Source organism: Dromiciops gliroides, chromosome 4 (assembly GCF_019393635.1).
Source record: "Dromiciops gliroides isolate mDroGli1 chromosome 4, mDroGli1.pri, whole genome shotgun sequence".
Taxonomy (NCBI): Eukaryota; Metazoa; Chordata; class Mammalia; order Microbiotheria; family Microbiotheriidae; genus Dromiciops; species Dromiciops gliroides.
The window spans coordinates 275,367,796-275,656,153 of NC_057864.1; the positions used below are offsets into that span (position 1 = coordinate 275,367,796).

At 35.8% G+C, this 288,358-nt stretch overlaps 1 protein-coding gene and 1 non-coding gene across 2 annotated transcripts; both read right to left on the reverse strand.

Annotated features, from left to right (window-relative positions):
* Nucleotides 1–40,090: 40,090 nt before the first annotated feature.
* Nucleotides 40,091–220,447, reverse strand: BMP5 (bone morphogenetic protein 5). Its single transcript, XM_044004288.1, has 7 exons — nt 219,263–220,447; nt 138,119–138,311; nt 102,975–103,123; nt 62,632–62,826; nt 55,041–55,117; nt 51,695–51,805; nt 40,091–41,955 (listed from the first exon to the last, which is right to left on the reverse strand). The coding sequence occupies exons 1-7, from the start codon at nt 219,753–219,755 to the stop codon at nt 41,806–41,808; spliced, it is 1,368 nt and encodes a 455-aa protein (XP_043860223.1). The 5' UTR covers nt 219,756–220,447; the 3' UTR covers nt 40,091–41,805.
* Nucleotides 199,531–199,637, reverse strand: LOC122726915. Its single transcript, XR_006352906.1, has one exon. It is a non-coding gene; the product is annotated as a U6 spliceosomal RNA (small nuclear RNA).
* Nucleotides 220,448–288,358: the final 67,911 nt, after the last annotated feature.

Sequence of the window (288,358 nt, forward strand, 5' to 3'; positions counted from 1 at the left end):
AAAAATAGAATTATCCAAATGTATCTCTGGAGGTAATAGGTTCTCTCTCACTGGAGAATTTTTTGGGTTTTTTTTTGTTTGTTTTTTAAGCAGAGAAGAGAAAACCATTAACTGGGTATGATGCTAGATGTAATTGTTCATTTAGAAATGACATTAGGTACCTTCTGAGGTCCCTTTCAACTGGGATTCTGTGATCCTGACTGAATGAAAGCCAAGGGAAAAAGAATGAAAGAAAATATATCTTCACCTTTATCATTTAAAACCTCAAATTGTATAATATACAAATTCTGAGAATTATTTGTCCATATAGACAGCCCGAACGTCAGCTAATTGAATTAAACTGGTTAACTTGATGAAAAATATAAAAAAAGTATTATATTCTGTCTAAAATTTGTTCATAGGAAATCACAGATTAAGAGCTAAAATTGTCATTAGGTGTAATCCAGGTTAGCCTTTTTACTTTACAAATGAGGAAACAAGCCCAGTTATTAACAGGCTGAAGCTCAGGTACTATCTGAACCCATACATATACGTACCCTTTTTATCTGTCCTAATCTGTGAACTGGCATTTTAAAGACAAAGACGATGTCCTAGAGGAAACTTTGTGCAGGAATTTTTTTTTTCCAACAAAGTAGAGATTTTCCTGTAGTAATTATTTTATTCCTAAGAGGATATGACTTGTGAATAAACCTATTTATATATTCTCAGATCCAGTGCTGAAAGAAATAAGGAGACATATCAATATACACATTTGATAGTAGAAGTTCCATCTTATTATATATATATTAAAAAATATTATAATATATTGTGTTATTAAATTAAATTATATTATATTATGTTATGTCATGTGATGTGATGTGATATTATATTGTATTGTATTGTATTATATTGTATTGTATTGTATTGTATTGTATTGTATTGTATTGTATTATATTATATTATATTATATTATATTATATTATATTATATTATATTATATTATATTATATTATATTATATTATATTATATTATATTATATTATGTGAGATTTAAAATTGGATATTAGATCATAAATCTCCCCTACTTAACCCTTCCCTTAATTTATCTCCCAGACTAGTAAATGGAAGAAGCTTCTGGTTTTCTAGATAGAGCCTTTATTGTATATAAGGTGTTGTTGATTAGAAGGATAGGAAAATAGAAATACAGTACAAATCGTCTTAAATCTAGGCTTAGTCTATATTCCTTATAAAAACTCACCAAACCGATTTAGGCCACCTTTGGAGTGAGTCAGACCGTCTGTCCCGCGCCGCCAGGAGTCCCGCCAAGCCGGCAAAAAAAAGGCTACTCCCCTTTTCTCCACCCCGGAAGTCAAAAAACCCGGCAGGCAGTCTGACATGCGCAGCAGGCGCACTGTACCTGGCAGGCAGTCTGACATGCGCAGCAGGCGGACTGTACCCGGCAGGCAGTCTGACATGCGCAGCAGGCGGACTGTTCATCTCCTCCCCAAAAGGGTGGTCCTTGAAAAACTGGCGTCTTTCAGTTATCCTAACCGACTGTTAAAAACTTTCATATTTTACCACATTTCCCCCCTTTGCTTCCTCAAGAAACGGAATGTTTCCTTGATGGAACAGTAAAAAGAATATAATAACTTTTGCTGACTAATAATATGCGAACAACAATACAGAAAAGGAAGAGAGGAAAGTTTTGTCCAGAGGGGCGATTTTTTTTTTTTCCTCATGAACCGACGCTTTGACATTAGTCTTGCAAAGGGAGAGCCTCTGCAGAGAGTACATGTTACAGATAGTATATAACAGAAAGGAGATAGTAAAAGCTAATAAAGCAAAACAGTTCATATAAAGTCTCTGAGTTCTCTTGTCTTCTTGAAGTGGTAAGATGTCATCAGGAGGAAACTGGATTCTGGTCTGGAAAACTGGATTCTGGACTCTGGTCTGGATTCTGGATTCTGGTCTGGATTCTGGACTCTGGACTCTGGTCTGGAAAGCTGGATTATCTTCTTTAACTGTTTGAATTGCTGTATTTTTAAAACCTTAGCATAGCATTGTCAATGATCAAATTAATAAATGTTTCTCTAGCATCTTTTAATCTTTGGAAATCCCTATCATCATTATAATTCCACTCTGGATCCTTTAGAGGCCATTCCACATCGGCCTTACCTTTCGCAACAAGGGCATTTCCTGCTGAGATAATATCTGTAATCTCAGTTGGGGACAGTAAAGTTTCCAAAAGGCAAGTAACATCAGCCCAACTGGGTTGATATGCATTAAATATAGTCCTTAACTGTGAAATTACAGTGTTTGGATTTTTCTCAAAACTAGGGATGATTGATTTCCATGCGCTCAAGTCACTTGGTCTAAAGGGGCTATATTTTCTGACTTGAATTGGCACTCCCTTCTTACTATGTTCTATAGCTTCCTGCAGAGGGAGTAGTTTCTGCTGATCTGATTCTGAACTTGGATCATCTCTAGTAGAAACAGCCATTTTGAGGTCTCTCTCCATATGTGAGAGTTTCCCCCACATCATAACAATGATAATAACAAAAACAATGATAATAACAAAAACAAAAAAAAAACAACAAAAAAAAATAAAATCCTTAGTCGTATGAACTATGGATGTGGTATTAAAAGGTATTTCAATTGCAGGCATAAAATTTCTACTTATATTAAACGTATTTTCCCAAAGATTCTCACGTATACTATTATACAAAAAACTTTTTGCTGCCTGAATGAGGAAAAAACCAATAATGTTATGAAGGACCATTGAGTAAACTATTCCTCTAAGTCGGGATGTTATGCTGTCCCAATACATTCCGATGAGAAAAATCAAAGGGATGGTAGAATATTCAAGCATCTTGCCCTTTAAACTGGGCTGGCTTTTCTGTTTAAAGCGAGACTTTTAGAGGCTTAAAGTCTTTAAGGGAGATTAGACAAAGGGAAAGTCCGCGGGGGGGGGGGGGGGGGGGGGGGGGGTGTATTTGGAAAATCCACCGAATTAGCCGGCTTATGGCCAAACTAGGGAGGGTGGGAGGGTCCTTAAGGTCCCTTCGGGGTCGCCAAACTGTGAGATTTAAAATTGGATATTAGATCATAAATCTCCCCTACTTAACCCTTCCCTTAATTTATCTCCCAGACTAGTAAATGGAAGAAGCTTCTGGTTTTCTAGATAGAGCCTTTATTGTATATAAGGTGTTGTTGATTAGAAGGATAGGAAAATAGAAATACAGTACAAATCGTCTTAAATCTAGGCTTAGTCTATATTCCTTATAAAAACTCACCAAACCGATTTAGGCCACCTTTGGAGTGAGTCAGACCGTCTGTCCCGCGCCGCCAGGAGTCCCGCCAAGCCGGCAAAAAAAAGGCTACTCCCCTTTTCTCCACCCCGGAAGTCAAAAAACCCGGCAGGCAGTCTGACATGCGCAGCAGGCGCACTGTACCTGGCAGGCAGTCTGACATGCGCAGCAGGCGGACTGTACCCGGCAGGCAGTCTGACATGCGCAGCAGGCGGACTGTTCATCTCCTCCCCAAAAGGGTGGTCCTTGAAAAACTGGCGTCTTTCAGTTATCCTAACCGACTGTTAAAAACTTTCATATTTTACCACAATTATATTATATTATATTATATTATATTATATTATATTATATTATATTATATTATATTATATTTAGGAACTGTTCTCAGTTTCCTTTTTTTTTTTTTTTGGTTAGGCAATTGGGGTTAAGTGACTTGCCCAGGATTACACAGCTAGTTAAGTGTCAAGTATCTGAGGACGGATTTGAACTCAGGTCCTCCTGAATCCAGGGCAGGTGCTCTATCTACTGCACCACCTAACTGCCCCCTCAGTTTCCTTTTAAAGTTTCCTCCCAAAAACCTAACAGCCCTCCCAGTCACAAAAAAACCCAATAACTTACAAAACAAACAAACAAAAACCTAAAAGTTTTGCAAAGAAACCAACTAGGTGTTTATTCTATTTTGTTTGAGATGTTTCAATCTAGTTCAAGAGTCTAGCTAAAATAATAATTGCTAATACTTAATATAGAAGTTTAAGGTTAGGAAAGCACTTTACATATATTATCTTGTATTATCCTGAAATAAACCCTGTGAAGTAAGCCATACAACCATCAAGGGTTGGAGATAGAATTTGAACTTCATTCTTCCAGAGTCCAGTGCTCTAGCTACCCATGCCACATCAAAGAATGAACACCACATCATCCACTTTGACCTTTCTGAAGCTTCACAAAAGACTACTGGGTACTGAGCTTTTCAAGCAATAACATTCCCAAAGAGAGAAACTAAAGATCATAATGAGATCATAGATCTAGAGCTGTAGAAATCTGAGGGTTTGTATGGTAAATGGAAAACTTGCCCATGGTCAAACTAGTATGATAAGTCAAAGAGGGTTTTTAGCCTAGCACTACTGAATCCAAATCCATTGTTATTTTCCATTGCACCACACTGTCTCTTACACTGAATTTATGTACAAATTTTGACATATAACAACTGCATATGAACAGAAAGGGGATTTTAGAAATGTTCTCAATATCACCTCCTGTTACTTTGATTGTTCCTTATGCCTGTGATTCCATCAGTGTGAAATGTAATTCTACCTCTAGTATCTGTCAAAGGTAAGACATTGAAACCAGCTCTTCCTGACCCCAAGGTTAGCTCTCTAAAACCTCTATACCAGACTACCTTTCTACACTTCTGTCCTATAAGTCAATCATATGTATTACAGAAAAGAATTGGGTTTGTGTACCCATGATTAGTAGCTGGTTTCCCAAGGTATTTGGTGATACACATAGCATATATTGGAAAATAAAACCTAGCCCTTTGGGCTCTCTTCTCCTCTCCATATGTCTGCTTAACTCCCCATTAATCTGATTAATGGGGAGTTAAGCAGACATATGGAGAGGAGAATAGACCCCTATGTGTACCAACACAAAAAGCTCACTCTATAATATTTAAGAAACTATGTCCTAAAGATTCTAATAAATCACCCAAAGAGGTACATAAGTTATGGGGAGGACAATATGGAGTGAGAAATTCCAACAAATAAGAAGCAGCTGCAGCAAAGATATGAGCAATCTTAAGTATCATCAGCTAAATCTTAAAATCAGGTTGAAATCATCTTAGAAGCTGGTAGAAAAGATAAAGAACCAAAGGAAGGGTTTGGGGGCCAGTTTTTAGATGTCAGAATTCAGAGTAAATTCCAAAGAAAATTTGCCCAAGTATTTCTGACAACAGGGGGCAAATGACTATTGATTTTCTTGTGCCCTATGACAAGATCTAATGGCAGGATGTTATTGTTGTTGTTGTTGTTGTTGTTTGTTGTTTGTTCTCAAAGAGAGCCATGACATCATCAGGGTGATGTCATGACCTGCACTGAATTGTATTTTTAAGTGAGGGAGGGCTGTGCAAGTCACTAACCTCATTCTCTCCTCCATAGCCATCTGGGCCCAGTGGCAAGATACACATCAAGATGACTGGAAATGGCCTAAGATGTTTAAGACAACTGGGGTTAAGTGACTTGCTCTAAGTCACACAGTTAGTAAGTGTCTGAGGTGAGATTTGAACTCAAATCCTTTCATCTTCAGGGCCAGTGCTCTATCCATTGCATTGCCTAGCTGGCCCTAATAGCAGGATGGAATGGGAATGAATATTTGAAAGAAAAAAAATGATCTCCACTTCCATGTACATTATGTGATTTTCTAGTTATATTGGGATTTCTTTATACCACATGCCAACCTGAATAGATACACCATTCATAAGATGTGTAATATTGTATTATATTACTGATGTTGATTGTAAAGCTGTGCTAGGCTGTGATATTGACAGGAACACAGAGAGCTGAAAGTAAAATGAGAAAAAGGATGCCACGTCAGATAATGAAATGAAACCTCTCCAATTTCGATAACATTTATCAAATCATTAACTAATTATTCTTGATTAATAATTTTCAACACATTCATTTTTGAAATTATATAGACATGGGGCATGATGGCACATGCTTCTAAGTCTTGCTCCTGGGAAGGCTGGATCTGGTGGATTTTTAGAGCTTGGGATTTATGAACTGGAGTAGGCAAAGGCAATTAGGCTTCTCCACTAAGTACAGTATCAACGTGGTTGTCAGAAATGGTACAGGTTAAAGGTCCAAAGTTAATCGGTACCAGTAGCTTCATAATTAGCCACTGCATTTCCAGCCTGCATGAAACAGGGAGAGTCAGGCACTTCCTAAGAGGAAACCACTTTGGATGCAAGTCAGCTGCTTTTCTATAACTTGCAGTCTTCGAGAGCTGCTTGAAGCCATGAAGGGTTAAGTGAGTTGCCTTGGGACACACAAACATTATGGGTCAAAGGCAAGATTTCACCACAGTTCTTCCCTATTATGTGATTGGCTTTCTATATACTACACGATGCTGCCTTGCCTATAGACTGTCCTGAAGGACAAACAAACAAATAAACCCCAAAATGTTAGTAAATATAAACAGCATAATTAATTCCCCAAAAAAGTGTGTTAAAAAGTTTTCCTATGCATTTATCCAGTAGCACTTCTTGAGGCAAAAGTCAGAAATGCCTGAGAATGGTCAGAATTACAAGTCCTAGGCAAAGTGTGGAAATAGGTGTGAGTTGTTTGCATGTGTATTATCAACAGGAGACTTCTAATGATATTTGGGTAATAATACATCCCAAGACAGAAAACATTCTGGTGAATTATTTTATGAGAATAGATATGTTTGAATTTGATTTCTTGGATCTGATAAAATTAAGTGTTTGTTAACTCCAAACACTGATAATATTAAGGAACAACAGCTATTCTGAACACCCCAATCAACACAAATATTAACAGTACTATGTGTTATTTTTTAAGTACTAATTTATTTAATGTATGATAGATTCATTTTCAAATATGAGAAAATGATTGGCATCATTTATAGTTCAATATTGGTATTTTAGAAACTTTTTTTTGATGAGGTGGCATGGGGAAAGAAGGAGTATGGACCTGTGGTTTCATTGCACAAATCAACAACTGTTTTTCGATTTATAATCTGAGAATTTTTTCCCCCTGGGGCACCAAGGGGTTAAGTGAATTGCTCAGAGTCATATAGCTAGTAAGTATACCACAGAGGAAGAATTTGAACTCATGTCTCCCTGAATCTAGGACCAGCTCTCTATGTCAAGCTATCCATCTCTCATATGGAATTCAAAAATATGTTCATTCTGTCATTTTTAAAACAATTGGTAAGCAGACATTCAGCAAAAAACTATTTCTGGGTCATTTATAAGAAATTTAGTTAGGATGTCAAATTATAGAGCAAATATATTTCACTGGGGGCGTGGGGTGGAAATCAAAGTCATATGTGGTATGTGCTATCCTTAACCCACATTTCCTTTTTCATAGTTTACTTAGGCCCCAGTCATATATACACTGCATGCATAGACCTTCCATTGAAGTCTACAGAAGATCCTCACATAGAAATGTGCGGGATTGAGATTTAAATTCTTTCTTGGTCACAGCTCAGTTTTCTCATTTGCATTAAGGAATTTTAAATATTAAAGAGTTGTTTTTCACACATGGACATATATTTTTGTGTCTTTAGAGCTGGGAGCATAAGAAAATCAGTTCATGGGATTCTGGCTTGGTGTCAAGGAGTTGTGGAGAAATAAACAGACCATTTCAAGTACTGCCCGTGAGGTCATAGCCCACTACATAATGAAAAGACATTTATAAACTTCTTTTGAGTTTTTACTTTGCATACAAATGTCACAAACCCCTCAGCATCACATTTGAGCTGAAGCAAGGCCTGATAAATGGTTGCTTCTTGCTGTATGTCCTTTGAAATGAAGAGGCCTCCATGCAGAGGGATTGCATCAGAGTAGTAGAAATAAGCTGCTTGAATTATAGTAAAGAATGTTCAAATTAAGCATCCTCTCCTGAAAGTGTGAGGTTGGAATGCCACAGCTGCCAGAAATTCTGCTAAGGAGGAGTCAGGACCAAGTTGATTCCAAACCAGTAGATTAATTTACTTTTAGCCAATTATAATTAATATTAGATCAAGACTATTTACATTTCATCTGTCATCCATATGCATTAACACTAGGTTAATGTGCAAACCATGCACCAAATTATAGCCCCCATAAATCTTCGTTGTGGTATGATACCAAAGTCCATTGCTCCAGCCTTACTTCCTAGGAATAACCTTTGATCTTCTCATCAACAACAAAAATAATTACTGACTCTGCCCAAACCAGGATTAGTCATTTCACTTCTAAATAAATGCACAGCTGGAGGCAGATGTGCAATTCACCCTCCATAGACCTGAAAAGATCCTCTGTGAACATTTATATCATGCTTGTCATGCATTTATCAGTCTCCAAATGTTGTTCTTTGTAAACGTGTGTAAAACATTCTCAGAATTTCAAACAATAACAAATCAGCACTGAAATAGGCTGAAATTGCAAAAAAGAAAGGGGGAAAGGGGAGGAGAAATTTTCCAGCTGTTCGAATTGGACTCATCATATTATCAGACACTGAATTCTATCTCCAGCACTAGCATTCGAAAGCTTTTAGGAATTTAAGTAATATTGGTAGCAGAAACAGTGATTTCTAGCTCTAACATTCTATGATCATTATGACATGCCAGGAACTCAGTTTGTTCACAAAGTTCTATTGAGTGTTTGCTAGTATTTCTCTCAAGAAAAGAATTCTTCTTTCAAATAACAAAGATGAAAATTTAAGATATTATTATGAAAAAATTAAAATACCCCATGTTTTCCATGTTCATTATTTTAGTGGATTTTGATTTTTCAATTATAATTCAATTTTCTACTTTCAAAGATTCAAACTAATTTTTTTCAAAATACAGTGATTTAAATGCTTTTTCTTCCCCTCCTTCCTTCCTTCCTTGCCATAAATAGCCTATATCATTTCAAAATCATTAAAGTGGAAATGAGTTTACTTTGTTGACAGAGATCTTAAATAACAATTGGCTTTAAGGAAAGAAAGTTTTGTTCTATTTCCCTGAAACCACTGATCATACTACATATTGAAAGTCTACATGTGTTCTTTCACCTTCCTTATTTGTATCACTGAAAAGGACTAGGGGGATGGTAGGGGTATCGGGAGGATTTGAGAAGAAGAAAGAAGAAAGAAAGAAAGAAAGAAAGAAAGAAAGAAAGAAAGAAAGAAAGAAAGAAAGAAACAAAGAAACAAACAAACAAACAAACAAACAAACAAACAAACAAACAAACAAACAAACAAACAAACAAACAAACAAACAAACAAACAAACAAAGAGAAGAAGAAGAAGGAGAAGAAGAAGAAGAAGAAGAAGAAGAAGAAGAAGAAGAAGAATTTAATTATTTTGTGGTGGCTAAGATTTGGAAATCAAAGGAATGCCCATCAATTGGGGAATGGCTAAACAAGCTGTGGCATATGCTGGTGATGGAATTATTATTGTTCTATAAGAAATGACAAGTAGGATGATTTCAGAAAGGCCTAGAAAGACTTGTATGAACTGATGTATAGTGAAGTGAGAATATTGTGCATGGAGAACAGTATTGTTTGATGAAGAACTGTGAATGATTTAACTATTTTCAACAATACAATTATCCAAGACAATCCCAAAGGACTATTGATGAAACATACTATCCACCTCCAAAGAAAGAACTGATATTGATGGAACACAGACTGAAGCATGCTATTTTTTACTTTAATTTTTTCTTTAATTCGAGTTGTCTCATACAAAATGAGTAACGTGGAAATGTTTTACATAATTGCACATGTATAATCTGTACCTGATTGATTACTGCCTTAGGGAGGAAGGAAGAGAGAGAGAGAAGGAGGGATAGAATTTGGAACTCAAAACTTTAAATAAAAATGTGAATTATAATAAAAGAACAAGAAGAACAAGAAGAAGATGTGTCTACCCAGGGTCAACATTTCTTAAAAAGTGCAAGGGTAAAATGATTGGCTGGTTGATCTAAAAATTCCCAGATCTGTGGCATTCATGAAGTGATCATTATCACTGAGGGAGTCTGAAAGGTCATAGCAGCTAGAACTATTTTGGACTTTTCATTGGACCCACCCTTGAAGCTATTCCTTTCTCTCAGGGAAGAGATTTCTTCTGGCCTGAGGGATGGGTATAATGGGATGAGTCCCAACCCAGAAAGTAGAATGAGGGGATGTGATCCCTCAAATCCTATTGAAGGGAAACTCTAAGAAACTCTTGCAGCTGGGCATCTTCAGCTTTCTCTGATTCTTTCTTTGATCTACTGGTTTCCTCCTATATTTTATTAAAAAGCTATAATCAGCACAGCCTTTCAGGGTCTCTCCCTCCCCTTAGGCATCAAATCCTTTCTGTATGGAGCTGGACAAATTTACAAGGCTGCAAACCACTAGGGAAAGTTAAGGAAAGATTCTAGGTAGGAATACATTGGAAAATGTAGGTGATATAAAAACAAAAGATATTCATAAAATTATATTTAGGAAAAAAAAAGAAATTCCCTCAAATGGCCCTATGTTTATTCTGATGACACATCTGTACTCAAAATATTTCTGTAATGCTTATTTTTGAATTATCATCAGAGATATTTGATGTTATTTTATGTCATCATCTTGTGGGTTTTAAAAAAAATACTAATGGTAATATTTTAGTTTGATCAGCCACCTTTTCCATCAGACTTTATTCTAAATAACTATTGGCTATTTCCCCAAAATCAATTAATCCTCAAAGAATAATTACTTTCTATCATTACACATATTCAACATAATGTAATGTATATCAGTAATTGGATCCTGAAAGAGGAGTTTCAAAAGACTTATAGAAGTTGGCAACAATGTTTAAATGATTGCTTAAACTTTCTAGGTAATTACTTTGAAAGAATACTCCTTCACCTATATAAATTCCAGTATGTTTGTTAAGAAATATTTACATTCTTTTCTTGATGTCTTTTGGGGAGTTCTTTAATGAGAGTTCATTGTTTATAAAATCTTGGTGACTTAAGAACTGTCATACGATAAATTTTAATAGCTTGTAAAAAACTATTAACAGGGAACATATCATTCACCAGTAATGAGATAAATTCAAATTAAAACAACCTTGAGATTTCACTTCATATTAAGTAAACTGGCAAATGTATCCGAAGATGGGAACAGTCAGTGGTAGAAAGATTGTGGGAAATTAGGTATACTAATGTTCTTTTGGTAGAGTGGTGAATAGGTATAGTCATTTTATAATTGAGAATTGTGAAAATAAAGTGACTAAAATGTCCATATGATTTGACTTAAAGATTCCCTGGCTAGGCATAAACATCAAGGGGATCATTGATAAAAAGAAAAGCTTAATATACACCAAAATATTTTTATCAGCAGTTTTTTGCAAGAAGCAGAAACAAAATAGATGTTTATCAGTTAGGGAATGACGAAACCAGTTGTGACACATAAATGCAATGGAATATTATTGTGCTTTAAGAAACTATCAACAAGGGGCAGCTAGGTAGTGCAGTGGATAAAGTACCGGCCCTGTATTCAGGAGGACCTGAGTTTAAATCCGGCCTCAGACACTTCACACTTACTAGCTGTGGGACCCTGGGCAAGTCACTTAACCCTGAATTGTCCTGCAAAAACCAAAAAAACAAAACCAAAAAATCAACAAGCATACACAGAAGAATGGAATGGCTTATATTAACTGATGCAAAGTTCATAAAGTAGAAACAGGAAAACGATAGCTACAACAATAAAATCGAAAGAAAAATAACTACATATAGTGATGCTGTGTGTGTAAGTAGGCTATGTTGTTTTTGTCCATGTAGGCTATTTTTGCCCCCACATGGTGCTATCAAGATATGGATAATAGGAAGGCAAGAAGAGATATTTCCAACATCTCCTCCTCCTACCCTTCTCAAAGAGAGACTTTAAATTCTGCCAGGGAAGAAAGCAGAAGGTTGGAGCCAGTGGTTGGTCCCTCTGCTTGATTTCTTTTGAAGGGGTTCTTTAATGAGGATTCAGTATTTACAAAATCTGTGATTACTTAAAAACTACCTGTTCCCTTAAATATCATTAGTCTAAAGGAAATAATTTTAGGGTCATGGGAAAGAAGTACCCCAAGTTATATATCCAAGCCTTGAATTTATTCCCATTAAAAGCTATATAAAATATAAAAGCTAGTAAAAGGTAATATAAAATCTAGTCCTATAATGAGCATACATAAAAAAGCAAATAAATCAATTTACCAATGTCAATAACAAAATGGAAATTAGAACAAATACACATATGAGAATATACATTATATAATAAAGATTGAATGAATTCTCCCTTTGGGAGGTGAGATAACTGAACTAACTCATCCAAGAAAGAGTGTCCCGGATTTCAACCCTGGAGAAATTCTCTAAAGTCTCTAGCGTGGAAAGACAGAGAGACATGTTAGAGATTGCTTCTGCACCTTGATGTCTTCCTCAAGTCTTTCCTTTCAGTGACCTGAAGAGCTATTGAGATGGTGCCGCTTCTCTCTGGTAGCTGGATGCCAGAAAAGCCCCAGATCTTTTTTCTCTCCAGTTCTCACTAACTCTGCCCAATTCTAGCATGTCTCTCTGTCAATATAAGCTACTTCTCCACATCATCACATATGCCCGAATTCTTCTGGGTTCTCAAAGGTTAAGACAGAAGAGCATTTTACTCAACAAATATTACCTTCTCACCCTCTCCTCTCCCATGGCAGAAATGCTTTGCCTTCCACATTATTGTGACTAAGACTGAAGTAGGTAGTTACCGAAGCTAGTTTATAGTATATCAGGTGAGGGACTATATTTATTGCCTGTGAATAAACCTAGTCAGATTTTAATGGACTTATCAGTAGAAGGTAGACCATGATGTGACTAATTCAACTATAACAAGCTAGAAAACCATCTACAAAAGTATAAATATGTTTAACCAGACCAATAAAATCATACAGATTTTAAAAATATAAACTAATTATTGATCAATATAAATAATTCATTTAGTTATTTCTTAAAATAACAATCTCATTCAACTGCAACATATTTGAATATGAATAATATTTTTTTTCTTTTCTTTTTTTGTGGGTAAATGAGGGTTAAGTGACTTGCCCAGGGTCACACAACTAGTAAGTGTCAAATGTCGGATACTGGATTTGAACTCATGTCCTCCTGAATCCAGGGCCGGTGCTTCATCCACTGCACCACCTAGCTGCCCCCACAATATTATTATTAATGATGATGATTATGATGATTATACTCAGAAACTTTTATAACTGAAATTGAATCTAAGATAATTCATTTAGTGAGGGAAGATGGGCTATTAAACCTTGAATTGGCCACAAAGAGAGGCTGTGTCCTGTTCCTTCAAAAGACATGTGAAATGTGTAGGGATGACAGCTACTACCCTCCAGAGGAAGAACTTGCTTCCCTGTTTATCTGCCTCTTTTGACACACTATAGAAAAGCCTTCTATTACCTATGTTAGTTATTGCTGATTATACTAATAGTATAGTATAGTACTAAATATGTAATAAATAAATAGTAATAAATATCAATTGCAACTACACCTGGGGGGGTGGAGGGAGAAAGGAAGATAGTTAATTTCTATGATACCTTTTCAGACTGAAAAATTACCTTGTTCTTTCCATTACTCAGGGCCAGGCAATAATGTTACTTGTTGGGATTTTATTAGAAATAATTTTTAAAGAATTATTCATTATTATACATTTAATAGAATTTAATAATCAACAAAACACACAAATATATTCATATATAAATAAGAATATTATAGCATTAAAAATTACTTTAAATATTAGTGCATATATAATAAAATTTAACAAGGTAGCAATATGTCGTACTACATATTAAATTCACATATATTAAATTTAACAGGCTAATTGCAAACACTGTCCCTTTATTCACTTTTAAATTTTATGTTGAGTGTTTAAAAAAAAACACACAGACTTATTGAGATTCTTTTTTTTTTCAAATCTGTCATACCTACTAACCATTTGCTAGTCCACCAAAGAAAAGGTCTCCATTATAATAAATACATATAGTTAAGTAATGTAAATTAACACATTATGTATGTCTGAGACTGTGTATGTCATTATCTACCTCTAGTCCATCAACTTGCTTCTAAAAGGTCCTTTTCAAAAAACAGAGGGGCCTAGAGTTGATCTTGTACAATATTTACTATTTTAGAGGGAAAGAAAGAAGGGAAAAACACTTTATAAAAAACCTGATCCATAATGCTTTGGGACCCTTTGTGCTACTGATTGGGACAGAGTCCAAGTTCACCAGCATAGATTCCATAGGCCCTTTATAACTCAGTATCCCCACAGGAACCTTCAATTCTACAAAGGGAGGAAGTCATTTTCAACTTCCTACATATCTCTTTAACTTTCAGGGGGAGAAGTGGAGGTCAAAAGGGGAAATGCTTAACCTCCATTGAAGAAAGCAGTTGCAAGAGCAGCAGGGGGACCAGCCTACAAAGATGACAGTAACAACTACTTTTGCCTCCCTTCTACATGACCAATAAGTAATTTTAGGGACAGTATCTACAAGGGAACATAAAATCCCTGTGAGGTCAGAGGAAATGTAGTAAGACTGATTTTGACTTTGTACCACCAATAAGGGACTCCCAGGCTACATGGTACAAGAATAAAACTTCTACACACCCTTGGACCACACACTGTTTGGTTAGGACCTGCTTTCCTCATGATTTCCTTTCCTGTGAAAATGTCTTTCATGGAAAACCCTTAAAAATGCAATGGGACGAGATGAGGATATTTATCAAAGTGAGACTTGAAAAAAAGGAACATTTGTTTCTAAAAGTGGAGCAGCCCAAAGCCCCTTTCAACCTGAGTGCAGCCCCTCACTCCTCAATACTTTGCTTGTTGCTTTTTTTCTTTCTTTCATTATTTATTAATGGTGTTTTTTCAGGTTATTTTATAAACTCCATAGCTAACCTCTGCTTCTCTGTGCACAGCACTATCATTGTGTGCAATTTCAACAATTTATAGGATTGACTTGGATTAAATAAACTGGTTTTACATTCACAAAATGAGAAGACTGGAAGCTTGAGCATCATACCATATATTCTAGCCTATACAAGCGCCTTCTTTTGCAGAAAGAGGGGACGAGAGGAGCAGAGAAAGCTCTAAAAGTCAACATCCTGATAAAACAGAGAATATAAAAGGATTAACAGAAGTCTTTGAAATCTACTGAAGTTAAAACTCTATGATTAGGGACATAAGTACAGAAAAGGCTAAGTTTTTCTTCTTCTGGGCTATCATTATGCCTTCAGTCCTCAACCAAGAAATCTAAAATAATTGTTGTTTCTTCATTATTTTTTTTATTATGAACTTAATAATTATCAAAACCCCACAAACGTTGTGATATAAAAAGTAGTACCAAAACAAGCCTTGCATATGAAACTATAAACTTTGTGTGAGACTATTTATGTGATGCTGTTTTTAAAAGAATATATTTAGAGGCAACTAGATGGCGCAGTGGATAGAGCACCAGCCCTGGAGTCAGGAGTACCTGAGTTCAAATCTGGCCTCAGACACTTAACACTTACTAGCTGTGTGACCCTGGGCAAGTCACTTAACCCCAATTGCCTCACTAAAAACAACAACAACAAAAGAATATATTTATATATGTGTGTATCTTGTTTCATATATACTTTCTTATTATATATGTATATATGTATACATGTATATATGTGTGTATATAAATAAATATAAGTATAAAATACATAAATATATACACACACACATATATATACCCACATACCCCCCACACCCATATATATATATATATATATATATATATATATATACGTGTGTATATGTGTGTGTGTGTGTGTATATACGTGTATGTATATATATGCATATATATATGAAACAAAATAGTAACAAAAATGTCCTGTTAGGCTGCCACTCTTCCTATTTTTAAATATTCTAGTGAAAATATGTTGTTGTTCAGTTGTTTCACTTGTGTCCAACTCTTTGTGACCTCATGAGGGGTTTTCTTGGCAAAGATAACGGAGTGATTTGCCATTTCCTTCTGAGGAAACTGAGGCAAACAGGATTAAGTGATTTTCCCAGGGTCCCACAGCTGGTAAGTGTCTGAGTCCAGATTTGAACTCAGGTCTTCCTAACTCCAGACCTAGTGCGATATCCATTACACCACTTAGTTGCCCCAAAGATACACAAAAGGGAAATTTATTAGTAATTAAAATATATTTTTTTACTTTTTTATATTTATATTTGAATCATCTCAACTAATTTGTAATTAATTCGAGTATATAAGGTACATTTTTTTTAAAGTGAGGCAATTGGGGTTAAGTGACTTGCCCAGGGTCACACAGCTAGTAAGTGTTAAGTGTCTGAGGCCAGATTTGAACTCAGGTCCTCCTGATTCCAGGGCCTGTGCTCTATCCAACTGTGCCACCTAGCTGCCCCTATGAGGTAAAATTTAAACTCCTTTGATATGAATATAGTAAAAATTCTATTGGACCAGGAGCAAGAATGGATTTTAGTTTCAGCCTACATCTAACTACCTATGCAATCTTGAACAAAATCACAATGTTTTCTGCATCAACAAACCAGGCATTAGAAAATAGGCCTAGAGTGACCCAATCAGATAAGGCTGAACAGCAAGTGTATTCATCATCACATTCCCTGAGAACCAGTGCCTTTACCTCTCCTAACTGTGCGGCATTTGATTAGGCCACTACTCCTCAGATTTCATTCTTGCCCTCATTAAGGTTATAGATACTTATAAGAGGACTAAGAAAGGAATGCAGAAAGCTGAAAAAAGTGGTGCTGTGCTGTCCAAATATATAAATTGAAGGAGCAATCCAAGACTACAATCTGGATAAAGTTAAAATGAGCTATTTTATCATCATATTCATGGACAGGCTGTGAAGTGGAAGTGTTGCAGTGTAATCCACACAGGTAGAGAAAGTAGGTAATTCAGACCATCAAATAAGAGGTTAATGGGGCAGCTTAGGTGGCACAGTGGATAAAGCACTGTCCCTGGATTCAGGAGTACCTGAGTTCAAATCCGGCCCAGACACTTAACACTTACTAGCTGTGTGACCCTGGGCAAGTCACTTAACCCCCATTGCCCCTGCCAAAACAAAACAAAAAACAAAATAAAAGGTTAAGCAATTACTTAATGTTTGTAGAACTACCCACACACGTTAGTAGGAATATAGATATATACATACATATGGTCTTACAAACATATATACATACATACATAACATATGTGTGTGTGTATGTGTGTGTGTGTGTATTTAGCAGTGGTCTTCCTTCATATAACTTCCCCTTCTACAACCTACCCCCAAAGCTCCACTTGCAATTTTTCTTGTAAGCCTAATAAATCATAGCCATAAATGTGTCCTAGCTTATTTGTGTATCTTTTAATATACATATTTTTTCAACTTGTACCTCAGAAGATCTTTAATTTGATCATTCCGGGTATTCCTTCCACATACTGGGGGGGGGGGGAGGCTATCTCTATAACTTAGTAGATAGTCTTTAAGAGTTAATTTTGTAAATAATATTCATTGCCCTAGTCCAAAACAGATAATGGACTTTACCAAATTTCTCTACATTGTCCCTGAAACAATATTCATGCACTCAATTAGGCAAGTAGAGGGCACAGAGGACAAAGTTTTGGCCTCGGAGCCAGGAAGATGTGTTCAAATTCCACCTCAGAAACTTTCTAGCTGTGAGGGGTGGGGGTAGGGAGAAAGGGAAAGAATTTGGAACTCAAAATTTTAAGAAATGAATAATGTTAAAATTATCTTTACATGTAAATGGGGAGGAAACAATTTTTTAGAAAAAGAAACTAGCTAGCTATGTAATCTTGGGCAAGTCCCTTAACTTCTGTCCACATCAGTTTCTCCATCTGCAAAAAAGGAGTAAAAATAGTACCTATCTTACTTCTATGAACCGATGATGTGTGAGATGAGCAGAACCAGAACATTATACACAGTATCATCAACATAATGTGTTGATCAACTGTGATAGACTTGATTCTTCTCAGCAATACAACAGTACAAGAAAGTTCCAAAGGACTCACGATGGAAAAGGTTCTCCAAATCCAGAAAAAAAAAAAAAAGAACTGTGGAATATAGATACTGATTGAACCATACTTTTTGTTTTGTTTTGTTTTGGTGCTGTTGTTTTTCTTTTTTGAGGTTTTTCCTTTTTGCTCTGATTCTTCTCTTATAACATGACTAATGCAGTAATATGTTATTGTTATTGTACATATATAACCTATATCAGATTACCTGCTGTCTTGGGGAGGGCGTGGGGGGGAGGAGGGAGGGAGAAAAATTTGAAATTAGAAATCTTATAAAAACAAATGTTGAAAACTATCTTTACATGTAACTGGAAAATAATAAAATGTTTTTATAATTTAAAAAATAATACCTAGCTAATAGAGTTCTTGTGATGACAAAATAAAATAACATATACAGGACTTTGTAAAACATAAAGTATTATTTAAATGCTATTATAAGTTATCATTATTATTTCACATTGTCCTATATTGAAACAATTAAAGAATTTAAGAGAATACCTTGCAAGAATCCAAAATATCATATTATGCTCAAGGAAGGATTTTCAGATTTTAATTTTCCTATCAGCACATTTTGTCCTCCTCAATTTAGAAAGCTAAAGTTGTCCACTTTTAAAAGGTTGGCTTCATTAAAAAAACCAAGGACTTCCTTTAAAGATGTCTTTCTTAGCCTAGTATGTTATTTCTATTCATACTCTTGCTAAGTTTCAAAAGAAAGTATCATTCTACCTCTGCAATGCTCCTATAAATAAACCAAAAAAAAAAAAAAGTGAGATGTTTCTAATGGGAGGTTTAGAATCTTAAAGCATCAATTATTTTCCCTTGAAGATCCTTGGCTTTGAGTCTCAGACTCTAGGGTTAACACTTGAAGACTGTAGAATTCAGTTCAAATCCAAAGATTCCTGGGTTTTTTCCTTCAGGAAAATTCCAGACCTCCAAATGAGGACATTATGGTGTGATCCTTGAAACCACAATTCAAGGCCCTCCAAAAACACAACTGTTACTGAATAAAGAAAGGGCAGCTTCAAAAGAGACCACCTGCATTTGTGGCTAGTCAATCAATCAGCTCTAGGAAGATGGAACATGATAGTCCAGGGCAAAGAAAATTTGCCTCAATTCCCAAAACGTTATTTAGTGAACCCTTAACCAACCAAAGTGAATAATTCCTTTGGCTAGTACTTGTTTAGAAAGCAATTCATGGAAATCCAATTCATTTTTCAATCTCCTTTGGAATGTCCATATTTATGACAATATAGCAGTGTTTTATAACCAGATTCTCTTTGAGACCTTTCCTAACCCTTCTAATAATCAAACCAAGTTTCCTTTCCTAAGTAAATAGATTTGCTTTTTTCACATGAGGTGATTAAACCTTTGGAACTAGCAGATCAATTGTCTTCACTATATTGTTCTCTGTAGTACCTTAAAGGATTAATTTTTTGAGTGTATGAATATGTTCTAACCAGTATGTATAGTTTTAACCAGTCATTTCACTCTTTTGGTAGGGCAATGAGGGTTAAGTGACTTGCCCAGGGTCACACAGCTAGTAAGTGTCAAGTGTCTGAGGCCGTTTTTGAACTCAGGTCTTCCTGAATCCAGGGCCAGTGCTTTCATTTCACTCTTGATTCAACCAGTTTTCGAGATTCAGTTTTGACCAAACATTCAATTTCATTCATGGGCAAGCACAACGAATCAAAGTGCAGGCCCTAAAAGGCTAGATTTATGCTCAGTAGGTAGAATACTTAGGTACACAGGTTGTATTATTTGAGGCGGCTCTAAAAGACTGAAACTGCAAACTGTCTATCCCTACCTATCTCCAACTTACAGTATTATCTGAAATGTCAACCATTAGATTAATTGCTATATTTGAAGCATTGTCCTGGCAAAAATAAAATGGACAAGCTAGGAAGGAATAACACATTAATCAAGTAGCACATTTAATCCTAGGTACCAGATGAAATGATTGTCATTAGTTGTCCTTTATTATCAAGGGGGGCCATGAAATCAGAGTGATATCATGACTTGCACTGAATTGGATTTAAGTGGGGGAGGTCTGAGCAAGGTTATTAGCTTGACTCTCTCCTCCAGAGCCATCTGGGTAGAGTGGTAAGATATACATCAGGATGCCTGGAGGTGGCCCTGGGTATTTAAGGTGGTTGGGGTCAAGTGCCTTGCCCAAGGTCACACAGCTTATAAGTGTCTGAGGTGAGATTTGAACTCAGGTCCTTCCAACTTCAGGGTCACTACTCTATCCACCTTACCTCCTAGCTGCCCCACCAGATGATGTGAGAAGTAAGCAGGAAAAGAAACCTACATGGAACAGTAGGAGAGGTATGTTTAGATAGAAATAGAAAGTATTTCACTAGAAGTTGGGATAAAAGGTTTGAAATCCTGACTGACATTTACTGTGTGACTTCCCAAAAGTGGCCAGTCATTTTGACCTTTGTCTTGCCACTGGACTCTGACCACTCCACAGCTTGGCCTCACTCATATCCAACTCATGAATAAGTCAAGACATCATCCTTGTGATGTCATTGGTCCTCTTAGAGAACAAAGTATGAATAGTAACAACAGTGACACCAGAAAAGTGCCTTAGGTTTTCTGAGTCACTTCTTTAAACATGGACTTGTACTCCTTCTCTCATAGCACTCTGTTTAGGATAACAATATATAAATATTAAGGCAGCATGGAATTGGTAAATTTTTAAAAATGTTAGTAGTAGTAATTAAAATGGTCCTTGTATTCATAGTTGCTTTTTTCATGATGGACATCATCATTTCAAAATAAGACATAAGGGATGTTTGGGCAGCTAGATGGCACAGTGGATAGAGCAACAGCCCTGGAATCAGGAGTACCTGAGTTCAAATCCGGCCTCAGACACTTAACACTTACTAGCTGTGTGACCCTGGGCAAGTCACTTAACCCCAATTGCCTCACTAAAAAAAAAAAAAAAGACATAAGGGATGTTGCTTTGGGAAAGTAACAGGGGCTAGGTATGGATCATCTGAGGCCAGCAAGCCACTGGTGCATACAGTTGAGATGGAGAAGAGCTTGAAATGTCAAAGTTGTGAAGGGCCATGCCTCATACACAGTTTTTGTATTCAATAATCCAATTAAACAAACACCTAGTAGTTACCTACTATCTATATTAAGTGTTGGAGATTCAAAGACAAGAGGAATGCCCTACTTTCAAGGAGGCTTTAATCTATTGAGAGTTGAGGGAACCAAGTAAATATAGTGCAGTGAAAATTTAGAAGGCAGAGAGTTACCAACTGGGGGGAGGAGATTAAGATAATTTTTAAAGAGATGGTGGTACCTGAGTTGACACTTAAAAGACTGACTTGTTAGAACACATGGAGTCTAAAGATAAAGTATTGAATTTGGGGGAAAAAATTCCAATTCATTATGACCAGAACCTTGTCTATTGTAGGGACCAATTTTTAACTGGGGAGTGTTAGCTATATGGCTCATGACAATATTGGGACAAGGAAGGAGACCGACAGCCTCCCCCAAAACAAAACAAGATTTATTAACAAGAATGAACTTAAAAAAAAAAAACACACACACACACACAAGCAAAATCAGTAGAATTAGGGGAAAAGAAATAAAATGGGGGAAGGGAAATGATACAACTTGACTTAACACCACCGCCCAGGAATCAACTGAGAACACACATGGCTGCATCTTGTTGCCTTCTAGCTTCAAGCTAGAATGGTGAATCTCCTCCCTTCTTCTTCCCAGCAGACCCCAGGCTGACCATACACAGCCCCAAGCCAATTGGCTGGCAGCCCTGACTGACAGTCACATGACTGCCCTCACTGGGCTTCTAGTCATTATAATTTTGCCAGGCCCATGTAGGCATTGGCGAATGGTGATGATGGTGCCAGCGCCATGGCTACGACTACAACCAGTGGGTGGAGCACCATGCCGTTTGCTGAGGCCCTGCGCCTGAGCCCCAGACCAGTGCATTCACCAGGTTTTTTTAATTCTAGCCAAAAGATGGGGTCAGAAAAACCTCAAATAACAATTAATTCTTTACACTACATAAAGAAACATGACAAAAGGCTCGAAAGATAGACATATGCTAGGTTAAGTAATTTGTAATTTTTCCTTTCCATGAAGAAGAGCTACTGAATGTTTCAGAGGAGAAAAAAATGACTTTGTTAGACTTGATAGATTTATAGAGGGTGGTTTGAATGGAAGGAGACTTGGGGTAGGGAGAACAAAATATGAGCAATCTAGGTGAAAACTAATGAGACCCTGAATTAGAGTGAGAGAGAAGAAGGGAATACATGTGAGGGATATTCTGGACCTAAATAACACCGCATCGGTACTATTCTAGTGAGTTTATTCTTGGAAATGTGCTCCTTTCATTGAACAGATAAAAATCAGAAAATATTTATTAAACTCTTATTATGTGCCAGACACTGTTAGGCACCAGGAATAAAAAGCCAGTGTGAAAAGTCCCTGCCTTCAAGGAGCTTACATTCCATTGGGGTAGGGGTGGAGACAACATGTATACAAATAAGTAAATTCAAACAATATACTGAGAAATTACAACATAATTCCAAGAGTGTGAGAATAGGAATAATTGGAGGAATCAGGAAAAGCATTACGTAAAGAAATCAATTAAAAGTGGAAGGATGGGGGGGCAGCTAGGTGGCGTAGTGAATAGAGCAATGGCCCTGGAGTCAGGAGTACCTGAGTTCAAATCTGGCTTCAGACACTTAACATTTACTAGCTATGTGACCCTGGGCAAGTCACTTAACCCCAATTGCCTCACTTAAAAAAAAAAAGTGGAAGGATGGTGTTCCACTTGAAATTAATATTAACTGACAATATTCTCTATCTTGTGATTTCTTTATTAGAAGAGAGCCTGTGGCAAAGAGGTAATAATCTCACTTACACAAGTGTTTTTAGATTACACAATGAATGTTTTTCCTAATAAGTAAAGTTGAACTTCTTATTCAGAAGCATGGAATGTGAAATTATATAAATAATAAATTCTGATAACAACAGAAGCAGAAAAATGATGAATATAAGATATTGCTAAATCAATAAATATGCTATAATATACAAATGATAGCCCTCTCATGATATTCAATCATCTTCTAAAAATACATATTAGTAGCTAATATTTATAAAAGTTCACCAAATACTATAAATATATATGTATATTCATATATATATATATATATATCTACATATAAACTCTTTCTCTATTTGTACATTTCTACACCTGTATCCATGTACATCTTTATATCTTTAGCTATATCTTATCTCTAACTCTATTTCTATCTCTATATCTGTATATCTCTATGTATATACCTTCACCTATAGCCATACCTATCTCTCTTTTTCACTATCCAGAAATAGAGATAGATCCTCAAAATGACTTTGTAAGTTAAGTCCTTTTATTATCATTTCCGTTTTTACAGATGAAGAAACTGAAGTTCAGAAAGGTTGAGTGATTAGCCATAGGTTCTACAGCTAGTAAGTCTCTGACAGGTAATTCATGTCAAAGTCTTTTTTTTTTTTTAATTTTCCCAAAGTCTTATTGATGTTAAGGCCGGAGTTACATCTATTTAATCATACTCCCATATTTATTTAGACTGGATGAGAAGCTAGAGATCACCTAATCCAGTATTTTTTTTTTTTGATGAAGAAACTCAGGTGCAGAGAAGGTAGGTGACTTTTTCAAGGTAATAAATGTCAGAACCAGAATTCAAACCCACTAATCTACTGTGACAACACAGTGCAGACCTGGTTTAGATTCCTTTGCAGAGAGCATTCTGGTTCATAATCTCCTTAATGAGAATTTAGGAGTTTTCTGCAAAAATATACTAGTTTCCTTTAATTGTCAAGAGGACTTCTGGAAAATAATGGAAAATAAAGCATGAGACACTGTATTCTACATTTCCTGTCTGCAAAATTAAAGAAACAATAATCATGCTAAAGCATTACCAATTTTAAGGGCAATTTTGAAAGCAGAATTCAGGCACAATAATTAGCTTGTTGATTTCATAACCACATTGGGAATGATCTGAATAATGGAGCAACATCCAGCTGGGGAAACTGTGACTTCCATTTCTAGGTCAGTTCACAATGATCCTAAATGCCAAAATGTCACTTCTTATTTCTGGACAAAAGGATAAACATGTGGAAACTTCAAAAAAAAATCTAATTAGAAAGTAAGCTTAAAAAAAAATCAAAACCCATACATCTGGGCAATTGGAGCTTAATTTTTTACCTACCCACTACTCCCCTTCTGCCAACCTCCCCATAGGAAGATTTAACCAAAGAAAGGTATGTGGTTCTAAGTTTTCATATCCCTGGACTGCCACCATTTATTGCTGTGTGTTTCCTTCCTCCCAGGTCCTCCTCTCCTTAGCAGCAGTGGGGCAGGATGGAGCCAAAGTGGGTGGCTTGCAAACCCATCTGTTTTCAAAACTTCATTATGGGGTCATTAAAAAGGCCTCATGGCTTATACTGCATACAGCTTCAATATGACAGGAGAAGATAAACAATAGTGATGAGCAAACCTCAGTGGCTTTTAAAGTTTACTTTTAGTTTAGATAAATTCAGATGCTTATCCCCAATTATCTAAACCTTTGGAGCTCCCTCCAGCAACTGCTTATAATACATTTCCTGAGTTTCTATGTAATATCTCAGCTTTTAATAGGCACTAGTTACTACTCATTTGGTAGACCTAATTCCCTTGCTGCAGCATATTGTCCAATGTGGAGCCTGAGGCAGAGTATACTTCATCATCATCATTTGGGCAGTGTTAATTATCTGTAACATAGAGCAGCCAATATTTTTCTTTCTATGAGGTGTTTAATCTTTTGTTGCTGTCAGCCATTTCTGTCATATCCAACTCTTTGTGACTCCATTTGGGGTTTTCTTGGCAAAGATGCCATAGTGGTTTGTCATTTCTTTAGCTCATTTTACTTATGAGGAAACTGAGGCAAACAGCATCAAGTGACTTGCCCAAGGTCACACAATCTGAGGTCATATTTGAACTCAGATCCTTCTAACTCCAGGGCTTGGGCTCTATCCCCTGCATCACCTAGCTGCCTCTCTTCTTGTAATACCATAGCCTAGATATTGTGGTAAGGGAAGAGGGCTAATGCTTCACTGAAGCCATTTCAAAACCACTCCAGTATCTTTGCCAAGAAAATTCCAAATGGGGTCACAAAGAGTCTGAAACAACTAAACAACAAAAATTATGAGGGGAATTTGACAATGAGCAAAATTTGATGGTTTTATTTACACTAATCAATAAATACATGGTAAGGAAGAAGAAATAGAGACAAAGGAAATATTTTTAATAGGAATGATAGTGTTGCTGCTGCTGCTATTTTTAGGTGTTGGGGAGGAGTTTAGGTCTGTAATTTCATCAGAATGGGGGATTCTTAAGGTGTGTACTCATTTCACATATGCAGATTGGCAAATTGTATGTATGTAATCGTTAGTCTTATAGTTGCCAGGAGCTTTGAGAAGGGGGAAGAAAAAGAAGTGTCTTACCATTGGTCACACAGTTATTATGTGTCAAAAATAGGATTTCAATCCAGGTCTTTCTGACTCCCAGGTTTGCCCTTTGTTAAATATAACTATGCCTCCTTAAAATGGTTACAGTAATAATCATGAGATAGGACATGCATATAAGTTTACAAAGTATTTTATGTACACTTTTTCATTTCTTTGTAAAAATGAGAAAAGACAGAAAACAAGATGCATTGAAGAGATTTTTTTTTTTAATCTTGTGGGAAAAGAGAAGAAATAGACTACTCGAGATTTTTTTTCCAAACCAGTGATTCAAAAATGCAGTACTACTATGAAAAATTGTAGTTAAGGATTAGTGACAGAGGAATTATGATGAATTATACTGTTTTTTTGACCTATCCAGACCCAAAGCATGAACTTTAGTTTGCTTCATACATTGTTATAGATCCTTTTTGTCATTCAAAAAGGTACTTTTAATACTTACTTTTATATATTTTTCTCTTTGAAATGCCAACATTGTGTTATAGGACTTCAAGATGGAAAGGACTTTAAAGGCCATATTAGCCAAAACCCTTATTTTTTCCACATGAGAGAACTGAGGTATAGAGAAGTAAATTAACTTGTCCAGGGTCACTAAGGGAATAAATGAAAGACTTAGGATTTGAACAAAGACACTATATTTCCAAATTCAGCAATGTTTCCAATATACTGTTTTGTTGAAGATGGAGTGAAGATTGTAGAGTCAATGGTCAAAACTTTCAAACCTCTCCTAAATTATCTCCAACAAAACAATGACAAAAAATACAGAACAAAAGTCCAAGTGGGAAAGTCAATTACATGTCACAGTGAGTCATTTTTCCAGCCCAGGGCAACTTAAAAAGACAGAAAGAGAGGCCTGTGGATACTGGGTTGGTCAGGAGCACAACATGGCAGAAACACCAGGGTAGATAAGGCACCTGCTGTGGGCTGTGGGGCAACTTCAGCACCCAGAGATCTTTTTTTTTTTTTAATGAGGCAATTGGGGTTAAGTGACTTGCCCAGGGTCACACAGCTAATAAGTGTTAAGTGTCTGAGGCCGGATCTGAACTCAGGTACTCCTGAATCCAGGGCTGGTGCTCTATCCACTGCACCACCTAGCTGCCCCAGCACCCAGAGATCTTAAGGGGACTGAAAACTTGTTCAGAAAGGTTCTAGGAAACCCATTGTTAGTACATGATCAGATACCATTTGGCAGCTCTATCTCTCATTATCTAGTTTCAGGTAATGATTCTAGGGCAGAGTGGAATAGTCATCATCATGAGGGAGTAAGAGCCCTACTTGTGTAAAGACAAAAGCAGAACAAGAGGGGAATGACAAGAAGTCTCTGTAGATCAAATCACATTGTAAGGACCAAAAACATAGAGGCCCTGAGACTGAAATGTGAAAGCAGAAAATCATGAAAAATAGAATCTTAGGCTAATCATTTCTGACCCCTGTTCCACCCCAAAGATGAGCAGAGCTGAATTCCAACATAAAGTCCAAAGTCAAGAGATAGATTGAAAAAATGAAACAACAATAATAAAAATGAACCTGAATATTAAAAGCTACTATGACAACAGGCAAGCTCAAAAGACAAACAAAAAAGATGACAATAACTTGAAAACATCTGTAAGCAAAAAAAAAAAAAAATGCTGATTGGACACAAACCCAATAAGAATTCCTAAAAGAGGTAAAGAAATGTTTTTTTTAAAGCCAACATTATTTTTAAAATCAAATAAGAAGAGTAGAAGAAATTAGCAAAATAAATGTGAGTTGTGTTAGAAAATTATTAAAAGAGAATCAATAGCTTGATAAAAGAGGCACAAAAATATATTGAGGAAAATAACTCCTTAAGAATTGGAATTGACCAAATGGTAAAAGAAGTACAAAATCCCATTGGAGAAAAGAACTCCTTAAAATTAGAATTGGTCAAGTGAAAGCTAATGACTCCATGAGACACAAAGAAACAATAATATCAATTTTAAAATAATGAAAAAATAAAAGAAAATTGAAATATCTCATAGGTATAACAACTGACCTGAAAATAGATCAAGGAGAGAGAATTTTTGTATTACCTGAAAACCATAGTTATACTACATGAGCTTCCTTAATGCTATGGATAAAGTTAGGATAATAATCTCCAACGTATCAGAAAATTTATACAACTAATCAAAGCTATATGTTTATTTTCTGTACATATCTTGTTCATACATAGTTATTTTGTATTGTATCTCCCATTAGACTGTGAGCTAATGAGAACTGGTACAGTCTTTTGCCTTTCTTTGTATCTTCTGCCCTGAGCACATAGTAGGTTTTTAATAAATCTTTATTTCCTGATTTTATTTGATCAATATTTGGAAGATCTTTCTCTGTGTGTTTATGTGCACTGTGGTCTGCCCTTCACATCACAAAAACATGCTTGTCAAAATTATATGGTCAAATGAGCTTTTAAATAAATACCCCAAATTTCCATTGGGCAAGACTAAGTGCTATTCTTGGACAATAAATTGAACTTCTGGTCTTTCATTTTTTAGGATTTCTTCATTCCGTAGATTTTTCCTTCATTTGTTTCCTTTGTTCCTGATTTTCTTGGTAAATTAATGGGGAAAACTCCAACTCGATTTTGAGTATCTTGCTCCTTTCTGAGGGAGGTAAAAGGGGGAAATTATAGTTCCCTTTGTTACTGAGAGGGGATAAGCAGACTGTTGTTTTGATGGGCAGAAAGCTAGAAGGTAGAAGTGAGAAAAACAGACCTTTTCAAGATGTGTGTCTCAGTTAAACGAGCAATAGACTTGGCTAAACTCTTCTCAGTCCTCTCCCAAAACATTGTCTAGGAAACAGGATTCCCTGGGAGAGCTGTTAAGACCCTTGAATAATAAAACAGATAAAATACAGAGCATGCTGAAGCAACCATTTCAGGGTCAAGAGGCAAAAGTTGGAACATTGATCTTTAAATTCAGAGGAATGAAAGAAGTATGCTTAGCACAGATGTAGAAAAGGGTAGTAATCAGGAAAACTTACATCAGAGATTTACACTGCTAGAATAATCATCAATGACAGATTATATATTATCAGATCAAATACTAATCATAGCTTGGAATCCCTAGTCCAATTTGCTATAATTTTCACCCAGCATAGATTCCTGCTCTCTGAAATTTAGATCTGGTCATGTTGGATGCTAAAATCTAGGTCCTTTCATTGGCAGCAATCAGCTGGCTGGCAATGGACTCCAGAAAACACCATTTCATTCAGTTTGAGCTTAGATGAAAACATGATCCCCTGCTTTTGTAAATAATGGCTGTTACAGTTAGTCAAAAAGAAAGGTGTACGAGAACCAAAGGATTTTCAATGGTATACAACTGAAATTATAGGGCTGTAAGTGTCCTCAAAGCAATTCTGTACACAGACAATCCTAAACATATGCCGTCTTTCCAATTTTATAAGGTACTTCAACATCTCCCTTGGAAACCCTGGTTCAGAGTCTACTACCGTTCAAAATTATTTCCTTATGGCTCATCTAAATCTTTCATGTTGCAATCTGAAACTTTTACTTCTCGTTATTGTACAGAGGCATGCGCTGTATGGTGAATGGTGTGCAGGGCTTGTAGTCAGGTAGACCTGACACACACTATATTATCTCTATGACCTTGGGCAAGTCAATTAATATCTCAGTGTCTCAGGCAAATTCCCTAGGTTTTCTTGATTTAGTAACAGAAAGGTTGCACTATGTATCAGTCAGACACTTAGAGGATGCAGTTATTAATAGCTAGCTACTTATTTCTTCATATAATACAAACTTATTTCCAAGCTTAATTAAATGCATTGTTTGTAGCCATTTTTGTAACTTTATAGGAGCACATTACTGATGTGGCTTTCCTATTTTTTTCTCTCCTGTAAAAGTTGAAAATTTGAAAATGGACATTGTTATTCAATAACCTAGATATCTCTTTATATCTATCACTGAGTTTTACTGCTTTTTCTAATATTTTGGGGCATGAGTATTATGAGATTTAAAATTGGATACTAGAGCATTAACCTCCCCTTTTAACTGTTTCCTTTATTTTATCTCTCAGACTAGTAAGTGGAAGAAGCCTCTGGTCTCTACTTAGAGCTTTTATTATTTGGAAATTACAAGGTGATGTTGATTAGAGGGATAGGAAAGTAGAAATACAAAACAAATAGTCTGAAGTTTAAGCTTAGTCTATATTCCATATAAAACTCACCAAAAACCCAAGGTCACCTTTGCGGGGGAGAGCCACGTCAAGCACGTGCTGTTATGGCGAGCCGGGCCGAGTCCAACCTCCATCAGCCTCTGTGTGTGCAGCGCATCCAGCGAACAAGGAGAGCCAAAAAGAGATCCCACTTCCATTCTCTCCTTGCCTTTTAAGCTCGCACCCCGGAAGTGGAGTGCTTAGCAGCCAGACTGGCGTGCATAGCCCATGCACATCTGTCGGTCTCCTCCCTGAAAGGGAGGTCCTTCAAAAACTGGCGTACTTTTTACCACAGTATGATGATGATAACAATGATGATGATGACTACTACTACTACTACTAGTACTCCTCTTACTATATATCAATGAAGTTAAAAATGTTTTTTAATGTCTGAAGAAAAACACAAATACAATTATAATTTCTATTAATAATAATTATTAGAATTATTATTGCAATTAGCATTTATATATTATTTTAAGGTTTGCAAAGAATTTTTACATATTCTATTTCAGAGAATAATCTTGTGAGTGAGGTGCTATAATTCCCATTTTATAGATGAGGAAACAAGCTGAGAGAGACTACCCTATCACCCCAGAAACATTCAAACTCTGTACTTACTGACTTCAGGTTCAACACTACACTGAGCCACCCAGTTAAGTCAAAAGACTATAGACTGGAGGAAGCTAGGTAGCACAGTGGATAAAGCACTGGCCCTGGATTCAGGAGGACCTGAGTTCAAATCCAGCCTCAGACACTTGACACTTAGTAGCTGTGTGACCTTGGGAAACTCACTTAACCCTCATTGTCCTGCCCCCCCCACCAAAAGACTATAGACTAGTATTCATGACCTACCTGAAGAATCTATAGTCCTATTTAGAAGCATAGGAGTAAATGTCCTATGACACATCCAAAAGACATAATGCCAGCATATACTGCACCTATTTATCCAATTCAACAATACTTTATTAACGCCCACTGTAGGCAAGCAACTGAGGTAGGCACTGGCAATACAAATATAGAAGAAAAAAATAGTCCCAGACCTCAAGGTTTCATTTTATCAAAAGATAACACCTATAAACATATATGGAGTTAGATACTCTCCCTGAGTCTCAGTTTTATCACCTATCAAATGAAGCATTTGGACTATCAGGCCTCTGAGTTTCTTTCTAGATCAATATGATTCTAGAATTCTTTTTTGTTTGTTTTTGTTTTGCAGGGCAAAGAGGGTTAAATGACTTGCCCAGGGCCACACAGCTAGTGTCAAATATCTGAGGCTGGATTTGAACTCAGGTCCTCCTGAAGGCCAGTGCTTTATCCACTGCGCCACCTAGCCAACCAGACTCTAGAATTCTAAACGGCCATTTGATAAAAGAGAGAGCACTACCCTTTGATATCTCTCTAACCACAAGACAAGTGATTGCTGATCTCACCACATACACATTATATCAGAGTTGTCATATTCAAAAAGTGCCCAGTTTTTGAAATGTAATTTAATTTATATAATATTTCATCATATAGCACTTTTAAACAGGAGAAGTTTCATTAAAAATAAATGAAATATGTGGGGGCAGCTAGGTGGCACAGTGGATAAAGCACCAGCCCTGGATTCAGGAGGACCCGAGTTCAAATCCGGCCTCAGACACTTGACACTTACTAGATGTGTGACCCTGGGCAAGTCACTTAACCCTCATTTCCCCACAAAATTAAATAAATAATCAAAAAAGCAAGCAAACGAATGAATGAGCAAATAAATAAATGAACGAATGAAAGAATGAATGAATGAATGAATGAAATATGATAGGATGCTACCACTTTAGAGAAACTAATTATTTCCACTCACTGCTTTCTATTCTTATGCAAGGAAAGAAACACAAATTTTTTACTAAATGAATGTGGATTGAATTCCAATTCATTTTCACTTTTGTGTCCAAAAGCCAAAACAGAAGACAAACTATATACTCTCACTTTCTTGGGGATTCTCACCTCACATTAGGTTCATGCTGAAATTTTACAACAATTTTTTTTTCCTAGCTGTGGTTGAGCAGAATAAAAAGGATAAAGAATCCTCATTTTATTGTCATGTAGGATAATAAGATAATTTTTAAATGACCTCAGAATTCTCCCTAAAATAACTGTCAGATTATAAATATGAATTCCTTGATTATGAATGACTGATTCATGGAATAACAAGATCTCCAAAGAAATGAAGTTGAAGGTCACAAAAGGAAGATGGAAAGGAACATGATAGGTATGAGTAGGCTGACACACACTACAAATGAGGACTCATACAGAAGTAGTGAAAGGAATGCCATCAGAGAAATGTATCACCAATAAAATAACATAACTTGGTCATTTTGTCTCAGTAGCAGTGGTTAAGAATGATTACCAGGGGCAGCTAGGTGGCACAGTGGATAGAGCACTGGCCCTGGATTCAGGAGGACCTGAGTTCAAATCCGGCCTCAGAAACTTTACACACTTACTAGCTGTGTGACCCTGGGCAGGTCACTTAACCCCAATTGCCTCATCAAAAAAAAAAAAAAAGAATGATTACCAACCAGCTCTCTGAAAAAAAAAAATGTAAGTGTGATGCACTTTTAAGTTTAAATCTGAATTATTAACAGTTTCCCCAAAGCTTTCTTTAGTCTAGATTCTAGAGGATGAACAAAACAATGATGAAGTCTTATACCTTCAGCAATCCTCTCAGCCTCCAGTTTATTGGAGTATATTAAAGACCCTTAAGAACTGTCAGACATGGCCTGGCATTATACCCTCATGCAGTACAACCTCAAAATGGGGCAAGGAGATTGAGACATTGCTCAGCAATACCAAGGGCTCTCTGTGTGCCCCTCAGGGGTATGTCTTTGTCTACAGACACCAGAATTTGCCTATCTTTGTTTACAGGCCTAATTCCTGATTAATATCCCGCAAAAAGTCATGGCAACATTATGTCTCAGCCCTTATAAACACTATGGGCAATGTACAATGGGATTTTTGGAACCCAGAATAAAGGTTTTCCATAATTCCTCAACCCTACCAGCTAATCATCTCTCAAGAACTAAACGGGCTCTTGGGATAATTTTTTCTTGTGGGTTAAAAAGGCAGAAGCTCTGGGGGCAGCTAGGTGGTGCAGGGAATAAAGCACCAGCCCTGGATTCAGGAGGAAATGAGTTCAAATCCGGCCTCAGACACTTGACACTTACTAGCTGTGTGACCCTGGGCAAGTCACTGAACCCTCATTGCCCTGCAAAAAAAAAAAAGGCAGAAGCTCTCACTATCCCTTTTATAGGCTATATCAAACAGGATGCTATATTAACTAATCTTACTCTGGCAATCTAGAGACTCTAATGAAACAGCAGTTGGGCTAGAAGAACCCCTTGATACTCTAGCCAATATAGTATTAGACGACAGAATAGCCTTAGACTATTTTCTTGCTGCTGAAGGTGGGGTATGTATGGTTCAGAATACATCTTGTTGTCTATATATTAACAATTCAAGGAAAGTTGAGACCCAAGTACAGAATCTCCATGATATCTCTCACTGGATGAAGGACACACACGAACAGCTTTTCACTCCTCACTCAGGTTCCTGGGGCACTTGTCCCTTTTCTTGGTTAGCCTGTTTTAATCGGATAGTGCTATTAGTCCTTGTTCTTTTGATTTTTGGCCCTTGTCGTTTTAACCTCTTGGTAAAATTTGTCTCAAGAAGACTCAAGGATTTCAACCTTATAGCGGCCACTACTCCTGACTACCTGCCTCTTCACTCCCTGGACCAGGCCCATAAAGACTTCTACTATGCCCCTGATGATTTAGGGACAGCTCTACAACCATGCTCAGCTTGAAGCAGTTACAGAAGAAAGATCTTTGCCCCTTTTCCTTAGATATAGAGAAGTGGGGAATGTTATGGGAATATTATGGGCCCTGGTTACCCTATAAGTTGTCGGGGAGGTGAAAGAACTTTTTCCTTGAAACCCCAGGAGTTTTTCCTAGAGATCAAGGAACCTTCTCCTTGAAACTAAACCAAAGGACAGACACACCCAGAGAGACATGCAGCACCAGATCTGGAATGAGATAACTCATAATGAGCACACCACCTTTCATTCCTGTCTCCCTCACCCCCTCAATGAGGTAATCCTGTTAGGCGTGGCTGAACCAGGAGGGGACAGAGCAGCCCCCCACCACCAGACTTCTTCCAACCCCCCACGAGACTGCTTCCAACCCACCACCAGACTACTCCCACCCCACCACCAGACTACTTTTAACCCACCACCCGATAAGGGACATTTCACCCTTACTTGGGTGGTCACACCATCTTGACCCTATAAAAGGGTGCTCCCCAGTCTAGTCAAGGAGGAACGAGTTTCAAACTTTCCTCCTGGCCAGTTTCTCTTGTATCCAGTAAACCTGTTCTTTTATTCCTAACTAGGACATGAGTGAGAGTGTAATTCTTTACAGAGGAATCCTAAGGACCCATGTGCTTTCCCCATAACAAAGGGAGATAAAAAGGAAAGAGGGAGAGAGGGAAGAAAGGAATGAGGGAAAGATAGACGAAGGAAGGAAAGAAGGAAGGGAAGAAAGAAATAAGCAAATTTACATCCCTGTTTACATCAATAAAATAAAGAAAAAGCAGATCAATGAATTGGACATGCAACTAAAAAAACTAGTAAATGAACAAATTAAAAATCCCAAACTAAGCACCAAATTGGAAATCCTGAAAATCAAAGGAGAGATAAATAAAATTGAAAGTAAGAAAACCATTGAATTAATAAATAAAACTAGAAACTAGTCTTATGAAAAATATATATATATAAACCATTGGCTAATTTGATCAAAAAAATTAAAGAAGAAAACCAAATTACTAGCATCAAAAATGAAAGGAGTGAACTCACCACCAATGAAGAGGAAATTAAGACAACTATAAATTTGAAATATAAATATAAATTTGAAAATCTAAATGAAATGGATGAATGTCTACAAAATATATATTACCAGCTTAATATAATTAAGAAATAAAAGATTTAAATAACCCAATTTTAGAAAAATAAATTGAACAAGCCAGCAATGAACTTTCTAAGAAAAACTCCCCAGGACCAGATGGATTCACAAGTGAATTCTACCAAACATTTAGAGAACAATTAATCCTAGTACTCTATAAATTATTTGCCAAAACAGAGAAAGAAAATTATAGACCAATCTTACTAGTTCCTATTGATGTAAAAATTTTAAATAAAATACTAGCAAAGAGATTACAACAATACATCATAAGGATCATACACTAGGTGGGATTTATGCCAGAAATGCGGGGCTGGTTCAATATTAGAACAACTATCAGCATAATTGGTCACATCAATAACAAAACCAACAGAAATCATATGATTATCTCAATATATGCAGATAAAGCCTTTGACAAAATAGAATACCCATTTCAATTAAAAACACTAGAGAGCATAGGAATTAAAGGAGCTTACCTTAAAATGATAAATATTATTTATCTAAAACCATCAGCAAGCATTAACCGTAATGGGGATAAGCTAGAAGCCTTCCCAGTACAATCAGGGGTGAAGCAAGGATGCCCATTATGACCTCTATTATTTAATTTTGTACTAGAAATGTTATCTATAGCAATGAGAAGAAAAAAATTAAAGGAATTAGAATAAGTGATGATAAAAAAAACTATCACTCTTTGCATATGATATGATGTTATACTCAGAAAATCCTAGAGAATCAACTGAAAAGCTACTTGAAATTATTAACAACTTTTGTAAAGCTGCGGGATACAAAATAAACCCACATAAATCATCAGCATTTCTATATATTACCAACAAAGTCCAGAAATAAGAGTTAGAAAGAGAAATTCCACTTAAAATAACTATAGCCAATATAAAATACTTGGGAGACTACCTGCCAAGACAAACACAGGAACTTCAAAACATTTCACACAAATAAAATCAGACCTAAACAATTGAAAAAAAAATTAATTTCTCATAGATAGGTTGAGACAATATAATAAAAATGACAATCCTTCCTAAGTTAATTTACTTATTTAGTGCTATACCAATCAAACTATCAAACATAATTTTATTGATCTAGAAAAAATAATTTTAAAAATTCATCTGGAAAAAAAAAAGTTCAAGGATATCATGGGAATCAATGAAAAAAAAACAAACAAACATGGAAGAAGGTGGTCTAGCAGTACCAGAGCTCAAACTGTATTATAAAGTGGTAATTATCAAAATAATCTGGTACTGGCTAAGAAATAGAAAGGTGGATCAGTGGAATAGAATAGGTAAAAATTACACTGTAGTAAATGAATATAATTATCTAGTATATGATAAACCCAAAGATCCAAGCTCTTGGAACAAAAGCTCCTAATTTGACAAAAACTGCTAGGAAAACTGGAAAACAATATGACACAAACTAGGTATGGAGCAACATTTCACACCCTACACTGAAATAAGGTCAAAATGGGTAAATGATTTACACATAAAGCATGATACCATAAGCAGGTTAAGAGAGTATAGAATCATTTATCTGTCAGATTCATGGGCAGAGGAAGAATTAAGGACCAAAGAAGATAGATAGAATAAAACAAAATGTAAAATAGATCATTTTGATTATATAAAGTTTTTAAAACCTTTTTGCAGAAACAAAACTAATGTAACCAAGATTACAAGGGAAGCAGATATCTCTGATAAAGGCTTCATTTCTCAAATACATAGAGAACTGAGTCAAATTTATTAAATATATGTGTGTGTGTGTGTGTGTGTGATTGTATAATTGATAAATGGTCAAAGGATATGAACAGGTAGTTTTCAGGCAAAGAAGTCAAAGTTATTTATACTCATATGAAAAAATGCTCTAGATCACTATTGATCAGATAAATGCAAATTAACACAACACCTCACACATATCAGAATGCCAAAAATAACAAAAACGGAAATATTGGATGTTGGAAACCTGGGACACAACTACACTGTTGGTGGAATTGTGAAAAGATCCAGCCATTCTGGAGAGAAATTTGGAACTATGTCCAAAGGGTTATTGGACTGTGCATACCCTTTGATCCAGCTGTTAGATTTTTATCATATACCAAAGGGGCAGCTAGGTGGCACAGTGGATAAAGCACCGGCCCTGGATTCAGGAGGACCTGAGTTCAAATCCTGTCAAAGACACTTGACACTTACTATCTGTGTGACCTTGGGCAAGGCACTTAACTCTCCTTGCACCGCAAATAAGAAATAAATAAATAAACAAACAAACAAACAAACAAACAAATAAATAAATAAATAAATAAATAAATGAAATTATATACCGAAGACATCCCCAGAAAGAGAAAAAGACTTATCTGTTCAAAAATATTTCTAGCAGTTCTTTTTGTGGTGGCTATGAAATGGAAGTCAAAGGAATGCCCATCAATTGGGGAATGGCTAGACAAGCTGTGGTATATGATAGTGATGGAATATTATTGTGCTATAAGAAATGACCAGCAGGATGATTTCAAAAAGGCCTGGAAAGACTTGTATGAACTGATGTGTAGTGAAGTGAGTAGGACCAAGAGAACATTGTGCACAGACAGCAATATTGTTTGATGAAGAACTGTGAATGACTCAACTATTCTCAACAATACAATGATCCAAGACAATTCCAAAAGACTATTAATGAAATGTACACCTTCAAAGAAAGAACTGATATTGATGGAACACAGAATGAAGCAGGCTATTTCTTACTTTCTTTCATTTTTTCTTTTATTCAAGTTTTCTTGTACAAAATGATTAATGTTTTACATAATAATACATGTATAACTTGCATCTAATTGCTTACTGCCTCAAGGAGGCAGGGAGGGGAAGGAGGGAAAGAGGGATAAAAATTGGAACCCAAAACTATAAATAAAAATGTTTATATTTTAAAAATAAGAATTTAATTTAATTTTTAAAAAAGAAAGAAAGAAGCATTTTAAGTGTCTTCTATGGGCCAGACATTGTGCTAAGTACTTTAAAAATATCTCATTTAGTCTTCATAATAACTCTAGGCAATAGATGCTATTATCTCCATTTCACAGTTGAGGAAACTTGAGTTACACATTAGTGATTTGTCAGGGACATAACACTTAGTAAATGTCTGAGACCAGATTTAAACTAATGTCTTCCTGACATGAGCTGCTCCAGTCCTCCTTCCTCAGGTCCAGTGCCATATATAATGCACAACTCTGTTGCTTCAACAACTGCTCTTCAGTTATAAGTTGAGTGGCTCATGCCTCTCCCCCACCAACCCTTTAGACCACAGTTTTATCCTTATCCTTCAAGGCAAGCAGAAAAAAAAGGCTCTGAGGGATGAGATAGCCACTTTAATGCATATGTTGAAATTAGCCCTACTGGAAGTTATAATTATGTAAAATGTGGTCATTTCTTCTGGCTTTTTTGGCCACTGAGCCTTAATTGGCCTAATTAAAAATGTCGAATAAAAGAGTACTCACAGCTGACCAAAGTCATCAGAGGATGACTACAACTGGTCCAAAGTAGAAAGGAAGGGTCCTCCATTTACCCTGGTGCTTGCCTCACTGACATTAATTGTATACAATGCCTAGAACATATGAATTAATGATTCATTTTTAATTCATCCCTCTAGATTTATTACTTCTCACCCATCTAATGACAAAGGGTGTATTACAGAAGTATTGCCAATCTATGTAGGAGAGAATTTAAAATAAAAAAATCACTGTCCTGATACAGTCACAGGTTTGGAAACCTATCATCAATCATGCAAAAAAAATTCAGGAAGGTATATTTTCTTCTGCTTTATACATGTAAGGAAGATTAGGGGAAAAGACAGAGAAGCAGGTAACTTGAGATGCACACTGAATGATGGATTGAACACTTGACTAAATGGTTATGAGATGGTTATTTGTATTTTGGAATTTGGATTTCTTTTGCTTTGAATGGGACTGCTATGTGAGCTAATTATTCATTCCAGAATGTCTTGGGAGCTGATACTTGCCAGACAGCAAAGTAGCCAGTTAAATCTGGCTTAGTTTGTCCAATGCTGATACGAGGATTATAAAGTGACACAGTTCATTCTGTTAGGGAAAAATGAATCATGTCATTTCTTTCTTTCTTTTTCTGTTTTTCTCAGTTCCAATGTGGTCTATTATTTTTCTTTTGTTTTAAAGAATGCAACAAGGATCCTAAGAGGAATAAACTCTGATTATGAGCAAGTTAAAGTTAAAGAAGGATTGTGCCAAATGATAGAAACTGTTAAAAATAGTTTGAAAATAAGGTGATCCAGCATATGTACACATTAAACCCCAGTGATATACCCATATATGGTTTTGAAGTATGGGAACATATAGATTCAAATTTCAACCCCTCATAGAGAAGGAAAGTGAAACATTTCTTGTACATTTCCCTTATCCTTCCTCTTTTCTACTATATCTTGACTACCCTTAACCATTTTAATAGCTTAGGGAAAGTAGTGATGTATTTAATATTGGCAAGGTAAGATAATGAATCTACTTTCTGCATGTAGCTGCAAAAACTGCAATTCCTGGCTATGTTACAAAATTGTAGCCTTTCAGATTTGGAAAGGATTTTGGTGGTTATTTAGTCCAACATGTACCAGAACAATAATACCCTCTAGAGCATACCTGAATAGTGGCCATCTAGTCTTTGAACGCTTTCAATGAAGGGAAACCATCATTTCCTAAAGCAGACCATTCCAGGCTAATATAAGTAGAAGGATTATACAATCTAGCTAATGTATAATATTGTATGAAAATCCCAGCCATTGTCTCTATGTTATATAGTTTACAACTTTTCTGGATCTTTCAGGGAGAATTTTCACTGGTCATCAGGCCATCAATTGATCCAAATCCAGAAGTTCCTCAGTAATGTCACCAAATGGATCTCCAGAATTGAGGCATGGGGACTTGACCACACTTAAAGGCAAATAATTCCATAGATGGACAATTCTAATTGCTGGGAATCTTTTCTTTATATTGAACTGAATTCTGTTTCCTTATAATTTCCACATAATTGGTTCCAGTTCTATATTTCAAGGTCAAGAAAAATAAATATAATAACTCTTTCATATGACACCTTAAAAATAAAGAAATCATGTCTCTTTCTAAACTTTTTTGTCTCCAGACTATCCTCAATATTTGTGCTTTACACTTGTTTATAATGAAAACCAGAATATTTTTTAAAGCATACAATAGAGCCACCTATAGCATTACAGGTTTATTATATTTTAAAATATAGAAATATATTTAAACAGCACATTTTAAAGAATAATATTATAAACTTCAGTTTTTTAAAAAAATTCTCACAATGGTACACCATTATTCAAAAAATATATTACTTAATGTACCCCAAAATACAGTTAACCATCAAATTTTCTCTAGGATAAATTGTGTTTAAAACAGCATAGCCATATACCTGAATCACAAACAAACTCATAACTCTTTTGAAGTTATTCCTGATATCATTTTTTAACCAAATGATCCCAAGTGAGAAAACTCACAAGAGGTACTGTGCTTTTTTCATTTTCACATGAACTGCAAATAGGCATAGTTATGGAAGGTAATGAAATCACTACTTATAAATCTGAAGGTGAGTTCATAAAGAGAACTGTCCTGGAAAACAACAGCTCATTCTTCAAAAAGTTAAGTGTATGTTTTAGAATGGTTTTAGAAGACATTCCAACAGTGAGAGAAAATAAATTAATTTCAGAGGGAAGAACACACATGCACGCATACACACAACTGAACCTTTCCTCTCGGAAATCGGCTGAGCTGGGAAGAAGTTTTATGAAATATCCATTAAAAAAACATGGATTTGAACGAGCACATTCTCAAAGATATGAAAAATGGATTTCAGCTGTTCTTTCTAAATGGCAAATTCTCTAAGAACATTTTGTTTAAATGTATCAATTTGTGTGTCAAAATAATTCTAGGGGGTTTTGTTTTGGGTAAATTTATTCAGTTGAGTTTCAGTACTTTCCCTCAACTAGGAACCCTAGCATCACATCAATCAGCAAGCCTAGTTATATGTAACAGGGAGCTCAAGAAAATGGCTCTGTTGAAGTCCTCCTGCTCCTGGACACATACAGTAACTCTTGTCTAAGGGACAGAGTGGCTCATGTATGTGTTTCTTTATTTTGGACTAAGTTATTAAACATGAAAAAAATCTGCAGCAGTAGTGCTTGAGATAATAGACAGACATGATTTATTTGAGGTAAGACGGTTGTACTACAATTTTTTAGTGTTAACTTGGAAAGTTATGGATACAGGCTCAAGCCTGTCTCCACGTAATTCCTGAAGCTTTGAGCTCTTTGCAAAATCTACACCTTACTAGCCAAGAAGTCAAATGCTCCTAGAGTTACACTGATTCTGTTAAAGCAAACAGTTATAACAATTATGTGCAATCTTTCAGTTTCTATGTTCTACCTACCATTTATTTACTCAGCATCAGTTCAACATTTCACTTTATCGAATGGAGCAGGACCCCTCAAAGACAAATTGAGTTGATCCAAAGAACTTTTGTTTGGGTTGTTATTATTATTTTTCTTTAGTTTCTTCTCTAAATAAATATCCTACCATGGTTTTCATTGGCACAACATTTCCAAATGTACTCAATTTCTTTCAACGATATAAAACAGTCACAGGAGTTCTAGTTTCAGGAAAACTACAGATTTTTTTTTTAATGTTGAAATGGAATGGGTTTGGCTCTTCACATAACCCACTAAAACTCACATCTATCATATACTGTGATGATCTAGAAAATAGATTGTACTGATAATCCACCCATTAAAGAGACTATATACCTGTAAATAAATAAAAAGCTTCTATATACATAATACTGTACATATGATGAAAGATGGAGTGAACTGGAATGGTTTTAGAGGATTCCTTATTCTCCAAACATATGTTTTAGTTGCAGTCTGAAAAACCTTAGTTTAGAATTTAACATAATTGCTACTGTGTCATCCCTTAATTTCAGTGGCAGCCACATGAACGCACAACCATATTTCGGTATTTTTTGAGAATGACATTAGAACTGTCATCAAAATACAGCACAGAGATTGCATTCAGCTTAGTTGGTGCACAGCAAGGCTTAGGTACATGGTCAGGAAACATCAGATGAACCTGGAAAATAAAGGAATAGCCTATTAAAATTGATACAGTCAATTATATTTTGCATTTTTGAGGACTAAGATTGTGGAGTCCTTTATAATTAATAATGGGAACCTACTACTAAACTACCACTTATTTTGGTGGATATTCTTTTTAAACATGAAGTTTAAACTCATTCCTAATGTCATATGTCTTTCAAAGAAGATATTTGAAGTAATAAGGCAAAATTTCCACTGAACAATATTCAATGATAATTCCCAGTAGAAATGGGAGATAGAGTGCATCATATACAGGCCATCAAGGAGGGGTTAGGCTGGATCAAAGATTATGAAAGGGAACATTTAAACCAAGCTGCAAAGGGCTTTAAATGCAAATAGATGAGTTTGTCTTTGGTGCTAGAGATAAAAAGGATCCTTTGGCCTTTATTGACCCAGAGAGAGATATGGACCGACCTAGGCTTTAGGAAAAAGACTTTCACACCCATGTGGGGGATGAAATCAAGAGAAGAAATATTTAAACTTTTACTTTATGCATTCACAATGTCATCAGCCTTAGTGCTCCCTCCACTAATGCAAATCATAATGCTTTCATATCATAGCAGAGACATTCATGAGTTGCTGTGGCTAAAAACATAAATATCACCTGGTGGCTAATCTTCAGCTGATGAGCATCGTCACTATTATCTAGTTTGATCTTCAGATGATAATCTCTCACTTAGTCTGGGCTTGAAGATTTTTTTTTGCTTGATAGAACCCCTGATCTTCCTTCTCCCTATGCTCCCCAAAAGTTTGTTGCATTAGCATAGCCACTAAGAACCCAAGGTAAATGTTGTTCCATGAAGAGACATCAGAATATATTTTGTGTTGAAGGTAGAGGTATAAGAAATGTTAAATAAGAACATAATTACAATGAGGGTAAATAGCTCCTATAATGTTATTATCCATAGCAATGAGGGTATAGATATTGTGAATACATTCATACCAAAGATGATTTAAAGAACAAAATAACTCAATTGACCAGTATTTTTATTTTTTTCTGCTGAATCTATTTATTAGTCAGTCAAATAGCATTTATTAAGCACCTACAATGTGCCAAGCAATGTCAAGTTCTAGAGATATAAAGAAAGAGAAAAAAAGTCATTGGACTACTTAGAGATTATTTTTGTCTGATTCTTCCAGCTCAAGGTATTAAAAAGCAAGCAAAGTGGGGCAGCTAGGTGGTGCAGTGGATAGAGCACTAGCCCTGGAGTCAGAAGGACCTGAATTAAAATCCGGCCTCAGACACTTAACACTTACTAGCTGTGACCCTGGGCAAGTCACTTAACCCCAATTGCCTCACCAAAAAAAAAAAAAAAAGCAAGCAAAGTAAAGGCAGTAAGGGAGGGGAAAAAAGTCTAGACACCAGGACTAAGAAAGAAAATAAATGAAATTGCAACATTGCCTATGTATGATAAAAATGGTTCCTGCTAATTTTGATCTGACAGGCATTTAACCTAAGGATAAATTTGAGATAATTTAACAGTTCACTGGCCTCTTCTACCTCCACATTGCCCCATCCCCCCATCCCCAAGACTCCCTCAATTCCCTCCCCTACAAAGTTTATGGGAAGTCCTGCTGATGAGCCATGAGGGGCTTACAGAAAGCCAACTGGGCCCCCAGGAGTTCTGGATGCACAATGAAATACACATCTAGCTTTGGCTGAAAGGATATACAAGTCCTGAAATGTCGACAGAAAAGTCAGGAAAAATGAGGTGAGCTGACAGAAACTTGAAATTTCTAAGACCTCACAAAAGGAAAACTTGGAAGATTTTTGAGACATTCAGATGTAGTTTTTGTCCCTCATCAGTTTTATCTTCCCTAACCCACACATGCGTGATTGATAACCTGCATATTTCAATGACCTTGGCAGCCTCCAAAAGTAATTTTACATAAGGATGGATTGTTCTTGAATGGGTTCTCTAATGTATTAGTCACAAACATGGTTTCCTTTAACAACAAACATGCCTGCCGTGTTCTGTGTCTTTTTATGGAACAAGCATTCTGCATTATGCTGCACAATGCCAGGAAAAATCCCACTTCCCATGTATGCTGGCGTTGTGCTATGACTTATGTATAATATCCCAGGGCAGTGATGCAGAGCAGGAGTTTGTTCCAAATCCATATCAGGTTTTTTATTATTTTTATTTTTTTCTGTTTGTTTCAGACACTGCTTAGAAGATTCTATGGCCATTAGAACTGATGGTATTTAATGACCTTTAAAAATTATTTTTAAGGAGAGGAGTGCATTTTCTTCATCTAAAAAAACTGTTGACCACTGTTTTCCTTAAGGAAAATATTGGTGTTACTGGATATATTTCAATGGATGTCGAGGCCACTAATGAAAGTCAATAATTAAGATATGAAAAATATTTATAGTAACACTTTCTGTGGTAGCAAATAACTTTTAAAAAAGTGGATGGATACCATTAATTTAGGGAATAGCTGTAAAAAAAGTATGATGTAGTGGGAAAAAACGGTGTTGTATTTAGAGTCATAAGACCAGAGTTCAAATCTTGGCTTTGCTAATCACTACTTGTATGAACTTGGACAAACATCTAATCTCTCTGGACCTCACTTTTCTCATCTGTAAAAAGAAAGGGTTGGATTAGGTGACCTCCAAGAGCCCTTCCAGCTGTAAATATTTGATCTATGACTATGTGATTATGGCACAAGAAGAAATGATGTGCATTAAGAAGTCAAAGAAAGTTGGGGAGATATATGTACTGATTCAGAGAGAAGTCAACAGAACAAGGAGAACAATTTACCTGCTGACCACAATAATGCAAAGGTAAATGACAGTGAAAGATAAGCATTCACATCAACCCAATGGCTAATCATGACTTCACTGAACCATTGTTGAAAAGTGCCTTCCTTAGATGCAGAATGAATTGTAAACTTTTAGATGTGGACTGTGTTTTTCTTCAGCTTAACTGTATGTTAAAATGGAGGGCTCTGTCGAAGGGGAGGGAGTCATTGGGAAATGACAGATTTTTTTTTAAGAGCATCAATACAACTTTATTTTTTAAAGAAAAAAGTATATTCCATCACCTTCGTACACTATGATGTATTTAGCTATTTTTCAGTTGATGAGCTTCCCCTCCATTTCTAATTCTTTGCCACCCCAAGAAGAGTTGTTATAAATATTTTTGTACAAACAGGTCATCTGTAGAACAACCATATTGGGGACAAATGCTCTCTGATAAATTCCTTTAAAAATAATTTCCTCTTTTATAAGAATATACAATGTTTGAACCCTAACCTCTCTGTTGACCTGTTTTGCATCTCCAACTGCCTATTGGACATTCTAAATTAAATGTCTCAAAGATATCTTAATTCACACTTGTTCCAAACTGAACTCATTATCTTATTCCTTAAAACCTTCCCTCTTCCTAATATCCCTATTACTTTTGGAAGTACATTCTTCCGGTCACCCAAATGCACAACCTAGGAGACATTCTTGATTCTTTCCTCTTTCTCACTCTCCATATCCAATCTCTTGCTAAGGCCATACCATTTTATCTTGGTATAATGCCTTGCATATGCCCCATTTTCACTTCTGTCATTGCTACCATTTTGGTGCAGGCCCTCAATCACCTTGGAATAATATCTTACATTTACTTCCTTCTTGCCACTGACACTGCAGCCACTTGTGGTCCTCATCACCTTACTCCCAGATTACTGCAATGGCCTATTAGTTTGTCTGTCACAATTCTCTTCCTACTCCAGTTCATCATCCACTCAGATGTCAAAGTTATGTTTCTAAATACAGGTCTGAACCCATCACATCCCTATTCAATAAACTCCAGTGGCTTCCTTTCACCTCCAGGATCAAATACAATTGTTTCATGTCTAAGAGTCATTTATAACCTGACTCCCTCCAATACACATAGCTATCCAGTCATCTTACTCCTTACACTTCTCACCACCCCGCCATGTAGTTTGAAATGCAGTGACACTGGCCTCCTTGCTGTTCCTTGAAAGACATACTACCTCCCAACTTTAGGTTGTTTTTGGTTTTGGTGGGGCAATGAGGGTTAAGTGACTTGCCCAGCTAGTAAGTGTCAAGTGTCTGAGGCTGAATTTGAACTCAGGTCCTCCTGACTCCAGGGCCAGTGCTCTATCCTTTGCACCACCTAGCTGCTCCCCAACTACAGGTATTTTTATTGGCTCTCTCCCATTTTGGAATGCTCTCCTTCCTCATCTCTACCTCCTGATTTCCCTGGCTTCTTTCTTTAATGTTAAGCCAAAATCTCACCATCTACCAGTCTTTCTTTCTCCCCTTAATCTTAATGTCTTCCCTCCTCGTTATTTCCAGTTTATCCTGTATATAGCTTGTTTGTACATCATTGTTTAAATTTTGTCACCTCCATTAGGTTGTTAACTCTCTGATGGCTTTGTATCTTCAGTACTTAGCACTATGGCTGGTGTATAGTAGTTGCTTAATAAATGGTTATTGATAGACTGACTGTGGAAGTGGTCATGAGGGATTCTGGTTTATTTCTTTGTGTTTTTTGTTTTTGTTTTTGTTTTTGTTTTGCAGGGCAATGAGGGTTCAGTGACTTGCCCAGCCAGTGTCACTCAGCTACTTAGTGTTAAGTGTTTGAGGCCAGATTTGAACTCAGGTCCTCCTGAATCCAAGGCTGGTGCTTTATCAACTGCATGACCTAGCTGCCCCTGGTTTATTTCACAAGTTCATGTAGCAAAATTCTTCAACCTGTGACGTCCATATCAATTAAAGATTATATCTGATTGTAGAGAAAGAAAGAAGTGTTGTTTGTACAAAGAGAAGGGGGAAAAGAGTAGCTAATATTGGAAACTGGGGAGTGGTGTCAGACAAAAAAGGCCTCATGCCAGAAGGAACAGGAACCCAAATTTACCAAATTCACTTGATTTAATAGAAAAGAACAGAAGTTTACCAAAGAGAAAAAGCCAATAGAAGGTTATTATGATACTTAGAATGAGCCAATCAGATCAAGAGTAGAAGTGTATTATGCTGAATAGTTTTCCATGTTAAGACTATTCCTTTATAGCAGATTTGTATGTTCCAACTATAGTCCCTTAAAGGGGCCATGCCCCTAAACTGTTGGACATTCCCCCCAAAATTTCACATAGATTATAATGTAAGGCTATAGTTATTTTTGTTTTTGTTTTTGCACAAGAGTGAAGCCAATATGCCTATTCTTCCTGATAGAATTTTCTCAGAAGACATGCTACCCTAAGCATCAAGATTATACATAAATACACAGGTACATACATACATACATACATGTATATGTGTATATGCATGTATGTGTATAAGAATTTACATACATATACATGCATATGTACATAGATTATCATTTATCTACCTATGTCTATGTCAGATGAGAAGGTTCTACATATCTGCTACAGGAAACTGGCTAAGGAACACAAAGTATCTAAACTCTTTTCATTCTAAACATTCTCCATTGTGCTAAAGAACTTTATCGTCTTTCTTTGTAGACTATCAGATATATCATTTGCATGCCTTCCCCACCCCCAAAGGAAAAGTATTTATTAAGATATCATCATAAGAAAAATAGAAACATAATACTCCTTTAATAAACTAGGGGTATATTCTTCAACAATTGGGAAGAGTGGGGATATACACACACACACAGTCTCTGTAAGAAGAGAGGTGCAGGCCAAGTGCTAAGCACTTTTGAACTGTGTTGTCCTTTTCCTTACTGTGGTTTCCTCATCTTATTTCCAGTGGCTGTAAGGTTTATATTTATGAGGCATATATGATAATCTATAAATTAAGACCTTCTTTTAAAAATTGAGTCTGTATTCTTCATTTTCTTACATTCATCACTTACAAATCCATCTCCCCAGATTTTGGCCATTCTGTGTACTCTGTATGGATCTAGCCATAGTATAGGGAGCACAGAAATATGGAAAAACATAGAATCTAAATGCTAATGAAACATTAAGCAGTCAGGGAAGCTGGACTGCTAAGCTACAACAGAGATTATTCTTAGCAACCGAGTTACTCATAAGGAAGTTGGGCTAGTCTATCCTGTAAAGTTAAAAACTGGAATTGGTTGCAAGGACAACTTGGCATTCTTAATAGTGAAATACTTACAAATCCTAGCTATATCCTCCTTTCCCTGGCCATGTGCCATTTCTGGTTTTCTGCTTAAGAAACAAAAAAAGAATGTGATTCTTTAAAATGAAGCACACTAAAAACTGTGGGCACATTTCCATGATAATTTGCTATAGCACTAGGCTTGTCTAACTAGTACTCAGTATGGCACTGAGAACAATCTTATTTGTTTCTTTTTTTGGATGTTCTGTCCACAAAACTCAAAATATCATGTAATCTTTTATTGTCTGCTTTATCCTCACAAATAGACAAGTTACATCATTTGGTGTTCCTTTACGGAACTGCACCATTTTCTCTCTATTACTACCATGAGGATTTTTTCCTTAGTTCTGACCACTTTTCATGCCTTATTGAAAACTTCCTTTCTCTTCATGCCTGGAATGCACTCCCCTGTAACTTCTACCACTTAGAACCCCCAATTTCCTTTAAAAATTAATTCAACTGCCATCTTCTACTGTATATGAAAATTTTCATGCTCTCTATCGCTATGCCCCACCTAGACTGCAGTGTCAGTCAACGGGGCAAACTGAAATACCCAGTTTTACTGTCTTCAATTATTTCAGAGTTTTGTTTACTCAATATGTTCTACTGTTCTTTTTTTATGTTTTCTAACAAGTGTCAAGTAGTTTCTATGATTATTTCTTTGTAATATAGTTAGAGATCTGATACTATTAGATACTTTCTTCATTCCCCTTTTTATTAAAAAACAAAAAACTATTTCTTGTGAAATTATTTTTCTTTTTCAACCAAAAATAATTATTTTAACTACTTCTACCAGATAATTCCCTGTTAGTTGGACCATGCTCATTAAGTTATGTTTATTAACATAACAATCTAAAGTCTCTCCTAGTAAAATATAGGACCCTTGATGGGAGGAACTGCTTCATTTTTGCCTTTTATATCCAGTGCCTAACATAGTTCCTGGCACCTTCTTGGTGTCTAATGCATATCTTTTGATTCATTGATTGGTTTAAGTTTTCATTTGTAAGTTTCCTTCTCCTATAATATATCTTAAGGACATTACATAAAATCTTTAATTAGCATCATCAATCCCCTGTTTCATATGATTCAGAGAGTCTTAACTATTCTCACACTGCTATATCAAAGTCTAGACACAGATTTTAGGGTCTCCTCCAGCTTGACCACCTTTTGACATTTCTTGTCACCCTTCAGTTTATATTTATACAAGCAAATATATTAGCCTCTCCCACTGCTGGTGCTTCTTAGGCAGTTAGGTGGTACAGTAGATAAAGTACTTTACTGGAGTCAGGAAAGCCTGAGTTCAAATCTAGACTTAGACATTTGCTCACTAAAGTAATGTGGAATTTTCTTGAAAATTTGTCTGAACTTAAAGTATATTAGTTGTTAAATTTGTTTCTGCAGTGGTTGTTCCTAAATTGGTATGTGCTATTCTTTGACATTGGTAGTCCCTGAGTAACTAGTAAGTAATTACTTTTAGTGACTTGGGTTGTACTAATACAGAGAATACAGAGAGAGACAGGAGTCCAGTAAGATCTAGGGAGATATCAGGAAATCAACACTTGGAAAAACAAAATGGGTATATCTCAAAATTGGATTTCTGCTTCTGGATCAGTTTCTATATGTTTCTTCCATGTTAGAGCATAGGAGGAATGAGCTAACTGAAAATTAAAGTAAGTTTAAAAGATCCCACCACCCTATATGGAAAAAGCAAGAAAATATCATAAATAAATAAAGTCTCATGAGCTGTCAACTGAGCCCTCAGGGAAGCCAATGTGGGAAGTTTTTACCACAACACTTAGTAACAAAACTTAGCCAAAAGGTATGAAAAACAGGACATGAACTGACTATCGGACTTTAAGCTAGTGTGAATGGCAAATGGAAAAAAGAAAAAAGACAAAGAAAAAAAGATTTTTACAATGACTTTCCAAAAGTAGTCAGCATTACGTAGTATCTATGTATATGCAAAATATAAATTCATCTCAAATTCTAGAGCAATGTGTCTCCACTTTCTAGGTTAAAAGGAAGAACGGACTGTTCTTTAAAATACAAACAAGGAAAAAGTTTTACAAGGAGGACAAAGGAGAAAACATACTATGAAGATACAGAGGGGAATTGTGAACTGTATTAAAGTTTGTATTGGAGTTAGAGAAAGTTGGATAGTAGAAGACTGTGACATCAAGAATGGAGAAAAGGATTACAGAATATTTGGATCCAAGTAATAGGAATACATTGTTCTGTAAAGGTGGCAGCTAGATTGGGGGGGCGGGGGTGAGGTAGGGGTATAGAGTAAGGATAAGCAGTTTATTGCTTAAGAACATTCATTTGCCACTGCATGAGAAGTTATCAAATAATAGAAAAGAAATTTGAATGTTGGCTATTGATGACTTTCTTCTGAAGGGTACCAAATTGTTCTGTTGTTAACTTAATTTAATATGAAGATTTACACTATCCGACAGGTGGTAGAGAGAAGTTCCTTGGGAACTACAAAATGCAATGATCACAACTCTCTCCTGGTTATTTATATGTAGATGAATGAAACTAACAAAGCATTGATAAAGATTATGAAATCCCAAGAAAAACCTAGAAGAATTTAGAGCACAGATGGCATGTGAGGTATGTGTGTGTGTGTGTGTGGGGGGTGTTAATAATCACTATCTCTGTTGATGTTAGCAGATTAAGAACAGATAGGTACAAATGGGAATTGAACAGCTGGCTAGAAAGGTAGTTTTTCAAAAAGGAATTTGGCATTTGAGATCATTCTTGAAAACATAGGAGTAATGAAATCTTATTTAGTAAGCCATGTAGTGTACCAAGATTTGGTTAAAAAATGTGTTTGCCTGGAAGCTTGCCAATCTGATCAAGAAAGCTTTAAAATAAAAAGGGATGAGACAGGAGAAAATAGCCCACAGAGAGTTACAGTGTCTAATGCCACAGAGTGTCATGTACAATATAGAGTGAAGAAAAGTGAGAGGACAAGTGACAAAACACAGGGCCATAGATATTTATATAAAAGTGAATGAAAAATTGGCAATGAATAAAGTGAACTAAAGAGATACTAATACAAAGAAAAAATAGTTAACTACATAGGAATCATTGAACCTAAATGGAATTGAACTGAAATGACATAATTTATTAAAAATGAACAGACAGGATAAGGGGGCTGAGTAATAGCTTTCTATATAAAAAAGATATGGGGGCAGCTAGGTGATGCAGTGGATAAAGAATCAGCCCTGGATTCAGGAGGACCTGAGTTCAAATCTGGCCTCAGACACTTAACACTTACTAGCTATGTGACCCTGGGCAAGTCACTTAACACCAATCGCCTCACCAAAAAAAAAAAAAAAAGCTATGTCCATTGGTGGCAATCCAGGAATAAGAAAGGGGTATTAAAGCAGGAGGTGTGGCAGTGGTGGAAGGTACCTTTTAGGAGAAGGGTGTTGCCCTATGCATTGGCATCACATGGTTAGTAAAGTTGGGTTGGAATATTGCCACAGGTAGGATGCATGCCCAAGACATTGGTACCCTGGGGCATATTGGTCATTAGCCCCATTCTAGTCATTTTTCACTACTACAAAAAGAAATAACAAACAAGGAGAAAAGCACCTACCAGAGTTTGAACTATGGCATGATTGGTAGCATTCATATGGGCATTCAATGGAAAAGAGCATTCTCCATCACAATAGAAAGCAGCATAGCCCTCTGGAGCAATAATCCAATCCTAAAATATTCCAGCAAAAAAAAGATAATACCAAATGAATATATCTGTGTGAATTATTTCATATGTAAATCAATTACACTGCCTTTACCTTAAAATTTCAAAATTAATATACACTTGGATTTCCAAAGAAATAATTTTCAAAGGATCCTCAAAATGTAATAAATTTTCTTTAAGCAGTTTTCTCAGTGTTCTCCAATAATCAATCCTTGAAGGACAACTTCTATTGTTTGTTAAATTTAAAGTATACAATAATATTATGAATCAAATTTTTACTAATGAACTCTTTTCAATGTTCCCAAGTATACTTTATAAAATATTGCTTATATTATTATGTATACTATATTATATTTAATATTATGTTTGTGTATTTTTATGATAGGCAACATAGTATAGTAGATAGAGAGCTTCACTCGATGTCTAAAATATGTGAGTTGAAGCCCAACCTCTTAAATATATTAGTATTCTGATTTTAAGCAAGTAGTAATTCTCATTGCCCAAGGTAACTTTCTAAGACTAAAAATTGTAGGGAAGGGATCTCTCTGAATATTTAAAGGGAGTTTCCCTCTGGGACTTTCCAAACACCAATGAAATCATAGGTTTGGTTAAAAAAAGTGTGTGTGTGTGTGTGTGTGTGTATACAGATTAAGTATAAATATTTGTCCTTGAATATGTATCCTTGAATATCTTGAATCATGAAGCAATATTCTGAAATATTATTTAGATTCTTCAACACTTAAAAAAAGTTCTTGGGGGCAGCTAGGTGGCACAGTGGATAGAGCACCGGCCCTGGATTCAGGAGAACCTGAGTTCAAATCCGGAATCAGACACTTGACACTTACTAGCTGTGTCACCCTGGGCAAGTCACTTAACCCCCATTGCCTCACCAAAAAAAAAAAAAAAAAAATTCTTTAATTTCATCCCTATGGGTACTTATCCAGAGTTCCACCTTTCCACCCCTCAGCAGATCCTTTCATGAATTGCTGTGGTAAAATAACAAAAGTAACCAACACTACCTTAAGGTGAACTTCTAGAAATGAGCGTCTCCAAACTTCACTAGCCAACAAGCTACTTAACTAGGTTCATCACCCTTACCTTTGCCAATAGGCGTACACTGGCAGGCCTATGCTTCCAGTTTGGTGGATCCTTCAGAAGTTTGTTATCTGCTGGCATAATGTTTGATAACCCAGAGGTGTAGGCCATAACAGATTTCATAGGAAGACCATTTATAACTTCTTAGATTTAATATTATAAGCTTTGTTGTTGTTTAGTTGATTAGTCTCACTCTTCATGACCCCATGTGGGATTTTCTTGGCAAAGATACTAGAATGGTTTGCCATTCCCTTCTCCAGGTCAATTTACAGATGAGAAAACTGAGGCAAATAGGGTTAAATGACTTGCCCAAGGTCACAAAGCTATTACATGTCTAAGGTCAGGAATTGAACTCAGGTCTGTCTAGCTCTAGAGCTTGTACTGTAATGCACAGAATTATCTAGCTGCCCATATCATAAGCTTTCTTAGAGCTTTTTAAATCATGGTAATGTAGACTCAGAGCTGGAAGGGGACCTCCAAAAGGCCATCATATTTTAGATGAGGAAACTAAGGTTAAATGACTTGTCTAATGTAATACAGGTAGTAAGTGAAAGAAAAAGCATTGAACTCAGTTTCTGAACTCTAAATATAGCACTCTTTCTGCTGTATTCTGCTTAATTGTGTCAAGTTCAAATGGAATTTGAGAAGATAAGTTTAAATTTAGATGATCCTCATTGCTTCCCCCCAAAATGTAATGTGTTCATTTTTTTCTTTTTCTTTTTCTTTTTTTTGTTTGTGAGGCAATTGTGGTTAAGTGACTTGCCCAGGGTCACACAGCTAGTAAGTGTTAAGTGTCTAAGGCTGTATTTGAACTCAAGTCCTCCTGAATCCAGGGCCAGTGCTCTATCCACTGCACCACACACCTGCCCCAATGTGTTCATTTTTAATGGTAGATACCCTGACAAAAATGTAATGTGTATGTGTGTGTGCGTGTAAATAAAAATTTGTTGGGGAACATGTGTCAAGATTCTTTCTCTATATATATACACACATACTATATATGTATATATATATGCATATATATATATACATATGTAAAATATCATGTTCCTTTTTAAAGCTCTGTATTGCACATTTTTTAAAATTGTAATTGACCCAGAAGAAATGCCTAGGAAAAATGAAAATGTTTAATTAAAACAATTGCTACAGACATATGTTATATTTTGCCCTTGTACAAATATAGAACTTCCTCCATTAAGTGTCCAATGTTAGTCGACAGAGTTAAGAAGAAAAATTAATCATCAATCTATGCATTTGAAAGCTTGGGTATGAAAAGTGCTAAGGAACACACACACACACATATACACACATATACATACATACACACACATACATGCACACATACATACATACACATACATACATACACACACATACACACACACACATACATACATACATACATACATACATACATACATACATACATACTTTTAATCCTAATAATAATGAAGGATATTTCTAAGACTAGCTAATTCTAAACTTTCCATAATTTGGGCAGGCAGTAGATAGTAGATGTATGCAGGAAGCTGCCAAATTTAAAACTCATTCTGTTTCTAGATAAAACTTTGTTTTTCCCCTCCTATTTGTTTTTCTTTTCTTTTCTTTTTTTTTTTTTTGCAACTATCATCCTTATGGTTCTAGATCAATAATCCTATTAACATAGGAGGAGAAAACCAGCCCAGGTAGGGAAATGGAATGTGTCAAAGCTTAAAGGATGATCAGAGTGGGACCAGTCTTAGGAGCAATCCTTGACTTGCAGCATTAGTGAAATGGGGCGATCAAGTCGGAATTTTTTTTTTAATTAAAAAGTAAAAGCAGCCTATGACTCTATCTTACACACAGTATAATCAAGGGCTTCTCCTTTCTTCCTTGGTACCATATTTTAGTTTTTCCAGCATAGGGACCATATGTTTTGACAACTCCTGGCTGTAGTTAAATAACCAAAGGAGAAAGAAGCAGCAGCAAAAGAAAAAAAATATAGATAACAGATAAGCCTTAAGTTATGTCATCAGTTGTTTAATATTAAGATCTATAAAAGGGGGGAAAATAAAGATTAACACACAAAAATTCACAGTAACTGAGATGGCTGTGTTCAATGGAGCAAGAGACTTCAGCTGACTAGAAGTATTCATTTTATTCTTACCTGCCATCCTAAATCCCGGAAGCTTACGTAGAGTTCATGCTTCTTGCAGGCTTGTTTTTGTTCACTTGTATTGTAATCTGGATAAAAACAAAATTAATAATCACATTTTAGTGGCCATCTCAATACTCATTTTGTAGCATCCCTATCAAAATAACTCACTTAAAGGATCTCACTGATGAGATCACAGACCAAGAAGGAACCTCAGAAGTCATTAAGTCCAATGTCTTCATTTTACAGAAGTGGGGAACTAAGGCTCAGATACTTTGAATGCCTTGCCTAGGGTACCAGAACTAATACATGTCTGAGGAAGGATTCAAACACGTCTTTTTTTTTTTTTTTTTTTAGTGAGGCAATTGGGGTTAAGTGACTTGCCCAGGGTCACACAGCTAGTAAGTGTTAAGTGTCTGAGACAGGATTTGAACTCAGGTACTCCTGACTCCAGGGCTGGTGCTCTATCCACTGTGCCACCTAGCTGCCCCCAAACAGGTCTTCTTAACATTGAATCCAATGTTTTATCTTCTTTGCTATGCTATCTCACTTCTAGGTGGAATATTCAATGAAGAAGTCTGTCCTTATCTATTGCATATTTTAGAAGAAAACTGAAAAATGTGTTCCTTCTTGAAGCTTGTCTCTGAGAATCCAGACAATACTTGTTTAGAAATAATTCCGCATGCCCACCCTTGATCTAGGGTAAAACACAGCTGTGCAGTAATTATAGGAGAACTCTCTCTCCATAGACTCTATTTGGCTCACATATTGGATTAATATTATTCCAAAAACTATTCATTTTGTTTCTTTCTGGGCTAGTAAAGTGAAATAACCAAAGTTTCAGAGCAGTGACAATTTTGTTTTGTTTTTGAAAGAAAGACATGCTAGCTATGTTTCCCCCTGTCCCCTCAAAATAAAGGAGCTTCTTTTTTCATTGAGAGACTTTGGTGAATCACTGTAGTTAACAAATTGAGCAGTAGCAATTTATGCTAAAGGTATCATTCTCCAGTTCAATCACCCTTAATCTCTAGTGAAAGCATAGAGATAAAAGATAAGATATTCTGTAAGGGCCCAATCAAATGTAACTAGTTGTGAATTCAGCTTATGCTTTCTTTGACATAAGTATGAAACTCAAGATAAGATGAACTCCTTACTATTAATGCAGGAATCAACAGAAAGGGAAGAGGAGTTATGCATTTCAGAGGTCACCTTGTGACTCTGGTACTTGTTCTTCCTAACATAAATTGAGGGCTGCCAAAGTATAAAATGGTGGTCTCCAGGAAAGTATAGTGGACCATTAAACTTAGGGACACAGAGTCTCCCATACCATGCTGTAGGAGAAAAGAATTAAAAATGAGTCAAGTATCAGCTTTTAGTATATGCAACTTTTGAAATTCAGAGTAGAAAACGAAATTTCAGAATGAAAACCATGTGTCTATGTGAGGTGCCTTAGGCAAGAATAGACATGCATTAATTCATCTCTTTCTCAATTAAAAGATTGAAAATGAAAATTGTACAATATATTCAATAAGATAAACTAGATACATTGGATAAACTTCAAATTCAATATGTAATCATCTGAATTTTATATCCAAAGAAAAGAAAAGAAAGAAAAAGAAAATTCAAAATATATACATTCTCTCTACTCAGCCTTTTTTTGTAGAGTAAATGTTATATATAATGTAACATCACATAAAGGTAACCAGCAATGAAATTTACAACAGAAACTGGTTCCAAGGATCCAATTTCACAGAGCTTTAGGACCATATGCTTATTCTGTCAAGAGTAAAAAGTAACGGATAGGGAGAAGGAGTAAACTTTTTACCCGAGGCGGCCAACTCTGCAGTGAGGTTGGAAATCAATAGATGGCAGAAAAAGCTATGGGAGAAAAGGCAAGGAAATTAGAGTTGTAATTAAAAAAAAAAATCATTGGCAGGCCAGAGAAGATTAACTGAGAATGGAAATAAAACTATTGTAGATGAATCTTCCCATATGAGAAGGAAAGTACTAATAGTGAGTAAATGAAAATTCTCTGCTGCCATAGCAGATGCCAAAAAAGTATTTCAACTTTCCTGTACCTAAATGTAGTCTCTGAAGCCGGCAGGCATTCTTCTGTTTTGTCTCTTCATGGCATGTTATTGGTAAAACAGGTCCAACAATTGGAAAATACTCTTAAGCAGCCAGATTTTCCTTGTAACCAATTTTTGGAACCATTGCAAATTTGAATTTTTCCCCTTAGTCATTTTGGTCATTTAAAGAGCATTTTGTTCTAGGAGAAAATAAAAAGAAATATGATGGGGAAAAGGAAATACAGGGATGTTTCAGAGGAGAAAAGAACGTTTTCTTCTGTCTGTGGGGCTTACCTGGGCTGCAAGTCAGCCCTTGAATGAATAAAAGTTAATAAGTAAGGCCTTATCTGTGTGTGTGTGTGTGTGTGTGTGTGTGTGTGTGTGTGTGTGTGTGAGAGAGAGAGAGAGAGAGACAGACAGACAGACAGAGAGACAGACAGAGAGACAGAGACAGAGACAGAAAGAGAAAGAGAGGTGAGAGTGATGAGGGTATATGAAACAAGTGGGAAAAATGGTCCATTTAATTGGATTAGTAACTTTTTACTTTTTTTCCTCAAAATATATAATCTTCCTATTTGGTAGAATAATGTCAGGTACATCTATAAAAGGGAAGGGGGAACCCTAAAAGAAAAATGGTTAAGTGAATCCAAAATAAGAAACAAACAAGGTATAATTTCACCATTTCAAACACTGAAGCCAAAAAAAGGGAGTTGAGCCCTTCATTTCCAAGAGGAAAAGATAAGGAGGAAGGTAGCCCTGGTGTCAATGAAAGTGTTTCATCTGCCAGAAGAAATGAAATTTAACGGTTTAAAGATGGGAAGGGATGAAACAATGAGAGTAATCTATGTTTAAAAATAGAACTGGAGCCAAAGTAGCTCTTCTGATATCAGAATACAATTTAACAGCAGCTTTGGACCTGCTCTTTGCGTAAGACTGAGTTGATTTTCATGGGTCAAGTAAAGTGTACTGGAGAAATTCTCAACAACTTTACTTCCTTCCAATGATAAACTTGCAATTCCTCGAGTTTGGTTTCTGCCTTTGCATTAGCCGACCCTCACACCTGAAATATTTTGTTCACTCACATTCTCTTTTTATTTCCTTCAAGACTAAGCTAAAGTCATAACTTCTATAGGAAGACTCACTTAGTCTCCTCCGCCCCCCAGCTGTAAGAGCCTTATCCTCTCAGGTTATCCTTTACATATGCTACATCTTAAATGTACTAAGTTTTTCACGAGTTGTCACCCATATAGAATATATATTCCTTGAGGACAGGGACTGTTTTTGTTTTTCTTTGTTTTCCCAGTAGCCAGTGCCTGATGCACAGCCATCAATAAATGCTTGTTGACCAATTGTTTGACCCACTGACTTTTAGGACTTTTAAACCTAGGCATCCTAGGCTTAAAATTGTCTCATGAACTGGCTAAACTTTATAGTTTTGAGGCAAAGAGCTCACTTTGTTGACATCCCCACAAGCTTAAAAAGTATTAGAACAGTGCCAGTGTTTAGGTCTGTAAGTCTGGGTTTTATTCTATTCAGCTTGGTTTAATTCATCTGAGAATTCCAGAACATGAGTGTCTGCATCAGGAAGAGAATTAATAAATGCTTGAGGAATTCTTAAGTTTGTAGATTTAGTGAATGTTCTCATTTATGTTAAGTACTATTCATTATTTTGTTTTACTTTTTTTTTAACTATCAGCTCCTAATATTAACATTTAGTTTTTTATATCTCCTTTCCACCTACAAACAACCAGCTTCCTTGCTTAATATTATGAAAATATGAAGCCATATACTATTTACTATAAATTTAGCACCTACTATATTGTCTTGCACATAGTAGGCACTCAATAAATCTTTGTTGAAATAATAAGTGAATAAATGAATGAAATGACCAAATTCCTTTTGCTTTTCTAAAAAAAAAATAGATGGTGGTTCATATTAGATTAATTTAACACTCCAAATAGTGTTAGGAAACTGGAAAAATGTTCTGTGCTTTTTCTTCATGTGTTTTATCCATCTCTTGTTATGGAAGTACTTTTGTTATTTAAAGAAACAAGGAGAGGCTAAATACTGTACACCGATAAGGAAATGGGCTCTGTATTTCAGTCCCTGGAATATCTGTCAGACTCATTATGAAACTTAATGATAAATATGCAATTGTGTTTTTTTTAAACTTGTAATTTTCCCATAAGGTAGGACTTTTGGTGGGTGGAGGGGTGTTAGTGGGGATGGCATGTGGTTGTGAGAGGGTCTGGATCTCACTATGGAAATATCTTCTAACTATGCACATTGTAACATATAACTGGCAGTCTTATGGAGTTGCCTGGAAGTATTTACAGGTTAAATAATAATGCCCATTATCATAAGGCAGTATGTTTCAGATTGAAAACTCAAACTCAAATATTCCCAACTATCAGGCTTATACACTTTCCACTATGACTTACTATCTACCAAGCTAGACTTATTCTATTACAATTGAGTAACACTTTTTCTCATCCTATTTGGTTATATTAAATCAGGGAAGAGAAATATAAGAAAAAATAACTTACTTTTTGATCATTTTATTCAGAAAGAAAAAAATACAAGGTTGAGACATACTTTAAAAAGATTGATATCATACAACAGACACTGTCATGCTTTTAATTAATTTATTTAATAATTCAGTTTGGCTGAAAGGCACCCTGTCCCCTTTCTTCTCTATTCTTTGCTAAAAATTGATGACTCATTGGGTGGGAAAATAAGGGTGTTGCATGTAGAAAAGAAAAAGAAAGAATGGATTTTCTAAAGTTATTTGTCTTTCTCAAAACAAGTGAGGAACATATATTTTCAACCAAACAAAATTGCTTTGGGGGATTTTTTTTTGTTATTAAGATCTAGCTAAGGGGCATCTAGGTGGTATAGTGGATAAAACATGGGCCTTGACTGAGGAGGACCTGAGTTTAAATCCGGAACCTCAGACATTTGACACTTACTAGCTTTGTGACCCTGGGCAAGTCATTTAACCCTCATTGCCCCACCCCCCCCCAAAAAAAGAAAGAAAGAAGTAAAATAAAAATAAAATAAAAGATTTAACAATTTTCTAATTGTAAAGGTTCTTATTTATTCATTAAAATATTCTAGAGTTTAAATCCAACATAATATAGGTCTAAGATCTCTGCACAGTTGGTCAATTGCTAAACATGGTAGGAAAATAGATACGGAATCAATTTTCATAGCTGGACAGACTTGTTCTTTTGACTTGGTTACGTTTCCAGTGTCCACTTGGGACTTTTATATGTTTAATGACCTTCAGCCTTTTTTGTTTTATTATTATTATTATCCTGGGGGCAGCTAGGTGGCCCTGGATTCAGGAGGATCTAAGTTCAAATCCAGCCTCAGACACTTGACACTTACTAGCTGTGTGACCCTGGGCAAGTCATTTAACCCTCATTGCCCTGCAATAAATAAGTAAATATTATTATCCTGAGGTAGATCTTAGAAGCTCTAAAATATTTTCCTCTACTTCATTGTTAAGACTATTATATAGGAAAAAAAAGTAGGTGATATATATCAACTGGTTTAATTCTGCTTGGAATCACATCTTGTTTTTCTAGAGTACTAAACAGAAGTAAGGGATGACTGAGCATTGTAAACAATGGAGCTGTAGTTTGTTACTTTGAAATATTTGGGATATTCTAAGAGAAATGATAGCTCTCAAGATTTGTGACTGAGAATACTGGTTGACCTTCTATCACTGGTCTAAGAATATTTTTCTTTTGCCAACGAACCATATTATGGTGTTGTTTAAAGAATGACTTCTTAAAGTGGAAATATATTGAAAAGTTAGGATAAAATAATCCTAAAAAAATCCACAGTGACTGTGGAAAATTTTTTCATTTAGAACAATCATGTTCCCTAATTTGACCACAAGAAATATTTTGAAAATTAAGGAATAAACCACATTCTAGGTCATAGATTTGTTTGTCTTCTTATAACAAAAATTATTTGGATAAGAATGGTCCCTGTTAAATTCATGTCCTCTTCTATTTTTAAAGGGAATTTTTGATTTTTGCCCAAAGCCAGCTTTGGAGAAGCAGTTGGTTACATGTACTAGTTGAAAATGGGTATTTGTTGGAATCAATAGTATGATTGAGGCTTCTTATATGTACAATCAATTGGAAACTCTCTGCTTGTATTCATTTGTCCATTCTGAGTAAGTAACTGGGTGGCTTACTAGCTATGAGAAGATAAGCAAGTCACTTAAACTTTGCCTCAGATTCCTTAACTGAAATTTGAGGAAAATAATTATACCTACCTCACAAGTTTGGTGTGAGGATCAAATTAAGTAATATTTAAAAGTGTCTAGCACGACCTGGCACATAGTAGGCATTTAGTAAATGCTTATTACATTCCCTTCTCAATTTTTTACCATCATCTACCAGGTCAAATTGCAAGTGCGTTGATATCTTCTGTGGACCTATGCCATTCAATAGGTAGAATATACAGTCAGTGCAACTAGGTGGCATAGTAGATAGAGTACTGGCCCTGGAGTTGGGAGGACCTGAGTTCAAATCTCACCTCAGACACTTACTAGTAGTGGGACCCTGGGCAACTCACTTAACCCCAACTGCCTTAAACATCCTGGGCCATCTCTGGTCATCCTGATATGTATCTTGCCACTGGACCCAGATGGGTCTGGAGGAGAGAGTGAGGTGGGTGATTTTGCACAGCCTTGACTCATTCAAATCAAATTCATTGCAAGTCATGACATCACCCTGATATTATGGTCCCCTTTAAGAATAAAGGACAGGGGCAGCTAGGTGGCGCAGTGGATAGAGCACCGGCCCTGGAATCAGGAGTACCTGAGTTCAAATCTGGCCTCAGACACTTAACACTTACTAGCTGTGTGACCTTGGGCAAGTCACTTAACCCCAATTGCCTCACTAATTAAAAAAAAAATGCTTATAAAAAAAAAAAAGAATAAAGGACAAACAACAATATGTTGTAAAAAATTTGACTTTTGATAAAAGCTTTGTGATAATAAATTAAATGAAATTTAATATACATAAATGGAACCAAATAAATAAAAAATAAAGAACACCTGCTAGTATACTGATTCCAATACTGGAATAATTTTAACTGCTTTAAGTCCTCAGATTAGCATTTTATTCTAATTTACCTGTTTACCCATATTTGCTTACCTTACTTATCCATATTTGAGAAATCCAAGGGATGTTAACTCAGCAAATTTTATAATACTTCAGTGATTGGCTGGCCCTTGTTGATATAGATATTTTATAATCTCATTGCTGCCGGTTTGTTATTAATTTAAACTGAATCGACATTTCAAAGTAAGTTCTATTTTTTAAAAGAATGGATTAACGAATGATGCATTGATAAGATATTCTGAGGATGCTACAACTGTTGCTCAATGATTTAATAGACCAAGTAAAGAGATAAAAGATATTAAATTTACTATGGCTGTTTGATTAGGAACATACAGTTACATCACTCTGTTGACAAGTCTACCTAAATATGTTGCTGTTGTTTCTTTTTACCTCCAACACTGGACATTCTTGATGAATCTTGGTGATTGTTCGATTTATTCCGATTTTGATTTTTCCTTTTGTTAGCTGCTCGGACTGACCGGAGAAGGACTTCACTTGCCTTGAAGAATGCAACCATGAAAGGCTGCTTGGATTGAGGCCCATGTCGTCCTATGAGGCCAGCTGATTTAACATTAATACTGCGCCCTAAAATGGGATACATAGATCATGATATAGCATGGGAAATGCAAATGGAAAAAATAGTCCCAGATGGGAGTCTCCAAGAGAGCTACTTCTAAACTAAATTTTCATTTCATTGTCAAGATAACATTTAACTACTCATAACAAATTCTGATGGCATTTTGAAGAGGGGGAATGCCAGTAAGAAGTTTTCTAATAAGGAATGCATATTTACGATTACAATCAACTGGCAATTATGTATAGGCAGATGGTTTCTTTTGTGGACTAACAACAGAGATAATAGGATATAGAGCTGTAAGGGGCATGGTATATAGAACCTTAGAAGTTAGGATCACAGCATTTGAAAATTGGAAGGGGCCTCAGTTGTCATTCAGTACAGTACTCAGCATATGAGGAAATTAAGTCCTACAGAGAGTCAGGGAGTTAATCAAGATCAAAATAGCAATCAATCAAAAACATTTTCTAAGTGTTTACTATGTACCAGGCAGTGGGCTAAATGCTGGTGATACATAAAGAAAGTCCCACTCTAAAGGAGCTCACAATCTAATGGAGGAGACAACATGCAAACAAATATAAACAAAGCAAACTATATGCAGGATAACTAAGAAATAATTAACAGAGGCAATGTATTGGAATTAAGAGGTGTTAGGAAGGCTTCTTGTAGAAGGTGGGACTTTAGTTGGAACCTAAAGGAAGCTAGGGAGATCAGTATTCAGAGAGGAGGAGGAAGAGCATTCAAGTCATAGGGGTCAGGCAGATCAAATGCTTGGAGCTAAGAGAGGTGGTATCTTGTTTGTGGAAGAGGCACAAGGCCAGTGTCACTGGAGCAATAATTAGGATGTAGTGAAACCATCATTTGCATCTTAATCCATGGACAACTTTTTATTTTCTTTTGACTTTTACTTAATAGCCAGAAAACTTTCAATCTGCTTTCATTTGTCCATGTGTGCTGAGAAATTGCAAACTAATTAATCATGTTGTTGATGAATTACCCCTGGGAAAATAAATATATAAAATGATGCAGAATAAAGTAAGCAGAACCAGGAGAATAATTTACACAGGGACTACAAGGTAAAAAGAAGAAAAAAAATTTAAAAGAATTTTAGAGGACAGGTGCAGAGAAGATTGTTATTACTATGTAATTGTAAAGGTACATTTTTTTAAAACAGAGATTCACAGTTTCACATATGACATTATTATTCTTTATATGTTAATATTTGCATATTTATTAATGATTTTAAGTTCATGATAAAAAGAACATTATGGGGCAGCTAGGTGGCACAGTGGATAGAGCACCGGCCCTGGAGTCAGGAGTACCTGAGTTCAAATTGGTCTCAGACACTTAACACTTACTAGCTGTGTGACCCTGGGCAAGTCACTCAACCCCACTTGCCTCACCTTAAAAAAAAAAACATTTAACAAAAGACTATGATAAGTAAAATAATAATATTTCAAAAGAAATTTAGTCAAAGAGCTATATTATTATTATTATTATTATTAATTATTAGTAGTTGCATTGTTTTTGTTTTTGTTGCTGTTGTTTCAATCACATATTCCATTGCTAACCTCTGTTGGCATAGTTAAGAAAGAGAATTTATTTTTATTTTTTATTCAAAACATGCCAAGGACAGGGACTACTGGAGTTGAAAAAAAAACTAATTTGTATATGAAATAAATATTGCAATTTAATCTGTGAAAATAATATAGTAGGAATAATACACACTGACATTTCTACCCCAACCACTATGTGTCCTGTCATTTTTTCAAAAGTACATTGAAATGATACTACATATACATCTGGAATCTGAGCATTTAAGAGAACTTACAGCCTATTCAAATCCTAATTGGTCACCTAATTAGTAATCTTCACCTTCTACCATTCCAATCTGCCTTCTATAGACTGAACATAGGCCTCTCTGATGTCTCCCACATACTGAAATGGAAACCCAAGACTGGAGAAGATCATCTGCTCCAAATTCTAGCCAACTCATTTCTTTTTGACAGGTGGTCAGTATTACCAGACCATGTCTGTAGGTCATTGAGCATGTGACAATCGAAGGTAAACTGGCCTATCAGTCTAAAAAAGTCTGGTCTAGCCCAAGGCAATATCACTATAGGTAGCCTAACTCATGTTACAGGAAGTGTTAGTGTTCCTTAATCCCTCTTTATTCTAATGCCTTCCCTCTTTTAATTATTTCCTATCTATCTTAAATAATGCTGTTTTATAGATATTTGTTGCAAATTACTTTTTCCCTTGGATTGTGAGCTTTTTGAGGGCAGAGATTTTTGTCCCATTTTGTGTCCCAGGTTTTAGCTCAGTTGCTGGCACATAAGTAGGCACTTAATGCATATTTATTGACAGACTGATGACTTGTCACCAGTTGCTAGGCAATTATGGGCAGTAAACATTTCCCAAAGTCCTACCTTTAGTCTAGACTCACACTTACTGAGTCCCAAAATTCATTTAGAGTGAATTCTGGAAGTAGAAGTGACCTAAAGCTCAGGACTGCAGCCAAATGCCCACTCATCCTACATCTTTTCAAAGTAACTACATGCCAACAGGTACTAGTATCCTTTGGGAAAAATGATTGAAATTGTATAGGACCAATATAATTCATATTACCAAGCAACTATATGTGGATGGGTTCTGCTAATTAGATATTTTTTCCTCTTTTTGAAAAACATAACCACTGATTGTGCATGATTATTACATTGCACCCAAAACAAATTATCAAATAGTAAATTTAATTTCATCCAAGTGAACGTAGGAGATTGGTATACCATCAAATGTGAAAACTCTATGTGTAATATACTTGAAGTTTCAAAAATGAATGTACAAAAACTACTCTGGATATAGAACTTACCCAACATTCAAGAATAATACATAATAGGGTCTGAAATCTATTCATGATTGACTCTGGTTCTCCTCCTGAGGGAAGTACATATTTTATTAAAATATTTATTCAGTAAAGACAGTGGAGGAGCCTGACTATATTCTCAGACCTGACCCACCCTAGAAGAAAAGCAAGGAAAACAAGCCCCTGAAATGGCATCAATGACATTTTAGCAAATAAACCCTTGCTCTTAGCAGAATTTATTTTGGCAGCATAAACACTTTTGTGTGTACGTGTATTATGCAGGACCCTCCGACCGTCAGGAAACGAGACAGTGTCATGTGAGGCTGTGCAGCTGTTCGAGGGGGACACAGAGGTCCTTTAAATGTGAAGGTATTGGTACAAGAACATTGACTTGTCTGGCAGCATCAGTGTCCTCAATGATTGTTCTACAACAGATTGGAAAAATTTGCTCAAGAGCTCCAAGGACTAAACCGGTCATCTGCTTTCCAAATGTGTACTGCCACTAGGCTTTATCCCGAGAGAGCAGGAGAGAGAGAGAGAGAGAGAGAGAGAGAGAGAGAGAGAGAGAGAGAGAGAGAGAGAGAGAGAGAGCTCGCAAATAACCAGGGCTGTAAACCTTAAACAAATAAGCATATAGGTTTCCCTTTTAAATGCAAACTTACAGTGGCTCTCTGCCAGGTTCTATATTTCTTAGAAAAACTCTATCACTGGCATAAATGAAAGAGGCAGTTTGATTTGTGGCTAAAGCAGTTTCCATTCTACTTCCACTGTAACAAATGTATTAATTCAGCTCAGACTTCCTCCTTCTGGCAGCCCTTTTGCTGTAAAAAGAGAAATTAGAAGTCCCAGCCAAATACCATACCTTGAACTGACCCACTTCAATACATAAACACTTTTACAACATGTTTATTCAGGTGTAGCACTTTAAATTGGTTTAAGATGTTTCCAGTGACAGAGAGCTCAGCAAAGGGAAAAAAGAAGAACTGAGAAAGTTAACAGTTATGGAATAGAATAACTGGCAACCTAGACTGCAAAACTTTGAGTCTCTCTTCGTCTCTCTCCCTCTCCTTCTTTCCCTTCCTCCCTCCCATCTTGTCTGTCTCTTTCTCTCAATATATAAAATAGTAAAATGCAATTTTGAAAACATTTATTTGAGTGTGTGTTTTAATGGAGTGTTAATTTAACAGTAGCCAAATTTGCTGCTTGTATACATTTATGGTTGTAGAAATTAAATTTACAATTTGATGCTTTGACTATTAAAGTGTAGCAAGATATTCACAGGGAAAATGAAGTTATGTCCTCTTTTCTATTCATTAAAATAATCATGAGCATGCTGAGAGAGAAATAAGCGCTCAATACACAGTTCTCATCTTCCTTTAGATTTAGAGCTTTAAAATATTATTCCAATGAATACTTTAATTTTTTATCGGTATGGGATTAATTCTTTACTGGCCTGAATCACTTATTTGATTTATGTTCTGAAGACTGAAAAGATGTGGGTAGGTTACAAATCTAGGTTTCTTCAACTTTACAAAGGTGGATATTGTGTGAGAAGCAAAATACCCTTCAAACTAATGTGAACTCCCTTTAAAATAACTTTTAATATTATTAAGTTTCCTCTTGGTTTCCTTTTGACTTCAGCAAAGAGGTGGCTATTAAGATTCCACAAGATCTGCTTAGTTACCCCAGGTATCAAGTCATTCAGTAGAAAAATTAACTCTTTGGCCTACTCCTTTAGACATAGCTTAGGCATACACTGATTATGGGCATCTTGAGGTACTAGATCTTTTCAGAGACCAAAGGGTAATTTTTGTAGGAAGTGCAATTTTAAGCCTGAATGGAAGCTTAGAGTATATTTAGCATTCTGCAAAGAATATATTTAGTGCATTGTAGATAACAAATCTTTCACAATATTTCTTTTTGTAACTCATATTTTATTCCTAATTGTATCACAGAAGAAACCACAAAGGCATGCATATTTTGAGATGTCCAGACTAAAGCATTAATTTTTTTCGAATACCATGTATGCATATATTGCCCTAATGGGCATAAGGGATTAGCTTTTCCAAACCAATCCATAGTTCTGGGTAAATTTATGGCCAAGAGACATAACGATTGGCTGTGCACTACATCACTGAATGTGCCTGGAAATAGGAAACTGGGAAATGTGTGATTGGGAGGGGGGAGTAGCCAGAAAAAGGAAAGGGGCAGTGGGAACAAATTCAGAAACTCAGGTTTTGGCACCTGAAACAGACTTTTAAAAACAGAAAAGAAAAATTTACCAGGAATGAAAGAAACACTCTGTAAAAATTATACTAGTAGAATTTGGGGAAATGGATAGAATAGACAAGAAAGGTCCTAAAATACAACCATCCATGTTTCAGTCATGACACATTTTTTTTGCTTCTCAATTATAATGTAAAAATATAAAAGAAAAGTTGTAAATGGGTAAGAGACATTTTACTACTTGAAGGGTTACTCTATTTCCTCAGGAGTTAGTAAGAGTATATGTTAAGGCCCATCAGATATCCTTTAACATGGTAGAATTCACCAGCATGAGGAATAGGATATCAAGACTTCCAGGGCCTTGACCTCAGTCCTCGTAGCTTTTTGTTGTATAAACGCTACAGGCAGAAAAAACAGTCATATCTGCCTACGGGTAAACCTAAGAAAATTTCAATTTGCTGCGGAAAGGTGGGTTGGCAAACTGAGGCCCCCATCCCAAATCCATTGGATTTATTTTTCAGACCAGTCCTTTTGGAAAATGTGCCTTTCAAAATGTTTATTTCTTAAAAACAGGCTTATTAAGGAGACCCTGACATGAAACAACTCTTTAGAGACATGTTGATATTATAAGGATAAGTGAATCAAAATATGAACATTTAGTTTCTTTTTAGGATATACAGTTTGGGGGAAAATGCACTTGGGAGTTTATAGGTCTACAAACTTGGATTATCTCTTCTGAGATGTGTTTGTGTCTTTTCTCAGTAAACCCACAGCAACTGACTGCTTAACCCAAAACACCTGTGAAGATACTTGATGCAAGGATTACTTTTCCTTCATTTCAAAAGTTAAGTCAAAGTCAATATGCTTCATGGGGTATTATGGAAGCTCTTTGAAGTAGAGATTGTTTCGTTATTTGTATTTTGTCTCAAACACCTAACAAAGTGCCGGGTACATAGAAAACTATTAACTATCGTTGATTAAGTGAAAGAATAACTTTTCAGTGCTCCCTGGCAAATCTCTAAGATGCTAAATTGCAGAACAATTGTTGGTCTGCTTTACTAGAAAGAATTCCCTGATGGGGAGTCTCTTACAACTAGGAATGTGATGGAATTGGCTCCTTTAAGATTGAGAAAGCTGATTGTTAAATTGTCAATGTAAGGATATATACTTCGGAAATCTACAAATGTTAAAAATCAGGGCTTGATTTTGTTGTTGCTGCTGATGGTCTAGACTTGAGAAAATAGGATAAAATGTTGTTATGAATATTAAACTTAAAACTAATCAGGTCAGCGAAGTAGTACAGTGGATAAAACAGCAACACTGGATTCAGGAGGACTTGAGTTCAAATCCAGCCTCAGAAACTTGACACTTACTAGTTGTGTGACCCTGGGCAAGTCACTTAACCCTTATTGCCCCGCCCCCCCCCAAAAAAGGTTTTTGACAGCCCTTGCAGTTAAAAAACAAACAAAACTGTCATGCCTTTTCAGAGAGCTCATTATTGTATGTTTACCAGCAAACTCGTGCTGAGAAATTAATTCACAGATATGAACCTCCCAAAAAGTTCATTTTTCTTCCACATTTATAATTTTAAACTACATTTAAATATATATTTTTTATTTTGAACTTAATAATAAACATGCATATTTCAATAAAGAACAGAAACATGGATTTTATAAGAAACTGCTAAATTCTGTCATGCACAGGTTGGTTTTTGTAAGAATAATATCTTAACAAGATTAATTCTGGTGCTCCTGAGATATGATTTCATATTGCTTTCCCCAGTTTGATCTTCAGAGGCAAAATTTTTGTACATTTTTTTTTTGTGGGGCAATGGGGGTTAAGTGACTTGCCCAGAGTCACACAGCTAGTAAGTGTCAAGTGTCTGAGGCCGGATTTGAACTTAGGTACTCCTGAATCCAGGGCCAGGGCTTTATCCACTGTGCCACCTAGCTGCCCCTGTGTACTTTTTTTTTTAACTTGATGATTTAAACATGGAAGAATTTTTTTTTCATAGTATAAGCTAAATGATGGTAAGATCAGAGTTTAAAGATGAGTGAGAATTTGAATTTAGGCTACTCCAAGTCTTCTCATTGCTCATATTGGATCTCAATGCAAATTTGAATTAAATATATAACATACTGTATTATCTGAAAAATGCTTTGATTGAACGAGTTAAAGAGAAGTTGGAACACAAAGGTTTTTTTAATTTATGTTAAAATCTATTTTTACATATATTTTGGAAAACAAAATTCTATTAAAGAAAAAAAAGAGTTCTACTCTGAAAACATAAAACTGTAACTACATGTACTGAATAAATTTTTTTTTTAAGTGTAAAAGAAATACAAAAAAATTGCAACTGACTGCATACTTAAATTCATCTTCCCAGGTACGTAAAAATTGTATCTACATATTCTTGTTGGTCTCACCAAAATCAGAAGAAAAATCTAGTGATCTTCAGCTTTATGGAATTCAATGGTAATTGATTATTAAAGTTCAGTATGATTTGTTTAAAGAATGAGAAAGACAAGAACATAGTCCTATGTAACAAGAGAATTCTCAAGTATGTGAAATGTGATTTATTTTGTATGAGTTTTTGAATACTCAAAGCTGGCATGTTTTCAAGTAGGGTGCCATATGACTCCTTATTTAAGCTTCTCTGAATTGGTCAGATTCTATTCATTTAATAACATTTTTGTGTACTTCTAGAATCATAAAATTTGGAAGGAGAAAAGGGACCTCAGAGATTATGTAGTCCAATCTGCATCTGAAAAGAAATCAGCTCTATAACAACCCTCATACCTGGCTATTCAGACTTGGCTTGAAGACCTCCAGTGAGGAGAGACCCCTCCCTTATTCAATTTTGGAAAATACACATAAAGCAGGAAGTTTATCCTTATATAAGGTGAAATCACCCTTTTTCAACTTTGGTGTTTCAAAGCTGTATGATTTCAATTCCTTTGCCATGCAAGAGTTCTTCAAATATTGGAAGATGGCTATCTAGTTCCAGTTAAATATTTTCTTTTCCAACCTAAACATGTCCAGGTCCCTTCAAGTCATATTTTTATGACATGATTTGAGGTCCTTCACCAATGTTGAACCTTCTGCTCAATGTTCTTCAGTTTATCATTGTTCTTACAATGTTGTGCCTAAAATGAACTCAACATTCCATTAATAGTTTGAAAATGGCAGAGAGCAGCAGACCTGTAACCTCCCTCATTCTATAGAGTTGGAGGTCTTTAATATAATAACAAATGTTGAGCATTCCATAATGCTATACTTTAAGCAGCTAATTTTAATTAGGACTGCTGCAAATTTAGTATAAAAGACCACTAAAGAAGAAAATAGTCATCTGCCAAAAAAAAAAAAGAAAGAGAGAAGAAATTCATTATCAGAAAATTGTGTGACAAGATATAGGAGACCCATATTTGATGAATACAGGGAAAATAGTCATTAGATATTTTTTAAATGGAGGGAAATTTCAAGTTGCATCCCACCACCTTGACATGAACACAAAGACAATAGACCCATTTGATAGTATGGAATGTAGCCACAACCCTTCTCAGCACAAGAAGGTAAGAAGAAACATTTTTTTTCTCACAGGTTCCTAAAAGAAAGAAAGGAAAAAGATTAATTATATAAATCTTAAATTCTCCAGGAAAATTCTAAGAAAGATACAATGTGTTGTACCTTAGAAGAAATTAGGGAAGTGATGAGGGGTTTATTTGGTTGGAAATACAGGAAAAGAATGAGAGTCTTATGACTAAAGTAGTGACAGGAAAGAAAATTCTAAAGGGTTGAGAATTGAATCTGGTGAGACTCTAGGGAGGATGAATAAGGGGATAGAACCGTAAAAGAACAGGGCCAGGGTTTTGTGCCTAGTTTTGGAAGTTGTCCAGAAGGCTGAAGTGTTTTACTGCATAAAGAGCGGCACTGAGGTGATGGAAAACGATTACCGATTTCTACTACAGGACTATCAGCTTGCAAATGAGAAGGCACAATGTCCCAGGCATGACAAGCCTTAAAAATGAATTTTTAGTTGGAACTTATTTTCAGTTAATGGAAAGATGGATCTCATGCTAAGAATGCCAGTTTACTTCCACATAAACACTTCCTGTTTGGTACCAACTTCCCTTTATACTCTTGTGGCCAAAAGTTCTGTGTAGACATCATTTAAGTCATGTTTATCATGTCCCAAAGAAGCCAATCACCAAGAAATATTATAGTCCTTATTCATTTGGAGAAGGAAGAAATAACACTTTTATAAAATCATGGGACTGGTAAATTACTAATTTTTAAATTTCTTATTTTATGCATGTTTTTAAAACACACAAAAATCTATCCTCAACCAAAGTAACACATATCTTTCCTTTAAAGGTATCAAAATGTAAATTTTAAGTAAAATTCTGAGTTAAGGAATTGGCTAATTTCAACTAAATTCTTTCTAAGAATTATTTGTATATGTTCCAATACCAATACAAGGAAGTTTTTCAGCTTAAAACTAAATTTTTGTTTCCTATCAGTAAATTAATTTAACCTACTACTCTGTTTCATCCATAGTTTGTAAAAGTGGTCTTTGAAAAGCACTTAAAGTCAAACACTTTTGAAAAGTTATTAGCATATGAAAAAAACATGTCTCTCCATCAGTATATGATGTATTATTTAAAATATTTTTTAATCATACAGAAAAGCATGGTTGGTTAAATATTTGACATTCTCTTTCAACTAGATTTATTAAACTATGAAATAAGTGTAGAATTCTCCAAAAATTTTAAAAATACCAACACTACAAGGAGAAAAAATGTTTTAGTGGCAGAAAGTGTGATAAAGTAGATAAAGGGTTTACCTTAAAGTGCAGAAAATCTGGGTTCAAGTCCTAATTGAGGGATATACTAACTGTATTATCTTTAGCAAGAAGAAATGTCTCCTAACCTTTTAGTGCCCCAAGCAACTAAGACATAAATGAAATTACAATGAACTCACAAGTGTGTGTGTGTGTGTGTGTGTGTGTGTGTGTGTGTGTGTGTGTGTGTGAGAGAGAGAGAGAGAGAGAGAGAGAGAGAGAGAGAGAGAGAGAGAGGAATAAAAAGGGCAAAATAAAATGGAGAGAAATATTCAGTAATTATAACTGTGAATGTAAATGGGTTGAACTCACTTATCAAATGGAAGTGGATAACAGAGAAGATTAAAAACCAGAATCCTACAATATGTTGTTTATAAGAAACATATCTGAAACAAAGAGACACATAGGAAAGGTAAGGGGCTGAAATGGATTTTATTGTGCTTCTGCTGAAGTAAAAGCAACCAACAAACAAAAAAACTAAGGGAGGAAACTACATTTTAAAGGGAAAAGTTAAATTAATTATAACAGGAAATAGACAGTAAAACTATACTAGTGTGAGACCTCAAACTTCTCCCTCTCAAAAAAAAACCTAGAAAAATATAACCATAAAATATAACCATAAAATAAATTAAAAATAAGTCAAAGAGATGAATAAAATCTTAGAAAAGTTAGATATAATAAATCTCTAGAAAAATCCCCTAATGGGAATAGAAAGGAATATTTTTTTTGTTTCTCAGCAATACATTGTGGTAAAAAAAAAAAAATAAAAGTTTTTTAACAGTCGGTTAGGATAACTGAAAGACGCCAGTTTTTTTAAGGACCACCCTTTCGGGGAGGAGACCAACTGCATGAGCTATGCATGCCAGACTGCCTGCTAAGCACTCGACTTCTGGGGTGCGAGCTTAAAAGGCAAGGAGAGAACGGAAGTGGTAGCTTTTTCCTGCTCTGCTGGTCTCCTGACTGTGCTGCACAGACAGACGATGACTGGAGTTCAACTCGGCCCGGCTCGCGGTTAGCAGCAGAATGCGCCTGACACGGTCTCTCTCTCTCCCCAAAGGTGGCCTTGGGCTTTTGGTGAGTTTTATATGGAATATAGACTAAGCTTAGACTTAAGACGATTTGTATTGTATTTCTACTTTCCTATCCCTCTAATCAACATCACCTGGTAACTACCATACAATAAAAGCTCTAACTAGAAAATCAGAAGCTTCTTCCATTTACTAGTCTGGGAGATAAATTAAGGGAAAGGTTAAAGAGGGGAGATTTATGATCTAATATCCAATTTTAAATCTCACAACATGTAACCTACATATTGGCCATGTATTATGGCATGAAAACCTTATAACCCAATGCAGAAAAACAAAAATATTAAATGCATCATTTTCAGATCATGAGGCAATGAAAATCACATCCAATAAAGGGATATGAAAGAAAGTTTAAAATTAATTAGAGACTAAACTAGTCCTAAAAATGTATGGGTCAAAAAATAAATCATATAAGCAATCAATAATTTCATTAAAGAGAATGACAACATTGAGACAACATACCAAGATTTGTGGGATGCAGCCAAAACTAGTTCAGGGAAAATCTATATCTCTAAATCTTACATGTGTAAAATAGAGAAAGAACAGATCAATTCATTGGACATGCAACTAAAAAATCTAGAAAAAGAACAAATTAAAAATCCCAATTAAACATAAAACTGAAAATCCTGAAAATCAAAGGAGAGATCAATAAAAAATTAAAATAAGAAAACCATTGAACTAATAAATAAAATTAAGAGCTAGTTTTATGGAAAAAAACACGATAAAATAGATAAAATAAATATTGGCTAATTTGATTTTTTAAAAAAGAAATAAGAAAACCAAATTATCAATATCAAAAATAAAAGAGGTGAATTTACTACCAATTAAGAGGAAATTAAATCAATAATTAGGAAGATTTAGCCTAATTGTATGCCAAAAATTCTAATAATTTAAGCAAAATCAATGGATGTTTACAAACATATAAATTATCCAGATTAACAGAAGAGAAAATAGAACACTTAAATAATTTCATCTTAGAAAAAGACTTTGAAAAATCCATCAATAAACTTCCTAAGTAAAAATTCCCCAGGACCAGATGGCTTCACAAGTGAATTCTACCAAACATTTACAGACCAATTAATTCTAGTGCTATGTAAACTATTTGGGGAAATGGGTGAAGAAGAAATCCTACCAAATTCTATTGACAACAGAAATATGGTGCTGATACCTAAACAAGGAAGTGGTTAAACAGAGAGAGAAAATTACAGTTTGATTTCTCTAATGAATATTGATGCAAATTTTTAGAATAAAATAATAGCAAGGTGAATACAGAAATATATCAAAAGGACTATACACTGTGCCCGGGTAGGATTTATGCCAAGAATTCAGGACTGGTTCAATATAGAAACTATCAATATGATTTACTATATCAGTAACAAAACTAACAGAAATCATATGATTATGTCAATGGATGCAGAAAAAAACTTTTGAAAAACACAACACTCATTCCTACTAAAAAGACTAAAAAGTATAGAAATAAATGGAACTTTCTTAAAATCAGTAGTCTCTAGATAAAACAATCAGCAATCATTAACTATAATGGGGATAAGATTGAATCCTTCCCAATAAAATCAGAGGTAAAGCAAAGATGCCCATTATCATCATTATTATTCAATATTTTACTACAAATTTTAGCAATAGCAATAAGAGGAGAAAAAGAAATTGAAGGAATTAGAATAGGCAATGAGGAAAGAAAACTATCACTCCGTAGATATGATGGTATATTTGATGAATCCTAGAAAATCAACTAAAAATCTAGTTGATATAGCTAACAACTTTAGGAGGTTATTGTTAGTATTTCTCTGTGTGTATCTGTCTCTTTATTGTTTCTCTCTCTGTCTCTGTCTCTCTCACTTCCCCTTTGAAAGGTCACCAAACAGTTTCTAAAGACATAGAAAGTTTTCCTTTTCAACAGATTCAGTTCTCTGACCACAGCAGGATAAGGAACCAGATGTCACCTTTCATCTTAATTCTCCTTGGCCTGCAATGGCCACAGTAGCCATCCCTATATGGTACTTTCAGTTGGGTCTCTATACACAATGATAAATATGGTTCCAAGGTTTTGATTATGGTTTGGCCTAACTCATTTTTACAGTCTTCAAGATGAGTAATAGACTGAGATTGTTTGAGTCTCTGCTACTTATGCTGCCCGGTGGGCAGTGGTATGCCCATATTTCAAATCCTAATCAAAGGCAGAACTATCAATTTGCCACCCAGGGATAAAATGAAATGGATTCACAAAATTACTTTTTAACTCATGTAAAAATCATACAACTTACAAATGACAAATTTGGTTGGGGGCAGGGAGGGTAGAATAATACCACAGTGGTTTCTACACTGCCGCATGAATTCATTTTCAAATGCATAAATAGATCTAAAATCTCATAAATTAAGGAGTTCCCTTCAATGATCCTATCTATGTCTGCCCACATTGTGTGAGATTCTTGTGTATGCCACCTCACAAGTTCACCACAAATGTTTCATCTATCATGATGCAGACCTTCTGTGCTTTCTTCTAACACCTTGAAGGTATCAGTGGAGTGTTCTGGTTGTCTTCCAGTTATATATCACTCTTTCCATGTGAACAACAAATCTATTCTTCCTGTTATAAAATATGTTGATGATATCCTTTATTCTTTTTTTTTACCTTGGAGTTCCTCATTAGTTATTTTCTACAGCCTACAGATAGCTATCAAATATTTTTCTAGTGTCCTTTGTGTAATACTCATTTTTGGTTTTCTGAGGCCTGCAAGCCATCTAACAAAACTTGTAAAATGTTACTTTTGAAAAGACAGGCCTCTCTGATGATGAGTGAGATGAGCAGAACCAGAAGAACATTGTACACAGTATCATCAACATTGTGTGTTGATCTACTGTGATGGACTATATTCTTCTCACCAATTCAATGGTACAGAAGAGTTCCAGGGAACTCATGATAGAAGAGGATCTCCAAATACAGGGGGAAAAAAAGACAGGCCTCTGTTTGTATAAAATCTTGGGGTTAATGTGAGAGTTTTGAAATTTCCCAGAAAGTCATCCATCTCATTCTATTCCTCCTTTTTAATGCGAGGCCCAACTCACTGTCAATTTTTATTATCTGGCCCAGACACATTGACTATATGGCATCGATCTAAATGCATGCTATAATATGATTAATACACATTTCTCATCCACTTAGTCTTGGACAAACTAAACTTGATTGAATGATTACTGTTTACTTCCAGGAAGCTCTACATTGTGTTGTGGTTTTATTATAAGCAATTAGCATGATACAATTAGTACAGCAGCATCCTCAACAAGGAGTATCAAGAGAATCTCATCATCCACAGGGAATCATTTTCAACCTGGTCTCTACACTGTATCTCCTACATCCTAGTGGTGAATATTTTTGAGAAGCATAGTATAAGTGACTCTATGCCTTATCTGATAGTTTATCAATCATTGAAAAGATATTTTGATGACATATTTCCCACAGAATCTTGAATAAACTTGATGTATAGATGAGAAACCTTTTGTTGTACAGAGCCTATAAGGAAGATAATAGACAAGTACATGTTAAATATTTGTCCCTTCTAAATTTGGGGACCCAGGAAGAAAGATTCAGTCACCCTGTCCTAGATTGGGCTTTCCTGTTTGAAATGATTATTAGGCTTTAAAAGAATTCTAATGATGGAGGACCAATGCATGTCTATGTGTACATGTGTGCGCACTCTTGTATAAATAATGTCCTTCTTACCAGTGGAAGGAGTACATAGGACACTTGCTGGGGAATAGAGTCACACAAAAGCATATTTTCTTTTCTCTAGCTTTAGTCTTCTGACCATGTTTTCCTTCATTAATTAATTGCAAATGGTGATAGTTGGTCTTTGTATTTCTGTTGTCCAAGGTTTATAGCTGAACTCCTCAGGTTTCTAATCTATTAAGGGGAGGGTTTCTTTGGCAACTTTGGAGATGTTATATTGGCAATGAACACTCCAGTAAAATAAAGATTTGACAAACTCCTATATACCCATCTGCAAAGTTTTAAGCAGCTCAACTTCATATCATAAGGAATTTTTCAACCTCGAATATTTTTAAAATTTCATGTCAACTTAAAATTGATTCTCTAATTTAACTTAGTATTTATAATAATAATTAATAATAATAATAATATTGTTGTCTTTAGTCATTTTATTGGCAAGGAGCTTCCCAGTGAAGAATTACCACTACCAATGTATACTGAATATTACCTCTCCACTATGTGCTTACCCTAGGGCCTTCTCTACCTTGACTCTGCTTCCTTAATGGGTGACCTCTTTCTCCATACTCCCTAACACCCCACCTTTTCAGCTCTCTTTTATGTTTTGTCTTTGCCAGGTAGTTCAGTGGATAGAGTACTGGGCTTAGAGTCAAGAAAGCTTGTTTACCTGAATTCAAATCTAGCCTCTAGCTGGTAACCCTGGGCAAGTTACTTAACCCTATTTGGCTCAGTCCTTCATCTGTAAAATATGCTGGAGAAGGAAATGACGAACCGTTTCAGTATCTTTGCCATGAAAATCTCAAATGGGATCATGAAGGGTTGGACACAAATGAAATAACTGAACAATAACAATGAAATTTAAATGTAAGCTCTTTCATAAGACAGTCGGGTTGGTTTTTTTTTGCATCTTCATTGTTTACTATAATACTGCATACTATGCAATTAATAAATGATTTATCTAACTTGTGTATTGTTATTCACTTTATAGCTTAGAAAATTCCCTATAGCATTGAAATTGTTTCTCCCTAGGATACTTAACCAATATGTTAGAGATTTGGCTAGGAACTCAGGTTATCCTCACTCTGAATCCAGTTCACTATCCTCTATACCATGCAGCTTGGTGCTGATATTATTTTGTAATTATATTACATGTACCTATCCTTGTATAATATTGCAACCATTCACAGAAGTCATTTTTAACTATCAAATCAAACCATATATAGAACAAGAGAAACTAAAACTTTTTCTAGATGATTTGGTACTGTGTTAAATAAGCCTGTTTTCCAATTGTCATGGTTATGGGTTTGAAAGGTCATGTGCTTTATAGTCAGGACACCAGGAGTAGAACCCAGCTTTGCCATTTACTGCCTCCACAATTTTGAGGAAGATGTTGAACTTTCTGTGCCAAAGTTCCTTCCTTCTTTTATAAAATTAATTATTAATAGCATAAAAACATAGTGATAATGTAAAAATAGCCTCAATAATTTATTTGTAGGCAAAGATTTTCAAGAAATACATTCTTCTGAATGTTTTGATAAGAATCTTGCCTCAGATTAAGCATCAGTATTGCTTCTTGCTTTTCACTGCTTCCTTTAAATCTTACACTTCAAACCTCCATTTTTCTGCATTCATATTAGTTGGAGCTAAATTCACATCTCTTCAGTGAATGATATTCACAGTGCTACTTACAGTCAATCATAAACACGCTGAGAATTAAAACAAAGGATCTGATTCATAGAACATGATAAATCAAAAAAAGGCTCCAGGGAATTTTTGTGAAATGGGTAGGGGAAAGTGTGAAATAAGCTTTTCCATTTTATTTCTGCATACATTTTATGATGTAATTCATCAAAAACTTTTTATCATTTTGAAAACGATTTCCTTTCTGTGGATCACTACAGAGAATATAAACATCAAAGGGTGGTTGGTCATGAAGAACACCCTGGAGCTTTAACAGAGAAAAAATGTGTAGACATTAAAAAGTGATTTTTTAAAATGATCCCACATTTACTGGAGATCCAAAGTAGCTGCAAATTACATGTTGACAGATCTCATGGATGTTACTAAACTCACTTTCTACCATTTGATACTAAATATGAGGTTTACAGAAAAGCAGTTGAAAGTTCACTTGCAATAAGGGAGAGACAGAGGGAGACACACAGAGAGACAGAAACAGAGAAAGAGAGATAGGGAGAGACACAGACAGTCACAAAGAGAGAGACAGACAGAAACACAGAGATAGGGACACAAAGAGACAATGATAGAGAGACAGACAAAGATGCAGAGATAGAGGCAGAGGGACAGAGAAAGAGAGACAGGTAGCGGTATAGTGACAGAGAGACTGTTAGAGATGAGAGATAGACACAGAGGAGAGAAATTCTAATACATTTCAATGTCTTGGAGATATTTCTTCTCAGTTTGTTCAAGGGAAATTGCCCAACTTAATCAATGCTGTCCTCCCTAAAGCAATATGCTGGCAGATCAGAGCTTCCCCTGTTGTTCAAATCCATATGTGACTGATTCAGAAGGGAATCTTTTATTTGTTGACTTAGTGACCTAAGGGAAAACTGTACTCCCCACCACCACCACCTTGGATAAGAAATTCTATTCATATAAACCATTCTTCATGGTTTGACATTATGGAATTTACTCTACCTTCTTTAAGAAGCTTTTGTTATACACTTAAAAGGAGTCTGAGATACCAGCTTCAATTTTGGGGAGAAATGAGTTGGGAGGGGGTGTGTGGATGAAGTGAATAATAATAGTAATAGTAGTCATACTTATAGTCATAGTAGCTGTCACACAGCTACTATGGTACACTGGGCAAGTCACGGAACCTCTATTTGTCTGTTTCCTTATCTGTAAAATGGGGACAATAATAGCACTTATCTCCCAGGGTTTATATGAGGATCAAATGAGATAATAATTAAAAAGTTTTCAGCACAGTGCCTGGCATAAAGTACTATATAAATATGAGCTATGGTGATGATGATGATACAACTCTCATGTGGAAATCCTCTTTTGGGCATATTGTAATAATTCCATGATCTTCTCAGTAAATGTCCTCCTTCTATTGGTTTCTTACATCTCATATATGCTACCTCATCATGGACAGTTTTCATCTTCAGCCTTCCATATATCTTCTACAAATAACACAATAACCTGATGGAGGTTGAATCCAGGTATGATACATTTTGTTTCCCAGAGAGCATCAGTAATCTAAAAATCTTCTACTTCCACTATATAACTGGTCCCCTTCCTTTTCCTATTATATATGTGTAAGAGGGGAGTTTCACAACCTCTATCATATTCCACTTAATATAACTATTACTTTATCAATTAATTATGCCTCTTTGAATTTCAGAGCCAATTAATCAATCAAAGGTATAAACAATATGTGAACAATTTAGAACCAATTAATCAATCAATCAAAGGTATAAACAAGATGTGAACAATTCCTAGAAATTATTAAACCAATTAATTAGAACTGTGTTCTAAGAATGACATGCTTGCAATAAAATGGAGAAATGTTTTGGGTTTGGTCAAAAGATAAGACCTGTCAAGAGAAGGAATTCAAGTGAGAAAGTGGCTTCATTCTGGGTATTTGTTGAGGAGTCAGACTTTAAACTTGTAACCAAAGGGCATCAAGGAGGGTACAGAGTGAGCCCATAAAAATGACATTTCCCCTTCCCTCCTCCCAAATCTTACATCTTTGTCATTTAAGAAACTAGACCAGTAACAAACAATGGTTCTATCCAAGAACTCTGAGAGGACAAACTATGTGCTGATGAATAGCAGTCTCATGACCTCTCCTGGATTGAGAGAAATGCAAATTTAACACTCCAAAAGGGCCTCCAAAGACAATCCAAGCACAGTTACAGCTCAGGGATTGTCATGGATACTTCAAGAAGGGAGAAAAATACTCTCCAATCAGTTGTAAATTACTCCTTTGTAATATATGACCTCTGAGTTTGAGCTCACTTTTACCTGAATTCTCTATTTACTTGTAGGAGTATGTTCCAGAATTTTGGAAGGATTTTTTGGAGGTACCAAATGTGTTTACTCAATTAACTTAATAAATATCCATTTTCAAAGGCTAATTAAGTATTTTTTATTATCAGTGGGTGGCAGAATGAGTAGGGGCTCATTAGTGACAGTATTACAAAAGAACTTCCAACTCATTAGGAATATTACTAGAATATTGGAGGGAGAAGTAGTCACATTCTGGGGGTGCAATCTTCTAGTGCAGGCATATTAGGCAAGCATCCTTTGAAGAGATCCTTTACATATAACCCATGAGACAAAGAAGTATTTTGTGGGCCACATAAAAAGGAAGTCCTAATTACTCAGTTGAATAAAACAAATGAGTAAAAATTAGATTGCTAGTGGTAGCAGTCTCATGACATCACCAGACCCAAGGTAAATGTGTATGAGCTGAAATACTCATTGTGTAAGCATATGCACATATATACATGATTCATGCTTACTCAATAATATATATATATATATATATATATATATATATATAAATAACTCAAGGAAAAATTAACAAAATATTGGTGTTGGAAGGGAACTCAAAGGTCATCTAGTACAATAATTATGTGAAAAGAAAATCTTCCTATAACATCCCAAACCCTATTTCATTTGCTCTAGTGATAGGTAAATTAATATTTTAGGAAGCCACTGTTAACGAATTTAGGACAAGACTCCAAATGAAAGGAATATTTTAGCAATAATTTCAAATATAACAACAGAAATGGGAATGGATTAGACAAGCATATTCTAAAAGTAGATGAAAACATATTAATTGGGTCAATTCTATCAAATATTAAAGAATAAATAACTTCTGTACTATATAAATTATTTGTCAAAATACAAAATATAAGCCTCTGACCAAACTCTTTTTTTTTAAAGTGAGGCAATTGGAGATAAGTGACTTGCCCAGGGTCACACAGCTAGTAAGTGTTAAGTGTCTGAGGCCGGATTTGAACTCAGGTACTCCTGACTCCAGGGCCGGTGCTTTATCCACTGCGCAACCTAACTGCCCCTGACCAAACTCTTTTGATAGAAAAAAAATAGGGAGAAATTAAAGAGAAGGAAAAAAAGCCTATAGATTAATTTCACTAATGAGTATTGTTGCAAAACAGTGAAAAATAGCAAAAAAATAGTCTTTTTAATGATCACGGTGAACTGGAGGAATTATATAACAGGAATGTGGAAAATAGTGCTGTAATCAGAAAAAAATAATGATTCTACCAAAAGATGCAGGAAAAAAGTCTGATGAACTATCTTAGGTAAAAAAACCCAAATCATAGAAATAAATATTCTCTTAATATAATAAAAAGTATCTATCTAAAAATAAGAATTAGCTAACCTCTCTCTCCTCTCACACTGCCACCACCTTGATGCAGAAGCTCATCACCTCAGACCTAGACTATTATAATTGCCTGCTGGTTGGTCTGCCTGCCTCAATTCTCTCCCCACTCCATTCCATCACTATTTAACTATCAAAGTCATCTTAAAGCACAGACTTAATGATTATGTCGCCTGGTACTCAATAAACTTTAGTATTTTCCTTCGGGATCAAATATTTAACATACAAAGCACTTCATAAACTTGCTCCTTTCTACTTGTCTCATCTTTTTTATACCTTATTTTGCACCCTGCTGTACCCCACTGTTTCAAATGATACAGTGACACTAGCCTTTAAACCAGATCATTCAACTCCTGACTAGATATTTTCCCTCGTGGCTCCCCAGACATAGAATATTCTCCTTTATTATCTCTTTTCCTGGATTCCTTTGCTTCCTTCACGTCCAAGCTAAAATCCCACCTTCTACAGGAAACCTCCCTGCTCTCTGTAGGTTATTTCCAATTTATCCTGTGTTAGCTTTTTTCTGCCTAATTGTTTTCATGTTGTCTCCACTCTTAGACTGTAAGGTCCTTGAGGGTAGAGATGATCTTTTGCCTTTCTTTGTTCCCCTTTGCTTAGTACAGAATGTGGCAAATTGTGGATATTTAATACATGTTTACTGACTGAATGACTGAATGATTACTTATAATGGTAAAGCACAAGAAACCATCATTTAAGACATCAGGGATAAAATAAGGATGTATTTATTTTACCATTATTATTTTAAATAGCTCTAGAAACTAGAACTATTTAACTAGAAATTGCTAAGGCAATTAAAGAAGTAAAGAAACAACTATAGAGGAAGCAAAAAATACCTTTATTTGCCAAGGATAAGATTAATTCATTAAAAAACAACCAAAGTACACTAATCCACTGTTGGTAGAGTTGTGAATGGATCCAACCATTCTAGAGAGCAATTTGGGACTATGCCCAAAGGGCTATAAAACTGTGCATACCTTTCCTGCCAGCAATATCACCGCTAGGTTTACACCCCAAAGACATCCCAAGAAAGAGAAAAGGATTCCATTGCGCGCACACACACACACACACACACACACACACACACACACACACAATATTTATAGCAGCTCTTTTTGTGGTGGTTAAGATTGGAAATCAAAGGAATGCCTGTAAAATGGGAATGGCCAAAAAAGCTGTGGTATATGATGGTGATGGAATATTATTGTGCTATAAGAAATGACAAACAGGATGATTTCAGAAAGGCCTGGAAAGACTTATATGAACTGATGTATAGTGAAGTGAGCAGAACCAAGAGAACATTGTACACAATGACAGCAATATTGTTTTATGAAGTACTGTGAATGACAACTATTCTCAGCAATATAATGATCCAAGACCATCCCAAAGGACTAATGATAAAGCATATTTTCTACCTCCGTAGAAGGAACTGATATTGATGGAACACAGACTAAAGCATTCTATTTTTCACTTTTTAATTTTTTCCTTTTATTCAAGTTTTCTTATACAAAATGACTAATATGGCAAAGTTTTACATAATTGTACATGTATAATCTATATCTGATTACTTATTGACTCAGGGAGAGGTAATATGAGGGAAGGAAGGAGGGATAGAATTTAGAACTCAAAACTTTAAATAAACGTATTTATTATCATTAAAATAGCCAAAGCAATAACTTAACTATTTTAAAATAAACTCATAAAATCATGAGTCTATGCATGTTAATAACAAAAGTCAGCTGGATGAAATAGGGAAAAAAAGTAACTCAAAATAATTATAAAATACACAAAAATCCAAGAATTAACATAATAATTCATACTCATAACTTAGAATTCTACAAATATTTGCCATTTCACCTAAGTAAAGGAATACTTAAATATTTGGAGAGATACTCAGCATTTACATTTGGCTTATAATAATATTAGAAAAATGATGAGTTAGGAGGTGGCTAGGTGGCGCAGTGGATAAAGCACTGGCCCTGGATTCAGGAGTTCCTGAGTTCAAATCCGGCCTCAGAAACTTGACACTTACTGGCTGTGTGACCCTGGGCAAGTCACTTAACCCTCATTGCCCCACAAAAACAAAAAGAAAAATGATGAGTTCTACATAAGTAATCTCTTAATTCACTGATACACTAAAATGCCAGGAGGCTACTTTTAGAATTTTTTTGTGTGTGGGGGGCAATGGGGGTTAAGTGACTTGCCCAGGGTCACACAGCTAGTAAGTGTCAAGTGTCTGAGGCCGGATTTGAACTCAGGTATTACTGAATCCAGGGACGGTGCTTTATCCACTGCGCCACATAGCTGCCGCCTACTTTTAGAATTTATATATACATATATATATATATATATATATATATATATATATATATATAAAACCATGTTCATCAGGCAGAACAATGATGAAAAATTTTTTTCTGGGAAATGATAAAAAATAATGGAAAAAGTAGGAATGACAAATAATCAGCAACACCAGATCTAAAATTACAAAACATTCATAATCAAAACTATCTGGGACTGGGTTAAAAATTCAAAATTTACAAATGAAATTGGCTAGACAATAAAACTCAGGAGAATGGGAAAGAAAATAACCTAAAGTGTGATAAATCTAAACATATAAAGGATATTACACAATAGACAAGTATTCACAGGGAATGAACAGGCAATTTCCAAAAGAAAAGCAAATTATCAAATACCACATTTTAAATACTCTAAATGAGTCCTAATAAAAATAGTGCACAGGAAATGCATTCAAATTTCCCCTCACATAAATCAGATAAGAAAAGAACCCAAAGCAAATTATTAATAATACATTAATGTAGATGTAGATGAATGAATAAATCAATAAATAAAAATCTGTAGATAAATGGAGTCATTAATTAATGTTAGAGGGACCATATGAAGAGAATGAAACATGTTCATAAAGTTATAGATTAGTCTAATGGTTCTGAAAAATAATTTAGAACTCTCCTAGAAAAAAAATAACTAAACTTATGATACTAATACTTGGCATATGTCCAAAGGGAAAGTTTACTCATGTCATATACACCTCTCTCTTTCTCTCTCTCTCTCTCTCTCTCTCTCTCTCTCTCTCTCTCTCTTCTCTGTCTGTCTGTCTCTTATTTGTACTTTTGTTTATAATTCTTTTCTATAAGGAAAAGTTCTATTATGCATTCAATAGGGAATCATGGAGAAGTCTCAGGAAACACAAAATACCATATGTTGACTGTCAGAACAGAATAAAGCAAGATTCCCTCATTCTGAGCAATATGGCATAACATCACTTAGTTGCTTTCCCCCCCACATCATAATGTTAAAGCATGTTGAACATGTAGTCCACTAAAACCTCCAGATCCATTTTTCTTCATGAAATGTACAATCTTACGTTTCCCATATTATATATGTGACTTTTTTAAAAAGTCATTTTTAACCTCAAATGGAAAATATTACATCTTTCTGGATTAAATATTGTTTTATTACTGTTAACACAATGCAATTGCCTGTCAAGATTTTTATATACTTATCATTTCATCTCCAAGTTTTATATATCATCCAGAAATTTAATGTATATACCATATATCCAAGTCTTTGATAAAAAATTCAATAGAACAAGAAAAGAACACATGGGAATTCTATTTTACCTCTTTGCAGATCAGTGTCAATCCCCTAATCAGCACACTTTGCCAGGTCTTTGAAATAGCTTCAAATCCAACTATGTTATCATTTACTATACATCTCTAAATCTTCTTTATTAATACACCATGAAAGATATTATCATCTGTATTGCTGAAATACAGTCAAGGTACTCCCATTAACATTCTTCTGTTTTACCAGTCTAGGAACTATTGAAAATGGCATCAACTCTTCTCTGGAATCATCTGTTCTTAATTAACCTGTATCAGTTTTGAAGGTTCACCAGTTCCCTTTATAAATGCCTATGAGTAATCTCTTTAATTATGTATTCTACAATTTACCAGGAAAGGAAGAAAAGATAATTAATTTATAGTTTTAAAAAGCTACTTCTTTTTATTTTGAAATTTGAGACTACAATTGCCTGTCTCTAGTCTCACACCACCTCTCCTCACCTCCATTTTTTTCAACAATCACCAATAGACTTAAAAATTGTACCTGTCAATTTCATTCCTGCCCTAGGATGTAGTTCATCTGTGTCTAGTGATGTGAATTCATTAAAGCTTTGTAAACTATTGTCATCTCTTTGCTGTCTTTGGTTTTCATATTCCTGCTAACAATCTTTGTTCTGTTCTGTCTGATAATTGTTGTGCTTAGTAGAGAAGGTAAAGGCCAAATAGTTAAATAGTTCTTTCTCCCTGTCATCTGTTATCATTCCATTGATACTACACAATACGCATATCCCTTTTTAAAATTTTTTCTTCTTATTGACACTGTGTTCATAGTTATCATGCATTTTAACTCATAGTAGGCTATTGAATACTTAATATATTACTACTAACATTGTATTACTCTTCATTCACATCATTTTTTTGTTTTGATTTTCTAGGTCTATTCTTTTAAAATTCTAAATTTTTCAATGAGTTCTTTATGCATCTACTTTACTTTCCTCCTTTTCTTCTTCATCAGAACAATTTATGTCATCAGAATTTTCTTCAATTCGACAAACAGCTCATCTCTCAGAATATCTCATCCTTTTTGAGACCTATCATTTTCCCTCTAGAGTTTTAGATAAATGCTTTCTAGTATACTTTCTCCTCCTCTCTCTGTATTTTCTCATGTGCAGATCACACTGACAATGTTGCTCCATCTCCCCCAAAAGTAAGGGTACATATAATATGAATAGTTTCAAAATGTAAGAGTCACATTAAAAATTTAATTCTAGCTAATATACAATTAAATCAATCATGTGTACAGTATGTATCCATATATATGCACATGTATAGATAATATAGATATACATACATATAATATATATGGTTCTAAATGGGTTAATAGATCTGTCTCCCTTTGTGTATCTATGTATCTGTCTTTTCTAAGCACATATGTTTGTGTATATATCTACCCATCTATATTCCTGTCTGTTTCTCTATCTATTCATTTATCACAGAGAGGAAATAACAAGAAATGTGACAGATGTTAAAACTCTTATGTTCTTTTATTTGAAACCAAGTGTTGCTACTATAAATTTAACTAAACGAAACCATTTGTCTTTTTAAACAAAATATCTAATCATTTTGAAGATGGCTTTATGCATGTATAGAAAGATTCATTATAGATAATTTAAAAGATGATCTCTAAACCCCAAGATGTTAAAAAAAGATTCACAGAAAAAAATGGGAGAAATGCAGCTTTAGGAACTTAAATAAATAATAATGAGAAACTGCAGTAAAAACAAAGGGAGAAAAAATGCCACCTTTGATCCCTGAATTTCTTCTGCTACTTATTAACACCATGTCAGCTGATGTTCAGATTAACTAGCATCATAGATCATCTGACCTCTGACATAGATTAAATAGTCATCTGACAAGACTGAAGTTTAATTTAGAGATTTTCCTGAGTTAAAATTGTCTTCTAAGACATGCTAGTGATAACTTTGCAATCAACTTCACCAGCTGCTTCCTTTTTCTTTTTTGAAATGGGCATCATTTTCCATATTCTGCAAATATAAGTGGTTACTAAATTGACAATTTTCAATGAATGCCAAAATGACATGTCAGTTTTTAGAAGAGACATTCAATATTTGGAGGAGAAAATGTCATCTCAAGGGACCATGAGAACTTACACATTGTTTTGACATAAAAGGTTAAATTCCATTTTCATTAGGAATTAGGAATAGATAAGCTTTACTTTGAAGGGAAAATATTTAATGAATTTCTCATCTCAGCCTTACTGTTTTGTACCTGTAGTCTTGGTCAAACCCCACTGAGTTTCTTATCTATATTCCTGACTCTTGCCATATTTTCGGTTTTCCTTCCGATAGGTCTGTGTCTTATCCACCTATGCTGCTTAAAGCATTGGAAACACACCCTTTTAATTTTAGAATCTTAGGAAGTAGTGATCATTGAAAGAACCAAGTGAAGGAAAAGAGATGTGTTGTTTACTATCTCCCTCATTCAGAATATAAAGGATACCATCACCTTGGGGAACTTCAGGTGAAGGAAAACCTTCCATCTCTATATTATGATTCATCTCTCAGTTAGCTGATAAGTCCTGGGCCAATTATGTGAAGAATATGGAGGTTAAGTGGCTTGCACAGAGCAAAAAATCTTGCAAGTGTCAGAGATGAAAGTTGAATCCAACTCTTACTGTCTAATAAGCCCAAGCATCTTTCCATTTAGAAAAGCTTCTAACTCTTGGCTACATGATTAATATCTATTTAAAAAAAAACCTCCTTGCTATCAACAATTTGGAATATGAGTATGATAATCTTCAATATCAATTTCCCTGAAATAGTCAATGGTTTCCAGGATGTCTCCAATTTAACTAAAGAAATATCTTGGCAGTTTCAAAAATGGGTTAAATTTAATTTAATTATGTATATATATATATATATATATATATATGTTAAAAAGTGGGTTTGAAAAAGAAGATAGGGCAGTAATGTGGAAAAGTAGCAGATTTTGGAGTTGACAGACCTGGGTTTGAATGATTAAGTATAATACACTTTTTAATGTTTTGGGGCTTCAACTTCCTTATTCATAAAATGAGGAAGTCAGACAAGATAACTGTCCTTCTTACTCTAAATAATATATTTATATTTATATATATATATGTGTGTGTGTGTGTGTATGCATATGTGTGTGTATATATATATATATATATACACATATATATACACATTATACACACACATTTGTGTGTGAGAGAGAAGACAAGAGAAGAGGGGATGGGAGGGAAGGGGAGGAGGGAGAGAGAAGCAAAAAAAGCAATCATAGGACCATAGATTTAGACCTAGGTGGGACCTTAGAGGCCTGGGTTCAGCTCCCTCATTTGACAGATGAAGAAACCTTGACACAGAGAGATAAAATTACTTGTTCCAAGGTCATATGTCTAGAAAGGGTCAGAGATGTAATTTGAACCCAACTCTTACTGACTCCAAGTCTAGTGCCCTCTTCATGACATCCTAATGTTGTATTATCAATCTGCCACCTTAATCCCTCAGTTGCCCCACATACTTACATCTTTTGGGGCACAAGGGAGAGTGGTCTAGAAATTATGATTATAAAAGTACTCAGTGATATCTATATGCAAATAACTTCAGTACATGATCGGAGACAAAAGAACACATTTATATTTTGCTTACAGGGAATATGGAAGAGTGAGTAACAAGAATCTTGCTAATTTCAGAAGAAAGACTTGTAAGGTTCTTCACTTGGCACAAAGCTGGGCTTTCCCCATCGCATGTCTTCGTTCACACTGATCCCTCTGCCTATGGCCGAATGCTCTCCCCTACTCTTCTCTGCCCATTGACATCTTACCATCTTTTCAAGAGCCAGATCAAATGCCTCTCCCTTTGTGAAGCCTTCTCTTTCATTCATTCAGAGTGATGTCCTTTTTCAGACATCAGAGGGCACTCTGAACCATCCTTTCACACTCATCCTTTCCTGTTTTTGTACTACAGTCTTGAGAATGTGTGTGGAATGGCAAGTACTGGATCATAATCTTCTTGGGGACAATAGCTATGATTTAATATTGAGGGAGATCCCTCACATGATGTTTTGCATGTAGTAAGTGCTTATTAACAGAGTGCTTAAAATTGGAAAAGCACTGTACATGTTATTTCATTTTATCCTCACAGAAAACCTAAAAAGTAGGTACTGTTATTAGCTCCTCCATTTTACCAAAAAAAGAAATCTGAGGTTGAGAAACTTGCCTACAATCATACATAGCTAGAAAGTGTTTACAGTGGGATTTAAACTCAGGTCTTCCTGATTCCAGGTACAATGCTCTTATTCACTGCACCAACTAGCAGACTCTACTTGTTGAATTAAATTCCAAAAAAATACTTCATAAAATAGTAGTTTAAAACCTGGAAGGAACCATATTAGCTAGTTAGTTCAAGAAGCTTCTTTTTCTTTAGTTCCTATAACTGAGGAAGAAACCAAAGTACAGAGAGATTGACTTGCCCTTGACTACACAAGTAGTTAAGCAGCAGAGCCAAGACTTTAAATCTGGCAAGTGGTCATACTACATAGGGAAGTGGCCTGACATCAGGAAGACCTGAGTTTGAATCTGATCATAGACAATTTATTGGTTGTGTGACCAAGGGCAAATCACTCAATCTCTCTAATAATATTAGTATATACCTCCTAAAATTTGCCATGGATATAAGGAGAAAATAGCAAGTGTTCCTAAAATCTTAGTGCAATCTTCAGCTATTAAGATTTAAAACTGCACTGAGACACTTAAGGAAACCAAGTATTTGTAAATAGTGTTGCAAATCTTAAAATTCTATGTAAATGTTAGCCATTATTATTATTATTAGCTATTATAAATCTTACTCTGGAATTTTCTCCATTATACCATGTTGCCCAGTGAGACTAATGAATCAGAAGGGAACTGAAAGATTATCTTTTCCAGTTCCTTAATTTTTTGAATGGAGAAAAAACCCTCAAAAACCCCACAAGGACAAGTGACTTGTCCAAAGATATACAAGTAGAAAAGAGTTGAGGTAGAATACAGGCCGAGCCCTTTCATCCCATAACCAGTTGGTTATATCTTTCTACTATATCACAATTATATCTACCATGAATCTTCCCCCAAAATAAAGTATAGATTCTCTTAACCCCACCATGACGATGGTCTTTCATATAAATGATTTTTCAAATGAAATAATGAACACAAAGTACCTTTCAGTATTTACAGCACTAAATAATTGTTAATTACACTATTTTTTGCTACAACTGCCACTACCACTACTATTACCTTGCTTTGAAAGATGAGACCTGCCTAAAGACTGTTGGGTGATCCAGTGAATAGAGCATTGGTCCTGGAATCAGGAAAATTTGAGTTCAAATTAAGCCTTAGATACTTACTACTTTTGTGATTCTGAACAAATAACTTAATCTCTGTCTTGCTCAGTTTCCTCAAAATGGGGATAAGAACACCTACCTTCCAGGTTTGTTGTGAGAATCAAATGAAGTAATATTTGTAAAGCACTTAGCACAGTGCCTGGCACATAGTAGGCACATGTGGGGACCAATCGGGGACCAATTTTTAATTGGGGAGTGTTAGCTAAGCACTTCGCTGCAATATTAGGGCAAGGAAGGAAACCAGCAGCCTCCCTCAAAACAGAACAGGATTTATTTTAACAAGAACGAACTTAAAAAAAAAACACAAACAGGATCAGCAGGATCAAGGGAAAGGAAATAAAATGGGGAAAGGGAAATTATACAACCTGAAAAATACCAGTGCCCAGGAATCAGCTGAGAATATAGAACAGAGCTCCTGTCGCCTTCTAGCTTCCAGCTAGAATGGTGACTTCTCCCCTTTCCCAGAAACCCCACACAGCCCCCAACCAATGGTCTGGCTGCTCTGACAGTCACATGACTGCCCTCACTAGGCTTCCAATCATTATAATTTTGCCAGGCCCATGTAGGCGTCAGCGAGTGGTGATGATGTGAGGTGCCACCACCATGGCAACAGCTACAACCAGAGGGTAGAACACCACGTGGTTTGTGGAGCCCCAGGCCAATGCACACCAAGGCATAAAAACCTCAAATAACAATTAATTCTTTACACACTTAAATGTTTCTTTCCTGAATGATGAAATGCCTTATAAAAAATTAATGTGTTTAATTTATTCATCATTTATAAAAATCATTTACATACTCTAGAAAAATAGAATAGGGAATATCTATTGAAATGATGGCAAATTCCAAAGGCAAGGAGAACAAATGTATCCAAAATACTCTTATTCTGTCTCATTCACAGCAGATGTAGGAGCCTGGAACTGCTGATTCACTTGGGTTATAATTTGAGAATGAGCTAACAGCCATAATCTTGGAATGTTTTTTCTTGCTGGTGTTCAAGTTCACCTGTGATGTGCTTCCAATCAAAGCATAAGAGCTCGTCAATTTCCCTGTCCACTTGGGGGAAATTTCTTGTCTATACTGGGAATTTTGTGGTTTTTGTTATGTGAACAGCACAACATAAATCAAGAAGATAGCTTTTGGTTCCCAAGACACATGGATTATCTTCTGCAGACAATCAGGGTGTCTTTAACACCCGGTTACATAAGCATTATAGCATTTCCATTATGCTGGTCACAGGAGAGCTATAGTAGCTTAACTCATATTTAGAATTATTTGGTTCCAAATCTGCTACTTCAGTCTCATCTCGATTTATTTTTATTTGACTCTTATAGCAAGAAAAAAAATGTACCATTTCCTATGCCCATAGAAGAGAACCTTAGAGGTAATTTAGTGCAACTCCGTCATTTTACAAATGACTAAATTGAGGCCTACACAAAGCAGGGAGTGTTCTGTCCATGCTCACGCAAGGAATAAATAGCAAAGTTGAGATTCAAACTTAGTCCTTCTGGCTCTAAATCCAGCACTCTTCCCCAAAAATAAGCTATAATAATATTCTAAAACACTTTGTAAACCTTAAAGTTTTATCACTTATTATTAATTTGTATATTACAACTAGTGGACCAGCTGTATACTCTCAATTTTCCTTACTGTCAATTTGTCAGGATCAAAAGTTGCTAAAGATTTGACAAGTCCAGATTCACTGGTAGGTAACCTGAGACAGAGACATAGAATTTAAAAAGTCGTCTGGTGGTCAGGATTATCCAGAATACTGTCAACAGGATGATTCTATAGTTAAATAAACCTGTTGATCACTGTGGGGTATCTTTCCATTGGACACAAAATTTCAAGACTCTACATTCAAGAAGTTCTTCCCAGGAGGATCCCTCTCCATTTGTCACGTTTTTTTGCCCCAAGAAATCTCCTGATACAGATAAACTAAGTATTTAGTACCATACACTCTCTCTGTTTGAAAAACTATACTTTTCTGCAAAGTCGATCATGAAGTATTTCTTGAATTCACAATTCCATCTGCTGGCTCTGTGCTTCCCTCATGCTATTCCCCTCTAGATAGAAATACACTACTAGGAGTATCAGTTGATAGAGCACTGAGCTCTGAGTTCAAATCTGGCCTCAAATACTTACTAGATGTGTGACCCTGGGCAAGTTACTTAATCCTGTTTGTTCCAGTTTTCTCATCTGTAAAATGACCTGGAGAAGGAAATGGCAAACCACTTCAATATCTTTGCCAAGGAAACCTCAAATGGGGTCATGAAGAGTGGGGCATAATTGAAACAATTGAACAAGTCTCTGTCTCCCCATTTCTTCAAGCCTTAGCAACAATGGCACCTTCTTGGAGAAACTTCCTCTGGACCCTCCCACTCATTTGCTAATCTTCTCTCCTTGGAATTTCCTTGTATGATGTTTGCCTGTGTATATGTTATATACTTCCACTAAAATGTAAACTCCAATAGGACAGGGGCTGTTTTATTTTTTATCATGGACATATAACCTTATACAGAATAAGTATTTAATAAACATTCATGAGACATAGCTTTAGAATGACTGTTTAAGGGACTTTATAAGCATCTAGTCCAAACCTTTCATTTTCCAGATAAGGAAACTGTGATATGTTGAGGCTAAGTGATTTGTCCAGGGTTACACAGTCTGCAAGTGTCTAAGGTAAGATATGACTGAGGTAAAATCTAGCATACTGTCCCCTACACTATGCTGTGTCTCTATTTGCTGAAGAAACTAGAATCGATCACACTGCTACTGTATTCATTACTGTTTATCTAGTGTACTGTACTATGAATTGTAAAAATGAAAACTAGAACTAACACACTCATACACACCCTTTCTTGGTGTTTTCAACCTAGATCTAATCACGTAAAGCAGGGTGGTATCGTGGAAAGGTCCCTGGCTTTGGCAACAAAGGATGAAGTTCATATCCTAGGTCTAACATTTACTATCCTTGGGACCTTGGGTAATTTTTTTAACTTCTCTGGCTTCAGTTTCCTTATCTATATAATCAGAGTACTGGACATGATGACTTCTGGTGTCTCTTCCAGCTCTAGATCCAAAGATCTAAGTAAATAAGAATTGTTCTATCATCATCCAATCTAGTATTCTTTCTATAAGAGCAGTCCCATGACTGAATGCACCCAAAATAATGTTGATTTTGTATTTGACCTCTATAGCAAGGACCATTGAAGACAGGCTACGAACATGGGCCAATAAGCCATGAAATAAACTTATTTATATTTCCTACATCATACATCAGGTAAAGGCCCCCACAAATTTCCTATTTCCTATTTAAATAGTTTCCTTATAATATTCTTTTTGAACTAAATGCTATCGCCCCAACACTTAGCAGAGTGCCTTACACATAGTAGGTATTTCATGAATGCTTACTGAATTTAATTCAATTTTAGTATTAGAGATTAAGTTGACAGTTTAATATGCCAAGCATGATTTGATCTATCCTTCCTGATTTTGCGCATATTGATCATAATCGGTCTCAGTCTTCTCTCCCAACTAAAGACTACTAAAATGGTGCTCTAGTCTATTAATTTAAATAAAATATCAAACATTGTTTTTATTCCAAATCAAAAGCAAAGAGAAAGTTTTGTAAATAGCCATCTTTACTTTTAAATATCAATAAGATCTGGAAAGATAAGCTCCATTTAATTCAATGCTTTAAAAATCCTGAATGTGTTTTTCTTGGCTATGGGAAAACATGTTATATTAAGAGGAGAGCTCATTCAACTCTGAGGATTTGTCTTTTGAACTGAATTTTTGCCTTGACTGAATCTTGGTCAATCCAGTGTTGGAAAAAATATATCACTTCCTGGTTCAAAGAAAAATGGCTTTTAGAGACTTATAAAAAGACTCATAATGTTTCTTGGACATCAAACAATACACTGACAAAACAACATTTTGATGACTTGAATACAAATGAATCAGAAACATACGGATTGAATTTTCCTTGACGTATACGCGGGTTTGAACAGAAAGGAAGAAAAAAAAATCATTGGCAAAACTAACAATGAGTTTTGCCAAACCCAAAATGTCTGAAAATACAATTTTTCAAGACATTCTGATGATCCTCAAATACCACTTGGTTCTTCCATCTAATTTATACTATAAACCCAAGTTTGAAAAAATAGAAATAGTTTCCTGGGATGATTTTAAAACTATATCAAGCATCAAACAATAGCAACTTATAGTATCTGAAGAACTCCCTGGTCTTAAAATAAAAGCTGTAATGAAATTCATGCTATGAAACTATCTTCTTATCTGAACACATGTATAAGAATATGTAAGGGTGAGGGAGATCTTTGTAATTATGTTATTTTCAATGAAAACATTAATAAGACTAAGAATCTATCAACTAGATTTAATGAAATGTTCAAAGCTAGGTAATTGATAATCATTTCAAATGATCCACCCATAAAATAAATCCAAGATGACAAAAGACTTATCAAAATATTTCCTTATAATATTTTTTCATGAAAAGAATAATTATCCACCTATAATTTCATTTGTCAATGTGAAATATAACTTCTATCTTTAAAAAAAACCTTCAAGGACTTTGGGAACTAATTTTTCAGCAGTGACAACAATCTTGCATTTTGATACTTTACCTTTGAAAAGCAAAAGGTTTTTTTTTTTGTTGTTGTTGTTCACTTTAGTGAGTAAAGCATATGGAAACTGGCAAGTTATTGATATAACATGAAAAACAAGTCAGAAGAGACTAACTTCAAGTGAACTCTGCCAAATCTTCTCCCATTCAGTTGTCAAATCTGTAAGAATAGTATTTCACAAGCTGACATTTCCCCCACATCTCTGAGGAATTATAGTGCTACTTTTATTTTCAACAACCTTTCAATTTCCAAAATGTTGATTTTGCAAATGTATTTCCAGGTTTCTCAGCTGTGTTCCTTTGCAGGAGTTGGATACATTTAAGTTTAATGTACTTTATTGGTTCTCTCATTGACCATGTTTGACACCATCTCTGTCTGTAATGCACTCGTATGCTGGTTCTGCCTCTTAGAGTCTCTTGTTTACTTCAGAATTCTTCTCAATGGTGTGATATACCTACCTTTCATTCATATAGGAATTTAATTCATGGGACACTTTTCTTCCTTTTTGGTCTCTTGTAGTATAACTTCAGCCAAAGAAAGGAGTTTTATAATCCATCCTCTACATTCATACATTTATATAAAACCTTTTCTCATCCTTCCTGATGTTAGTATTTTCTCCCATAAATTCATTTTTGTGTGCAAGTACATGTATGTATATATATATATATATATATATGTTATATGCATAAACATATATTTTACTTATATATGTACAATTGGTATCACTTAATAGAATATAAACTCCTTGAGGTCAGGAACTGTGTTATGTTCTTCCTTATACTCCCAGTGCCTAACCTGGTGCTTGGCACATTTTAAGTACTTATTACATATTTGTTTATTGATTGACAGCACTCGTGGTGTGGTTTGCTCTAAACTCTCTCTCCCAGATTAAAATGAAATAGTTTCATTGATCATAGGATATAGAACTAAGAGGAATCTTATATTATATCTAGTCACAAAGTGTTAGAATTGAAATGGACCTCTGAGACAATGCAGTTGTGATCCTTCATTCTACAGATAGGAAAAATGAAGGACAAAGTAAAGTAACTTGCCCATAGTTGCATAGCTAATTAAAGACAGAGTTTAAGATTGAACACAAAATTCCAGACTCCCTAAGCAGTGTCTTTACACTTTTCTTACTTTATAAATGAGAGAACTGAGGACCATGGAAGTTAAGTCCAGCATCCCACAGGTAGTATATAGCAAAAAGAAAGAAAAGAAAAGAAAAACAAAAAAGAAAGAAAAGAAAAAAAGGAAAGGAAAGGAAAGAAAAAAGAAAAGAAAAAAAATGAAACAAGATGGAAACATATTCTATTACTACAAATCTAAAACTTTCTCCACAGTGCCACTCTTGCCTTAAATCCACATAATGACAATTTCTGAGATTACTGTTAGATGTTCAATTATAGTTTGTACCAGGTGGTTCTAAACTGAAGAGTAATTCTGACAATTAACATCCATTGAGGCTAATCAATGTAGTGGCACGTTTGGATCTCATAAAAGCAACATACATAGTTCTTCTGTGACAAGGTTTGGACATAAGAATAAACTACAACTTAATTTGTTATTGCTTTCATTTCACAGGAATGTGAGTTACAAAAAAGTGATAATTACCACTGGGATGACAGCAGTGGGAGGTAATCTTGACAGATAACCAAAAATCACTAATGGACACCTATTTTTCCCTATGACAGCTCAGCTCATAATTTTCCTAGACCCTTAGAACTGAAAGATTCATTAAAGATCATCTACTCCAACATTCTCATTTCACAAATGTGATTTTAATTTATTCTTCATATAGATAGAACAGTGTATTATGGGAGAGGGAAGGGTGATGGTAGGTGAGTATGAGTATATATTTTTGGTTGTTGAGGGGGGTGCCATAAGGACATATTTTTTCCTTTGTGGTAGAGAACTCCACTCATGTGGAGTGTCAACTCATCTATAACATAACGGTTAAGAGTTGCTAGACTTTAGATGTAAGCAACATGTTTATGTTTGCATGTTATGTGTCAGAGACTAGGAATTACAAACAGAAAAATTTTGACTTTATGCAAAGAAATCTTCTCTTCCCTGACTGTAGAAGGGATTTTTATTCATAGATGGTTTGGACTAAAGGATGCCCAGAATCCCTTTTTGCATACTCTGGGATTCTAACCCAAGGATTTTTCGATTCTAAGGCTGTTCTCTATCAGCTGCACCTTCAATCTCTCTATATTTGGGTATAGCAAGGACCAAAATTATAAGTCCACTGGTTGATACAAACAAAAACAAAATTGCTGTACATGGACCTAAAGGACTCAGATCAAATCCTGACTCCATAGCTTGCTGTCTGTATGACCTTGGGCAATTAATATAATCTTTGTAGGCCATGGTTTCTTTCCTTGCAAAATGAGATTATTTGATTAAACAGCCTTGGTGATTCCTTCCAGCTCTAAAGCTTATGAGTTCCTTGAGGGCAGGGACTGTCTTTTGCCCTTCTTTGTATTCCCTGTGCTTAGATAGTGCCTGGCATAGTAAGTGCTTGGCAAATGCTTATTGATCAAGTAAACCTTTAATTCTTATTTGGGAGGGGGTAGGACAATGAGGGTTAAGTGACTTGCCCAGGGTCACACAGCTAGTAAGTGTCAAATGTCTGAGGCTGGATTTGAACTCAGGTCCTCCTGAATCCAGGGCCAGTGCTCTATCCACTGTGCCACCTAGCTGCCCCTGAGTAAACCTGTAATTCTGGCAACAATAAAGTCATCCTCATTCCATTTCAAAGAAAGAATAGACTCAAAAGTTGAATAGAACAAAATAAAATGAAAGAATTTAGTTACTCATATATAAAATTGATGACCAGGTGATAATTGGACTCTGGAAAGAATGATCAGCCAATCTGCTCTCATTGTTATAGGGCCTTTCATCATGGGATCCTTTTCTTCTTGTTGATTCTAATGCAGTATAACAAGAAACAGGTGCCAATTGGTTCAGTGGATAGAGCACCGGCCCTGGATTCGGGAGGACTTGAGTTCAAATCTGGCTTCGGACACTTGACACTTACTAGCTGTGTGACCCTGGTTAAGTCACTTAACCCTAATCCCCCACCCCCCCCCAAAAAAAAAAGAATTCATCATCAGGAGCTCTAGGGTGACATCTGTGAATCAGGGCTCACCAAGACCTTATTACAAATAGCAGAAACTAAGGTCATTTTGGAGCAATGACAGCACTATGATGAAACAAGCAGCATCAGTGATGGATTTCCTGCTAGTGAATTGCACTGTGTGGTTATACAATTTCACACAGACTGGATCATATATAACACTCTGAGTTTTGCATATGCTAAAACTAAAGGCCATTAGAGTAAGTCATTTGTCCAAGGTCATATCTAATTTGGTGGCTCAATGTCTAAGTATTTGCCAGCCTCCATGGTGTGGGCAGTAGCTGAGCAAGGTATAATAGCTATGTCATGTGGCATGGGGAGCAACTGAGAAGAGGATCCTACAGACAAGTGACCATGACATTAGCAGTAGTGAAACAAGGATTATTTTTTGCTTGTTTTTGTGTTGCGGGGGGGGGGGGGGAGTTGTTTTATTTTTTGCAGGGCAATGGGGGTTAAGTGACTTGCCCAAAGTCACATAACTAGTGTCAAGTGTCTGAGGCCAGATTTGAACTCAGGTTCTCCTGAATCTAGAGCCAGTACTTTATCCACTGTGCCACCTAGCTGCCCCCAAAACAAGGATTATTGACAGCCATATGACTGTTCTTTTCATTAATATATATATATATATATAAGATTGGTGGGGAAGAATAGCTAAGGAGGCGAATTTTGATGCCTAAGATTGCAGAAGTATAAAAGGGAAAATGGGGAAAATCTCTCTTTAGTACAAGCAACACCAAAAGGAAGAGTAAATAGAAGGAAAGCAGAAGCTATCAATAAAAGTTCTGAAAAAGCAATGAGGACCCGAAAAAGATCAAAGCAGAGAATAGTGCCAGGAAAAAAAAAAGAAACATGAAAAATGAAAATAAATTGATGATAGTGAAAGAGAATTGAATGAAAAGAAGAGGAAATGTAGATGTTTAAAACTTTCAATCTCTGGGAAAGAAATGGTCTGGCAGTAGTTTCTTGAGTACCTGGAAAGAGACTTCAGACTCATCCTTACTGGGGGTAGGTGGGGAGAAAAGGGAAAACAAAGGGGAAAATAGTGGTAATTTAATTTATCTTTCCTGAGTCACATCCAAGGGGAGAAACATATAACCACAATGCTGATTTCACAATCACATTTCTGAACATCAACATAGAGCAATTTTAAATTCTAGGTATTATTGGAGATTCTTTATACGTATGCTATTTTCAGTATAAATTCATAAGCCCCTGAAATATGGCTATCCCTAACAGTAATCTCAAAGCCATAATTTTCAGATATCCTATAATTCAAAACAATTTCAAATGCTTATAGGGAATACAACAATTCTGTATGTTCAGAGAAAAAAAAAAGAACTTACTGAACACTCTGCACTCACAAATGGAGTTTGAATCTTTGTGTAAAGCACTTTTTGGCAAAGGTGATCTGTCAAGTTCTGGAATAGGCAAAGCCTTTTCTGGAAATGCTTTATGATAATATACAGTGTCTAAATGCTAAAACCATACACGCTAACTCACTTCATTCTGTCCTTTGCTGAATTCTTTAAGCTATTTCTACTTATAAGCTTCTGATATAGTTTTGTCCTAGGGAACATGTTATGGGACAATGCTATTTTTTTTTTTTTTAGTGAGGCAATTGGGGTTAAGTGACTTGCCCAGGGTCACACAGCTAGTAAGTGTTAAGTGTCTGAGGCCGGATTTGAACTCAGGTACTCCTGACTCCAGGGCCGGTGCTCTATCCACTGCGCCACCTAGCCGCCCCAGGACAATGCTATTTTAAAAAAAGATATTATAATGAGGTCTTTTGCTTCCACTTATAAACCATACTGGAAGGGTTCCAAGACAGATCTACAATTTATATCACTCAACAGTATCATAGATTTAGAGCTGTAAGGAATCTTTGTGATAATCTAATACACTTTTGTCTTAGTACAGATGAAGAAACTAGGATACACAGAGGTTAAGTGGTTTTTTTTTTTTTTTGAGATTTCAACTAGGAAAACTGGCATTGAAGCAGTCAATTAATATTTAGGGTTAGGGTTAGCATTAGGGTTAGGGTTAGGGTTAGGGTTAGATTCCCAAATTCAGTATTCTTTTCAGTACACCTATCCTCTAGCTGACATCTATTTACATGGTGCTTTTAACTTACAAATTGCTTTGTGTGTATGATTTCATTTCACCCTTACATTAATCCTCTAACTAGGTACTAGCCTCATTTTACAGATGGGGAAACTGAGCAAAAATAGATTGTGCCTATAGTCACAGAATTAGTGCAATGTTGATTTTAAGAGTCAATCCCTGATTTAGCTGATTCAAGTTTAACACACCTCCCTATAACAGTCATTACCAGAAAGCAAAATGAGGAAAACCTAACATCAATAAAACAAAACCAAAAACAATCCCAAGCATTTGTTAACTCCCCCTTACCTGGAGTTTTGCTTGGTGCTATGGAATTAAGAAGATGCTTACATACCATTGGAAAAGATTCTAAAGAGATAATTCTTAACATTGGGGTCTTGTGAAATTAATTTATTTTAAAAATATTTTAATTAAACATTTAGGTTATTATATTTCTATATTATTGTTTTTTATTATATGTACTTTATTTATTCATTTAAAAATATGTTTCTGAGGAGTCCAAAAGCTTCACTAGACTGCTGAACGGGTCCATTTCACACACACACAAAAATAATTCTCAATGCCTTTTATTCTATTGTACTAAGCACAATTTTGAGCCAAAATAAGCCCATTATAACAAAATATTTATGTTTAAAATATAATAATATACAATTACTTTTCCTAGTTTACCAGTGGATAGTAAATTAGGAGCATGAAAAAGTAACATACTGGACTGCTTTCTTCTTTCAAGTTGCCTACTCTCTCACTCTCTGCCTCTCAACCAGGAAAAGCCATTGAAAGGCTGCATCCTCACAGTTCAAATGAAATGAGAGTTGAGTGAGCTTCATCCCAGCCCTTCTCACTGGATGGGGCCATGCTAAAGGACCTTTTTTTTTTTTTTTTTGCAGGGCAATGGGGGTTAAGTGACTTGCCCAAGGTCACACAGCTAGTAAGTGTCAAGTGTCTGAGGCCGGATTTGAACTCAGGTACTCCTGAATCCAGGGCCGGTGCTTTATCCACTGCGCCACCTAGCCACCCTGCTAAAGGACCTTTAAGATGCTTGCTCTAAATGTTGATGACAGGGCAAACGCAATAAGCAACATGTGACTCTCACAGCTTACCATCCCCTGTTTCTGCGCAGAGCTGCAAGCCCAGATTGTTCTGTGGATTAATCACCCAGTGATTGCTGGTCACAGTGATATCAAAGACCAGCCAACCCACATAGAGAGCTGGGACCATTCTCGCATCTAACAGCAACAGGTCTGCATCCCTAATGAGAAAAAGAAGAAGGGAGAGAGGGGAATGTGGAAAGTTAAAGGTTTCAATAAAGCTCATCATTTCCTATATTTAAGTGAAAACATTTTAAAAGGAGCTCCTTAAAATAACACAAATAATTAAAGGAACAAAGGGCACCGTTGACTATGGGGATAAGTAATGAGATACAGAGCCTTTTTAAAATTTTGGTTTCCAACCTAAATCTGGTCCAGATTAGTAATCTCTGAAAGTCATTGCCATCTTCCTGCTCCTCACTGGTGAATGAGGATTGTCTCAGTGGTCTTAGTTTATTCCTTCTTAAGCACAGGGTCCTAGATCTAGAGCCAGAATAGATCCTAGACCTCATCAAGTCCTACCTCTTTATTTTATAGAAGTGGAAACTGAAGCTGTGGAGAGTGAAAGTGGCTAATCTAAGATCACACAGGGCACAAGTAACAGACAAGAGCTATGTATTGTAACCTCAAATCCAAGGTTGTGTTTATTGTATCACACTGAATTAGAGGGAGGAGAGAGGTCCCTTCAACTACCTCTTACCTTTCCTGGCAGTTTCACGAGCAAAGGAAAGGTCTGAATAGACCTGGAAATGAAACAAGTGATTTGTGATTTGTGTAGCTCTTGATGGTGCTTGGAATGTTGGTGGGGTATTTTCAATGACTAACTTGTTAATGGGGAAGGAAAAGGAAAGAGCAATTATTAAACTCCTACTGTGTGCTAGACATTGTGCTAAATGTTAAATAAATTATCTCATTTGGTAATGCATTGTTTTACACTGAATGATTCATTTGGGTAATTTTCAAGGAAAAGGGATCTTCATTAGATGCAGCATGTAAAGAAAAGGAAAGCAAATAAAGAAATCTTAGCTCCACTCCTGACTGCATTTACATCATCATAATGGCTCATAACAGTACAGTTTCCAAAGTATGCTCTTCACAGAAACCCCAATGAGTAATGTAAAGCAAGTATTATGATCCTCATTTTACTGATGAGAATCCTGAGAATTGAAATGACTTGCCTAAGTTACATGCTGGGGTATGCTGGAACCAGCTATGATTGGCAAAGTTTCTGTGTGAGCACTTACATATCAGAAATCATCAAATATTACACATCAGGGCTTTGTTGTTTTAAATAATTGTCCAGACTTAAGGTAGCAATAAATGACATGTTAATAAGACAGTTTAAACTTGCTATATACATTGTGTGCAAAAAAGTATATGTTTTCCTCCCAGAGAGTTGATTGTTACACCCTCCTGATCACATGGACAGTAAAGTGTATTTTCTGATATTTGAGATTTGGCATTTTGGATTTGGGCTCAGGTCTTTTGTTTTCAAGTGTTGTGTAGGTCTTTTTTGGAGGCAACTTGTTATATTTGACAGAGAGCAGATAATACAGTCAAGAAGACTTCTCCAAGCACTACCTTCAACAAATAATAACTGTGCGACATAACAAACCTCTAAGACCATAAATTGCATATAAGATACATATAAGCATCAACAGAGGGAGTTGCCTCTATGCAATCAAAGATCTAGTCCCTCCTTCCCTTTCAGGCCTTCTTCTAACTCATGGAGACAGAATTCTTTTTTGCATAGCGGCCCATTGCCTCAAATTCCTGTAGGAAAGAAGTCATATGATCTGTATACTATATATGATACAAATACCCTCCATTATACTAAAAATTCAATATTTTATAATAGATATATGGATGATGATTTTTCTATTATGGTAATGATAAAGGAATTGGGAAAGTGGCACCTGCAGAAAAATGACAGCAACACTTTTTTTTGGAAAGGCAATGAGGGTTAAGTGACTTGCCCAGGGTCACACAGCTAGTAAGTATCAAGTGTTTGAGGCTGGCTTTGAACTCTGGTCCTCCTGAATCCAGGGCCAGTGCTTTATCCACTGCGCCACCTAGCTGTCCCGCAACACATTTTTTTTAAGAAGCACGTGTACGTATGTGTTTGTGTGTGTAATTTTAAGGCAGTTAAAAAAACCTGCTGTATATGTATTCAATTTCTGCATTTTTGTCTTTATTTCTATGTACTTAAAGACATGTTTTATTGACTGTCTATCCCTAATAACCAACTTCTCCCCTTCCCTAGCAACAAATATGCATAGTCCAGCAAAACAAATCAACATATTGGACATGTCTGAAAATTCACTTTACCTCTCTAGTACATCTCAATTCTGTAAAGAAGTCAGAATAGATTGTATGAGTGAATGAATGAATGAATTAATGAATGAATGCATGAACAACAAAAAATGTATTGATTATATATAAAGCACAATGCTAAATACTAGTGATACAAGGAGAATACACACCCCACTTCCATAGTGCTGATCTTCATGGGCAAACAATACATGGAAGAGATTTTAGCTTCAGGCCATTATAAGTAACATTTTGAGGTGGTTTGATTAGAATTCTGAGATTGTTTAAAGGGTGTTTTCCTTCAGAGAATTGTTATTGCCATTGCCTAAAATGTTTTCCTGGTTTTGTTCATTTCACTTGGCCTCCATTTTTTATGTCTTCTAGTATTTCTTAGTGTCATATTCATCATTTTTTGTGGCCCACTACCACCATATAACAAAATTTGTTCAGTCCATCCCTAATTAATGAACTCTTATTTTATTTCCAGATCTTTGCTACCATAAAATATAGCCTCTTTTAAGAAAATAGAAAAGAAAATTTAGAGAGGACAATATGGCTTCTTTCAATTATTTGAATGAAAAGGAAATAAATTTGTTATTTGGCTTAATAGGGCAAACTAGGGCAATAAGCACAAGTTGCCAAGAGAAAAAAAAAGTCTGATGTAAGGAAAAACTCCATAAGAATAAGAGTTGCCTCCAAACTAGAATTGGCTAGAGAGATTGATTCCCCATAGGTGAAGGTCTTCAAGCAAATGCTGGATGAGTATTTAACACATTTGTTGTAGAGGGGTCTACTGTGACCTTCACTGGTATATATGGAATATTGTGTTCCATTTCAGGACTACAGCAATATTGACAAGTTGGGCCTAAACTAAGGAAGGGTCAGAGAAATAAGATCTCCTCTCTGAAATCTGAATGACCACTTATTTCTCATGATATAGTAGAGTCTTTGGGGGATATAGATTGTTATATATGGTCATTAAGGCTTCTTTTAACTTTAAAATTCTGTGATTGTGTGAATGAAAACCATGACATGCAAAGACTTAGTCAAGGAACTATAAATATTTATCCTAGAGAAATGGAGACATGAGGAGGATGTGATAAAAATCTATTATGTGGAAGAGGTATTTTACTTTTTTTTTCCTTCGGCTTGGTACTAGAGTGTAAAACTAGGACCAAATGGACTGAAAACAAGAAAAAGGCAAATCTTGGCTTATTTTAAGGGGAAAAACACTCCTTAAAACTTGAGGTGTATAGAAATGCACTGGGATGCCTTGGAGGTAGTAATCTTAATTAGTGAAGAGATAATTTGGATATGAGCTAAAGTAGATGAGTTCTAAAACCTTTCTGACTCAAATGTGATGAGGAAGGCGCACCTAGCATATGTAATGCATTGTGATAGGCATTAGAGATAGGAAGATGGTGGAGGAAAGGCAGTGAGCTCTCGAAATCATGATACAGTCACTCAAAAAAACATCCAAATAAAGCCATAGAACAATTGATGGAACAGCAAAATCCACAGAAGAATGTGCTGAAATCATCTTCCAGCCAAGAACACCTTGGAAGGTCAGAATCAAGGAGCTGCTGTGCTGAGACAGGAATGGAGCCCAACCCCACAGTCACCCTGACACAGATTCAGTCCTAGGAAGGCCTCCCCAGAGAAAGAGATACCCAGAGTCTCTGAATAAGCTGCAGTGCCAGTGTCGTCTGGAACTAAGCTCACAATCTATTGAGAGGGCTGAACCCTTGGCAGGCAAGAGATTACAGGTGTCTCTGCTGGTGCTGAGGCAGAATTTGGGTTTTTCACCCCTGCTAGGAAGCAGGAGGTAGGCTTCAGTAGCAGTGGTCCAGGTTGAGGAAGGGCACAGCCTCATTGGAGCTGACAACCACAACACACAAAGCTGGTTGATTAGCAAGTTGGTCTGGGGTTATCAATGGACCAGGGAACAGGCCAAGTGAGTGAAGAACCTGCTCCTCCTTAGATCATACCACCTGGGACTTCTTGAAGCTTGGGATAGTGCAGGCTGGAAACAGTGCCCCACTTTAAGGAGCTAAAAGTCAAGTAAAAGAAAGGCAAGATGAGCAGACAGAGAAAGGTGAGGACCATAGAAAGTTTCTTTAGTGACATGGAAGAGCGAGGTGCACTCCCAGAGGAAGATGTCAACATCAGGGCACCTATATCTAAAGCTTCCAAGAAAAATATGAATTGGTCTCAGGCCACAGAAGCACTCAAAAAGGATTTTGAAGATAAAGTTAGAGAGTTAGATGAAAAAATGGAAAGAGAAATGAGGGTGATGCAGGAAAGACATGAGAAAAAAGTCAACAGCATGAAAAGCCAAATTGGCCAAATGGAAAAGGAGGTACAAACGCTCTCTGGTGAAAATAATTGCCTAAAAATTAGGATTGAACAAATGGAAGCTAGTGACTTTATGAGAAACCAAGACACGATAAAGCAAATCCAAAACACTTAGCATAGCTCAGTGTTGAAATTACATTTGTTATTGTCTATTTATGAGTTCTGTATAAGAAGAATAAAATTGAGTTCATAAAGATTTAAATAAGATGTTTCAGTCAATACTGTTGATTCTGATTTATCATTTGTTTATTGAACTATAGAAACAGAGATGAAGTTGATTTCCTCAATTAAGCTAACTAGTCATCCCATCCCTGACAATTCAAGCATCTACCTTATAGTTTAATTCAACCAATGTAATGTTTGTCAAAATAAGGTGTTGGAATAATTAGGTATCCATCTTCATGTCATCTAAAAATTTTAATTAGAAAACTTCTAGACAAAAGAGTTCACAGTATCCTAATTGCCATTTCGAGCTATGAGGCACATTGGATTTCATTGAGCACATTCCTCCCTTCCCACCTCTATTTTACAGCTTAAAAAGGGAGGTCCAGAATAGGGAAGACATTTGCACTTAATAGGGTATGAGAAGGAAGAGAAAAATATATAACAAGGTAATAGCAAAATTTAAATAAGGTGAATTAGTGTAAACTAACTGTGACTGTATTCAAATGTATTGGTCCGGTTATAGGAAATAGAATGTTGTTTTGCTTCTCCCTCCTCCTCTTCCTCTCCCTCCTCTGTTCCCCATTCAGTCACATAATCAACAAATAGTTTTCTATTTATACTTTATGTATACTTTCTCAATAGAATATAATCACCTTGCTGACCGAGGCAATTTAATTTTTAGATTTGAAATATTTTCATTTTGCATAGGGCTTTTGCAGAGGAGTTGCTCAATAAATAAATCCTTGTGGCATTGAGTTAAATCAGGAAAAATTATGAAAATTGTTGGTGATACATGAGCATCAGCAGTGTAGTGATAGGAAACCTGTAGTTAGTAGGATTTGACTTCTTCCACCTCTAAATCATACTGGCTGTGTGACCCTGAGCAAGTCACTAAATGTACACCAGAGAATTTTTCTTAGCAAGGAAAGCCCTGTAAGTTTCAGGATGTCCAATGACATTCACTAATAGAGGAAATTTCCTTGCTGGGAATTTCTTATATAAATAAAACCATAGGTTTGACCAAAACTATACTTTTAAATAATCTTCCCCAGGGATATGAAAAAAAAACCAAAAGAATACATAATTTTTGTCAGTTTCAGAAATTCCTGATGTGGGTTCTTATTAGAAAAGAAACTCTTCTGTCTTAGGAAATAAATTCTTTTTGTTTTGTTTTTATTTTTTTTTTCTTGTTCTGTATCTTATTATTTTCCAGTTACATATAAGGATAGTTTTCAACATTTGTTTTAATAGAATTTTCAGTTCCAAATTGTTCTCTCCCCCTCCCTTCCCTCCCTCCTCCCCAAGATAGAAAACAATCTAATATAGCTTATATATGTGCAATCACTTTAAAGATATTTCTGCATTAGTCATATTGTGACAGAAGAGTCAGAGCACAAGGGGAAAAACCTCAAAAAAGAAGAAAAAAATCCAGTCCAAAAGTAGAAACTGTATGGTTCAGTCTGCATTCATAAACCATAGCTCTTTTTCCTGGATATTGAGAACATATTCTATTATGAAGTTTTTTGAAATTGTTTTGGATCATTTCATTGCTAAAAAGAGCCAAGTCTATCACCATTGTTCACACAACGTTGCTGTTACTGTATACAATGTTCTCCTAGTTCTGCTCCTCTCAATCAATATCAGTTCATGTAAGTCCTTCCAGGTTTCTCTGAACTCCTCCTGCTCATCATTACTTTTCACATTGATTTTTAAAAATTTTGTGTCCTGGGGCAGCTAGGTGGCGCAATGCATAGAGAACCAGCCTTGGATTCAGGAGGACCTGAGTTCAAATCTGGCCTCAGATGCTTAACACTTAGTAGCTGTGTGACCCTGGGCAAGTCACTTAACCTGAATTTTCTCACCAAAAAAAACAAACAAACAACTTTGTGTCCTAAATTTTCTTCTTTCCTCCCTCCTCATCCCTCCCTATAAATGCTAGCAATTCAATATGTCATACATGTGCAGTTATACAAAACATCTTCTCATTAGTTAGGTTGTGAACGAAAATAGACAAAATACTTTTAGAAAGAGGAGTTAATGAATAAAATTATTCTTCAATCTATATTTAGATACAATCAGTTCTTCCTCTGTTAATGGTTTGCATTTTTCATACATCCTTCTGATAGCATCATGCTCATCATTTCTTTCACAGTTACTATTGTTAACTGTATTACCCTCCATCTTCATTACTCCCCTTGATATTTACTCTATTATCTATCTTCCTTCACCCTATCCCTCCTCAAAAGTGTTTTGCTTTTTACTGCCCCCTCCCCCAATCTGTTCTTCCTTCCATTGTTTCTCCCCCTCCTTCTCCCCTTCCCCTTCCACTTTCCCACAGGGCAAGATATATCACTATCCCCTCTTGAGTTTGTATGTTATTCCCTCTTTGAGCCAATTCTGATGATAGTTAGGCTCACTCATTCCACCACTCCTTCCCTTAGGAGATAAATTCTAGAAATTATCTAATATACATAAAGGTTAAAGACTTGCCCAAGGTCTCACAGTTAGTGTCAAGAACAATATTTAATACCTGGTTTTTTGAACCCCAAACCCTAAGTTCTCTCCATTACCAAGCCACTTTGCTTCCCCACACATTAGTTAATAACTAGTGAAAACCATAACTCTAGGTTTATTCTTTTTCTCTTTGACTAATAGCTCAATCTGGGAAGTCAGAGGTCAGGAAGTTTTTAGAGGCTGTAATGCTTTCACCTCAACTGAACAATAGGAAATGGTCTAAGTTTAGATAATCAAGGGAAACAGACTCTTATGAGGCATTTTTGTTTGTTTTATTTTGTTTTCACTGCAAGAATTTCTAATAAAATGACTCAATGTAGAGTTCATGAAGCTGTTCTCTCCCATGATATAATTATACTTACCATCTAGAAAGTGAAACTCACAATAGAAATTCCAGATGTAATTTCCTCCATTAAACAAATGTCTTTAATTATCCATTCACTTGATATATTGATATTGGTTTGAATTTGATTCATTTTTTAAAATGAGTGGGAGGTGGTATCCCTGACTAGAAACTCATTTCCTTTCTATGCTGTAACTCTAATTGTGCAAAAACAAGCCAAAAAAAGATGGTAGCATATGCTATGAAAACTATAGACCTAAAGAAGATGAAAAACAAAAATGGAAATAGCTTTGGAGAGATTGATTATATCTGTCTTTTAACTCAATACAGTAAGGGAGAAGGGTACAGATATGTTCAGAAATGTGTTGTGAAAACAATGTGTGTGTGTGTTTGTGTGTGTGTGTGTGTGTGTGTGTGAAGAGATGGGTGCAGATTGGTATTAATCTCTGGGGGAAAAAAAAGATAATCAACAAAATAAATCAAGTCCTGATTTGTAGTATATGTTATTTTCTGGAGTGTAAATACTCAAACTAAAAAAAATAATAATAACAATCAATTTTGCCAGACAGTTTGAGTTGAATTCACTCTACTTGTTAGATTCAGAATGAAGGTAACACAAAATCCTTTAAAAGCATTAAAATACTACATAAATACTAGTTATGGTAAAAACAAATTTAAGACAAATTTGAAAAAAATGGAACCCCAAAAGTCAAAACTCTATCATAATTCTTTATTGTCTTCTGTTTGTAAAGATAGGTACTCTTCCTTTCTATCTCTTTGTGCCCTTACCCAAAGGCAAAGCCACTTCTCAAACTTAGACCTTTTGAATCTTAACATGTGCTGTTTTGGGTTCTAATCTCAGTTTTGTTAATGACTAGTTATATTACCTTAGGAAAGTCACTTTATAAATCATGGAATTATAGATTTAGAGCAGGAAGGGACCTTAGAAGCCTTTTATTCTAACTCCTCTTTATTCTGTGCTTAGATCTAGGGCTTGCTTACTAATGACTTTTTTAGGTTTATTTGTTCTGTTTTTACTTTTACCAAGTTTTGAACGCCAAAGATTTATTATGAGGAAACTGAGGCCAAGAGATTAAATGTCGTTCCTAAGGTCACATAGCTATTAACTGACAAAAGTAAAAATCAGATTCAGATTCTCTGAATCCAAATACATCAGTCTTTCCATGACACCATGCAATCTCCCTTTGTTCATCTCTTTGAACCTCAGTTTCCTCATCTGTTAGACTTGAAGGAGTTGAATTTGGTGATGTGCAATGTCTCTCCTAGTTCTAAATACTATGATTATATGATACTGTTCATTGTAGTTACCCATGCTAACTCATGTAAACGCTAAAATTCTAACTAAACTATCTAAAATCTAATGAGTGTTCACCAATAAATTATAAGCTTTAGCAAGAGTATTTAAATGTTTAAGTATTTATTAAAGAGCATTAGCATCAGGGAGAAAGGTAAAAATCCAACTAACTATTTCTAAGAGACCCCATCATCCAACCCACCATGGCGAGGTCAGGAACCAAAAAGAGACAGAACCTCTCCGCCAACGTCTGCTTCCTACTTCATGTCCCCCTCCCAGAAATGGGAGGCTCCTCAAGTTGATTGGCTGTACAGTAAGTCTCCAGTAGGTGGTGTCATTCCAACCGTTACAGTCCCCCCTTTGTTTCTTCAAGAAATGGGATGTTTCCTTGATGAAACAGTCAAAAATAACAGAATATAATATCCTATGCTAACTAACAATATGTTAATAACAATATAGAAAAGGGAGAGAGGAAAGCCATCACATTCAGCTGGTTCTGTCTAGAGAACAAGATATGGTTGCTCTGAGTTTACAAAGGAGGTCACGGCTTAATAGGTTTGCAGGAGAGTCAGGCATAAGTAGGAATGAATGTTCTACTGTTAATGGACCCAGATTCACCATGCAAGGGGTTAATTTTGCAATGGATTGGGCTTTTCCTGAAACACCCACTACATTTAGAGATCCAATAGGTGTACTTTCAGGGTCAGGTTTTCTCACTAGGACTGATTTTGAGGCTCCTGTATCTAATAAGCAATCATAATAAGTATCTCCAACCCTAAGGGTTATGTGGGGTTCATTATTTTGGGGAGGTGAATGGACTGGCACAAGGTCTTTATCAGCCATGAAAAGAGAAGAAATGTCTTCTCTGCTTTACTTTCAATGAGTGGTCTGTAGTAAAACAAAGTATTCCATACAGATGACAGAATATGGTTTAGGAGAATAGACAAAACAGTAATAATGCTGTTCCCTGCTCTCACATAGCACCTTTCATAACAGTGCCTCAATAAAGAGAAACTTCTCTTTTTCCATCCTGCATGTGGTTGGATGTGGTTTCTTTGAAAGGATAATATTACACCACAGAAAGAATAGTGCTGATGTCATTGTGAGTGGTAGAATATCATAACTATTCCCCATACACAGTACAAAATGAACTTATTAAATTTGTCCTCTCCCACCTTCCCTACCTGACATTTCCTTGGAAATTCTCACTATAACTAATAAAAGACAATAAAAAGAATATGTGCATTATATAGCATACAGAAAGAAATATTCAAAGATAAATATCTTAATATCTATAACTAACACATAATAAAATGCTATGTTTGTTCTTTAAAAAGTAAAATTTAAAAGGAACACTGCAAGTCTATACTCCATCAAAACACTGACAAATAAAATTCCTCTTAAAAGGAAGGCTCTTACTAGATTCAATAATACAAATTAGAATTTAAAATGATCAAAAGGAAAAAAAATCTTTGTGTATGTGTGTGTATATATATATATATATACAAATACATATATCTATACACATATAGCTTTGTTTTATTTTATAGATATATTGTATAATTATTACAACATATCTTAAAGTAATTAGCAAATTTGGTCCACCTTCTATTTATAACCATATTAACAAAAAAGACAATTCCACAAATCTATACCATGGATGAGGAGAGAGAGCATTTTTTTCTCTTTTTTTCAGGACAAAGCTTAATATTTAAATCCCAGAAATGCCTTCTATTTTTTTAACCTTTCAACTATGAAAATATTTGTGTCTGAATAAAAGAATTAGAAATAATTATGAAAGACATCAGGATGTTGACAGAAGTAGTGACCAATCATGACTTCACACACCTGTTGATGAAGCATATCTTTATGAACTAGACTGGAGTTAGAAAATCAGACACACATTCATAGATATTGCCAATATCCAGATTTGTTTTGCTTTGACTGTTCATATTTGTTATGAGGCGGGGGGGCAGGGTCGATGCGCAGTGATAGATATGGAGAAAAAAGAACATGCCAATAAAGCATTATAAAAGTTAAAATAATTTGGACTAGCCCTTCTCAAAAATATCCATTTTATGAAAAACATTTTTTCTACTACTATAAATCAACTAATAGCAGGAATATAAAATTCCCTATTTAATATGAATGGGAAATTATTATATGTAACTGAAAATAATGCAAAGCATACATAATCAGTTGCTTCACTGCATTTTTAAAATTTCAACTTTTTTTTAATTTAAAAAATTTTGAACTTAACAAACATCAAATAAACAAGTATTTCCATATATATGGTATAACAGAAAATTGAATGTGAAACTGTATTTCTATTCTTTAAAGCTTGCTTTAATATTAAATATATGTAAACACATCTATACAATATACATATATGTATATATGTAATCTAACATGTAATTTTCATAGCTGTCCTATTTGCCTATAATTTTTTTCTATTTTTACTTGTTTTAGTCAATAAATTTAAAAGGATGTTTTGACAACCCTCTATTTTTCTTTTCTCCTTCCTTCTTTTCTTCCTATCTTTTGCTATTCCATTCCTTCTCTCTTTCCTTTTCACCTCTCCCTATCGGGGAAAAATGAAACCAAATGCCTTATAACCAATATGCACAATAATTCAAGACAAATTTCTACATTGATGTGTTTGAAAATATGTTTTTATTTTGAATCTTGGGTGAATCTCGTTTCTCAAGGACATTGATATTTAATATTAAGTTGATTAAAATGTAAAACAAAAAATAAATGCATTAACATCCCCCTCGAAGGGGAATTATGACACATTTTGCAATTTACAATCTTCCTTGATGACTTTATCTCCTTGCCTTTAGCTATCACATTTGTGCAGAAGATGCTTCACCTCCAAACTTGCATTTCTAACTGCCCTTTAGACATCTACAACAGGACATCTCATTGGCATCTCAAACTCAACACTTTTCCCTGCAAAGTCCTATTTCTCCTCCTCTTGATATATAACTCAGTCACCATGGCTTGAAACCTAAGTATTTCCAAGTCCTGCAGATACTCTCTCTGCATGACCTGCATCATCTCATAAATCCCCTTCTTGTTACTCAGACTGACAGTAAACAAATTCATTTCACTGTAACCTATCATTTGTTTTCTATCAACAGCCTCTCTTCTGATTTTTTCTATTTCTATTCTTCTTGAGCTACCCTTTACAGTTCTTCCAGATTAATTTTCCTAATTCACAGTGAAGAACATCACCTACTACTCAAAAATCTTCAGTTCTCCACTTTACCAAATAAAATTCTGAATCCTTCAAAATTTGGCTTTAAGATGCATTCCCACTATTATATATACTTCCTTATTCTTCATAAACACTATCTATGATCTAATCAAAATAGTCTAAAATTGTCTTTTCTATACTTACAATGCCTTCTCTCCCCAACTTTCTCTCTTAAAAATCCCACCCACTTTTCAAGAATTCATACCTAAATTAGTTATTGTGTATAATAATAACATATACACATATATACATACTACATAATATATAGTATAACATATACATATATTAATATTGGTTATATATATGCATACACACACACACACACACACACACACACATATATATATATATAAAGAGAGAGAGAGTGCGCCTGCATGCAGATTTGTATTGCAGTTATCCAGTTATTCATTAATTTGATAAATATTTATTGATGGCCAACTATGTGCTTTGCTTGGTACAGTGTGGGGCACAAAGCCATTTCTAGTCCTTTCCTCCCCATTATGGACATGAACGTAGAATAAATAAAAAGTGTACATAAATAATTAAAATGCTAGGTATTCTGTGAGAATGCAAACTTTTGTGTTCAGAAATTAGAGAGATTTCTTCCTCCTAATTATAGTCCACAACAGCCATAGGGAGGAATTTTAATGTGAGCTAAACTTTAAAGGAATCATACAGGGGGGACTAGGGAATAAGAGACAAGAAAGGAGCATGAGGAATGACACAGCGATGAGACCCCATGGAAACTACTCAGACCAAGAACAAATAGTCTCACAAGAATGGAGCATAAGTATAATGAAAGGACAGAAAATAAAGTTATAAAGGTAGGCTAAGACCATATCATGGAAGGTCTTGACTGTCAAGCTAAAGTCTGAAGTTTATTTACTATATAGTGAATCATTGAAAGTTTTTCAAGCAAGGGTCAAAGTGACATGCCCTACCATATCTAATATCTATCTTCATACAAACTTTTCTTTTCAGGTCTCTTTTTTGTATTATTTTCCCCAATTAGAATATTAGTACCTTGAGGACATGGATTGACCTACCTTCAGTTTGTATTTATATTTCAATTGCTTAACACGGTGCTTGGCAATTAATAAATATTCATTGACTTGACTTAATATGATACTTGCTATCCATACCCTATCATTCTTCCACATATGCTACTTTCTATAATCTGGTCCTATTAATTTAATAGTAAACTTCTCAAAAGGCAGATGTGTGATCCAATGGATAGAGTGCCAGGTCTAGGGTCAGGAAGACTCATCTTCCTGAGTGCAAATGTGGCCTCACTAGTCTGGGCAAGTCACTTGAAGCTGTTTGCCTCAGTTTCTTTTAGCTGGAAAAGGAAATGGCAAACCATTTCAGTATTTCTGCCAAGAAAATCCCATGTGGGTTCATGAAGAATCAGACATAACTGAAAGGCTAAGTAACAACAAAACTTCTTAAGAAGACTTGTTTTATTTCTCTTTATTATCTCATGAAATACTAATTACATTGCTTAACATATTCTTAGTGATCAAATAATACTTAATGATTGAGCTGTTTTTAAAAAGCTATATATCAATTAAAATTTGGCAAAGTGATGTCATCAAGTGTGCAACTTTCAATAACCTTGTGACACAACAGAATTGCTTGAAACCCATCAGTTCAAGCTATGCCTAAAGACCTGCAACAATTGCAACACAGTGTAGAACTCTCCAAAGAACACAAGAAAATAGACAAAACCCTGTGGTTTCTTTAGCAATGTGGCAAACATTGAAATGTGTTTTGTGTGATTTCATATGCATAATCAATATCAAAATGCTTGCTTTCTCAAGGAGGGAGAGAATAGGAGAGTAGGAGAGAATTTGGAACTCAAATTTTTAAAAATCAAATGTTAATTTTTACATGTAATTGGGAAATATTTAACAAAATAGATATAAATATAAAGAAAATAGATAAAACCAAGGAGTAACCAGACTCTGCAGAACGGCACTGATCTATCACAGAGATGTTTTACTTGTCTTCTCTTATTTTCTCCCTCCTCTCTGTAAAGTATCATTTGAAATTTAAATCTACATCTCTCCTGAACTCTAATCCCACATCACTTTTTATTAGAAATCTCCAAATGGATTTCACATTAACATGTCAAATACAATATGTCCCCATCATCTTTTGCCCTAAACCTGCCCCACCCTATTGACTCTTTTTTACTCTTTATTATTTTCTATTTGTAGGAATTCTTCACAATTTTTCAGTCACCCAGCTTTTCTATGTCTCATTCATTCAATCTCCGTATCCTCTCATCTCTCCATTTTTTTATGAGTGCAGTTATGTAGAGCATTCCAATATTAGTCATTTAATTTTTTAATTTATTTAGAATTTTATTTTTCCAAATTACATGTAAAAACAAATTTTGACATCAATTTTTTTAAAACTTTGCCCCCGAGACCTCAAGCAATTCAATATAAATTGTACATATGGGGCAGCTAGGTGGCACAGTGGATAAAGCACTGGTGCTGGAATCAGGAGGACCTGAGTTCAAATCCGGAATTAGACACTTGACACTTACTAGCTATATGATTGTGGGCAAGTCACTTAACGCTCATTGCCCTACCAAAAAGACAAAAAAAATTATACATATGTAGTCATGCGAAACATATCTGCATTAGCCAGGTTGTGAAAGAAAACAGACAAAAACAAAACTTCAGATTAAGGAACTATCAAAAAATTATGTTTCAATCTGTTTTCAGATAAAATCAGTTCTTTCTCTGTAGATGGATTGCAATTTTCATAAGTCCTTCAGAGTTATCTTGGATCATTGCAATGCTGAAAATAACCAAGTCATTCACAGCATATCATCTTACACTATTACTGTTATTTTGTATATAGTACATTTCACTCTGCTTCAGTTCATGTAGGTCTTTGCAGGTTTTTCTGATAGCACCCTGCTCATAATTTTGATTGTTTCCGATAAAGTAACTAACAATAAAAAAATTATATTTCAATCTGTATTCAAATACCATCAGTTCTCTCTCTGTAGATGGATTGCATTTTTCATAAGACCTTCAGAGTTGTCTTGGATCTCTCTCCTTCCATTCCCACAACTACCACCTTAGTTCAGGGTCTATCCTCATGTCTCCCTTGAACTATAATAGACCGCTAATTGGTCTCCCTACTTCTAGTCTCTCTGTTCTATAATCCACCTTTCCTAGAGCTGCCAAAATGTGAGTCCTTAAGCATGTCTAAACATGTAATTTATTTTACTCTAGAAGATACTGCTGAAGAAGTATTCTATTTTTCAGACTAACTTCTTTGACTAGACCACACTCCATCCAAACTAGACCAGCAATTATTTCTAATCATGTCTCCTTAGTATAGGACTGGAATGTTCTCCATGACTACCTTAACTGCTTTCCAGCTCAAGTTATATACTACATATACTTCCTGTATGAGATCTTTCTTCTTCACCTTAGTATTTTTACCCTCTTTCACTACACTGAAGTTACTTTATATGTTCTTTGTATATGATTTTCATTTACTTACATATATATCTCTATATCTCTATTTCTATCTATCTCTATGTATGTGTGTGTGTGTGTGTGTGTGTGTGTGTGTATATATATGTTGTCCTTTCCTCCCCCAGTAGGATGGAGGCTGCTGGAGAGTAGGGGTACTTTCACTTCATTTTCTCTTGACATTCATAACACCTAGCTTAGAACCTAGAATGTAGTAGTCACCTATTGCATGAATGCTCATTATTTTAATCAAGTGCCACATTAGAAATAGCATCAGCCCAAAGGCCTGGAACACTTCCAATTATAGTCTGGTTATAAGCAGGCCCAGAAGGAGAGGTAAATGGCATTGTTACTTGAGTTATTGGCAAAAATTATTGCTTCTCTGCTTTAAGGGTCATTTGTCCTTCTTTCCTGGTCATGGTGTTGTGTCCAACTCTAAGATTCTATGACTCTATGGGAAAAATTCCATATTATCCACCACCCTAAAACCCCATACACCAGCATTTAGTGTTCCACAGTTCAAATAGCTATAGACACACTCATTGATGAATTGAACTTTGGCATTTGGTAGGGGACATTAATTTTTTTTAATGTCATGGATATTTCTGGTAAACCCTTCTCAGAATAATGTTTTTAAATACATAAAATTACAGTGTTTAGTATTACAAAGTAAAATGATTAAATATAAATAGTAATCAAAAGATATATACACACACACACACACACACACACACATATATATATATATATATATATATATATATATACACATATATATATATTAAAAGTTCACAGACCCTCAATTAAGAACCCCTGGCTGAATGTGTATGTCTTTCAGATTAGAATTCTAATCTTTTTAATCTCTCCTTATGACTTTCTATTCCAGGGTTTCTTAACCTGGGGTCCATGGATAGATTTCAGAGGTTCAGGGACCTTGCTCTATTCCCTGAAATATTTTATGTTTTCAGCTTGAGCTTTACAAAGGAGAAAAATTAGCCCTTCTTTGCCTACCATCTAAGTGCTAAAGTAGTTTTAGAAAAGGTGAGGAGAAACAAGTCAACCCAATCCTCAAATACTGTATGGATAACATGACTCAATTTCTGTGTTCCTCTGAGTAGGTACTTTGAAGGCCTACCTTGTGGTCACTTCTGACTTATGCAGCAAAACATTTCAGAAGTCAAAGGACTTGGATTCAAATTCTGCCTCTGACACTTACTAGTTATGTTTCCCTGGGCAAATCATTTCTTCAGCTTCCTCCTTTGTAAAATGGATATAATAATAGCACCTACCAGGGTAGCTCGGTAGTTCAGTGGATAAAGCACTGTTCCTGGATTCAGGAGTACCTGAGTTCAAATCTGACCTCAGATGCTGGACACTTACTAGCTGTGTGAACCCGGGCAAGTCACTTAACTTTTCATTGCCCCACAAAAAAAAAAATCAAAATCAAAATAGCAACTACCCCCCAGAGTTGTGAAGATCAAAAGAGATAATAACTGTAAAGCACTTAACCCAGTATCTATTATATATTAAATGCTATATAAATGTTAATGTGTATGATTATGATTATTTTGCTTTCCTGAGCTTCATTTTCCTCCTCTGTAAAATAAGGAGGTTTGGGTGAGACTACACAGCTTCTAAGGTACCCTCTAACTCCAGAACTATCCTGCTATGAATTTTACTTTTGCTACAGAAGAACTGAGTATCTCCTCATTCCTTGCTGGAGGGTACTTGGCGAGCACCTTTCTATGTATGAAACAAAACCTTATACTGATAATGTACAATATTCACTAAAACTAATAGTCACATTGTAACATCATTTAGTTACATACATTCCTACAAAATTGAGCATTTCATACCATTTTAAAATTGGAAGAAATTTTCCTTAACAAAAATATTGGCAACATTTATAAATTAAGCAAATACACTGGAACTTCTTTATATTTCTCTTATTGAGAGTCCATTTATGAGCCTTTGGACCATCTATAAGTATCACATTTTTTTCCATTTCTGAATCTGTAGTCTTTTATATTTATATAGAGACATAGAGAGATGGAGATGTATAGAGATACAGAAAGACAGGTGATAGTTACATACATACACACACACACATATATATATGTATATATATATATATATACATATACACACACATGCATATATATATAGTTAAATATATACGTATAGCTATAGGTATGGAAATAGGCAGACAAATAGCTAGATAGATAGATTGCTAGATAGATAGATAATAGCAATATTTATATCCACTGTACAAATAACAGAAGAGCTACATTTGGAATCAGTGGAACTACATTAGGAGTACTGACCACCAGATGACCAATCTTTTCAACCAGAGAAATGTAATGAATTTCTACTAAGTCACATAGAGTTTATATTCTACATTGGGTGAGGGGATCCTCATGCTTGATGAAATTGTACATTCCTGATGCATTAAAACAGATTTAGCCAACACTCTGATGACATGAAGTAAGAGAATAAGGATCAATTTGTTTTTATTTTATTTTGCACAAGGGGAGAATCATCACATTTTGGTAAATAAGAACATTTAAGAATTGTGCTAGAATATTTAGACTATAAAAAGTTGAGTTTATAACATTAAACAATAGAACTAAGGAATGAATTTACCTTCCTCAGAACATTTTTTGTTTACCCAGCTACATGCATACACACATGTACACATACCATATACCCTCCTAAGAATGATGAGATATTGTTTCTTTTCACAGAAGTATGCCAGAAACATGCAGAAAGATGTGACTGAGATAGCAACCCTCTTTTATCTACACAGTTTACAACAGTGTTTAGGTAAACCGTTGGCTAATCCTGTGATTAGATTTAGGGTTAGGGAACCAGGATTTGGCAACTGAAAAACTCAGTCTTAAGATCACTCCTTCTCAGGTAGGCCCTTTGATATAAAATAGCCAATGTTTAAGAACAAATGCATTTTTAACAGTGAAATAAGTTTCTGATTATGATACATTCGAAAAGACTAGTCACCTAACACTTGTTACTTCTGATCTCTTTCATATCAGTGATGACATTTTACCTTCAACCTATTTTGACTTTTATTGCCTAGAAGAAATATATTAATGCCCACACAAGAAGAAAAAGTAAAATTCCCTCTGGGTATCTTGGACATGAACACAATCATAGTATTCAAGAGCCCCCGTCCTCCTCCTCAAGTACTGAGTACATTAACAAGGTACCACAAGCTAATAAATGGTATTCTCTGGAGTCTTAAATGCCAGAACTTTCACTCACAAACAGTTTTAACTTGAAAGTGCTAGAAGTTGAGTTATTAACTGCATGATCTTTTCTAATGTGCACTGGTAAATATTTATCCTAAAGAAAGAAGTGTGTAACTGCAACATGCTGTAAGAGTAACATGGAATAAAATTTTAAGAATTCCTTTTCTTTCTTCCTTTTAAAAATTATTCTTACTTTTGATTGGCCTCAAGAATAGACAAATGAAAGAGTCAGCAGAGCATTGAGAACAGAGGCCTTGCAGCAAGTAAGCTCTGGATTCAGGTCCCATGTCTGACACATACTGGTTGTGTGACTCTGGCCAAATCATTTAATCTTTTAATTTCCCAGGCCACTTTATAAATTGCTTATTAGTATTGGTAGAGGAAGGTCCTTACTGGGTGTTCTTGAGACTGATGAAATCACAATTGTTGTTCAGTCATTTCAGTTGTGTCTAACTTCATGACCCCATTTGGGATATTCTTGACAAAGATACTGGAGGAGTTCCCATTTCCTTCTCCAGATCATTTTACAGTTGAGGAAACTGAGGCAAATAGCATTAAGGGATCTGACCTAGGTCACACAGCAAGTAAGTGTCTGAGACCAGATTTCTGGAAGATGAGTATTCCTGTCTCCAGACCCAGTACTCTATCCATTGGTCCACCCAGCTGCCCCCCAAAATCACAACGTAGGGAGCATCAGATTCAAAAAGTCAAAGATATAAACTGATGGAATAAAGTAATAAATAACACTCATTTGTAAATATGGCCTTAATGGAAGAATAAATAGAATAGCTATGCTAGTAAAGATTTAAATTTTACTGACCCATTCAGCTTGTATGGACTATTCTAGTGCTGCATAATCCCACAATTGTTCTTGGCTGAAAGCTCACAAATTTTGTTCCTGGGAACAGAGGATGCTGAGACATATAAGAGGATCAGGAATGTAAAAAAGAAAAGAATGGAAATCAAGTCAACAAGCACTATTGAACATTTACTATGTACCAGGCACTGTACTATTTACGGCAGATACAAAGAAAAGCAAAAATAGTGCTTGCTTGCATAGTTTTGTGGAAGAAGACAACACACAAACAACACTATGTACACTGTTGATATTGTTCTTGTACAGAAGGGAAGGTGGGAGTGAGAAAGATAGAGGAAACCCACCTAAAATACCTTTAGGTTTTTGCACTGCTCAATGGCTGATTGCTATTGAGGAACAAGAAGTGAATTCTGGGCCTGAAATTGTGATTTGTTAGAGAGAAGTGTTTACTATTGTGCTGGAGTCAAGCTTGGGTAGAAAAAGTGATGCTACGAGGTGAGGCACACTCAGAACAAAAATGTCATTCCTATGGTATTGAAGTATTGGCCACTACTGGGAAGGCTGGGGGTGGGCAGGAGCCAGGGATGCCTTTTCTCAGGTGGAAATATAACTGAGGATGGTGTTTTCAGCAGCCTCTAAATTTCTTGCCCTGGGACAAAAGTCCAGTTGTCCTACTTTAGTTATATCTAAATAATTTTCTCTCTGAAGGCAAAGAACAAATGAGGAAACAAGAAAAAGGGGGAAAAAAGACATTGCTCTGTTTGCCTCAAATAATGGAACCTGATACACTGGTCATCTTCAAGATTCACAAAAGACAATCTCTTTCCTTACTTCACAGACATTAACAATTTTCCTTCAATTTGTATCCATGGTTGCTGTTCCACTTTCTGCCAAGACCCCATATTTATTTGTGACACTATACTAAACAAATAAGTTAGAAACGGGGAAAAGGGAACCCATAAGAGACCAATTACCATCCAGTTACTTGCTTTACCTAATAAAGCTACCACAGTAGCTGAATATTCAAGAGAAGAAAGAGGAATCATAGGTTTCCACAGACCTGCATGTGAACAAGGAAGATTACTGCTTACCCAAACTCATCTAAGAAGTGAATGTTGCTAATGAAGTTGTGCAGGCTGACTTAAAAACCTCCAGCACCCCATAAAATGTTTAACTAGCATGCAAAGATTTTCAAGAACCCTTGGTTCACTTCACAGTGAAATCACAGCAGTTGCCAGTGGCACTTAGTAGCCTGAAGACATACAGTACTGGTGCTAGAGTCCAAATAAAACTTCATCTTTTTAAATACAATTCTCATAAACCCACAATCTTATTTCTTTTGCACCTGGCATGATTTTGCTTAAGCCCAGATTTTCAGACCTTAGAACATCCTCATCCACTAGGCCATCTTATTATATTACCCAATAGGCTGCTGAATCATCCTGTAAAATTTTTGAAAAGGGGAATTTTTTTAAAGGCAGGGATTTTATTCCTATCTTCAAAATGACTGTAGGAGTGGGATGATTTGAGTTAGGGGAAAAAGATTATTGTTCAAGTAGAGAGCAAATTTTAGAGGGGAAAAACAAACCAGTATCATCAATAAGAAAAAAGGAAGGAATAAAATGGTAGAGAAAAGGTCATTTTCTGTTGTTGTTTTTTAAATAAAAGAGAAAACCCTAGAAGCCAGAGACTGCTCCCAAATCTAAGTTCTGCTGCTCTTTATTCATTATACAATGATCCACCTTGATCCTGGAATTTACTGAGAACAGTATTACTACATTGTTGTTTTCTTCAATTTCCGAAAGAAATCCAGCACAATAGTCCTGGGGTATCTCATGGGAGCAGGTAAGAGAGATGGAGATACACACACATCTGGAGAAACTTCCACTTACAGGACAGTTTTAAATCAGTATAGTCCCTGTTTGTAGAAGAAGGGACTGCTTTAGAATCATTTTCAAATCAAGAGGAAATTCCCCTTCATTTCCTGGACCATTGAGATGCTCATTGTTGCCTGAAGGCAATTTAGACCCTTTTCTATTCAATGAATGTCTCCCCCCCACCCCCACAGTGTGAATCCATTCTCATAATACCTGAATTTACATTTATTAACAAAAATGTCTTCATCTTAGGCTTTATTTTTTTTGTTTTGTTTTGTTTTGGGGGAAATGGGGGTTAAGTGACTTGCCCAAGGTCCATCTTAGGCTTTTTAAAAGGCAATAAGCAGTGGTTGACTATTTGCTGTGAAACTCAACTCTAGCTCATTAAGAAGGGATATGTCTTGAGTAACTTTGATAATATCATTTAAGCTATGGAGGAAGTCAGACATCTGGCAAGTTCTGCCATTTGAAATAAAGTTTTAAACCCTGAAATAAATAGGGGAAAAGGTCCCTAGGCAATGAAGAAAATAGTCATCACAAAGCACAAACATTTTACAAGGGAAGGTGATTTCAGAGTTTATGTGTATTATCTTCAGTTGGATGGAGATGAGGATGGTTAGAGAAAATACATGACTAATGCACTGCCTGACACTGATTCTTTTCATAAAACAAATAATCATTATTGACTTTCTTTGTACCTTTCTTATGCTTTTTCCTTATTTTAGCCTGACTGGACATTTCACTTCCTCATCTTCATTAGATTTTTTGATACTAAGACCATGTATTTGACCTAATGTCTGGATCTGAACACTCTAGGTATGTTTAAGTTCCTGACTATGGTCTTTTGACTCTACTCACTCTTTTGATGTGCTGATTATCTGAATTCTGTTGCTTACTAGGATCATGCCCAGCCTTACCTACTCAGGCTTGTTGACTACTTGTCTTATAATAGGCTGATAATAAAGCCTACTAACCTTATGCCCTTCCCCAGAGAAACAGCAGATGGTGAGCTGGAGCCACCCTTGGGCACAGTCTGTTGACTCAGAATGTGTTTAAAACGAAGGTTACTGAATGAAGCAGTATGGACAATTTATTGACCTTGACGATCTTCATTTTTTCCTAGCCTATACTGGGCAACAGATGAGTAGATTTGTGTTAAAGATGGAGGTAGGATAAGAGGGAAGGGTTTTAGAAAACAATGTACTATAAAAGTGATAAATAAGAATATGGGAGGATATTTTTAAAAATTTACTACTAGTAGTAGTATATGTGCAATATATACTTTGTTTATGTGTATATATACATGTTTATGTATATATGTATACATATATTTATGTATATAAACAAATATGTGTGTATGTATATACAGAGAAAGAGAGAGAGAAAGATTGCTCGATTGAGATTTACAGTAGTAACCTTTTATCCTAGATATTTATCCTCTATTTTAGGAGTTAAATTTTAATTCTCTTTAATTTATGTTAACCAATACTTAATTGTCCACCATGCAGAAGTCAGTCACTAGATTAAGTGGCATATTAAGGAAAGGTGACCTTACTTTTTTTTTTCATTTTTTTGTTCAGGCAATTGGAGTTAAGTGACTTGCCCAGGGTCATACAGCTAGTAAATATCAAGTGTCTGAAGTCACATTTGAACTCAGGTCCTCCTGACTCCAGGGCCAGTGCTCTATCTACTATACCACCTAGCTGCCCCGGTGGCCTTACTTTTTACAGGTCATTTCAGATAAGCCTCTAGAGTCTCCTCTAAATTAGAACTCTATTTTAAAAATAATAAGGGAGGAAGAGGAGAATGAGTCAATAAAACAGGAAAAGGGACTTAGATTTCAAAATTAGACTCAGATAAAGAAAGGATAATACAAATGCATATATCAATCTTTAATTTTTTTCCTATTGGAATCCTAAAGGAACTATTTCATGATTCATAGACATGTCTGTTACTCTGAGCATCTTTTGTTATTGGCATTTTGCTGGTTATTTACAACTATTTCTCTCAGATAAAAACCTTGCTATCAAACAACCTTATAATCTTTCAATTTAGATTATTGAAGAGCCCTTTTTTCATACCTTGGAGCTGTTTTTTTTTAGAAAAGAATCTTGGTACTTCAAAATTGTATGGTCTATTTATTTAAGTGCATGTGCTCCATGGAGATTATTAGTCTGGGTAGTGTTGACTGCATGCTTTATGATTTATTTCTGAATTCAGTTCAAGGTACAGAGAGGATGCAGCCTACAAGTTTAGAGACAGAGCTTACACTTTGCAAAGGTAACTAAAAGTTCTACAGATGGTTTTTTTCCACTATTTTTCTTCACCTGTGTATTTAATTAAAAATTAAAAGTTTAGAGTTTTTAAAAATTATTTTTTAAATTAAGTTTTTTTTTCTCTAACTTATGTCACCGTGATCATAATGAAAATATTTTCCAATTTCCTCTATCTTAAAAAACTAAGTTTACTTTTGTAAGCTGCAGCAAGTTGGCTTTGTAAATTTATGCCCCTAAATTACTTATTTATTCTTTGTCTATGCGTGCATATTTATAGACAGATATACACCCACATATATATGTATATATATATATATATGCACACATATATAAATATATCTATTATCTATGTGCATATTATGCATAATCTATTATCTATCATCCATCTATGAACATTACACATAGAGAAATAAATACTATATAAACACATGTGCATATATATGCTGTATACACACTTATGTTATCCTCTCAGAGAATGTAAGCTATTTGAGCACCAATGCTGTTTCATTTTTGTCTTAAATCCCTAGAGAGTATATTATAGGATAGGCATTTTCTTTTGTGAGAATTGGAATGATACCCCCTGCAGGGAGGGACATTGGGAGCTCTGGTCATAATAATTAAGCATGTGACTTTAGTGTCCGGGAGTGACCTTTTCTAGGGTTTCTCAGCTTCAGGAAGTGATGTTTGTTGCCCTGTGGGTCCTGGCAATCAGAGCTACCAACCAATTACTTTGGAGCTCTGTGTGTGTGTGTGTGTGTGTGTGTGTGTGTGTGTGTGTGTGTGTGTGGATGGCCCTGTTGCCTGTTACACAGGAGGCTTCTGGGAGGAGTGAGGGCTTTTTTGTGGCCGGACAGGGGCTTGGTGGCAGAGGCAGGATAGGGAGAGCAGACAAATCTCATACTTTATCCTTACCCCTAATATACTTTAATAAATACTTAATGCCCAAAGATTGGTACTATACATTTTCTAATTTAAAGCAACCACTCATTAAATTTTAGTGTAAAGAATTAATTGTTATTTGAGGTTTTTATGCCTTGGCACACACTGGCCTGGGGCTCCACAAACCGCATGGTGCTCCACCCACTGGTTGTAGCTGTTGCTATGGCACTGGCACTTCACATCATCACCACTTACCTATGCCTATAGGGCCTGGCAAAATTATAATGATTGGAAGCCCAGTGAAGGCAGTCATGTGACCGTCCAATTGGCTGGGGGCTGTGTGGAGTGTGCGGGGAGGAAGGAAGTTTTTTTTTGTTTGTTTTTTTCCGGCATTCTGGCTGGAAGCTGGAAGGAGACAGGAGCTCTGCTGTGTATTCTCAGCTGATTCCTGGGTGGTGGTATTTTTCAGGTTGTATAATTTCCCTTTCCCCATTTTATTTCCTTTCCCTTGATCCTACTGATCCTGTTTGTGTTGTTGTTGTTGTTTTAGTTCGTTCTTGTTAAAATAAATCCTATTCTGTTTTGAGGGAGGCTGCCGGTCTCCTTCCTTGCCCCAATATTGCGGCGAGCCGCTTAGTTAACACTCCCCAATTACAAATTGGTCCCCACATTAGACAACATAGCTAGAATTTTAGGCCCTTACACTTTTAAAAGCTTATTGAATAGAATTGACAATGCCTAATATGCATATATACTTATCTATATATTTATAAATTATAGCAAAATATAAAAAATATAACCACCATGACTAAAGCAAATTATTTTTAGCAGCTATTCCAGGATGAGTCAACATTAATTATGAGCACAATTATTCACATTAACAAAAAATATGATTATGTCGATATAGGCAGAAGACTCCCTTGACAAAATAATGTAATGAATTAGGTTAAAATTATAAAATTCATAGGCATGTTAGGACCTTTCTTTAAATATATGCAAATATATATACACATACACATAATATACTTGCACATATATGTACATATAGATTATATGTACTGTGTGTATGCATACACACACATATACAGTGGAGAATTACTGAAGCATTCCCAATAAGCCAAAGGGTAAAAAAAAACATGTTCCCTTTCCTCTCTATGATTTGATATACTTCTAAATATGCAAATTATAGCAAAAAGGAAAAGGATTTATAAAAGGCATAAATATTGTCAAAGAAAAGAGGAATTTTCTCTGTTTCCTAAGTACTTTATAGTTGATTACAAAAACCCCATGAATCAATGAAAATTCATCAATGTAATCAGTAGCTTCATCAAAGTAGCAGAATTCAAAATAAATAAACATAACAGCATTTGCATAGAAAATGACAAAAAGCAGAGATGGATTTTTAAAAATTAAAATCCATTTTTAATTAATTACAAAATTCATAAACTATATGGCAGTCAAACTATGAAGACAGTCAGAATTTATCTAAATACAACCATGAAATATTATATTCAAAAGGAAAAGTTAAATAATTTGAGAGAAAATCTTTATTCATGTTGGTGCTATACCTGTATAATTAATATGGCAATGCTACCGAAAGTACTTTACAGATCTAATGTTATAGCAATCAAATGGTTAAAGAGTTCTTTAACTCAAAATTCACTTGGGAAACAAATGGTCTACAACTTCAAGAGAATTTTTTAAAAGAAGCAGGAATTGGGGCAGCTAGGTGGCTAAGTGTATAAAGTACCCAGCCCTGGATTCAGGAGGACCTGAGTTAAAATCCGGCCTCAGACACTTGACACTTATTAGCTGTGTGACCCTGGGCAAGTCACTTAACCCTCATTGCCCCCGCCCCCCAAAAAGAAGAAGGAATGAAGGGTTCATTGAAAGAATTTGAGATTGATTAATATATAGAAAGGTAGATCAATGGGACAGTTTTGATAAGCAAGACCTAGAAGCAACTGAACAAAGTAGTTCAAATACAAGAACAGACATACACAGAATTTTAGGAAGAAAATAGAAAATTATAAAGTCATCTGAGAGAAATTAGATTTAGTTCAGAATCTTACATTGAAATAAATTTCAACTGGATATGTGACCTAAAAAAAATATGTTTAAATTAAAAAAAAAACTTATAGAACTATTAGAGGAGATTCAGTGGTTCATTTCGTATACCTAACCAAAAAGAGGTGACTATAAAAGAAAACAATGGACAATTTAGACTACATAATATTTAAAAAGATTTTGCTGGAAGAAAATAATTTCATTTAAAAAAGAGGGAATCCGGGGGCAGCGAGGTGGTGCAGTGGATAGAGCACTTGGCCCTGGATTCAGGAGGACCTGACTTCAAATCCGACCTCAAACACTTGACACTAGCTATGTGACCCTGGGCAAGTCATTTAACCCTCATTGCCCTGCAAAAAAAAAGTAAAAATAAAAATAAAAAAGAGGGAATCTTTTGAGTTAGAAATTTTTTTGCATAAACAGTTTTTGATAATATTATGTCTATTATATGTATATATGCATCCATATTATATGTCCTTATACACACATCTATCTATCTATTTATAATGTTGACAGGGGAAATTCATTCAACCACTCCTTCCCACTTGAAACATTTATTAGATGACAGCACATGTGGATAAAAATTTCAATAAAGTAAAGGTGTGAGAAAGATGCAACAGGAAGTCTATTAGAATTGGTTGAGGAACTTGTCTGGCCTTTGGGGGCTTTGTAAAAAAAAAAGGAAGTTAGTTTGGAATTATGGAATCAAGCTTATGATGCATTTGAAGCTGCTGAGAAGGAATCATTTGGTAAGGGAGGAGGAGCATTGCCTTAGCCATAGACTCAGTCTACTACATTCTCCCCTTTGACTAGATGGTAATCTCATTAACTTTGGAAAATTAGAGAATTTGGACTTTTTCTTCAGTGTTCTTGTTGCCATTGGAATATCAATTGATACAATATCTATATTGGGATCCAAGAATTGACAATATTATGAGGAAAGACACCTTTAAGGATAAAAAAGTTTATCAGAGGTATACTATACCTAAAGAATACAATTTAATTAACCACAAAAGAAAAAATAAGACTTCCATGAGCTAAGAGCTTGAAGATATCCCTTTCCCACATATGTCTGTAAGTTTTAGCCTACTTTTCTTTGAATTCTAAATATATTAGTGGAAGAGGAATTTTTTGAAGGGGGAGTATTTTTTTTTCCATTCTTATACCACCATATTAAAAATCTATTATTAAAAGTCTAGCTGACTAATTGATATCAACAAATAATCATGGGATGGAATATATTGATGAGGGCTTATGAGCCATAGAATTAGAAAGTATCTTCCTCCCCTGGCCCAATCATTTATAACTTTCTGGTTCCCTAAGGGAAAAAATGTTGCAGCCACTGTCTGAGGCCTTGGATGCAAGTGAAAATGGGGCCTGGGAAGAGTAGCTCTCAGTATGTACTAGACATAAAGAACCCACACAAATATGTAAGAATGAGAACCATTCCCCAACAGATCAAAGGTCAAAGGAATAAAAAGTTTCTTGATTGCAAATTATAAAACCCAATTAATATTCAATCAAGTCAGTAATAATAATGAAATTACAAATTAAACAACACCAAAGTTTCTCCTCATATCTATCAGGCAAAAAGGATAAAATCTTGTAACAATGATTGTTAAATGCTCTGTTGAAACACAGGCAGAATAATGCACAGCTGGTAGATTTTTGACTGGGTCTAACCTTGTTTTTGAACAGTTTGATATGATGTGTGAAAAGTAGATATTCATACCTTTTGATTTAGTGATCCACTAAATACCCAGTAGGGTATGGAAGTCAAAGACAGAAGAAAAGGTCCAATCTATATTAGAATATGCATAGAAATATTCCTATGTGTGTGTGTGTGTGTGTGTGTGTGTGTGTGTGTGTGTGTAAATGGGTGGTATCATGGCAAAAACTGGAAACAAAGTCGTTAACTATGGATTGGGCATTGTGGTATATGAATGTAATGGAAGATTATTTTTTATGAAAGAAACAACGAATATGAGGAAGTCAGAAAAGCATGGGAAAATCTGCGTGACCTTATGATTCAGAGTGAAGTAAACAGAATCAGTAGTGTGATATACACAATGGCTACACTAATGTAAACAAAAGCAATACTAAAATACAGTGAAACTTTCATTAACTACAGTGACCAGTCTTGGATCCAGAGAACAGATTATAACCATTTCTCTCTTCTCAAAAGAAAGGAGACACTGTATGTGGAATATTGCATCTGCCATCAAATGCTGTTGCTGTCTTGGTTGTTTTTTTCAAAGCCATGGCTAAGCTACTTCCTACCTGTGTGATATTGTAAAACATTTACCTATCTAGGCCTTAGCTGCTTCATCTGTAAAATGAGAGGGTTGGTCTAGATGGCCCATAAGGTCCTTTCCAGCTCTGATTCTATGATTCTTTAACCTTGTAGGTTGGGAATGAAAGAGGGGGCAGCTAGGTGGCACAGTGGATAGAGCAGCGGCCCTGGAGTCAGGAGGACCTGAGTTCAAATCCAGCCTCAGACACTTGACATTTACTAGCTGTGTGACCTTGGGCAAGTCACTTAACCCCAATTGCCTCACCCCCCCCAATAAAAAAAAGATAGAGAAGATAAGCATTGAGAGAAGGATAGTAGCCAGAAGGAGAAAAAAAGGAGACAATGAAGATAGTAAAAGAAAGTTGAAGGAAGAGACGGAATATGTAGAGGGAGGGTAAAATAAAAAATACTATAGGTAGATAGATCATAGATGGATGATAAAATATAAATACACACACATGTATATACATACATACATACATACATATATACACAAATATATAAAATATATATAAACCTTTTTTAAGCATAATACTACTTTAAATGAAAATGATCATCCATCTTTCAAATTGGAAAGGTTATTGAACTTATTCACTTCTTAAAAATTATTGATTTTTTCATTTTTTTATATTACTTTTTCCTATACACACACACACACACACACACACACACACACACACATATATATATATATATATATATATATATATATATATAGTAGGCCTCTACCAGTTGCTGATGACCATGGATCAGCACCTTGAAGAGCCACAGACCACAGGGTGGTTGTGTGTTATATCTACCCCATGAGGAGTAGCTGGAGTGTCCTCTCCAGGGCACTGGCCTGGGCAGATCAATATGAAAAACAAGCTGTTGCCCATGCAGCAGGTTTCCCCTCTCCGCGACACTGGTGGATCCAAAGGAGAGGCAGAGCCAGTACAGTTTGGCAACAGTGCCACTGCAGGAGTTGCCAAAGGGATGTGATGTACAACATCCAACTGCCTAAGGGACTCCCCAACTCCTGATTTTTCCTTGGGGTTAACTTCCAAAGCTTTTCCCATATATGGGTATGGCTGCAAGGCAGCAGAGGTTTAAAATCAGGGTTTTCCTTCCCCTAGGCGAGTTGCCTCCCAAGGCTGACAAGCCCCACCTGCCCGAAATATATATATATATATATATGCATATATGCATGCATGTATGTATGTATATATATATACCTCCTCATCCTTACTCAGGGAACCATCCCCTATAACAAAGAATAAAAAAGGTGTTTTTTTTTTCAAGAATATAGGTAAACCTGGGGACTTACTCAATGCTTTTCCTAGTCCTTCTTTAAGAGATGCAATCCAACTCTGATCAATACAGTGATCCAAGAAATGTGAAAGGATTCCTGATGAAAAAGTGCTATCTACTTGCAGAAAGAACTGATGAATTCAGTACAAACTGAAGTATATTTTAAACTTTTTTATTTGTCTTGCTGTTTAAAAAATATGGCTAATATGGAAATGTGTTTTGTATTATTTCACATGTACAATTGATATTATAATGCTTGCCTTCTCAGTGGGTGGGGGAGGGTGTAGTTGGAAGCAAGAGAATTTGGAACTCTAATATTTTTTAAAAAGAACACCAAAGAGGGCAGCTAGGTGGTACAGTGGATAAAGTCCTGGCCCTGGATTCAGGAGGACCTGAGCTCAAATCTGACCTCAGACACTTACTAGCTGTGTGACCCTGGGCAAGTCACTTAACCCTTTTTGCCCTGAAAAAAAAAAAGACCCAAAAAAGACCATTAAAAAGAAATGAATAATGAATTTGGCAAAAACAAAGATGTGCAAATAAAGAGTTCTTATGTAAGAAAAGAGAGAAATGAAGGAAAGAAGGAAGGAAGGAAGGAACTAAAGAAGGAACAAAGGAAAGAAGGAACGAAGGAATGAAAAACAAAAGCATTTATTAAGCGTTTACTATGTGCCAGGCACTACAGATACAGATACAAAAATGAGGCACATATAGTCCCTGAATTCAAGGACATTATAGTCTTAGTGTGAGGAATCCTATGACCAAGTCAAGGAAGAATAATATGTAGTGGGAGTTGGTGAATCCCTGCCCGAAGGAGTGGAGGTGAAACCACAAAGGCCTGCCTTGACTAAATATAGAGTACCTCCTATGAGAAAGGCTGTATACTGAATTGAAGACTGGCCTTAAACTGTGAAAGACCTGGATTCAAGCACGGTCAGTGACAAACAGTAATTCTCTGTGACTATTAGTAAGACACTTAACCTCTTCCTGCCTCCAAACAATTCTCAGATTTTAACTTCTTTAGATGTTATCAGTGGCATTGATATAGGGAATTTCTATACTTGGAATGACTGATCAGACCCTCTACTGTGTATGGTCGGTCAGAAATTCAATGAACATTTATTAAGCACCTGCTATGTGCCTGATATTGTGCTAAGCTCTGGGGATAGAGAGAAAAGATGGAGGGGAAGGATGGTGAGGAAATATCACCTGCTCTCAAGAAGCTCCCAATCTAATGGGAAAGACAGAATGAAAACATCTGTGTACAAGCAAGATATATACAGGATACATTAGAGATAAGAAACACATTGGAGGTACTAACATTAAGCAGGATTGGGAAAGGTATCTTGTAGAAGGTGGAATTTTAGCAGGGACCTGAAGGAAGCCAAGGAATCCAAGGAGGTATTGATAAAGAGAGAAAAGATTCTAGGCAAAAGGGAAAAGCCAGTAGAAATGCCCAGATCTCAAAGACAGAATATCTGTTTTGAGACATATCAAAGAGGTCACTGTCCCTAAATGGAAGAATATATGAAGATGAGTAAGGAGTAAGAAGATTATAAAGGGGGGGGGGCAGCTAGGTGGCGCAGTGGATAAAGTGCCAGTCCTGGATTCAGGAGTACCTGAGTTCAAATCCAGCCTCAGACACTTGACACTTACTAGCTGTGTGACCCCCTAGGCAAGTCACTTTATCCTCATTGCCCTGCAAAACAAAACAAAACAAAAACAAGAAGATTGGAAAGGTAGAAGGGGGCCAGGTTATGAACACAGTGGTTGGCAGTTCAGGCCCATAATCCTTGTTACTGGGGAGGCTGAAGTCAGGAGTTCTGAGCTGAAGTAGAGCACCTAGATGGCACATTGGATAGATTACCATGCCTGGAGTTAGGAAGACTCATCTTCCTGAGTTCAACTCTGGCATTAGACAGATAATAGCTGTGTGACCCTGGGCATGTCACTTAACCTTGTTTGTCTCACAGTTTCATTATGTGTAAAATTGATGTAGGAGGTGAAAAGAGGGTTAACAGAAAAACCTAAGACCCAAGATTTAATTCAGATATTAACTCTAAAAGGGAGTTAGACCCCAGTTAATGGATAACTTACAAGTCAGGATACTAGGTTCTCTTATAGAAATCAGTACCCATAATGGGACCATAAAGGGCCAGGTCAAATAACAATAAGACAGAAGATAAGGCTATAGAAATTCTCATGAAAAATGGAGATATTTTGAAACTAGCCATGGGAACCAGAAAGAGACATGCACAGAAAAGGCCAGATTTGTCCCCAGATTGACTTTATGACACATAAACCCCCAAAATATACCTCCACTGAAAAAGGTATCCAACTTGGCGGCTGGCTTAGGACCCCAGGAACTCCAAAATAGGATAGGCCTTCCCCTGTACCTCCCAAAGGTGGAGAATATTATAATGAAACTGATAATCAATTTATCCATACTATAAATATAACTGTCTTTCCTTTCACTATTTGAGAGATACCTTTCCATTATTCCAGTTCTCTCCATATGGTCATTCACAGTATTGCAATAAAACTTGGGAAACTGAGTCACTGAGTCTTGTAATTCTTTTGGGACTGCTCACAATCAATTTGACCCTTATTCCACCCCACATCAAAATGAGCTGGAGAAAGAAATGGCAATCCACTCCAGTGTCTTTGCCAAGACCCCAAGTGTCTTTGCCATGACCCCAAACATGACTGAAATGACTGAACAAAAAAGATAGCATAGTGGGTAGAGTGCTGAACCTGGAGTCAGGAAGACTTGGGTTCAAATCTAGCCCCAGACACTTACCAGCAGCTGTCTACCCTTAGGCAAGTCACTTAATCCTGTTTGCCTTAGTTTTCTTATCTGTAAAATGAACTAGAAAAGGAAATGGCAAAGCTATCCAGTATCTTTGCAAAGAAAACTCTTAATGTCCTCAGGACATGACTAAACAACAAGGGTGATAGATCTACCCCTCCCCACCATTCATTAACCTTTAAACTCCTCCACACCCATTACATGAATGTTAAGGGTTTTAGAGATCAAAATGCAATCTTATATCCTTGACAAAAATCATGCATCTCCTCCATACAAGGTGTAGGTGGAGAGAGTATAAGAAAACATGAAACATATGAATATTTAAGTTTGGAACCTGGAAAGAGAAAATGCTATAAATATTCATTTATATCAGAAGTTCTTAACCTAACCCTTTGGGGGCTTATGCAGCAAGGTTAATCTCAATTAGCATGTTTCTCTTCCTGTGAAAATGATAACCTAGAAGGGTCAGTGACAATGGTTCAGTGGATAGATTACTGGCTCTAGAGTCAGGAAAGCCTGATTTTAAATTCAGCCACAGACACTGTGTGAACCTAGGCAAGCTACCTGTTTGCCAAAGTTTCCTCATTTATAAAATGGCAACTTACCTTACAGGGTTGTTATGAGAATCAAGTGATAATATTTATAAAGTGCTTAGCATTGTACCAGGCACATAGTAAGTGCTATATTATGGGTAGTTGTTGTTATTGCTGTTATTAACCTTGTTGATCTTGGTCTGGCAACTTGGTCGCATTTCAGTGGAATAGGTCATTATTGAATAACATTTGGTGCTCCAGAATTGCAATGCTCATAGAACCGTGTGACCTAAGCAGCTTCTCATTCACATTGCAGTGATAGTACCCTGCTATTACTAGGATGTTTAAGTTGATGTCATTCCCTTGGAACCTACCTATTTGGGTTCCAAATACATAGAGACATGGCATGTCTCTGCACATGAAGAAAAAAAGGAACCAGTTAGTTGGTGTCTGCGTATAGAAGGAGGGATCCTAGGGGCTGATCTGATCCAGGCAGACTGTGACAATCAGCTGCCACTGCTGAAGCTTGGCTCCAGACTGCGGAGTGTGGGGGAAGGGGGGAGGGATAATTTGAGGGAGTCCTTTTGAGATGCCCTCCATGAACACTGGATCTGAGGTTAGAGAACCTAAGTTTAAATCCTATTTCTATTACTGACTACTTGGGGGACTTTGGGTAAATCACTTAATCTCATTGGATCTCAGTTTCCTCAGCTATACAACGAGAGGGTTGAATTGAATGACCTCTAATGTGACCATTGCTAGGATTTAGGATCCTATGATATTATGAATGCTCTCACATAAATGTCACTCAAAATCACAACATCTGGAACTGTTACCAGTAATTAGTACTTTAGCATAAATAGAATTAATATATTTCCTCATGAAATCTGGTATTGAAAAAAGTGTGAATTTTACAGATGGGGTGGGGGGATGTAGGGATAATTTCACATCCTGGGACCCTAGCCATGGACTGCCTGCATGACTGGTATGAATAAATAGATGTAAAGAGAGGGAGGGTGGGCTGAGAAAGTGAGGATTGGAGGACATCAGTTATAAACTTAACCCACTTTACAATTTTGCCTGGAGCTGGAGCTACCCTGCACATCACTCTGGAGAGGGAAAACATGATTTGATCTCAATATAAGCAAATTTATGGTATGATGAGATATTTTGAAATGGTGTTAAACGATAGTGTCAAATTCGTTTTCAAGAATAGGAAGACAATTCACCCCCTCAATCCCAATAAATAACTGGATAAATAAACAAATGAAAAAATAAATAAATATACCTATTTGGGTATTCCTTGATGATCTGATATATGCTAATTTTAATAGTTTCATTTTCAAATCGATTGTTGCTGCGGTCTTTGTATATCCGAAATTCAGCGGCTGTCACTGCTTCTCCATGAGGAATTTGTGTCAGATCAAATCGAAACTCTTTATAGTGCCTTCGCTGATGAGAAAAATCCTTGTCTCTTTCCACTGTTCAAAAAGAAGAAAGGGAAAAAAGGAAGCCCTTAAAAAATATGGCAATTAACGATAAATTCTACAGCTTTAAGTATAAAAACAAACAAGCAGGATGATATAAAAACTGGGCAAATACTAAAACCACAAAGCCAGACAAGCTTCCAGTTAAAGGAAATTCCACGAGCCAACAGTCTTCAGTTCAAAAGGGAAAAAAACCTCTGTGGTTTCATACAAATTCCAGGAACCTGAATGGAAAGAATATCCAAAAAAGTTTTAAAATTGAATGTTGTAAAATAATTAGAAAAGTGGACCAAATGAAAGTGCATGGGACATTCTCAAACTTTATTTGAATTAAGCAGATATGAAGGAAGCAACTGGAATTACAAGTGAAGCTAGTATTGGGTAACACCATGTAAGGAAGAAAAGGGAACAAAAACACTTCAACCTGAGTTACCATATGCACACAAATACTTTGACATAAGGTCTTTTTTTTTTAAGAGACTAAGTATTGGGGGGGCAGCTAGATAGCACAGTGGATAAAGCACCGGCCCTGGATTCAGGAGTACCTGAGTTCAAATCCGGCCTCAGACACTTGACACTTACTAGTTGTGTGACCCTGGGCAAGTCACTTAACCCCCATTGCCCCGCAAAAAAAAAAAAAAAAAAAGAGACTAAGTATTGGAAATATATTCATTTACATCAGAGCTTCTTAGAATATTATATCTTTATTTTCAGTAACCACTAATTGAATTGTAACATATCCTTCAATTATTTAAGATCTTTATTCCTAGAAGGGATGCATAGGTTTCACCAGATTGTAAAATGGATCAATGACACAAAATAGTTAAAAAAGAAAAAAACACCCAAAACCAAAAACCCAAACCCAAACCTTCATTTGTATAGTAAGATCTGTCTCTTAACAGTTTTCCTAACCTCTTCTAGGAGAAGACAGGTCTTCTGCATCCATTCTACAAATCAAATTTGCTCAATTATTCACATGACCAGGATTTTGAGGCTGGTCTTTGATTTTGTTTTTGTTTTTGTTTTTGAAGGGCAATGAGGGTTAAGTGACTTGCCCAGGGTTACACAGCTAGTGCCAAGTGTCTGAGGCCAAATTTGAACTCAGGTCTTCCTGAATCCAGGTCTGGTACTTTATCCACTGTGCCATCTAGCTGCCCAAGGCTGGACTTCGAAAGGTCTAATTCAACCCCTTCATTTCATACATAAAGGAGGCAAGTTACAAACAGGCCAATTGACTTCTCTGAGGTAAAGTGAAGAGCCCAGGACTCCTGGCTACCTTCTTTCTATTACATCATGTTGCCTTGTTAAGGGGGGAAAAAAGTTTGTTTGCTCTTTAACTAAGAGAAAACAACTTCACCAGCAACCACCAACGGAAGTCAGGGAACATTTCCTCCTAAGGGAATTTTAAAATGTTGAAGAAATTAGAATGCTACATGTTGGGCAGATTGTTACATAGAGGTTATTGTGCAACAGTGGATTGGCTTCAGAATAGACTACAACGGTTTGGGTTAAATTCAGAAGACGTGGCAGGCACTCTACAGACTACAGAATCTGGTAGATATCAGATAAATACTAAACAGGCTGCCTGGCCACTTGGTTCATTTAAAATGATGTGATGTCTTTGTTAGTCCTATCTGTTTCATAGAACTGTTAGTTTCATAAATCTCAGTTAGCCACAGTAATAAGTTTCAGGGTCAAATAAAATCCACATGCTTGGGTATTTCATAGATCTGTGATTTTTTTTTTCTTTTTCAGCTTTTGGTGGTCTCTTTGTTAATGAATATTGTGATCCTTTTATAATGGGTTCTAACCCTAACTTCTGTTACAATGAGGATAATGATACATGCATTATGAAATGGATAGGATTGATTTTAGAAAAGAGCTTTGGAAATAAAATACACTAATACATTAATAAAAAATTATTGTATATCTATTGTGTGCAATGCACTATACTGGCTACAGGGAAATACAAAGTAGTAGAATGTTGTCTTATTTATTGAAAAGAGACACTTCCCAATAACAAAGTTAATGGCCAGAATACGCTACTAAATTGTAAGTTCCTTGAGGGCAGGTTTCCATTGCATGAAACATCGTGCCTCCCCAAGAATAAGCTGATCCCCTAAATTTTCATCACCATTCAGATTGATTCAGTTTTTGATCTTCAGTGTCTTCTCAACTCTCTCAGTTGCCTCTCCCCTCTGATTGGAGGAATTGAACATTAAACTCCTCCCAAAGCCTTCCTTTGTTAGAGGACTCAGAACTTTCCAAGTAACTTTCCATTTTCTATCAGCATTTCTGCTTGGTTTCCACTCCATGGAACATTTTCCCCCTACTCCCATGAACCCACTTTTTAGGAATGGACTGCCTTTTTTTTTCTTTCTAATTTGCATTCCCTGAATTTAGCACAGTGCCCAGAACAAAGCAGACACTTAATAAATGTTTGTTGAATTGAATTGAATTGTATGTCTCAAAAATAAAAATAAAAATAGGGAGCAACCATGTGGAAACAGTAAGGGATAATTGATAGCCCAGATTCATGTTTTCCTTGGAATCTATGGGTGTCTTCATGATGCCAAAATTATCAAGAAAGGGTCCCCTTCCTTCTTAGATGGACTTATTATGTCAAACATATGAAAGTCCAAGGACAACAGTCACAAAAATTTATAGATGGATTGTGAGTTGCAGTGTTAGAATGAGTACCCCCCAGTGATGATATCATAGGATTTTTTTTGTCATTCCATTGTTTCAGTAATGTCTGATGCTCTGTGATCCCATTTGGGGTTTTCTTGGGAAAGATACTGTAGTGGTTTGCAACTTCCTTTTCTAATTCATTTTACATATGAGAAAACTAAGGTGAAGAGGGTTAAGTGACTTGCCCAGAGTCACAAGCAAGTAAGTCTCTGAGGCCAGATTTAAACTCAAAAAGATAAGTCTTGATTTAAAGTCCAGTGCTATATACACTGTGCCACCTAGCTGCCCCCATCACAAGAATATATGAACATTATTTTTGTTTTGTGACACAAGAAATGAATGCTTAGATATAAAACACTACTTATAAAATTAATGTCAAATGTTCCAAAAAACAAATATTTGCAGTTGAAAATCTCAGAACAGAGAACAAAGATAATATTAGGGAAGGGTAGAAGATACCCAATAGGCAAAGATGGTAATGGTGAAAGTAAAGGGATATTCTGGAGGGAGAGGGCCTACTGGGAGTCACAGTACTAGAGCAGAACAGAGGGATCTCTAGATCTCCAAAGAACAAATAATGATAGGATATGCATTTTCTGACCCCAGTTCAAACCTTGAATGAATAGAAAACTTTCAGGATAGTTATAGAGACAACACTTTTTCAGGTAATAGTTGGACTATATAATCTCTGAGGTCCTTTCTAACTCTTTAGTTCTGTGATTCTGGGGTTCATTCTTGGCAAGAAAAAAGGGTGATTTCTAAGGGAAGGGATAATGAACCATCCCTTTTGTATCTTGGTGTATCTCCATCACCCCAAAAGGACTTAGGAAAGTCTATTATTGGACAAGCAGAAGCTGTGTCCAAGGACATGTATGGCTCTCAGAATATAAACTAACTAGGAGAAAGAAAACTCATTGAGGGAGGGAATGGGGCAGTTTCCCCCCAACACTTTTTTTCTTTCTTTATATATCCAGGATGTCATATGGTACTTTGTACTAGTAGGTGCTTAATAAATGATTGCTGAATTGTTCAATATTTAAATGGGTACTCTCATTAACATTTTCTCATGTCTTTTTCTTTTCTCATTTTACCATAGAAACACAAAGCAAGAAAAGAATATGATAGCAGAGAAAATCCAGAAACAAGTTAACTTACTAATTCTGAGAAGCAGCTTGGAATTAGTCCTAAGACCTGGGAGGGGAAAGTTTGGGATATTGCTTACAAGTGACTTTAGGGAAGTCCCAGTCTCTATACCTCAAATTCCTTGTCTATAAAAAAGGAATAATAGGGGCAGCTAGATGACGCAGGGGATAGAGCACCGGCCCTGGAGTCAGGAGTACCTGAGTTCAAATCTGGCCTCAGACACTTAACACTTACTAGCTGTGTGACCCTGGACAAGTCACTTAACCCCAATTGCCTCACTAAAAAAAAAAAAAAGGAATAAAAATATACTCCCTATTTTGCAAAGTTCTTAGGAGGAAATTGTTTTGTAACCTTAAAAGAATTATAGAAATGTGAAAGAGCATTAATAATATAATTCTATACGTACATGTGTGTATATGTATATATGCATATGTGTATATTTGTACATATACATGTATGTATATTTATAAACATATTCTGTGTGTGTGTGTGTGTGTGTGTGTGTGTGTGTGTGTGTGTGTGTGTGTGTGTGTGTGTGAGAGATCTCCTGGGACATCTAGGTGGTGCAGTGGATAGAGCACTGGGCTTAGAATCAAGAAGACTCATCTTTATGAGTTCAAATCTGGCCTCAGATACTTACTAAATGTGTGATCCTGGCCAATTCACTTAACCCTGTTTACTGTAAAATGTAAAATGAACTGGAGAAGGAATGGCAAACCAGTCCAGTATCTTTGGCGAGAAAACTCCAAATAGGGTTACAAATAGTTGACAGAAACAACTCAACAATGATCTATTCTCTCTCTGTATCTGTCTCTGTTTCTGTCTCTGTCTCCGTCTCTGTCTCTCTTTCAATGTCTTATCTGGTCTTTCTAAATTTAACTCCAAACAACGAAATAGCCCCTTTGTTTAATTCTGTAATGTTATCATCATTTAATTTTTTCAGTTGTTTTCCTTTTACTATTTTTTTAGTATTTAATACTTGACTGTTTTAGCAAATAGATGTATTGGGTGGCATCTCCGGTTATCCTGATCTATATGCCACTGTACCAGATGGCTCCAGAGAAGAGAGTAAGGTTAGTGACTTTGCACAGACCAGTTCACTTAAACCCAATTCACTGAAAGTCATGACATCATATCCCCTATGTCATGATCTTCTTTGAGGACAAAGAACAACAATGATTTTTACATTTAAATATTATGCTATTTTATTTAATATTTTTAAATAAATATTTAAAATATTTTAATTTAGCCATACATACATACATAAATACACACACTTCCTTTCTATTCTATATGCTTATCCACATCTTTATTCTGTAGAGGGTTTACACAGTGTTCCAGAATATCTGGATGGTAACAATATGAGATTAGGACTATCCAACTATAGTACCTCATTCTCTCTACATAAATACCTCTCCTCTGTTTACATTGATATGTGTATATGAAACTTTGACAGGGATATACTGCCACCCATTTATAGGGGCCATACATTTTTAATTGCCCCTTTAGCATCTTGTAGAAATTATGAATGAGAAAATGTAAAGTAGGTGGCTACTGATTGGAAAATGACTGAATTGCGACATATGAATATATGAATTCCTACTGCACTATAAGAAATTATGAATGTGAATCATGGGAAAGCATGGGAAAACTACTATCAACTGATACAGAGTGAGGTAAGTAACACCTAGAGAACAATATGCACAATCACTATAATAATATAAACCACTAAAAGGTAGTCTAACCTATTGACTTCAATGAACAATTTTTTTTAGTGAGGCAATTGGGGTTAAGTGACTTGCCCAGGGTCACACAGCTGGTAAGTGTTAAGTGTCTGAGGCCGGATTTGAACTCAGGTACTCCTGACTCCAGGGCTGGTGCTTTATCCACTGCGCCACCTAACCGCCCCTTCAATGAACAATTTTGAACCAGAAAAATAGATGAACAAACATATTTCTTTTCTCTCTTGGTAAGGAGGCTAGGAACCACAGAAGCATATTATTGCATACATTGGTATATGTGCTCATTTAGTCATAAGTTTTGCTTAATTACTGTTCTTTGCTATGGAAAAGAGTCAAATGGAAAATGACTTGTGTAAAAATGAGTCATCATTAACTTTTTTAAAAGGAAAAATAAACAATAATTTTAGAACTTTGAGAGGGAGAAAAATGTTGTGAGGTTCATTTTTTAAATTGAAGAATTGAAGCATAGGTTGATTAAAGGACTTCCAAAAACTCTCATAACAAACCATTGGCTGAGTCAAGTTCATAATCCTGATGTCTAGGTTTTCAAACAGGGATTTCCCCCAGTGGAAAGCCACACAAGGGTTTTCCCCCTCTCATTTTTAAATTTCAGTAATTTTTTAATATAAATCTAGGCACTAAATTATGAAAACTCCAAGGAAACAGGAGTAAGTCAAAAGTTCTTTCTAGATTTTCCAATATCTTCTTCAGCCTTTTTATTGGGGGCAGGGAGGGGATTGGCCCTCACCTTCCCTGAAAAAAAAACACCCTCCTCTTTTCACTCCTATATTTATTATGCTTTGTAGTTATTTGAATCCTCATCCAACCAACTGTAGCTGACTTCACTGAAATAAATATAGAAATATGTCTGGGCAGGGCTTATATATTTTCCTTATGTGTGCATTCATAATGAATGCATGGGGATATATATATATATGTGCATATATTCATACATACATTTACATATACATATATTATTGTTGTGTAATATACATATTACAGTTTTTTAGTAATTTGCATTCTGAGAAGGCTGCATCCCTTTCAGTGGGTAGATTTAGCTCTGCTTGGGCCTGTAAACTTCATCACAAAGCCTTTCCAAAAGGGAAATCACCATCGTCACAGTCCTCAGATAACATCTGAACAGTCTGAAGTTCAAACTTCCAAGTGATTTGAGATATTACATAATGTTATACCATATTTACAATTAATTTCCGATTCGAAATGTAGGGGGAAAAAAGTGTATTCCTGGGAATAACCGCTAGGCAAGGAGTTTCTTAGGACTAGCTATAAAGTGTGCACCTGCATAGTTCATATGAGTATTGAATCCATATTATGTAAAGTCATCTACTGTTCAAAATCCCCCTGTGAAATGTTAGTGTAATAAAGTGGAAAGCTAGAATTTCATCCTTTATTATAAATTTTCAGTTTTCTAATCCAAGCTATTTAACCTAAACCCTAAGGGGGCAAATTTTCAAAGGGTTTCATAAAATTTATATTAAACATACCACACAGAATAAAGTTGCATTGTAGATTTGTCCAGGATGTCAAATGCCTGAATCCCACTGACTTGGATCATAATTGTGCCAATAAATTCCTTGCGGCACTTTGGAAAGAGTAATGGAATGAGACTGGTATTTACATAGCCTCATTCTCCTAATGAAGCCCAAAATATTCAATAAGGTAATCTCCACTGCCTCCAACCAGTGAGAGGAGGAGGTGACAAGAATTAATATCCCTATTTTATGAATGAGAAGCTAGGTGGTGACAGCAAGTTAGTGACAGAACTCTGTCTCCTAATACCCAGTACAAAGCTGCATTCAGTAGCTCATACCACCTACATAATAAGGTTCTACGTCTACTTTCTCTTCTTGGAATTCAGTACATTTGGAGCTACATTTTAAAATTTTAGTCATTTTGAAATACAGATGTAGACAGTAAATTATGAAAACTCCAAGACAACCAGGAGTAGGATCACAAGTTCCTTCTCATTTTTTTTTCCACTGCCTTCTTCTACCTGTCTTGGCTATGAACTTGACCCTTTTTCATCCCTCCCATGGGCTATAGGTATTTTTCCAGTACTTATAGAATCATAGACTGTCATGGATGAAAGGGAACTTTGGAATCATCCAGTCCAACATCTTTACTTTTTTTTTGACCAGACCTTATACCAATGTGGTTTTTATTTGAGAACTCTCAGGGAGGAAACTCTACCACAATTTGCTCTGTAGCTTATATTCTTATAGACTTTCCTTGGGACATTGAGAGATCAAGTGACTTGCACATGGTTACATAGGCAGTATGTGTTAGAAGCAGAGTTTGAACCCTTCTCTTATTGGTGTCAAGATCTCTATTACCACATTGTCTTTCACTTTAAGAGAAAGAGAGAGAGAGAGAGAGAGAGAGAGAGAGAGAGAGAGAGAGAGAGAGAGATTGAGAATGGAGACCCAGAGAGTTTAAAGGACTAGAACTTGGGAGGTCTCTAGCCTCCCAGCCTAGTCTTCTTACTAGGACAGATTGGATCATCAATGTCCTTTTTTTCCCTTTTGTATTAACTCCTTGGGAAATCTCCATCTTCAGGGATTTGTCTGTCTATGGATGTACTTCTAGTTCATCCTATTCTATCACTCAAGATCATCCACATCTATATAATTATTTTTTAAAAAGAAATTTTTGCCAGGCAATGGGGGTTAAGTGACTTGCCCAGGGTCACACAGCTAGTAAGTATCAAATGTCTGAGGTCACATTTGAACTCCGGTCCTCCTGAATCCAGGGCCAGTGCTTTATCCACTGTGCCACCTACCTGCCCCCCGCTCCCTAACTTATATCAGCATTTTCTATTGGGATTCATTATCTTGTCCCCCTCCACCAATCCTTCTTCCCTTCTATCTCTCTTTCTGTTTCCATTTCCATTTCTATCTCTGTCTCTATCTTTCTTTGTCTCTGTCTCCCTTTCTGACTCTGACTCTGTGTTTTTTTTCTGTCTCTAAATCTGCCTCTCTCTCCCATTCCTTTCTCTGCTTTGATTAGGATCTATGCATTTTTTAAATCATTTTTTTGTACTACCCCTGTCAAGGGAACTGTTCCCCTTTATACCTGCCAAGACATTCTATTGTCTCTTTGTTTACTTAATCCCTAAAGTTTTAAAAGTATTAATTCTCTCTCTCTCTCTCTCTCTCTCTCTCTCTCTATATATATATATATATATATATATGTGTGTGTGTGTGTGTGTGTGTGTGTGTGTGTGTGTGTGTGTGTGTGTATATCTCCATTGTTGTTTATATTTTATATAGGGAAACCTTTTTATTCAATGACACAGGAATAGGATGCATATATCCTCTAAACTTCCTTAGTTAACAACAGAAAATAACACTTATTTAGCACTTTCACTCAAGTGAAACACTCTATATAAATGATCATTTTTCATCCCTATATTGACCCTGTGAGTTAGGTGCCATTAATACTTCCACAAAGGGAAACAAAGAGCTTAAGTGACTTGCCTTAGGTTATACAGCTGGCAATCTTCAGATTTTAACCCAGTTACTCTGGATTCTAAATCCAGTGCTCTTATCTCTACTAACAACACACTCACAGGATCATAGAATCATAAATTTTTATATGCAAAGGACCATAAATGCAATCTAGTCTAACACTCTCATTTTGCAGATGGGGAAACAGGCCTAGGAGGGTTACCCAGAAACAGAGCTGAGATCTGAATCCAGGTTCTCTAATTGCATATATATCACTCTTCCCAATCCACCATGAGGTATTTCTAAACTACCTCCAAATAATTGTTCCTTCATAACAGAAAGGATTTTGAATAGACTGTCAGATACCATTTATAATCAAGGAGTGACACAGTTTCATGTGACCATCCTTTATTATTGTAAGGTTCATTTTGAACAAGCCACCCATTATAAAACCACTGCAACATGTAACCAATTTAGAGGATTAAGTCCCCCAAACCACTAATCAATCAACCTGTATATGTTAAGTGCCTCCTGTATGCCAGCCACTATGCTAAGGGTCAAATATATGAAGAAAGAAATGAAAGTCCCAGACTTTGAGATACTTATATTCCATCAGTGAAGACACACCATATATGAATAGGAGTATAAATAAAATATATAAAAATAGAGTGAGCTCTCAAACTCATGACACTATCACTCCAAAACCCATCAAAATAATGCCATAGGACAATGCCTGGAGCATCAAAATCCATAGAAGAATGTGCTGAAATCATCTTCCAACCAAGGAAAGCTTGGAAGGTTGGAAGGAGGAAGCTGCTGTGCTGAGACAGGAGTGGAGCCCAATCCCACAGTCACCCTGACACAGATCCAGTCCCAGGAAGGCCTCACCAGAGAAGGAGACCCCCAGAGCCTCTGAATCAGCTAAAGTACCATAGAAAGTTACTTTAGTGACAAGGAAGATGTCAACATCAAGGCTCCTATATCTAAAGCTTCCAAGAAAAATATAAATTGGTCTCAGGCCATAGAGGTGCTCAAAAAGGTCTTTGAAGATAAAGTAGGTAGAGGTAGAGGTAGAGGAAAAAATGGAAAGAGAAATGAGTGTGATGCAGGAAAGACATGAGGAAAAAGTCAACAGCTTGAAAAGTCAAATTGGCCAAATGAAAAAGGAGGTACAAAAGCTCTCTGATGAAAATAATTGCCTAAGAATTAGGACTGAACAAATGGAAGCTATTGACTTTATGAGAAACTAAGACACAATAAAGCAAATCCAAATAAAGAAAAAAAAATAGACAGCAATGTGAAATATCTTCTTGGAAAAACTGCTGAATTGGAAAATAGGTCCATGAGAGATAATTTGAAAATTATGGGTCTACCTGAAAACCATGATCAAGGAAAGACCTTAGACATAATCTTCCAATAAATTGTTAGGGAAAATTGCACTGATATTCTAGAAACAGAAGGTAAAATAGAAATTGAAAGAATCCACTGATCACCTCCAGAAAGAGATCCTAAAAGAAAAACTCCTAGGAATATTATAGCCAAATTCCAGAGCTCTCAGGTCAAGGAGAAAATATTGCAAGCTGCCAAAAAGAAAGAATTCAAGTACTGTGGAACTCCAGTCAGGATATCACAAGATCTAGCAGCTTCTACATTAAAGGACCAAAGGGCATGGAATATGATATTCCAGAGGGCAAAGGCATTGGGATTACAACCAAGAATAATGTATCCAGCAAAACTGAGTATAACCTTTCAGAGGAAAAAATGGGGCTTCAGGAAAAAAGAGGACTTTCAGATATTTGTGATGAAAAGACCTGAACTGAATGGCAAATTTGACTTTCAAATACAAGACCCTAGAGAACCATAAAAATTTGGAGTTGGGGGACATATCAGGAGTCATGCAGTGGGTGACTGTCTTGTGTCTAAGGCTGGGTTTTGGCCAGGATCCGTCTGGGTCCAGGGTGGATACTTTGTCAACTGTGTCACCTAGCTGCCCCATAATGACATGTTTAGGGTTAAACTGAGGGGTGAGGGGAATGCACTGGGGGAGGGGGAAGGGCAGAGGTAAAATCCAACATGAAAGAAACAGGAAAGGGTTTATGGAGTGGGGGAAGAGATGGGAGAGGAGCAGGGCAGTAAATGAATTCTACACTCATCAGAAAAGGCTCAAAGACCTTAAACTCATCAGAGTTGCCTCAAGGAGGGACTAACACACACACCCAACTGGGTGGAGTAATCTATTTAATCTGGGCAGTAAATGAACCTAACACTCATCAGGATTATCTCAAAGACCTCAATCTCATCAGAACTGTCTCAAGGAGGGAATAACATACACACTCAATTGGGTGAAGTAATCTCTCTAACCCTGCAGGAAAACAGGAGGGGAAGGGGATAAAGAGAGAGGGGCAAAAGAAGGGAAGGCAGTTTGGGGGAGGAGACAGACAGAAGCAAATCCCTTTTGAAGAGGAATAGGATGAAAGAAGATGGATAATTGAATACATATCATGGGAAAGGGAATAGGATGGAAGGGAAACAGTTAACAATAGTAATCATGAAAAAGAGAAAAGGGGGGGGGAATTGCACAAAAAATATTTATAGCAACTCTTTGTGGTGGCTAAAAATTGAGAATCAAGGGAATGTCCATCAATTGAGGAATGATGGAAGAAGCTGTGGTATATGATTGTAGTGGAATGGTCTTGTGCTATAGGAAATGACAAACAGGATGATCCCAGAAAAACTTGGAAAGACTCATGAACTGATGTATAGTGAAGTTAGCAGAAATGGGAGGACATTGTACATAGTGACAGCAGTATTGTTCAATGAGAAATTGTGAATGACTTGACTATTCTCAGCAATACAATCATGCAAGACAATCCCAAGGGACTAATGACAAAGCTTCCTATCCACCCCCATAGAAAGAACTGATAAAAAGAGCACTTGTGGATTGTACATATATAACCTGGTTGCAATCTTGTGGAGCGGGGAAGAAAGGGAGGGAGGGAAGTAGAAAAACTTGGAACTCTAAATCTTATGAAAATGAATGTTGAAAACTACCCTTACATGTAACTGGAAAAAATAAAATAAAATATCAAGAAGAAAACTCAGAAAATAAATAAGTAAATAAATAAATAAATACTAGGTAATGCGGAAACCTATCTTTGGTGGGGGATGGGAGGTGGCGTTTATGGGAAGGTATCATTTAAAAGAGATTACCTGAGCTAAGCATTGAAAGAAACCATGAATTTTAAGAGTTGGAAGTGAAGTAGAACAATCGAGATATAAAAATTAAAGACACTAACAATATATGCAATATACTTATCAAAATGCCTAATAATTTAAGTCCACTCTCATTCCTATAATTGAGCACAACCTAGTCCTTATAAGCATGTGCAGTATGTTCAATCTTGCAGTTTTCCTTTGGAAGAGAGTGGGAAGCGTACTTCTAGGAATGCATGGTGTGATGGAAAGGACATTGTTCCTGATTTGGGGAAAGGGCAGACCTTTTATAATTGGTTTTGGTCTACTAACCAAGTGATAAAAGGACAGACTGTTCATTTGCTGCTAAGCTAGAAGTGAGGGTTCATTCCAAAAACAATATCCAGTGCATTTTGTGTAGCATCTGTTCCTGTCTAGCTATGTTTGAAGGAATTAGCCTTCTTTCTTTATCTTCCAACTTGGATCCATAACACAACCTGGAAATGGCACTCCTATCAATCCTATCTCTGTTCTATTTTCCTCATGCTTTTAGATGAATAAGCACTGGCAATGGCTATGACTTTGTCTACTCTCAAAAGGTCAGGACAGTTGGATACTCCAACTGGAGTATGAGCTTAAAGTCTCCCAGAACCTAGAAAGTGAGGACCAAAATCCCAAGTTTTGTATATATATATATATATATATATATATATATATATATATATAACCAGAATAGTTCAAAAGAGAGCTACAATGCTACAATGACACATCCATTGCCCATCCCAAATTCCAGAGTGAATTTGGTGGGGTGAATGAATTCTATGAAAAATCATTTTAAGTTTGAGTCCAATCTCCCCAGCAACAGAGATAGTATGGGGAGAATCAACTCTTTGATGTTGGGTGGAAGGTGCTTTTTAATGTATGCTCTTGTTATATCTTTTCAGAAAATATCCCTTTGTAAAAAGAAATTGATAATAAATAGTTCAATGTAACTTGCTGTCCCTAGCAGTTAACAGTGGAGAGAATATATAGGAAGGGGGGGCTCAACTGATGGCAATAGAGAAAATCCTTCTGCAACTCCCTGTGGGATCCCTTTGGGGAAAAAAGTATCTGTTCTCTCTCTAGAAGAACAAGTTAAGATTATGGACTACATTCCTAAAATGCAAGCTTGGGGTGAAAGAAAACATTGTTTAATGTAGACACTACTGTTCTGAACTCTTTATAAACAACAAGTAACTTGCTTCCTTTTAAAAAAACTATATTTTCAGGGGCAGCTGGGTGGCGCAGTGGATAAAGTACCGGCCCTAGATTCAGGAGGACCTGAGTTCAAATGCGGCCTCAGACACTTAACACTTACTAGCTGTGTGACCCTGGGCAAGTCGCTTAACCCCCATTGCCCCACAAAAACAAACAAACAAACAAACAAAAAACCCCAACAACTATATTTTCCTCTAAGCACTGAAACTCAAATGAATCATTTGAGACTGTGGAAAGGTATATAAAAAGAATACATATGATAGCATATAATTTACTTTATTTGTGAGGGTTTTTTGTTTTTGTTATTATCATTTTTAGTCCATACCTTTGATTTCATAGGTTAGGTAAGGCCCTATAGCAAAACTCTTTCCATGAATGTAGTCTGGAAATTGTGTCGTGACTTACAAACCTACCTGGAGACTCAGAAGTTAACTGAGTTATCTAAGGTAACAAGGCTAGTATGTATATGAAGCAAGGATTGAATCTAGGTCTTCCTGCAACTATTTCTTAGCTGCAATGTATTCGCTGTATTGTCTTTCTTTTATTCATGGTTCAACATATATTTCTATTTACTGATTATCTTTAAATTTCTCAAATCATTTCATTAATAATTATAGGAAAAAATATTTCTTATTAAAAAACATCTCATAATATTATGCTCTTTGGAAGAAAACAGAAATGGACAATTCTCCTAATTTTAAGGCAAAATTTTGCTTCATTTAAACCCATAAATAAGTAACATTTTATAAGGCTTATTTAGAACAAGAGAACATAACTCTCCTCAACCTACTTTACCAACCAAAACTCCAGGTCTATGATCTTTTTTTTTTAAATATCTATCTATCTATCTATCTATCTATCTATCTATCTATCTATCTATCTATCTATCTATCTATCTATCTATCTATTTGCAGGGCAATTGGGGTTAAGTGACTTGTCCAGGGTCACACAGCTAGTAAGTTTCAAATGTCTGAGGTCAGATTTGAACTCAGGTACTCATGACTCCAGGGCCAGTGCTTTATCCACTGTGCCACCTAGCTGCCCCCAGGCCTACAATCTTATGAAAAGCTCTTGCCAAATTTAGCTAGTAGACTCAGATACTAAAGCACCATGCATGTGGAATCAAGGTCATGGATTACCCTTTAGACTTGTCACCCTTTCTCTTCCTTAGGGGCAAAAGACATCACTGTTATCCCAAAGAGCCACCTCATAGACAGGAGTCTATGATAATAGAGCTAGAGCTGAGAAAGACTTTAGGGATCTTAGTTAAACTTCCTCATTTTACATATCAGGAAACTGAGATCAAGAGAGGCTAAGAGATTTTTCTGTTAGTGATTTCCACCCACAGATCCTTATTCCTTCCTTTGCGGCCAAGCAGAATGAGTCTAATTCTCTTTCACAAGACAGCCATTCAAATACTTGATAAAAAGCTATCAACATCTTCCTCCCTATCCCCACCCCCACCCCCTCCACCCAGTATTCTCTACTTTAGGCTATATATTCTGAAGTTTTCCACTTAAGAAGCTATTTCTTTGTTGGTTATGGAAGCAGTAACTTACAAATAAGCTATTCACCTCTTAAACCAGGTCAGGAATGAAGGGAGAACATCCTTATTATCAGTGTTTATGCTGGGCTTTAAAAAAAAATGCTCCAGTCCTAAAAGGATATGCAGAGCATGGTGTATGGGGTGGGGGAGGAAGAGAAAGGTTGCAGGGGGAAAAGAGGGGAGGTATATTTTAAAGTACCTTTGTCATTAAAAATAACTTTGTATTTCTGACCAGAAATTTCTAACTTAAATCCCCAGTCCATTTTTGCTGACACATTTCACTTATTTAAGGTATATGGATCAACTACACTAATTGAAGTTTTTTAAAAAAATGCTATTTTGTTATTTTATGTCTTTTACAAGGGTAATATCAATGTAGAAAGGAGAGATAAAGTGCATAGAATGTTTCACAGCGATAAATGGGTTGACAGTGAAAAGAAACAGGATTCAATCTGCATATGGGAGCCAACACTGTCTAAAATTGGAAAAGTCATACAAAGATTACACTTGTTTTTTAAAGATGTATACTGAAACCTTTTATGGTTGAGATGCAATTTAACAGGAATTAATGACTGATTTTTTTTAATAGTGAAGTTTTGTCTGGATGTTTTCATCATATCTAGCTTTGGGTAAAAATTATATGCACCAAATGTTTCTGTTGGCAATATCAGAGAAGAGGAATTAATTAACACAGGAGATTATAAATTTTATCTGCATGGTTATTTAACTTCAATTTGTAAGGAACTACATCCGTATGCAATCTGTCTTATTCTCTCACACAAGAATTATAACTTGGAAGACCAAAACAACTTCAGTAGCTATGATGACACAAAAGAATAGATAGCATTCTCCTAGGAGCTTAACCAGCTATTGAAAGAATACTGATCATAATTTGCTGCTGAGTGTAAAAATCATTAAGAGATTACTCACACAACTATTACTGTATGCTGTATTTTATAAGAAAGGTGAGAAAAGGTGTTAAATGGTTATAGATATCTATTATTCCATGACATTCCCTATTGGCTGTTCTGCTAAGGATCATCAGAATAGCTTTATAAAATTTTATTAATAGCTTAAACCTCATTCTTGTAGATCGGTAACTAAGATATAAGCATTTTGTATAAGTTAATAACGTCCTAGAAGCAGAATGTGGCAAATATCAGAGGTTAGAAATACCAGGAGTCTATAGTATCATGGCAGAATATTTAATCCTCTGTGTGTGTGTGTATGTCTATCTCTTTGAAAGTCCTTAAGAATGATTTTGACTTTCTTTGAAACATCCACAGTCTTGATTTTTCTGGATAATACCCCTACATGTAAATATTTTTTAAAATACATTGAGACAAATTTTTTTTAATTACAAAAATTTTTTTTAAATACATTGAGACAAATTTTCACAAATTATAGGGGTTAATAATCAGGGTGATGTTTAAATTAACAACAACAAACAACATAACAGGAAAATAAAACATGATATTCTTTGATATTCTTTGTCATTTGATTCCTGAAACAGTTATGAGTTACACCAATTAATATAATCCTCCTTTTCCTGAAGAGATGTAGCAAAGTTATATTATATGTCCATGATCATAAACTTTACTAGGGACAGAGACAGGAGCAGAACTCTATACCTGGGCAAATAAGCACTCTTTTCCACTCTTTGACAGCAATTAGTGACTACTTATTTAAACAGTTAACTGAGCTCTTTGGCCTTGGGTAAGTCCCTTTGTTTCTTTGAAAATCAACTTCTCTATCTGGAACACAGACATACTGTTTTGTTTTTTGTTTTTGTTTTTGCGGGGCAATGGGGGTAAAGTGACTTGCCCAGGGTCACACAGCTAGTAAGTGTCAAGTATCTGAGACCGGATTTGAACTCAGGTACTCCTGAATTCAGGGCCGGTGCTTTATCCACTGCGCCACCTAGCTGCCCCCACAGACATACTGTTAACTGTGCTACATTTATTTTATACAGTAATGTTCAAATTACTCTGAGATTACTTAATAAATATAAGAGATATACATGTGGGCCTATGCAGCTAAGAATGAAACCGAAAGGATTGGAAAAATTCTAATGGGTCACTTCTATACTTCAAGTGAACATTGGAACTAGTTCTCAGTCTTGCTACTCACAAAACCTCTGAAAAATCATACCAACCAGTACATTGATGCAAATGTATATACATCTACAGCCCTAAGGAATAGGCTTATATGCATTTATAAGATTTTATTTTTCCTGGGGGGAAAGGATGGGAGAACATATAGAACAATTTAGGACATAGGTTACTGCTCATGGTTTAACTGATGACTGTTCTGTGCTAAACAGCAATGACAAAAGATTCATCTTTAATGCTATATAATGTTTCCTAGTTAATGTCAACAAAGTACAAAGATAGCTCTATTGGATAAAATGCTAAAAGTATCTACCTTCTAGACACACATTAGTTTTGCATGGACAGATGGAGATTAAATGTCTAATGAAGATCGTGTCTATTTTAATATAGACTTGTCATTTGCAAAAGGAAGCATGATATACTGAACCTAGAGTTAGAAGACCTGAGTTCAAATCCTGCCTCAAACAAAATATTAATTGTAAACATAAATAAAATAAAATTGATTGTGGTCAAAGGTATGTTTATAAGAATTTTAGAAAAATATCCTTCAAGTATATTTAAGTTACTTAGTATATGTGATTTTCTAATAATTACCTTGTAGTAAATATTTAGTTGCTTTTTTTTCTCCCTAAGTGGAAAAACCTGTGGGTTTTACTGATTAAATGACAGCTAGAGGTCAACTATTCTAATCTGACCAAATTTCACTGTTTGACCTTGTGAATTCTTCTCCTGGACCAGTAAAGTAAACCAGTCCATTTCCAGCCACCTCAAGGTGAGAGAGGTTACAGTAAGCTGATACACTACAAAGTCCCCTTGGTTACATCTGGAATACAATGAAATGATAGTTTATCTGTAGTTGAATATTTGTGGTTATCTGACAAAAAGAGGTCAAAGGTTCTGTGAGTTTTCTCTTGAGATGACTCAGTGCTGTCCCTAATGACTGATAATTGAAAGCAGAGCCTGGAAATATCAAATGTGGTGGGTGACAGATAAGCGGCAGATTCATTCAAATCCTCTGTTACGGGACACTCAAAGGTCAAAGGCCACAGGAATTAGCTTTTGTGCTACTGTGAAAAGACAGACATCAAACAGCTAATACCCAGTAATAGCTCTTCACCCTCAAACACTCAGCCTTGAAATCCATTCTCACGTCCTCTGTTTTTACTTTCCAGATCATCACAAAATTATTTTTACCCCAAATGACATGGCAAAGGCCCTGAAGGTATACAGCTAATCAGAGTTGAAAGATTTTTATTTATTACCCAAATACTTTGGTGGTGGAATTCCTCCACAAAAGTCTTCCTTGGATTCTTGTCCAAATTATGAAAATGACCCTGCCAACTAAGTATGAGCTTTGGCAAGTTGTGCCAAGGTAGAAATGCTTCAAACAGGTAGGATGAGACCATAGAAAGAGCTCTGAACAAAAGGGTTCATGTCCTAGATCTGTGACTGGCTACCTATGTGAATTATGCCATTTCTCTTTGGGCCATATTTTCCTAATCTACAAAATGGGCCAGTAGATGGGTATTTGTAATGGGGAAGAAGAGGTAGAAGGGGAAGGTTACTAAATGACCTCTAACATCCCTTCAGTTTTTAATCTGTGGTTCTAAGTACAGGCCTGGTAATGAAGAAGAGCCCAAGTAAAATTAGAGAGACATCCTCAGAGTGATTTCAAGACAATGAATTTTTCAGGCCCAAAAAATAAACAAAAAATCTCAAATACCATATAAACCATGGTTTCTTAACCTTTTTTTTTTTTTTTTGGTCATAGACCTCTTTGGAAGTCTGTTGAAGCCTATGGACTCCTTTTCAGAATAATACTTATATTCTTTTTTTTTTTTTAGGGCAATGGGCATTAAGTGACTTGCCCAGGGTCAACAGCTAGTAAGTGTCAAGTGTCTGAAGCCGGATTTGAACTCAGGTACTCCTGAATCCAGGGCTGGTGCTCTATCCACTGGGCCACCCAGCTGCCCCCAAGAATATTGCTTATATTCAAAATTAATACTGAGGATCAGCTAGGTGAAGTCTGAATTCAGGAGGACCTGAATTCAAATCCAGCCTCAGACACTTGACACTTACTAGCTGTGTGTTCCTGGGCAAGTCACTTAACCCTCATTGGCCAACCAAAAAAAATTTTAATATTGAAAGAAATGGTAACTTTCAGTTAGAGGCTGATGAAAATAAAAGTCTCCTCCCCACCCCTCCACCCCCATCTCAGTTTACGGACCCTCTAGAAATCTATCCAGGAATCTTAGGTTAAGGACTTCTGATCTAAGCTTAAATCATGGTGGGGAGGGGAAGAGGGTGGGGAGGAGGGATGTGTGTGATATACTTTGTGTAGTAGAACTATACCAATGAAACTATAGGTATTTAGAAGTATGGAAGTACTGAATTTGGGTAATTGTGCTTCTATTTTAAGATGTATATTACGAAGTTAAAGTTATATTATTTTGGAATTCTTTTTTCTGCACTCAAGCGGGAAGTTAGCTTTAAGTTTTTGAGAACTTTCTAGTTTCTGAGCATTATGAGATTATAGATTTAGAGCTAAAAGAGATCTTAGAGGTCATCTGCATGAATCATTGCTCCATTTTACACACAAGGAAACAAAGTCCTAAACAATTATACAATGATTATACATGTACAACCTATATCAAATTGCTTGCCTTCTCAATGAAGGGGGTAGGGAAGGAAAAGAGAATTTGGAACTCAAAATTTGAAAAAAGAATGTTAAAATTGTTTTTACATGTAATTGGGGAAAACAAAATGTTAAGTTAAAAAAAGAATTATGTAAGATCACATGGGTAGAATCATAGACCATAAGAATATAGGTAGATAGTTGAAAGACACCTCAGAGACATCAAGTTTAACCCCCTCATTGTACACATAAATATACCGTATCCTAGAAAGATTAAATGACATGCTCAAAGTTACATAGAGGGGGCAGAGGCAGCATTTGAAATCAGGTCAACTGACTCCAAATTCAAGGCTCTTAAAATCATATTTAAGATAAAGACTACTGGGTTTTGGGGCAGGTAGGTGGCCCAGTGGATAGAGCACTGGTCCTGGATTCAGGAGGACCTGAGTTCAAATCCAGCCTCAGACATTTGACACTTACTAGCTGTGTGACCCTGGGCAAGTCACTTAACCCCAATTGCCTCACTCACGAAAGTAAATGAATGAATGAATGAATGAATAAAATAAATAAATAAATAAATAAAGGACCAAGACTACTGGGTTTTACATACCAAGAGAGGTAATAATTTATTTCTTGGTTAACCAAACAATACTAAAACTGTTTCATCACTCTGGGCCTTCCAATTTTGTTTCCATGATAACTTCCCAAAAAACTTGGTTCATTTTGATGACATTTCACATCCCATCAAGCTACACCCAAAGTTTGAATTGTGATTCCATCTGATATCTTGCAATAAAATGGCAGCCAAGAAACATTTTCAAGAGCATGAATATTCTATAATTTTATACAGATTTCAGGGCCATTTGTTATATGGATAGTGGTGAAGGAAAAATATAATTATATTATATAGCACCTACTGCTTTTTGAAGCCCTGCTATCTTGTAGGGAATAAAGTAATGTCCTAGAATTAGGTTTCTAGGGGAAAGTAATAATCAACAGTCAAAGACATTTTATTAAGCATTTACAGTGTCTCCTGAAATATAGTGCCCTGTACACCAGGGGTCTACAAACAGTTCACTTGTAACCTAAAGATATTTTCAAGAAGGAGTGAGGCATAGCCCAGAACTGGATTCTCAGGAATTTAAAGTAAGAAAACTAGGGTTGCAGGAAGGGTGTTATAACCATATGTTACTAGCATGACCCTTTCTCATGGTTCAGTGGTATCTACCTCCTGTCCTTCTACCTTGGTGATATAAAGACTCTGGGGAAATCAAAAGTATACATTTCCCACATAAGACTGGGCACTGGATATCCCTGTTGTAAGGAAATGAGGTATAATACATAAGTTAATTTTCCAGACAACTGGTGCATATCCTGCAGAATGACAAATTTATTTTTATTTCAACTCTTATCAATGAAAATAGGTCTTAAACAGAATATATACTGCTTTGACTCAAAAGCAGAGCATAGAAAACATAATAACCTTTAAAAAAAACTAAGGGTCACCATTACTGAAAATAATCAATGTGAACGTTTTTCTGTCATTTAAAGATTCTCACTAATCACTGAGAAGTGGATTTTGTGTTTTAGGCTTTTTTGCCCCTGTAGTAAAAAAAAAAAAGACCATAAAATGCAATTCCTTTATCATTCTTCTGAATCCTGCATTTTCAAAGTCACTCTTCATTACTATAATACCTTTAGCAGGTATCTTCTTCCTAATTATATCCCCATTTCTAATAAACTACTTGCTATTAATGCTGATAACTAAACTTATTAAATCAATAAACTTATTTACATACAATTCTATTTCAAAAAAGTTCATGGTGAGCAATTGTAAAAAAGTCCATTTGGTTTGTTGCATTGATTTTTCCTAGCTTTTTAATTTATTTCAAAATCTATCAACCAATCAGTCATTCAACATTCATTTAAGTGCCTACTATGTGCCAGGCACTGAGCTAAATTTTAGGGATTGTTGTTCATATTTCATCTTGTAAGAGGACCAATGACATGATGAGGGTGATGGCTTGACTTGTGAGTGAATGAATTTAAGTGAAGTAGAATTGGGCAAAGTTACCCACCTCATTCTCTCCTCCGGAGTCAGTCCAATGCCAAGACATAAATAAAGATAATATTGGTATGTTTGTTCTTGTGAGTTGCTGTGGTCAAAAATATACCATCACCTGGTGGCAAAGCTTCTGGTGATTAGCTTCTACAGACTTACGTAATAGGTCATGATAATGAGCATATACAGACCATAATATTTCCCATAATCAAAACATTTCCAAAAACTTTGTAGCAATTTCCAGAGCCTTCTTTCTGCAGGTATAGGTATAGAACATTTTGTTCGTCATTGAGAACACAATCAAGTTCCATATTAGAATTTTAGGGCAAGATTTTTTTGTTTTGTTTTGGGTTTTTTTGGTGATGGAATTTCCTTATCTCAACCAGACTAAAACTGCAGGGACTATTCTTCAATATGATCCCACTGCTGATCAGCACAGAAGAGTTGACATGTTTCATTTCTGACCCTGGCTAGTTTACCACTACTTAGGCAATGTGGTATTCATTTGCTCCCAGGGATTCATCACATTGGTGCCAAGCTTAGTAAATATAATCTGTTAAAGTTTGCCCTCCTATAGCTCAGAATCCCTGACTTCAAAGAATCTACCAGGCTCATCCTCCCCAAAGAAGGGATAACAAGCATATGCCACCATACTCAATATGAGGAGGGATATTTATAATTGTTTACAATAAGGAACAAATTGATGTTAGCATCTTCTATAATGATTGTTTTTCCAATAACATATTAATATTTTTCCTACAATCCAGTTTTCAAATATGAACACATAAGCAGTTCATACTTAGCTACTGTTTTATTATTCACATGTTGAACTGAATGCTAGGAAAGTGTACATAGCAGTCAGGAATGTGACTTTATATCCTTAAGGTAGATTGTATTTCTTTCTTTCTTTCTTCCTTCCTTCCTTCCTTTCTTTCTTTTGAAATAAAGGATAACTTAAAATTGAATTCAAATGATATTATATATGAGGTATAATACATAAGTTAAATTTTCTAGACAACTGGTGCTATGCTCTGCTTTTGAGTCAAAGACATATATTCTGTTAAAGCCCTATTTTCATTGATAAGAGTTAAAATAAAAATAAATTTGTCATTCTGTGGGATATGTACCAGTTGTCTGGAATAATAATCTCAAATGTTAATACACACACATGCACACACATATATGTGTGTGTGTGCGCATATATATATATATATATATATATATATATATAAAATTACTATGGTAATTTAAAGAGACAATGTGGTATAGTTTATAGTGAGTCAGTCTCTGATTCAGCAAGACCTGGGTTCAAATTTTACCACTGATGCATAGTGTTGCTTTAAATCACTTAGGCTCTCTATGCTCGGGGAAACTTTCTAAGCCAACAGGTTGCAGAGCAGATGCTAATCCATCTTGCTAAAGGAACTTCCTTATCAGAATTTCCTTATACCAATGAAATCACTATTCTAGTTTTTGGTTTTTTTAAGGGTGGTTTAATAGTAGCTATTTCAGCTACTTGGAAAATGTATGCTTTAATTATAAAATCTTTCTCATTCAATTTTCCTAAGGTCCACCTCTGAAACTACACCTTGACATGGAAATGACCAAGGCCATGCAAACTCTGATAGGTCCTTATGAAGAAGGGAGAAAAAAAATAATGGAATCATAATCAAGATGGTTGCAGAGAAGCATGGGAAGAAGTCTGTGGAGGGGTATAATGCGGAGTAATTAGAGCCAGGAAAACAATGCACATAATGACAATAACAATAAAAATGGAAAGAACAATAATAACAAAATAATCAAAATGCTATGGAGCTAGTTTCACCCCAGAGAAGAGCAATGAGAAGATATTGTCTCTTGTGCCTTTTCAGAGATGGAGAATCATGGGGGTAGGATGCTGCATAAGATATTCTTGATATACTGTTTAGCACTACAGAATTTTTTTTTCTTTCTTTCCTTTCTTATGTTATAAAGGATGCCTCTTCTGTAGGGTGGAAGTGAATATTGAAACAAATGGGAAATATGCTTTACATAGAACTGCCCAGCACCCCCCCACACACACACACACAAACACACACAAACAGCCCGACAGAAACACTTAACAAAAGAGAGACAGAAGCACTAGGGGCAGTTAAGTGGCACAGTGAATATGGAGTTGGGCCTGGAGTCTAGAAGGCTCATAACCAGTCTCAGACACTTCCTAGCTGTGTGACCCTGGGTAAGTCACTTAACCCTGTTTGCCTCAGTTTTCCTCATCTGTAAAATGAGCTAGAGAAGGAAATAAAAAACCACAGTATTTTTGGCAAGAAAACCCCAAAGGGGATCAATAATATGTTTTTTTCTGATTATGCTGTATGGAATCTCAGAGTCTGCGAAAAATTAAATTTTAAGGTCAGTTGAAGGGCAATGGAGATGTACAGTTGGTGTGAATAGACTTTGACATATTGCCAAGCAAGAATTGTTCACTAGAACGATGTCATCACAAAGATGTATGACCACAAAAGAAGAAAGCATGTCATGGGAAAATGAATCAATTAATCAGCAAGCATTTACTAAGTGCCTACTGTGTTCTAGAGATACTGTTCTAAAAGTTGGCAATAGAAAGACCAAAATGAAAAATTCCTTTGCTCAAGGAGAGTAGTAGATAACTGATGCATAGCACATATAATTTAATGGTATCCACAAAATGTTAAGATAATGCCATTGGGTTATTAGGAGAGGACAGCGATAAGAGTCACACAGTATACACTAGCATGGATAAGTTAGAAACTACATAGTTTGATGGATTACTCATATTGATATAATCACATATTCATCAAAATGTTATCAATAATAATTATAATAAATAACAACTCCTTAGGCTTCTGGTTATATAGAATATATGTATTTTGTGTGTATATGTACACATATACATATATGAATACATATACACAAATGCATACACACATACATATAATATAAAAACATATACACATATATAATTTAGTTACAATTTAGAAAATAGTATTGTAAATTGCATTTGAATATAATAGAAACTTTGATTCATAGTGCCTTTTTCTAAATATATAAAAACTCAAGTATTGTTAGTTTAACAGATTTCCCATTTGTGACATTTATTTTTATTAGATTTCTTATTGATAATTTTCTATTATCTAAGAAGTATTTAATTTCTTTCATGGAAAACATGGTTTTCCTTTTTAGACTTTTTTTGGCTTATTTTAATTGCTTGTCAGTAGTTACATTTAGCCTTACTTCACTTCTGAAAGATAGGAAGGGCTAGGTACCCATATCTTTATTTTTACATATGAAACAATTTAGACACCGGTTGATTAAATAATTTGTCTGAGGTTATACAGCTAGTAACATCTCAGGTTGCTAAATCTCAATTCATTTCTCTGTCCATAATCTCCCAACATTGTGTTTTATAAAAAATGTGAATTACATACTTCAACATATTTTATTAGAGAATGTTGTTCTGTAATGAGACAGCCACTATGGAATAAGGACTACATTCAATAAATATGTACCAGGTGCCAGATTCAATAAGGAAATTACCAACTCTTCTGATAAATCAGGGAATCAAGATACATAATAATTAGTGTTAAGGGAGCCTTAGTGGTTTTGAGACACAAGGCATTTATGAAAACTTTCTTATATGTTGGTTAATCTTGTTTCATATGCCTGGGCTTTAATTTTTGCATGGGGAAGGATGTTAGAAAGAACCACAAATCTCGGAGCACAGTTCAGTGAAAAACCACTGAATGACAATCATCTGGATTCCAGTCAAAGTTATGTAAACCCTTCAAGTTTCAAAAGATACACACCTGGAAGAAACGATAAGCTATTTGAGTTTCATGGCAGGCCATCTCATTTTGGAAATCAAATTTTACAACTCCCTAAATATCCAATCCAGTATAAAGTTAATGACTATTCAATGGCTTGCATTTGTGTTGAAAGTCTCACTTGATCTAAATATCATTAAATATGCTATCCCACTAAATCATATGTATACAGTCATACAATTGGCCAGATCCTGTCAGTGAGCATGTGATTCCTTAGTAACCATTCTGGGAGGTGGTATACATTTCAGGCCATTCAGTTATTCTGCCAAGAACCACAAAACCAAAAAGAATAATGATTTGACTGTCCCTTAAAGGACAAGCAAACCACAGATTTGAGTTCAAACCACTCATATGCATTTTAAGATATAGTTTGGAAGAAATGTCATTGTTTGTTTATTCAAAATGCTTAGTATTCCAAGTGCACTGAAAAGATTGGACAAAAATGCTCAAGTCATGGAGGGTGTCAGAGGATCCATACTGGGGATCTTTGAAACCAAGCCAGAAACTGTTTAGGGATCCCTAGTTGCTCATTTGTTTTCAGTTTCATCTGATTCTTTGTGACCCCATTTGCGGGTTTTCTTGGCAAAGATGCCAGATTGGTTTGCCATTTCCTTCTCCAGCTCATTTTCATGATGAGGAACTAAGGCAAACAGAGTTAAGTGGCTTGTTCAGGGTCACACAGCTAGTAAGTGTCTGAGGCCAGAGCTGAACTCAGGAAGATGCCTTCCTGTCTCTAAGACCAACATTCTATCCACTGTGCCACTCAGATTCCCAGGGATCCCTAATGCATTTTCTGGACATCATTAGTATATTCTCCTTATCCTCCTATTGTTTTCTGGAAGACTATTCTTGCAACAACTACAAATTACTGATTTGAGTTTGAAGCTACATATTATGAAAATTCAAGACCACAAGTATAACATTTTCTAAGCAGAATCTTGGTGATTAAAGAGAGATGAAAAAGAGAAAGAAACAGTGAAGCAGCCCATCTTTGTGGATTATATACCAGAAACAAGGACTTTACTAGGGAGAGTCACATTGGACCTCCACAATCAATGCTATGACAAAGAGTAGGCAAGATGAAGAGGTAGGACCAAGCCAATAAATATCTCACAGTGTTCTTTAAATAGTTCCCTGTAGCCTATGTTCCTCTTTGACCTTTCTCCTAGTGCTCTGTCAAAATTGCTCTGGCTCCCTGATTTCTCTACTCTCCCCTTTCTTCAAAGGCAGAATTTCACATATTATGCCTTCTAGCCTCTGATAAAACTAAATCTGTTCCACAGTCAAGACAGCCCTAATCTCAACACAGGAAATGATCGGCCTATGAAGGACTGCTGCTTCCCATAGTGATGCCCATGTCCAGCTAAGCAATCTCTTCTGTAGTAATGACAAAACCACTTGAGACTGGAGTCTTCTTTTCTCCCTCCTTAAACTGTTTTCAAAGGCAAAAATGAGTTGCATATTTTGAAAGTGTAAGAATGAAACAGATGTCTGACTAAATAATTGTTTATTTGGCTAAAGTTTTAAACATGAAAAAAGCAGCAGTGAGAGAACCTCATTCTTAATGTAATAAAATTTACAAAATAGGAAAAAATAAATTAATCTTAACATGCTCAGGTACTATTTTTCAATTTTAGGAGGAAAGTATTTAAAAATTAGAAAATCCAATTAATGTAAGATTCAGATGAGTTTCTCATAGAGTAAATAAGTGCAAGGGCTCTCTCCAGGAAATATTAGCTAATATTTTATAAAGCACTTACTATGTGCTAGTCATTGTGCTAAGCACTTTACAATTGTTATCTCATGGGATCCTCACAACAACCCTGGGAGGCAGCTGTTATTCTTATCCTCATTTTACAGATGAGGAAACTGAGGCAAACAAAGATAAAGTGGCTTGCCTAGGGTCACACAGCTAGTAAGTTTGTGAGGCCATATTTGAACTTAAGTCTTCCTGACGTCTGGCGTAGAGCTCCAATGCACTGTACTACCTTGCTACCTCCAAAGATAGATAGAGACATAGATGATAGAGATATAGATACACATATGCAGATATAAACGCATCTTAGGGCAACTAAAATGTACGTGTATATATACATATAGATAGACATGTATGTATGGTTGACAATACACACCCAAGAATGGCTGAACAAGTTGTGGTATATGAATTTAATTGAATACTATTGTGCTGTGAGAAATGATGAGCAGGCAGATTTCAGAAAAACTTGAAACAACTTAAGTGGACTGATGCTGAGTGAAGAGAGCAGAACCGGGATGACATTGTACACAGTAACAGCAACATTGTGTGATGATCAACTGTGATAGACTTGGTTCTTCTCAGCAGTGCAATGATCCAAGACAATTCCAAAGAACTCATGATAGAAAATGTTCTCCACAACCAGATAAAAGAACTGTGGATTCTGAATGCAGATTGAACCATACTCTTTCTACTTTTTGGATGTTTTTTTTTTTCATTTCTTTTTGAGGCTTTTCCCTTGTGTTCTGATTTTTCTTTCACAATAGGACTAATGCAGAAATATGTTTAATGTGATTATACATATAGAACCTATATCAGATTGCTTTCTGTCTTGGGGAGGGGAGAGGGAAGGGAGGGAAGGAGAAAAATTTGGAACTAAAAATCTTATGAAAACAAATGTTGAAAACTATCTTTACATGTAACTGGAAAATCATAAAATACTTTTATGATAAAAATACACACCCAAATATAATATAAAATGGCACATATCACAACATAAATCATAACATCTATAGGTATATTTGTATATATGTGCATACATGTATGTATATATGTTTGTGTGTGTATATATATATGCATATACCAGTGTGTATGCATGTGTGTGTATATATATTCATATATATGTGAATATACAGAGACTGGATCTATGATTTCATTGGTGTTTAGGAACACATGTGCATGTGATATATATACACACACACACATCATATGCATATGCATGTGTATGTATATATACACATATATACATATATTGTATATAAAGGGACATCTATACAGACACATGTATATATATATATATGCTTTTGACTTACAGCCACCTCTCAATATAAGGGTCCGATAATACAGTTCAAGGATTATGCAGACCCTTCAGGTTATCTTCCCTATCTTTTTTTCTTTTTTTTTGGTGAGGCAATTGGGGTTAAGTTACTTGTCCAGGGTCACACAGCTAGTAAGCTTTAAGTGTCTGAGGCCAGATTTGAACTCAGGTCCTCCTGACTCCTAGGCTGGTGCTCTATCCACTGTGCCATCTAGCTGCCCCATCTTCCCTATCTTTTGCCTTTCCTGCCAATTCATTGTCACTAAGTACATGGGGTGGAGGGGGGACAATGGAGTGGGGGAAGGATGCCTAAGAGAAGATAATCATCCAAAGCACTGTCTCAGTTCCCACAAGCCACACTAATACTTGACTCTGACTAGCTAAAATGCTTCAAAATAATAGTGTCTCTGTTCATGAGTGCTCAAAGAGAAAGGCACATCATATAAAGTAGGAAATACTGCAAGTAAAAAACAGCAAGTATGAGGAAAATGAGGACCGAAGTCAGGACATTTATCCAGGGACCAGAAGGATAGGTCATCAAGAAGTCACCAAGAGAGAAGCAGGGAAACTCAGTTGAGGGTCAATTTTTTTTTCAGGGCAATGAGGGTTAAGTGATTTGCCCAGAGTCACACAGCCAGTAAGTGTCAAGTGTCTGAGGCTGGATTTGAACTCAGGTCCTCCTGAATCCAGGGCCAGTGCTTTATCCACTGTTCCACCTAGCTGCCCCAATTTTTTGTTAAAGAAATAGGATGCACAACTGGCCCTGAGTTTTAGCAAAGACAGTTCATACACAATTTGTCACACTGAGCAAGGTGAATATACCTGAGTACTTTCAAGTCCTGTCATGTGATGCTGATCCTATCCTCCCTGTTTTTACAACTTAGCTTTAATTGTTGACAGCTCCCAGCTGCTGACATTTCCCACATGGGAAACAGCTTTATTGGAGCAGCAGGAGACTTCTTTCAGAATAGAATGAATAGAATTATAGAAAAAGAAGCCTACTTCAAATTTTAATGCTTTGCCCCTTGTTAATAGCTGTGGTAAGAGCAGGTAAGATATGAAACTATCATCTAAAATTATGTTTTTGATCTTTATGCATTTTTATTATCTATTAATAGGCATCAAGTAGATATAAACTTTCGAGGAAATTTTGGCATTATATATATTTTTATCAAGGTAGGATTTTCATGTATTTGAGAAAAAAAAGATGAGTTATAAAACAAACAGACCTAGGCATAACTCTCCCCCTGAGTTTTAGTCTGAATTGCCTCGCTTATTAGCCATAAAACTGATGATAAGTTATTAACCTCCCTGAGACCCAGTTTCCTAATATACAAAATGAGGATGATAACATCAACTGCCCTCCTTCACATGGTGATTGCAAAGATCAAACACACACAGTTGAAAAAATTTCCAAAAAATGGATATTTAGTCTTAAGAAATGTGACAATTATTGATTCTGTAACATTTAGTGAGTCAGTTGATTTTTCTAAGCCTTCATTCCTTCATCTCTGAAATGATGGGGTTGGCCTAGACTCTTCAGACCTCTCTCAGCTCTAATATTTTCTGACTCTTACTCTCAATAACATATACAAGCACATTTTCTAAACACTAGACAAACCTAAGACATTTTTATTATCTCAACGCTCGGAATCTTAGATCATTGCACAAGACCATAGATCCTTGTCTAACCTCTCTGCACCTCAGATTCCCCATCTCTAAAATAAAGGGGTTGGACCAGATGACCTCTAAATACCCTCCCAACTCTAATTCTTCATGGAAGGAGTGAGACTTTATTTGAATCTAGAAGAATTGATAGCTTCCAGGCAAATGAAAAGCAGGTCCGTCCAGATCATGTGTGAAAAGATGCAGGGACTAGGTTCAATTTGTGGTCATTTAAAGAAATCTTGGGATATTGAAACAAAATGTTAAAATTCAGTAATAACCCTACAAAATAGAGACTTTTATTACTTTTATATATACCAAGGTGAAGCATGACAGCAATATATAAATATAATTTTTTTTATATAATACCTACACACACATAAGATTACTACTATGTCCTAAGCACTATGGAAGATACAAACAAACAGAGATATTGGCTTTGCTCTCAATGAACTTACAGTCTAAAACAGTATATAAATTGTGTGCAAACAATTACAATGTAATAAACGACAAGTATTATGTGATCAGTTTAGATTTTAAGAATAGAAATTATGTTGTCACCTGGGTTGGACAGAGAAAAGCTTCATGGAAAAGGTGGGATTTGATTTGAAGTTATTATTAATCCTAGGATTAATAAATTCCAGGTAATTAGAGAGGGAAGTAGTCCATATGAAATGTGCAAAGCTGAAGAGAATAAGAATGTACATATAAAAAAGGATCATGACAGTGGGCAGCTATGCTAGAGTGGAATTATTTTCTTAATGGGGTAATGGGAAATAAAATTGGAAAGGTATATGGGTGGCACAGTGGATAGATAGAGTGCTAGGCCTAGAGTCAGGAAGACTCCTGTCTGTGAGTTCAAATGCAGCCTCAGACACTTACCTAATTGTGTGAACCTGGGCAAGTCACTTAACCCTGTTTGCCTCAGTTTCCTCATATGTAAATGAGCTTGAGAAGCAAATGGCAAGAGACTCCAGTATCTTTACAAAGAAAACCCCAAATCGGATCCTCAAGAGTGGGGTGCAACTGAAATGACTGAACAACAATAACAAAGAGGTATCACATGGTGGAAGACCTTAGTTGCCAAACAAGAAGTTTGTATTTTATCCCATGGATAAGAGAAAAACATCAAAAGTTTTTGAGCAGGTGAGTGATTAAGTGAAAACCATCTTTTTTTTCCATCATCAAGAAAAATTTTCTTAAGTGTAGTGTATTATAACCCTTTGCTTAGCTGTTAGGAAGTAATAGTTTGTTCAAGCTTTAAAAAAATAAATTTTTTATTTAAAAATTTGAGTTCCAAATTATATTCCTTCCTCCCTGAGACAATAAGCAATCAGATATAGGTCATATATGTGCAATTATGTGAAACATTACCATATTAGCCATTTTGTATAAGAAAACAAATAAAAGAAAAAAATGAAAGAAAGTGAAAAATAGCATGCTTCGTTATGTGTTCAATCAATATCAGTTCTTTTTTTGGAGGTATATATATATATATATATGTGCTTCATCATTAGTTCTTTGGGATTGTCTTGGATCATTGGATTATATCATTCACAGCTCTTCATCAAACAATAATGCTGTCATTGTGCACACTGTTCTCCTGGTTTTGCTCACTTCACTATACATCAGTTCATATAAGTCTTTCCAGGCCTTTCTGAAATCATCCTGCTTATCATTTCTTATGGCACAATACTATTCCATTACAATCATATACACAGGTCATTTAGCCATCCCCCAATTGATGGGCATTCTTTGATTTCTAATTTTTAAACACTACCAAAAGAGCTGGAAAACCATCTTTTAAAAAGATTAATTTTTTAACTTGTGTGTTTGAAAGGGAAGAGACCAGCAGAGTGTCAGACTTATCCCAACATCCCAGATGTATGTCCACAATATTCTAAATGAAAGTGGGTAGGGGCAGAGATGGAAAGAAGAGAGTAAATTTGGAAGATATTATAAGGAAATAATAAATAGATCTTATCCAGGTCATTTATTTCTAATATTTATTTTATTTATTTCTATGGATGCTTAAATTAGATTCTTAGGGGCAGAAACGTGAATATCTTGAATATGCCTGCTAACACTTCTGATTGTCCTCATAGTTTTTAGGGAAGTAGGAACAATCTTGCTTGAATACAAATAGCATTCCTCCAATCAATACCATTAAATCCAAACTATAGGAATTCAAGAAAATATACCCTCTACATGCCCATCAGTTGGGGAATGGCTGAACAAGTTGTGGTATATGAATGTAATGAAATACTATTGTTCTGTAAGAAATAATGAGCAGGCAGATTTCAGAAAAACCTGGAAAGACTTAAGTGAACTGATGCTGAGTGAAGTGAACAGAACCAGGACAACATTGTAGACAGTAACAGCAACATTGTATTATGATCAACTGTGACAGACTTGGCTCTTCACAATAGTGCAATAACCCAAGACAATTCCAAGGAACTCATGATGGAAAATCTTCTCCACATCCAGAAAAAAAGAACTGTGGATTCTGAATGTAGATTGAACCATACTGTTTCTAGTTTTTGGTTGTTTTTTTCTTTATCGAGGTTTTTCCCTTGAGTTCTTATTCTTCTTTCACAACATGACTAATGAAGAAATATGTTTAATGTCAATGTACATATATATCCTATATCAGATTGCTTTCTGTCTTAGGGAAGGGGAGGGAAAGGAGGAAGGGAGAAAAAAATTTGGAAGTAAAAATCTTATGGAAATAAATGTTGAAAACTATCTTTACATGTAACTGGAAAACAATAAAATACTTTTATGATTTTAAAAAAAAGAAGATACACCCCCTATTGCTATTGTCAATATAAATATCAATGTATTATGGAGCCATCAACAATTTTAGTAAAACTCTAGGCTCTGTAGATATAAAGACAGACATATGCACCCATAACTACAGGGAAATAGAAAGTTGCTCAGGTGCCCATTCAATTAAATCCAGTCTAATAAGTGTGTATTAAGTACCTACTATGACAATGGCTCTGCTAAAAGCTAGAGATAAAGGCCAAGGAGAAACAATATTTCTAAAAAGTGTTTTATTGTCTGTTCTAGTGATTCACCATGCAGATAAGTAGATAAGTAAGCACGAAAACAATTATTCAGCATTCATTAAGTGCCTACTAGGGGCAGCTAGGTGGCACAGTGGATAGAATCCTGGCCCTGTAGTCAAGAGGGCCTGAGTTCAAATCTCATGTCAGACACTTACTAGCTATGTGACCCTGGCAAAGTCACTTAACCCCAATGGCCTTAAACTATCCAGTTGTCCTGATATATATCTTGCCTCTGGACCTAGATGGCTCTGGAGGAGAAAGTGAGGTTGATGATTTTGCATAGTCCTCCCTCACTTATATCCAATTCAGTGCAAGTCATGACATCACCCTGAAGTCATGGTCCTCTTTGAGTACAAAGGACAAACAACAAGTGCCTACTATGTTCTAGGCCTTCTGGAAAGTTTTGCGGACAAACAAAAAGTGAGATTGTCCCTGCCTACATGGAATTTGCATTTTATTAGAGGGCCACAACATCCTTTGAGTATGAGAAAATTCAGGTTATAGACATGATAGCTGATTGATGATATATGAACAGTGATGGATGAAATGGGGAGAAATAACCACTAGTGGAATCAGGAAAGGTTCCTAGAAGGAGATAAATAAGCATAGTGGGGAATTATAAAACTTATTCTGGCACAGAAACTTTACTTAGCATGACAACCATGCTAACAAACCCTTTGGTTTTACTTTTAAATACATGAAACAGGTATGCATGTTCCCTTTCACCACCATGATGTCTGTTAACTTTCTTGGTGTTCTCTTGCCAAATCTTGTCTTATCTATTTATACAAATTTTGTGACAATATGTAAATGTCAAATGTTATTACTGACCAATCCCCAAGCAGGGCATATATCATTATGTTCACTAGCACTTCTTTTTATTCAACAGTCTTCATTACAAGAGATGATTAAATGGATCGGAAGGGAGAGGAAAAGGGAGGAATGTGCAGAAATGACTGATGTAAAAATAACAATCAATGAAATATTAAATAGAAGTTAAATTAAATAGATGTTTCCTGGCTTCTATAAAAACTTGAATTTCTCAGTTTTGCACAATTCTTTTTTTCTTCTTCCCTAAGATGTCTTGCTTTTTAAAGGAAAATGTCCCCAAGCCCTCCTGCACTCCAGAAGTCATGAGCTACATTTTTGCTCTAACTGTGCTGCTTTCCTTTCTCTCCTCCTGAAATTCTGGTTTTCGTTCACCTCCATTCATAGTGCCAGAATTCAATCACAGCAAAATCCTAATAATTTTCTCAGTTCTATATTGATAAGTAAAGTTGAACTACCCATGTGTTTAACATTACTTGCCTCTTGTCTCTGACATTGAAGAACAACTTGATTTTCTTAGTGGTTTGATTTGTCCCAAAGGATGATCTTCTCATCAGATTCAGCTGGTTCAAATAACTTTTTTTCAGGACCTATGTCTTTCCATATAGATCAAGCCTATTTAAAAAATTTAACTCAGTAAGTATTTATTGAGTACCTTCAATGTGTCTCACACTGCTCTTAGTACTCTGGGGAATACAGAACAAATAAAGGTCATGGACCCTATCCTTGAGTATCTTGTCTTCTAGTTGAAGAGATTGGACATATACATTCCTTGCCACTGATCTCTGAAAGTACTTTGATTTGCACTTCTCTACTGAAATTCCTTTGTCATACTGTATATTGTAATTGTCATAATCATCTATGGCCACAAAGAGGTAAAGAAGTAGTACAAATATTCCATGGGGGAAGGGGCCATGACTTATCTAAATTGCTGTGTCTTTCAGTGCACATATAGGATAGTAGATGCTAAATAAATATTTGTGGAATGAATTAATGAAATGATTAATTAAATTAAATGATATACAATTATGGAACAATATCAGGTACTGAAAATTATATGGAATAAAATAATATTTATTCCTATTCAAGATTTAAAAGTCACCATACATCCATTATCTCATTTGATTTTCACAATCCCATGAATTAAGTATTATAGAAATTATTACATTTTACAGATAAGAGAAATGAGATTTAAGAAGTTAAGTGACTTTTTTGCATGCCTAATATATCCCTCCAGACAAGATTAATAGGAAAATAAGATCCATTAACAAAACAAGTAACTAGCTCAAGTCCCTAATCAACTTCCCAATAACAGTTCCTAATCAAGATCCTAACAAACAGAAAACAAAATATAAAACTTTCATTAAAAACTTTAAAAGTATTTCACAAAACTTGGAAGAATAATCAAAAATGTCACTGACAGGCCAATTATAACAATAATTTCATGTTTCTATAGGTTTTCTCTGCCCACTTTCAAAGGCTCACGATTTTGACTTAGAGCCAAATACAGATACTGCCATGATGTATATTGTAGGGACCAATTTTTAACTGGGGAGTGCTAGCTAAGTGGCTCACCGCAATATTGGGGCAAGGAAGGAAACCGGCAGCCTCCCTCAAAACAGAACAAGATTTATTTTAACAAGAACGAACTTAAAAAAAACAACAACACACAAACAGGATCAGTAGGATCAAGGGAAAGGAAAGAAAAATGGGGAAAGGGAAATTATAATACCTGAAAAATACCACTGCCCAGGAATCAGCTGAAAATACGCAGCAGTATGCCTGCCGATTTCCAGCTTCCACCTAGAATGCCCAATGCTCCTCCCCCAAACCTAGAAACACCCCCCACAGTCCCAGCCAATGGGATGGCCGCTCTGACAGTCACATGACTGCCCTCACTAGGCTTCCAATCATTATAATTTTGCCAGGTCCATATAGGCGTCAGCGAGTGGTGATGACATGAGGTGCCAGAGCCCTGGCAATGGCTACAACCAGTGGGTGGAGCACTGTTTGGTTTGCGGAGCCCCAGGCCAGTGCTCGCTGAGGCATAAAAACCTCAAATAACAATTAATTCTTTACAATATAATAATCCAATTTAATCCAAACCAAAACATGCTTACTAAGCACATAAACAAGTCATTTTCTTAGGCATTCTGGGATATAAATATGGGATATGAAGACAATAAAATAAAGTCCTCGCCTTCATTTTAGAAATATCTTGTAAACAAATTCTCATACCTTTTTTAGAGCTACAAGAGACTATTTTAGTAACACTTAACTCCTTAATTTTAACAATAAGAAAACTGAGGCTCAGAGATAGGAAGCTTATTTTGTGTTTACCTGTTTAATTTTTTCCTTGACTTTAGCATTGGATTTTATTTTCTGATTTACCCTCCCCCTTTCAAGTTCAGACTTATCTCTCCTCTCATTGAAAAAATCCAGACATGTCTTACCTTTTTTCCCCTCTAGCTTAATAAATATAACCTCTATTGAAGAGGAATCCACGAAACAAGCAATATATCCAAGATCTTGGATGATGCTCCTATTGTGAGATATTTTAAAATTAGCTGTCCGATAACAGTAAAGGACAGTTTATATGTTGCCTTTAAAAATGGTTTTTAAATGAAACTTTCAGAGGAAGATAAGAGAATCATTAAAGTCATATTAGATGCCTTGTTAATATAGCATTAGATTAGAAGGACAGGGCTTGTGTTCCATCCCACTGGGCAGCTGCTGATAACACACTATTTTAAATTAGGGCAAATGAATGGCTTACCCAAAGTATCCATCTTTTCAGTTATTAAGTATATTGATACTTTCCATAAACTCTTGATAAACTTGAAGGCTTAACTGACTCAGTCTATATTTCTGAGGCAGAAAATATAACAAGATTCTTCTAGCACCTCTGTCAAGGCTTCCGCTTCCTGACCCAGCTTCCATAAATGCCTAGCACTTGGAGGTGTGATAATGAGGCAAGATGGAAAGAGGTGACTGCTAAGGGACTAAAATTCTCACATTAGACAAAACAGCTGATATTCTGAAAATGAGTTATACTCTGTTGAATATATATCTTAATAGATACTTCTCAAAATATTACTTAGATTCATAAAGTGTAAGAATTGTAGGAGAACCTGGTTATCTGTTATAACCCCCTTACTTCAAAGATTCTGATTTTCCTTTGTATCCCCAGCACCTAACACAGTGCCTGACACACAGTAGGTGAGTCATAAATGTCTGTTGATTTGAGTGAGTTAAATTAGAAAAATGCCAGGAAGGGCAGAGGGCTATTTTTGCACTAAAACGGCTGACTTTGAAAAAAAAATTGTTAGAGCACATAATATATTAAAAATATATTTTAAAGTTATCTTACATGGCCTTGGAAGAACACACATGCACAAAGCAAAACTTACAACACCCTTGTGAGGAAGTACAGGAACTAGGAGTAATGCTTCAGTTGTATAGAGGGAAAATCTGACTTGGTGAAAAGTGACTTCCCAAGTCACATAGTGAATCATTAAGAGAGATGGGTTGGAAACAAGACTTTTGGAGTCTTTTTTTCTAATGTTCTTTTTGTGAGGGCCTCTTCAGATGGGAAAATATAAGGTTCTTAATCTACCATATTGCTCTGAAACTCAGCTGCTTTTGAATATAGGTGATACCTTTATAATGAAATCGTTTTGAAAGAAAAATAAAATGTCTACAATGAAAAAGAAAAATAACAATTGGCCATACTTTGAATTTATATAAAGCTGGCTTTGTAGTTTTTTGTTTGTTTTTGGTGTGTGTGTGTGTGTGTGTGTGTGTGTGTGTGTGTGTGTGTGTGTGTGTGTGTGAAATCAGACTGCCATATTAGCTATGTGGAGAATTTTACCCAGGCTCATTTAGTCAAACCCAATTCCTTCATAGAAATAAGCTAAGACATTCCAGATAGAGTATTGCCAATTTTGTTCTCAAATGTCTGTAATTTCACAATTTTCCATTCTTATACTTAACTATTACTGCCAGGAAGTTCTTATAGCTATCCTAAATCTTGATGCATTTGAAAACTATGTCTTCTTCTTTCAGATTTAGTGAGAGAGGAAAAAAAAGAAAAAAAGGATTTGGCCAGAAACTTGGGAAAATTGAAATAGTTCAAACTAAGGACAAGTAAGTAGTTAAGCTGTCATCCGGGCAGAATAGCATAGTAGATAGGGTGCCAGACCTGGCACTGGCAAAGCCTAAGGTTAAACTCCTGCCTTTGACACTTCCTAACTGTATGATAAAGAATGTCATTTAACCTCCCACCCTCATCCTCAGTTTCGGTATCCACCAAATAGGGATACTTTTAGTATCTAGGTTCTATGGCTGTTCTGAAATGCAAATGTGATAATATATGCTTTTTTAAACTTAAAAGTGATATATGTGTCAGTCCTTCCTTTTATTATTCTTTAGATTACAAAATTCCATACCAATATATTCCTTTTTACACTACTGGTAAGTGCAGGGTGTTAGTGAAACATTTTTGACTTGGACAAATTTTTACCGGATTTTACAATAATTTTTCATATCCTTAAATATTTTCATTTGGTGAAACAATCTAAATCCTTTTAACCTTTGTCATTAAAAACTACTTTACAACCCTTTATTTTCATTGCTCTCATCTGGACCTTCTCCAAGTTCTTTATATCTCTATTAATAATACCTCTCCCTGTCCTGTGGTCACCCTAGAGTAACATTGATACATGCATGTATTTTCACACCGTTTTCACTGTTATACCTCTGTGAACCATTAAGACTTAGAAATAACAGTATGGTCAGCACGCTTTTCTTTCCAATTGCTTTTTGGAATTCCATACAAGCCAAACAGTGCCTTGATGGATAGTTAGCTAATGAACCTTACCCAAACCAAATCCCATCCCACTGAACTCCAAGGGCCCATACAAATTATTTGGTTGCACTGGAATTCTGTCACACTGATTATTCCTGAAAATAAATAAGTTGTACGTTGGAGTCTTATAAATCTTTTATACTCACAGATTTTTGTTATTAATGATCCTTCAATACTTTAAGAATTCATGAATCCTTTGCTGTGAGCACTTCCTTTGTGAACACCCTACTCTAATGCCCCAGGGAACTTGAAACCTTAAAGGCTAACCCAGGAGACCACAGGTGAGGAGTTCCTGACCAGAGTTGGTCTTGCTAAACTGGAAAGGTTTGAAGTTTTGGACTTGTGATTGACAATTATTGACCTTTGCCCATTCTCTGAGACTGGCTAAGTTAAATTCAGGGAGGTTTATCACTAGATTGGCTGTAGGGGGAGGGTAGATAAATATTTTAGCCATAAGAACATTTATTAACCAATTACAAAGGTATGCTGGGGTTGCAATCTACATAAGCAGAAAGAGTAGCATGTAACTGGAAAAGACTACAGCTCTTTTAAATTTGTCAAAATAAATAATTTTATTAGGGAAAAGTTTTAAACAATTTTTGATAAAAATAAATTTTAAAATACCCATGTATACAGAAAAAAGAAAGGAAGCTTTTATATGCTATGTTTCTATCCTTGCATTAGTATTATCTATGTCTTTTTTCTCAGCAATGGTACTATTTCCATTCTATTCCATCTGGACCTGTCATTGGTTATCACAATGATGGAGCAGGACTGCCACAATCTATAGCTCAAAGTTACTGATACTCTAAGAGCCCTGAAGTAAAAAAATAGCAACTTTGTGCACACTAGATAGTTTTTCTTTTCATCATTTCTTTAGATTTTTCTCTTTTGTGATTCAAAGCTTCTGGTAGATTTTCCCTCTCCCAACCCCTGCCCTGATGTGTTATCATTAGGAGGCAGCAGAACTAGATATGGAGTCAAAGAACCTTAGTTCAAATCTTGCTTCTGTCCATAATTAACTGTGTAACCTTAAACAAGTCTCTTAACCTCCCTGTACTTTAGTTTCTTCATTTGTAAAGTGAGGGTATTAGACTAGATGGTTTCTTATGTCTCTTTCAGTTCCAGATCTGAGTTCCATATGAAAATGCTGTATGCATTTGGAGAGGATAAGCCTTTTATGCCAACTTCCAAATGAAGTCATTTTCGTCAGCTACTGGATGCCCTCTCTTTCCACCCTTCTTTTTCAAGGAGATAGGAAGCAGGAAAAGTACACTGAGTTGATTGTAACTGACCTAGTTATGCCATCATGGTTGTTATCCATATATCTTATTTTGTGGTCTGCTATGATATTTAGATTATTTTAGTCACATTGGTACCTGCTATCTTCTAATGGAGCCCTTCTAATGGTAAGGAGACCAGCTTACCAAAACCTCATAATGACAATTTGTGAAGGTAGAAAAGAGGGGAAGGAGGATTCATGCTATAATTCAGAATCCACCAGTGCTATGATATTCTTCTCAGTCTCTTCCCTGATCCCCTATGGCCAGTTTTGAAATGTAAAAAAAAAGTGTGTTTGGAGGCTGCTGTCACATTTCTTGCTCTACATCTTGCTCATTAAAATGCTAGTGGGCCATGAGGAAGGTTTGTGATGGTGGTTGCTGACCAACAATTAACCAATTTGATATTTGTAACCAGTCTGTTAGGGTCTACTGTTATGCACAGAAAGATTTTGATCCAATGAAAGCAAATCATACCCTATGTTAAATGGGATAATATTTGGAAAGCACCTAACACAGTGCCTGGCACATGATGTTTTCTTGTTATTAAGTCTTTTTTAGTTGTGTCTGATTCTTCATGAACCATTTGGGGTTTTCTTGGCAAAGATACTGGATTGGTTTGCTATTTCCTTCTCCAGCTCATTTTACAGTTAAGGAAACTGAGGAAAACAGGGTTAAGTGATGTGTCTGGGGTCACAGAATTACTAAGTGTCTGAGGCCAGATTTGAACTCAGATGAGTCTTCCTAATTCCAGGCCCAGTACTCGATCTACTATATCATCTAGCTGTCCACAGTAGGTGCTTAAAAATACTTACTCCTCCCCATATACTATATAATATGTATAAATGAAAGGTATACTAGATATTATACAAAATAGTATAATGAATAGAATTCATCATAATGAGGATCACCTGGGTCCAATTCTACCTCTGGTCCATTCTATCTTTTTTTTTTATACTTGGCAAGTCATTTACCTTCTCAGAACAGGTGCTGATTTGCACTAGTCAAGGAGTATCCTCAATAGGATTTCCTTATACTAATGAAGTTATTGTACTGGCCAATACAAACAAACAAACGATATGTAATTACTTTACTTTTCTTTCAATGACCTTAGAAGAATATATTCAATCTAGCAAAATTTATTTGAATTCTACCTAAGTCAATACCTAAGGTGACTATGATCCCTAGAGTATTTGTGAATAAGAAAAAGTCTGTCTGGATCAACAATAGAATTCATTTCATTTATCTACATGAATAATCTGGTTATATACTCCCACTGCCTTAGATTAAAATAATTTCAGAAAAAAAACAACATATTTTCTCCAGACTGCAAAGGTATATTGTTTCCATTTATGTTGGAAACCTCTTCCTATAACAAAGCATAATAGAAACAATTACTCTTGTATTTATCCTAGTATACATAATTACTATTGATATAGATGACTATAGAAATCCTCTATTCCATTTTCCATAGAAACTACCATTAAATGTAAAAGAATGTGAATGGAAGCATGAGGAAAGAAAAGTTGCCACTGATGTTAATTTTTAGATAACTAACTTGTTACCTAATTTCTTTTTGACATTATTGATGGAAGTATATGAATGGCAAATTTTATGTAGTAGAATATAGAAGGTTAAGGCTAGGAGGTAAGGAGATAATTTTCTCCAAAACCCCTCATTTTACAGACATATGATAGGTGAGTTCTAGAAAAATAAAATTACTTGTACAAGGCCATACATAGCATACAAAGAAAGGTTGTCACTAATTCCCAATCCACTGTACTGTCCAGTACCTTGTGCTATGTTATTCTTATTATAAACTATGACACGTGAATCATTGGGAAGGGAGCCAAGATGGCAGAGACAGCAAAGCTTCTGAAGTCTAACATAACCTTCCAAAGAACTTCTAAATAATGCTTCAAATTGAATTCTGGTGTGGATGAAGCAGTAAAAAGAAAGGATGAAACAATTTTCCAGCCCAAAACAATTTGGGAGGTCATAAGGAAAGGCAATCCCAGGGTGGTAGTCAAACCAGAGTGCAATGCCAGCAGCAGAAATTTCTGGAGCTCTCAGCCCACAAATTATAATAGCATGGGACAACTGGTCAGAAGGAGATTATAGAGGACCCTTGGCTGGCACTGGGTATAGGACCCTGTTGCATTGTCCATACCCAGTTCCAGGTTGCAGTCATAAAGAGGAGTACCAGTACTTCAGCCACAAGGGAAAAGGAGCCCTGGTCATAGTTCCAGGGCATAGAAGAGTGCTTATGGTCACAAGAGAACAAGGACCCTGGTCTCAGTTCTAAACCAGAAAGCATTCTCTATTCCAAGTCAGAAAGGAGCACTAGAACTTGAGGCTTACAGTAGACAGGGGACCTGGTCATAGTTCCAGGGACAAGAAAAGTACTAACAGTTGTGGCTACAGGAGAATTTCCTGTTTAAGGATCACAGCACAGGCCAGAAGAGAAGTGACCATACCTCTCCTTAGATCATACCACCTTGGAAACACCAATAACTTACTGGCCCCCAAAATTAGTTCTGAAAACAGTAGCAAGAAAAACTTGAAGCTTGGGAAAGTGTTTCTTCCAACTCAGGAGCAGAACCCAACTTTAACATAAAGTTAAAACGGCCTCACACACTTAACACTTACGAGCTGTGTGATCCTGGGCAAGTCACTCAACCCCAATTGCCTCACTAAAAAAAAACAAAAACAAAAACAAACAAACAAACAAACAAACAAAAACAAAAGTCAATAGAGGGGCAGCTAGGTGGCACAGTGGATAAAGCACCAGCTCTGGATTCAGGAGGACCTGAGTTCAAATCCGGCCTCAGAAACTTGACACTTACTAGCTGTGTGACCCTGGACAAGTCACTTAACCCTCATTGCCCCGCCCCCCAAAAGTCAATAAATAGATCAGAAAAATGAGTAAATAATAAAAAGAATAAATACACTTGAAACAGAAGACACACAAAGAGTAAAAATTAGGGACTGGAGAAGAATCTATTATGCTTTAGCTTAGGTTAAAAAGAAAAAGAAAAAGAAAGGAAGAAAGCAGGGGTAGCAATCTCAGACAAAGCAAAATCAAAAATAGAGCTAATTAAAATTGATAATGGAGGAAACTACTTTGCAAAAAGGTACTAGAAACAGTAGGCAGCTAGGTGGCACAGTGGATAGAGAACTGGGCTTGGAATAAGGAAGACTCATCTTTATATGTTCAAATCTGGCCTCAGAAACTTACTAACTGTGTAAGCCTGGGCAAGTCACTCAACCTGGTTTGCTTCCATTCCTTAACTGCAAAATGAGCTGGAGAAAGAAGTGGCACACATCTTCAGTATCTTTGCCAAAAAAATCCAAAATTGGGTCACTGTGAGAAAATAATGGTGTTCTATAAGACCCAGAGAGCTTGGCTGACCTTTCTTAAGGTCAGCCCAGAGTCAGGAGAATTTCAGGGGAAATGTAGAACGACTTTGCTGACTACCTACAGGAAGTTACCTTACTGAAAACCACAACTACCTGAAAGCTTTTCCCCTCTCTGTACTCTGACATCAACATGTACTGGGTTAAACCACCCTCAAATCCAGTAAACCAATAGATTTGAATGATTCTAGCCAATTAACTTTGAGCAGTGTGGATGGGCTGCCTCTCTTCCTGACCTCAGAGAGCTTATGCTTGCTGATCTCATTCTTGGTTTTGGAACTTGGAGGGAGCAGACGCAGCCCACTCTTGCTCCCCACTATCTCTCCTTAACTTTCTGAGCCATGTGCTCTATCTTTACTAATATTTAATATGCTTTAATAAATGCTTAATTCTCCAAAACTGGTGGAGTAACCTTTAATTTCTAAGTAGCAATATATTAGAACCCCAGCTAATTTTCCCTAAAACTTGGGACAATTATAGGACAACCCCATATAATTTTAAATGTCACAAAAAATCAGAAATGACTGAAATGACTTAACAACAACACCATAGACAATGAAGCAATGTCAGTACTAAACACATATACATACATACATACATACATACATACATACATACATATATATACATATATATATATATATATATAAACAAATGGCATGGTATTCATATTCTTGAAGGAAAGGGCAAATGATCTAAATGAGGAAATAAACACTAAAAATACTTTAGTAAAGGACCTCTACTATCCCAACTCAAAACTAGATAAATCTGACTGTAAAATAAACGAGAAAAAAAGTTAAAGCGATGAAGAGAATTTTAGAAAATATATTTAAGATAAACCTCTGGAAAAAATTGAATGGAAATAGAAAGAAATATACCTTTTTCTCAGCTCTACATGATACCTTTACAACAAGTGACCATGTATTAGGACATTAAAAACATCACCAATAAATGCAGAAAAGCAGAAATATTAAATGCATCTTTTTTCAGACAATAATGCAATAAAATTGCATTCTATAAAGGCCCATAGAAACACAGATTAAAATGCAAAATAATCTAATCCCAAAACAAGTCAAAAAATGAATCATGGAAACAAAAAAAATCATTTAAAATCATTAAAGGAAATGAGAACAACGAAATAAAACACCAAACTTTATGGGATGTGGCCAAAGCAGTATGTAGGGAAAATTTATATCTCTAAACACTAACATCAGTAAAATAGAGAAAGAGCAGATCAGTGAATTGGGCATACAACAACAAAAAATGAAAAAACAGAAACAAATTAAGAATCCCCAATTAATCACAGAATTTAAGGGGGGGGGGGCAGTGAGGAATGTGAAGGAAGGTGGCCTAGCAGTAACAGATCGCAAACTGGATTACAAAGCTGTAATCATCAAAACAATCTGATACTAGCTAATAAATAGAGGCACAAGGGAACAGATTAAGAATACAATAAATAATAGTAAATGATCATAGTCCTCTAGAGTTTGATAAGCCCAAAGTGAAAGCTTTTGGGATGGAAATTCATTGTTTGACAAAAATTACTGGGGAAACTGGAAATCAATTACGCAGAAACTAGGCATAGACCAACATCTTCTACCATATACCAAGATAAATGTCAAAATGGACAAATTATTTAGAATTAAAACATAGCAAAACAAATTAGATGAGCAAGAAAGGTTTTACCCATGAAATCTATGAATAAATGAAGAATTCATGCAAGACCAAATGAGATAGAGATTATTACATAAGGTAAAATGGATAATTTTGATTATGTTAAACTCAAAGGGGGGTTGTATAAATAAAACCAATGCAGCCCAGATAAGATAGAAAGTAAGAAACTGGGAGTGGGAGGGAATTAACAACAAATTTCTCTGATAAAGGTCTCATTTCCCAAATATAGAGAACTGAGTCAAATGTATAAGAATACAGGTCATTCCCCAGTTGACAAATGCTCAAAGAAATGAACAGGCAGTTTTCAGAAGAATAAATCAAAACTAAAATCATATAAAATTCTCTAAATCACTATTGAATAGAGAAATGAAAATTTAAAAACTCTAAAGTAGCATCTCACACCTATCATATTGACTAATATAACGGAAATGAAAATTACAAATAATGAAAAGCATGTGAAGAAATTGGGACACTGATGCATTGTTGATAGAGTTGTGAACTTATCTAATCATTCTGAAATGCAACTTGCCCAAAGAACTATAAAACTGCATACACTTTAGGCCAGAAGTACCATAACTAGATCTGTGTCTCAAAAAGATCAAAGAAGAAGGAAAATGACCAAATGTGCAAAAAAAATATTTATAGCAGCTCTTTGTGTGGTTCCAAAAAACTAAAAATTCAGGGGATATTCATCATTTGGAGAATAGATGAACTGGTTTTGGTATACAGTTGTGATGGAATAGTGTTGTGGAATAAGAAATGATGAGGAGGATTATTTCAGAAAAACCTGGGAAGATTTATATGAACTCATGCAAAATGAAGTGAGCAGAACCATTACAAAGTAACAGCAATACTAAATTGTGATTAATTGTAAATGACTTAGCTATTCTGATCAATACAATGATCCAAGACCATTCCAAAGGACTTACAATTAAAAATGGTATTCACCTCAAGAAAAAGAACTGATGGAATCTGAATTCAAGCAAACTTTTATAACTTTATTTTCTCATTTTTATGGTTGTTTTTGATCTGTTTTCTTTATCAACATGGCTAATGTGGACATATGTTTTACATAACAAAGTATAATTTATATCAAATTGCATGCTTTCTCAAGGAGTGATGAGGATAGGGAAGGAGGGAGGGAGAGAATTTGGACTTCAAAATTTTCAAAAGTGCATGTTAAAAATGTTTATACATGTAATTGATAAAGATTTAATGAAATAAATAAAAATATATTATGAGTGGGCAGCTAGGTGTCACAGTAGATAGAGCACCAGCCCTGGAGTCAGGAGGATCTGAGTTAAAATCCGGCCTCAGACACTTGACACTTACTAGCTGTGTGTCCCTGGGCAAGTCACTTAACCTCAATTGCCTCATTAAAAGAAAAAAAAACCCTCAAACAAACAAAAAAATGCATTATGAGAAAAAATGAATTGATGTATTTTTTAATACTACTTTAGCTTCATTGCAACCAGCTTATGGCAAGGACAATTCTAACTCTACTTCTTTGGAAAATCTATTATTTTTTGGGGGGGCACATAAACTTCCTTTGTTTGCATATTGCAGTCTGCTCACAACCATGTACTTCTTCCTTGCCTTTAGAGACCACTGGATTCCTTGTCTCACTACCTTACACGGATACATATTAAAGTAATGATCTTTTTTTTTCATGAGAAATCTGGACTTATTAAAAGGTGTTTGCAATTTCTGGAAGATAGTAGTGCAATCGAGAAAGCAACAGGGAGGATCATGGAGGGGATGAGCAGACAAGAACATATCACCAATGAGGAACTTTGAAGAAGAAGAAAAAAGGATGTCATTGAGCATGTGTATGACAAGAAGAGAAAATTAGTTAGTGATATGGCAAGGAGAAAGGAGGAAAGACCAACAGTCATAGTGTTCCTTTGGAAATCTCCCTCTGTAAGGAAGAAAGGGGAAAAAAAGTTCTCCAAAGCATTGAGTGAATCTCCTGTAGTGGAAATGGGAAGATATGGACAAATCATATAGGAAAGGCAGGTAGGGATGGCTTGTCATTCGAATGACTGGATGGTGCTTCAAGAATGGATCAATGAGGGGCAGATAGATGGTACAGTGGATAGAGCACCGGGCCTGGAGTCAGGAGTACCTGAGTTCAAATCCGGCCTCAGACACTTAACACTAACTAGCTGTGTGACCCTGGGCAAGTCACTTAACCCCAATTGCCTCACTAAAAAAAAAAATGGATCAATGAAGAGATGATTCATCATAAATGAGATAAATACCAAATAAGGGAAGCAATAATTACAAAGAATCAGAGGGGCTTCCTCAAAAACCAACCATGCGAGACTAATCTCATTTTCTTTTTTAAAATGATTACTAAACTAGTAGATGAGGGGAATGTCATGAATATAGGTCACTTTTATTTCATCTAGATTTGAACCCAGGTCTTCTGGTTCCAAGGCTAGTCCTATTCTTAGCATCATGTTGAAGGCACTATCGTTTAGTTTAAAAATAATCAAAGTTGGATGCAGAAAGACGAAGATCAAATCCTATTCTGCCACTTACTATCTCTAACATTATGACTGAGAATCCTCATCTATTAAATGAGGGGGATGGACTTCTCAGTTCCTTTACAGGTCTAAATCTATGAACCTTTGCCTCGCTTGAGAATACAAAGGTTGGTAAACAGTCAGCAGCCTATTTGCAGTTCCTACAACATAAATATAAAAGACAAGTTCATTTTAAAAGGATAATTTTGTGTTTTATATATAATAATATAAAAACCTGGGTCAGAAGTTTGTCTAATAGCTAATTGATACAACATATGCTACATTTAATCAACTATGCCTTCCATATTTGGAGGCAATGCACATACATATGACTTTTTTATGTTTATGTATGCATTATTTCACAAATCTATGGTCTTAAATTAATGATCTAGTTGAGAAAAGCTGACAACATTTCCTTTCTTTCACCAAAATCCAGATTAGATTAATGAGGCATGATGATAGCTTCCAACAAGCTTCTGCCTTTAAAAGAGTAGATAAATTGTCAGTGGACCATCTCCAACCTCTACATGCTTTCTTTCTTCCAGATTTCACATCTCATGGGAGCACACTGGTTTAATTGAGAAAGCAGAAAAATGGACACTGAGGCTCATGCTCTTAGGAAGAAAACTCTAGTTTTATGTAAAATAAATTTTAAAAGATTAAAGTCCTTTCTTTAAAAAAAAACATGAGTAGAGATCTTATTAAATTATTATTGTATGAGAGGCAGTGAGACTTAATACATAGAAAGCCAGCCTTGGAATGAGAAAGACCTGGTTTCAAGTACTGCCTCTGATACATACTGGCTGTGTGACCCTTCAAAACTCACTGAACCTCTCTGTGCTTTAGGTAAATCTCTGACTAAATTGTAGAAGAGGTGATGACTTGCATTAGTAAAGGGAATTTCCTCACTAGAATTTTCCTGTAGCAATATGGATGATAGATCCAAAGCCCAAAACTTATCTCCTGTGGCATATATGTGAATACCTCTCTTCTGCTTTTGTACTTCATATAAGTTACAGTACAGGTGTAGAAATCTAGACATCATTATAGGCTTACTTTTTGGTGAATAGCCAGGTGGACCTGGCTCATGTAAACTGCTTAGTGCCATTAGCTCCGACTTCAACTAAGTAGAATAAATAAGCCCTGTCTAAGTAGATCCTAATCCTTCTGCCTTTTACAGCCATCAAAGTAAACTTCTTAAAGCTTGAATGTCTCATAAGTACCTTCTAATGGGTTCACTGTTTTGCTTGCTAAGTTTATCTCAAGTCAGAGGTAACCTGACTTAATATTAATCTTCTCTCAAACAGTTGACAGTTCATTTGGTATCAGGTGTCTTTAAATGGTTCTCTACCCATCTGGTTTTGACCCATCTGGACAGAAGAAAGATATAAAAATAGCCAGAGTAATGTTCCATCATTTTCAGTGCTGTATGTTAGGCAAATGTAGGAGAGCTAACTGCCTCTATTTACAAGAGTTCTGATCCTTTTAAGATCAAGATGGTGCATAGGTCTCTGAAGCTTTATCTCTGATTTTCCTTCTTGGCATGCACTTTTGTTACATTTAGCAACAGAATTATTTTTTTTCTTTCTTGAAACTTCTATTAAATGTGTCTATTTTATAAAATGTTCTGTAGAACCTTTGTACTAATCAATCTTATGAAGTAAATCTGTTGCTTAAATGGAATTAAAACTAAGAGCCTTGCTTCCCCCTTACTTTACAGATGAGCAACCTGAGATCCAGAGCCAGAGAAATGAATTAAATTAATCTATTTCACAAAGTTAATAGACTAGGAAAAATTTAAGCTCAAAATCTTGAATTGTTGCTAAACAAACCACTGTCTTTTTAATTTCTCTGTCACTCCTGTCCTGTTGTATCCTGTGCTTTTCCCATCCCACCCCCTTCATCCCTGAGTAATTGAAAGGCATAGTGGACATGCAGGGAATAAGCACATTTTCAAATTCCAGCTTTGCAACTTACTAAGTAACTATTGACAAGTGATATGACCTATATGAAAACTATTTCCTTATCTGTAAATTGGGCATAATACCATCTGTCCTAACTACTATGCAGTGTTGGTGTGATGATCAAATAACTTAATATGTGTATATCTTGTTCTGTCTCTCATTCTTGCTCAGATTGTCCTCCATACCTGAAATGGTCTTTTCTCCCTATTCCTGTTAAAATGTTTCCTCTCCTTGAAGACCCAGCTCAGATGCTGCCTCCTCCAAAACACCTTGCCTGATCTTCCTGGCTTAGTGATATCTCAAAAAAAAAAAAAACAACAACCCAGCACCTCATTATCATGGCACTTTGAATACTTTGTAATGATATCATTCTACTTTATCATATCATAGCAATTTGTGTACTTTTCCTTCTATTAGATTGTAAGATCCCTAAAAAACAGGGTATATATGTCTCATTTTGTACTGTAATCCTCAATGCCCAGCACAACCTTAAATATAGTAGCTGCTTAATAAATATAGGGATACACAAAAGATCTGTCATTCCATCAGAGTTGGCAGCTCCTGGTATGGAAATTTTCTCTGCCAATGTAGACATCAGATCACAACCCATTTCTGACCTAGTACTTACATCTTAAGGAGTTGCCAGAAGCATAGAGAAACTAAGTACTGTGTTCATGGTAAAACAGAGGAAGCCTCAGAGGCAAGGAATGAACTCAAGTCTTCCTGACTCCAGGACCAACATACTACCCACTGTGTTACCCTGACTCGTGGAGAGAATGCTCGGCTAGGAGTCAGGAAAACTTGACACTAGCTGGGTGACCATTTACCTCCTCTAAGAATCAGTTTCATAATGTTTCAAAAGAAGAGGTTGGACCAAATATCAATGTCTCTTCCAGTTCTAAATTTATGATAAAATAAAGGCACTGTCTAGAGGAAAATATTACAAATATATATTATTTTCATACAAGAGTGGCACAGTGGCCAGCCTCAGAGTCAGGACAAAATTAGTTTAAATCCCAGCCTCCAACATATTTTGGCTGTGTGACTCTGATCCACATTGGTAGAGGGAGTTTCATCAACAGGGAGAAATAGGAAGAAATCAAAGTTCTGAAGGAAAATGTTACTCAAAGGAATCAATTTAATTCTATATCCTAGAGGTTAGAAGTTGAACTATTATAAATCCCACAGTAAGAAGACTGATAAAATGGTTGTTCTCTCACATTAAGAACAGGAAAACCCAAGGACATTTTTCCCATTTTGTTGTCTCTGGATAATGTGGTTTTGAACCTCTGAAGCCAGAAATAGAGAAGAAAGCTGATGAACTGAATGTCCTCACTTTGATTGCTCTATGATCTCATCAATATGGGTAATCTTTCCACCAGCACAGGTTGCATGACAATCCCCATGATTTCCATCTCATCCATATGCTTCCTAAATCCTCTATAGAGCATCTGCCAAATGTCCTAAAACAGTTTCTCTTATTTATATATTTTTTTTCAAAAATATCTCTGTGGTAGCAATGTAGTACCCAAGTTGTTCATCTACTGTCTCCAATTCTCACTCCATAGCCTTTCTTCATCCTTTTCTTGTCCAACTTATCTTCAGTGCTAACAAATTTTTGTGTGTTTTTTGCCACTTCTCATATAGGTACCACTGGCAAAGTGATATGACCACCATGTGTTTTCCCTTGTTCTTTTAGGTACATGCAAATTTTATTTCTTAGTAGTCTATAATATTCCATAACAGATAATGAGTATCCCCCAGAAAACAATGGTGATGGGGATATGGATTTCTACAATAGTGTGAATGTTGGTATAATACCATTAAATTTAATCCAGAAAACACACTAAACACCTGCTGTGTACTGAGCACTGAAGGATTTAGAATAATGAGAAGTATTGAAGGCCTAGATATGAATACTGCAATGTAAATTTTTTCCCCTTTTTCTTCTTCTCTCTCTCTGCTAGAGATGGCTACCATTAGACACAAATAGTTGTGTGTATGTGTGTATATAAGTATATACATACATACATGTAATGTTATTCTATAAATACTTCTAATTATTCATTCTTTCTCTGGATACAGATAGCATCTTTCTTCATATGTCCTTTATACTTAATTTAGGTACTTGCAATAGGCAAAATGACTTATTCATTCAGTCGTTCTTAAAACCATATTGCTGTTACTATGTACAATGTTCTCTCAGTTCTGCTCATTTCACTCTTCATTGTTTCATGCAAATCTTTCCATGTTTTTCTAGGAGCATTGAGCTTATCATTTCATATAGCAGAGTAGTATTCCCACACGGTGAGTTTCATACTGAAGTAAATGTAAGTGCAGAAGTAAATATAATTAACTAACTCTTTCCATAATCTTTCTGCTAGTTGGTTTTAAGGAGCTCAGAAACAAAGCTTTTGTACGTTAGCTACTATTGCAATCACTGTTAGATTCAGAATTCAAGGGCTTTTGAAATCCAAACCTACCTACAAATCACTATTCTTTATAAGGGGCTAATATAATTTGCAACGCTTGTGGATTTTTTTAAGGGCAAGATCCTCTAATGCCAATAGAGAGAGAGAGATATTTTACTCATAATTTCTAAGCATTCATGTTAGAAATATGAATATTTATTTATTTCTGCCAAGCAGTTTGTTTTTTTCTTCTGAATCGGAGGAACACAGATCTAGTGCTAAAATGGGCCAAAGAGGCCATTCTAGTCCAAACGCCTCATTTTAAATACAAAGAAGCTGAGGCTCTGAGAAGTATAACTTGTTCAAAGTCACATAGACAGGAAGTGTCAAAGGTAAGATTTGAATCCAGGTCATTTGGACTCTACAGTAAGTGGTCCTTCTATTATACCACTCTGCCTCCCCTATTCACCTTTGTTTAGCTCAATCTGTCAGTTTAACTAGTTATTTTGTGGGGCAATGGGGGTTAAGTGACTTGCCTAGGGTCACACAGGGAGAAAGTGTCAAGTGTCTGAGGCCAGATTTGAACTCAGGTCCTCCTGAATCCAGAGCCAATGCTTTATCCACTGTGCCACCTAGCTGCTCTAGTTTAACTATTGTAACGATTGGAATAACGCCACCTGCTGGAGATTTACTGTAGAAGAGTTCCACCCATGAAGTGAAGGTCTTTGAGGGCAAGACCAGGAGTCTTTTCTCTGGCGTCAGGAAGTGACCTTGGCTAGTGGGAGGAGGAAGGAAGAGACTGGCGCTCAGTCTCACGCTCTTGCCTTTGGACTCTGGTGGAGAGTGGAGCTAGAAATGTGCTCTCCCTTGAATAGATAGGAATCTAGGCCTTTCTTTCTCTCTTTACCAAATTCTTATTCTCCTTAATAAATGCTTAAAAGTCTAACTCTTGCTAAAGCTTATAATTTATTGGCGACCACTCATTAGATATTTTAGACAGTTTAGCTAGAATTTTAGCCCTTAACACTATAAAATCATAATACAGGGATAGGGTGAAAGAAGATAGATAATAGAGTAAATATGAGGAAAGGAATAGGATGGAGGGAAACAGCAATAGTAATTGTGAAAAAGAGAAAAGGGGAAAATGTTGTACAAAAAACTATTTATGGGGCAGCTAGGTAGCACAGTGGATAGAGCACCAGCCCTGGATTCAGGAGGACCTGAGTTCAAATCCGACCTCAGACACTTAACACTTACTAGCTGTGTGACCCTGGGCAAGCCACTTAACCCCAATTGCCTCACCCCCCCCCCCAATATATGTGTGTGTGTGTATATATGTATATATATATATATATGTATATATGTGTATATATGTGTGTGTGTGTGTGTGTGTATATAAGTATATATGTGTATATATGTGTGTGTGTGTGTATATAAACTCTTTGTGGTGGCTAAGAATTGGAAATCAAAGGAATGTCCATCAATTGGAGAATGACTGAAGAAGCTGTGGTATATGATTGTAATGGAATATTATTGTGCTATAAGAAATGATAAGCAGGATGATTTCAGAGAAACCTGGAGAGACTCATATGAACTGATGTGTAGTGAAGTGAGCAGAACACAGGAGGACATTGTGCACAGTGACAGCAGTATTTTTCTATGAACAATTGTGAATGACTTGACTACTCTCAGCAATGCAATTATCCAAGACAATTCCAAAGGGCTAATGATGAAGCATACTATCCACTCCCAGAGAAAGAATTGATATTGATTGAACACAGAATAAAACAAAAGAGAGTACTCATGGATTGTGCATATATAACCTATATCAGATTGGTTGCTGTCTTGTGGAGGGGGGAGTAAAGAGAGGAAGGAGAAAAAATTTGGAACTCTAAATCTTATGAAAATGAATGTTGAAAACTACCTTTATATGTAAATGGAAAAAATAAAAATAAATGTTTGTTACAGAAAAGAATCATAATAAGAAAAAGTTTACATGAAGATTTTTGTGCTGAACATTATGCGAGGCACTCTGTAATTTCAATTCAATTTATTTCAACAACTATTTATTAGTTATAAATATTTATCAAGTTTGAGTTTTTAAATATTGCCATTTGTAAAATAATCTGTTATCTTATTCTATTATCATGATGCCCATTCAAATGTATGAAAAAAGTTGTTGTTCAGTCATGTCCAACTCTTTGTGACCTCACTTGGGGCTTTCTTGGCAAAGATACTAAAATGGTTTGCCATTTCCTTCCTCAGCTCATTTTACAGATGAGAAACTGAGGAAAACAGGGACCAGGGTCACACAGCTGGTGTCTGAGATTGGATTTGAATTTAGGAAGATGAATCTTCATGACTCCAGGCTCCACACTCTATCTACTGTGTTGTCAAATGACTTGATAGTCAAAAGAAAGAATGATAAACATTAACACCAAAAAGCCAAAAACATGCTTCTTCTCTTTACTTTATTTTAACATTAAGAAACACACACAATTTCTTTGGTGGTTGCAGTATGTCATATTCTATTAGGCACTTAATAAATGTTTAAAGCCAAATGACTTTAGTATAATGATTTAAGTTTTGCAGACCTTGCTCCAGTGACTTTTTAAAATTTGATTCTCACAATTTTGTGAAGTAATTAGGTGCCACAAGTGTTATCTTCAGCCATTTTAGAGATGAGAAAAATGAGGTTAAATGTTATGCCTATGGTTGACAAGTTGTATAAGAGGCATGATCAATCATTCAATTAACAATCATTTATTAAGCATTCACCATATGCCAAGTAATCTGCCTATTTTGTAGTATTTGATTCAGGACAGATCTAGGTTCAAGTCCTACTTTAGGGCAAGTGACTATTACCTTCTTTAGCTTCAGTTTCCTTATCTGTGAAATGTACTTTCTATCATACCACACTGTCTGGTTGGCATGATAGGGACCTTTTATTTGATTTTTCAGTTCTTGGTGTTTGATGGTATTCTATTCTAGGCCAGGTCAAGGCCAGGAGGAAGTATACATTGTTATTCTTTGTAATTTAACTCTTAAACAGTTCATTTAACCTTCTCTTTTTTTTCTTTAAATGCAGAATGCAAATATTTAACAACTCTATTTGAACCGATGGGTAGATGTTGGTTATAACTTGCCTAAACTTAGACAGTCAAAATGCGGTGGAGAGTACAATAATTATGATGTATATTTAATGGAGTAAAGCTAACATACCATCAAAATCATTTAAGCCAAAGACTCAGTTTACCAGCATATAATTTAACATTGGAGTAGTTTGCCTTTCACTCAGGAAGCACAAATTAATGAAATTGTATTCTTTTTATATTTGTATAGCAAAAATGAGGTATTTTCCCCAAGGCACAATATGTCATATATCCTCATTTTCATCATTATAAACTACTTAGAGACCACATACCTTTACCTTGAGATCTCTGTCATTATCATTTTGGGAAAAGTCCAAACACACAGAGCCAATACATCAAAGTTTTGAAACCTACAAGAAGGGTCTTTGGAATGCCAAGACGGAGATCTCTTTCCTTTGCCAGAAACCATAGTGCTGAATACTGCCAGCTGTAAGTCAGTATAGCCAATTAATGAGATTGAAAATTTTTAGTCCTTCTAAAATGGCTGGGGAAAATAAAAAACAACTAGTTTCTGTAAATGGAGTATAATTCAGCCCAACCAGTAAAGAACCTTTCAAGTATGCTACTTAATAGAGTGCCTTACCTATAGTAGACAGTAAAATATTGGTTTAGTTCAATTGCATTAGAAACAGAAAATGACAAATTGAAGAGCCATTAATTTAAAGCTGAAAGATACTCTGAGGTCAACTAGTACAACTTCATTTTACAGATGAAGAAACTGAGGCCAGAGGAGCATAAGTGATCACCAAAACCACAAAAGTAACAAGTAACATAGTTAGATTTTGAATCCAGGTACTGTGATTCCAAATCCTGTGTACTTCCTGCCACATGCTGCCTTACATCCTATTCCTTTTTAGCACCAGTCCTAAATTATCATATCATGGTTTTACTTGTCCAGGCTCTAGTCATACATTAGCACTGTTAAGAATGCCTTATAATGAATGCTTTATTTTTTCAAAGGATTTCACATATATTGCCTTATTTGCTGATAATAACATACATGCATACAATCCCATTATGGTTTATTAAAAAAAACTTCACCTCAACTCATTAAGGTAGTGCCTACAGATGATAAAACTGAGGCTTAAGTGAGTTTAAAATAATTTGTTCAATGTCATAAGTCTAATAAATGGCCAGGCCAGAACTGGAACCAAGATATAGTCTGCCCAATAAAAACTATGTAATTTTGGTATTTTATTTCTACAGACAATTTTTTTAAAAACTTTCACTAGAATTCAATCCTGTTCTTTCCACATTCAAGTCTTTAGTCCACTTAAAACCTACTTTATGAAGTCACTAATTTACCTTTGGATACTTATAGGTAAATCCATCCAATATGAATTTTCTGCTGCTCTTGTCTTCATGCTGTGCCTCTCACCATTTCTCCATATCCTCTAGCCCACATTTTTATATACTGTAGCTGAGAAAATGGTTATCCTGGTCCATATGGACCCCATTATATCACACACTGTTAAAACTGGAAAGTATCTTCAGAGATTTCTGAACACTCCTATAACTCTAACCATCTAATCACCCAGATATCTTCCCTCCTTTCTAATTTTACACTGAATCTCTCTCTAATCCAGCTACAAACCAAGTGTTCCCAGTCTACCTGCAAATCAATATGGTGTACTCTCTGGCCCAAACTCAGTCTCATTCTGAGATTCCTCAATGTACTTTTATATCCCCATGCAAAGGGATTTGCAGGGAATTGTGGAAGGCATTGTGCTGATTGCTTCAAGTCACAGACCATTGCAGAGCCTGCTAAATGAGATCCACATCCACACAAAAGAGCTTGGCCAAACTTTCCAGCCAGAAAGAAAAAAGAATGAAAGGAGGAAGAACATCTATTGTCCAGATAATGAATATATTTCTTTCTCTCTGTCTCTCTGTCTCTGTCTCTGTCTCTCTCTCTCTCTGTCTCTCCTCTTCTTTATATGTGTGTATATACAAATACATAAATTCAGAGACAGAAAGATATAGACCCATATATACAACATCTGTATACAAAGTAATATGTATATGTGTTTATGTGTATATATGCATATATACACACACACATACATACTCACATATACACACATATACATACATATATTTATATATAGTATATATACACATAGTGTTGGAAAGACTGTGAAAATGAGTAATTAATTGAGCCCAGAAGCATGCAGAAAGAGGCCAAAATGTCTTTCAGAAATTGCATGGATTTTTTTTCAGTGACCCTAAGATTCTTCTTGAAATAAAGGTCTGTCTTTTGAATAATAAAATTATTATATTGAGCTGAAAGTCATGAAAAAATATCATCTTAGGAATGCTGAAATTGAAAATCCCCCAAAGAGCAATGAAGAGATTCATATTAGAAACAAAAAAATACAAAACACAAATTCTAAATACAAAACAGGAGCAATAAAGATCTCATCAAACAAATATAGTCACAGAAAAGATCAAATGGGGATGTGACTGTAGCATAACTCTGGGATAGCCTGTGTGCTTCATTAATATTTTTACACTGTCAAGAGAAAGGAAAGAAACCTTCTAGCACAAGTCCCTTTTGGAAAACATGGGAGGTTATAGATGAGTCATGTGGGATGGTCAAGGAGAAGTAGATTGTTTTCTTCATTGTTGGAGGGAGTGCCCATAAGCCATAGGCTCCTGTCCATATTAGAATTCTTAACAGAAGGCAAGTAACAGCCCTTGAACGCTAGCACTATTCCTCAGAATATGGCGCTGGTTGGAAAAGGAAGTATTCTGAGGCAATAATGCACAAAGGAATGATTCTAGTACCGATGATCAAGTCAACAGAATTTAAGAGTTTGAAGGTACCTCACCAGCCATCTATTCAACTCATCCATGAAAGTACTCCTTACCACAATATAACTGTTAAATGATTGTCTACCTCTGATTAAAGACCTCCAAAGAGGGGGAAGCCACCACTTCAGAAAGTGATTGATTCCCCTTTTGGACAGCAAACCTAAATTTCTCTCTTTTAACTTTCCACTTACATTCTTGTTTCTAATTACTAGGACCAAATGGCTCTAGTCTAGTTCTTCTTCAATCTGACTATCCTTTAAAACCTAAATACAGCCATCAAATTTGCCCTCCATTTTGTCTTATTCATGCTAAACATACCTGTTTTTTTCAATCAATCCTTACCAGACATGCACTCAAGGCCTTATAAGATCCTCATTGACCTTTATTAGACACTTCAGTTTCTCAATGTTCTTCTAAAAATATAGTCCCCAGACCTGACTGCAATATATGAGATGACATCTAACTAAGGAAGAATGTTAAGAATACCCCCTCCCTATTGCTAGAAGCTATACCTGTTTTAATGGATTCCAAGGTCACTTTAGCTTTTTGATTGCCATAACCCACTGTTGACTCATTGAATTTGCAGTCAACTTAGCCCTCCATATCTTTTTTCAACAAAATGCTAACCATACATATAGTGTTATGTTTAGTGTCACACAGGAAATGTCTGAAACTGGATTTGAACTCAAATTTTCTTGACTCCAGGACCATAATTCTATTACTGACTCCAGACCCATAATAATATTCCTTGCACCACCAGTGGCTTAAAATAGTAGTAGTTAGTAGTAGTAGTAGTAGTAGTAGTAGTAGTAGTAGTAGTAGTAGTAGTAGTAGTTATAGTAGTAGTAGTAGAAGTAGTAGTAGTAGAAGTAGATGATAAAGTTTACAAAGCTCTTTCTCCACAGTACTCTGTGTAATAGTATATCAAATAAGAAAACTAAGGCTTATCAATATTAAATGAAGCTATGGAGCACATAGCTATGTTTTAGGGCTATAATTCACACTCAGGCTTTTCGAGTATTATTCTAGCATCCTTCCCACTGTTGTTCACTGTTTCTTGCATTCATCTTCTCCTAAAAGTTGAGAAAACACAAGAACCCTTGTTATACTTGAATGTCACATTTATTCAATAGGTAGCAAACCAAAGTGAACTTATATACAACCCAGGTAAGTTCAAACCAAATGGCAGATCAGATATAAGCCAATGCCAGTTTAATTTTAAAAAGAACTCAAATTCAAATTACAAAGTGATACCAGAACTCTTTACAACTGAAATACCATTCCATATCAATAGAAATATGGTAAATGTTACATAATGATTTAGTTACTGATGTCAATCCATGATTCCCAAACTGGAAGTTCAAATTCCAAATCATTCCTAAGTTATATTCTCCCTGAGCTCTCAAGGATTACTGGTTCTATTAGAAGATTAGTTTCTCAGGGGGAAGTTAGGTAGTGCAGTGGATAAAGCACTGGCTGTGGATTCAGGAGGACTTGAGTTCAAATCTGGCCTCAGACACTTGACACTTTCTAGCTGTGTGACCTTGGGCAAGCCACTTAACAATCATTGCCCTGAAAAAAAAAAAAAGAAGAGTAATTTCTTCTTTTCCATTGGGTATAGGTGTCCTTTCTCAAAGTATGTCTTCAGTGAGAGTAGAATTATGGAATAACAGAATGTTAGAGCTAAAAGTCATCTTTGGGACCAATAGTATGGTATACTCAAAAGAACATATTAAATTAGGGTTATGATGCCTGCACTTGGATCCCAATTCTGCTAACTGCCATTTCTGTGGACCCTTTGTACATATGGGAAGACCCAGTAAAGCTGAGTCACTTGTTCAAGGTCACACAACTCTTTAATGTCCAAACAAGGGGAATTTTGTTATAGTTCACAAAACCTAGAGCCTCTAAGCCTCTCTGAGACTCATTGGTTTCACTTATGCTACATTATCCATTCTCTAGAAACTTCCAGAGATCTTATTTCTATTTTATAAAATGAACATTCACCTGGACAATAATTTCCTTGTCCCTGTCTGTTACATTAGAGACTGGAAACCAACTGAATGCATGTGAATAAGTTTGCTTCCTTCAGCTAAAACACATGACTTTCAGCGGCCATAGGAAGCCTTGGCATAAACATGATTGTGAACCAGGCAACCCATACCCATTAGGAGGAGTGATATATTTTTTGCAGAGTAACTTGTCCCATGTCTGTAATGATTGGAATGACGCCACCTGCTGGAGACTTACTGTAGAAGAGTTCCACCCATGAAGCGAAGGTCTTTGAGGGCAAGACCAGGAGTCTTTTCTTTGGCGTCAGGAAGTGACGCGGGCTAGTGGGAGGAGGAAGGAAGAGACTGGCGCTCGGTCTCACGCTCTTGCCTTTGGACTCTGGTGGAGAGCGGAGCTAGAAATGTGCTCTCCCTTTAATAGATAGGAATCTAGGCCTTTCTCTCTCTCTTTACCAAATTCTTGTTTTCCTTAATAAATGCTTAAAAGCCTAACTCTTGCTAAAGATTATAATTTATTGGCGACCACTCATTAGATATTTTAGACAGACTAGCTAGAATTTTAGCCCTTAACATGTCCAAGACCAATCTCTCCGAAATACTATTGTTGCTTTTGAGGAAGTAATGCTGGAATGAGGCTCAAGAGACCAGCCCTGGAAACCTAAATGACCATCTCCTGACATGTCTTGAAGATCATAATAGTAAATGTTCCAGAAACTATCTGATTATCTTCTTTACTTGTTTTGTTACTCCTTTTTAAAAAAATGTATTTTTTAAAATATGGAACACTTCATGAATTTGCATGCCATCCTTGCACAGGGGCCATGCTAATCTTCCCTGTATCATTCCAATTTTAGTAGTTGTGCTGTTGAAGGAAGCACTGTTTTGCTATGCCTGCTATTCTATTAATCCTGTTCATGGGAGTTTTGTACTAAGCCTTGAGCTTTCCTTCGTTTACAACTTATAATACATGTCATGATAAGAGGCACTATTTCTTTATTGATTATTAATCTGTCTGTTTCCCCCCACTGTGTCTCCCAACTTGACAAGGCCTGGAATAGATTAGAACCTAGGTTTCCTGAGTCAGGATCCAGTGTTGTAAGGACATGGTAATTTTTACATATCATTAAAATCTTAATTTATCTGGAGACAGACCACAGTTTCTTGAAAAGCAATAGTGTTTGTATGGATTCAGAACAGCTATAATTTTTTTAGAAAATAAGTCAAAAGAGTAAAATCTGAACTTCTAGGTTTTATGATAAGATGTGAATTGGCCCTTTCTGTGGTTTAGAAGAGATTTTCAATCAAAAGAAAAACATTCAGCTTACAATACCATCTAAAACTACAGATCTCCTTTCCTCAATTGCAGTCAAGCACTCAGTTAAACCAAATTGAGCAAAACAGAGTGGAACCTATATATTTTCCAAAGGACTTTGGCTGTATTAATTTTTGATGGATGTAAGAAAGTCATTTGTACCTTAATCAAAGGCTTAAATGACAATTGCCAATGCTCTGTTTGCCTAATTTCCAGGGTGACTCATATTCTCAATTTTGTATACTAGTTAAGGATCACAGAAATTGGGATTTGGAAGAAAACTCAGAGGCTGGACCTTTCAACTGAGCCTGAAAGGAGCATTCACTGAAGTGTACCCTGCATACAGAGGCAGCTAGGTGGTGCAGTGGATAGAGCACTGGCCCTGAAAGTGGGAAGACCTGAGTTCAAATTTGACCTCAGACACTTACTAGCTGTGTGACTCTGCACAAATCATTTAAATCCAACTGCCTTAAACATCCAGAGCCATCTCCAGGCATCTGATATCTATCCTGCCACTGGACCCAGATGGCTCTGGGGGAGAGAATGAGGCTGGTGACTCTGCACAGCCCTCCCTCACTTGAATCCAATTCACTGCAAGGCATGGCATCATGTCCCTGGTGTCATGGTCTTCAAGAACGAAGTACAAAAAACAACAACAACCCTGCAGGCAGCCATTTGGCTTCTAAGGACCTCAAATGGAAGGGAAACATACTACCCTCCAAGGCATTCCAGTGCTACTTTGGGATAGCTCAAATAGTGAAAAGAAGAAAACAAACATTTATTAAGCAACCACTATGTGCCAGATACTTTACAAATATTATATCATTTGATTTTCACAACAACCCTATGAGTCAGGCACTATAATTATCTACATTTTGAAGTTGAAGAAACTGAGTCAAACAGAAGTTAAGTGACTTGTCCAAAGTCACACAGCTAGTAAGTATATCTTGTTGTTTGTCCTTCATTTTCGAAGATTACGGTGACATCAGGGTGATGCCATGACTTGAACTGAATTGGATTTAAGTGAGGCAGGGCTGAGCAAGATCACCAACCTCACTCTTTCTTCCAGAGCCATCTGGGTCTAGTGGCAAGATGTGTATCAGGATGCCTGGAGATGACCCCAGATATTAAAGACAATTGACGTTAAGTGACTTGCCCATTGTCACACATCTAGTAAGTGTCTGAGGTGAGATTTGAACTCAGGTCCTCTTGACTCCTGGGCCAGTGCTCTATCCACTGCACCACCTAACTGCCCTAGGAAGTTTTTGAGTCCAAATTTGAACTATGATCTTCCTGACTTCAGGTGCAGGGTACTAACTGCCACATCACCTCACCTTTTTAGTGAGATCAGTACTAAATTTATCTCTTTACATTTCTATATACTGTTCCCTGTCTTGGTGTCTAGGGCAAAACAGGTCAAATAAAAACTTTCTTCCACATGACAGCTCTTAAAAGTACTTGAAAACAGCTACCATATCCCTTATAGTCTTCTCTGCTTCTTGCTAAACATCTCCAGTTCATGTAACCAATCTTCATCCAGCATGGTCCTTCATCAACCCAAATACCTGCTTCTGGATGCATTGTAGTTTATCATCAATATCTTTCTTTTAAACCATGATTACCAGAACTGAATACAATATTCTGAGTGTGGTCTGAACAAGGCAAAGTCAAATCGTAGTATCATCTCCTTATTCTTAGAAGCCATTGTACTCTTTTAAAAAATAAAGTTTTGAGTTCCAAATTCTACCCTTTCCTGACTTCCTCCCAGCCATGCCTGAGCTAATAAGCAATCAGATATAGGTTATACATATGCAATTATGTTAAATATTTCTATATTGGTCATTTTGTATACAAAATGACAAAAGGAAAAGAAAAAATGAAAGGAGTAAAAAAATATAATGCTTCAGTCTGTTTTCAATCATTATCAGTTCTTTCTCTGGAGGTGGATAGTATGCTTCATCTTTAGTGCTTTGGGATTGTCTTGGACCATTGTATTACTGAGAATAGCTAAGTCATTCACGTTCATCAAAATATATTGCTATTACTGTGTACAATCTTCTCCTGGTTCTGTTCTCTTCATTATACATCAGTTCATATAAGTCTTTCCACGTTTTTTTTTTCCTGAAATCAGCCTGCTTGTCATTTCTTATAGTACAATAATATTCCATATTAGTATGGAATCATATACTATCATATACTACAATAGTATACAACAGTTTGGTTAGCCATTCCCCAATTGATGCTATGCTACTTGTAATGTAGTACAATCTAGTTTGAATCAACTCCTGTCTAACTATGCATTTCCTATCTTGGAGTTGTAAAGTGGATTTTTAGGCAGCTAGATAGCATAGTGGAAATGTACTGTACTGGGAACTGGGAAGACTAGAGTTCAAAACCTACCACAATTTCTTACCCATTGTCTGACCCTGAATCAATTACTTGGCCTTATCTGTCTGTTTCTTTACCTTTAAAATAGGAATAATAGTAGCACCTATCTCCCAGAATTGTTGTAAGAGTTAAATGAGATAATGTATGGAAAGTGTTTTGTAAAATTTAAAGAGCTATAGAAATGATATTATATATTTTTATCATCATTGTACCCAAGAGTAAGACTATATCTTTATCATTGATGAATTTTATCTTTTATTAGGTTCAACCCATTGCTCTATCTTAATAAATATTTGTTATTCAGTACATAGATTTCCTATCCCATCTTTGAATCATCTATAGGTTGGATAACCAATCTATCTATCCCTCTCTTCAAGTCATTGATAGCCATGCTAAGTTCCACAGAACCAAGCAGAAATACTTTGCACATGTCAATGAAGACCTCCCACCAAGCTGTAATGGAGGCAAAAAGACTATTCTCTTAATCTAGTCATTCTATCAGCCATTCAATGAATTGTCCTTTCAGTTACCCCACATCTCTCCATCCAAAGAACACAATTATCACATGCCAGTGGCAATATGCTATAGTAGAAAGATTGCTTAATTTTAAGCCAAGGAAGTCCAATATTGAAACCTTGCTCTGCCACTTACTATCTGGGGGATCATGTTAAAATCACTTAATTTGGTTTCCTTATTTATAAAGCAGGAATATTATTTGGGGAGGCCGCACATACAATTGAAACTTCCCCTGATTTATAGTTTAGCTCTACTGCTCACTAGCTGTGTAACCTATGAAATGGACTTGACAACAATTGTCATACCAATCTCAATGATGGTGTGATAAGTATGTTTTGTAAACCTTAAAAGCAGCGTACAGATGTGAATTTAGGAACCTCCTGGAGTCCCTTGGTCATGCTTCCTCCTAACTATGGCCTCATCCAAGGTGAGTTTCCACCTTCCACCTTCCCCAATCCTCTCAAGGATCAGTGCCTGGTCCTGCTCTTTAAGTATAAAAAGAATTCCTATTTATTATTCTAGTAGTACTTGATGAGTATTTTCTCAGCATTTCTCTGAAATGCCCACACATGTCTAGTTAGCCTCGCACACATAGACTACATATAGAGAATGAAATAAACTATTTAGCCATTGCAGAGTATATGGACAATGTGTGAGCTTCGTGAAAAGTGCTCACTTGACACATGCAAGAGATTAGGGTTGCAGCTGCTACAATTCAAGGGTTTGTATTAAATGTGGTGTGTGCATTCAGTGTTATAGAGAACACAGAGGAGGTTTCTACCATTACCTAGCAGGGTGATGAAGAGCTATTTTGCCAGAGGGAAATTCCCAGCAGCAGGGGTTCCCTAATGTCTGGGGGAGGGTTCTGCAGGACAACCCCCTCTTCGAGTCTTTCCCTCATAAGAGCCACTAACCAATCAGGAGCTCAGTTGATGAGGATCTGGCTGAGGAGCTCCAATCAAGCTGTAAGGCACTGCTGCTTGTGTGGCCCTAGGTCCTAGCTAGTACATTGGAAGAATTCCAGTTTCCAAATGAACTCACTATTATTTGGTTCGCAGCTCCAACCACTTCTAAAGGGGCCTATTGCTGTTTGCAGTTCTGACATCTTGCCTCTCATTTAGCAGAAGGTTCATGTTGAGCCTCCCTGAATTTTTGTGGGAGAAATGAATGTAGGATATGCTTTATCATTTTCCTTTTGCTTCTTAGTTAGGAATAGGTTAGGCTAATACTAAGAATGCTAATTCTAATACTAACAATAGACATGTATACAGATTTTTAAACCAGTCATTCTTAACCTGGAGCCTATAAACTTTATTTTTAAAATAATATTCATTTTCCCCAATTACAAGTAAAGATAATTAAAAAATTTTTTTTGGAAATTTTCAGTTCCACATTTTCCCTTCCCCTTCCTGACACAGGAAGCAATTTAATATAGGTTATACATGTTCAGTCACGTAAAATGTATTTCCATATTCACCATGTTATGAAAGAAGGCATGATCTGTGAGATTTCTAAAAAAAATTGTTAACTGTATTTCAATGTAATTGACTTAATTTGTAATTCTATGTATTTTATGCACATAAAAGCTATTTAGAGGAGTCCATAGTTTTCCCTAGATTTCCAATGAGGTCCATGATTCTAGAAAAGGAACCCTGTTTAACGTTTGGAAGATGCTTTACGTACAATATCTCCTTTTATTCTCAAAAGGATATGGTGACATGGCTGCTATCATTGGCGTCATTTGACAAATGAAGAAACTGATACCCAGAGAGGTTAAGTGCTTTCTTCAGGGTCACAAAACTAGTATCTGAGGCAGATTAGAAGTCAGACATTTTTGACTCAAAGTCCAACATTGAAACCATTATTCCATGATGCTTCATGGTGTTAGATAATGTTTACCTTAAATATATGCATACATCCTCAAGAATCGATCTATAGTATCATAATTTTCTTTGCTATCCTAGGCTAGGAGAGCTGATCATCAAAGAATGAAACTGATAAAGGGCTAGACATAGGAAGAGTGCCCGTGATTTCAGTGAAATTAAGAAATGCCAGATGGGGAAATTCGAGAGCCCATGCATGTTGGCACCTTCTCTGCAATTCACAGAGAGTTATCTAAAGCACAGAAAAATTAAATTGTCAGTATAGGGTCAAATTGCCATTGTTTGTCAGAGGCAGGATTTAAACTCAGTTCTTCCTGACTCACAAGACTGGCTGTTGACTACATCACACTTCCTCTAACATGACTAATAATAGCATTCAATGCTCAAGTCTGCAACTATTATTGGAAATTTCATCTATTTAATGTATGCTTACATATTTTACCTGATGAAGATAAACGGGGCAAATGTCTATGTCTTAACCCATTCAGTAGATTATAAAACTGTATTGAGAATGTCTTGGAGTTACATATTAACATGTTACTTTACCCACTGGTCTGCTAAAAGGTGCTAGATTAATTAAGACAGTGGTCTACTTCCTTATATAATCCTTATATATTTTAATCTAGTAAAAAAAGAAATCTAATAGAGATAAATGTGGTTAAAATCAAAGAGAAAGCTAATAATCTGATTAACTTAAAATGTGTTCCTTCTTTTACAAACTTTTAAGAAACTGAAGCTTGATTCATAGGTTGCACTCTAGAAGGATATAACAATTCAGTTCTTAAAGAATATTGTCCTTAACCCATGTTTTTGCACATCACAAAAATATAAATATAGCATGAGAAGTTAGGTCTGCATTTAGCTGCTGGTATCTGGACATTCCATATTGCTTGGTGGGAAGTAGTTACAGTAAAATTCTTTGGGGGTCCCCACCCCCACCCCACTCTTGCAATTGATTTGATGAAGCTTCCCCTCTTAAATAGCTTTATGTGACCCACTTCAGTTGCTACTGTTGACTTCTCAAGAATGAGCTAGCTCTTTCAGTTTTCTTATTCCCTAGGTGGGATGGGGGAGGGGAAAAAAAAGGGCCTCCCCATTTCTCCTGGCAGCAGGTCACTTCTAAAGGCAGCCAAGTGTTGATAAAGGGCAGGGGTTTTCCCCTTCAGGAAGTTCATTCTCTCCCAATGTTTAAAGAACACTGGGAAACTCTGTCACACAGTATTTTTTCTGCTTTTTAATGTGGATTCCTTTGTGTTTTATTTGGTCCTGGTTTTCTTCCCCTTTCCTTTCATCTGCTTCCTTTTTCAGAAAAGTTAGGTTTTTAAGAAAAATTTGGATTACTACTTTGTAATTTAAAACCAACTATGCTTACATAAGATACATGATAATGAAATTCTTTGCCTAATTCTGATGGATAAAATACTTCTTGGGAGCATAACCCTCTTTCCCAGAACCACACCCTTCCAGCTGGGAATCTGAGGACCATGTTATTGTGAATTTTAACAGTGGGAGCTAGGACCCTGACCTAGACTTTTTTGATCTTGTACAAAGAGCATCATACTGGAAGTCAGAAGACTGAGGGTCAGTTTACAGCTCTCATGCTTAATAGTTGTCTGACATTAGATAAATCATGTCACTTTTCTGGATCCCAGGTATATTATCTATAAAACTGCAGGGGTAGGATGGTTTGAACTGGACAAATTATCTTTTAAAATCTTTTCTAGTTCTAACATTCTATGATTCTAGACCTCAAACACCATCTGGTTCCCAGTGGGAAATTGTCCTTAGTTCTCTTCTAAGAGCAATATAAGAAAAGACCAATTATCTTCACCCTTCTGTAGATATTGAAGAGATAGTGGAAACAGGTGCCCTTCTCCTGCACCCATGTCTCAAAACCAGACTTGCAAGAAATAAGGCCCCTCTATCCAAACACTGTCTATTGCCACCAATTAAATTGTCTTAGCATAATAGGGCAGCTGGGCAATGGAAATGTGAATAGGTCTACTTTCATCAGGAAGATCCCGAATTCCTTAGATTAAGTTGTGTTTTAATTGAGTGATATCCTGAAGCTACAAGGGAGCAATTAATGGTCTTGGCACTAATCCTTTGATCCTGAGACCAGTTCTGTTTAATTCTGCTGCTGTTGTAAAGTGAGGACTTGGTGAGAGGAAGACAAGGGCCCACAGCCATCTGAAAGCTCCTGAGGTACTTCCCATTTTGTCTAATCTGTTCCTTACTCAGATTTCTGTCCCTTAAAGAAGATTCCAGGAGAGCAATGGCCCATTGACTTTCCCCAAGTTAACTTTGGGGAGTTTATGTTCCACTTAGGCAGCCTAGGATCTTGGGCACAGATCATAACTATAAGAAATGACTATTAGAAAAAAAGAAATGACTATGATGAAGGCATGTGAAGAGATCAGCAAAAAAATTAGTCCTTCACAGTCCATTTTGAGTTACTGTCTCCTTTATCAAAGCACTGATCAAGACTAAAAAGGAAGTAAGCTATACACAGGTTACCTTCAGAGTAATCTTGCATGGAATGATAAAGATGATATATAGCACTAGGACCTGGGCTCAACTCCTAGGTCTTCCACATGCTACCAATGTGATTTTAAGGGAGTCATTTTTCCTATGATCGCATGAAATGTATAAACAAAGGAGAGAAATAGGACCATGTCAGTGGACATCTAGGTGGATTTGGATTTTAATAATTGGAATCACAAATATTAAGTAATTCATGTTGAATGACTGGGGCCACAAATAGTAAGTAATTCATGAAAAATGAAAAGAAAGTCTTAAGTGGAACAACGCAGGAATTTTCATGGACTCTATTCAATATTTATATAAATTACTCAGATTGGGGTATGGAACAACCAATCAATCAGTAAGCATTTATCAAAAATCCCCTACATGCCAGAAACAGTTCTAGGTGCTGGAGACACAAAAATAAACAGTGAAACAGGCCCATCTTTTAAGAAGCTCATATTCTAATAGTTCAACTGCTTATCAGAACTGGAGATGACTAAAGTATTGGATGACAATTGAGCTTGAAAAAATAATCCTCACCAGGCTTGAATGATAGACAAGCTCTATTAAGATTAAATTTATTGGAGGCAAATTTAATTTAATTAAGCCTTTTTTATAATATGGCAGGTGATGGCAGTCATGGTAAGAGCAATTAGTAAAGAAGTACATTTAAAGCATGGGGGTCTGCTAGTACAAAGGCAGAGCCAGGAGATAAGGTGACTCATATAAGGAATAATAATAACTACTATTGGGGCAGCTAGGTGGCACAGTGGATAAAACACTGGCACTGGATTCTGGAGGACCCAGGTTTAAATCATGCCTCAGACATTTTACATTTACTAGCTGTGTGACCCTGGGTAAGTCACTTAACCCTTATTGCCCTACCAAAAACAAACAAAAAACCCCAGCTTCTATTTATATGAAATTTTAAAGTTTTCAAAGTACTTTAAAAATATCATCTCACTTTATCTTCCCAATAGCACTGGGAGGAAGGTGCTATTATTATCATCATTTTATAGATGAAGAAAAAGAACCAGACAAAAGTTAAGCAACTTTCACAAGTTTACTAAGCAAGTAAGTATCTGATGCTAGTTTGGAATTAGGATGTCCTAAAATGTGCTATATATTTACTTGGATCAGCTCCATAAGCCCTCATATCTGTTTCATAATAATACAACAAGAAACTATTAAGGACAATTAACAAGAGGGTCAAATGGTCATTGGTTAAAAATGAACCTAAACAGGAAGCCTGGAAAGGTCAAGGCCACTTAAGATTGTATGATTCCAAGTAGAAGTAAATTTATATGAACACTAATCCAACATGGTAAGAAAACAATTACAAATTAACAAAATAAAACTTAATGACTTTATGATTATTTGAGTCAAATGAATTTCCAACGGCCAGTTCAGCAAATTATATCTACAGATTGTACTCATGAATCAAATTTGTTAAAATTGGGCATGTTCAAAAATACTGTTGATGGAAAGAATATTAAATAACTCTCTTAAATGTCTCTTTGTTTCAAAGGGGCTCCTTGGTGTATGGGCACATCTATAGAAGCCAAGTATTTTTCAACTGTATAGTATGATCTTGGCCCCAAAGGAAGAAAGCATGCAAAAATATTCAGGATTAAATGGAAACTATAGTATAACCCTAGGAATTTGACCCTAGATCACTTGAAAAGCAATTTCCAGAAGCAAATCCCAAAGGATACAACAGGCTCACAGAATCATAAAATCTGAGTTGGAAAGGATCTCAGAAACTGATCAGTCTAACACATAACCAATACAACATTGCTTCTATGTCCCTCCAAAATAGCCATCCATCTACTGACTTGAAGACCTCCAAAGATGGTAAACTCAATACTTCCTGATGCAATCCAGCTCTAATTCTTATGAAAAAGGTTTTTGTGAAATCAGTCTTTCTGAAACTTCTAACCTCTCATCCTAGTTATGCCCTTTGGAACCAAGTAGAACAATTCAAATACATAATACACATGATAGCTTTTCAAATATTTGAAGACAACTCCCATTATTTACCTTCAAATAATCTATTTTAGAGGTGAAATTCTCCTATCTCCTTTTGATTATTCCAGATCACTTAGCAACCTGACCACCCTTCTTTGGGTACTTTCTAGTTTGACAAGGTCAATCTGTTGGTCAACAACCAGGTATTAGACATTTACTATATATTTAGAAATGTACTAAGCCCTAGGGATATAAAGAAAGGCAATAATACTTCCTGCTTACAAGGAACTCAAATTCTAATTGGGAAGACAGTATTCACATAACAGGCATACAAGATATCTACAGAGTTTTTCCATCTACAACATAAATGGAAAGTAACCTCAAAGGGAAGTCAATAGCACCAGGCAGGACCTACTAGAAGGTAGGATTTGACCTAAATCTTAAAGGAATCTAATAAAGCTAGGAGGTAGAGCTCAGGAGACAGAACATTCCAGGTATAGGAAACAGTGATCCCTCTAAAAGATAAGGTTTAAACTGAATACAATACTACAGATGTGGCACAATATTTACAGCTTCTATTTAATCAAATGTCTATAGCCCTTTAGGGATTGAAAGGTGTTTTTCTAACAATCTGGTAGAAATTAGCTTTGGACTGATAACATATCATATTAAAAAATTAATTACCTATTTAGGTCATTAATTTAACATTTAGTAAATATTTTTATTTGTGTAATATTTATTAAAGTTCATTCCATAACAATTAGAAGCTCAAGAAATCATATACCTTTCACAATTATGGGTAAGACATGAATTCTTCACTAAATAAGGCATAGAGGCAATTAAGGAAATTTTAAAAGTTGATTTTGTTTGCAAGTAATCAAAAAAAGTTTTTCCACAAATAAAATCAATGCATCTAGAATAAGAAAATCAGTGCTTGACTAGAAAAAACATTTTTTATCAGACTTCTCAGAAAAGGGTTTGGTAACAAAGACATAAAGATAACTAACAGAAATATGTAAGATAAAAAGTAATTCTCATTTTTAACTGATCTTTCTTCTTCTTAATCTCTTAGCAATATTCCACACTATTTATCACCCTCTCATAAAAGCTCTTTCCCTACCTTGTCTTCCATGACATTATACTGCCTTACTTTGGTCTCAATTCCCTGGCTACACCTTCTCTATTAGCTTCACAAAACCCATATTTTTTTCTCTCTCTTTCTCTGATTTTTAGTACCTTTGTTTCTTATAATTCTCAAATAGATAAGAGGTCATAGGATATGAAGAAAAGAAAAAATTTGTAAACTATTATTCCTATTAAAAGTGAGGTTTCACATCACACCCAGGAAATTGATAAAGATGAAGAAAGAAGAGAATAATCAATGTTAGAAAGGTTATAGAAACATCAGTACATGAGGGCATTATATGTAAAATTATAACCCAATAAAGCCATTTTAGTAAACAATTTGGAATTATGAAAATAAATTGACTAAAATGTTCATATCCTTTTATGCAGAGCTTGCACCATTGAGTTTCATAGGCAATATTTGAACTCAGGTTCTCTGACCACAGAATCATGTTTTTCTTTTTTTTTTTCACCTTTATCAAACCATTTCCTTGAGTACATTATGTGGTTTATCTACGGAAGATTGAATGAGAGAACATTAAAAAGAATCACATTGGATGAGATAGCATAATGGGTTGCAACCTATAACAATGGTGAAAGAAATCCACACTCATGACATCACATATCCCTTAAAGGAATTGAAGAAAGAATAATGATGTTGAAAAATAGGCTTTTGGAATGGAAAGAAGTTTAAAATCATTAATATAACTAAATATTATTTTAAAATGTTATCCAGCCTCACCTCTGCCAATTCTTCAGTTCTTAATGTTCACCTGATTCTCCATCAATAATATCTATCCAAGACACATATATTAGTGAACTTATTTCATGGGTTGCATTTCCAGATTCATTCCTTCATGTTGGCAATATGAATTTTTCTTCCACTTCATTTTACTCCTATGGGTTGTTAGACAAATAGCTTTCACATCATTATGCTGTTAGGACAATGTCAGCACCAAAGAATTTTTGGAGAACCTGATCATAAATTTTTAAAAATTCTCCTTTTTTTTGACCATTCCATAAGACATTGGCATCAACATTAGATAGATGGCTGTCTCTCCAAATTAAGCAACTGTTTAATTTATTCATGCATACATATACACATACCTATGTGATGAAAATAGGACTCAGGATTGTCTTTTGACTGAATGATCTCCTGTGAATTATTGGACTTAATAAAGTTACCCTAGTGCCTTTATCACTGTTATGCTGTGTCATAGTCTACTGCTTTGTGCCTGAAGTAAATCATTTCAAACAGTCTTTTTGACATAGACAGATAATATTTCATCCATGGTACTTGCCAATGCAAGAAATCCATGTACACATGTGTGTTTTATAGATCTATACATGTGTATAGGTCTATGTGAGTGTGGGCCCATGTATATATGCATCTATATATGCATATATACATACACACAAACCCTTACTTTTGGGATACCCTATTGGTGTATAGACATAGACATACCTCAATATATACCTATATCATCTGCTTCTAATAAGCTATCACTTTGCCAGGCTTCTCAGAAATCCATTCTTTTCATATCAGAATTATGACTTTCTCAAATTTTATAAAGCAAAAAACCAAAAAACAATAATGGTGATGTTGATGATAAAGACAATGATAATGATGATTAACACCACCACCACCATCATGAAACATAGTTCAGTGTCAGACAATAGAAATTGGTAAGGTTTGGAGGGAGAAAAATTTTCTGTTAAATAATCATAGACTGATATATTCTGTTTATTAGGTGCTAACCTTCCCCCCCACACACACACAGGTTGTCTTACCATTTTTTTAAAAAGTTAGTTATTTAGAATGAATGGTACAGTAGAAAGAATGCTGCATTTAAAATTTGATGACGAGTTCAAATTTTAACTCTGCAAATTACTACACATGTTGTGACTTTGGTCATGTAACCTCTCTGGGCCTCAGTTTCTGCTGAGAGGAAATTGGACTAGATGGCTTTTGAGCTAGTTGATAGCTCTCCATAAATGATCCTATGATCAAAGGCAATGATAATGTGATTTGAAAAGCATATATTACTGAGATAAATTAATTAAATGTAATACAATAGAAACTAAAGTGATACTGTTATGATGACCTTCATCAGTTGGTCAATGGGTTGTGTGGGTTTGTTTATCAAATATAAGTGTCGCATTGCAAAAACAAATCAATATGCATATATGTGTGTGTATGTATATACATGCACACACACACACACACACACACACATATATATGCAGATCCCATTAAGAACTACCATTTTGAAATACTTTGTCATAATATTGAACAAAACTTCCATTATAATAAAAACTGAGAAAGGTGAATATTCTCTTTTTTTCTTTTGTATTTAATTTTCCACATTAAGATATTTTTTATCTACATATCATTTATTTATATATCTATCTGTTTACCTGTTTATTTCCCATCCAATTAAGAAATCTCCAATTCAGGTTGGTTATAAAATGTGTGCCAAAATCTTAAAGCTACACTAAGGCTTCTTGACCCTAGAGTACAACCTGCATTCCAGTTCTACAGGTAAGCTTTTATATTCTTTGCTCAATCTGGAGATTTGAGGACTTATTAGGTTTACTTTCTTATCTTTGTAGAATACTGTTTAACCTTAGACAACCTGCCAATTCTGGTGATCTTGATTCTCTATATTCCTTCCATCTCTCTCAAAAGGGCAGGTGAATACTCCTACTACTGTTTTCATTTTACTGATACATTTTTTTTGAGTGTGAGCTGGATCTCAAATGTCAAAATCTGACACCCAAATCATAACGGATTCCTTCTTTCCCTAAATAAATGAGTTGGTTGTCAAGATCGGTGAGTTCTGCCTGCTGTATTACTTGTATGTTTTATAGGAAATCTTAGCCAAGGGTGTTATTTTAAGAGATGAGCAAATGGGGAAACCCCATGGCCTAGCCAATAAAATATGAACTTAAGGTGCAAAGAAGCACTCATAAATATTACTTAGAACAAGGGGATTCATTGTTTCTCCCCAACCCTTTTAGTTGCTCCTCTGATCTCAGCCCCTCTCTGTGCGTCATGGCAGGCCTCATCCTTTAACCTGTGGTTTTTAAAAGCTAAGCTACTACATTATTTATGACTGTAAATGTTAGTAGCCCGTCTGTGTGCTCCTTGTACACGTATCGAGGGATTTTTAAACTTTTTTTCCCTTCCTTTTAGGTATTTTAGTTTGTAAGGATGAAAGAGTTTGTCCCTGGACCTGATTTGGTTTGGGGATGTAGAATTAGCTCTCTTGTCAGTGTGAGGTAGACTGAGGAATTCCAACCCACCCTCCACCTGCACAACTCAAAAAGCAGGATTTGAGGCCTTTCCTCATTCATTTTTTTCTTTTTGTCTCATTTTTGTTCATTCCTATACTTTCGTATATTTTATCCTTTAGACTTTTGTCTGATTTTTTTCCTCTATATCTCTTAGCTTCCTGTCACGTATTCTGTCTCTTTTTTCCCCTCTTTTCTGCCAATACTTGTCCCAGTCCCAATGTTCTTACATTTCTTTTCATTGCCCCACCCCTGTATTTTCCTGATCTTTTTTTCACATTTCTCTCCATGTCTCCCATTCAAATATTCATCTCCTTCCCAACATCATGGCATTGAAACCAGTGGAAGTCTTATAATGTCTTAAAATTCAATTGATCACGATAAGACTAGAAAAAGATGATGCAAATTAAAGAAGAGAGAAGATCTGGGAGATGGGGTGGTGGTGGTGGAAGATGCAGTTAGGTAGTAGGGTGTGGGAATTAATGACGGAGGATTCCAACAGCCAGAATTACTCTGATACCCTGGGGAGGCTTTCTTCTTGTGGGGGAGGATGAAATGGGCACTTCATAAACTCTTTGCTCTCAGGTTCAGAGAAAGCAGAACACTGTACCTAAAGGATGAAAACTGTAACTAATTGATTTTCTGTTAATCTAATCCTTTTGGGATGAAGAAAATATGACCCCCAAAATCCCACCAAAAAGGAAAGGGATTGATTAAGAAAAGATACCCTTAAGACCAGAGGGTAAACATATTGCAGAAATGAATTTATTTTAAAAAATGGTAGGAGTGGGGGGGGGAGTAGAGGGAAAATAAAAGGAAGAAGCTGATAGTGGTGACAGAAGCATTTTCAAACCGTAATGTATCATGGTTTATTCTTTACTTGGCACATACATAGATCATACTTTAACGAAGAGCTATGTTTGAGCATCAGTTTGATTTTGGGATAGATTAGAATTCGGTTGCTACTATTACTGATAATACTAATTATAGTGAATAGTGAATCAGCTAATAAACTTTAAAGGAAAACTCTTTGCTCACACTTCTAAATATCATATTTAGAAACAAAAAGATAAATTATAGATACAACCTAACCACCTCTACTTTTCTACCCACAAAAAAGTTTTATTAATATATTATTCTTAATAATAATAATATCTTATAATTGTAGTTATCATTAGAGGTTGATTGATAGAAACAAAGTTACTTTAGAAAGAAATCCTCTTGCCAAACAAACAAACCCGAAGCCCTAAATTTTTATGAATGTATTTATATTGACAGGGTAAAGGTATGATTCCATATAGAACTATCTAGGTATGTTACATTTCACTTGACTTAGTTATAAATTCTGCAGTATATATTTTAATAAGGTGAAAACAATACATTATAGCAGATAGTCATAATGCCTTTCTAAGTTATCAACAAGGAAAATCTTTTTCTGACCCCCCCACCCCCCGGAAAAAAAAAAAAAAGAAAATAGCTTCAGTTAACTAGAAGTTTGATGTTCTTATAAGTTTGAGTAATAAGAAATGACTTTAAATACTAAATTGACCTGTAAGATTATAAAAACATTATTGTATTTAATAGTTTTACAAGATAGTTTTGTAAAAGAATATTAGGAGTTATGTACCACACAATGAATACCCTTCTAGGCACATGAATTTAAATGTATTAATCAAATATATTTATTAATTAGCCTTGTGATCATCATGCAAAGTCCATGAATGAGTTAAAAACCATGAATAAATTGGATAATTGAAGCAGATAAGACTGAAGTTCAATTCATTTCAACACAGTAGGGTTTAATAGTAAAGAAAAAATATATTTTTTCCATTTTATTAAGTTTAATCATTTTAAGTATTTACATTTGTGTCACTTTAATGGTACTATGACCAAAAGATCAAATAAAATGTGACTTATAATATCTTAGACTGAGTGGATTATTTTGAGTACAAATAAGCGATGCATGTAAGAATTGAAAATAATGTTTCCTAAGTTTCTCAAATTTATATGATAGTCTTGAATTCATATATTTATGAGGAACAAGCTCCAAATCTTCACATTTGGAAAATAAATGGTTAAAACAATCATTTATTCCCCTCACAAAGTTTTTGCTAGTACCAGCAACTATAATGTAGTTAAAAATTCTGCAGCTATTCAAGTTTCATTGATAAAATGCTTAATGAAGAATTAGAATTCAAGGATAATCATGTCTTAATTAAAAGGGTTGAAGACAAGAGAGAACAGAGTCTTTCATTACTTGCATATGTAACACTTTTTGAAAATGAACCAGTCACAAGTAGAAGTCTAAAAAGATAAGCAGCTGCTACTATTAAAGTAGAATATTACCATTTAAGGCTAGAGCTGCCGACTTCATTTAAAGATGTATAGTAAAGAATGGAAACTGTCAACATATCAATTGACTTGAAAACTTTTGCTGTTGTTTAATTCAAGGGCATTTTTTCAGTAATAGGAATCAAAAGTAACTTCCTCTAAAGCCATTTTAAGAAATGCTCATACACATTTTAAATGTGACCCAGTTGTCCTTTGTTAGCAAGATATCAACTTAGAAAAAAATCTATTTTAGTTATGTTTCAAAATAATAACAGAAAACAGGTCCTTTCATGAAAAATGGCAATAGTTTTCTAAATGATCAAAGCAGGAAGCTATTATAATGAACATTCTCATATTTTTTACTAGACATGTAAATGAGTTGGTTTCCTCATAATTATCTATATCCGGGAACCACTCTACGCCAAATTACCTTTGGACTATTCATTTGATTCATTTACACTTATTTCTCTGCTTATGAGATGTCATTTGGGACACTGGAAAATCAGCTACTGACAGGGCATGGAAAGGTGGTAAGAACTTTAGGCAAAACTCCAAGTAGTATTTACATAAGTGCTTAAGAATGCCAAATTTTTAAACATTCCAAAATAAGTGAACATTATCCATAATAATTTGATGCTGAGAACTCTAGTGACCTTTGCTTTGTTTTGTATTGTTTTCAAAGCCATCAAATTCATCTTTTTAATAAGTAGACCTTGTTCACAGAGCTCAGACATAGCAGTATGCAAAAAAAACCCTCTAAGAATATTATAGTCATATTTTAACTCTCCTTTATTCAACTAGCAAAAACTCACCTTACTGTCAGAATTAATTAGTCTGCATATTTCAAGTGAGAGGTTTCATTTAGGATGATTCAATAAAGTCGGGAAATTTGTGGTTTGTTCCCCAGGATAGCTCACTTTCCTATTTCACATTGCAAGTCCTGATACAAACAATATTCCTGTCTGAACCTCACATCTAATATTCCTCCTCCAGAATAACATGAGCAAATATATCCCAGAACATATATATTGAATTACCCTACTAATGTAATCCAAACAATTATAACTGAGCATTCCCTGTGCACCAAAACATTAATTCCAAATGGAACTATCCTCCAATGATAACAAGGAGGTCCTAAAAATTGCTGAATGAAACTGTATTTTTGGTTGATGAGTGGTCTTTTTTATTTCTTCAGAGAAAGTTTTCAAATGGCTCACAAAGTAGAACGATGGGGCTGAATGATATTTAAATATGAATTAATTAACTTTCTTCTTAAAGATCCAGTCAGCAACTTCCCTTGATTTTCAAATATATTGTTAAGATTAACTCATGACCAAGGTAATATTTTTTCTATTCTTGGCAATTTAGTTTGCCCTTCTCTATCAGATCTTAAATCATATAAAATGTTTCCTTCTTTCCATGATTTATTTGTTAATATGTTAATTATGCCTAAATAAGGAAAGTTAAGATAAAACTGTTCCAGCTAATCTGAATTCCTCATGAATTCTTCTTACAAAAACCTGCAAAATAAAATGCCCCACAAACCAAAATTACATAGAATTCAGAGCAAGGAAGAGTATTCCAACTAATTTAGGGTTAAGCTACATTTTAATGGCTTGTAAGGACCAAATGAAACCTGGTAATTATAATGTATGAGAACAGACTTCAAGGATATCTGATTATTTCAACCACTGGAAAACTCTCCTTCTTAAAGTTTTCACAATTTTTAAATCTTAAGGAACATAAAACATATGAGCCTGGAGAACACCTTATCCTTCTTGCAAGGATGGCTGATATCAAATGAGCAGTCCACTGAGCAGCACCCAATATAAAAAACATACAAATATTCTTTGGCCTTTCAGACCCTATGACTTTTGGGAAAATTTATATAACTTTAGAATTTTTTAAAATAATAATTTGATCATAGAGCCAACCCGCTTTAATCTAAAATTAAGTTGGACATATTTTTATAAAGCCAATAACTTATATAAACTTTTAATTCTTTTCTGTCTATTAAACTTGTAAAGAAAAATGTTTAGGTTTGAACATTACAACATTGCACAATTTACCTATCTTTGACTATCTTTCCATTGCTATCAATGTATTAAGTAGAAAAATTTAGTGAGATATTTAAGTAAAATGACAGTTTCTATAAATCATTGTGGTTTTAAAAATATAACACTAATGTTCTTATTAAGAAAATTATAATGGATACGAACAATGCATAAAATGGTTTTCATTAACTGAAATGAATTCTAAATATTTTCCTATATTTTAACATCATCACCAACACTAATTACTAACACCATTAGTCTTGAATTTATATGTGTGTGTATTTGTATATCACATCTTAGCCAATAATGGTACTAATCACAGAGGTTTTCATTGGGAGGGGGAGGGTGGGCTTAATTTCAGGATTTTAAGGAAAGATTGTATGGACAACAACTGTCACTAAATACTTGAGTTACATTTTTCTTTCCTTTTTCCAAACAAGAATATGTATTGAATATCTTACTGCATATAGAAAGTATTGATCTTTCTCCCCCCTACTTTCCTAAAAGAAATGTCATATAAAAATTCCTTAACATTAATATTTGATGATATTATTTGCCTATAATGAATTTACTGTAATCATTTTCATGACAAATGTCTTCTCTGCAAGGGAATTAAATGTATATAGATATGTTTTAGATATGTATGTAAATAATATGCATAATTTAAAACTCATCTAATTTATTTTTTTAAATGGCAAACAAAATTAACAAGTGTTTTCTCACTTTCATTCTCAAATACTCCTTTTTCAATGAACCCTGTAATTGTTCTCATAGATTTCTGCTTTCCACAATAGCATCTGTTTGTTCATATATTTAGGCATGGTTGAGATTTTAACAAGTTCTGAAAAGACTCAAATATACTCAAACCATAAGTGTTTAATTTTAACTTTTTATATTTAAAAAACATGAGCTTTGCTGCCTAAGGCAAGAATTTACATTACATCAATGAAAGAAAGGAAACAGAAGCCAGGAGAGGAGGGTTATAGAAAATGACTTTATATAAACATGACCACCTACCAGGCAGCTACTTCGCCATTAGTAAAACTTCCACTTTGTAATAACATAGATTAATGATAAACCAACAAATAAATAAATAAATAACATACCTAAATTGACAAAGCTCATGACCATGTCAGCATCATTCAGAAAGTTGGTATCATGTAGGCTGGCCAAAGGAGGACTTTGGGTGGTCAGAGGTGGAGTGCGAGATAATTGTATTCTCTGAGAATATCCATTGGGAGATGCAGGGTATCCCTTTCTTACTCCTCTGGTTTCTCTTCCCATGGATCCCCTTATTGAATATTCCAACTCCTCCTCGGCATCTTCTTCATTTGTCATGGCATTGTACAGATTCAGCATAAAAAGAGGAGCAGAAGACGCTTGCTTTCCAGGTGAAAATGGTCTGGGTCTGTGAGGTAAGCCCAAGATAGAAAGAATTTCCCTCTGGATTTCCCTTCTTTCATGATTCCGTAGCCTCCTATAAATAAAACTGGAGTGAACATGATTATCTCCTAATCCTCCTTTTGCATAACCCACTAGAACCCAGCAGCTCCAGAGCAAACCAACAATACCCCTAAGTAAAAGTACATTCAGATACATTTTTCCCCAAAAGGAAAAGTTTTTTTGGGGTTGTTCTTTATTCTTATTCTCTTAAAATCTGAGTTCCTAAGAGGTATACTTCCCCAGCAGCTGAAAAACAAATTTACCTATTCTTCATGTCAGTGACTTTTCTAAAGACAACATCCTTAATGATTTTCCTTTTCTATTTTAAGTATTTTGGAATATGTCAAGTTGCAGTTATTCCTAAGAAAGTTGAAACTCGGATTTCCAATTATCCACAGTTGTTATAGTTTGTACTGCATTTATGTAGCAGAAGACGGCTAATATGATTTGGTCAAATGACCTATTCATTCCTATAGAAATGTAAGGCAATCAGCTCTTTGGTGTTTGGATTAACAAAAGTTGATCTTCTGATAAACTGCAGTTCCCAGAGTTATCTTCACTTGTTTTAAACTTCTTCACAACCCTTGTGTTCTTTCCAAGACAAAGTTCTGAATCACAGCTATATCCTGATCTGCACCTTGGTGCTGTCATGTGTATTTTTCCGGCAGCTTGGTGATAACTTTAACATCTTTTGGGTCCTCTTAGTGTAAAATGAGACTTAAGGTTGTACTAGTAAAGTAAATGTGTTTTCCTGAGTTTACTTGCAAACCTTCTCGAAAGTCCATTCAACTCCTTTCTCCTTCTTACTGTTATTTCCACCTCCAGCAGGCACAAATATACCAGCCCTCTTCAAGAGAGATCTAAAGACTAATGTAAGCACAACCCTGCTGGGAAAGAAGAGGCTTCTCATTGTAATTTGAAACTGGTAAAGCAAAAAGACCTTAACCCTTTGAAAGCCAGAAAAAAATCTCCATTTTAAACATTCTATAACCACACACCTAATTTAGCATTATGCTGCCTTCTGTAGATAACTTCCAGGATATCGATCTTTTCAAATATCAGAACAAAAATTCTGAGTACTGTTCTTCACAGGACTCTTTTGGCTCTTTCTTTTAAAAGCACAAATTCAGAACACCAATAAGAAATCCTGAGTAATAGCTAAGATGTCATCAGATTACTAAGCTTTATTGCTGACTACTTTTCTAGTTTTGATTAAAATAAGAAGCTAAAGATATATTCACTGAGAAAACATGCAAAATGAAAGCATTTTCTATGGTTTTGGTAAACTTACTGTTTCTTAAGTTGTACCTGCTGTATCTTCTAAAATAAAACTATGAAACCTGTCATTAGGAAATATACTCTACCCAACACAATGATAAACATAACAATTTAGAAAGTTATGACAGCCTAGGTTTAAAAAGTTTAAGTTAATTTTTACTTAGTAAAAGAATCTGGTTATCCCTTTAACTACAATTCTCCTCTCTCAGTTTCTCTGTCTCTGTCTTACTTTTTCTTTTATATACATATGATACATACATATACACATATACATGTATGTGTTGTGCATCTATACATATAAATCAATTTGAAATAATACACAGCTTAAAATTTACTAATTTTTAACTATATGTTATGTGGAACATTTTAATTGTTACCACACCAATTTATCAAAAAAGAAGTGACCTTTCTGCACTCTGAAATTATACAGATCCAAATTTTACTTTTTCTAAAGGTACTTTGGGAACCACTAGGAAAACTGAATACATTTTAATATGAACTAGCTGATCAGAAGAAATTAGTATATTGCAAGCATATCCTTAACTCTTGATATCTCAGCCAAATGGCTATTTTTACATAGCCATAAGTTTTATTACTACCTTTTTTTAATCATAGGAATCAGAGGTCTCATTTTTTCAAAGATATTCTGATTTCATTGCAATAGCTTGAATAAGATTCTAAAATCAGCTAGACAGTTTTTCCTTTAGTTTTCTTAGGGATGAAGGGCAATGTTTTCTTTCTTTTTTCTCCTCCTACTTTTTCTCTAAATATTTTTTACAAGTTATCTTGTTTCCCTCAATGGTCTAATTAATTCATTGGCATTATACTTTATCAAAGTAATAGTATTTAGAAAAGCATTGTTTTTGTTAAAATACTTTTAACTAAAGACTTGGTAAAATGACTGTCATTTCCCTCACTGATTTTTTTTTTTAATTGAGACTCTGGTCAGGTGCTATACAGCAACAATAGCCCCAGATTCCCAAAGTTCATAGAATATCCTTGAGAAATAGGGATATCCTAAAGAGCCATGATGCAAAATGGTTGGAAGTAAGTGGAGGGATACCATTCCCTTAAGAACTGGTCTAACAAAACCACTTAAATTCTTCAAATAACTCACTTAGTGTCCAAACCATAATGAGAATTCTTGGTCACTAGTACAGTTTCAAATCAAGTACTTTGAGGCAAGATGCTTTTCTCTTAGATTTATAAAACATAGCCTAGATAAAACAGTCATCCTTGCTTCTCGCCCACTTTATTTTTTCAATAAGCTACCAAGATTATGAACTTGACCCTTGAACCCCAGCAGAGGAGCTCCAAAGCAAAAAATAAAATAAAAATAGAGCACACCAGAGTAAAAAAAAAGTAAGCATTATGGTCTTCCATATGCGTAACCTATGTATATGGTTGTGCATAATATCCATGTGAAGAAAAAATGCTTCTTTTTTCAAATGATGATTTATAATCTAAACAGATGTAATTTCATTTAATTGCTAAACCAACTATATAGGATGTCTCAATATTTTAAATACAAATTACTTTTTATTTTTAAGGGAAAAGTCAGAATTTTCCTTCTTCCTCAACCTCCACAAATCTCTGATGACAATCTCTTCATTCAAGAAAGGAAATAAAAACAAAATGGGGTGGGGGGAGGTTAAGGGAAAGAGTGCATCTGTAAATCCAAATTTATATTTTAAATTGTGTTATATTACAAGACTAAAAGAAGTTACTAAGTTCAATTCTAATAATTAAATGGTACACACACATAAATATATCATTTGAATTCCATACAGGGGTTCTCCCCAAGTATGAGAAAGTACTTTGAAAGATAGAATACATCAGATGACTGCAAGATTTATCAACACAAGTTTATGGAACCAAAAGTAAGTTTTGACTTAGGGCATGCCTAGTAGCAATTTTAATTTGGAATAAAAGGAAAAGCGATGATAGGGCAAGTACTAGGAAAAGCTTGTGAAAAAAGGAAATTGTCCAATGTGTCTCTATCCCATACTATTCTCTAGTTGCCTTTCAATTATTTTAAAGTACAACCTGCTTGGGGTGGATGAAAGTGGACCTCACAACAAATACTTCTAAAAAGCCATATGATAAGCATATGTAAGTAGGAAAAGGGTTTTTTTTTTTTCTCCATTATCACCCCTTCTGTTAAGCCAGGGGTTTCCAACCTACATCATGAATACCTTCAGGATATAAAAGATGCTTACCTTGAATACATAGGAAATATGTGGTAAATATATTTATTATCCTATTGAACTGTTACAAAAGAAGTAGTGTTAGTGGGGGGGTAGTGTTGACTGGAGAGAGAAAAAAATTACAGTCGTAAACAATTATGTCCAGAATGATGTTTCCATTTGGAAAATAATATACTGTATTTTATTTTATATGTGCAAATTTATTGAAAGTAAAGAGGTATGGGCACCAAAAAAAGTTTGGGAACCCCTGTGTTAAAGGAACTCCAACCCAATGCAATTTTACAAGTTTAGTCCACAGGAGTAGAAACTGATTTTCAGTCTAACTCTTTTTTTTTAATTTTTCAAAAAAGATCTGAATCTGCATCAAAATAGGTGGATCATTCAAATAAGAATTATTTCTATGGAAAGCCTTTGCCTACCACTACTAACAGTAATAGCATAATAACTGAATTCGTGACACAGTGAATAAAATTTTACTTCAGCATTAGCCAGACAATCAATACTTGTCTACTAATCAAGGGCAGCAGAGTGTCATAGTGGATAAGGGTTTGGGCCTGGAGTAAGGAAGACTTATCTTTTTGAGTTCAAATCTGACTTCAGACAATTGTGAGCTCTGTGACCCTGGCTAAGTCACTTAATCCTGTTTGCCTTTGTTTCCTCATCTGTAAAATGTTCAAAGAAAGAAATGGCAAACCATTCCAGTATGTCTTCCAAGAAAATCCCAGAAGGCATCACAAAGAGTTGGACATCACTAAAAAAATGACTGAACAAAACTAATTTTGTGGCCATGGCCTTGGAGTGTTTCAGGGAAAGATGCCCTTGTATTTTGTTTTGGTGACAACAGGGAGATGGTTGATGAGACAGGGATCAAGAGGGTCAGATGAGGCATCCTCTTCCTATGTTCTATAATAATAATGGAGCTGTGTACAAGTGCAAATCAGATCTCCATCTGCTGTATTATATTGCCTCCAGTTCTTTCTCTCTCTGTGAGCCAAAAACATTGCACATTTATAAACAGAGACTATATTGTGCATAGTAGTGATCCAGAGGAAGCCAGCGTAGTGCTACAACACCACCATCTGACTTAGATTTGTTTGCAGTAACCTGAAAGGGATTTTAATAGCTGGACAGCATCGACTGTTTGTGTGTGTATGTGATTAGATGTTCTTTAGAAGACCTGGGTAATGAGTAATAAAGTACAGTCACTAAGCACATTTGAAATGTTTCTTATTACTTTTAGTAGAGGATATTATTTTTATGTTTGTAATGTGCTTTATATCATGTATATATTTACATAATAAATGCTTTGTATCGCTTTCAGTGGATAATGGGGTTGCAGGGTTCTTTTCAGAAGAAAGTGCAAAGATGAAAATGCTAAAACTGATTAGTGGAATTCTAGTTCAAGGCTGGATGGCATCTAACACCTTGGCTGCAAGCTGATGGCAAAACACCAGATAAATTCAACCAAGCATCCAGATGTTTTAGTTCTCTTGTGCCAAACATCTAGATTGAAATAGTTTGATATTAAATTAACCCAATTGATAACTAAGGAGTCATGTAGCCATAGCTGGACTCAATAAGGAAGTGCAATGCTGTATTTAGTGAAGAAAAAATGAAATTAATTTTTGGACAGGAAATTTTTTTCTTGAATGTGATTAATTCGTAAGGGAAATGTGTTATTCCTCTTCTTGAAACTTTTTTTTTTTTTTAGTGAGCAATTGGGGTTAAGCGACTTGTCCAGGGTCACATGGCTAGTAAGTGTTAAGTGTCTGAGGCCGGATTTGAACTCAGGTACTCCTGAATCCAGGGCCAGTGCTCTATCCACTGCACCATCTAGCTGTCCCAAACATTCATTTTTTTTTAAAAAGAGAATGTATATTTCATTGATATTTTAAAGACAGTCTTATCTGGATGTTGAGTGAAGGTGGGTGTGGATCAGGGAAACCAGTTGACATTTCAAAGTCTCTTTTTAGCCTTTGATTCATCCCTATTCATTATAGTGTCATAGGATCTTTTACAAGGGCACTTTATGTCTCATCTGAAGGTAAGCAGTATGATTGCACTGTATTCCATAGATGACAGACAAGTGTAATATCTGAGTCAGAAAGGAAATCCAAGTCTGCTGAATCACTGCATGGAAACTGTGTCATTGAAATCTGAGTTTATGTAACTGGGTTCTAGAGTATGGGCTAGGGTTAAATGTGAAAGTAGATGAGAAATTCAGGATGGGGCCAGATTATCATTTAAGGATAAATAGGGGATTATATTTGATCCTTGAAGTAATGGAGAATTTCTGAAATTTAGCAAGATAAAGGATGGAGTAAAATTGTAGTTTAGGAAAATTTACTTTGGTGATGGGCCAGGCCTGTCTTTACAAGTAGGTGGAATAGGTGGCTGCCTAATTCATACAGCCATAACAACCACTAGAATTTGAAGATTTGTATGTCTCCAATTCCATTCAATTAAATTTAATATGAATTTATTAAGCAGTTCTATTTGCCAGGGACTATGATAGGCACTAGAGATAAAAATAAAAGTTCCTTGTACAAATACAGACATCTTTAAGTCCTTATCAACTAAACTCTCAGTTGTTAGTTACCATTTTAGTGGGGATTAGCAGAAGTGAGACCCAGGAATGACATTCTCTCTAAATAGGGAAGAGACTAGAGGTTCTCTTAGGAGACATGATAGGGCACTAAGGACAAACTTGGCTGATTTCACAATTATGCAGTGGGTGGGCCCTGTTTATGGGTTTCTCAGCCACATAATAACTAGACTGAATGTTGTTTACATGTTACAGCTCCCAGAACAGGAACACTACTGCTCACTTTGCTCAATGATTCCATTTAATCCCATGTTAATTCTTTCTTCAAAGTAAAATCTACAGCTTTGTATGGATCATTTAATTATAGTCAAACAAATAGTAGTATTTATTTAAAGAAAATAATTAATGTATACTTATTGTTAACATCTTTTCTTGGACCTGGGATATCAATGTTATATGGAATTTCAGGTAAAAATAAAACAAAAACAAACCTCCTTTGACCCATGTACATCAGCACTTTCTCTATAGACTTAGAGAAAGAACTCTTAACATTTTTCATTTTATAGAACTTTTAATAGTCTAAGGAAGTCTATGAACCCTTCTCAGAATAATGTTTCTAAATAACTGAAGGAAATGCCAAATTTCAATTAGAGGTCAGTGGAAGAAAAAGACATATTTTTTGTTTTCCATTTAAGTTCATGGACCTTCTGAAATCTATACACAGACCCATTTGGAGTCCATGGACCTTAAGGTTAAAAACCCTTCTCTAGGAGAGTTGACCAGGGACACTGAGAGGTTTAATATCTTGCCCAAAGTTATATAGCCAGTATATTCCACAGGCTAGTCTTAATCCTCTATCTTTCTGACTGCAATAAAAGATCTTGATCCACTTAGATTCCACTGCATTGTCACTAATTTTATTATTAAATGATCTTTCCTTTCCTTTATCCTTTCCTCCAGAGAGCATCATGACATTCAATAAGCACTCTCTAGTTAACTCTCGCAATAGCCTTGTGAGATAGAGGCCCAGTACATCATTTTGAAGTCACTGTCTTAACAGCTTAAGGATAAATATGTAATAAATATTACATTGTTGGTCAATAAGGAAACAAAAAAGCAACATCTTATGATTCCCAGCCCATTCGCTTTCTATTCCTAAATTCAGTAGTGAGAGACAATGTGGGATAATTATTAGAGTGATAGACAAAGATCTATGGTTGAAATCCTACTTACAATACTCATTAACCACATGACCACAGATAATTTATATAACTGTTCTCAGCTTCAATTTACTCATCTGTATAGTAAGAAAGATAACAAATACCTGTAGCACCCACAGAAATACATATGGTAGTTCACTGTTTTATATGAGACAGTAGATAATAAGGATTTCTTTATGAATATTAGACTTTATAATTGCCCTTCCTTGTAGGTAAAAACAAGCAGGAATCTATATCAAACAAGGAACCTACAAGAATTCTTTCCAATGTGTCCTTGGTTAGCAAAAGGGAATATCTATCTCTGTTCAACACCTAAAAAGGACCAAGGTTGATGGGTCCCTGCAGTCCAGAATCCAATTAGTCTAGCTATTTCTGAGACAATTGGTATAGATTCCAGCACAGATCATATATAGACATAATCTTTTTCTATCACTATTCTAATCAATTTATGGACTCTTCTGTGAGAAGCAACCAGGACCATCATGAAGAAAGGATTAAACCCAATTAATACCACATTTCACATTTCAAGGAACAAGAGGAAGGCTGCAGCTCCCCGTTATTCACAGTTTGCTGAAAACTTGACAAGTGTCCCTAAGTGTGTCTGAGCAGCTTTTTGACGCTGATAGAAAATTACAATATGGTGGGAAGGGGATGGAAATGTGTAAATGCAAAAGATGAGCTACTTGCATGATGCTCTACCAATATCTTTAGGAGATAGGAGAAAACACGTAAGGATGCTTGGAGCACCCTGATCTCTCTAGCTCGTAGCTTCTTTGGTTTCCTTCAATTCTCAGCTAAAATCTCATTTCCCCCAAGAAGCCTTTCTTAGGCCTCTTGAATCTTAGCTCTTCTCTCTGATAACACTTCCAATTTACCCTGCATATATCTCATTCATTCACATAGCTGTTTATATGTTGTCTCCTCCAACAGACTGTGTTTTTCTTTTCTTTGTATCCTTAATGCTTAGCACAGAATCTGGGAGTTAGGGAGTACACTTGACTTGGAATCAGGAAGATGTGAATTCAAATCTCAGTCTCAGACACTTACTAGCTATGTGAACCTGGGCAATTCACTTAAACTCTCTCTACCTCAGTTTACTCAAGTGTAAAAAGTGGATGATAATAACACCTACCTTTCAGAGTTATTATGAGGGTCAAATGAGATACCTGTGAAGCACTTAGTATAATGCCCGTCACATGGTAATCATGTAATAAATGCTTGTTCTCTTCTCCCTTACCCTGGCAGATAGCAGATTCTTGATAAATGCTAGTTGATTGACAGACTGGTTGGAGCACTGGGTGGAAACCATGGGTGAACTGTAAGAGGACATGGATGAAAGTAACTCAGGAAAAGCAGGACTGACTGGGTTCCCATCTATGTTATTTGTGACCACATTCAAATTATTCACTGAAATCACTGATCCCTTTATGTATTTGAGTATTATTATTATTATTATTAGGGACACAGCCTATTTCACAGCATCATAGGATATAATTTACTTTTTTAAAGATATATATCAGAAAAATGAATTTGATGGTGGAAAAGTGCATTTTTCTTACTAATTTGATAGGTAGAACAATTGAAATTTCCTCAAACAAAAACTCTTGGCCCTGTAATGAATAATATGCTCCATAATCCTACAATTGCCAGTAGAATATGTGAGAAACAAGAATAATGTGTGTATATATCCTTTTATTTGTGGTAAAGCTGTACTTCAGAAAAGAATTATATTAATAAATTAAGAACCAGTGTCTGTATAACACACACACGTGCATATATGTATATATATGTATGTGCATGTATATATGTGTGTACACTTACATATACCCCGTATGGATGGATACATGCACAGTGTTTCAAAGGTTTTCATGCAGTTTTAATATATGTGTATATAAGTATATAATGTATACATATATACATATATACACACATGTACACAGGCACATACACATAATTTAAGGAAGAATTAAAGCTGTTTTGCTGTTTTCAGAAAGTTTTCCTTGGAAGCCTGTCTTTAGTATTCTGCTTATAAGCTACAGGTTTTCATGCATGAAGTGTTATCATGCTCCATATTGAATAAGCATGTGTTTCTTCAAACATCTGTTTGTTAGACTGTCCTCATAAGGTCCTTGTTCAGCTTTTTCTTTGATCTGAACATAGTGCATGTCCACTAATATTTTCCTCCAGTTCCTCATTGGGACAAGGAAGTAATCCTGGATTCCCAAAGGCTGGGCAAGCTCTGGTGGGTCCTGTCAATTCTGGATTGTAAGTCTGACATTCAAGGCCCAGTCTAGCTAAGTACAGATAATCTCATTAATAAATTGGCCACAAAGTGAAAAATTATTGAGCCATAGCAACACATGGAGATTGTATTAGAGAGATCATTACCTGAATTAGTGGAAGGAGTTCTCACAACCAAAGAAATCACAAATCCTTTGAGTATCAAAGGAGAAATAAATCATGTAACCACCTTCATTATGTATGCTACAACATTTTCATGGATCCATGATCTTGTAAATGTGGATTCTCATACATATATGTGTGTGTATGCATATGTGTATATGTATGTATGTATATAAATCAACACATAAATACCTCATCACCTATCTTTAAAAAATTAAATTCTTGTTCATCTAAAAACACAATGATTTGAGTCCAATATCACTTAAAATCAGTGGTTCTACAGAAAATATTAAGATTTATCAATTTGCTTCAACTTTCCAGTTTTTGTAGTTTAATTTGTATATGAGTCTACTTGCTCATATGCACAAATATGTATTTGTACATTTATAAAATGTAAACATTTATTTTAAAACAATTGCATTGAATCCTACACTTTTTCCCTCCCCTAAACTTCTCCCTGGTTGTTTGTTTCTATATTGAAAATCAATTGCTTTTTTCTTGCTGAAATCTATATTCTCTTGGTTATATCTTTAGTCTCACTGGTTTACAAAATACTCTTTATCTCTGTGCCTCCATTTAAGAAAAAAATCTCTTATCCCTTCTATTTCCCTTATCTACAACTCTCTTTCAAGTGTGTAACTCTGCTTTCTTTATCTCTCACCTTTCACCAACTCCTCTCTTGGAACATGAAGGGAACTCATTCCCCGCCCCCCCCCCAAAACCCAAAAAACTAAATCTTCACTTAATCCTTTTTTCACTATAGCAGATGCATTTTCTACAGCTACAAATGCACTACCAAGAAAGCAATGACATGAGAGTGTATTAGAAAAATTGTCTTCCATTCTGATTAAGACAATTTGGTCTACAATTCATTGTAGTGAAGATCAATAAAAATTTATTAATCTATCAACCCATCTCCAAAAACTCTGTATGTCTCAGATCCAAATGTAAATTGCCCTTAAATAGTAACATCTTTAGGACCTAATTCTAATCAAAAGTAAACAAAACAAAAATCTAAATGCTAATGGAACATACAGATGAATTGTTAAAATATTAAAAAATAATCCAACCAGTTACAGAAACGTTTGGATAATCTTAATATAGGTTCAATTTTAACATAAAGTAGGATTCTTCTCAAAGTTTACCATTGATTTTTTATTGATACCAAATTTGGGCCCCTTTCTATGGTAGCCCATAGAGTAGCAAAATATAGAGACAATAGCACTCTTGCTTTCTGCCAGATGGTTATGGTTTTGGGTCTTGCAAATCCATTATCCTTTGTACTTTTGTCCACTCAAGAATCAATGTAGAGCCAACTTGAGAAACTATTTTCAAGACTATTCTTTTTTCTTTCTATTTGTATAGGCATTTTTATCCCAAGGAATATACATATATGTACGTATATGTATATTCCTTGGGATAAAAAATATAAATATACACACATAAATATACATATATGTGTATATATACATATACATATATATATACACACACACACTTCCATTGTATTTTTAAAATATACCTTAAATTAACATGAATAAGCTTAGAGGAAGAAAGAGAAGATAAACAGTTTATAAATATTGCATTGAAAAATCAGCTGGGAAAAGTATAATTTTCTCATGAATTTTGAAAGATGGAAATATAGAAACTACCTTTAATAAAAGTACAACTTATCCTATACCTATCATGTTTGTACTAATTAGATTCAGAGCTCCTTGAGAACAGAAACATTTTTTAAAACATTCTTTGCTTGTCAAACACTTAGCAAAGGACCACACATAGTAGTTGCTTAGTAAATGCTTGCTTTCTTGACAACATATATAGGCTTCTTTCCAATGTCCCACAGATGTTGTAATGTGCCCTGCAAACTCTGATTATATCATAGAGCTAAAAGTGATAGCTCTGCAATTCTTATAGAAACCCTTCTCTCCTTTAGGCACTTTGTTTGACCTCTTAAGATGAGAGGTACTTGCTCAGTTTAGGTGGCACTTTCCCATGGAGCTTAACTTAAGCTGAAAATGTCTTCTATCTCTTCACATTTTCCTAGAACATTTTGTTTGACTCTCACCTTTGTCCTCAGCCAACCCTATCTTGCCATATACTTATCTGTGTATCTTTATCACTCTCCCTTTCAGAGCATAAGTTATTTGATGACAAGTACTGTCATTTGTTACTTACATATAAACCTGGCATGTAATATGTGCTTAAGAATTATCTGAATTCATGAATTAATGTAACCTGAAATATTTACACACTAGAAACTATATACTTATGGCATTATTTTCCCACTTATGAAATATGAATTCAGAATGATATTACAGGTATATACAAGACACATGCTATACAGACTCTATTATATATATATATATATGTGTGTGTGTGTGTGTGTATGTACATACACACACACATATAGGTATATACTTATATATACCTATATATGTATATATGCTTATATATACATGTGTATATATTACTATAACACAAATACAAACATATACATATATACACATATACACAGACACACACACACACATATATAATAGAGAGAACAGAGTCGGGGATGAGAGGGGCAAGGACAAAGAACAGGAAGAAAAAGGAGACAGGGATACAGACACATGGAGGACAGACACAGGGAGACACAAAGAGAGAATTAAATTAAGGGGCAGAGAGCTAGCCTGTATATATTACATGTATTATAAGCATCTTGAAGGCAGAGATCATGCCATTTGTGCATACTTTTTTTTTTGGTGGGGCAATGAGGGGTAAGTGACTTGCCCAAGATCATACAGCTAGTACGTGTCAAGTGTCCGAGGCTGAATTTGAACTCAGGTCCTCCTGAATCCAGGGTTGGTGCTTTTATCCACTTCGCCACGTAGGTGCCCTCTGTACATGCTTATATCATCCATAATGCTGAGGAGAAAGTCAATGCCAAAATATTTATTGGAGTGACTTGACCAGAGTCACACAGGTAGTATCAATAATAAATGAACTCCTGTGTTCCAGAGCCTACTTAAAGATTTATACTTTCATATCTACCCAACATATCAAGAGTTCATGATTATTAATTAATAGATGCTGGATTCAACAAACAGCTTGGCATAACTGAGTGAGAGTCAATCTCCCAGCCAGATTTCATGTCCAGTCCTTAACATATATGGACTCTGAGTAAAACACTTAATTTCTCATCACCTTAAGAAACTCTCTAAAACTAAGTTCCAGAGAAGATGTTGATCTTCATCAGCAGCAGGTTATTTCATAAATCAATGGCATCCTCAAAGGGGTTGGACTAAGACTTTTCAACTATAAATCTATAATCTTACATCCCATAAAATAGTAAGATTTTATTTGTGCGTGGAGGTGGGGGGGGAACAGAAGTGAAGGGGTGAAGAGACAGGGGGTGTAGTAAATAGAGAGCTGGCCTTGTCAGGAAGTCAGGAAGTTCTGCCCCTGAGGAATATTAGCTTGTGACTCTCTGGTCAAGTCACTTAATATTTCAGTGTTCCAGTTAACTAGTTAAAATGAAATTACAGAAAAGCTCTGAATTCCCAGAGGTCGAGGCAATTTCTAATTATCAGCAACAGGAGTTCTTCCCATTATTAAAATTGTGTCTGAGTAAAAAAAATAAAGCAGATCAGGAGACTGGGAATGGCAACATTATTATTTTTTTACTTTTGAATGTGAATAGTATAAAGCATTTCTACTGAATTATAAAGTTGGGTAATAAAAAATTCTCATATATTGTTTATAAGTTAGAAACAGGTATGCCCCCCATTCTTCCATTTAAATTGTCTTTCCCCCCAATATTTATGTGGCTGTATATTTCTTTCTTTTATATCTTCTTTCTCAGTGTAGTTATGGGATTTGTTCAGATCTTAAATTTTTGAAAAAATACCTTGACATTTTCTAAGTGATATAAAAAAAAACACTAATAGGTCATTTGCATTACCTTTAATTGCATTAATCTGAGAATCTTAGATATGCTTTTAGTGAGGCATATATACTATTGATAGCACTGATAATAATAACTAAACATACTAGTTTGGTTTTGCTGATCTTCTCAAAGGTATCTCCTTGTGCTGACACGTGATACATTGTCACCAGACAAATAATTCAAAAGGGACTCTATATCATAGTTATAAGCTTAAAGGCTTTTACAGCTGTTGTCCATTCAGTAACACTATTCACTTCAACTTTTAAGTACTCTCTGTCTCTGTCTCTTCTCTCTCTCTTCTCTCTGGCCTTCTCTCTTTGTCTCTTCTCTCTGTCCTTCTCTGTTATCTATCTATGTCTGTCTCTGTGTCTCTGTGTCTCTGTCTCTGTGTCTCTCTGTCTCTCTCTCTCTGTGTCTCTGTCTCTGTCTCTCTCTGTCTCTGTCTCTCTGTCTCTCTCTCTCCTCTTTTTCCCAGCTAATGCCTTGGGAAACACTGGTCAGGGAAATGAATCATGTTTTAAGAACCTAAAGAGAATAACACTGTAAATTTAAGTATAAAGATCAGTCTGTGGCTTTTACCCATTATGTCTCTTCCTCCTCCTGACCACCTGTAGACAATTTCACTGATCATTAGCCCCCTCATCATTCAGCAGGGAAGGGAATAGAAAGGAGGAGGAACTCAAGGCAGTTGATTGTCCCCCTAGCAAATCCATTTAAGTTAGGTAGGGAAGAAAGCTAAAATTAAAGACTTTGGCTTGTTAGATGGATTAGATAGATAGATAGATAGATAGATAGATAGATAGATAGATAGATAGATTTAGATATATATATAGAGAGAGGATAAATATATATGTATGTGTACATGAATATGTATGTTATATATGTGTGTATACATATATTTGCATGTGTATATATGCATATGTGATTATATATGTATTATATACAAATGCATATTTAATTTGAGTATATTTAAATTTAAATTTTAGTGAGATTCCTGGGGTATTAAAAGTTTGTGACAGAGCCATATGTGTCTGATACAAGTCTTCTTTAGAACTCTAAAGTCAATACTCTCTCATATACCATGCTGCCTTATGGCTTTGGATTACCAGTAGACTTATGGGTGCCATGATAATATTAACAGAGATAACTGAGAAATACGTTTTTGGCTTATTTTGATCAAGCAAAGATAGTAGATGCATTCTTGAATGACTGGCTCAAGAATTAAGAATCAAGAATGGCTTCTTAATTTTAGTGTGTGTGTGTAATCGACCCCTTTGTCAATCTTTTGTTCCTCTTGTTGGGTCGTTTTCAATCCTGCCTGACTCTTTGTGTCCCTATTTGGGGTTTTCTTGGCAAAGTTACTAGAGTGATTTGTCATCTTCTTCTTCTTCTTCTTCTTCTTCTTCTTCTTCTTCTTCTTCTTCTTCTTCTTCTTCTTCTTCTTCTTCTTCTTCTTCTTCTCCTTCTCCTCCTCCTCCTCCTCCTCCTCCTCCTCCTCCTCCTCCTCCTCCTCCTCCTCCTCCTCCTCCTCCTCCTCCTCCTCCTCCTCCTCCTCCTCCTCCTCCTCCTCCTCCTCCTCCTCCTTCTTCTTCTTTGGCAATGAGGGTTAAATGACTTGCCCAGGAACACACAGCTAGTAAGTGTCAATTTTCTGAGGCCAGATCCGAAATCAGGTCCTCCTGAATGCAAGGGTCAGTTCTTTATCCACTGTGCCACCTAGCTGCCCCCTTCACCAGCTTATTTTACTAAGACAAAAAGGATTAAGTGACTTACTCAGGGTCACACAGGTACTAAGTGTCTGCTGCCAGATTTTAACTCAGGAAGATGAGTCATCCAGACTCCAGGCCCAGCATTCTATCAACTTCACTATCTAGTTGCCATTTTGACAATCTAGTGAAGCCCTTCTCAAAATAACGTTATTAAACTCATAAAATAAATTACATAGTGTTACACATGAAACCAATTATATTGAAGTAGAGGGGTTTTTTTGGTTGATTTGTTTTGATTTGTTTTGTTTTAACATTCAAGGACAACAAGTTAGAAACTCCACTCTAGAATCTGAGGACATAGTTTCAGATCCCAACTCTGATGTTTACTACCTATGTGACCTTAGGCAAATCATTTGACCTTCTAGGGCCTCAGTTTCCTCATTTGCACAATGATGGGGTTGGCAAAGATGACATCTTCAGTCTCTTTCAGTTCCAGATCTATGTTCCTATGGCTTAAACACAAAACGATTAATTCACACACACACACACACACACACACACACACACACACACACACACACACCCCTACAAGCTGTCTAGTAAATGTACACACATTATTAAAATAAAAGCTGTTCCAAAAATTATCTTATTAGATATTAGACATATAATTTGTTTTCCAGAAAATGTCATTACAGACTTTTTTTTTTGTGGGGCTGGTTAGGAAATGATGGGGATGGCAGGGTTTGGAAGAGGAAGAAAAGAATAGTGAAAATCTTAGCTTCAAAAATGTAGTCAAAGAAGGGTCACAATTACAAAATTTCTGGATATTTCCCCCCTTAGTGTTATTATTCACATTTTTAAGATATGAAATTAAAAACCTTTTTTAAATATATAAACATGAAATGTTCAAACTTTCAGCTTTAAGATTTTTCAGCTCAGCTGAATGTTTAATGAGGTTTGGTGATGGGGAAGGAGGGGTCTCTCAACACAGCATGTTTGCAAAGCTCTGAAAAATGGCATTGGAAATACAAACAATGACAGACTGAACATCAGTGGCATTACCAGGCGCCACTGTAATTGCAGTCTCCTTAAAACATAACTTATTGCAGGCTAGGGAGCAGAGCCAATATTTTGTATTTTAATTAAGAAACCTGGATTTTGTTTATAATAATTGACTAGAAGGCCACCTCTTGCTAGGACAAAAGAGGATTTTGCCTCAAGTGATGTTTTCTGGTTAAAGATTTAAAATAATGTTAAGAACGTTTGATTGAAACATTCTTTTAATTGTATCTCCCTGTATTCCCTTTCCTGTCATCAGGGAGTTATCAAGTGGCCAGGATAGTCTTTTGTGTCATTTTTCACTACAATCAGCTATGACTAAAACGTTAATTATCTAGTTCTTGGGGGAAGAAAAATATGGTTCTACCATATTCATTGAATCCATTACCTGATTTTTACACAATACCTCTATTATTCCCTATAGTGTACATCCTATTGGTGAAAATAAATCCTTGGATTGGAAAGTGTCAGCGTCTGAATCATTCAGGGATCACTTTTCAAGGCAAAGTATAAAAAGACATAGGGATACTCCGGTAACAAATAACATGACTTGGATGGGAAAACCCCATACAATGCTGTTGGAAACATCATGCTTTTGTGCATATTGTCTAGGTATACACTCCATCTTTTAACTCTACAATTGTCAAAATAAATTCATCCTTCAAGTGGAGTTGTTGTTGAATAGACATGATAATGGTAGCATTGTTTAATATCTGTTTTAAGAGTAAATTTGATCAGGATGTAGCTGAAACATGTTCTCCCACAACATAAAGGGCATAAGAATACTGAATGGAACACTGCCACCTTTTGGTTTTTATAAATTTTGAATGTTGAAATAGTCAAGACTCTTCAAAGCTCTATTGAGCACAAATGCTTAGAAAACATTATTTTTTCCATTTCATAAAGCTCTAGCTATATGCAAATAGTCTTGTTTAGAATCTGGGGATAAAAAGTTGTTTGTTTGTTTTTTCATTTGTTGCTCTTTTCATTTGTCTCACTTTTCAATATGTCTTTTCCTGCTTAGCCTGGCTTGTCCAGAAACTATTGAGCTCTAGAACCTGGCAACAATTCTCTCTGTTTATTTTGTAAAGAATGGCAAGCACTGGCCTGGTAATGAAAAACACAAAGGCACTTTTATGTCCTAGGGCTCGTCTATGAACATGTCTATTATTTCTCTCCATACCAAGACAAACCACTATACTACACAATGGTTCTTAGTAATGATATACTCTCTTTAAAAGAAAGTGCTAAATGATTTTTTTCTCCTTAAAAGATTGCAACTTTTATATCTTATTAGTTCAACACATATAAATTCTTAAAGATATACATAATTGTGCATATATTATATTGTACTCTAATAGAAATGCAGAGTCCAAAATATACTAGATAATTCACCAAGTAAACAGTACTGGGATAAGAGTTCAGTTCACAGCTGGACATAACACTGATTCTTAAAATATTAAGAACAAAAATTTTAATTGATTTCACCATACAAATACTCATAATTTCCAAAATATATAAAATCATCTTAGAGTGGAATACTAATATTCAATCACAAGAAAAATAGTTATTTTATCCACTACTAAACAATTTGTAGAACATCAAAAATTACTAATATATGTATATTAATATAATGATCTGTCTCAATTTATAGACTGATGGGAGAATGAAACAATACTTAAAGGAAGAAGATGATGAAGATGAAGAAGAGGAAAAGGAAGAAGAGGATGAAAAAGAAGAACAAGAAGCCAATTTTGTGAGGTAAATTGTGAAAATATTATTAGACTTATTTTACAGAATAAGAGCCTTAAGTTTAGAAAGATTATGTAAAATCATCAGCTAACATTTATATAGTGCTTACTATGTGCCAGGTACTGTGTTAAGTACCTTACAATTCTTATCTTATTTGATTCTCACAACAAGCCTGGGAGATAGGTGCTATTATTGTCCCAATTTAAAGATGGGGCAACTGAGGCAAAAAGAGGTTAAGTAATTTGCCCATCATCACATAGCTAAAAAATGTTTGATGCTGGATTTGAACTCAGGATTTCTTTATTTCACACCACACATTCTATCGACTGTACCACTAAGCTGCTCAAAAGAAATATGGGGGCTGGAATGTAACTTCTTACTATATTATATTATTTTCCATGGTCTGTGCACATGTACACACATGCATGCATACATGTGTATGTATATGCATATGTAAATATATGCAGATCACATTGCATACATATGTGCATATACAGAGAAGTGTGTATGTGTGAGAGAAAGACAGAAAGAGAGGAAAAAAGGAGGGAAAGAGACAGAGAGAAGGGGCGGAGAGTCACACAGAAATGGAGAGACAGAGAGAGAAGGAGGGGCAGAGAAACAGAGACAAAGAAGTAAGTAAAACAGTTTATACAGTGAGTATTGGTTGAGCTTGAAGTCACGAAAACTTTAGTTCAAACTTTCTGATGTTTTCTAGCTGTCTGACTTGGGCATATCACTTTATCTTTATGTGACTCATAAAATTTTCTAGCACTCATATTCTAAGATAGATTAGATAGATGAGAGAGAGAGAGAGAGAGAGAGAGAGAGAGAGAGAGAGAGAGAGAGAGAGAGAGAGAGAGAGAGATCTGAGTTATGGAAGGAATTCCTACATCAAGAATTGCTCAATTTAATAAAATCACAGATCCTTTGTAAAACAGTCAAAATTTGAACCTAGCTTCCTAGCTCCAATATCAATTTCTGTTCATTGGGTGTCATGTAGCTTCTACAAAGATAAACATCTAGTATAGCAAAACTGTGTGTATGCAAGACCTCATTGGGAATACTGTCTGAGATTCAAAGGTTAACTGAGTTTAGAGTTAACAATTTTTGTTGTTATTCAGTCAATTCAGTCATATCTGAGTCTTTGTGACATAATTTGGGGTTCTCTTGGCAAAGATACAAGAGTGGTTTGTCATTTCCTTCTCCAGCTCATTTTACAGATAAGGAAACTGAGGCAAAGGGTGTTGAGTGATTTGCCCAGGGTCACACAGCTATTAAGTGTCTGAAAACACATTTGAACTCAGGAAGATGAGTCTTCCTGAATCCAGGCCTGGCCCTCTATCCACTGTGCCACATAGCTGCCTAATTAACATATTAGAGAAGAACAAAATAGGTTCTAAGGGAACAAAATGTACTTCCAAAGGACATAGTTTAAGAGGAAGTATATTATACAAATAGTGGGAGACAGTAGACTTCCAGAAGGTGTCTTCTATCTTAGAATGTTAGAGCTAGATAAGACTTAGACAAGACATCTAACCGTACCCTCTTCAATTTATAGATTATGAAACTGGTACCCTATAGAGTAAGTGATGTGACCATGTTAAGATTATGCTTTTCCAAACCTGGAACACAACTGTAAATACCTCATACCTTCCAACTTGTTTTCCCTTGATGAATGTAAATTATGATGTCCTACTCTCAATGGTGAGTAAGGTTATAAAGACATTCCTTTCTTTTGGCAAGTTGCCTCTTAGATTGGCTAAAGGATGTATTTTCTTGTGATTGTCAAATTTATAATTAAAAGAAAAAAATTAATTCAACCTGAGAATTTCACTGTGTTGGCACCTTAATTTGCCCCTAATATTTTATAATCTGTAATACTTTGAGAAACCCATGGAAAGGCAAGAAACAAAGTAAACAGCTGAGAGGCATATATGACCTGTGTCCCAATTTACCCAGGCCCAAACCTGGGTAAAACTGGGGAGGAGGCTAATTTTGGCTTTAGTTGCTCTCTACCTTTCCTTCTACCTTCTTCATCCTTTATCTCAGCACACTCTTTAAAAACACCCTGAGATTTAGGAATATGCCTACCTCCCTGTCATCTGCTGGAACGAGGAGGTCTCATTTCACTTGGTGGTCTCATTTCTTCCAGGGGATTTAATTACAGATGATTCTCAGATCTACTCGTCCAACTATAATATCTCTTCCAAACTCCGTTTTTGCATCTCCAACTGCTTATTGGACATCTCAAACTGGATGTAGTGTAGACATCTTGAACTTCACATGTCTAAAACTGAGCTCATTACCTTTTCCCCAAAACCCTCCCTTCTTCCTAACTTCACTATTACTGTCAAAGGTACCATCCTCCTCCTAATCACCCAGGTTCATAACGTGGTTATCATCCTCAACTCCTTAATCTCATTCAATTAGTTTTTTTTAAAGTTCTGCCACTTCTAGCTTTGTAAGTTCTCTCATATATACCCCCTTCTTTTCTCTGACACTGATATCCTAGTACAGGCCCTCATCAACCCATGCTTGCACTACTGCCTTCTCTCTTCCTTTTCCAGTCCATATGCTAGCCAGCTATCAAAGGAATCTTTCTGAAGACCATATCTAACCATGTTACTCCACATCACTTTGTTCAATAGCTTCCTATTATTTCCACAATAACCCAAATTTTTTATTGTCTTTTAAAACCATAGACCCCCTCTTAGCTTATTACACCCCATACAACTTTATATTTCTCTATAATACAGTGACACTGGCTTCCTATTCCTTATATAAGACAGCCCATTTCTCAACGATGTGCATTTTCACTGACTCTCTCCTGTCCTGGAATTCTCTTCTTGATCAGCTCCATTTGATGGCTTCCCTGTGTCTTCAAGTTTCAGCTAAAAGCCACTTTTTGCAAAAGACCTTAATTAGCTCATCTTAACGTACCTTCTGTCTGAAATTCTCCCATTTATGCTGTATATATACTTGTTTGTGAATAGTTGTTTTCACTTTGTTGCCCCCAACTAGGAAGGTGACTGGCTCACTGAATAAAAAGCTAGGCCTGGAATTGGGGAGACTCGATTTCAAATACAGTCTCAAAGCACTTACTAGCTGTGTGAACCTGGGCAAGTCACTTAACCATTGTCTGTGTCAGTTTCCTCAACTATAAAATGGTGATAATAATAATACCTACCTCCCAGGATTGTTGTGAAAAACAAATATATACACAAACATATATACACACACACACACACACACATATATATATATGTATATACATGTATATACGTGCATACACACACACACACACACACATATATATATATAAAATGCTTAGTGCAGTGCCTGGCATATAGTAAGCCCTTAATAAATGCTTATTTCATTAGACTGTGAGCTCCTTGAAACTGGTTTTGTCTTGCTTTTTATCCTTAAAACTTATCATAATAGTTGGCATATATGATTAATAAATGCTTGTGAACTTTTACTGTGGAGATAAGAGAGTGAAGGTATTATACAAGAGTCATCTTGGTGATATAATGGATAGAGAGTGGGACTTGGAGTCAAGAAGATCTGAGTTTATATCCTGCCTTGTACACTAAATGTGTGACCCTGGGCAAGTCACTTAACTTCTCAGGCTCGGTTTCCTCATTTGTAAAATGGGGATAATAATAGTACCTATCTCCCAGGGTTGTTGTGTGGATGAATTGAGGTAACATACATAGAGTACTTTGCAAATCTTAAAGACATATATAAATACTCACTAATAGTCTTTAGGAAACTTCATCTTTAGAAGCCCAAGAAGCAGAAAGCAACATTTTTTAAAGTCAGAATGGTTAGGTGATTTACCTAAAGTCACACAAATTAGTAAGAGAGAGAGTCTATATTTAAACCCAGGCCCTTTAGCTCCAAGGTCAATATTTTTTCCTGCCATCCTATAGTGCCTCTCAGATTTGGGCAAAGAAGTGTTGGGATCCTGGGTTCTTTTTCTTCTGTGGTTAGTTTCTATGTCATACTGAAGCATCTTCTGTCGCACATGTTATAATAGTCCCTGGATTGTGGTTGCAGAACCCCCATTTTGACGTCAAGGGCCACAGAGTCAATAGTTGTAGAACTGTGGATAAAGATCTGGAAGAGTCCTTTGAGGTTTAGTCTAACTTCCTCATTTTATAGATGGAAAATCTGAAATGGAGAGAAATTAAGTGATGTCTATTTTCATACAATTCATATTCTGCCTCTGTCTGAGGTAGACTCTGAACTCAGGTCTTCCCAACTCCAAATGGGAGCTAGATGGCACATTGGATAGAGCACCAGGCCTGGATTCAGGAACACTCATCTTCCTGAGTTTAAATTTGACCTCAGACACTTACCACCTGTGTGACCCTGGGAAAGTCATTTAACAGAGTTTGCCTTAGTTTCTTCATCTGTAAAACTAGCTGGAGAAAGAAAAGACAAACCACTCCAGTATCTTTGCCAAGACAACCGCAAATGGGGTCACAATGAGTCAGACATGACAAAAAATGACCAAACAACAATAATACTGTGCAACCTCACTCTCTAAGTATAGCCTAATGGTTATCCAGGAAATCCCTCTAATGGTTTGATAGAAGCTTTCAGAATAAGTAACTAACTATGTATAACTTTTCTGAAGATTCTGATTCAAACCTTCCCTTTTTTTTATTTAATAGTCATCTCTGGAATCTGAAGTTTACATGCTTTAGACCTAGAAGGGAACTTCTCTCATTTGTGCACATGAGAAAACTGAGGTCCAGAGAAGCTAAGTTATTTGCTCAATATCACACAGGCAATAAGATTTAATGGTGGGATTTGAAACCCAGTCCAAAGCCTGTGCTCTTTTCTACTTGACTACTTTCATTGGTATCATTCCCTTTCTAGCAAGATGATTCCAAAAACAATGTCTTAACACCAGAAAGGAGAAACTGATGTTCAAAATCCCAGGCATGCAGAAAATTAGAAGGGGAAAAATTATTTAGGCAAGTGTCCCACAAATTAAACTATTTCTTGGCTTCCTGCTGTTTCTGTATACACAGACCTTGCAACCAAACATCTCACTCTGACCTTCCTCTTAATACACATATCAATCTGCATTTCTGTCTCTATCTTTGTTTGGTTCCAAAGTTCACTCCCCTTAGTGGTTGTTCTATACTATATCCTCTCTCCTTCAGACCCCAAAGTCCTTCCATACTCCTCCCTCTTAGCAGATGAAATTGCTTCCGGATTGAAACCATCTGATATGAGCTCTCCTGATTTTTACCCCCCACCTCAAGATTCTTCTCCTCTTTTGTCTCAAAGGAAGAAGTGTCCCTACTTTTCCCAAGGCTAATCCTTCCACCTGTATTTTTGATCTCTTCCCAGCTCCTCTGGGACCTTTTTCCATCAATTATCCTTTCTCTCTTCTATCTTCAATTGCTTTCTCTCCCCTGGCTCTTCCTCATGGCCTACAAATATGCTCGGGTCTGCCCTATTCTAATACAACCTTCCCTTAATTGAATTTTAATGTGAAGATTCTAGTAAATATATAAAATTATTATAATCCTAATAATAAGCCAGGTGCATAAAAGCGTCCATGGAGCCTTGCACCTGGAAATCAGATTACAATCCTAAAAACAACAACAACAACAACAAAAACCACAGCAGTATTCAGTTTGACAAGATATGTGCAAATAGATAATATGGGAAAACAAGAATGAATTTATTATCTTTTCTCAGTAGGTTACGTGAGCAGTGTAATAGACCTGACTGAAAATAGGTAGAATGTAGTCATCAAATTGGGTAAGGGGGTAGAGGGGTGATTTGTTGGCAATCTCAGCAATGGGCCACAGGAACAAGGTAGGTTTTCATCAAGAGAAAGTGGTAGCAGACACTGGGCAGAGGTCCAGGCTGGCCTGGATAAGGATTATCTCTTATTGACTACCTATCTGCAGCGGCATGTACAGAAGCAAGGAGGGGGGTGAGAAATGACAGAACATAAAAACTATCTGCGGGTCGACAGTACTTTGATACCCAGTGAGTCAGACAGTATGTGGCAGCCACAGAATCATAGAATTATATATAGAAAGGACTTTAGTGATCAACAGATTTTATTTAAAAGATCTGTGGCTTTTGTAGCTAAATGTCAGCTGTAGGATGTGGGTAGCCCTTAAAGTTAAGGCTATAATGGGTTGCATTGAAAGGTCAACCAGAAATAAGGAAGTGATAGATCTGCTGGAGCTCCAAAAGATAGAGCCAGGAACAGTGTCTTGGAGTTACAAAGCAGTACATTTAGACTAGATGTCAAGGGGAAAACAAAACACACTTCTTAACAATTAGAGATCCCCCCAAAAAGGAATGGGCTGCCTCCTTTGGAGGTGATGAATTCCTTGGAGATTATAAGTAGAGCCTTATATCCTATGTACACATATATAAGGCCACTTATCTAGAGAGAATGGCTTTTTCATTTATGGGCCAAACTACCTATTTCCTAAGGTCTTTTCCACCTCTTCAATTCTATGATTGTATGATCTACTCCAAATCCCTAATTTTATTTTTTTATTTTAAAAAGTGAGTTTTCAAAAGTTTCAGAGATAGTAAGAACTAAAGGCCAAACTTGAACTAATGTCCTCAGTCTCCAATTCCAATACTCTTTTTTTTTTTTTTTTTTAGTGAGGCAATTGGGGTTAAGTGACTTGCCCAGGGTCACACAGCTAGTAAGTGTTAAGTGTCTGAGGCCATATTTGAACTCAGGTACTCCTGACTCCAGGGCTGGTGCTCTATCCACTGCACCATCTAGCTGCCCCTCCAATACTCTTTCAACTAGGTCATCCTGTCACTTACCGGGAAGTTGGAATCTTGCACATAGCAGATATTTGATAAATAAATTGAGTTGGTCAACCATATGGAGATATAGTATCAGGGATGGAGAAACATAGTCTCAGGGAATATATTTTGGGGTCAGGGTTCAAGGATCTATTGTACCTTGACTTCTATTCCAGAGGCTATTTAAAAGCCTTATTTCAGGCCCCTCTTTTGCTATGAGATTGCCTTATAACTGTTGGTTGACCTCATTCATCGTTTTCTCTTACTTGTATAACTGGAATGTAGATGGGCCAATAATTCATAGGAAAATAAGAAGGGTACACAAAGAAATTCATGGTACATATGTGGTTCCCAAGCCTTTTCATTCCTCTCTTTTGTTTTTGTTCTGCCATCCTCACCAAAATAATAATAATAATAATAATAATAAATCAAGCTCAGTCTTATTAACTCTTTGACTCCTCCTTTGAACTTTATTGTTTCTGACAGTGGTATTGTCCCTCATATTCAAAACTTCAGTGTTATCTTTTATTTTTTTCCCATTAATCTTATTCTCCTATTAAATCAGTTACCCAGTTGAGTTGATTCTCCATCTCATTTCCTATTATCAGCCCCCCAGTGAAGATCCTATCACCTATATGGAATATTTCAATAAACCAAGTCTTTTCTAAATCAGATTCACTTTCCCAAAAGCAATACTAGGATTTGGTGAGATCTGCAGCAAAACAAAACAAAAAATTTTAAATGAATTCTATAACAATAGCAGGGATATAAATGTTTAAGCAAAAATATACATTGAAAGGCATTCTTGGGGATTCACCCTGTTATATCAGGAGCAGCCCAAATTGGAATGTCATATATATCAGTTCCCCAAAACCATATCTCCTTCTCAGAAGTTATCATTTTCAGACTCTTCATGTCACCAAAAGTCAGACAGTTCATTTAGCCAGTCTTCTAAGGATTAAAATGCTATTAGGATTCTACCTATATCCTCCTTCTAGTTGTTCATAAGTACAAACAATGTATGTGCATTAAACCACTGATTCCATATTGAATCTTTATGCCTTGAGGCCAATTCATTTATGTTGAACGCAATTTGGACAAAATATGGCTCAAGATAGCCTTCCTCTAGTCTTTTCTCCTTCTAATTCATCCTCTCCAATGTTGTCAGATTAAGCATTCTTATGTGTACATCTTGTCCTATTTCTCCTATGTCCAGAAATCTTCAGATGTTTGCTATTACCCAGAGTACACTTCAAATACATTTGCCTGGCATTCAAAACATTTCATAATCTGGCACTAATTTCCAACTGTATCACATATCTCTCCTCTCCACAGTGACAGAGACAAAGAGACAGAGAAAAAGAGATACAGTCAAACTGGATTCTTTAATCCTGCCCTTCCATTTCCTTTCTATGCACCTTTGCTCATGATATTGTTTATTCTTTAATGTTCCATCTACTGTCTGTTAAGATCCTACTCATCCTTTAAATCACAACTCAAATTCCATCTTCTCCACAAACTCTTCACAGATGGAGGACTATTAAAAGGAATAACCTTTCCCTTGGAGACTTGCAGTATCTCTCAAATGCAGCTATCTTTATTGTGTTTTATAGTTTTTCTATTTTTGTCTTATCCTTTCACTAGATCACAAGCTCTGTGAGGGCAAAAATATTGCCTTATCTAAATTCCATTTCTACTCCATGGTCTAACACAATGCTTTGCACATAGTAGACACTTTATAAATTATATTGAATGTAATTGAATGTAGCTTTGAATATGAGTCAATGTAGACAGAAAAAAAAAATATATATATATAGGCCTTAAGAAAAATTTCTGTGTGGGACAGCTAGGTAGCACAGTGGATAAAGCACCAGCCCTGGATTCAGGAGCACCTGAGTTCAAATCTGACCTCAGACACTTAGTACTTACTAACTGTGTGACCCTGGGCAAGTCACTTAGCCCTCATTGTCCGCCCCCCCCCAAATATCTGTGTCCTTTATTCTCTAGTTTTAAAAGAAGTTTTCTATTTTTAAGTTAAAATTAGAATTAGCTCATTAACACCTCATAAAATATTTTATCATATAAAATTTCAGATAAGTTACACTGCTATTAAAAAAAGATAAAGACATCACTGTTTACCTTGGGAATTAAACAAATATAGAGAGTGGTACACTGATACTTCAAATTGGTGTACACGTTGGTATAAACATTTTTTATTGTAAACTATATATATATCTCTTATCAGAATAACGATTTTTAAAGGCATGCAATAAACTCTATAGAATCACAAAGCAAAACAATTATTTTAAAACAGTTATCAAAATATTTTAAGCAGTTTACAAAATCTATGTTAAGAACCTCTGCTTTTGAGGGGCAGCTAGGTGTTGCAGTGGATAAAGCACTAGCCCTGTATTCAGGAGGACCTGAGTTCAAATTTGACCTCAAATACTTGACACTTACTAGCTTTGTGACCCTAGGCAATTCACTTAACCCTCATAGCCCTGAAAAAACAAAAAGGACTGAATCATTAAAAAAAAAAAAAAGAACCTTTGCTTTAAATACTCACGTTCTATTCCTTATCATCACATGGAATTCTTATTCCTGTTGTATCACTAAGTCACCATAAAGGATTCAACTCATGAAAGATTTTTCTCTTGCTCTTTTTGAATCTCACAGGTACAAGTGAACAATTTTCAGTTTTGTTCTCTCTCATTCTGGCTACATGACTGGCTCACCTCTATTTTCAGTAATATATGTTTTGTAATCTACTTATTGCAGCTGTTATCATTAGTAATCAGAAATAGCCTGATGATACCCAGTATCCTGCCATGTCTCTATTGCCCCAAGAGTTACTTGTAATTTTAATTTTTCTATATTTCATATACATGTACAGCTAATATACTTCATAACACTAAGCCATAGAGCATAAATAGGAATATAGTGGTGTTAAACAATTGGTATTTTTAGTGGTGAGCAATTAAACATAGCTATCTGAGGACTGTTATTATGGTCCAAATATGGTCCAAATTCTCCCTTCTTAATTTCAGACTCAGTATAGTATCTTATGCCACTCCCGTCAAAGAGACACATGTCAATGCATCATTTATATGGGATATTCATCTGTGCCATAATCTTTTCAATAATATATTTTCAGATTGTTTTCTGATCAATTTCATATTTTTGCCTGATTTTAACCAAGTAAAGACATCAGTGAAATTGTCCAAATGGCATCTGAAAATGGCAGCAATAGGACAACCTCATTCTCAAATGGGAATACCTTTGTGTGAATGTTCCACAGTATATCTTCCTAGTCACTAACATATTTGGTGATTATTTCCCTCTCCCTTTGACACCTTGTTTGATGGTAGTACTCAATTTTCAGTTTAATCTAAATCAACTCAATTCAATCAAATTCAACAAATTTGATTAAATACCTATGGTATGGGGCAGCTAGGTAGTGTAGTGCATAGAGCACCAGCCCTGGAGTCAGGAGGATCTGAGTTCAAATCTGGCCTCAGACACTTGACAGTTACTAGTTGTGTGACCCTGGGCAAGTCACTTAACCCCAATTGCCTCACCAAAAAAAAAAAGTACCTATGGTGTATAGAACACTGAGCTTATCCAAGAAAAGAGGTAAGGCATGATCCCTGTTCTTAAGGAGCTTGGTCTTGTGAAAGCAGATTGTTGAAAAAATTAAAATTTTAAGTGGAAAAATTTCAATGATTGATAAACATATAAACATGGTTGTGCCCTGAGAGGTGAATGAATAAGAATTGGCCATGGGAGATTTTTATGAAATCAAAATATTTGATTAAAATTAATACTTTAGGGCATCTAGGTGGCTCAGTGGATAAAGCATTGGCCTTGAATTCAGGAGGACTTGAGTTCAAACCCACCCTCAGACACTTGATACTAGCTGTGTGACCCTGGGCAAGTCGCTTAACCCTCATTGCCCTGCAAAATAATAATAATAATAATAATAATAATAATAATAATAAATAAAAATAATACTTTAGGTATTTGGAAAATTGAGCATAAATTTTCATCTATCTACCCTAACCACATTATCCCCCACCCCCTTCCTTAAGATAATTTACTATTAGCCTTTATCAAGAAATAGATTGGTATAGTAGATAGTGAACAGAAAAACAGTCTCAGAGACAGGAAGAGGTAGGTCCAAATCCTATGTGACTCACAGACTCTCAGTATTTATAAATCTGAACAAGGCTATATGTTGAAAAGAAGGTACCAACCTGCATTAATTTAGGGAATTTCCTTATTGGTGGGTTTCCTGTACCAGTTAAATCATAGATTCCATGCATACCCTTATCTATTGATCATATTCTTGGATAAGTGAGGAACAGTTTTGTTTATACATGTTATGATAATCGTGTAGCAACTAGGGTTATTCATTTATCCATTCATTTATTTATTTGCTCATTTTTTAATTTATTTATCTATCTATCTATCTATCCATTCATTCATTCATTCACTTATTTTCTCACTTATTTGTTTATTTATTTATTTGTTAGTTTGTTTGGAGTCTTTTCCCACTTTACATGTCAAAACAAATTCTAACCTCGATTTTTATAACTTTGTGCTCCAAATTCTCTTCCCCTCTCCCTACCCTCCTTTAAGAACTAAAGCAATTTGGGGCAGCTAGATGGCTCAGTGGATAGAGCACCGGCCCTGGAGTCAGGAGTACCTGAGTTCAAATCCGGCCTCAGACACTTAATACTTACTAGCTGTGTGACCTTTGGCAAGTCACTTAACCCCAACTGCCTCACTAAAAAAAAAAAAAAAAGAACTAAAGCAATTTAACCTAAACTATACATATGCAGTCATGCAAAACACATCAGACAAAAAAAAACACTTTAGAAATAAGAACTAACAACAACAACAAAATATACTTCCATCTGTATTCAGATACCATCAATTATTTCTCTTTAGATGAATTGCATTTTTTTTTCATAAGCCCTTAAGAGTTGTCTTGGATCATGGCATCTCTGAAAATAGTTAATTGATTTGCAGCAGATCATCCTATAATATTGCTCTTATTTTCTATACAGTACATTTCACTTTGCTTCAGCTCATGTAAGTCTTTCCAGGTTTTTTCTGATGGCATCCTGCTCATCTTTTTTTTTTATAGTAGAGTACATTTATATAGTACTTTAAAAGGAGATTTCCTTACAAAACACCTATGAGGTTGATTACTGAAACAATAATAGCCAACATATATATATGTGTGTGTGTGTGTGTGTGTGTGTGTATGTATATATATGTGTGTGTATATATGTATGTATGTGTATATGTGTATGTGTATATGTGTATATGTGTATATATATATATATATATATGTATGTATGTATATACCTTATACCTAACAAAGAATTTTCTTCACAATATCCCAGCAAAGTAAGTACCATCATCATCCTCATTTTACACCATGTGGCTTGTTTTACCCAGGATTTTTTCAGAAAAAAAAAAAAGTAAAACATAAAACAATGCCTTATCTGAAGTTTCTTAGACATTAATCACACCATATGTGCAAGCAAAAACAGGATATATGTGTGGTGGGGGTTGGATTGTACTAGACCGCATAGAACATTCACTGACCTACTCTCCCTGTTTCCATCCAGCTTTGAGTGACAGCTCATGGACTCAGGTATGTTGGGGTAATTCAGCAAATACTGGGTGACTCCTTGGGTTCCCACCCCACTAAATTTGAGTTGATGGAGATGGAGTGGGAAGGGTATGTGAAAACTGTGAAAGTAGTGTCAGAGAAGAGAGGCCACTATGCTAGGAGGGGTCCCGTCAGCAGATCTCTGTCTTTGTCTGTCTCTGTATCTCTGTTTCTCTCTGTCTTTCTCTCTCTGTGTCTCTTGGTCTCTCTGTGTGTCTCTCTTCTTTCTTTCTCTGTCTCTTTGTCTGTCAACATAGCAGCTCTGAGTGTATAGGAGGGGGTGCTGGAGAGGGATATATTCCTAGTGAACCTGAGCCAGAGTCTGAGTTACTTCTTCTGTTATGTCTCTTTCCTCAGCATAGGTGACTAAGCATAGACACTGAGTCAGATATTTTAGCCTTGAAGCCCACCTTGGGAGTTGAAGAAATTAGGAGCTCTGGGTCCACAGTTGGTACCAGCTGCACTTTGGAAGAATTCCCCAACCACTCCTTCAAAGGTACTTATAGAAATTATCCATTCATGGGAGCATAAGCACAACCCCAGGGCTGGTATTTCGATGATCTTGGCCTGAAGGGATTTATTTGAACACACTGGACCAAAGTGAAGTTGAAATGCCAATTCATTTATTCCACAAAATGTTTTGTGTTTTAATGTTTGAAATATCACTGGCCTGGGAGAGTGTAATAAAAGTTATAAGTTATTACTCTGCTTGCTTAAGTCTTTGTTAATATATATTTTGTTTCTCTAGTGTTAAGCATGTCTTGTAATGAGGGACTACACAGCTGATCTGATTTACATTGTAAATCCCCTTTTGGGGAGCCTCTAGACATTGTCCAAATTTACACTTTACACAGTTCTCCTTGAAGCTAAAGGAGAAGAAGCTAAATGAAGAGCCTGACCCTTCTCTCTTGAGGACTGGATACTTCATGAAAAATAACCATATGTGCATAGATACAGAAACCTGAGAGAGTACCTTTAATGAAGAGCAAGAGGGCTTAGTACCTCACCCCCTCATATTCAGTGGGATTTCTTTGTATTGTTATAGATCCATTTCAACTACAATAAAAGGGATTACAAAACAGACAAAAGAGTGCTGTGAATTGTCTGAGCTAGAAGTGATATCAGAGATCATTTAATCCAATAGGGCCAACAGATTACAAGTTTCACTAGGGAAGTGATTTTTTCTTATGCTTTTTTCCCCCATTCCCTAACCAAATGCAAGGTGACAGATAGAAATTCATCAATTAAAGCAGTGCATACTTTTGGCAGCAGTGGACCTACAAGTTTTGCATAGAGAAAAACCTCTGCAATACTGTTTTCCAAAACATAGCTTAAAGAAGTGTTTCCCAATTTAAATTATGCTGGGAACTGGCAAAATATCTGGAAGCCATCCTCTGCTTCTCTCAGTATGGGGGAAGAGATAGGGAGCTGAGAAAGGTTGCAGTAGGATGTGAGAACAGCAGGATACAGATAGAAGGAGATACTGAAACATCATAGGAACAGCATTTGGGATAGAAAGTAGCTTACAGCAACGTTATCAAACAGGAGGTGTTTTCCAATTGTTAACACTAACAAAATAAATTAAAATATAATAAAACTTAGAGGGGCAGCTAGGTGGTGCAGTGGATAGAGCACTGGCCCTGGAGTCAGGAGGACCTGAGTTCAAATCCAGCCTCAGACACTTGACACTTACTAGCTGTGTGACCCTGGGCAAGCCACTTAACCCCAATTGCCTCACCAAAAAAAAAACCAAACAAAAACAAAATAAAACTTAGATAACATTATTTTTTAAAACTAAGCCAATGCACAGTCCAAAGGGATCCTCACAAATAGATCAGTGGCCCCTTTTTGTATTTGAGCTGGAAACCATTGCCATAATTTTACAGTTGAGAAAACTCAGGAACAGAGGAGTAAAGGGACTTCTCCAGGGCCACATAGGCTATAAGTGGCAGAGTCAAGCCAAAAAGAAGGTTTTTTGGTTTATTTGTTTTTGGTTTTGTTTTTGGTTTTTGTTTCTTTTTAAATTTCTGGGTTTTAAGAAGTAAGGACCTTTCAAAGTAAAAGTTGTGTCCATAAGTTAAAAATTTATCATGGAAATACCTACAGAAACCTCTACCCTAAAGAAACTGGATGAAAGTATTTCTTACCTCTTACTTTGCCCTGCAGTACTTTTTCCTCAAAGGCTGCCTTTAGAGTCAGAAGAACTAGATATAAATTTCATTTATGATATTTACTACTCTTATGGCATTAGGCAAATGACTAAACCTTTCTGGGTCTCAGTTTCTTTATGTATGAAATTAAGATTTTGGACTAAATGACCTTCAAAGCTCCTTCTAACTCTGAATCTATTATCTTTTGATTTCTGATCCTCTAACACTCATTTTGTTTCTTAATGAGTATAATATTAATTTCCCCTAGACATGGCCCTGGGCTATATTGTGAAGTAATCAATGTTTGTCTTTAGGGCCCATTTCATTCTCTCAGTTACTTCCCTTTCTTCTCGTCTCCATCCATCTAAGGGTCTAAAATTCTCATACAGTTGAGATCCCAACATCTCAGGAAACTGGACCTAAGTCACTAATAGTGTTTTTAACAGGATGGACTCCCAGGATTATTTTCATGCATCATGGTGACTGGGTAAGTAAACTGTTGTGGGACATGGAAATCTTCCCTACACTAGCAGAATTTTACTGAATCCACCTGTTAATGGGTCAGGCCTACCTCCTTCTACCTTAATTTGTGGACACCAATATTCTCCCTCTGCAACCTCAGAACAGTCCATTGTTTTACCACCTTCTCATAAAGAGGCCATATTTTATGGCCATATTTTAAATAATATTAAGACTAAGTGCATTACATAGCATTGAAAGCTTGACTCCTTGGGGAATTACATCCTAATGGGCCCACATCTTAACAAATCCACACCCAGTTCCCTCAAACAGTACAATATAGTATTGTAGACTTATTTATCCTGTGCAACACATGTATTCAATATGTTTAATAACTGCAGGTTTTGCTGGCAGTCATTACAAAGAGATACTAGATACAATACAACCTTATATTATACAATTCTGAGTCCTAAAAATCCCTTTCCATTTCTAAAACAATTTTGGAAGTCCTAAGTCACTCAGCTCCCTAGCTGTCTTAGGCAAAGGGAGAAACATATATAGAAAAGAAAATAGATTGTTTCCCCTGGCCTTTCCCCCTATTTTAACCAAAAATAAAAAGGAAGAGGAAAGTTTGTCAAAACAAAAATCAATGCTTCTTTGATTGCTCAGGGATGAGATAGTACATGTAAATTCATTGTCTAAATTACTGAAATAATCTGTTATTGGCCTATTTTTAATCCAAAAAGCCTTGTATACTGTCTCTTATGCTTATCTGCCTGATCTTGAACAAGTCACTTAACTTCCCTTGAATTCAGTCTCTTCATGTGTAAAATGAGGGGGTTGGATTAGATTAATTTTTAAGTATGTTCTACCTCTAGTTCTATGATTTTATATTAAAGAGAGAAGGGGTAAAAAGAGACAGACATTCTCTCTCTCTGAGAGAATGAGAGATAGAAACAGAAACAGAGAGAAAGAGAACATTTATTATGTGCCAAGCACTGGGCATACAAATACAAGCAAACAAGATAGTCCCTAGTCTCAAGGAATTTATATTCTAATGGGGGTGGGGGGGAGACAATGCATATTGGTGAGTTAGTAAGGAAGAGGAACATACCTATACTCCCTATGTTAAGTAGACCATATTCTCTCAGGAACGTTGCATATCACATTTGAGAACTATAATAAAGAAGCAAGGGAAGATCTGTGAAGAAAAGGAAAGGCCATTTTGGAAAATAGCTTTTTAAGTAATATCCATTTCCCCGCACAGCTAGATTGTGACATGATCTAATCATTCCTCATATTGTAAAGAGTCTAGAGTAGTAAAGTAAATAAAGCCCCAAATTTATTTTTTACAATCTTGTAAGTCTCAAATGTGATTTCAAGGTCAGATTTCAGAAATTTTGTAATTGGACAATTTTGTACATTATAAAAGTAAAAAAACAACAATTAACAACAGCAACAACAAGAAAAAGAGGAGAAATGAGAGAAACTCACAGAAAATATGAAAGGAAATCATACAGAGTTGTTGAAAGAAAACCTTGAAAATCATATAAAAAGTACAATAAATAATACTGGGGCAGCTAGGTGGCACAGTGCATAGAGAATCGGCCCTGGAGTCAGGAGGAGCTAAGTTCAAATCTGGCCTCAGACACTTGACACTTACTAGCTGTGTGACCCTGGGCAAATCACTTAACCCTGATTGCTTCACTGAAATAAATAGATAGATAGATAGATGATAGATAGATAGATAGATAGATAGATAGATAGATAGATAGATAGATAGATAGATAGATAGATGAATGAATGAATGAATGAATAATAAATAAATAAATGAAAAATAAATAAGACTATTTGATGAAAGAATGGAGAATTCTCAAGGTGGGAATGTTATTGAAACAAAGGCAATAATGCTACAAATGAAATGGAATAACTTAAGGGATACCCAGAATGTTGGAAAGTATTACTTTCCCAGTAAAAAGAAGATATAAATAGGGATGAGCCATTGTAAGACAAAGAAATAGGGAGCAAATCTCAAATTCAGGAAAATATGTGTTTAAGGACCACTACTAAGATATATTGGCTGTGTGATCCAGGCAAGTTGGCTAGCATCTTACTAGTTTAAACAACAAATCCCAGATCTGTTGATCTCCATTGCTCAAAGACATTAATCTCATCAGACTGGGCTCAAGGAGGGAATAACATTCATACCCAATTGGGAGGAGTAATCTATTTAACTCTACAGGAAAGTAGGAGGGGAAGAGGATAAGGAGGAAAGGGTGAAAAAAGGAAGTGCAAAGCGGGGAATGGGACAGTCAGAAGTAAAAACACTTTTGAGGAGGAATACGTTAAAAGAAGAGAGAAAAAAGAGTAAATATCATGGGAAGGGAATAGGATGGAGGGAAGTAGTTGTGATGATTGATTATAATGGCAAAATGTATGCTACCTACTTTGCTGGGCTATTATGAAAAAAATTCTCTGTCAAGTTTAAGGTACTATATACAGGTTATGATGAACAGGATGCTATCAGAAAAAGCTGGAAAGACCTACATGAACTGAAGCAGAGTGAAATATACTGTATACAAAATTACAGCAATAGTGGGGGATGATCTGCTGGGAAGCATGTAGCTATTTTCAGCAAGGCAATGATCCAATATAACACTGAAAGACTTATTAAAATTGCAACCCATCTACAGAGAAAGAACTGATAGTATCTGAAAACAGATGGAAACACATTTTAATTTTTTTTTTCCTTTGGCGATTCCTTAATCAGAAGTTTTGTTTTTTAACTGTTTTCTCTCACAACATATCTAATGTGGTAATGCTTTCCATGACTAATTATGTATAACTTATTTTGAATTACTTGAGTTCTTATGAGTGGGTGGTTGGAAGGGAGGGAGGAACAGAAGTTGGAACACAAAAATTTTAAAAATTGATGCCGAAATTTTTTTTACATATATTTTAGAAAACAATAAAAGGAAAATGCAAAAAATAAAATAAAATAAAAAAACACATGATAAGAAAAAAACAGATCCTAAATACTGTATTTTAGGAAATCACATGGGAAAACTGTTAAGCACTATGAGAAATAGTTGATAAAACATAATCAATAAAATCTGCAGGATGGGGAAGGGAAGGGAAAGAAACAAGCATTCATTAAGTTCCTACTATGTGCCAGGGATTGAGCTAAGCATTTTGTAAATATTATCTCATTTAATCTTTTTTTTTTTTTTTTTTTGCGTGGCAATGGGGGTTAAGTGACTTGCCCAGGGTCACACAGCCAGCAAGTGTCAAGTGTCTGAGGCCGGATTTGAACTCAGAAACTCCTGAATCCAGGGCTGGTGCTTTATCCACTGCGCCACCTAGCTGCTTCCATATCATTTAATCTTTACAATAACCCTGTGAGGTGTGTTATTATCCCCATTTGACAGTTGAGGCACACTGAGCTTAAGTGACTTGCCTAGGGTGACATAACCAGTAAGTATTTTGAAGCTAGATGGGAATGCACATTTCCCTGAGGTCTAGCCCTATATCTGTGGTATCATACTCAGCTTTCTTATCAATTGGAGAATAACTGAACAACTGGATAGTTGATCAACTGGGGAATGGCTAGACACATTATGATGTAAAATTATAATGAAATATTAATGTGTCATCTTATTGTTGTTGTTGTTTGTTTTTCATTTTTTATTTTGTGGTGAGGGAGTTGGGGTTAAGTGACTTGCCCAGGGTCACACAGCTAGTAAGTGTCAAGTGTCTGAGGCCGGATTTGAACTCAGGTCCTCCTGAATCCAGGGCTGGTGCTCTATCCGCTGTGCCACCTAGCTGCCCCTTTTGTCCTTCATTTTCAAAGAGTACCAGGACATCAGGGTAATGTCATGACTCACACTGAATTGGATTTAAGTGAGGAAGGACTATGTAAAGTCACCAACCTCACTCTCTCCTCCAGAGCCATCTGGGTCCAGTGACAAGATATATATCAGGACAACTGGAGATGTGCCTGGATGTTTAAGGCAATTAGGATTAAATGACTTGCCCAGGGTCACACACCTAGTGTTGGAGGTGAGATTTGAATTCAGGTACTCCCAATTTCAATGCCAGTGCTCTAGCTACTACACCACTTAGCTGCCCCTGGTATGCCTCTAATGTGTCTCAAGAAATGACAAATGAAATAGTTTCAGGAAAAAACAGGGAAGATTTTTATAAAATAATACATAGTAAAGTGAGCAAAACCCACAGAATCATGTATACAACAGCAAAACAATTTAAAGAAAAATAAATCTGAAGACCTGAAGAATTCTCATCAATGCAGTGAACAATCATGACTTTATCCACCATGCCACAGTGGCGTTCTTATTTTTCAAGGAGAATTTGCCCCTGAATTTCTCATCCTGGAAATTCACTCTATCACTGCAGATCTTTCCTGTGATTATTTTCTTCCCCCTAGAATTTAAATTCTAAGGAAAGTACCCAGACTTGTCATGTCTTCATTACTCTATGGGCTCCACTCTTGCCTGTCCAGACTTTCTCCATTATGCTCCTGTTCAGCCCTATAGGTACTTCTCTCTATCCTCTGATTTTTAGATTTGTTGTATGTGTTGTCTTCACTCTTTAAAAGGTATATTCTTGGGGCAGCTAGATGGCGCAGTGGTTAAAGCACCGGCCCTGGATTCAGGAGGACCTGAGTTCAAATCTGGTCTCAGACACTTAACACTTACTAGCTGTGTGACCAAGGGCAAGTCATTTAACCCTCATTGCCCTGCAAAAAAAAAATGTATATTCTTGAGAGTAGAAACTATCTTTTTTTCCTTGTATTTGTATTCTCGATGCTTAGCATTGTGCCTGGTACATAGTAAACCACTAATAAATGCTCATTGACTTGGTTTGAATTGACCTAATTTAAGAGGATCAATAACTTCACCATGCTACCCCCCTTCCAATAGAAAAGTGATAGAATCAAAGTACAGTAGAAGAATGGACATTTTCAGAAATAGCCAATATTGGAGTATTTTGCTGGAGTATTGAGAGTTTCTACAATACGTTTTTTTCTCAGTCAAATTGTTAGACGTTAATAATAGTGTTGCCAAAGAAAACAACAACAAAAAAAAGAAAACAGAATAATTTAAGCACATTTGTAAATGCAGAAAAAAACATAAGGAAGAATAGAAGGAAAAAAGGAAAAAGTTATAAAGCTTTGAAAATTATGTTTCTTATATACTTAAAAGGAAAAAATTGTGCAAAATAGTCATGTTTATGGAAAATTATTTTTCTGTCCTTTTTTGAAAATGGAAGTGCTTACTTTATTTGGTGTTTAAATTCAGAATTTCTTTTTAAAAATAGAGTTCCACCAGAAGAATACTGTACACAGTAACATCAACATTGAGTGTTGATCTACTGTGATGGACTATATTCTTCTCACTAATGTAATGGTACAGAAGAGTTCCAGGGAACTCATGATAGAAGAGGATCTCCAAATCCAGGGAAAAAAAAGAACTGTGGAGTAGATGCTGAATGAACCATAATATTTCTTTTGTTTTTGGTGCTGATGTTTTTCTATTTTGAGGTTTTTGGTCATTGCTCTGATTTTTCTCTTATAACATGACTAATGCAGAAATATGTTTAATGTTATTATGTGTATATATATATATATATATATATATATATATATATATATATATATATAACCTATATCAGATTACCTGCTGTCTAGGTGAGGGGGAAGGGAGGAAAGGGAGGGAGAAAAATCTGAAATTGGAAAGTTTGTATAAACAAAAGTTGAGAACTATCTTTACATGTAACGGGAAAAAAAATTAAATACTTTATTAATTTTTTAAAAAATAGAGTTCTATATGTTGATACCAGAAAAGAACCCCAAATTTAACCAACCCAATAAGAGAATTCTATAAAGGACCAAATAAACTTAGCAATTATAATTTTGAATATCAATGGAATAAGCTTAACTGTAAATTGGAAGGGAGTTGAAGAATACATGAAGGAACAGAATTCAGTAATATGTTTCACATAAGAAATACATACAATGTGGAAATATAAAAAATTAGAGTAACAGTCAAATGAAATTTATGATTCTAACAAGTAATAGTTCCAATCAAGTTTTTAAATGAACCAGAAATAAAAATAACTGCTATCTAAAATTGACAAACAGAACACTGATTATGTTTAAAGACCTGAAAGATTGGCTAAGAATTGGAAATCAAAGGAATGCCCATCAAACTGTGAAATGGCTAAACAAACTGTGGTATATGATGGTGATGGAATATTATTGTGGTATAAGAAATAACAAGCAAGATGACTTCAGAAAGACCTGGAAAGACTTTTATGAACTGGATGGCTTGTGAAGTGAGCAGAACCAAGAGAACATTGTGCACAGAGACAATATTGTTTGACGAAGAACTGTGCATGACTTGACTGTTCTCAACAATACAATGATCCAAGACAATCCCAAAGGACTATTGATGAAATACACTATCCACCTACAAAGAAAGAACTGATGCTGATGGAACAGACTAAAACATGCTATTTTTCACTTCTACTTTTTTCTTTTAATCAAGTTTTCTTGTACAAAATGACAAATATGGTAATGTTTTACATCATTGTACATGTATTACCCATATCTGATTGCTTGTCATCTCAGGGAAGGAGGAAGGGGAGGAAGGAAAAGAGGGATAAAAATTAGAATATAAAACTATAAATAAAAATGTTTATTACAAAGGTGATAGGATATATTAAAAGAAGTCTGGTGACAAAATGTACATTTATCATCTGCGGAATAATCTAAATAAGTTTGAACATGATTATTATCAAATTGGCTACAGGGTGATTTCTTTCTTTTGGCAATATTAGTTCTCAAAGACAATATGCAAAAGTCCTGAGAGGATATGGTCTAATTTAGTATAGGGAGTACCCATACCAACAAAATTACAGGTTTTTGAAATATTAAACTTTCAAATATCAAATTGAAATATAAGTATACCAAATTACCTAAAACCTAAATACTTAAAGGAAATACATATTTACAAGTAAATATTTTACACATTAAGAAAGTTTAAAAGAATTTATTTTAGACCTTGACAAATTTAATAGAAAGCTAAAAAAAAGGAAAGTAGGCATCTAAACAAACTGAAGGGTGTGATGTTTAAAATCTAAATTGTGGTTGCCTTAAATTAGAAGCTTCAGCACGTCTTTGGGCATTGAACATTTATTAAAGCATACAGGTATTCACAAGGAGTTCAGAAAGTTAAGAAAAAGCCTATGTAGCCTAGAGTTCCAGCCTGGTTGGGTTCTTCCTCAAGTCCTCCTGCAAGAGCCTGCTTTAATCAGGAACCCTTTAGCAAACTGATTGTGGAAGCTTTTTATAGGTCTGGAATAGAGGTGGTCCTTACACACTGCTTCAAGCTGATTGGTTGGCATCCTCCAAATCCATTAAGGGCTAGCCAGGTGTGATTACAATCTAGTTAACTTTGAAGTAGACTAATCAGCAGTCAATCACTCTCACTTGATTCAATCAGTTTAGATTAATCTCCAGGTGGGTCTTTGAGTATCTGCTAAATCCCATTATTTTATCACAAGGGGAAAAAAAAAACAAACCTAGATTTAGTAGACATATGGTGACTATTGACTAGGAATCTTATAGAATATTCATGCTTTTTCAGTGTCATGTATAACATTTACAAGACAGGATCATTTACTGGGACAAAAGAAGTTATAAATTAAAAAAAGAAAGGAGAAATATTAAACATAGTCTTCACAGACTTTTTTTTTTTTAGCAGATGTTGATTTCATTGGTATAGGTAGTTCCTGAAGAGGATACTACATCTGTAAGTTAAGGTCCTACAGTGGTTCCTGAGAGCACTGAAGTGCTAAATGGCTTAGCCAGAGCTCTATACAGCCAGTATCTGTCAGAAACAGAGTTTAAACCAGGTCTTTCTGATACACAGATTGACTTTCTATCCATGCTACCTCTCTTGTAGCCCATAGTCCAATAAAACTTGTAATAAATAATTCAGATATGAACAAAAGACTCAGATGTACATGTAGACAAAATAATGATATGCTAAATAACATGTGTGTCCTTAGTCCACCTTGCTGTGCATTTTTCATTAGTTCCCTTGATATTCTTGACCTTTTGTTCTTCCAGATGAATTTTATTATTTTTTCTAATTATATACTATAAAATAATTTTTAGGAAGTCTGATTGGTATGGTACTGAATAAGTAAGGATCGGGGAGAGCTTTGAATCAAGAATATCAATTGGGAAGCTACCATAATAGTTCTTGATAGAGATCATGAAAAGTATAAACTAAGGGTTGTTCCATTTGCCTTCACTAATCCAGAATGTATGAACTCTGAATTGCACCTCTATTTGCAGCTATGTTTTATTTCATTTTTCATTATTTACTGATCAGAATCTTGTTACATTACAGGGAAAAGTTAATGTAGTCAACTGCTCCTTTGTTGGGTCTACTCCCCAGTCACAATGCAGGTACAAAGTTCTACTCAGGCAAGGAGTAGACTAGTGCATAAATTAGTTCTCCCACTAGCTCAAGGAAGGAGACATTCTTCCAGCCATGCCCAAATGAACCCTCACTTACTGTTCCACTGGTTTTTGACCATCCAATTGAACTGCCAGATTTGAAAGTATTTTAGGTTTTAACTATTTGGATTCTAGGGACTCTAATCTTTACAGGTTCAAAATTGGCTCAGAAAAAAAAGCAAATACCTGTAAAATAGAACTATAAATTGATGGTAGTTGAAATATTTGGTGAATGGACATTTTAGTCTGAGGTTTGATAGACCAGGAGACAAAGCCCCAACAAGGCCACATGTAAAGATATCATGAGGTACTCAGCCAGAATGTAACTTTCTCATCTTTCCAAAAGTGCTGGGTACCATTTAGTACTGAATAATTTATCTGTTCATCATATGGTACATCGTCCATCTCATCTCAAAGATGAGAGCCTTTTCAGAGCATTATTGGATCCATTGCTTAGAATACTGTATGTTGTATCCAGCCATACTCTCAATTGGACAAGGAGCCAGAGCTCCCTCCCTCCTAAGTATTAAGGTTTTAAGAATGTATTTAATGTAACTGAGGCAGAATAATTGCCCACCCATTGTATGATCCATCTATTTCTAAGAGCTCAGATCCTGGCCAGCTGGATCTACTTTTTGACTAAGTTATAATGGTAGCCTTAAGGGAGTCTTTTGAAAAGAAATGAAAAAAAGCATTCATCTGGCCCTCCATCTTCCCTTTTTGAAGCTCTGGTGCTATTCATTAAAAAGAAGACCAGGAAATTATGAATTGGCCACAACAAGCCCTGAATAGCATCAGAATTTGGACCTGGTACCTATCTATTACCCTTGCTCAGGAGCAGTGATATTGAGCAAATTAGAATCCCATGGTGCATACAACCAAATCAGGATATGAAAGGAAGTGAATTGAATTATTATTATTATTTTTATTACTCGAGCAGAGTCTATTTAAATACCAGGTTATGCCAGTTGGTTGTTATAACAAGCCCACAGTTTTCAAATAATTATAAATTCAATTATTTCAATAACTTTGGGGGAGTGGAACATTTTTGATGATAACTTCATTTATTACAAGACATTATTTGCCTAACTGAGTTTGTCTCAGCCAATCTCCCATGGCCTAAGCGAAGGCCAACTACTTGAAAAGAAACTAGAAAAATTACAATTTGAGCACAAAGACACAAAGTTCCTGGGCTATATAATAGAACAGAAACATGACCATATGGATCCATACAAGGTGGAGACCATACTGCAATGAAAGCTGACAAAAAAGGCAAAGACCTTCCAGAAATCCTTTACTTTAATAGAATACTACAGATATTTTCTCCTTAAGTATTTCATTCTGAAGGTCATTCTCAAAAGCCATGCAAAGGCTTCATAGTTGATGCTGGAGGTAGATGCTCTATTCAATGACTTGAAGTACTAGTTCACCTCAGCCCCCATCTAAATACCCGTAAATCTGAAGAGGGGCATATAGGTGTCATAGTGACTAGAGTGCCAGGCCTGGAGTCAGGAAAACTCATATCCCTGAGTTCAAATCTGGCCTCAGATACTTATTAGCTATGTGATCCTGGGCAAGTCACTGCATCCTGTTTGGCTGTTTCCTCATATGTAAAATGAGCTAGAAAAAGAAATGGCAAACCACTCCAATATTTTTCAAGAAAACCCCAAATTGGATCATGAAGAGTAGGACAGGACTGAAATGACTGAACAATAGCAAAATCTGAAGAAGCTGTTCATTGTAGTCACCTATCCTGCTAACCTTTGTATGGGAATAAACTTCTTATTGGTCAGACTACCCACTGCTATGTTTGGGATCTGAGTGTACTTCTACCATAAGGTGTCTCAGAATATGAGATTATGTAAAATAAGAGGAATTATATGTACACAAAGCTATATTGTATTGTGGAGCTACCATCTTAAGGGAATGAAGTATCCCATCATTGAAAGCACTGATCATAAGAACTTTTCAGAACACCAAGAAGCTCAACTAATGTCCAATTACTTATTAGTGGCTTCTTCTTTAAAACCATCTTCTATGTCTTTAGACATTATAATCCTGGCAAATTTTCTATGTTGAAAGGCCATCCCTTTACCTTTGATGGTTTCATCATCCTAAAATCACTTTCTACTGCCTATAAAATATTTAGTTTTATCCAGGCCTACTAGAGGTAAAACATGCAAGTTATGAGTCTCTAGACTTAATCCCAGTTGTCTACCTTCTAGGAGGGTACAACACACCCATTTGATGGAATCTCTAAGGATCTCTCATAAACTCTATGTCAAGTTTTTTTGTTTGTTTTTTTGTTTGGTTTCTTAGTGAGGCAATTGGGGTTAGGTGACTTGCCCAGGGTCACACAGCTAGTAAGTGTTAAGTATCTGATGCCAGATTTGAACTCAGGTACTCCTGACTCCAGAGCCGGTGCTCTATCCACTGTACCACCTAGCTGCCCCCTATGTCAAGTATTTTTAAGTTAATGTGCTTGAATTTGTTTTATTTTAAAATATTTTGATAAATATATTCAAATATAATTGGTTTTCTTTGCAATCCTAGATGATTTGTTGTATGGTCTCAAAAAAAATTTACTGAGAAGGGTTCCATAGACTTCACCAAAAGGGTTCATGGCATATAAAAAGAGGTTAAGAACCCCTATGAAGAATGGTGTTTTGGAAAGAATTTAACTTTTGGAATTAGCAAAATTCATCCTGAATCTCTTCTATGGTAACACCATTTAATTTTTCTGGACCACATTTTCCTCAGGTATAAAATTTAAAACTTCATCTATAAAACCTCCAAGGTCCCTTCCTATGCTAAATCATGAGACTGCTGCTTGAATCTGTAAATAGCATCTGTTCAGGCACAATGGGAAGTAACCCATCTCTTTGGAGGCTTCAGTGAGTCAATCTGCATCAAGTCAATGGCTGCTCTGCAGACATTCTTGGTAACATTCATGCCTTCTTATTTCCATGCAAACCTCCCTAGCTTGGAATCACTGCCAAGGCTCACAGCTCTCTCCATTCCATCTCAGCCCTTTGGATTCTGTTGTTGCTAAGAAACCCTGGCTCCTGACCTGGGCTGACTTTGGATTTGTGCTCACTTGAATCACGGTTCTGGCCCCATCCCTCTTGTCCCCAGGAAGAGATTTTTCCTTCAGCCCTTATGATTATTTTAATTAGCAGCATGTGTCAGGGACACCAAATCACATTAAAAGGAAGTTCAACTTCATGCATGAGGGAAAAAAAAACTATGCCACTAAAGATTTATTTGTCAGTCAAGGATGTGTGAAGCTATTTTGTGTAGAAGTCTTGGAGAGTGACAGGATTAGGCCCTGTACTATGTAAAGGAGCAGGGACTTATGTTTATATATCAATGATCACAGAATCCCAAATGCTAAGAATCAGATAATTTGAAAAATGGAAGTGATATTAGAAGCTATCTAGTCTAACATATAGCAAGAAAAGTAGCCCCACTCCAACATTTTCAGCGTCTTCATCCAATCTCTGTCGAAGATCCAAATGAAGCAGATCTCACTATTTCCCTAGACATCCCATTCCCTAGATCTGTCTACAATTCTATCATCGAATTTGGGAGCTCTAATTCTTAGAAAGCATAATTAGCTTACTGGAAAATGTCTTTTGTACATTTAGTTTAGCACCAAATGGCATGCACTCTCTTCCGATTAAATATCACTGATAATACCTGACAGGCACAGATGTCTTTAGGGAACAAGAGACATTGTAATAGGACCATTAATGACTGGTGATGTTATCACTTTTGGATCTATCAAATTGTACTATCATTTAGCACATATCTCAAGATTTTTTCCTATAAGAATAGTATTAGATGCTTTTTAAGAACTTTGTAAAAATCTAGGTAAAATAAATCTATATAATTACCTGGAGCTACCAGGAGAAAGTAACCCTTTTCAAGATGGTAATACCTGCATTATTCTTGCTGAAGCCAGATGAATATTGCTCTTCTATTTTTAAATAATATATTCTAGATTCCCTCCCCCCCAAGATTCAAAGTCAAATTCATTTGCTAAAGATTTGAAAAATTCATTCATAAAATATTTGCCCTTTTCCAGCCCTGAAATCTCTTTCTTTTTTTCTCAAATTTTAAAAATATCACTGACAGCAACTCAGTGATTATAGCTGCCAGTTCTCATGGTATCTCAGGAAATCCTTCTTCCAAGCCAAGTGATTTGAATAGATAAAAAGCAGCTAAGTTTTCTCTTAATATCTTTTCCCCTATTCTGGGTAACAAATCTCTGTTAGCCATTTTCATTCTATTGTTTGTAGTCCATTCCCTCCACCATTTTCATTGAGCCACTGTGCTAAGCTCCTAATTTAGTCTTATACCTTCTTAGAGTCTCCTCTTTCCTACCACATAGCTTAAAATAAAAACAACAATAGTATTTTATCCTTAACTGGTAGTCCCCATTTATTATTTTGTTATGATGTAGCAATAGTTTATAATGAAAACATTCATATATTTAGTCAAATTCATGAATATGCCTTCTTTAGTTGTCAGATTCAATTCCACTGAAATATTTCCAATAGATGGGATATTGGTATTTCTGATTTATTTTGATATAACTTACCTTCTTATGGTACCAAATCACAAAAGAGTACCACTTGATACAGTGTGGCATGTAAAGATGGTTCTGATTATGACCATCTTGCAACCCAATGCTGCCCTATCTATTCCTTAGTTCATAAGAACAGTTTTGTTACAATAACCAGAAGATTAACCCCATCAATGGTATTACAAGACCCAAAAAGGTCAAGATTTCATGGATCTTTCCAAGAGATCAGTTACAATTTCAGGGCACAGAGAGTTTCTGCTATACTTTTCCTTGCATAAAATCTCATTACTTTGCTCTTATTCCATACTTGCCTGACATGGATAATAGGTTGGATTTTATCAGATAATTACTAAAGTACCACTTTTATTCAAGGCATTGCAAATCTATGACCTCCCTTAAGTTTCAGATCTAGATCCACAAATTCATGTAATAACTCTCCAAAAATGTCTTAACAGAACCTCAAAGTCACCATTGTTGTTTTTGTTGTTCAGTTGTTTCAGTCATGCCTGACTCTTTGGTTTTGTTTGTTTGTTTGTTTGTTTTGTTTTGTTTTTTTGCAACAAACATTTATTTTATTTTTTCCAGTTACATGTAAGAGTACTTTTCAACATTCATTTTGATAAGAATTTTTCTCCTTCCCTCCCTTTCCTCCCCCCTCCATAAGACAGCAACCAATCTGGTATAGGTTATATATGTTCAATCCACAAGTGATCTTTTTATCAGTTCTTTCTATGGAAGTGGATAGTATGCTTCATCATTAGTCCCTTGGGATTGTCTTGGATCATTGTATTGCTGAAAGTAGTTAAGTCATTCAAAATTGCTCATAGAACAATACTGCTGTCACTATGGAAAATGTCCTCCCAGTTCTGCTCACTTCACTATACATCAATTCATATGAGTCTTTCCAGGGATCATCCTGTTTGTCATTTCCTATAACACAATACCATTCTACTACAATCATATACCACCACAGCTTCTTCAGTCACTCTTCAATTGACAGACATTCCCTTGATTCCCAATTCTTAGCCACCACAAAGAGTTGCTATAAATATTTTTGTACAATTTTCCCCTTTTCTCTTTTTCACAATACTTTTGTTAACTGTTTCCATCCATCCTATTCCCTTCCCCATGATATGTACTCTATTATCTGTCTTCTTTCACCCTATCCTTCTCAAAAGGGATTTGCTTTTGTCTGTCCCCTCCCCCCAATCTGCCCTCCCTTCTTTTGCCCTTTTCTCTTTATCCCCTTCCCCTACTATTTTCCTGCAGGGTCAGATAGATTACTCCATTCAATTGAGTGTGTATGTTATTCCCTCCTTGATCCAATTCTGATGAGATTAAGGCCTTTGAGCCAAATCTAATGAGTGTTAGACTCATTTACTGCCCAGATTAAATAGATAACTCCACCCAACTGGGTGTGTGTATTAATCCCCACTTTGAGCTAACTCTGATGAGATTAAGGTCTTTGAGCCTATAGTGATGAATGTATAGTTCATTTAATGCCTTGTTCCTCCCCCATTTCTTTCCCCCACTCCATAAGCCCTTTCCTGTTTCTTTCATATGGGATTTCACCCCATGCTACCTCTGCCCTTCCTCCTCCCCCAGTGCATTCCTCTAACCCCTGAATTTTACCCTAAAGATGTCATCATGGGGCAGCTAGGTGACACAGTGGACAAAGCATCCACTGTGGACCCAGGGGGACCCCAGCCAAAACCCTGCCTCAGACACAAGACAGTCACCCACTGCATGACCGCAGTCATGTCACCTAACTCCAACTTTTTATGGTTCTCTAGGGTCTTGTATTTGAAAGTCAAATTTGCCATTCAGTTCAGGTCTTTTCATCACAAATGCCTGAAAGTCTTCTTTTTCAATGAAGTCCCGTTTTTTGCTTCTGAAAGATTATATTCAGTTTTGCTGGATATATGATTCTTGGTTGTAATCCCAATTCCTTTACCCTCTGGAATATCATATTCCATGCCCTCTGGTCCCTTAATGTAGAAACTGCTAGACCTTGTGCTCTCCTGACTGGGGCTCCACAGTACTTGAATTCTTTCGTTTTGACAGCTTGCAATATTTTCTCCTTGACCTGAGAGCTATGGAATTTGGCTATAATATTCCTGGGAGTTTTCCTTTTGGGATTTCTTTCAGGAGGTGATTGGTGGATTCTTTCAATTTCTATTTTACCTTCTGCTTCTAGAATATCAAGGCAGTTTTCCCTCACAATTACTTGGAAGATGATGTCTAATCTCTTTCCTAAATCATGGCTTTCAGGTAGACCCATAATTTTCAAGTAATCTCTCCAGGATCTATTTTCCAGGTCAGCAGTTTTTTCCAAGAAGATATTTAACATTGTCTATTTTTTTCTTCATTTGGATTTGCTTTATTGTGCCTTAGTTTCCCATAAAGTCACTGGCTTCCATTTGTTCAATCTCCTAATTCTTAAGCGATTATTTTCATCAGAGAGCTTTTCCATTTGGCTTTTCAAGCTGTTGACTTTTAGTTCCTTAAAGTGGGGCACTGTTTCCAGGCTGCATTATCCCAAACTTTAAGGGGTCCCAGGTGGTATGATTTAAGGAGGATCAGGTTATTTATTCAACTGGCCTGTTCCTTGGTCCATTGATAACCCCAGACCAACTTGCTAATCAACCAGCTTTGTGTGTTGTGGTTGTCAGCTCCAACAAGGCTGTGCCCCTCCCCCACCTGGGCCACTGCTACTCAAGCCTACCTTCTGGTTCCCAGCAGGGGTGAAAAACTCAAGTTTGGCCTCAGCACCAGCAGAGACCCCTGTAATCTCCCCCCTGCCAAGTGCTCATCCCTCTCAATTGATTGTGAGCTTAGTTCCAGATGACACTGGCACTGCAGCTGATTCAGAGGCTCTGAGTGTCTCTTTCTCTGGTCAGGCCTTCCTTCGACTGGACCTGTGTCAGGCTGACTGTGGGGTTGGGCTCCACACCTGTCTCAGCACAGCAGCTCCCTCCTTCTGATGTTCTAAGCCATCCTTGTTTGGAAAATTATCTCAGCACATTCTTCTGTGGATTTTGCTGCTCCAGAAATTGTCCTTTGACATTATTTGCATGTTTTTGGAAGTGATTGTGTAGTGAGTTCAAGAGCTCACTGCCTTTCCTCCACCATCTTGGCTCTGTCCCAAAAGTGGATGCCTGACTAATTGTGATCCTATTTGGGATTGCAAAGATACTGGAGTAGTTTGCCGTTTCATTCTCCAGCTCATTTTACAGATGAGGAACTTAGGCAAACAAGGTTAAGTGACATGCCTAGAGTTACATAGCTAGTAAGTGTCTGAGGATGGATTTAAACTCAGGAAGATGAGTCTTCCTGATTCCAACCCCAGTGCTCTATCTACTGTGCCACCTCCCTGCCTAAGTCACTATTATCATGTCACATCTCTCTCCTAACCTAAACTTCCCTCCTTTGAGTTCATTACATCTATCTATCTATCTATCTATCTATCTATCTATCTATCTATCTATCTATCTATCTATCTATCTATCATCGTTGTCGTCGACATCTATCACAAGGACTTAAAAGTCATCTATATAAGTGGTGTTTTCCTAGTGTTACTTTGACATTTCCATCTTTCTCACTTCTCATACTCATTCATATACAAACCATTCAATCAGTAAGCATGTATTAAGTGCTTACTATATACCTACTGTATATCAAGCACTATGTTAGCACCTCAACATAGTAGCTCATGTATTTTATCTCTGCAAAATACTTTCTCTTCATTTTATTCCCATTGTCACTGCATATGTAAAAGTTATCATTGTAAATGCCCTGGGATATTACAACAATCTTTTGTTAGTTTTTTTTGCATATTATTATTGTCTCCCTCTAATACATACTTTATAGATTTGAGAATTTTAAAAATTATTATTACTAGATCTGATCACGTTCATTTTGAACTTGCATACTGCTGAGTAATCTTCCACAGTAATGAGATATGGAACATAGAGGAGGACAGGGACTTGTCCCATGATTTCATTTATATAGAGAGCTCTTTATTAAGTAATTCACTCTATCAACACAACTTATCACTTTCTCTGCAATTTATAGTTTTAGGAAGTTGCTGGGGGTACTGAGAAGTTCTATGATTTGTTCCTGGGCATACACCACTGTGTGTCACCAGGAGTTGAATCAAAGTCTTCTGGGATCTGAGATTACCTCTTAGGGTTGGTTTGTAGGGTACATTACTGGAATACTAGGTTTAGTTATGGGTATTACTCTTTAGTAAGAATATAGACAATATGGGACATGTCCTAAAGAGAGGTTGCAGCATGATGAAGCCTGTAGAATATGTTATATAAGGAATTGTTGAAGGACTTGCAGCTCTTCAGTTTGGAGAAGTAAAGCCTTAGGAGACATGAGAGCAGGCTTCAAATATTTAGAGAGAGAACTTGTTATGGGACATGGAAATCATCCCAAATTTTATTAAATTGATCTTGAAGCCAATGGGATGTAGCAGCTGGAATGTCAGAAAAACACTAGAGAATAGATCTGATTCTATAGAAGAACCTCCAAGAATAGGAAAGCCAGTTTTCCTCTCAGAAACACAACAGGAGAGAGGGCCAGGGAAGCTACCATGAGGCCTGAAACCATCTGATTGAGGTCTGTTAGACACAGAGGATGCAAAGCCAATTACTACTTAAATATTACACAAAGAAAGGAAGACAGAGATGGGGTGAGGGTCAGTATCTTGAATAAATCATCAAAAGATAGATAAGTAGGTGGTACAATGGATAGATCACCAGGCGTGAAGCCAAGAAGACATGAATTCAAAACCAGCCTCACAAGGATAATTCCTGGAGTAGCAAAATCCACAGAAAAATGTGCTGAGATAAGTTTCCAATCAAGGATGGCTTGGAAGGTTTGAAGGAGGTAGCTGCTGTGCTGAGGCAGAGTGGAGCCGAACCCCCACAGTTGTGCTGACTGAGCAGTAAATAATCCTAAAACTCATCAGAACTGGCTCAAAGACCTTAACCTCATTAAAATTGGCTCAAGGACTGAATAGCATACACACTCAATTGGATGGAGTAATCTACCTAATCCTGCAGGAAAATAGGAGGGGAAGGGGATAACGAGGGAGGGGCAAAAGAAGGGAGGGCAGGTTGTGGGCAGGAACAGTCAGAAGCAAATCTCTTTTGAAGAGGGATAGGGTGGAAGAAATAATAAAGTAAATATAATAAAGTAAATATCTGGGCAAGGGAATAGGATGGATTGAAACAGTTAACAATAGTATTGTGAAAAAGAGAAAAGGGGGAAATTGTATAAAAATATTTATAGAAACTCTTTGTGGTGGCTAAGAATAGGTAATCAAAGGAATGGCCATCAATTGGGGAATGACTGAATAAGCTATAGCATATGATTGTAATGGAGTGTTACTGTGCTGTGAGAAGTGACAGGCAGGATGATTTCAGAGAAACCTGTAGAGACTCATATGAATTGATGTATAGTTAAGTGAGTGGAACTGGGAGGACACTGCACAGTGACTGCAGTATTGTTCTATGAGCAATTGTGAATGACTTGACTACTCTCAGTAATGCACTGATTCAAGACAATCCCAAGGGACTAATGATGAAGAATGCTATCCATTCCCAGAGAAAGAACCGATATTGACTGAACACAGACTAAAAACACAAGTTTGCTTTTGGATTGTACATATATAACCTATGTCATATTGGTTGCTCTCTTGTGGAGGGTGGAGGAAAATGTAAAGAATTAATTGTTATTTGAGATTTTTATGCCTCAGCGTGCACTGGCCTGGGGCTCCACAAACCACACAGTGCTCCACCCACTGGTTGTAGCTGTTGCCATGGTGCTGGCACATCACGTCATCACGTCATCACCACTCGCTGACACCTACATGGGCCTGGCAAAATTATAATGATTGGAAGCCTAGTGATGGCAGTCATGTGACTGTCAGAGTAGCCAGACAATTGGTTGGGGGCTGTGTGGGGTTTCTGGGAACGGGGAGAATTTGGCATTCTAGCTGGAAGCTGGAAGGTGACAGGAGCTCTGCTGTGTATTCTCAGCTGATTTCTGGGCAGTGGTATTTTTCAGGTTGTATAATTTCCCTTTCCCCATTTTATTTCCTTTCCTTTGATCCTACTGATTGAGTTTGTGGGTTTATTTTTTTAAGTTCATTCTTGTTAAAATAAATCCTGTTCTGTTTTGAGGGAGGCTGCCGGTCTCCTTCCTTGCCCCAATATTGTGGCGAGCTGCTTAGATAACACTCCCTAATTAAAAATTGGTCCCCACAAAAAGGAGAGGGGGAGAAAAATTTGAAACTCTTAATCTTATGAAAATGAATATTGAAAACTACCTTTACATGTAACTGGAAAAAATAAAATAAATGGAAGATAAAAAACCCAGAATAAGTCCACCTCTCTTTATAATATCCATTTTCTCCTTACTTGTTAACTGCAATCAGCCACCCTCAGGGACAACCATTCTTCCAATGGCATATAAGTATTAAGTGAGTTCCATGAGGAGTCTTTGGCATTCAAGAATGTCACTAACCCTTTTTTATTGATCACTGCTAGCATGATTTAATAAAATGATTATCCAGAAAAAATAAAATCAAAGAAAAAACAAAAAATCAAATCCAACCTCACACACTTACTACACTGTATGAGTCTTATAAATTTGCTTAATCTCTTTTTGCCTCAATTTCTTCATTTGTAAAATGGGGATAATAGCACCTAGGTCCCAGAATTGTTGTAAAGATAAAATAAGATAATAATTGTAGGGGCAGCTAGCTGGTGCAGTGGATAAAGCACCAGCCCTGGATTCAGGAGCACCTGAGTTCAAATTCATCCTCAGACATTTGACACTTATTAGCTCTGTGACCCTGGGCAAGTCACTTAACCCTCATTGTCTCAGAAAAAAAAAAGATAAAATGAGATAATAATTGTAAACAGTGATGCTACCTAGTAGGTACTATATTAATGTTAGCTACTACTATTATTATTATAAAATTAAAGCAGAAGCCATAAGTTACAACGTAATGTAGGGACTATTCCCAGACTAGGGGTCTGTGCAGATATTCAATCTTGGTAGTATTCAGATCACAGAAGTGACAGAACCAAATAAGGCTTCCCCACCCCTTACAAAAATATGGAAGGAATCTGACCCTGACACAAAGTGCAAAACCAAGAACTAAGGAAGAAAATATGAGAAAACTCCAAATAGAATGAAGAAATATTATGGGTTAAGAGAAATCTAAGAGGTAAGCCCCAAAGAAGAAAGTAACTCCACAATAATATAAATATAGCCTCAAAAAGAAAAAAAAATGGTTACTCATAGGACTTCCAAGAAATGATTAGAGAATGAAGTTAGTAATGAAATCAAGACTACAAAGAAAATAGGAGGAAATAGCTTGGAATAAGAAAACTGTCTGAGTTTCCTCATCTACAAAATGAACTAGAGAAGAAAATGGCAAATCATTATATTTACTTTGAAAATCCCAAAATGGGTCACAGAGTCTTACACAACTAAAAAAACCTCTGCAATAAGTAGCTTAGGATAAAAGATTAAATTTTACCCAATTTTGATTGAATAACTTTTCTTCATAAATTTTTGTTGTTGTTTGTCCTTTGTTCTTGAAGAGAACCATGACATCATTGGGGTGATATCATGACTTGCACAGAATTGGATTTAAGTGAGGGAGGGCTGTGCAAGATCACCAACCTCACTCTCTCCTCCAGAGTCATCTGGGCCCAGTGCCAAGATAGATATCAGAAGTACTGGAGATGTCCCTTAATGTTTAAGGCAATTGGGGGTAAGTGACTTGCCCAGGTTCACAAGCTAGTAAGTGTCTGAGGTGACATTTGAGCTCAAGTCTTCCCAACATCAGGCTCTATCGACAGTCTTTTAAATGAACTCTACAGAACAAAAGACATAGGGAATACATAAATCTAAAGACCATTATATTGTCCCTAAGTTGAAAATAAGATAACTGTTAAGATAGTATCTTACTAATTAAATCACCTCTCTCCTATATGAGAAAGAAAATGGAAAAGGGTTAAAAAGGAGATACCTAAATGAGATTCAGCTCCATTGTCTTTCAAAAGTTATGAGGGAGGAGCCAAGATGGCAGAAAAAAGGCAGTGACTTGACTGAGCTCTCCAAATACCTTTAAATAATGCCATAGGTCAATTTTTGGAGCAGCAAAACCCACAAAAGGACAGGGTGAAATAATTTTACAGCCAGAAACAACTTAGAAAGCCAGCAGGAAAGGTTTCTTGTGCCAAGGTGAGAGTGGAGTGTAGCCCAGCACATACCCTGCCAGCACAGACCCAAACCCAGCTCCAATAAACCAGGATCAGGCCTCAGGAGCCTCTGTATCAGCAACCTGCAGCACCTGCTTCTAGAACTTAGCCCACAGATGGTAAGGGGATCAAACAACTGGCTAGAAGGAGATTACAGGGGTCGATTTGCTAGCACTGAGTCAGAATTCTGTTGTTTTGCCCATACTGAGATCCAGGTCACAGTCTTGGGTGGCAGCCCTAGGCTGGGGAGGCACATAATCACACAAGAGGTTGGAGCCACAGTGGAGTGGATTTTCATAGTTCCAAGGCAGAAAAGCAGGCCTGTGGTTGTTTGCAGAACAGAGCACGGGCCAGTAAAGTGGTGAATATACCTCTCCTTAAATCATGCTATCTTGGAAGAACTAAGGACTTACAAATTCCTAGAAGTATCTAAGAGAATAGCTGCTCAAGCCCCCTGAAACTTGGGACAATGTGCCCTCTACCCTGGAAGGAGTGCCCCATTTTAACCAAGAGTTAAAAGTCAAGAAATTGGCTGGGAAAATGAGTAAACAGAAAAAAAGTTGACCCTAGAAAGTTTCTGTGGTGATAAGGAAGACCAAAATATACCCTCAGAAGAAGATAACAAAGTCAAAGCTCCTACATCCAAAGCTTCCAAGAAAAATATGAATTGGTCTCAGACCATAGAGGTGCTCAAACTTGACTTTGAAAATAAAGTAAGAATGGTGGAAGAAAAAATGGAAAGAGAAATGATAGTGATTCAAGAAAATCATGAAAAAATTCAATAGATTGGTAAAGGAGACACAAAAAAATACTGAAGAAAATAACACATTAAAAACAGACTAGGCCAAATGGTAAAGGAAGTACAAAAAGCTAATAAGGAAAATAATTTCTTGAAAACCTGAATTGGCCAAATGAAAAAGGAGCTACAAAAGCCCTCTGAAGAAAATAACTCCTTAAAAATTAGAATGCAGTGAAGGGAAGCTAATGACATTATGAGAAATCAAGAAACAATAAAACAAAACCAAAATAATGAAAAAGTAGAAAGCAATGTAAAATACCTCACTGGAAAAGAAACTGACGTGGAAAATAGTTGCAGGAGAGATAATTTGAAAATTATTGGACTACCTGAAAGCCATGGACAAAAAAAGAGCCTAGACATCCTCTTCCAAGAAATAGTCAAGGAAAATTGCCCTGATATTTTAGAAGTTGAAGGTAAAATAGAAATGGAAAGAATTGGGGAAGCTAGATGGTGCAGTGGTCAAAGCACCAGCCCTGGAATCAGGAGGACCTGAGTTCAAATATGGCCTCAAGCACTTGACATTTACTAGCTGTGTGACCCTGGGCAAGTCACTTAACCCTCATTGCTCCGCCATAAAAAAAAAGAAAAGAAAAAAGGGGAAAAAAGGAAAGAAATTGAAAGAATCCATCACCTCCTGAAAGAGATCCCAAAATGAAAAATTCCATGAATGCTATAGCCACATTCCAGTGTTCCCAGTTCAAGGAGAAAATATAGCAAGCAGCCAGAAAGAAACAATCCAAGTATTATGGAGCCACAGTCAGCATAACACAAGATCTAGCAGCTTCTACATTAAAGGATTGGAGGACTTAGGATATGATATTCTGGAGGGCAAAGGAATTGGGATTATAACCAAGAATCACCTACCCAGCAAAACTGCGTATAATCCTTCAGGGGGAAAGATGGGATTTCAATGAAAGAGAGGACTTTCAGGCATGCTTGATGAAAATACCTGAGCTGACTAGAAAATTTGACTTTCAAATACTAGACCCTAGAGAAGCACAAAACTGGAAAAATAAATTAAAAGGGATATTAAAAGGTTAACTGTTTACATTCCTACATAGGAAAAGGATACTTTATCTCATAAGAATTTTCTAATTATTAGGGCATCTGGATGGAGTATAATGAGACAAAGGGCATGGGTCTGAGTTGAATATGAAGGGATGATATCTTTTAAAAAATAAAATTAAGGGGTGAGAGGAATGCACTGGGAGGAAGTGAAAGGGAGAGGTGGAAAGGGGTAAAGTATTCCACATAAAAGAAACAAGAAAAAGCTTATACAATGGAGGGGGAGTTGGGGGAGGTGCTGGGGAGTGAATGAACCTTACTGTTATCAGAATTGGCTCAGAGGGAATAACATACCCACTCAATTGGGTATATTAATCTATCTTACCATGCAGGAAAGTAGGAGGAGAAGGGGATAAGGGAGAGGGTTGGTGAAAGAAGGGAGGGCAGATTGGAGGCGGGAGCAGTCAGAAGCAAAACACTTTTGAGAAGGGACAGAGTGAAAGAAGATAGAAATTATAGTAAATGTCATGGGAAAGGGAATAGAATGGAGGGAAATACAGTTAGCAATAGTAACTGTGAAAAAATTTTGAAGCCAGTTTGTTTGGTAGGCCTCATTTCTCAAACACATAGAGAACTAAGTCAAATTTCTTAAAATAAGAGCCATTCCTCAATGGATAGATGATCAACAGATGAAATAATCAAAGCTACTTATAGTCATACAAAAATGCCCTAACTCACTATTAAATGGAGAGGTGCATGTCAAAACAATTCTGGGGTACTACCTCATACCTATTAGACTGGATAATAGGACAGGAAAGGAAAATGACAAATGCTTTAGGGAATATGTTGGAAATGAGACATTAATGCACTCTTGTTGAAGTTATAAAATTATTCAAACACTCTGCAGGGTAATTTGAAACTATGGCCATAGGGCTATAAAACCATGCATACTCTTTGATGTAGTAATATTACTACTAGGTCCTTATCCAAAAAGAGATTAAAACCCCCCCAAAATTGAATTTGAAATTGGGAATATGCCCATCAATTGGGGAATAGCTGAACAAATTGTGTGATGAGAGTATGTTGGAACACTATTTTTTTATAAGAAATGATGAACAGGATGCTATCAGAATAACCTGGTAAGACTTACATGAGCAAAGTGAAATGAACTGTATACAAAGGTACAGTAATATTGTAAGATGATCAGCTGTGAATGACAACTGTTTTCAGAGCAATACAATGATCCAAGACAACTCTGAACGACTTATGAAAAATGCAATCCATCTCCAGAGAAAGAACTGATGGTGTCTGAATATAGATTGAAGTATAGTTTTATTTCATTTTTCTTGTATTTTTTGGTCTGTTTTCTTTCCCAACCTGACTAATGTGGAAATATTTTCCACAACTAAACATATATAACTTATATTGAATTGCTTGCATTCTCAAAGGGAGTGATGGGGAGGGAAGGACAAAGAGAAATTGGAACACAAAGTTTTAGAAATCGACATTAAAATTGTTTTCATGTGTAATTTGAGAAAAATAAAATTGTAAATAAATGGGGAAGAAAGAGGCAAAAAAGGGATGAGGGAATGGCACTACTTATTTATTAATACTATCAATGTTACATTATCAGGACTAATCAAGAGTATGAGTGTCATAAAAATTAAACTACCAAAAGATCACTTCATAGAACTAGATAAAAGAAAAAGAAAATGTATTTGAAGGAACAATAGGTCAGGAGTCTCATGGAAGAAAAATGAAAAAGTGCAAGGAAATGGATGCTAGTAGCCAGTGCCAAGATGGTAGGATGGTAGTAAGAAATACAGTGAACTTCCCACCCTCATCTCACTCTCAACTCCTCCAAACAAATCTAGAAAATATAACTAACTGAATTCTGATTGGAAAATCCAAAAAACCAAATCATTGTTGTTATTTTTCCCAGTCCAGGTCTGCATAGGGAAACAGAAAAAGAGACTTGATGAAACTGGTGATGGAGACTGGCTAAGGCACACATTTGGGAGCATTTCAGCACACGGAGAGAGTGAACCAATTCAACAAGAGATCCCATATGAAGCAGAAAAGAACCTAAACTTGTTTACAGCATAAGAACATATGCCAATTGGCAACTCTATATTTCACCACCTAGGTTTATGTCATAGACCCAGGATGGACCTGCCTGTAAAGGTGGCAGTCCAGGATAAAGTGTGGTCACATCATAGGCTGTGTAATAAGCAATGAATAAGTTCAGAAGCAAGCAGCAGCTGTGTGGTTTAGACCCCAAGAGAACATGATCATAGTTCCAGCTTCTAGTGCAGTCTGAATCCAGAATGGGAATAAATTGGGCAGGAATTCTGGACAAGAAGTAAGCTTGAAGTTCTTTCACTCTGAATTAGTAAAACTTTCCAGGTGGCTCACAAAGGCTGAGTACATTAGCAGTCTACTTGATCCAAATGGGACAAACCCACCAGCTTATTCCTGACTTGAGTGTCTGGATCTTGCAGAACTCAGAAAGAGTTGGAAAGGAGTGAGGGTGGGGGGAATAGGATAGCAATGAGGCTTTTCCCTCAATGCAATGACCTTGGGAATATTTAAATCTTGCAATTCCCCAGCCTGTGTTGTTGAGATTCTAGAATAATACACCTCAAGAAAAAAGTAACAGGATAAGCCCAGACATTCCTTCTAGAAAATGCACAGAGCCTGGCCCTAATAGAAAGTCCAAGGACTCAAAGCACCAAAAATCTATTTTGGTGACAGGCATACTCAGGACACAATCTTAGGAGAATCACCCACAAAACATCTATAAACAAAGCCTCAAAATAAAACACAGCTTGGGCACAAAATCAACAAGAATTCCTAGAACAAAGCATGGTTGTTTTTTAAAAGTTACTTTTTAAAAAAAAGAAATTAAATGAGAACAGTCAAAGAAAAATGGAAATGAAATTAGAGCTATGGAAGAAAGTATTGGAAGAGGATTAACATCTTGGAATGAGAAGTGCAAAACTTTGCTTAAGCAACATTTTCTCTGAAAATTAGAAGGAACCAAATTGAAAATAATAACTGCATGAGAAAACAAAGAATTTTAAAAGAAAGACAAAAGACAGAAAAAAGAAGAAAATGAAAAATGTCTTATAGTAAAAAAAAAAATAACTGACCTGGAAAACATTGAGAAGAGACGATTTATGAATTTTTGTACCACCTGAGACATGTGACCACATATTTCTTTTTAAACTTTTATTTTTACTTTTTAAGAAATAGTATTTCATTTTTCCAATTGCATGGAAAGATAGTTTTCAACAATCATTTTTGTAAGATTTTAAGTTCTAAATTTTGCACCCTTACTCCCTTCCCTCCACCCTCCCAATGATAGCAATCATGCAATCATATTAAACATATTTCTACATTAGTAGTATTGTGAGAGAAGAATCAGATCAAAAGGGAAAAATCAGTAGAAAGAAGAAATAAAGAAAACAACAACAAAAGTGAAAATAGTGTGCTTCAATCTGCATTCATACCCCATAGTTCTTTTTCTAGATGGGAAAAATATTTTTCATCATGAGTCTTTTGGAATTGTCTTGGATCATTGTATAGCTGGGAAAAGTTAAGTCTGTCACAGTTGATCATCACGCAATGTTACTGTTACTGTGTACAATGTTCTCCTGGTTCTGGTCACTTTGCTCAGCATCAGTTCATGCAAGTCTTTCCAAATTTTTCTGTAATCTACCTGCTCATCATTTCTTACAGCACAATAGTATGCCATTACATTCATATACCACAACTTGTTCAGACGCTCCCCAACTGATAAGCATCCCCTCATTTTCTATTTCTTTGCCTGCACAAAAAGAGCAACTATAAATATTTTTGTACATGGGGGTGCTTTTCCCTTTTTTATGATCTCTTTGGGATATAGATATAGTATTAGTATTGCTGAATCAAATGGTATGCACAGTGTTACAACCCTTTGGACACAGTTCCAAATTGCTCTCCAGAATGGTTAGATCAGTTCATACCTCCAACAACAATGTATTAGTGTTCCAATTTTCCCACATCTTCTCCAACATTTATCAATTCTCTTTTTAGTCATATTAGTCAATCTGATATGTGTGGGGTGGTGCCTCAGAGTAGCTTTAATTTGCGTTTCTTTAATCAATGGTGATTGAGAACATATTTTCATATGGCTATAGATAGCTTTAATTTCTTCATCTGAAAACTGCCTATTCATAATCTGTGACCTTTTCTCAATTGGAATATGACTTGTATTCCTACAAATTTGATTCAGTTTTCTATATATTTTAGAAATTAGGCCTTTATCAGAAACATTGGCTTTAAAAATTGTTTCAAAGCTTTTTGCTTTCCTTTTAATCTTGGCTGCATTTGGTCTTCCAGATGAATTTTGTTACTATTTTTTCTAGTTCTATAAAATAATTTTTGGTAGTTTTTTAATTGATGTGGTCGATTATGTTAAAAGTTTTTTCTAATCTTGAAAAATCCCTGCATTCTTGCTATAAATCCAACCTGGTCAAAGTGTATTATCCTGGTGATAAATTGCTTTAATCCAATTGGTGATATTTTATTTATATTTCTTGCATCTATATTAATTAGGGAAATTGGTCTATAATTTTTTTCTGGTTTTGCTCTGCCTGGTATTGGTATCAACACCATATTTGTGTCATAAAAGGAATTTGGTAGAACTCCATTAGTTTTTCCAAATAATTTGTATAATATTGTAATTAATTTTTCTTTAAATGTTTGGTAGAATTTATTTGTAAATCCATCTGGCCCTGGAGATTTTTTTTTCTTAGGGAGTTCATTGATGGCTTGCTCAATTTCTTTTTGAATTTCTTTAAGTATTTTTTTTTACTCTTCTGTTAATCTGGACAATTTATATTTTTGTAAATATTCATCGATTTAGATTGCCGAATTTATTGGCATACAGTGGGGGAAAAGTTTCTAATTATTTCTTTAATTTACTTTTCATTGGTGGTGAATTCACCCTTTTTATTTTTGTCAGTAGTAATTTGGTTTTCTTTCTTTTTTAAATCAAATTAACCAAAGGTTTATCTACTTTATTGGGCTTTTTTTTCTTTTGTTTAATAAAGTATTTTATTTTTTTCCTGTTACATGCAAAGATAGTTCTCAACTTTTGTTTATACAAGCTTTCCAATTTCAGATTATTCTCCCTCCCCCCTCCCTCCCCCCTCACCTAGATAGCAGGTAATCTGATATAGGTTTTATATATATATACATATACATATATATGTATGTATGTATGTATACAAACACATAATAACATTAAACATATTTCTGCATTAGTCATGTTATAGGAGAAATATCAGAGCAATGAGGAAAAACCTCAAAATAGAAAAACAACAGCACCAAAAACTAAAGAAATAGTATGGTTGATTCAGCATCTATACTCCATTTTTTTCCCCTGGATTTGGAGATCCTCTTCTATCATGAGTTCCTTAGAACTCTTCTGTACCATTGCATTGGTGAGAACATAGTCCATCAGAGTAGATCAACACACAATGTTGATGATACTATGTACAGTGTTCTTCTGGTTCTACTCATCTCATTCAACATCAGCACATGCAAGACCCTCCAGGTTTCTCTGAACTCTTCTTGCTCATTGTTCCTTACAGCACAATAGTATTCCATTACATTCATATACCACAACTTGTCCAGCCATTCCCCAATCGATGGGCATCCCCTCAACTTCCAATTCCTTGCCACCACATAAAGAGCAGCTAAAAATATTTTTGTACATGTGGGTCCTTTTCCCCTTTCCATGATCTCTTTGGGGAAAAGAACCAAAAGTGATATTGCTGGGTCAAAGGGTATGCACATCTTCATAGCCCTTTGGGCATAATTCCAAATTGCTCTCCAGAATGGTTGGATCAGTTCACAGCTCCAACAACAATGCATTAGTGTTGCGATTTTTCCACAGCTTCTCCAACATTTATTATTTTCCTTTTTCTGTAATTTTAACCAATCTTATAGATGTCAGGTGGTACCTCAGAGTTGTTTTAATTCACATCTCTCTAATCATTAGAGATTTAGAGCATTTTTGCATATGGGAATAGATAGCTTTGGTTTCTTCATCAGAAAACTGCCTTTTCATATCCTTTGACCATTTCTCAATTAGGGAATTACTTGGATTCTTATAAATTTGATTTAGTTCCCTATCTATTTTAGAGATGAGGCCTTTATCAGAAGTACTGGCCATAAAGATTGTTTCCCAGCTTTCTGCCTCCCTTCTAATTTTGGATGCATTGCTTCTGTTTGTACAAAATTTTTTTAATTTAATGTAATCAAAATCGTCCAGTTTACATTTTATAATATTCTCTATCTCTTGTTTGGTCATAAACTGTTTTCCTTTCCAAAGATCTGAAAGGTAGACTATTCCTTCCTCTCCTAATTTACCTATGGTATCACCTCTTATGTCTAAATCATGTATCCATTTTGACCTTATTTTAGTATAAGGTGTAAGATGTTGGTCTATGTCTAATTTCTGCCATACTATCTATCTTCCAGTTTTCCTAGCAGTTTTTGTCAAATACTGAGTTCCTATCCCAGAAGCTGGAGTCTTTGGGTTTATCAAACACTACATTATTAGTCATTTACTATCATGTTTCCTGTGCCTAGCCTATTCCATTGATCTTCCACTCTGTTTCTTAACCAGTACCAGATAGTTTTGATGACTGCTGCTTTATAGTAAAGCTCCAGGTATGGTACTGCTAACCCACCTTCCTGTGCATTTTTTTCATTATTTCCCTGGATATTCTCGATTTTTTTTGTTTTTCCAGATGTATTTTGTTATTATTTTTTCTAGTTCTATAAAATAATTTTAGGTAGTCTCACTGGTACGGCACTGAATAAGTAAATTAATTTAGGTAGTATTGTCATTTTTACTATATTAGCTCTGCCTATCCATGAGCAATTGATATCTTTCCAATTATTTAGATCTGATTTGATTTGTGTGAAGAGTGTTTGTAGTTGTGTTCATAGAGTTCCTGGGTTTGTCTTGGCAAGTAGACTCCCAAGTATTTTACATTATCTACTGTTTACTTTGTATTTTTGTAAATATTCATCCATTTCCTTGAGATTGTCAAATTTATTGGCATACAGTTGGGCAAAATAATTCCTAATTATTGATTTAATTTCCACTTCACTTGTAGTAACATCACCTTTTTCATTTTTGATACTGGTAATTTGGTTTTCTTCTTTCTTTTTTTAATCAAATTAACCAATATTTTATCTATTTTATTGTTTTTTTCATAAAACCAGCTCTTAGTTTTATTGATTAATTCTATAGTGTGTTTTTTATTTTTGCTTTCAATCTTATTAATTTCTCCTTTAATTTTCAGGATCTCTAGTTTAGTATCTAATTGTGGCTTTCTAATTTGTTCTTTTCCTAGCTTTTTAAGTTGCATGCCCAATTAATTAATCTCCTCTTTCTCTTTTTTATTCATGTAAACATTTAGAGCTATAAATTTTCCCCTAAGCACTGCTTTGGCTGCATCCCATAGATTTTGGTATGTTGTCTCATTATTTTCATTCTCTTGGATATAGTTATTGATTGTTTCTATGATTTGTTGTTTGACCCATTCATTCTTTAGAAAGAAATTATGTAGTTTCCAATTTATTTTCGTTCTACTTTTCCCTGGCTCTTTCTTACATGTAATTTTTATTGCATCATCATCTGAGAAGGATGCATTTACTATTTCTGCCTTTCTACATTTGACTATTATGTTTTCATGCCCTAACACATGGTCAATTTTTGAAAATGTGCCATGTACTGCTAAGAAGAAGGTATATTCCATTCTATCCCCATTCAATTTTCTCCAGACATCTATCATGTCTAACTTTTCTAGTAATCTATTCACCTCTTTCACTTCTTTCTTATTTATTTTTTGGCTAGATTTATCTAATTCTGAGAGGGGAAGATTCAGATCCCCCACTAGTATAGTATTACTGTCTAATTCCTCTTGTAACTCATTTAACTTCTCCTCTAAGAACTTGAATGCTATACCACTTGGCACATACATATTTAATATTGATATTACTTCATTATCTATAGTACCTTTTAGCAAGATGTAGTTCCCTTCCTTATCTCTTTTAATGAGATCTATTTTTGCCTGCACTTTGTCTGAGATAAGGATTGCTACTCCTGCTTTTTTTACTTTAGCTGAAGCATAATATATTCTGCTCCAGCCTTTTACCTTTACTCTGTGTGTATCTCTATGCTTCAAATGTTTCTTGTAAGCAGCATATTGTAGGATTCTGCTTTTTAATCCACTCTGCAGTTCACTTCCATTTTATAGCAGAGTTCATCCAATTCACATTCACAGTTATTATTACTATCTATTGCCCTCCATTCTATTTACCCTCTTTGTACTTTTCCCCCCTTCTTTCCCCCTATTCCTCCTCACCAACGTTTTGCTTCTTACCCCTGCCTCCCCCAATCTGCCCTCCCTTTTATCATCCCCTCCCTTTTCTTTACCCTTTTCTCCCTTGCTTTTGTCCTCCCTTCTATCAGTCCCCCCCTTTCCCTTCCCCATTTACTTCCCTAAAGAATGAGCTAAGTTTCTTTATCCCAATGAACGTATATGTTATTCCCTCTTTGAATCAAATCTAATGAGAGTAGGGTTGAAACAATGTTCACCCCTCCTTTCTTTCCCTCTATTGTAATAGGTTTTTTTCACTTCTTCATATGATATAATTAACCCCATTCCACCTCCCCTTTCCTCTCCTCCCCATAGACTCCCTTTTTAACCCCTTAATTTTCTTTGTATCATCACATCAAAGACAATTTATATTTATACCCTCTGTGTAAAGTCCTTCTCTCTGCCCAAATACATTTATAGTTCTTAAGAGTTATGAGTATTATTTTCCCTTATAGGGATGTAAACAGTTTAACCTAATTGAGTAACTTTTTTTTTCCCTCTGTTTACCTTTTTACATTACTCTTGAGTCTTGTATGTTAAGATCGAATTTTCTATTCATTTCTGGTCTTTTCCTCAGGAAACATTGAAAGTCCCCAGTGTCATCGAATGTCTATCTTTTCCCCTGAAAGAGAATGCTCAGTTTTGCTGGGTAATAGATTCTTGGCTGAAATCCAAGCTCCTTTGCCTTCCGGTATGTCACATTCCAAGCATCATGGTCCTTTAATGTTAAAGCTGCCAGGTCCTGAGCAGTCCTGACTGTGGCTCCATGATATTTAAATTGCTTCTTTCTGGCTGCTTGGAGTATTTTCTCCTTCACCTGATAATTCTGGAATTTGGCTACAATATTCCTTCGAGTTTTCCTTTTGGGGTTTCTTTCAGGAGGTGATTGGTGGATTCTTTCAATGATGATTTTATCCTCTGATTCTATAATATCAGTGCAGTTCTCTTTAATAATTTCCTGGAATATGGTGTCTAGATTCTTTTTCTAATCATGGCTTTCAGGCAGTCCAATGATTCTCATATTGTCTCTCCTGGATCTGTTTTCCAGATCAGTTGTCTTTCCAATGAGGTATTTCACATTTTCTTCAATTTTTTCATTCTTTTGATTCTGCTTGACTGATTCCTGGTGTCTCGTGGATTCTTTATCTTCCAACTTTCCCATTTTAATTTTTAAGGCATTGATTTCTTCAATGAGATTATGCACCTTTTTTTCCATTTGGCCAGATGAATTTTTTAAGGCATTGTTTTCTTCAATGAGATTATGTACTTTTTTTTCCCATTTGGCCAAATGAATTTTTTAAGGCATTGTTTTCTGCAGTCAATCTTTGTGCTTCCTTTTGCTGATTCTTGTTTTGCTTTCATTTCTCTCCCCATTTTTTCTTCTACCTCTCTCAATTGATTTTTTTTTTTTTTGGTTAGGCAATTGGGGTTAAGTGACTTGCCCAGGGTCACACAGCTAGTAAGTGTTAAGTGTCTGAGGCCGGATTTGAACTCAGGTCCTCCTGAATCCAGGGCTGGTGCTCTATCCACTGTGCCACCTAGCTGCCCCTCAATTGATTTTTAAAATCCTTTTTGAGCTCTTCCAGGAAGGCTTCTTGTTCTTGCGACCAATTCACCTTCCCTCGTGAGGCTTCACATGTGGGCAATTTGAGGGTATTTTCCTCATCTGAGTTTGCTTGCTTCTTCCCTGTTGATACAGAAGTTCTCAATGGAGAAGGCTCTTTTTTGCTTCTTACTCATTATTGCAGCTTATTTATTTACTTTTTAAGTTGAGGTCTGCTCTGGGGGCACCAAGGTCCCTGTTTTGGGCTTCTTGTGGAGGGGTATAGGTGCTGTGTCACTGGCTTTTTACACTGAGGACTTTAAGTGTGTGCAGTCCCCCCCCCGCTCCATGTCCTGTCTGAGTGTGCTAGGATCAGTGGGCCTAGTCGTGCCTATCCTGTTCATGGCCCTCCAGCTGGCAACTTGCCCTCTTGGCTGGTGCAGGTAGGTTTTTCCACTGTCCTGCTGGGCCACCAGATTTTTGAGGCAGGATCCAGGGGCCTCAGTAGTTCGGCTGTGGCTCACAGCTTCCTGCCTACTTGCCCCACCCCCTAGGCGCTGGGCTGCTGCCCTGCGCTGTGTCTCCCTATTGCCTAAGTCAGACCGACCTTTTCCTGAAGTCTTCTAAATTATCTCTGGTTGGAAGACTGTGTCTCTCTGTCTCTTTGCAGGTTCTGTAGTTTCAGAATCCGTCCAGAGGCTTGATTTAATGTTCTTTTTGAGGGAACAGAAGGAGAGCTCAGGCAGCTTGCTGATTCCTCTCTGCCATCTTAACCCCGCCCCTGTTCATTTTTTTTTTAAAACCAACTCAGTTTTATTTATTAATTCTATAGTTTTATTTCTTTCAATTTTGTTTCTCCTTTGCTTTTCAGAATTTCTAATTTGGTATTTAATTGGGGGGTTTAACTTGTTCTTTTTCTAGCTTTTTTGGTTGCATGCCCAATTCATTGATCTCCTCATTCACTATTTTATTCATGTAGGAATTTGAAGATATAAAATTTCCCCTAAGAATTGTTTTGGCTGCTTTCCATAATTTTTGGTTTATTATCTCATTGTTGTCATCCTCTTGGACAAAATGATTGATTGTTTCTATGATTTGTTGTTTGACCCATTCATTCCTTAGGATGAGTTTGTTTACTTTTCCTTTCTTTTCTTTCTTTCTTTTCTTTTTTTTTTGGTGGGGCCGTGAGTGTTAAGTGACTTGCCCAGGGTCACACAGTTAGTACGTGTCAAGTGTCTGAGTCCAGATTTGAACTCAGCTCCTCCTGAATCCAGGGTTGGTGTTTTATCTACTGCACCACTTACCTGCCCCCGAGATTATTTACTTTTCAAGTAAGTTTTGGTATATCTTTCCATGGCCCTTTATTACACATAATTTTATTGCATCATGATTTAAAATGATGCACTTACTATTTCTGCCTTTCTGCATTTGGCTTGTAGGCTTTTATGCCCTAATTATAGGTCTATTTTTCTGTAGTTGGTGTACCACTGAGAAAAAGGTATATCCCTTTCTCTAAGAAAAGAACACACACATTTGGGTACAGAGGTAGATTTCAATAAACAGGGAAACTAAAGGAAAAGGAGAAATAGCAGAAGGGAAAATAAGTGAGAGGTTAGATGAAGGGAGGGATTAGTCTTAAGCAAAATAAACATTAAGGATGTACAAAATACTTATAGTAGATCTTATCTGAAGAGGCAAAGAAAAAGGTTAAGAAAATTCGGGAATGGCTAAACATATTGTGATATATAAATATGAGGGAATGCTATTATTGCCCTGTAAGAAGTACTGAAGTAAATGGGTTCAGATAAACCTGATAAAAGATTTATGACGTAATACACAGTTGTAGTAGGCTTCCACGAGTCGCGGACAACCATGGATTAGCACATTGAAGAGCCATAGGCCACAGTGTGCCTGGAGTGTCCTCTCCAGGGTGCTGGCCTGGGCGGATCAATATGGAAAACAAGTTGTTGCCCATGCAGCAGGTTTCCCCTCTCCGCAACATTGGTGGATCCAAAGGAGAGGCAGAGCCAATAAAGTTTGACACCAGTGCCACTGCAGGAGTTGCCAGAGGGATGTGATGTCCAACATCCAACTGCCTAAGGTACTCCAACCCCTGATTTTTCCTCGGGGTTAACTCCCAAAGCCTTTCCCATATATGGGTATAGCCGCAAGGCAGCAGAGGTTTAAAATCAGGGTTTCCTTCCCCTAGGCGGGTTGCCTGCCAAGGCTGATGAGCCCCACCTACCCGAAGCAACTGGTTTTAAGGTCCCAGTGACTTGCCTTCACCCCTTCTCCTTTTAGTGGAAACAGTTCTGCCACGAGAAGGCCAGGAGTTGGGCTT

What these genes read in the sequence shown, in the direction of transcription:
- BMP5 (XM_044004288.1), bottom strand. Translation starts at nt 219,755, where the DNA reads ATGTATCTGAATGTACTTTTACTTAGGGGTATTGTTGGTTTGCTCTGG. An exon ending in CATGAGCTTTGTCAATTTAG is followed by an intron (nt 138,312 to 219,262) that starts GTATGTTATTTA and finishes CTTTTTGAACAG; the next exon opens with TGGAAAGAGACAAGGATTTT. An exon ending in ATCAAGGAATACCCAAATAG is followed by an intron (nt 103,124 to 138,118) that starts GTATATTTATTT and finishes TTTTCTCATTAG; the next exon opens with GGATGCAGACCTGTTGCTGT.